The sequence below is a fragment of the Bombina bombina genome, chromosome 4 (genome assembly GCF_027579735.1).
Source record: "Bombina bombina isolate aBomBom1 chromosome 4, aBomBom1.pri, whole genome shotgun sequence".
Classification (NCBI taxonomy): Eukaryota; Metazoa; Chordata; class Amphibia; order Anura; family Bombinatoridae; genus Bombina; species Bombina bombina.
Window position 1 is genome coordinate 802,546,475 of NC_069502.1, and position 280,000 is coordinate 802,826,474.

General features: G+C 40.3%; 2 protein-coding genes across 2 annotated transcripts; one reads left to right on the plus strand and one right to left on the minus strand.

Moving 5' to 3' along the window:
- The first annotated feature begins 42,752 nt into the window (after positions 1-42,752).
- LOC128657877 (gastrula zinc finger protein XlCGF26.1) lies at positions 42,753-181,532 on the plus strand. The gene is made up of 8 exons (XM_053712306.1): positions 42,753-42,874; positions 44,193-44,298; positions 48,768-48,872; positions 54,933-55,080; positions 55,314-55,394; positions 72,224-72,447; positions 73,297-73,465; positions 180,367-181,532. The coding sequence occupies exons 2-8, from the start codon at positions 44,230-44,232 to the stop codon at positions 181,530-181,532; spliced, it is 1,962 nt and encodes a 653-aa protein (XP_053568281.1). The 5' UTR covers positions 42,753-42,874; positions 44,193-44,229.
- Positions 181,533-256,677: 75,145 nt separating this feature from the next.
- LOC128657878 (gastrula zinc finger protein XlCGF57.1-like) lies at positions 256,678-257,985 on the minus strand. Its single transcript, XM_053712307.1, has one exon. It carries the CDS (start codon positions 257,983-257,985, stop codon positions 256,678-256,680), a length of 1,308 nt encoding a protein of 435 aa, XP_053568282.1.
- Between the last annotated feature and the right edge of the window lie 22,015 nt (positions 257,986-280,000).

Sequence of the window (280,000 nt, forward strand, 5' to 3'; positions counted from 1 at the left end):
GCAGGCCCTTGTGAATGCCCCTGTCTTGGCTGCCCCAGTCCCTAACAAACGTTTTCTCATTCATACAGATGCTTCCATGTATGGACTGGGGGCTGTACTGAGTCAAGTTGGGGAGGATGGAGGAGAGCACCCTGTCGCATACCTAAGCAGAAAGTTGTTACCTCGGGAAGTGAGTTATGCGGCAATAGAGAAGGAATGTTTAGCCCTGGTCTGGGCACTGAAGAAGTTGAACGGACAGGAATTTTCCCTCATAACGGACCACAATCCCTTAGTCTGGCTTAACCGGGTCTCAGGAGACAATGGTAGATTGCTAAGGTGGAGTTTAGCCCTCCAGTCCTATAACTTCACCATCGGCTACCGGCCCGGTAAGCTAAACGGGAATGCAGATGGATTGTCCCGGCAAACTGACATGCCTACCACCTCCTAGTCCGGTCAACCCCAGGTTGACCCGCCAAAGGGTCAAGCCGGGTCTGCCGGAGTGTTCCACAAGGGGGGAGCTATGTGACAGACCCTTCTGTCAGGACTGAAGGAGTTAACTGTGTTTAGCTTTAAGAAGCTAATTTCTAAAGACAGGTTTGCTGGCCTCAGCTATTGTGTGCTATAATTACGTTTAAGTAATAAACATTCCATTGTTTAATCGCATCTAGAGAGCAGACGCCTCAGTGATAAGAGAAGCCAAGTGTGTGTCTTGTGTTCAAGTTGTTATCAGCTTGAGCAAGGTATTCTATTGTATAATGTCAAAGGGCGTGTTCCCTCCATCTAATGTACAACAGTCTTTCAACCCCCCCATCTGGGGTCAAACCTGTATAAATACTAGGCATCTAGCCTTTAATAAATGTCATTCTGTTTTAAACCTGATGTGAAGCCTGGTCTCATGTTTGAGGGGAAAAACTGGCTGGGTTGTGAGTTGCTGATTCCCTATGCAGGACATTGTTCATCTGGTGTTAACCCTTGGTATCCTGTTGGTACCGTAACATGTGTGTATGTACCATTTACATAAATCAGAGGGTGAGAGTGAAGAGACTAGAGGGTGTGTGTGTGTGTACCATTTACATAAATCAGAGGATGAGAGTGAAGCGACTAGAGGGTGTGTGTGTACCATTTATATAAATCAGAGAGTGAGAGTGGAGAGACTAAAGAGTGTGTGTACCATTTATAAAAATCAGAGGGTGAGAGTGAAGAGACTAGAGGGTGTGTGTGTATCATTTACATAAATCAGAGGGTGAGAGTGAAGAGACTAGAGGGTGTGTGTACCATTTACATAAATCAGAGGGTGAAAGTGGAGAGACTAGAGTGTGTGTGTGTACCATTAATATAAATCAGAGGGTGAGAGTGAAGAGACTAGAGGGTGTGTGTGTATCATTTACATAAATCAGAGGATGAGAGTGGAGAGACTAGAGTGTGTGTGTGTGTACCATTAATATAAATCAGAGGGTGAGAGTGAAGAGACTAGACGGTATTTGTATGTACCATTTACATAAATCGGAGGGTGAGAGTGAAGAGACTAGAGGGTGTGTGTACCATTTACATAAATCAGAGGGTGAGAAAGACGAGACTAGAGGGTGTGTGTGTGTAGCATTTACATAAATCAGAGGGTGAGAGTGAAGAGACTAGAGGGTGTGTGTGTACCATTTACATAAATCAGAGGGTGAGAGTGAAGAGACTAGAGGGTGTGTGTATCATTTACATAAATCAGAGGGTGAGAGTGAAGAGACTAGAGGGTGTGTGTACCATTTACATAAATCAGAGGGTGAGAGTGGAAAGACTAGAGGGTGTATGTGTGTACCATTTACATAAATCAGAGGGTGAGAGTGGAGAGACTAGAGTGTGTGTGTGTGTACCATTAATATAAATCAGAGGGTGAGAGTGAAGAGACTAGATGGTATTTGTATGTACCATTTACATAAATCAGAGGGTGAGAGTGAAGAGACTAGAGGGTGTGTGTGTGTACCATTTATATAAATCAGAGGGTGAGAGTGAAGAGACTAGAGGGTGTGTGTGTGTACCATTTATATAAATCAGAGGGTGACAAAGACGAGACTAGAGGGTGTGTGTGTGTGTACCATTTACATAAATCAGAGGGTGAGAGTGAAGAGACTAGATGGTGTGTGTGTACCATTTATATAAATCAGAGAGTGAGAGTGAAGAGACTAGAGGGTGTGTGTATGTACCATTTACATAAATCAGAGGGTGAGAGTGAAGAGACTAGAGGGTGTGTGTGTGTGTGTGTGTACCATTTATAAAAATCAGAGGGTGAGAGTGAAGAGACTAGAGGGTGTGTGTATGTACCATTTACATAAATCAGAGGGTGAGAGTGAAGAGACTAGAGGGTGTGTGTGTGTGTGTATGTGTATGAACCATTTACATAAATCAGAGGGTGAGAGTGAAGAGACTAGAGGGTGTGTGTGTACCATTTATATAAATCAGAGGGTGAGAGTGAAGAGACTAGAGGGTGTGTGTGTATCATTTACATAAATCAGAGGGTGAGAGTGAAGAGACTAGAGGGTGTGTGTACCATTTACATAAATCAGAGGGTGAAAGTGGAGAGACTAGAGTGTGTGTGTGTACCATTAATATAAATCAGAGGGTGAGAGTGAAGAGACTAGAGGGTGTGTGTGTATCATTTACATAAATCAGAGGATGAGAGTGGAGAGACTAGAGGGTGTGTGTATGCACCATTTACATAAATCAGAGGGTGAGAGTGGAGAGACTAGAGGGTGTATGTGTGTACCATTTACATAAATCAGAGGGTGAGAGTGGAGAGACTAGAGTGTGTGTGTGTGTACCATTAATATAAATCAGAGGGTGAGAGTGAAGAGACTAGACAGTATTTGTATGTACCATTTACATAAATCGGAGGGTGAGAGTGAAGAGACTAGAGGGTGTGTGTGTGTACCATTTACATAAATCAGAGGGTGAGAGTGAAGAGACTAGAGGGTGTGTGTGTGTGTACCATTTACATAAATCAGAGGGTGAGAGTGAAGAGACTAGAGGGTGTTGTGTGTGTGTGTGTGTGTGTACCATTTACATAAATCAGAGGGTGAGAGTGGAGAGACGAGAGGGTGTGTGTGTACCATTTACATAAATCAGAGGGTGAGAGTGAAGAGACTAGAGGGTGTGTGTGTGCACCATTTATATAAATCAAGGGGTGAGACTGAAGAGACTAGAGGGTGTGTGTATGTACCATTTATATAAATCAGAGGGTGAGAGTGGTGTGTGTGTACCATTTATAAAAATCAGAGGGTGAGAGTGAAGAGACTAGAGGGTGTGTGTGTATCATTTACATAAATCAGAGGGTGAGAGTGAAGAGACTAGAGGGTGTGTGTACCATTTACATAAATCAGAGGGTGAAAGTGGAGAGACTAGAGTGTGTGTGTGTACCATTAATATAAATCAGAGGGTGAGAGTGAAGAGACTAGAGGGTGTGTGTGTATCATTTACATAAATCAGAGGGTGAGAGTGGAGAGACTAGAGGGTGAGTGCGTACCATTTATATAAATCAGAGGGTGAGAGTGAAGAGACTAGAGGGTGTGTGTGTACCATTTACATAAATCAGAGGGTGAGAGTGGAGAGACTAGAGGGTGTATGTGTGTACCATTTACATAAATCAGAGGGTGAGAGTGGAGGGACTAGAGTGTGTGTGTGTGTGTGTGTGTGTGTACCATTAATATAAATCAGAGGGTGAGAGTGAAGAGACTAGAGGGTGTGTATGTACCATTTACATAAATCGGAGGGTGAGAGTGAAGAGACTAGAGGGTGTGTGTGTGTACCATTTACATAAATCAGAGGGTGAGAAAGACGAGACTAGAGGGTGTGTGTGTACCATTTATATAAATCAGAGGATGAGAGTGGAGACCAGAGTGTGTGTGTGTGTGTGTATGTGTATGTACCATTTACATAAATCAGAGGGTGAGAGTGAAGAGACTAGAGGGGGTGTGTGTGTGTACCATTTACATAAATCAGAGGGTGAGAGTGAAGAGACTAGAGGGTGTTGTGTGTGTGTACCATTTACATAAATCAGAGGGTGAGAGTGGAGAGACGAGAGGGTGTGTGTGTACCATTAATATAAATCAGAGGGTGAGAGTGGAGAGACTAGAGGGTGTGTGTGTACCATTTACATAAATCAGAGAGTGAGAGTGAAGAGACTAGAGGGTGTGTGTGTACCATTTATATAAATCAGAGGGTGAGAGTGGAGAGACTAGAGGGTGTGTGTGTGTGTGTGTGTGTACCATTTACATAAATCAGAGGGTGAGAGTGAAGAGACTAGAGGGTGTGTGTATGTACCATTTATATAAATCAGGGGGTGAGACTGAAGAGACTAGAGGGTGTGTGTATGTACCATTTATATAAATCAGAGGGTGAGAGTGGTGTGTGTGTACCATTTATATAAATCAGAGGGTGAGAGTGAAGAGACTAGAGGGTGTGTGTGTGTACCATTTATATAAATCAGAGGGTGAGAGTGAAGAGACTAGAGGGTGTGTGTGTATCATTTACATAAATCAGAGGGTGAGAGTAGAGAGACTAGAGGGTGTGTGTGTGTGTACCATTTACATAAATCAGAGGGTGAGAGTGAAGAGACTAGAGGGTGTGTGTGTGTGTACCATTTACATAAATCAGAGGGTGAGAGTGAAGAGACTAGAGGGTGTGTGTGTGTGTACCATTTATATAAATCAGGGGGGGAGACTGAAGAGACTAGAGGGTGTGTGTATGTACCATTTATATAAATCAGAGGGTGAGAGTGAAGAGACTAGAGGGTGTGTGTATGTACCATTTATATAAATCAGAGGGTGAGAGTGAAGAGACTAGAGGGTGTGTGTGTACCATTTATATAAATCAGAGGGTGAGAGTGAAGAGACTAGAGGGTGTGTGTGTACCATTTACATAAATCAGAGGGTGAGAGTGAAGAGACTAGAGGGTGTTGTGTGTGTGTGTGTGTGTACCATTTACATAAATCAGAGGGTGAGAGTGAAGAGACTAGAGGGTGTTGTGTGTGTGTGTACCATTTACATAAATCAGAGGGTGAGAGTGAAGAGACTAGAGGGTGTGTGTGTTTGTGTACCATTTATATAAATCAGAGGGTGAGAGTGGAGAGACTAGAGGGTGTGTGTATGATGTACCATTTACATAAATCAGAGGGTGAGAGTGAAGAGACTAGAGGGTGTGTGTGTGTACCATTTACATAAATCAGAGGGTGAGAGTGAAGAAACTAGAGGGTGTGTGTGTGTACCATTTACATAAATCAGAGGGTGAGAGTGAAGAGACTAGAGGGTGTGTGTGTGTGTACCATTTACATAAATCAGAGGGTGAGAGTGAAGAGACTAGAGGGTGTGTGTGTGTGTACCATTTACATAAATCAGAGGGTGAGAGTGAAGAGACTAGAGGGTGTGTGTGTGTGTACCATTTACATAAATCAGAGGGTGAGAGTGAAGAGACTAGAGGGTGTGTGTGTACCATTTATATAAATCAGAAGGTGAGAGTGGAGAGACTAGAGGGGGTGTGTGTACCATTTACATAAATCAGAGGGTGAGAGTGAAGAGACTAGAGGGTGTTGTGTGTGTGTGTGTGTGTACCATTTACATAAATCAGAGGGTGAGAGTGAAGAGACTAGAGGGTGTTGTGTGTGTGTGTACCATTTACATAAATCAGAGGGTGAGAGTGAAGAGACTAGAGGGTGTGTGTGTGTGTGTACCATTTACATAAATCAGAGGGTGAGAGTGAAGAGACTAGAGGGTGTGTGTGTGTGTACCATTTACATAAATCAGAGGGTGAGAGTGAAGAGACTAGAGGGTGTGTGTGTGTGTACCATTTACATAAATCAGAGGGTGAGAGTGAAGAGACTAGAGGGTGTGTGTGTACCATTTATATAAATCAGAAGGTGAGAGTGGAGAGACTAGAGGGTGTGTGTGTGTGTGTACCATTTACATAAATCAGAGGGTGAGAGTGAAGAGACTAGAGGGTGTGTGTGTGTGTACCATTTACATAAATCAGAGGGTGAGAGTGAAGAGACTAGAGGGTGTGTGTGTGTGTACCATTTACATAAATCAGAGGGTGAGAGTGAAGAGACTAGAGGGTGTGTGTGTACCATTTACATAAATCAGAGGGTGAGAGTGGAGAGACGAGAGGGTGTGTGTGTACCATTAATATAAATCAGAGGGTGAGAGTGGAGAGACTAGAGGGTGTGTGTGTACCATTTACATAAATCAGAGAGTGAGAGTGAAGAGACTAGAGGGTGTGTGTGTACCATTTATATAAATCAGAGGGTGAGAGTGGAGAGACTAGAGGGTGTGTGTGTGTGTGTGTGTGTACCATTTACATAAATCAGAGGGTGAGAGTGAAGAGACTAGAGGGTGTGTGTATGTACCATTTATATAAATCAGGGGGTGAGACTGAAGAGACTAGAGGGTGTGTGTATGTACCATTTATATAAATCAGAGGGTGAGAGTGGTGTGTGTGTACCATTTATATAAATCAGAGGGTGAGAGTGAAGAGACTAGAGGGTGTGTGTGTGTACCATTTATATAAATCAGAGGGTGAGAGTGAAGAGACTAGAGGGTGTGTGTGTATCATTTACATAAATCAGAGGGTGAGAGTAGAGAGACTAGAGGGTGTGTGTGTGTGTACCATTTACATAAATCAGAGGGTGAGAGTGAAGAGACTAGAGGGTGTGTGTGTGTGTACCATTTACATAAATCAGAGGGTGAGAGTGAAGAGACTAGAGGGTGTGTGTGTGTGTACCATTTATATAAATCAGGGGGGGAGACTGAAGAGACTAGAGGGTGTGTGTATGTACCATTTATATAAATCAGAGGGTGAGAGTGAAGAGACTAGAGGGTGTGTGTATGCACCATTTATATAAATCAGAGGGTGAGAGTGAAGAGACTAGAGGGTGTGTGTGTACCATTTATATAAATCAGAGGGTGAGAGTGAAGAGACTAGAGGGTGTGTGTGTACCATTTACATAAATCAGAGGGTGAGAGTGAAGAGACTAGAGGGTGTTGTGTGTGTGTGTGTGTGTACCATTTACATAAATCAGAGGGTGAGAGTGAAGAGACTAGAGGGTGTTGTGTGTGTGTGTACCATTTACATAAATCAGAGGGTGAGAGTGAAGAGACTAGAGGGTGTGTGTGTTTGTGTACCATTTATATAAATCAGAGGGTGAGAGTGGAGAGACTAGAGGGTGTGTGTATGATGTACCATTTACATAAATCAGAGGGTGAGAGTGAAGAGACTAGAGGGTGTGTGTGTGTACCATTTACATAAATCAGAGGGTGAGAGTGAAGAAACTAGAGGGTGTGTGTGTGTACCATTTACATAAATCAGAGGGTGAGAGTGAAGAGACTAGAGGGTGTGTGTGTGTGTACCATTTACATAAATCAGAGGGTGAGAGTGAAGAGACTAGAGGGTGTGTGTGTGTGTACCATTTACATAAATCAGAGGGTGAGAGTGAAGAGACTAGAGGGTGTGTGTGTGTGTACCATTTACATAAATCAGAGGGTGAGAGTGAAGAGACTAGAGGGTGTGTGTGTACCATTTATATAAATCAGAAGGTGAGAGTGGAGAGACTAGAGGGGGTGTGTGTACCATTTACATAAATCAGAGGGTGAGAGTGAAGAGACTAGAGGGTGTTGTGTGTGTGTGTGTGTGTACCATTTACATAAATCAGAGGGTGAGAGTGAAGAGACTAGAGGGTGTTGTGTGTGTGTGTACCATTTACATAAATCAGAGGGTGAGAGTGAAGAGACTAGAGGGTGTGTGTGTGTGTACCATTTACATAAATCAGAGGGTGAGAGTGAAGAGACTAGAGGGTGTGTGTGTGTGTACCATTTACATAAATCAGAGGGTGAGAGTGAAGAGACTAGAGGGTGTGTGTGTGTGTACCATTTACATAAATCAGAGGGTGAGAGTGAAGAGACTAGAGGGTGTGTGTGTACCATTTATATAAATCAGAAGGTGAGAGTGGAGAGACTAGAGGGTGTGTGTGTGTGTGTACCATTTACATAAATCAGAGGGTGAGAGTGAAGAGACTAGAGGGTGTGTGTGTACCATTTACATAAATCAGAGGGTGAGAGTGAAGAAACTAGAGGGTGTGTGTGTGTACCATTTACATAAATCAGAGGGTGAGAGTGAAGAGACTAGAGGGTGTGTGTGTGTGTACCATTTACATAAATCAGAGGGTGAGAGTGAAGAGACTAGAGGGTGTGTGGGTACCATTTACATAAATCAGAGGGTGAGAGTGAAGAGACTAGAGGGTGTGTGTGTGTGTACCATTTACATAAATCAGAGGGTGAGAGTGAAGAGACTAGAGGGTGTGTGTGTACCATTTATATAAATCAGAAGGTGAGAGTGGAGAGTGTAATGTCCTTACATAGCAAACATTAACTCTTTATATGAATGATGCACTTGCAACTTCTAAATGTAAACTGGCACTTTATTTACTGCATGACATAACAAGGTGCTCCTGTAGATTTGCACACAGTAATATGGATAGATACACATATATAGTCCTTTATAATGAATGGCTGCTGCACTCCTTATATTAGCAGTCCTGTACACTGTATGCAGCACTATAGTAATCTAGGGAAACTTATAAATGTATAACTGTTAACTGTATAACTGCAATATAACTTATAATGTGTAACTGACAGTTCTTACTCTTCCTGACTGGCTGATGCTGTATCCTCTGCAGTGATCTGTAGCTGACATTACATTTATTAGTATCAGCAATTGTCAGAGCTCAAGTTCAATCCTTGTACTTTTATAACTGCATCACAAACTGTCACAAGATGGCTTCTCTGAACTGTTCTGATTCTAAGCACAGCCCACTTGATGACATCATCTTTGTATGGAAGCCTCAATGGCCCTTTGACCAAACCAGGAAGTAAGCACAACACTACATCTCCTTTCCTACTTATTTTTTTTTTTTAAACTTAACTGCACAACAACAACCGTAAGATAAATCAGTCTTCTCCAGCATCCTCTTGTATTGTGGACGTGAAAGCTGCTTCTTGTTTCTTACGTTGACGAAAGTTTCTCTGATATGTTGCATGTTGTCTCCGGCGAGTGTCTCTGAGATTAACTTCAGGAGACCAACGAACAACAGGTGTTCGTTGCCTGGGAGTACGAGCATGACTATTGTGGTCCTGGATAGAATTTCCTGACTCATCATTACAAGGTTCTTCTACTGAGGCTGGTATTTCTGAGTCAGAGCCTGTGTTTGGATCATGCCAAACACCACACCAGATATCAAAGTCATTGTCTGATTGCATTTTTATGTGATGGTCCTCACCAGCCTGTTCTCTCCTCTCTAGCCGTGGTCGTAGTTGGTTCACATGGCGGCGACACACACCTGATGGAGTGGTTATAACATACATCTTTGGGCCCTCAACCTGGGCAACAACACCTGGTGCCCATTTTTCCTCTGTATGGTACACCCTATACCAAACCAAGTCTCCTTCTGTATAGGTCTGTGAAGGTTTTCCCACTCTCATTTTATCTTGCATGATGCGGACTGTTTCTGCTACATCTGGTGTGATTAAATCCAGCTTTGTACGGATCTTCCTGCCAAACAATAGTTGAGCTGGGGCAACTCCCGTGGTGGGGTGTTGAGTAACCCTATATTGTTGCAAAAATTGTAAAATGTTTTTAGTATTAACCTGCTTCTCTGCTTTTAGCGCTTTCAGTGCCCTTTTAAAGGTTTGGACAAATCTCTCTGCTTGCCCGTTGGTGGCTGGGTGATATGGTGCCATCCGATGATGGTGAATTCCATTCGTATGTAAAAAATTCTGGAAGTCTTGTGACACAAACTGGGGACCATTGTCTGTGACCAGTTTTCTTGGCAACCCAAATACTGAAAACAGTCTTTCTAATGCTGATATGACTTCAGTAGTTGTAGTCCTTGTCATTGGAATTACTTCTGGCCACTTAGAGTGTGCATCAATTATGATTAAGTATGAGATTCCATCAATAGGACCGGCAAAGTCCAAATGTAGTCTCTCCCAAGGAGTAGTAGGCCAGTCCCATGGTTGTACAGCTCCTCGTGGAAGCTGTCCTTGAGCTTGAACACACCCTTTGCATGCCATAACATAGTTCTCAATGTCCTTATCAATGGCCGGCCACCAAACATGACCCCTAGCCTTCTGTTTCATTCTGACAATGCCTGGATGTCCTTCATGAAGGAGTTTTAACGTAGCTTGCCGTAGCCCATTAGGAACCAGAACTCTCTCACCCCATAAAATACATCCATTTCTGAGTGTGAGTTCTTTCGCTCGTAGTATGTATGCTCGCTGCACATCACAGCCAGTTCTTGGCCAGCCATCTCTCAAATACTTTGCCAGAAGTTGTAATTCAGTATCACAAGCTGTCTCCTTTGCAATTTGTTTGGCATGTACTATACCCGTAAAACACACACTTGGAAGGCTTTCTTGAACAACTGGTAAGGAATTCATTAGTGGAAGCCTGGACATGGCATCAGCATTGCCATGGGAATCATGGGCCCGGTATTTGATGCAGTAATGATATGCTCCCAAAGTTAGAGCATACCTTTGCAATCTAGCCGCTGTAGTGGTTGAAATTCCTTTCCTTGGATTAAAGATGGTCAGTAGTGGCTTATGGTCAGTTAAAAGAGTAAATTGTCTACCATAAATATAGTTATGGAACTTCTTAACAGCCCATACAATGGCCAATGCTTCCTTGTCTAATTGGGAATAGTTCTTCTCTGCCGTCGTTAGAGAACGGGAAGCAAAGGCTACCGGTCGGTCTGTCCCATCTGGCATTGTGTGTGACAATACAGCCCCTAAACCATAAGGCGAAGCATCACATGCTATCATGAGTGGTTTCTGAAGATCATAGTGCATTAACATGCGGGAACACAGGAGTAGGTTCTTGGATTCCTGGAAGGCTTTATTGCATTCACTGCTCCACAACCAGGATCGATTTGTCTCAAGAAGCTGATGTAGTGGGTGTAACGTATGGGCTAGCTGGGGAAGAAAACGGTGGTAATAGTTAAGGAGACCAAGGTATGATCGTAGTTGTGATGCATTCTGTGGTATAGGATCTTCTTGCAAGGCCTTGACTTTGTCATCAGCAGTGTGTAGACCATGACAATCTATAACATGGCCACAAAATTCTAATTTGTCACGCATGAAAGCACACTTCTCCAAGTTGACCTTCAACCCGTAGGTCATTAGCCGCTGCAGTACCCTCTCTACATTGTGTCGATGTTCTTCCTCCGTCCTGCCCGTGATTAACATGTCATCTAAAAGGCATTGGACATAGGGTAGTCCATTTAACAGTTCTTCCATGGTGCGTTGCCAGATGGCTGGTGCAGGAGCAATGCCAAAGACCATACGATTATATTGAAATAAACCACGGTGAGTATTGATGGTGAGTAACCTGCGGGAATCTGGATGTACTTCAAGTTGAAGGTAAGCATTTTTTAAATCAATCTTTGTGAAATGTTGTCCCCCAGCTAAGTTAGCAAAAATCTCTTCTGTTCTGGGTAATGGATACTTATCCACTGCTAACTGTTCATTCAACACCATCCTAAAGTCTCCACATATTCGGATCTGTCCATCTTTCTTTCTTACCGGTACAATAGGAGAAGCCCACTCACTACGATGCACTGGGGTTATAATCTTTAACTCTTCTAACCTCCTCAGTTCAGCATCAACTCCTGCCCTTAAAGCGAATGGCACAGTTCGTGCTTTGAAAAACTTTGGCCTTGCTCCAGGTTTTAACTGTAACCGTACCCTTTTGTTCTTAACTTTTCCCAGAACACTTTCAAACACCGGGGCATATTTGGTCTTAATGTTCTGAATCCACTGGGCACGATCAACTCCAATATGATGAACTTCACTGTTTTTGAGGCTCTCAGGCATGCCAAGGGCCCGTATCCAGTCCCTTCCATAAAGAGGTGGGCCACCTGATTTTAGTATATATAGTGTAAGATTGGCAGTTTTACTGTTTGTACACACAGATACAGATGCACACCCCAGTGGCGTCAAGACTTCTCTGGAGTATGTCTGTAGCTTCAAGGTAGTGGGCTGCAGCAATACTGGAATTTTCAGCTGTTTCCAATCTTTAATTGTCATAACTGAAACTGCAGCCCCAGTATCTAAGTCCATGGTCAAATATTTTCCTTCAATATTAACATGAACGGTCAAAGGCTCAGACCCTGCTGTCATGGTGTATACAGTCAAACTCTGAACAGTCATTTCCTCTTCTGAATCTGATGTGGCTCCCTTATAAGCCATGTGGTAATTTCCCTTCTTATGAGTTTTGCTTGAGACACTCTGCTGAGATCCTCTACAAGCCTTCTTTAAGTGTCCTATTTTACCACAGCCATGACAACGAGCATTTTTAAATTTGCATTCAGAAGCTACATGATTCTGTGCTCCACATCTGTAACAGTTAATAGGCGATGCTGCTTTTGCTGAATATTTACTGGCTGGTTTAGTCTGTTGCTTCACATTAGAGAAAAATACCTGTTCTTCCTTAGTGTGAGAATGCGTCTGCAGTAAACTAGTGTCTCGTGTGGCCTGTTCCAAAACAGAAGCAATCTCTAGTGCTTTATGGAAGGTCAGGCTCTCCTCTGTCAAAAGTCGCCTTTGAATAGATTCTGTACTGATACCCATAACAAACTGATCTCTAAGGGCAATATTCAGATACTCCCCAAAAGCACAGGTGCTGGCCAATTTCTTTAAACTGATTGCAAATGTAGATACAGTCTCTTGTACCCCTTGGCGCCTGCTATAAAACTTGAACCGCTCAGCAATCTCTAATGGCCGTGGTTGGAAATGTTGTGTTAAGATCTGTATTATTTCAGACAAAGACTTGGTGGCTGGCTTTTCTGGGTGTAGCAGATCTTTTAGAATCTCATATGTTTTAGCACCAATAGTTGTCAGACAGACAGCAACAGACTTAGTATCTCCAATGTCATTGGCAAGTAAATACTGCTGTAGCCTTTCAGTCCAGGAAACCCAGTTATCTGTTTCAGGGTCAAATTCTTTCAATGCTCCAAATACAGCCATTATAGCGTGAGTTTGTGGTAGTATACTCGTCGCCAGATGTAATGGTCCTTACATAGCAAACATTAACTCTTTATATGAATGATGCACTTGCAACTTCTAAATGTAAACTGGCACTTTATTTACTGCATGACATAACAAGGTGCTCCTGTAGATTTGCACACAGTAATATGGATAGATACACATATATAGTCCTTTATAATGAATGGCTGCTGCACTCCTTATATTAGCAGTCCTGTACACTGTATGCAGCACTATAGTAATCTAGGGAAACTTATAAATGTATAACTGTTAACTGTATAACTGCAATATAACTTATAATGTGTAACTGACAGTTCTTACTCTTCCTGACTGGCTGATGCTGTATCCTCTGCAGTGATCTGTAGCTGACATTACATTTATTAGTATCAGCAATTGTCAGAGCTCAAGTTCAATCCTTGTACTTTTATAACTGCATCACAAACTGTCACAAGATGGCTTCTCTGAACTGTTCTGATTCTAAGCAAAGCCCACTTGATGACATCATCTTTGTATGGAAGCCTCAATGGCCCTTTGACCAAACCAGGAAGTAAGAACAACACTACAGAGAGACTAGAGGGTGTGTGTGTGTGTACCATTTATATAAATCAGAGGGTGAGAGTGAAGAGACTAGAGGGTGTGTGTGTGTACCATTTATATAAATCAGAGGGTGAGAGTGAAGAGACTAGAGGGTGTGTGTGTGCATGTACAATTTACATAAATCAGAGGGTGAGAGTGAAGAGACTAGAGGGTGTGTGTATGTACCATTTATATAAATCAGAGGGTGAGAGTGAAGAGACTAGAGGGTGTGTATGTACCATTTACATAAATCAGAGGGTGAGAGTGAAGAGACTAGAGAGTGTGTGTGTGTGTACCATTTACATAAATCAGAGGGTGAGAGTGAAGAGACTAGAGGGTGTGTGTGTGTATGTACCATTTACATAAATCAGAGGGTGAGAGTGACGAGACTAGAGGGTGTGCGTGTACCATCTACATAAATCAGAGGGTGAGAGTGAAGAGACTAGAGGGTGTGTGTATGTATCATTTACATAAATCAGAGGGTGAGAGTGAAGAGACTAGAGGGTGTGTGTATGTACCATTTACATAAATCAGAGGGTGAGAGTGAAGAGACTAGAGGGTGTGTGTGTGTGTACCATTTACATAAATCAGAGGGTGAGAGTGAAGAGACTAGAGGGTGTGTGTGGGTACCATTTACATAAATCAGAGGGTGAGAGTGGAGAGACTAGAGTGTGTGTGTGTGTGTGTGTACCATTTACATAAATCAGAGGGTGAGAGTGGAGAGACTAGAGGGTGTGTGTGTGTGTGTACCATTTACATAAATCAGAGGGTGAGAGTGGAGAGACTAGAGGGTGTGTGTGTGTACCATTTACATAAATCAGAGAGTGAGAGTGGAGAGACTAGAGGGTGTGTGTGTACCATTTACATAAATCAGAGGGTGAGAGTGGAGAGACTAGATGGTGTGTGTGTGTACCATTTACATAAATCAGAGGGTGAGAGTGAAGAGACTAGAGGGTGTGTGTGTGTACCATTTATATAAATCAGAGGGTGAGAGTGGTGTGTGTGTACCATTTATATAAATCAGAGGGTGACAGTGAAGAGACTAGAGGGTGTGTGTGTGTACCATTTATATAAATCAAAGGGTGAGAGTGAAGAGACTAGAGGGTGTGTGTGTGTGTACCATTTATATAAATCAGAGGGTGAGAGTGAAGATACTAGAGGGTGTGTGTATGTAACATTTACATAAATCAGAGGGTGAGAGTGGAGAGACTAGAGGGTGTGTGTATGTAACATTTACATAAATCAGAGGGTGAGAGTGGAGAGACTAGAGGGTGTGTGTGTGTACCCTTTACATAAATCAGAGGGTGAGAGTGGAGAGACTAGAGGGTGTGTGTGTGTACCATTTACATAAATCAGAGGGTGAGAGTGAAGAGACTAGAGGGTGTGTGTGTGTACCATTTATATAAATCAGAGGGTGAGAGTGGTGTGTGTGTACCATTTATATAAATCAGAGGGTGACAGTGAAGAGACTAGAGGGTGTGTGTGTGTACCATTTATATAAATCAAAGGGTGAGAGTGAAGAGACTAGAGGGTGTGTGTGTGTGTACCATTTATATAAATCAGAGGGTGAGAGTGAAGATACTAGAGGGTGTGTGTATGTAACATTTACATAAATCAGAGGGTGAGAGTGGAGAGACTAGAGGGTGTGTGTATGTAACATTTACATAAATCAGAGGGTGAGAGTGGAGAGACTAGAGGGTGTGTGTGTGTACCCTTTACATAAATCAGAGGGTGAGAGTGGAGAGACTAGAGGGTGTGTGTGTGTACCATTTACATAAATCAGAGGGTGAGAGTGAAGAGACTAGAGGGTGTGTGTGTGTACCATTTATATAAATCAGAGGGTGAGAGTGGAGAGACTAGAGGGTGTGTGTTTACCATTTACATAAATCAGAGGGTGAGAGTGGAGAGTGGAGAGACTAGAGGGTGTGTGTGTGTACCCTTTACATAAATCAGAGGGTGAGAGTGGAGAGACTAGAGGTTGTGTGTGTGTACCATTTATATAAATCAGAGGGTGAGAGTGAAGAGACTAGAGGGTGTGTGTATGTACCATTTATATAAATCAGAGGGTGAGAGTGAAGAGACTAGAGGGTGTGCATGTACTATTTACATAAATCAGGGGGTGGGAGTGAAGAGACTAGAGGGTGTGTGTTTGTACCATTTACATAAATCAGAGGGTGAGAGTGAAGCGACTAGAGGGTGTGTGTGTACCATTTATATAAATCAGAGGGTGAGAGTAAAGAGACTAGAGGGTGTGTGTGTACCATTTATATAAATCAGAGGGTGAGAGTAAAGAGACTAGAGGGTGTGTGTGTACCATTTATATAAATCAGAGGGTGAGAGTAAAGAGACTAGAGGGTGTGTGTGTACCATTTATATAAATCAGAGGGTGAGAGTAAAGAGACTAGAGGGTGTGTGTGTGCCATTTATATAAATCAGAGGGTGAGAGTGAAGAGACAAGAGGGTGTGTGTGTATCATTTACATAAATCAGAGGGTGAGAGTGGAGAGACTAGAGGGTACCATTTACATAAATCAGAGGGTGAGAGTGGAGAGACTAGAGGGTGTGTGTATGTACCAATTACATAAATCAGAGGGTGAGAGTGAAGAGACTAGAGGGTGTGTGTGTATCATTTACATAAATCAGAGGGTGAGAGTGGAGAGACTAGAGGGTGTGTGTGTGTGTGTGTATCATTTACATAAATCAGAGGGTGAGAGTAGAGAGACTAGAGGGCGTGTGTGTATCATTTATATAAATCAGAGGGTGAGAGTGAAGAGACTAGAGGGTGTGTGTGTATCATTTACATAAATCAGAGGGTGAGAGTGGAGAGACTAGAGGGTACCATTTACATAAATCAGAGGGTGAGAGTGGAGAGACTAGAGGGTACCATTTACATAAATCAGAGGGTGAGAGTGAAGAGACTAGAGGGTGTGTGTATGTACCATTTACATAAATAAGAGGGTGAGAGTGAAGAGACTAGAGGGTGTGTGTGTACCATTTACATAAATCAGAGGGTGAGAGTGGAGAGACTAGAGGGTGTGTGTGTACCATTTACATAAATCAGAGGGTGAAAGTGAAGAGAATAGAGGGTTTGTGTATGTACCATTTATATAAATCAGAGGGTGAGAGTGGAGAGACTAGAGGGTGTGTGTGTGTATGTACCATTTATATAAATCAGAGGGTGAGAGTGGAGAGACTAGAGGGTGTGTATGTACCATTTACATAAATCAGAGGGTGAGAGTGAAGAGACTAGAGGGTGTGTATGCACCATTTACATAAATCAGAGGGTGAGAGTGAAGAGACTAGAGGGTGTGTGTGTACCATTTACATAAATCAGATTGCTATTGGTTATCATGATTAGACCGTGCCTTTGAATGGACCAATCATTCAATTCGTTTTCCAAGCGTCACTAGTTGTTAGGTTTGAATTGAAGGATTTTATGATTGATCAGATTTGCCAAATACAGAATATTTGCAAGAGGAGTTACTCGATACATTTATGTTGTTGGAATTACATGCTGTTAGCCTGTGAATATTATTACATTGCATCGATAGATTAAGATCTATAACTATCAAGTGTTGGATTCAAAATAATGTACATCAACTACATCTGTGTGATATAACGTCAGGGAGCATATTTCATGTACCAATATGAATAAACAACTTATATATTAATAAACTCAGTGATAATATAAGTGCAGAGTTATTGAAGGTGAAATGTGGTTTTTAAAATTATAAACAAAAGAGAAATAAAAAAGATTAGTGTCGTTTGTTGAAAGACAGATTCAAAAAAGGTGTTCTATAATAAACTAAATGAGTATCAACAACAAAGAGAATATTGGTGAAAAATGAATCCAAATATTTCTTGAACTGAAATAATTACACACCGCTATTGCAGAAGCCTAATGCTATCTGTATAATAGTTTACAAAGAAAAAGTATTTCCATAATAAAAGGTGGGTAATACTTTCTGTCTTTTATACTGACTCTTATATATAATGGTGTATGAGTTACATAACTCATATTGAGAATATATACAGGTTGAAGTGACTGAATGGTGAAACAAGTGATACTAAAAAGATACTGATTCGGTAATAACCGAAAGAGAGGTAAAATATTGTATACCGACTTATATGTGCCGTGCTTATTTAAATATGTAGGTAAAGAATGAGAAGGGTGATAATAAGTGTGGATGTGTTGTTGGGGCAAATAAAAATTACAAATATGATAAAGTGTAGATAGGAATGGTGCTGAGGGAAACACATCTGATGTAAAACTAACGGCTAGATTTAGAGTTCTGCGGCCAAAGGGGTGCGTTAGCTACGCGTGCTTTTTTCCCCCCGCACCTTTTAAATACCGCTGGTATTTAGAGTTCACAGAATGGCTGCGTTAGGCTCCAAAAAAGGAGCGTAGAGCATATTTACCGCCACTGCAACTCTAAATACCAGCGTTGCTTACGGACGCGGCCAGCTTCAAAAACGTGCTCGTGCACGATTCCCCCATAGAAAACAATGGGGCAGTTTGAGCTGAAAAAAAACCTAACACCTGCAAAAAAGCAGCGTTCAGCTCCTAACGCAGCCCCATTGTTTCCTACGGGGAAACACTTCCTAAGTCTGCACCTAACACCGTAACATGTACCCCGAGTCTAAACACCCCTAACCTTACACTTATTAACCCCTAATCTGCCGCCCCCACTATCGCTGACACCTGCATATTTTTTTTAACCCCTAATCTGCCGCTCCGTATACCGCCGCAACCTACATTATACCTATGTACCCCTAATCTGCTGCCCCTAACACCGCCGACCCCTATATTATATTTATTAACCCCTAATCTGCCCCCCACAACGTCGCCGCCAGCTACCTACAATAATTAACCCCTAATCTGCCAATCGGATCTCGCCGCTAGTCTAATAAATGGATTAACCCCTAAAGCTGATCGGAACAGTAAATAGAATGCAAGCTCAATCTGATTGGCTGATTGGATCAGCCAATCGGATTGAACTTGAATCTGATTGGCTGATTCCATCAGCCAATCAGAATTTTCCTACCTTAATTCCGATTGGCTGATGGAATCCTATCAGCCAATCGGAATTCGAGGGACGCCATCTTGGATGACGTCATTTAAAGGAACCGTCATTCGGCGAGTAGGCGTCGCTTGAAGAGGTTGGATCCGCGTCGGCTGGGAAGAAGATGGCTCCGCTCCGGAAGAAAGAAGATTGAAGATGCGGCTTGATAGAAGACTTCATCCCGATGATGGACTTCCGACTTCAGCCCTATGATGGAGTTCTTCAGCCGCCGCTTGGATCAAGACTTCGGACCCTCTTCTGGACCGATCGCTGAACCCGGTGAGGTGAAGACAAGGTAGGGAGATCTTCAGGGGATTAGTGTTAGGTTTATTTAAGGGGGGTTTGGGTTAGATTAGGGGTATGTGGGTGGAGGGTTGTAATGTTGGGGGGGGTATTGTATGTTTTTTTTTACAGGCAAAAGAGCTGAATTCTTTGGGGCATGCCACGCAAATGGCCCTTTTAAGGGCTGGTAAGGTAAAAGAGCTTTGAACTTTTTAAATTTAGAATAGGGTAGGGCATTTTTTTATTTTGGGGGTCTTTGTTATTTTATTAGGGGGCTTAGAGTAGGTGTAATTAGTTTAAAATTGTTGTAATATTTTTCTAATGTTTGTAAATATTTTTTTATTTTTTGTAACTTAGTTCTTTTTTATTTTTTGTACTTTAGTTAGTTTATTTAATTGTATTTATTTGTAGGTATTTTATTTAATTTATTTATTGATAGTGTAGTGTTAGGTTTAATTGTAGGTAATTGTAGGTATTGTATTTAATTAATTTATTGATAGTGTACTGTTAGGTTTAATTGTAACTTAGGTTAGGATTTATTTTACAGGTAATTTTGTAATTATTTTAACTAGGTAACTATTAAATAGTTATTAACTATTTAATAGCTATTGTACCTGGTTAAAATAATTACAAAGTTGCCTGTAAAATAAATATTAATCCTAAAATAGCTACAATATAATTATAATTTATATTGTAGCTATATTAGGGTTTATTTTACAGGTAAGTATTTAGCTTTAAATAGGAATAATTTATTTAATAAGAAATAAATTATTTCGTTAGATTTAAATTATATTTAAGTTAGGGGGGTGTTAGGGTTAGAATTAGCTTTAGGGGTTAAAAAATTTATTAGAATAGCGGTGAGCTCCGGTCGGCAGATTAGGGGTTAATGCTTGAAGTTAGGTGTCGGCGATGTTAGGGAGGGCAGATTAGGGGTTAATACTATTTATTATAGGGTTATTGAGGCGGGAGTGAGGAGGATTAGGGGTTAATACATTTATTATAGTAGCGGTGCGGTCCGCTCGGCAGATTAGGGGTTAATAAGTGTAGGTAGGTGGCGGAGACGTTGGGGGGGCATATTAGGGGTTAATAAATATTATGTAGGTGTCGGCGGTATTAGGGGCAGCAGATTGGGGGTACATAGGGATAACTTAGCTGGCGGCGGTGTACGGAGCGGCAGATTAGGGGTTAAAAAAATGTAATAGAGTGGCGGCGATGTGGGGGGACCTCGGTTTAGGGGTACATAGGTAGTTTATGGGTGTTAGTGTACTTTAGAGCACAGTAGTTAAGAGCTTTATAAACCGGCGTTAGCCCAGAAAGCTCTTAACTACTGACTTTTTTCTGCGGCTGGAGTTTTGTCGTTAGATTTCTAACGCTCACTTCAGCCACGACTCTAAATACCGGCGTTAGAAAGATCCCATTGAAAAGATAGGATACGCAAATGGCATAGGGGGATCTGCGGTATGGAAAAGTCGCGGCTGCAAAGTGAGCGTTAGACCCTTTCCTGACTGACTCCAAATACCAGAGGGCGGTAAAAACCAGCGTTAGGAGCCTCTAACTCTGGTTTTCACGGCTACCGCCCAACTCTAAATCTAGCCGATAGTGTGTGTACCTATGTTTGTGACGTGAAGTTACAATAAAGTAAAGTACACTGAAAATCATTTAGAATGTATAATTAAATAAGAATATTCTTATTGGTGTATGTTTTGTTGGAATCGACATTGTTTGATGCTAGTTAATTTTTACTACAAATATACATTGTAGTTATTATATTCATTTAATCCAAAGGGATGTACAGTATTTAACAAATGTATCCATCTGCATTCTGCCTTTAACAGTGCATTCTCTAGGCTACCTCCTCTTATACCTAATGATATTTTCTGAAGTACTCAGAATTTTAATTGATTGTATTGGCTTTTATGTTTCAATAAGAAGTGTTTAGCAACACTTGTGATCTTTTTTCCATTCTGAAGATCATTTTCTGTATTTTTTATGTTGTTTTTATGTTCCAGTATTCTTACACGTGCCTCTCTGGTTGTCATGCCTACATAGGCTTTCTCACATTCCCAGAAAATGACATAAATTACTCCTGTGGATCTGCATGTAAAGTGTTGTTGTAATTTATGGACCGTGCCATATTTGTCGCTGATGTCTTTTATCTTTTTGACAAAAGGACAAGCTGTGCAGGTACAGCAGGGGTACATTCCTGGGTCAGTGTCGCTTCTTCTTGGAATATGTACATGACTTTTGACCAGTTAAGGTTTCTGGGTCTCTTATATCCAATTTTTATTCTGTCTCCAATGATATCTTTGAGGTCAGAGTCATTCTCAAGAATGAAAAAGTTTTCATTTAATATTATAATCACATGATGCATTTGAGGGTTAAAAGTTGTTATTAACCTTGGAGTGATATTGGAGCTGTCTTTCTTTTTAGGGTGAACAAGTGTTTCTCTTTCAGTTTTTAAGGCTTTGAATTTTGCCTTTTTAACAGACCTTTTACTATAACCCCTTTGAAGTAGTCTTGCCATTAATTGTTTACTCTCATTTTCAAAGATTGAAGTATCTGAACAATTACACTTGAGTCGCAGAAACTCACCATAAGGTATTGCCTTCAGTGTACTGCTTGGGTGTGCACTTGTCTCATGTAGTAATGTATTAGTTGACGTTTCTTTTCTGAACATTTTAGTTTGAATAGTTCCATCTGGATTTTTGGTTATTGTAAGGTCCAGGAAGTTAATTTCTTGTAGTTCTGCTTGGTATGTTAATTTAATGTTTAGGTTATTTGTATTGAGTTCTGATAAGAACTCATCTAACATTTTGCGTGTGCCTTCCCATATGAAGCGCACATCATCAATGTACCTTAGCCAGAGTACTACATGATTTGTAAATTGTTCCATGTTGTCTGTGAAAACATTTTTTGTTCCCAAAAACCCAAGAATAAATTGGCATACGTCGGGGCACACGAGGTGCCCATTGCCGTTCCTTGTGTCTGCAGAAAGAAACAGTCTTTGAATGTGAATATATTGTGAGTTAGTACAAATTTCAGGAGTGAAATGACAAATTCATTATGTTCCTTGTTATCAGATGCATTTGTGGATAAAAAATACTTGATTGCTTGTATACCGTCTTCATGTCTAATACTGGTATACAAGAATTCCACGTCTGCAGTGATAAGCCATGTATCATGTTTGAGATGTAAACTTTGTAAGATTTGTAATACTTCCATTGTATCACAGACATAAGATGGTAAGGTGGTCAGATATTCTCTTAATCTCTGATCTACATATTTACTTGCAGCCTCCGTTAGATTGTTATTACCGGATACTATTGGTCATCCGGGAGGTTTGATTAAGTTTTGATGTACTTTTGGCAAGAAATATATAGTTGCAAGAGTGGGATTTTTCTGTATTAGAAAATACTTTTCAGTTTTAGAGATAACCCCATCTTTCCATGTTCTTACAATGAATTTGTTATATTGATCCATAAATTCTGTTTGAGGATTAGAGAACAACTTTTTATAGCAATCTTGATTTGTTAATCGTCTCATTGCTTCTTCTACATAATCTTTTTTGGACCACAGGACAATATTTCCGCCCTTGTCAGAGGGCTTTATGATCACATATGTCCATGTTTTTATATCCTTCAGAGCGTTTATTTCAGAATGAGTAAGGTTGTTGTTCACATTATAAATAGGTAGTTGTTCAATTTTATTGCATACAATCTGTGAGAATACATTGACTTGTGGTGGTGATAACGCTGTGGGGGGCATAAAGGTGGATTTAGGTTTCAAATCCTTTTTCCAAGAGAATACTTGAGTATCAATATCTGATTCACTTAAAATATCTTCCAAATCTCTTAGTGAATCCAGCTCATCGTTAGATAAAGAGGGATCAGTTTTGTGAGAGTACATCTTTTTAAGTAAGAGTTTACGTGTAAATAGATGTATGTCTTTGATTATTTCAAACTTGTTGAGTTTATTAGTGGGACAGAAAGTCAGGCCTTTAGACAAAACTTTTTCATGGTTAGTACTCAGGACATGATCACTCAGATTGATAATTCTCATGAGTCCTGATTTTCGTAAACGGACTCATCTCTCTCTTTCTCTCTGATTGTCTCTGAGGCCCTGTGTTTTTCCTTTTGTTGCCCCTTGTTTTGTTCATTTGTGTCGAGTTTTGCGCCTGTTGTTGCCTGTTTCTTAATGCTAAAAAAAGACACCTGATTTAGAGTTTGTGGTGTTATCAATGAGGAGCTGGATTGAGCTTCAGGTGTTAATAAGTCTCTTGTCGTTGGCTCAATATCATCTCTATTGCTTTCATTGTCTGAAATGTCAGTCTCTGTGTCTGTTCCACTATCATTCTCTCTAAAACCATTTCTATTAGACCTAGATCTATTAAAGGTATGGTTTCTCCATCTATAAACTCTCTGATGTTGAAAATCATCTATATCTCTCTGTAATTTTTGTTTCTTAATCTGGATTAATTCACTTTCTAATTTATCAAGTTCTTTTTGATACGTTTGGAAAGTTTCCACAAAGTTGAATTTCTCCTCAAATTTTTTTAAAATTTCATTTTGTTTTTTTATTTCTGCATCCAGATTATTTAACTCCAAGGTGTCATGTTTTTTTAGAATTTGAATAAGTTTGAGTGAGCATTCCGTTACGGTGCCCACCCATTCTTTAACTAATTCTTCATTGTGTAAAGTGAAAGCTGGAAACATTTTTATTCTGAGACCTCTAGGTATTATACCACGTTCTGCATACTTATCAAAAAAATGCCAGTTCCACCATATTTTTGTATGTTTATATAAGGTTTGGTGTAATTGGCATAGTGTGTTATTGAGTTCATCTTTTGTTATTTGAATATCTTTAATATTTGGTTTATCAAATAATTGGTTTAATTCCTTTAGTCTCTTTTCTTGTCTTAAAATTAAATCTTGTTGAAGATTCATATTGGTTAGACTTTTGTACCCTCAAAAAGAAATACTAGGATATACCTAGCAATGGTAAGTATTCGGTAAGGAAAAAATGAGGGAGGATGGGATTGAACAAATAAGAATTATAGGGCTAAATAATTGTTGCACCAATGCGCTGGCCCTTTAATTCTAGAGTTAAGCTAGAAATATACACATGCATGTACCATTAATGCAAAAAAGAGATTTGCAAAAAAAAAGGAAAGGCTGCTTATCTCTAAGTGAATATATCAACAAAATCCCATAAGTATAAGGAATCAATTTATTTTTGTAATAAAATTTGTCTCAAAAAACAAACTCATACTAGGCAAAACTTTATTTGAGACAAAGGGTTAAGTCCAGCAGGACTCATACAAACACTCACACACACACTGGTTAAAATTAGCTCAAGCTCACAGACAGGATAATTATTTATCTGATATGCAATCGAAAAAATATAATGAGTTGACTGCAATCTGTAGACGTGGCTGCAGTAGTGAGTCAATTACGTTGCATATGCAAATGACACTCCAATCATTGTTTGCATTACTATTCGACACTAGCATAACCTGTCAGTTATAACATAACCCAGCACTGTGACTCAATACATAAATCCCCCAATTGCCAAATAAGTATAGTTAGAAAGTTGCAAGCAATAAGTTATTTCAAGCACAATAATGAAAGCGACCAGGTGGATACAAAGTATTATCTTGCTACAAAAAGCCTCTTCTATAGCGGAGGCTATAATTAACGTTATGCTATTGTGAGCGCTCACAATAATGTCTAATATTTCTTAATATATGCTCAATCGAATTTAACGCAGTATAATATTAACATAGTCTCCGATATAGTAGAGACTTTTCTTGTTTAGTCCGGTGTTCATTTTTTCAATCAGCCAGCATAACGTTAATTATAGCCTCCGCTATAGAAGAGGCTTTTTGTAGCAAGATAATACTTTGTATCCACCTGGTCGCTTTCATTATTGTGCTTGAAATAACTTATTGCTTGCAACTTTCTAACAATACTTATTTGGCAATTGGGGGATTTATGTATTGAGTCACAGTGCTGGGTTATGTTATAACTGACAGGTTATGCTAGTGTCGAATAGTAATGCAAACAATGATTGGAGTGTCATTTGCATATGCAACGTAATTGACTCACTACTACAGCCACGTCTACTCTAAGACACATTGTGCCATAATTAGATTCTTAAACCTCCTTGCCACAATAATATATACTACATGCTTGCATAAGTTACTAAGCAATCGATCGGTCAAGTGTATATTTACTATTGGTACAAATCTTAAAACTCTGGCCATTAAAACTTGATACACCACCTAAACGATTATATTCATTGTGTTAACTCTCCTGCACTATAGCTAAAATAATGCAATCTTAATACAATTATATATGAGGGATATACTTAAAATTACTAGGCAGATTGCAGTCAACTCATATTTTTTCGCATATCAGATAAATAATTATCCTCTCTGTGAGCTTGAGCTAATTTTAACCAGTGTGTGTGAGAGTGTTTGTATGAGTCCTGCTGGACTTAACCCTTTGTCTCAAATAAAGTTTTGCCTAGTATGAGTGTTGTTTTTTGAGACAAATTTTATTACAAAAAAAAATTGATTCCTTACACTTATGGGATTTTGTTGATATATTCACTTAGAGATAAGCAGCCTTTCCTTTTTTTTGCAAATCTCTTTTTTGCATAAGTGAGAGTGAAGAGACTAGAGGGTGTGTGTGTACCATTTATATAAATCAGAGGGTGAGAGTGAAGAGACTAGAGGGTGTGTGTACCATTTACATAAATCAGAGGGTGAGAGTGAAGAGACTAGAGGGTGTGTGTGTATCATTTACATAAATCAGAGGGTGAGAGTGAAGAGACTAGAGGGTGTGAGTGTGTGTGTACCATTTACATAAATCAGAGGGTGAGAGTGAAGAGACTAGAGGGTGTGTGTGTGTACCATTTACATAAATCAGAGGGTGAGAGTGAAGAGACTAGAGGGTGTGTGTGTACCATTTAAATAAATCAGAGGGTGAGAGTGAAGAGACTAGAGGGTGTGTGTGTACCATTTACATAAATCAGAGAGTGAGAGTGAAGAGACTAGAGGGTGTGTGTGTGTACCATTTACATAAATCAGAGGGTGAGAGTGAAGAGACTAGAGGGTGTGTGTGTGTACCATTTATATAAATCAGAGGGTGAGAGTGAAGAGACTAGAGGGTGTGTGCGTACCATTTACATAAATCAGAGGGTGAGAGTGAAGAGACTAGAGGGTGTGTGTGTGTACCATTTATATAAATCACAGGGTGAGAGTGAAGAGACTAGAGGGTGTGTGTGTGTGTACCATTTATATAAATCAGAGGGGGAGAGTGAAGAGACTAGGGGGTGTGTGTGTGTACCATTTATATAAATCAGAGGGTGAGAGTGAAGAGACTAGAGGGTGTGTGTGTGTACCATTTACATAAATCAGAGGGTGAGAGTGAAGAGACTAGAGGGTGTGTGTGTGTGTGTGTGTACCATTTATATAAATCAGAGGGTGAGAGTGAAGAGACTAGAGGGTGTGTGCGTACCATTTACATAAATCAGAGGGTGAGAGTGAAGAGACTAGAGGGTGTGTGTGTGTACCATTTATATAAATCACAGGGTGAGAGTGAAGAGACTAGAGGGTGTGTGTGTGTGTACCATTTATATAAATCAGAGGGGGAGAGTGAAGAGACTAGGGGGTGTGTGTGTGTACCATTTATATAAATCAGAGGGTGAGAGTGAAGAGACTAGAGGGTGTGTGTGTGTACCATTTACATAAATCAGAGGGTGAGAGTGAAGAGACTAGAGGGTGTGTGTGTACCATTTATATAAATCAGAGGGTGAGAGTGAAGAGACTAGAGGGTGTGTGTGTATGTACCATTTATATAAATCAGAGAGCGAGAAAGAAGAGACTAGAGTGTGTGTGTGTGTACCATTTACATAAATCAGAGGGTGAGAGTGGAGAGACTAGAGGGTGTGTGTGTTTACCATTTACATAAATCAGAGGGTGAGAGTGGAGAGACTAGAGGGTGTGTGTGTGTGTTTACCATTTACATAAATCAGAGGGTGAGAGTGGAGAGACTAGAAGGTGGGTGTGTGTGTGTGTGTGTACCATTTACATAAATCATAGGGTGAGAGTGAAGAGACTAGAGGGTGTGTGTGTATGTACCATTTATATAAATCAGAGGGTGAGAGTGAAGAGACTAGAGGGTGTGTGTGTGTGTACCATTTATATAAATCAGAGGGTGAGAGTGAAGAGACTAGAGGGTGTGTGTGTGTACCATTTACATAAATCAGAGGGTGAGAGTGGAGAGACTAGAGGGTGTGTGTGTACAATTTACATAAATCGGAGGGTGAGAGTGAAGAGACTAGAGGGTGTGTGTGTGTACCATTTACATAAATCAGAGGGTGAGAGTGGGTGTGTGTATATAACATTTACATAAATCAGAGGGTGAGAGTGGAGAGACTAGAGGGTGTGTGTGTACAATTTACATAAATCAGAGGGTGAGAGTGAAGAGACTAGAGGGTGTGTGTGTGTGTGTACCATTTATATAAATCAGAGGATGAGAGTGGAGAGACTAGAGGGTGTGTATGTACCATTTATATAAATCAGAGGGTGAGAGTGGAGAGACTAGAGGGTGTGTGTGTACCATTTATATAAATCAGGGGGTGAGACTGAAGAGTCTAGAGGGTGTGTGTATGTACCATTTATATAAATCAGAGGGTGAGAGTGAAGAGACTAGAGGGTGTGTGTGTATGTACCATTTACATAAATCAGAGGGTGAGAGTGGAGAGACTAGAAGGTGGGTGTGTGTGTGTATGTACCATTTACATAAATCAGAGGGTGAGAGTGGAGGGACTAGAGGGTGTGTGTATGTACCATTTATATAAATCAGAGGGTGAGAGTGAAGAGACTAGAGGGTGTGTGTGTATGTACCATTTATATAAATCAGAGGGTGAGAGTGAAGAGACTAGAGGGTGTGTGTGTGTGTACCATTTATATAAATCAGAGGGTGAGAGTAGAGAGACTAGAGGGTGTGTGTGTGTACCATTTATATAAATCAGAGGGTGAGAGTGAAGAGACTAGAGGGTGTGTGTGTGTGTACCATTTATATAAATCAGAGGGTGAGAGTGAAGAGACTAGAGGGTGTGTGTGTGTGTACCATTTACATAAATCAGAGGGTGAGAGTGAAGAGACTAGAGGGTGTGTGTATATACCATTTATATAAATCAGAGAGTGAGAGTGAAGAGACTAGAGGGTGTGTGTGTGTGTACCATTTATATAAATCAGAGGGTGAGAGTGGAGACTAGAGGGTGTGTGTGTGTACCAATTACATAAATCAGAGGGTGAGAGTGAAGAGACTAGAGGGTGTGTGTGTGTGTACCAATTACATAAATCAGAGGGTGAGAGTGAAGAGACTAGAGGGTGTGTGTGTGTGTACCATTTATATAAATCAGAGGGTGAGAGTGAAGAGACTAGAGGGTGTGTGTGTATGTACCATTTATATAAATCAGAGGGTGAGAGTGAAGAGACTAGAGGGTGTGTGTGTGTGTACCATTTATATAAATCAGAGGGTGAGAGTGAAGAGACTAGAGGGTGTGTGTGTGTGTACCAATTACATAAATCAGAGGGTGAGAGTGAAGAGACTAGAGGGTGTGTGTGTGTGTACCATTTATATAAATCAGAGGGTGAGAGTGAAGAGACTAGAGGGTGTGTGTGTGTGTACCATTTATATAAATCAGAGGGTGAGAGTGAAGAGACTAGAGGGTGTGTGTGTATGTACCATTTATATAAATCAGAGGGTGAGAGTGAAGAGACTAGAGGGTGTGTGTGTGTACCATTTATATAAATCAGAGGGTGAGAGTGAAGAGACTAGAGGGTGTGTGTACCATTTATATAAATCAGAGGGTGAGAGTGAAGAGACTAGAGGGTGTGTATGTGTGTACCATTTACATAAATCAGAGGGTGAGAGTGAAGAGACTAGAGGGTGTGTGTGTACCATTTATATAAATCAGAGGGTGAGAGTGGAGAGACTAGAGGGTGTGTGTATACCATTTATATAAATCAGAGGGTGAGAGTGAAGAGACTAGAGGGTGTGTGTGTGTGTACCATTTATATAAATCAGAGGGTGAGAGTGGAGACTAGAGGGTGTGTGTGTGTACCAATTACATAAATCAGAGGGTGAGAGTGAAGAGACTAGAGGGTGTGTGTGTGTGTACCAATTACATAAATCAGAGGGTGAGAGTGAAGAGACTAGAGGGTGTGTGTGTGTGTACCATTTATATAAATCAGAGGGTGAGAGTGAAGAGACTAGAGGGTGTGTGTGTATGTACCATTTATATAAATCAGAGGGTGAGAGTGAAGAGACTAGAGGGTGTGTGTGTGTGTACCATTTATATAAATCAGAGGGTGAGAGTGAAGAGACTAGAGGGTGTGTGTGTGTGTACCAATTACATAAATCAGAGGGTGAGAGTGAAGAGACTAGAGGGTGTGTGTGTGTGTACCATTTATATAAATCAGAGGGTGAGAGTGAAGAGACTAGAGGGTGTGTGTGTGTGTACCATTTATATAAATCAGAGGGTGAGAGTGAAGAGACTAGAGGGTGTGTGTGTATGTACCATTTATATAAATCAGAGGGTGAGAGTGAAGAGACTAGAGGGTGTGTGTGTGTACCATTTATATAAATCAGAGGGTGAGAGTGAAGAGACTAGAGGGTGTGTGTACCATTTATATAAATCAGAGGGTGAGAGTGAAGAGACTAGAGGGTGTGTATGTGTGTACCATTTACATAAATCAGAGGGTGAGAGTGAAGAGACTAGAGGGTGTGTGTGTACCATTTATATAAATCAGAGGGTGAGAGTGGAGAGACTAGAGGGTGTGTGTATACCATTTATATAAATCAGAGGGTGAGAGTGAAGAGACTAGAGGGTGTTGTGTGTGTGTGTGTGTGTACCATTTACATAAATCAGAGGGTGAGAGTGAAGAGACTAGAGGGTGTGTGTGTACCATTTATATAAATCAGAGGGTGAGAGTAAAGAGACTAGAGGGTGTGTGTGTGTACCATTTATATAAATCAGAGGGTGAGAGTGAAGAGACTAGAGGGTGTGTGTGTACCATTTATATAAATCAGAGGGTGAGAGTAAAGAGACTAGAGGGTGTGTGTGTGTACCATTTACATAAATCAGAGGGTGAGAGTGAAGAGACTAGAGGGTGTGTGTGTATACCATTTACATAAATCAGAGGGTGAGAGTGAAGAGACTAGAGGGTGTGTGTGTACCATTTATATAAATCAGAGGGTGAGAGTAAAGAGACTAGAGGGTGTGTGTGTGTACCATTTATATAAATCAGAGGGTGAGAGTGAAGAGACTAGAGGGTGTGTGTATGTACCATTTACATAAATCAGAGGGTGAGAGTGGAGAGACTAGAGGGTGTGTGTGTACCATTTACATAAATCAGAGGGTGAGAGTGAAGAGACTAGAGGGTGTATGTGTATGTACCATTTACATAAATCAGAGGGTGAGAGTGAAGAGACTATAGGGTGTGTGTGTATGTACCATTTACATAAATCATAGGGTGAGAGTGAAGAGACTAGAGGGTGTGTGTGTATGTACCATTTACATAAATCAGAGGGTGAGAGTGGAGAGACTAGAGGGTGTGTGTGTGTACCATTTATATAAATCCGAGGGTGAGAGTGAAGAGACTAGAGGGTGTGTGTGTACCATTTATATAAATCAGAGGGTGAGAGTGAAGAGACTAGAGGGTGTGTGTGTGTGTGTACCATTTATATAAATCAGAGGGTGAGAGTGAAGAGACTAGATGGTGTGTGTGTACCATTTATATAAATCAGAGGGTGAGAGTGAAGAAACTAGAGGGTGTGTGTGTGTGTACCATTTATATAAATCAGAGGGTGAGAGTGAAGAGACTAGAGGGTGTGTGTACCATTTATATAAATCAGAGGGTGAGAGTGAAGAGACTAGAGGGTGTGTGTGTACCATTTATATAAATCATAGGGTGAGAGTGAAGAGACTAGAGGGTGTGTGTATGTACCATTTACATAAATCAGAGGGTGAGAGTGAAGAGACTAGAGGGTGTGTGTGTGTACCATTTACATAAATCAGAGGGTGAGAGTGAAGAGACTAGAGGGTGTGTGTATGTACCATTAATATAAATCAGAGGGTGAGAGTGGAGAAACTAGAGGGTGTGTGTGTACCATTTATATAAATCAGAGGGTGAGAGTGGAGAGACTAGAGGGTGTGTGTGTGTGTACCATTTATATAAATCAGAGGGTGAGAGTGAAGAGACTAGAGGGTGTGTGTGTGTGTACCATTTATATAAATCAGATGGTGAGAGTGAAGAGAATAGAGGGTGTGTGTACCATTTATATAAATCAGAGGGTGAGAGTGAAGAGACTAGAGGGTGTGTGTGTACCATTTACATAAATCCGAGGGTGAGAGTGAAGAGACTAGAGGGTGTGTGTGTGTGTACCATTTATATAAATCAGAGGGTGAGAGTGAAGAGACTAGAGGGTGTGTGTGCGTAGCATTTACATAAATCAGAGGGTGAGAGTGAAGAGACTATAGGGCGTGTGTGTACCATTTACATAAATCAGAGGGTGAGAGTGAAGAGACTAGAGGGTGTGTGTACCATTTACATAAATCAGAGGGTGAGAGAGAAGGGAAGGTAGGTTTATGTACCAAATAGATTTTAGCATTGCAATCTGTCTGTACTGAGGTTCATTATTTTTATAGGGTGAAATGATATCAGAATCAGGTGGGTTTTTTTTTAAAGTGTGAAGCTTATACCATAGATCACTCACTTGCAGAGACATCTGATGGCTTAATATCCTGTACAAGTTCTCCTTGTGCTCCTGTGTCTAGATTTTCATCTCTGTGACCTGTTAGTTCTAATAGAGAATAAAATGAGTTTATTTTGCTAATTAAACAATGTACAATGTACTCTATTAGAATTGTTTAAAGCTGATCTGATGCTGGATAAAGCTACATTTCTCTATCAGCCAATGCGCATTACAACCTAAGAATGTGACGTGCATTTCCTGCTAGTCTGTTGCTTAAAGTGATGGTTAAGTCTCCCCTTTATAAAATCAGATGCGGAATGTTAGTGATATTTTAAATGGAGTTTAATTCATCGGTTGTAATGAAGATGCGCTATAAAACTTACTTTTTATTATAGATATGAAGTTCAGATAGCTCGCGCCCGCCGTTCAAAATTACATTTTTCTGTGCGCTAACGGTTTCAATTGTTCTCCAATCAGCGCTCTAGCTACAACAAAAGTTACATATGGGGAGAGCGCTGATTGTACAACAATTCAAACCGTTAACTCACAGAAAATTTGACTTTTGAAGTTGGAAGCGGAGCATTTGAATTTCATATCTATATTAAAAAGTTATTGCGCATCTTCATTACCACTGATGACTTAAACTCCATCCAAAATATCACTAACGTTACAGATCTGTTTTTATAAAGGGAGAGTTTATCATCACCTTAAATAAATTTGTGCATATAAAAATATTCATATACAATTGCATTACTATCCCTGACAAACGTTTTGCCTCTCACACCCTTGTAAAAAATGTTTTGATATTTATTGGGTATAAAACTTGTTTATAATCAGACAGCTCATTAGATTAACACACATGACGGATTGTAGATTTACACTCTGTCAGTTACTTCTGTAGTGTTTGTGCATTTCCTGAGTGAGATATTTATTACTACACAGCGTTACCTGAGCTCTCATTTCCTGGGATCTCCATAGTCCTTACTGCTTGGTGAGTCTCCATCATGACGTCCTTGTAAAGCTCCTTGTGTCCCTCTATATACTCCCACTCCTCCATAGAGAAATAAACAGCAACATCCTCACACTTTATAGGCACCTGAAACACACACAACTCATTCAGCGCTGACACAGGGACTGGTTCTGTCACACACTTTTACTGACAGAGCCAGGATAATGTTATTGAGAACATCCAGAGACACAGACATAAGTTAGGAAAATATTCAAAGGGACAGATAGGTAAGTAAAGAGTTACTGAGTCCTGGCACTAGTATAATGCCCCATTCCCCAGCAGTGTGCACCTCTATAATCAGTCGGTGAATGCTGCTGAAAAGGGGGGGGGGGATGGATTTTTCCTGTAATGGTGAAATTCTATAGAGAACATTTTCCAACCAAAGACCAAGGGTTCGAATGTGACCTTTAGAGACAAATATATGCCACCACTAACCAGAACAAACTATTAGAATCTAGATTACAAGTCAAGAGAGACTTTGGTCCGTGTTATAGTATTTCTCAATTTGGTATTAGAATTCACTGGTTAAAATATTTCTGAAAAACTTATTTGTTGAGGGCAACTTAGTTAGTCCATCATATGCTTATGAGATGCGCTAAATAACGTGCTGGCCAAACTTAGGATAATATTACCAGCTGAATATCACGTGCACAATGCATAGAATGATAAACTTTTAATATCGCTTTTTAAAAGCTGTAAACTGTTACAGTGAACTGGCATTATAAGCTCCATAACCCCTCGGCAATAAACACATAAAATGACACACCCTTATAACATTTAACCTCTTAATTGACAGGACCCACTACAATAATTCCCCACAACCACTATACCCCCTAACAGCCATTTTTTAGGTGCTTGTAACTTTTCTTTGCATAAACAAATTTCTTTGAAATGTGCCAGCAGCTTTGTGGGCATCCTCAGTGATAAGAAATGCTAAAAACTTTACATAAATATTTGAATATTTTTGGTCTAATATAATAATATATTTTGGATGTTTTGTTTTTCAGATTACCCTTGCTTTTTAAAGTATATACACAAAGATACATATGTTTGGTCCTTAGTATGAAAAGGTTATGTACCCCATGTATAGAATGAGCGAGGGCATGTTAGGCTGCAATCAGCATATTCTAATCATTACAAACCATGTAAATATGTGTAAATAAACAAATACAGCCAGTGACAGGGACATGCAGCTGTTATTATGACATATTCCATCACCTCCCCTGTCAGCAGGTACATGATCTGCAGGGTGTGGGTCAGTATCCTCTCTGTTGTCATCTTGTCCCCGGTCATGTGACTCGCTGTCAGTGAGTTAGTCACACGCTGCAAGAATGAAACATAAAAATATCACTGACCCCTCTCACATCACTTGTGTGTATCCCGTTATCACATTCCCCATCTCATCATGGTCACATGGAAAACCATTGCAAAATATCTGCACCTACAGTAAATATTGTATATATTCACAGTATATATCAGGAATTAATTGTTGCATTGCAAAATATCTGCACCTACAGTAAATATTGTATATATGCACAGTATATATCAGGAATTAATTGTTGCATTGCAAAATATCTGCACCTACAGTAAATATTGTATATATGCACAGTATATATCAGGAATTAAGTGTTGCATTGCAAAATATCTGCACACACAAATATTGTATATATGCACACAGTATATATCAGGAATTAAAGGGATATTAAACAGTATGAAACTGTAATATAAGATGTTTAATTATATGTAGCTAAAAAAGACTTTCCAATATACTTTTATTATTTATTTTGTTCCCTTTTCCTGTAATTTAACAAAGACATTTTTTGATTTCTAAATTCCACTGAGTTTCTATAAAGTATGGGAGCTGCCATGTTTGAGCTTAAAGGGACATAAACTCAATTTTTTTCTTTCATGATTCAGATAGAGCATACAATTCTAGCCAAATTTCCAATTTACTTCTGTTACCACATTTTCTTTGTTTTCTTGTTATCCTTTGTTGAAAAGCTGGGATGTAAGCTCATGAGTGTGCACGTGTCCACAACACTATATGGCAGCAGTTTTGCAACAATGTTATACATTAGCAGGAGCACTAGATGACATCACTATTTCCTGTCATGTAGTGCTTCAGGCATGTGCACGCTACCTACCTAGGTATCCCTTCAACAAAGAATAACATGAGAACAAAACAAATTTGATTATAGAAGTAAATTGGAAACTTTTTAAAAATTGTATTATTTATCTAAATAATGAAAGAAAACTTTTGGGTTTACTGTCCCTTTAAGTTGCCCCTTCTCTGTTTTCCTGCTGAAGAGAATTAGAGACAGATATAAAACAGGTAATAAAAGAAGTAATTTCACACAACTTTCAGAGTTTGTCACAGAAAATTTTGCCAGCCGGGTTGCATTATGAAATAGCCGGGTGGCATTATGAAGTGGTGTGTGAGCAGTGTAATATTTTCTATTATTATATAATTTTCTGCATAATTTAGCATAAATGTTTTTAATAATTTGTGATTTTTTTTTTATTTTTATTTTTTTTAATATTAGCTCATTTTAACTTAATATTGGCTAAAATTTTAGCAGGTGGTCAGTAAAACCACCCGTATAGTGCACCTGCTAAAAGGTTGCTAGCTTTATTAACACAAACAGAGATAAATAGAAAAATAGTTTAAACATGGCGGCGTCCATTACTTTATAGAAACTAAAGTCATTTATAGAAATTAAACCTTTAGACATGTATTTTCAATATTTACACTGATATAATTGTAAAGATAAATCTACATAGTATTCTAAGACTAATCTTTGCATTGAAAACATCATAATGTCTAGTATTTATTTACTGTTTAATATTCGTAACACAGTGTAGGAAGGGCGCTACAAAGCAGAGTAAAATGTGTCAAAATGATAATAATAATGTGCTCACGGTACATAAATAATTAATAAAAAATATTATTTTAATTTGGGGTTCAATGTTGATATAAAATTCACTATTAAAACAAAACTCTGAGCAAAAAATAATAAAAGTCTGTATATGATCAGGAGCTGCGGAACAAGGTTTGCGTTAAAAGGTCAAGTCAACCAGTACCTTCATATATTGGTTGATTAAGTACAAGTGGTTATTGGGAGACGTCCCAGGACTTTTGAACCGTAATCCACATTTAAGCTTATGGACTGTCATTTTTGAGGACTTTTAATGTTATAAACTGTGACTCATTTTATGAATAGTGATGTTTTATTATTTTTTGCTCAGAGTTTTGTATTAATAGTGAATTTTATATCAACATTGAACCCCAAATTAAAATATTTGTATTAATTATTTATGTACCGTGCGCACATTATTATTATTATCATTTTGGGGGCGGAGCAAGCTCTGCAACTGAGTGGTCGCTTTTCATCATAGCTCCGGACTTGTCCGGATAATTTATACACTTATGACCGCTCAGTGCAGCGAAAATTTATTCTAAAGTGGCAGTATGTTTTAGGGAGACAACACAAGTGCCCTGCAACCTGATTGTGGAAGGCTCCGGTGGGTCTCAACCCCAACAGCAATAGCAGCGTCTATCAAGGATCAGCCATCTTGCAACCCGCGTGGCACTCCAGCTATACTTGGCAGCGCAATATGGAGGAACTCAGTGTGACTGTGTTAGCTCATCTGGAGGCTTTTGGAGACTTGATAAGCTGCAGATTTGCTGATCTAACTGAAGTGCTTAGGGACTGCACTACATTGCCAACAGCGTTATTGGAAACAAAGACAGACCTGAAGCCTCCAGTGACTACGCAGTGTATCGAGCCAGAAGTCACAAAGAGCTTATATGAACAGGATGATCCTCTTAATATAATGGAGATAGCATTGACGAAGAGGACCTATCCAGACCTACCGGATACACCTAGAGTGAATTTACCCCTGACTGCTCTGGTGGGGACTGTTACTGGCCCTTCTGGTGAAGCCGGGAGCTATAATTTTCTACACGCTGACGTAGATACTTCCCTGCAGGCTTACAAGAGTGACAGCCATACCAAAATCACATCTACAATACCCCATAGCACGGAGGAGCTATGGCGCAGGCGGAGTCTCCTATATCTCTCGGGGGTGAACGGAACGACAAGCCGCGGTGCGGTCAATGAGAGAGCCCTTTCTGTACACAGCATCAAGGTTTGCATAGCAAAGGGTTTATTCCGGTCATTTTACCCTGCATACAGTCCTGATACAGGCACATTAGTTCCCCCCACTGGACTAGACTTGTTTCAGGTGTTCTGGTACCGCCTTGGGGTAGGTTGAACGAGGGATGGTATTTATGGCAGTTAGTGGAGTCTCTCACATGTAAAGGACCGTTCCAAGCTTCAGTACACCATAAGGCTGATAGTACTATATCCCTCTCTTTGCAACTGAGAACTCCATGAGGGTCTTCATATAGACACCTGGTTATACTGCTACTTCTCCCACCCGGGACAAACTCACTTTGTAGACTGTGACAGTGTCTACTATTTATTTCTCTAAACCATTACTAACAGAGACTTACAAATTTCCCTGGTCAAGGTCTCTTCTTTTGTCCTCTTTGTATTTAATAACTTGTATTGCTCTACCCTGGTATATGTTTATACTTTTTTATGTAAGTTGCTCCTAGAATATAGGGTATATACCACCTGTACTCATTCACTTGTAATAGGGTCTTGGATTTCAGCAGTAGACACCCCCAAAGCTCACCCAGCTAACACAGCTGATAATATTATTATTTACATGCATGCACTCTTGTAATCCTTGTCATTGTCGTATGTTAATGGGTAGTAACCTTAATTTATGCATATCTCTCTTAGATTATAAGGCACATGTCATATGTATTCATTTCTTTACACCAGGGGACAGGAATGTAGAGCCAGTTGCCTTCAAGTTGACATGGAATCTGAAAGCATTACTGCAGTGGACCGTGACCTACATTTAGAATAGATAGTTTACTTTTACAGCACAAAAGTGGGTTATATTAATTCATTTAAGACAGATAGACCCAAGTCAATGCATTCAACTGCACCTTTCTAGTGTATTCCAAATAGTTTCTAAGTTACAGGCAAATATTAGGTCTGAACTAACAAAGAGGGCCCCTATTATTGGTTCCTGAGCTTGTAATGTGGAGCTGCTGATCCTCTAAACTTAACTTTGGCGTCTACCTAATCTCTACTTACCTCCATTGGGAGTAATGTTACCCTACTAAAAAGCTATTTTATATAACTACGGGTCTACACATGTGTTAGTCATCACTGACACCCACTAACGCCTTGAAATCTTGTTCCCCTATGATCCATAAAGCACCTAAGAATTTTATTCCCAGAGAGTAGGCCTTTTCTCTTGCTATTAAGCTACATCCCAAGTAGACGTTTACTTTCTGCTTCCTACGTACATGAGTTAGCCTCCTGTGTAGCATATACTCCTATAAGATTTCTCAGCATTCAGGGAATAGGCTAAAGCTAAGCGATAATAAAATTAACTGGGGCTTTATCTAGGTTAAAAAGTTGACTGTACGTTTATTGCACATTGCCCATATTTTGGTTTTACAGTTATATACATATCTGAATATATCCTGCTCTTATATATTTTGTCTCGACTCATATAAGTGCATACTCTAGTTTGATGCTCTTTTTGCATACTGTTTTATCTGTTGAAGATTGGTTTCTTCTGCCCTATCTGACATATTAGAAGATTTACCTGAGGTCATACCCACTGTTTGCAGCCTAATGTTAAGCTAATGACTGAGTGTCAGCTTATGTTGTGCAAACTTTAGGGTTCAAGGTTGCATGTGTAGCCACTACATACCATATCTCAGTAATATAACTCCCTTAACTACACAATTTTACATGTTTGCTGTGTTATGAGGCACCGTTTTCTACTCCCCTGATGAGCTCACTCTTATTGTTTTTTTTTGTTTTTTTTAAATTTACCTAAATAATGTCTATGGTTAATAGCTGCTCTATTCAGAAATATTTAGTCTTGAATTCCTATATCTATTTTTGCTACTTTCATCTATGTTTTATTTGGCTGGTGATATAACGTAATGATATGATGTGGGATAAGTGTTACATGTTGGTCACTGTGACTATTCCTTATTATGCTTGCTCCTCCCATGCTTTACGCTGTTTCTCTTTAAAGCCTTAGCTTAAGTTATAACGTGTAACACTACATGTAGACATCTACCTTGCAATAGATATATAGATCTGGTTTTGATACAGAACCTCACCTCCTTCCCAACATATGAGAATTATAACTTCCAATACCAAATGTTATGGGCCCTGGTGTATATATGTAATTCAAGAGGTCTGACATCTTGTTAACTAAGATATCATGGTTTGTAAGATATATCCCATTTATTTGTACTGTGGATCTTTCACAGATACCAAGTCACCAATAGCCACAAAGCTTATAGCCCATATTTATCTCCCATATGAGAGTCTTGCAACATACTTGATCCCTAGAACCCCTCACTCCTCACAAGCAGTGGGTGTATGTATCCTAACCACTTTGAATAGCTCACAGTACCTTATGTTGCAGCTCTTCTATCTCTTTAAGCCAAATAGTTATCCCCATGTACTCCCCCAGTAGCCACCTAAACAGCACGTTACTCCTTATAGAGCCCATACCTGTAACTATACAATGTACCCTTTAATGGCCCTATCCACACTATCAATTTGGCAAACTAGATAGCTCCGCCCCTCTTCTTCCCCCTCCTTATTTCAATAAGAGCGGCTCTGGCCCGCTGCACTCCCTTTCCCCCTTTTTCTTTTTGACTAACTTGGTCCAAGAGCGACCAAACAACTACTACCCCACACTTGCCACAATTCGACTAAAATAATTAATTATATAAATTCTCTATACGGTAAGGCGTGGGCCACATTTCTTATATATAAAATATAAAACTGAGGTTCCATTATTTTATGTACAAACATTTTTTGTCCTTTACTGATATCCCTGTTTTGCATAGTTAACTATAGCAATCACATATGCCTCCTATCCGTTGCAAAAATCTTTCTTTCCATAAGGGAGAGACGATTACGGGACATAGATGAATTTTCCATGATTATTGTATTTGTCTACCTCTAAAGACGCATAGAATTTACTCTAGGAGCTGTTACATCTTTGTTTCATGGCTATGTTTATGTATTAAGAATGTACCTTTCAGAATTATGTTATCATTGTTAACGGATAAATATGTTATGTAACTTTTCTTACAACCTCAATAAAAAATTAAAGTTTAATTATTATTATCATTTTGACATATTTGACTCTGCTTTGTAGCGCCCTTCCTACACTGTTACGATTGTTATATTTCATATCTTTAGAAAGGAGATATTTTGGGAGAGGCAGTAAGTCAGGAGTATTGCGCAACACTTATATTTTTACTTTTTACAGTTTAACATCCCTTGCAAAATATCTGTGAACACAATAACGTTTTTACATATGCACAGTATTTCTTAGCAATTAAGAGCCGCATTGGAAAAGATCAGCATGCAAAATACATTTTATAAGCATTTAAATGGTCATTTTGTTTTTAACATTCACACTGATTTGCAGTCCAGGGGAAAAACCCTTAATAAGCTTTTTAAATATATCCTTTGCTGTTGAGAATTAAGGAAAAATATAACTAAGCTCCTGCACTGATCAATCAATTACTGTCTAATATGTTGAAAGGTCAGTTTCTGGATTCTGCAAGATTTAGGCTCCAGTATCTTTACGTGCAGTTGAAAAAAAAAAAAACCCCACATACATTATATAGAGATAAATTACAGGATATCCAGGTAACATGCACAATGAAATTACCAGGATGTGAGTAGACTAACCAGCTAGCGGGTGTACGTGCAGGTATTATGTATATATGGAATATGTACACTTGCTTATGGCCATTCTATACAATAGCGCTTCCTCTTCTGCACAAATTACTACTTGTTTATACCATATAAATACCAGTTTATTCTTTATTAGCCTAAGCCTGACATCACTTCATAAGCAACCTAAGCTGCCCCATGGTCTGTGTATGGGAATGATGGAACAAACTACAACAGGCTGTTTGAATTTCTACAAGAGAATATTCACAGAAACATTCTACTTTTTTATATTTGCACAAACACCTTAAAGGGACATTCCGGTCAAAATTGAAATGCACATAGATGAATTACATCTCTGAATAGAAATATACATGTATTGGCAAAAATGCTTCTAGTAAAGTTATCACTGTTTTAGTGTTAACATTTTTATTTGCACATGCATGTAAAGCACAGCTAGATATTCTCAGTGCACCAGCACTAAATACTGCAGCTGCTCAGATAATCAGTGGGGCTTGTATCATGCCAGCAATTAACTATTTGAGTCATTACCAGATGGTATAAGCTCCTTAGGCTCTCTGAGCAAGTGTTGTGTTCAAAATGCTGGTGCATACTTAAATACACTTTTAAAACAGCTATAACTTTTACTAGAAGCATTTTTGCTAATGCATATATATTACAAAACTGCTTCTATTCAAAGCTGAAATGTATCCATGTAAATTCCAATTTTGGCTGGAATGTCCCTTTAAACACTGGCTTCTTCTTTTCCTCTGAGCATCTGTCACTTCTTGTTGCTAAGCAACTAATACACATATTCCCTGCAAGAGGTTACTGTGGTGTCGTTATGTTTTCTCACCTCTCCCGTTAGCAGGTAGAGAATCTCCAGGATGTGATTCAGGATCTGCTCAGGCAGCTTCTTCTTCATCTTGTTCATGGTCAGTAATATTCTGTAACACTAAGACCTGCAGCAGTAGCACATACATGACAGAAATTACACATATAAGAATAATAGCCATACATACACTTATACACACACTGACCTATGCATACATGTGTAGCCCACATATATCTATACAAACTCACATATACACTTCACATACATGTATGCATTCATATACACACACACACCTTATAAAAAAGACAGTTCCATCTGCCACACACACAGCGCCCTCCCCAATACATTATATACAGATATATAGTAAAGAGAGGCTCACTCTGCATATCTCTCTCACACACCCCTTCCAGTACCTTATATACAGATATACACACAGCTGTGTGCTCAGTAATGTATATACAGATATATATTATAAAAAAGTTTATCTCTGCCTTACACACACAGCCCCCTACCCAGCACCTTATATACAGACATATTATAGAGATGATCCTCTATCGCTCACATGCCAACCCCATTCCCAGTACCTTATATACAGGTATATAATATTATAGAGACGCTTCCTCTGCCTCTCACATACAAACCCCATCACCAGTACCTTATATACAGATATATACGATTATGGATTAATCTGCCTCAAACACACACAATCCTCTGCAGTAGCTTATATAGAGGCATTTACTATTTAAGAGATGTTCGTTCTGTGATGCACACATTTCCCCAGTGCTTTATACACAGACACATCACCAGTTAGAAAGTTACTCAGATTTAACCCAAATATCATACTATAAAGAGATCCCCTCTGTCTCACATACAACTCCATCCCCAGTATCTTATATAGTGAAATATAATACTATAGATAGGTTCCTCTGCTTCTCTCACTTTTTCATCCCCAGTACATTATATATTAAAGAGAGGTTCCCTCTTCCTTTCTCACACACACAGCCCCGTCCCCAATACCTTACATATAGATTTATAATATTGTATACACAGGTTCCCTATGCCTCCGTTACACATAATATTGTCGAGAGGTTCCCAATCCCATCTTGTATAGAGATTCCCTCTGCCTCTCACATACGCAATCATGCTGAATCAGCTCCCTGCCAAAGCCTGCTGCCTAATAAACACACACATACCGTCTTAAGTACAGTATATAGAAGTATATACCAATATACAATTATGTATTTGCTCATATTTGCCTTTGTGAAACCGCCATATTGATACTTTTCATTATAGCAACTCGGTCCCTTCGAGCTAAAGGACCTGTGACGTCACAAGACTGCTGCTGTGACCACACAGGAAAGAGGACTGCAGGAAGTTTAAATGCAGCTTCCGGTAGCTCTTAGTGCATTTCAGATCGCTGCACACATCACATGTAGTTATTGTTGTATGTAAAAAGCTTTTTCCGTCTCAGCACTCAGTACAGTGGTTTCATGTAGGTAACTGTGTATGTCAGATTGAAGACCTTTTTAATAATAACTATTTAAAACGTACTGCAGGCGATTTTGTATGTGAAGCAGAGATAACTTCCATATACAATTATATATCTGTATTTAAGGTACTGCCTGTGTGTGTGGAAGAGGGAACATGTGTATAATATTGTATAACTGTATATAAGGTACTGGGGAGGGGACTGTGTGTGTGTGAAACAGAAATAACCTCCATAGTCCATACACAATTGTATATCTGTATATAATGTACAGAGGAGGGGGCTGTGTGTGTGTGGGGGAACCTCTCTATAATATTTTGTAACTGTATATAAGTTGCTGGGGATGGGGCTGTGTGTGTGAGGAAAAGAGAACATCTATAATATTGTAAAACAGTATACAAGGTACTGGGGAGGTGGCTTGTGAGAGAGAGAGGAAACTTATGTAATATTATATGTTTGTATATAATGTACTGGGGAGGGGGTCTGTGTGGGACAGAGGGAATCTCTTTATAATATTAGTTATGTGTTTATAAGATACTGTGGATGGGGGGCTTTGTGTATGTGAGGCAGAGGGAACCTCTCTATAACATTATACAACTTTATGGGGGCTCTGTGTGTGAGGTAGATGGAACCTTTCAATAATATTATATATTTTTATATGACATACTGGGGGGCTGTGTGTGAGACAGAGTGAACCTTTCTAGAAATATTTTATATCTGCATATAAGATACTGATGAGGTGGCTTTGTTTAAAGCAGAGAAAACCTTTATATAAAAATTTGTATCTGTATATAAGGTACTATCGAGGTGTATGTGTGTGAAAGAGAATCAGGGAGCCTCACTATAGTATTATAGCTTTGTAAAAAGGTATAGTGGTGGGATATGTTTGTGTGTGTGAGTCAGAGGGATCCTCTCAATAATATTATATATCTGTATATAAAATACTGGGGAGGGGATTAAGTGTGTGTGGGAAATACAGAGGTAGACTCTTTATAATATGAACTAGCTCTGTATAAGGCACTTGTGGTTTACTATTACTTATGTATTGTATAGTACACCCTCTAAGCTCCCTTCTCTTTTATTCAAAAACAAAACAACCTTTATCATCAGTTATGAGTGTGTGTGGAATATGTGTGTATATGCATGTATACATTAATGTGATGCATATATATAGGTATAAGTAACCTGGGTATTTGTGAGTTGGTGTACATATGTTTGGGATATACATGTAAACAGATATATTTCAGCTGTGTGTCTATAGTATGTGTGTATGGCCAGTAATCCCTTATCTGTAATTTCTGTCATGTACGTGCCACTGTTGCAGGTCTTAGTGTTACAGAATATCACTGACCACGAACAAGATGAAGAAGAAGCTGCCTGAGCGGATCCTGAATCACATCCTGGAGATTCTCTACCTGCTGACGGGAGAGGTGAGAAAATATAACAACACCACAGTAACCTCCTGCAGTGAATATGTGTATTGGTTGCTTAGCAACAAGAGGTGACAGATGCTCAGAGATAAAGAAAGAGCCAGTGTTTTAAGGTGTTTATGCAAATACAAAAGTGTAAATTCACCTGAGGAGACAGTTACTACCCAGCAGCCTTTTGTTATTTGTTCTATCATACCCATACACAGGTCAGCAATAGGCAGCTTATGAAGCAATGACAGGTTTAGGTTAAAAATAATAAACTGGTCTTTATATAGTATAGACCATTGTTTCTCAAACACAGTCCTCAAGTACAGGCAAGGTTTTCATTATAGCTGAACCAGTGCACAGGTGAAATAATCAGCTGATTGGTAAGAGAAGGTTAGTAACAATAGTGTTACTGATCAGGGGATTACTTCACCTGTGCACTGCTTCAGCTAATAAAAACCTGGCCTGTTGAGGGTACTTGAGTACTGCCGTTGAGAAACACGGGTATAGACAAGTAGTAATTTGTGCAGAAGAGGGAGTGCTATTGTATAGAGTGGGCATACGCATGCGTACATTTGCCATATATAGATAATAAGACAAAAAAGGCAACACACATGGTATCCAAATAAAAAAAACTGAACTTTATTACGGCATTGCAAAAAATACAAACGCGTAAGGACACGTCCCCCTTTTCCTTTTGTTTGTGTGTTTGTATTTTTTGCAATGCCGGAATAAAGTTCTGTTTTTTATTTGGATACCGTGTGTGCTGCCTTTCTCGTCTTGTTGCATATATTCGGGACACGCTCAGTCCTCCATTTGGCCTGCACCTCGAGTCTTCAATTATGAACATTACGGAACTGCTGTTCTATGCCGTCTGTGACCAGAGGCTGTTGCTGATCTACAGAGGTATTCCTGGAGCCACACTACCCCCCCTTCCCATATATAAATAATACCTGCACGTACACCCGCTAGCTGGTTAGTCTGCTCACATCCTGGTAATTTCATTGTGCATGTTACCTGGATTTCCTGTAATTTATCTATATATGTTTTTTTTGTTTTTTAAACTGCATGCAAAGATACTGGAATGTATCTTACAGGAGCCAGAAATTGACCTTGCAATATATTACACAGTGATTGCTTGATTAGTGAATGAGCTTAGTTATATTTTTCCTTAATTGCCCATTCCAAAGGGGATATTCAAAAAGATTCTTAAGGCTTTTGCCCCTGGACTGCAAATAAATGTGAATGTTGCAAACAAAATGACCATTTAAATGCTTATAAAATGTATTTTGCATGCAGACCTTTTTCCAATGCAGCTCTTAATTGCTGAGACATACTGTGCATATGTAAAACCTTTATTGTGTAGACAGATATTTTGCAAGGAATGTTAACTCCTTAAGGAACAAACAGTAAATACTTGCTAGACATCATGATGTATTTAAAGCAAAGATTGGTCTTGTAAATAATATGTAGATTGTATTTTTACAATTATATTATTTGTTTAAATATTGAAAATATGTCTAAAGTTTTCATTTCTATAAATTACTTTAGTTTCTATAAAGTGATGTTGAACTAGTTTTCTATTTATCTCTGTTTATGTAATTAAAGTCAGTGTTCTCCCCAGGACCCCAGTGGGTGCACAACCCGGCTGAGTTTACTGACCACCCTGCTAAAATGTTAGCCAATATTACTTTAAATTATTGCACAAATTATCATGAAATACATTTATGTTAAATTATGCAGAAAATTATATAATATTAGAAAATATTACACTGCCCCCACACTGCTTCATAATAACACCCGGCTGTGAAATTCCTTCTTTTATAACCTGTTTTATATCTGTATCTAATTGTCTTCAGAAGGGGAAACAGATAAGGGGCAACTTAAGCCCAAACATGGCAGCACCCATACGTTATAGAAACTTAGTGGGATTTAAAAAAACAAAAAATGTCAGCGTTAAATTACAGGAAAAGGAAACAAAATAAATAATGAAATTATACTGTAGTCTTTTTATCTACATATATTTAAACATCTTATATTATAATTTCACACTGTTTAATATCCTTTTAATTCCTGATATATACTATATGTATGTGTGTGTATATGTATATATGTATGTATGTATATATCTATATATCCAAGTTATAACACAAGCACTTACTGGACTTGATACAGGTGAAATAAAAAGTGATTTATTCCATATAAACAAGTGACGTTTTGGGGTGTTCACCCCTCATCAGACCAACAATTGTACAGAGTGAATCAAACATTTTTATACCTTAAACTCCACCCACTGTGCAAAAAACAACCATAGAAAAACCAAATACATTGTGAATGGTCATAGTTACTAATCCTGTGTTAATATTATACAGTGCAATAATAAACATATAGTGGGACCATTTGCAGAACATCACTGAGTATAGTCAATCCTTGTTAGTTATAAAAATACATTCTCTATTTAATATAATCACAAACCTCAGTTGTTATTCCTTCACTGAGAAAATGACATCATAAGCCCCGCCCTCAAACTTTGTGTTACAACAACACGGGGATGTATCAATGTGTATGATAAATGTATCAAAAACTATTTGACATAACGGTATCCGAATCAGTGTATGAATGTGTATAAAGATACAAATGCCTAGTGTAATCACTTTCAATTCCTATAGGCGTGTCTATAGTTCTATATTGGACCTAGCAATAGAGATAACAAATCTATATACCAGCTATTGTCTAAGATATCGCTCCAAATGTATCCTCAGAATTACCTACATGTAGACAAACTGATCAAAATATTTTCAAAAAATAAAACATATCCTTATATAACTGCTTAGTTTATTTTCCCCATGATGTAACTGAAATGAGACTGACATTTAAAGATATATATATATATATATATATATATATATATATATATGGCTGTACCATATACATAGTGAAAATTTACATATGCTCCCTGATGCTAACTTTATCTATGTGTTTAATTATATATGTTTAACTTGACTTTTGGATTGCATTTTTATGTTTTTATTTTTTTAAATACTTCGATCAGTTTGTCTACATGTAGGTAATTCTGAGGATACATTTGGTGTGATATCTTAGACAATAGCTGGTGTATAGATTTGTTATCTCTATTGCTAGGTCCAATATAGGACTATAGATACATAAATAAAAAGAGAGAAGCGGTCAAACTGGGAACGAACAAAAGCATAATAGCTTGTTCTATGGCTAGTTACCACTCAAGAAGCAGCCTCTTTTTGCTCAACATGTGCCTTTCACAGAGAAGAACTTTCCTGAAGCATATCAGTCTGATCCTGACTTAACAGTACAGTCCAGCCCCGAAATACCAGGCAATCCCTCTCTGAACAAGAGAAACCGCAAAACCCCAGACGTACGTTTCGGCCTATTGTGGGCCTTGTCATTGAGGTGCAACCATATCCCTGTAGGCACACTGAGCAACGGGTCCACGTCTGGATTCCCGCATCACACTTAGGGAGACTTCCCTAAGTGTCATAATTTGCATAAATAAAAAGAGAGAAGCACTCAACCTGGGAACGAACAAAAGCATAAAAGTTTGTTCTATGGCTAGTTACCACCCAAGAAGCAGCCTCTTTTTGCTCAACATGTGCCTTTCACAGAAAAGAACTTTCCTGAAGCATATCAGTCTGATCCTGACTTAACAGTACAGTCATGAAATACCAGGCAATCCCTTTCTAAATGAGAGAAACCGTAAAACCTCAGACGTACGTTTTGGCCTATTGTGGGCCTCGTCAGTGAGGTGCAGCCATATCGCTCTACGTACGTCTGGAGTTTTGCTGTTTCTCTCGTTCAGAGAGGGATTGCCTGGTATTTCGGGGCTGGACTGTACCGATAAAGCAGGCAACACAGTGTCAAATGCAAATAGAAGCCTTTATTCCACAATAAGGAAAAAACATAACTTATCGGTTCTAGCCAGAACCTTTGTCAAATGGAGGCTGTGACAGACCTGGGTTATGGACGTTATGGGGTTAGGCCCTACCTGTTTTTTCCTTATTGAGGATTAAAGGCTTCTATTTGCATTTGACACTGTTGCCTGCTTTATCGGTATTTCCATTTATTCTTGGCCAGGTTTGGGGTACTAGGACTTTGTGTATTTTCAACAGCAGCAGTGAACCAGGCAGTCGTTTGCATGGTGAGTGCCACTTCCTCTGTGCAGTGTGTGTGTGTGTATATATATATATATATATATATATATATATATATATATATATATATATATATATATATATATATATATATATATATATATATATATATATATATATTTTACTGTGTGTGCAGATATTTTGCAATGCAACACTTAATTCCTGATATTTACTGTGCATATATGCAATATTTATTGTGTGTGCAGATATTTTGCAATGCCTTGACTTGTGACTGTGATGAGATGGGGAATATGATAACAGGATAAATACATGTGATGTTTTTATGTTTTACTCTTGCAGCGTGTGACTAACTCACTGACAGCGAGTCACATGACTGGGGACAAGACGACAACAGAGAGGATACTGACTCACACCCTGCAGATCATGTGCCTGCTGACAGGGGAGGTGATGGAATATGTCATAATAACAGCTGCATGTCCCTGTCACTGGCTGTATTTGTTTATTTACACATATTAACATGGTTTGTAATGATTACGATATGCTGATTGCAGCCTGACATGCCCTCGCTTATTCTGTACTTGGGGTATATAACCTTTTCACACTAAGGGCCAAATATATGTATTTTTTTTTGTATATACTTTAAAAAGCAGGTTTAACCTGAAAAACAAAACATCTAAAAATATATTATTATATTATAATAGACCACAAATATTCAAACATTTACAGAACATGTTTAGCATTTCTTATTACTGAGGATGGCCACAAAGCTGCCACATTTCAAAGAAATTTGTTTATGCAAAGAAAAGTTACCAGAACCTGTAAAACAGAGTTAAATGGTTTAGGGGTTAATGCCTGTTAGGGGTTTAGTGATTTTGGGGAACTATTATAGTGGGGCCTGTCAATTTATAGGTTAAATGCTTTGAGGGCAGTTTATGTGTTTATTGCGGAGCGATCAAGGAGCCTATAATGCCTGTGGGTACTGCCCACTGTAACAGTTTACAGCTTTTAAAAAGTGGTATTAAACGTTTATATTTGTATGCATTGTGCACGTGATAATCATCTGGTAATATCATGATAACTTTGGCTAGCACGCTAATTAGCTCATCTCATTATAAGCATGTGATTTACTAATTACATTTTGTTAAATATTTTAACTGGTGACTTCAAATACCAACAATTATGGGAAGTCTGGTAACCACCTAGTAATTTTATGTTAACTAGTATGCAAAGCTCACAGGTAGAAGACACAAAGCCATACATATTAATATCCACCAGGATCGTCCTGTCTGTTATGCCCCACAACAGAGTTTGTCAGTTCTAGTAAACTAATATGTCACATCTATTTACTCACCCTTGTGTGGCTTCTAGTATCAATGTAGACAAACAATCCCAATGCATGCAGGCACGCTATTAACCCCTTAATGACCACAGCACTTTTCCATTTTCTGTCCGTTTGGGACCAAGGCTATTTTTACATTTCTGTGGTGTTTGTGTTTAGCTGTAATTTTCCCCTTACTCATTTACTGTACCCACACATATTATATACCGTTTTTCTCGCCATTAAATGGACTTTCAAAATATACCATTATTTTCATCATATCTTATAATTTACTATAAAAAAAATTATAAAATATGAGGAAAAAATGGAAAAAAACACACTTTTTCTAACTTTGACCCCCAAAATCTGTTACACATCTACAACCACCCAAAAAAACATATGCTAAATAGTTTCTAAATTTTGTCATGAGTTTAGAAATACCCAATGTTTACATGTTCTTTGCTTTTTTTGCAAGTTATAGGGCCATAAATACAAGTAGCACTTTGCTATTTCCAAACCACTTTTTTTCAAAATTAGCGATAGTTACATTGGGACACTAATATCTTTCAGGAATCCCTGAATATCTATTGACATGTATATATTTTTTTTTAGAAGACATCCCAAAGTATTGATCTAGGCCCATTTTGGTATATTTCATGCCACCATTTCACCGCCAAATGCGATCAAATAAAAAAAATTGTTCCCTTTTTCACAATTTTTTTCACAAACTTTAGGTTTCTCACTGAAATTATTTACAAACAACTTATGCAATTATAGCATAAATGGTTGTAAATGCTTCTCTGGGATCCCCTTTGTTCATAAATAGCAGACATATATGGCTTTGGTTTTGCTTTTTACTAATTAGAAGGCTGCTAAATGCGACTGCGCACCACACGTGTATTATGCCCAGCAGTGAAGGGGTTAATAAGGGAGCATGTAGGGAGCTTCTAGGGTTAATTTTAGCTTCAGTGTAGTGTAGTAGACAACCCCAAGTATTGATCTAGGCCCATTTTGGTATATTTCATGCCACCATTTCACCGCCAAATGCAATCAAATAAAAAAAAAACGCTAAATTTTTCACAATTTTAGGTTTCTCACTGAAATTATTTACAAACAGCTTGTGCAATTATGGCACAAATGGTTGTAAATGCTTCTCTGGGATCCCCTTTGTTCAGAAATAGCAGACATATATGACTTTGGCGTTGTTTTTTGGTAATTAGAAGGCCGCTAAGTGCTGCTGCGCATCACACGTGTATTATGGCTAGCAGTGAAGGGGTTAATTAGGTAGTTTGTAGGGAGCTTGCAGGGTTAATTTTAGCTTTAGTGTAGAGATCAGCCTCCCACCTGACACATCAGACCCCCTGATCCCTCCCAAACAGCTCCCTTCACTCCCCCACACCACAATTGTCCCCGCCATCTTAAGTACTGGCAGAAAGTCTGCCAGTACTAAAATAAAAGTTTTTTTTTAAAAAAATAATAATAAATTTTTAGCATATTTACATATGCTACTTTGTAGGATCCCCCCTTAGCCCCCAACCTCCCTGATCCCCCCCAAAACAGCTCTCTAGCCCCCCCTCTGACTTATTGGGGGCCATCTTGGGTACTGGCAGCTGTCTGCCAGTACCCAGTTTGCAAGATAAATAGTTTATTTTTTATTTTTATGTTGTTTTTCTGTAGTGTAGCTTCCCCCCCCCCCACAGACCAATCCCCCACCCCCTAACTAATGAATTTTAATTTCAATAGTTAGTACTTTTAAAACTTTTGAGTACATAATTTTTCTGTAGTGTAGCGGCTCCCACCCGCTCCCTCCCCGTGCACGCGCCCGCCCCCGCCCTCCCGTGCACGCGCGCGCGTCCGTGCGCGCCCCCGATCACCCCCGCCCCCGATCCCGCCCCCCTCCACCTCATCAGGGCCATTGATGGCCGCCACCCGCCTCCCGAACCGGCTCCCACCCACCAACGGATCTTGCCGGTGATGTCCGGTGCAGAGAGGGCCACAGAGTGGCTCTCTCTGCACCGGATTGCTAAAAAATGTTATTGCAGGATGCCTCGATATCGAGGCATCACTGCAATAACCGGAAAGCAACTGGAAGCGAGCAGGATCGCTTCCAGCTGCTTTCCAGACCAAGGACGTACGCCACACGTCCTCGGTCATTAACTGTATTTTTTTTGAGGACGTGTGGCGTACGTCCTTGGTCCTTAAGGGGTTAATCTAACAGCGCATGGAGCTTTCCTCTTCTAACTCCAACTAGTCAGCGGGTAAATCACATGACTGTTTAATCCAATGCCGCTCAACATGGACAACGTAGCTGCAGAATGAAGATCAAACCAGAAAATTTGTACACAAAACAATGAATAGAACTTGTGCTATATAATGAAAACTCTAAACTTTATTTAGTGAACTTATCCATCTTAAAAATGAACATTAAATCATTAAAGACATCATGCAAATCCAAGACTGGCATTTTTTTGCTACCATGCCGTATTTATAGCCCTAAAACACACTAATAAAATTACTCTGATATACGACTATCGTGTGTCTCATTGATGAAAAGATTTCATGATGTCACTACTTAATTTAAAGGGATATCCTAATACATAAATACGTAATATCCAAATATTTAATCCGCAAAGTGGAGTACCAAATTCGATGGACCATCCCATATCAAAATCAGATCATCAATAAATCATTTACTTTGGACAAATTAACTCCTTTAGGTAATTCATTTTTATAAACAATTTATTGATCATCTGATTTTGATATGGGATGGTACATGACTTTGTGGATTAATTAAACACTAATGTAGTGGGATTCACACTTTACCTATCAGTATCAGAAACATCAAATTGAATATTTAGATATTACTTTGAAAGTTACAAAAAAACAGCCTTATTCAAACTGTATAGAAAACCCATATCGGGCAACTCCTTAGTACATGGTAAGAGTTGCCATCCCAAACAAGTTCTTTATGGGGTTTCAAAAGGCCAATTTATTAGATTGAAATGGATTTGCATTAATCAAGACGATTTTGAACGACAAGCAGAAGCTCTTTCTGAACGATTGCTAGAGAGAGGATGCATGTGATTAATAAGTCCTACAATGAGGTAGCTAATATGGATAGACAATCTTTATTGGGTGGTAAATAAAATATCTGTATGATACATTAAGTGGCATTCATTAAATATTATTTAGAACAATATTATAAAGTGTGTAATATCATCCACAGACATTGTAAATTGTTGGCAGCAGATAAGAAGTTGGAAAATGAGGTACAAAAAGATTGCAGGTTTGCTACAGATGAAATCATACACTTGCCAAAATAATAGTCCCTTTCTGTCTCCGAATAATTCCTGGTTAAGATTTAACGGTGTGTACAGATGTGGGAATACAGATTGTAAAGCCTGTGAACTTGTAGCCATAGGTACACATTTTTGTTCCATGGTGATAAATGAACAAATTGAGGAAAGCTTTAACTGCACTACCACAGTTGTAGTTTATTTACTGGCACAAAATGTAAGTTGCAATATACAGGGTTAGCCACCAGGGATGTTCGTTGGAGAATTTGTGAACAAGTTAGAAGTCCAAAAAGAGGTGGTGATAAATTGAAATTGTTGGAGTAGCAAGAAATGTATTGGATTTTAAAACTTAGAACTAGAATACCAGAAGGGCTCAACTCAGAATATGACCTTTTTGGCAATGAGTCTGAGTCGTCAGTAGTTTGAATTGATATGGAGTAACAACTTTACTCTGACTTTTTGTATCAGATAGTTGCTATATCTGTTGTATATTATCCATTAATTCGTATACAGAATATGATTACATTTTAAATAATATTTTGTATTGATGGTTCATATGTAAATGTGCTTTTTAGTAATAATGATATATTTATGTATTTGGATATCTGTTTAAATTAAGTAAATGATAAAGCATGAATAAGGGGCTGTGACCCCGAAATGTTGTTTTTCTATGTGAATAAACTGTCTATATTGAAATATTGAGTGCTAAGGACCATCTTTATCATTGACTATTCGTTTAGGGACCTGACAGTGTCCTGAGGTCTTTCGTGCACTCCTCCATAATTGTGCTGTTCTCATTTTTTCTCTGTTTAAATTAATTAGTGACATCATGAAATCTTATTACCAATGAGACACAAGGTAGGATTACATCAGAGTGATTTTATCAGTGTGTTTTTAGGGCTATGATTATGGCATTGAAGCTGAAACGTGTCAGCCTTGGATTTGTGTACAGATATTTTGCAATCCAACACTTAATTTCATATTTACAGTATACTGTGCATACTGTGACAGAAAGTCTGGTTTGGTGATAGAGGGAGTATATATTAGACCAAGTTTAATACATTTCACTTTACCATTTTGCTAAGAAACCCCAGGGAAGTGATTAGTGTTTTTTAGTTGTGAATACCTTACAGCTGTTAAAGACTATTAAACTCAGGTGTGGCTCATGATTACTGCTCCTATGGTTTAAAAGGGAAGCATTTCTCTAGCTAAGTAGATTACAGCCAGACAGGAGGCCTGATATGATGTGTTGTGAAAAATATTATGTACTAAACATCTTGCTGGATTTCTGTTTGCTGTTTCATTCTGTAAAGGACATTTGTGTTGCTGCAGACAGAGATTTGCTGTTTTAGAAGCTTTTGCAGAGAAGCTTGTCCTTTTGCCTTACCTGTGAACAAACTGTATGCTGCTGATGCAATTGATGCAGCTGCAATCATGGAGTTTTTATTATATAGCAAAAGTTCTGTTTGTTTTTTCTTTTTTCTACTTTTAATACCCAATCAAGAAATACTGATTACATGAAGCACAGACTAAGGTATCTCTTGACTAATCTAGTGCGTAATATTTAGTTTGGGTAAGTGGTGGCATATATATGACTTTAAAGTTCACATTCCAGCCCTTAGTCTTATGGTTAGAAAATTTGAATTGCTGGAGAATGTGCAATTCTGGAGAATGGTGTGAGCGCTGCTAGGGAATGTGACATTATACCAGTGTCAGGGCTCAGTAATTCTTCTTATTATTTTCCCATCTGGCCCTGGGTGTATTTCCTACCTGCTGCCTGTGTCTCTGTATGTTCTCAGTAACATTATTCTGGCTTTGTCAATAAAAGTGTGTGACAGAATCTGTGCTGCGCCTTTAAAATCAGCGCTAAATGAGTTGTGTGTGTTTCAGGTGCCTATAAAGTGTGATGATGTTGCTGTGTATTTCTCTATGGAGGAGTGGGAGTATATAGAGGGACACAAGGAGCTTTACAACGACGTCATGCTAGAGACTCACCAAGCACTAAGGACTATGGAGATCCCAGGAAACAAGAGCTCAGGTAACGCTGTGTAGTAATAAATATCTCACTCAGGAAATGCACATACACTACAGAAGTAACTGAAAGAGTGTAAATCTACAGTGAATCCGTTATGTGTGATCTTATGAGCTGTCTGATTATAAACAAGTTTTATACCCAACATAAATATTAACACTTTTTTGTACAGGGAAAATTAGAATACATTGTACATTGTGGCATGATTAGCAAAGGAAACTAATGTTATTCTCTTTTAGAACTAACAGGTCACAGTGATAAACATCTAGACACAGGAACATATGCAGTACAGAATATTCAGTCATCAGATATCTCTGCAGGTGAGTGATCTATGGTATAAGCTTCACAGTTAGAAAACTCAGATTCTGAAATGAGCCTCAATACAGACAGATGGCAATAATACAATCGGTTTGGTTCATAAACATACCTTGTCTTCCTTTCTGTCTCATCTTCTGCTTCATGCAAATACCATGCACACACTTGCCCTCTCTTCTCTCTCACCCTCTGTTTCATGTGAATAGTACACACACATGCCCTCTCTTCTCTCTCACCCTCTGCTTTATGTGAATAGTACACACACACGCCCTCTCTTCTCTCTCACCCTCTGCTTTATGTGATTAGTACACACACACACGCCCTCTCTTCTCTCTCACCCTCTGTTTTATGTGATTAGTACACACACACGCCCTCTCTTCTCTCTCACCCTCTACTTTATGTGAATAGTACACACACTTGCCCTCTCTTCTCTCTCACCCTCTGTTTCATGTGAATAGTACACACACATGCCCTCTCTTCTCTCTCACCCTCTGCTTCATGTGAATAGTACACACACATGCCCTCTATTCACTCTCACCCTCTGCTTCATGTGAATAGTAAACACACTTGCCCTCTCTTCTCTCTCACCCTCTGTTTCATGTGAACAGTACACACACACATGCCCTCTCTTCTCTTCACTCTAACCCTCTGATTTACGTAAATAGAACACACATGCCATCTCTTTCTTTCTCTCTCACCATATGCTTCATATAAATGGCACAAACTCACCCTCTGTCGCCTTCTCTCTCACCCTCTGCTTTTAGTGAAATAACACATGCGCATGCCCTCTCTTCCCTTTTTTTCTCACTTTCAGCTTAATCTAAAGGACACACACATGCCTTCCCTTCTCTCTCACCCTCTGCTTAATGTAAATGGTACACACACTTGTGCCCTCCCTATTCCTTCTGCTTATCCTCTAGTTCATCAAATTGTATTCTGAAAACTCTGATTTGTTGTGAATTAATTAATTTTTGCCTTTAATAAATATATGACTTAATATAGGAATAAAATGGCAACTGGTACTTTGCAATATAATTATTATTTTGAATCCATTACTGTAGTGGAACATTATCTAATCTACAGATTATTATATGTACGTTGAAGCTCTGAAATTAACTGAATGTAGCTCGCCCTCGCTACCAGACCAGAGCGGTAGTGAGCTACATTCAGTTTAATGGCGCGATTGGGAGTGCTGTGATTAGACAGCGCGCCTGCGAAGTGCTTTTGAAAACCAAGACCTGATCAGAAGAGCCTGGAGAGAAGACAAGGTAAGTGCAACTTTGAAAGCTAAAATATCTCAAAGCTTCTGATTTTGAAAGCTGCCATTAAGATAATGTTATATAATTCTGCACTATGTGCAGAATTATATCACATTATTTTTTAAGTTTACTGTCCCTTTTTTTTTTTTTTTTTTTTTTTTTAATTGAGGACAAAGAGTATACATCATACAAAAGAAAAGATAAGCAAATCATAAAATATTCACATCATACTTGATCAAAAGTGTTTACAATTGGTTATAGTCCTCATTTTCTTTTCCCTTTTCAACAAATTTATAGGTCACTCTTGGACCGAGTAATATATTCTTATCAATGAGTTGTCAAACATCTTAATACAAGGTTTAAGGCTTAAATACAGCATTGTAAATGCAAATATTAAACTAACAATTGTATAAGAGGAAACAAATTGGATAATACTATTCAAAACTAACAATCTGCATTATGTGTTAATGAAATATCTATACTATATCTTTCTAGATTACAGGTTATATTGTCGTCATTTTGGGATCAGTCCTTTATCCCCAGGACTTTGGTTGAAGAAATGAACAGACTTCTATTTTAACTTAAGACTCTCGAGGCAAATATGCTCCATTGCATATTGGATGCAAAGGGGATTGTATATTATTTACCTCTAGAGTTTCTCTGAAGATGGCCTCATTTCGTATTTTACCATACAGGTTATGGGTATGTTCCGCAGATTGGATAGCCTGTCTTGCCTCTGTCAAAGTTGCTGATGCAGTTGAAGGGTCTCTGTCTTGCAAAAACTGTCTTCTGGGGGTCCACCACCAACCCCTTTAAAGATTCGGTATGTGGCAAAGATCCTCTTCTTTAAAGGACCGTTCTGTGTTGCAGGAAGGTCGTGTATTGATGTCTTTGGTGTTGGAGAATCTGTGTCTGCTATGGCCTCTCTTGGTGGGTTGTTTGACTCAAGCAATTTTGAACTGCATAGCTGTCTGTGCTCCATAGGTAAAGTGATCTCGGTGTGTCTAGGCCCCTTTTGCCGATTTATCTGGAACAGGAGAAACTCTCTCTGGTGTTTCATGCGGTGTTCTTTTGTTTGCAGTCTCAATTGTGCAGCGGGTCATTAAATAATCTATCGGAGCACGATCCATTAGATGCTGTAATAATGCTTCTAGCTTTAGCCAATGCATACTGGCGACGCCAAATGGTCCTGCTGCTATTATTATGTCTATTGTGTTTTGCTGAAAAAGTGTTCTTTGTCCTCTTTCTTTAATCAGCCCTCTTCGTGTATTGTCCAAGTTGTTGTTGTTATTGCTCACGGTGGTAGATCAGTGTGCTCAGTTGAGGCAAAATACCTCAGCCTGCTGAGGGGGGTATAGTTGCCTGCTGTGTCCTGCCAGGCCCTTAACGCCTGATGCCAAGCTCCAGATTCACTAATACAGCCCATTGCAAGATATGTTTGGCACGGCTATATGCTATGATATTGCAGTGGATATATTCAACTATTCTGCTGTAATTGAACTCCTTTAACTGACGGATTAGTGGAGATTCGCCTGGAGTCTATGAATATGTGACCGTTTCAGGTCACAGTTCAGACACGCCCCCCCTAGTTTACTGTCCCTTTAATACTGGCATAGTTGTGAAAACAGAAGATCTGAGTGTAACTTGTCAGCTGGAATCTCCAATGCAGGAAACGTGTTACAGCGGCAGTGCAGATAGGTGCAAGTGTGTGACATGTCTTCTGTTTGAGGTGTTGCCTGGGTTTTGTAGTGTGAAAGTACTGTACATTATATCACTGGTCAGGGTGTCACCTCAATCAGACACTGAGTGTCACAGTGCAATATAGCCTGATACTCACCGACTGTTGTTACATTTCTAGTGTTCAGTTATATCAGCCCATATCAAATAATAATACCAAGCAGGAAGGCCCTATACAGCTGCTAACATTTATAGGGGAGCACACGGAGGAGCAGGCACTACTCGTTAGAGAAAAAGTTTTTTTTTTTAAATTCTGTTTATTGAATCAAATATAAAATGGAGTGTCCTCAGAAAGAGTACAAACACACAGGGCAAGTCTTATGTGTTTCGCGCAACCTAGTGGCGCTTAATCATAGACTAGTTAGGTATAGCAGAGGAAGCCCATTTATACTCAAGGTACAAATTGATTAACCCCTGACAACCCTTAATTTGGGAAGCAGGTTGTATTTTTCAGAATTAAGTTGCACTGACCAGTAGTTTGACAGTGTTCCGTATACCCCTCTTGCCTGCCTGCTGACATTTATATCTACCAGAGTATAATCATTACTTTTGTCATATGATCAGCTGTGAATACACTTTGTAGGAGCATAAAATAAATCCCACAGCGCTATGTTATTTTAAATTTGCCCATCTTTATGTCCTGTCTGTATATTGTGAGTTAACGTAAAGTTACCACAGCATTAAATACAGCATCAACCAAGCAGATGCAGAGAGCAAAATATACATGTGCAAAAAAGGCAATCACCGAGATTACGAGTTTTGCGTTAACAGGGGTGCGTTGCCAACGAGCATTTTTTTTTTAACGCTACCTTAAGACAATGCTGGTATTACAGGTTTTTTTAAACCTGGCGTTAGCCGCAAAAAGGTGAGCGTAGAGCAAAATTTAGCTTCACATCTCACCTTAATACCAGCGTTGCTTACGGTAGCGGTAAGCTGGCAAAACGTGCTCGTGCACGATTTCCCCATAGGAAACAATGGGGCTGAGCCGGCTGAAAAAAAACCTAAAGCCTGCAAAATTTCAGCGTTCAGCTCCTAACGCATCCCCATTGATTCATATGGGGAAAGGAATTTTATGTCTACACCTAACACCCTAACATGAACCCCTAGTCTAAACACCCCTAATCTTATACTTATTAACCCCTTATCTGACGCCCCTGACATCGCCGCCACCTACATTATACTGATTAACCCCTAATCTGCCGCTCCGGACACCGCCGCTACCTACATTATCCCTATGAGCCCCTAATCTGCTGCCCCCAACATCGCCGAACCCTACATTATATTTATTAACCCCTAATCTGCCCCCCTCCAACGGCTCCGCAACCTACCTACACTTATTAACCCCTAATCTGCCGCCGCCAACGTCACCGCCACTATAATAAAGTTATTAACCCCTAAGCCTTAGTCTAACCCTAACACCCCCTAATTTAAATATAATTTAAATAAATCTAAATAAAATAACTACAATTAAATAAATTATTCCTATTTAAAACTAAATACCTATAAAATAAACCCTAAGATAGCTACAATATAACTAATAGTTACATTGTAGCTATTTTAGGATTTATATTTATTTTACAGGCAACTTTGTATTTATTTTAACTAGGTAGAATAGTTATTAAATAGTTATTAACTATTTAATAGCTACCTAGTTAAAATAAGTACAAATTTACTTGTAAAATAAATCCTAACTTAAATTACAATTACACCTAACACTACACTATCATTAAATTAATTACATATACTAACTACAATTAACTACAATTAAATTAAATAAACTAAAGTACGAAAAACAACAAACACTAAATTACAGAAAATAAAAAAATACTAAATTACAAATAGCCCTTAAAAGGGCTTTTTGCGGGGCATTGCCCCAAAGTAATCAGCTCTTTTACCTGTAAAAAAAAAAATACAATACCCCCCCCCCAAAATTAAAACCCACCACCCACACACCCAACCCTACTCTAGAATCCACCCAATCCCCCCTTAATAAAACCTAACACTACCCCCTTGAAGATCACCCTACCTTGAGACGTCTTCACCCAGCCGGGCACAAGTGGTCCTCCAGACGGGCAGAAGGCTTTATCCAGGCGGCATCTTCTATCTTCATCCATCCGGAGCGGGTCCATCTTCAATCCAGCCGACGCGGAGCATCCTCTTAAACGAAGTCCAAGCGAAGAATGAAGGTTCCTTTAAATGACGTCATCCAAGATGGCGTCCCTTGAATTCCGATTGGCTGATAGGATTAAGGTAGGAAAAATCCTATTGGCTATTCCAATCAGCCAATAGGATTGAGCTCACATTCTATTGGCTGTTCCAATCAGCCAATAGAATGCGACCTCAATCCTATTGGCTGATTGGATCAGCCAACAGGATTTTTCCTACCTTAATTCCGATTGGCTGATAGAATCCTATCAGCCAATTGGAATTCAAGGGACGCCATCTTGGATGACGTCATTTAAAGGAACCTTCATTCTTCGCTTGGACTTCGTTTGAAGAGGATGCTCTGCGTCGGCTGGATTGAAGATGGACCCGCTCCGCTCCGGATGGATGAAGATAGAAGATGCCATCTGGATGAAGACTTCTGCCGCTTGGAGGACCTCTTCTGCCCGTATCGGATGAAGACTTCTGCCCCTCTGGAGGTCCACTTGTGCCCGGCTGAGTGAAGACGTCTCAAGGTAGGCTGATCTTCAAGGGGGTAGTGTTAGGTTTTTTTAAGGGGGGATTGGGTGGGTTTTAGATTAGGGTTGGGTGTGTGGGTGGTGGGTTTTAATATTGGGGGGTGTATTGTATTTTTTTTTTTTTTACAGGTAAAAGAGCTGATTACTTTGGGGCAATGCCCCGCAAAAGGCCCTTTTAAGGGCTATTTGTAATTTAGTATAGGGTAGGGAATTTTATTATTTTGGCGGGCTTTTTTATTTTATTAGGGGGATTAGATTATGTGTAATTAGTTTAAAAAAAATGTAATTATTTTTTTTATTTTCTGTAATTTAGTGTTTTTTTTTGTACTTTAGTTTATTTAATTTAATTGTATTTAATTGTAGGTTATTTAGTAAATTAATTTAATGATAGTGTAGTGTTAGGTGTAATTGTAACTTAGGTTAGGATTCATTTTACAGGTAAATGTGTACTTATTTTAACTAGGTAGTTATTAAATAGTTAATAACTATTTAATAACTATTCTACCTAGTTAAAATAAATACAAAGTTGCCTGTAAAATAAATATAAACCCTAAGATAGATACAATGTAACTATTAGTTATATTGTAGCTATCTTAAGGTTTATTTTACAGGTAAGTATTTAGTTTTAAATAGGAATAATTTATTTAATTGTAGTAATTTTATTTTGTTTTATTTACATTATATTTAAGTTAGGGGGGTTAGACTTAGGGTTAGACTTAGGTTTAGGGGCTAATAAATTTAATATAGTAGCGGCGACGTTGGGGGCTGCAGATTAGGGGTTAATAAATGTAGATAGGTGTCGGCGATGTTAGGAACGGAAGATTAGAGGTTAATAAAATTTAACTAGTGTTTGCGAGGCGGGAGTGCGGCGGTTTAGGGGTTAATGTATTTATTACAGTGGCGGCGATGTCCGGTCGGCAGATTAGGGGTTAAAAACTTTATTTAAGTGTTTGCGATGTGGGGGGGGGGCTCGGATTAGGGGTTAATAGGTAGTTTATGGGTGTTAGTGTACTTTGTAGCACTTTAGTTAAGAGTTTTATGTTACGGCGTTAGCCTATAAAACTCTTAACTACTGACTTTTAAATGCGGTAGGAGTCTTGACAGGAGAGGGTCTACCGCTTACTTCTTCCAAGACTCGTAATACCGGCGTTAGGAAAATCCCATTAAAAAGATAGGATACGCAATTTACGGTAAGCTTGAGTCGCGGAAGAAAAGTGACTGGTACACCTGTACCTGCCAGACTCGTAATACCAGCGGGCGTTAAAAAGCAGCGTTGCTCTCAACGCTGCTTTTTAAGGCTAACGCAAGACTCGTATTCTAGCCGATAATTAGTGATAATCACCCAGATGAGACGTGGCAGCAATGATTACCATAGAAATTGAATAAAGTGTGCAATAGTGTACCCAGTGGAATTGCATATTCTAATCAGCTGTTCACATTTAGTAAGAAAGACAATGGACCTCTCTGTAATATTGTATCTGTTTGTATAAAGTAATCAGGATTTGACTATGGGTGTGTGTGTGTAGAAGCTTATGTAGTGTGTCTGTGCATGTTTACAGGGGTTGTTGGAATACTGGTGCTGTATTGTTCCTATTTCTGGTATAGGTGCGGTTGAAATACTAGTGCTGTATTGTTCCCATGTCCGGTATAAGGCCTGTTGGAAAACTAGTGCTCTATTGTCCCTATGTCAGGTGTAGGGACTGTTGGAATACTAGTGCTGTATTGTCCCAATGTCAGGTAAAGGGGTTGTTGGAATGTTTGTCCTGTATTGTCCCCATATCAAGTATAGTGGCTGTTGGAATACTATTGCTGTATTATCCTCACGTCAGGTATAGGGACTCTTGGAATACTGCTGTATTGTCATGTCAGGTATAGAAGCTGTTGCAATACTAGTGCTGTACTGTCCTCATGTCAGGTATAGGGGCTGATAGAATACTTGTGCTGTATTATCCCCATGTCAGGTAATGGTGCTCCGTTTTCTCCACACAAAAAAATTGCCAGCAGGTGGCTTTATGAAGTAGCCAGGTGGGGGTAGTGTAATATTTTCTAATATTATATAATTTTCTGGTATTCAAAATACAAATTAATTCCATAATTTAACATACATGTATTTAATTTGTTTTAGGGTCTCAGGTATTGGAGAGGACCTTGACGTGGTACCTGAGCTTGTCCCATTTGGCCAGATGCGGTGACTAACCTTTCCAGTTTTGCTTTTAAATCTTAGCTGAGAGCTTGTAAGTGAGTGCTGGGTTTTCTCTGTGTGTTGTATTAATTTGTTTTGTAATTTTCCCTATGGTTCTTGCACCCAGACCTGTCTGGGGTTAACTGCTTGTGGCTCTGGGGACAGCACAGCTTCCTGTGAGTGCCAGTGGCACCCAGGGCTGAGCATGTTGCAGGGTCATAGGATGTGTACCCGGTCCGGTATGAGAGTGCAGTTCCCTTCCGTGTTTTGTATATGTCTAGGGTGATTACATATTCCTGTGCACCCTTTTTTTGTTTTCAGTTTGTTTGGATTTGAAAGCTTGCATTGTGTGGCTGTTTTAGGGTCTCAGGTATTGGAGAGGACCTTGACGTGGTACCTGAGCTTGTCCCATTTGGCCAGATGCGGTGACTAACCTTTCCAGTTTTGCTTTTAAATCTTAGCTGAGAGCTTGTAAGTGAGTGCTGGGTTTTCTCTGTGTGTTGTATTAATTTGTTTTGTAATTTTCCCTATGGTTCTTGTACCCAGACCTGTCTGGGGTTAACTGCTTGTGGCTCTGGGGACAGCACAGCTTCCTGTGAGTGCCAGTGGCACCCAGGGCTGAGCATGTTGCAGGGTCATAGGATGTGTACCCGGTCCGGTATGAGAGTGCAGTTCCCTTCCGTGTTTTGTATATGTCTAGGGTGATTACATATTCCTGTGCACCCTTTTTTTGTTTTCAGTTTGTTTGGATTTGAAAGCTTGCATTGTGTGGCTGTTTTAGGGTCTCAGGTATTGGAGAGGACCTTGACGTGGTACCTGAGCTTGTCCCATTTGGCCAGATGCGGTGACTAACCTTTCCAGTTTTGCTTTTAAATCTTAGCTGAGAGCTTGTAAGTGAGTGCTGGGTTTTCTCTGTGTGTTGTATTAATTTTGTTTTGTAATTTTCCCTATGGTTCTTGCACCCAGACCTGTCTGGGGTTAACTGCTTGTGGCTCTGGGGACAGCACAGCTTCCTGTGAGTGCCAGTGGCACCCAGGGCTGAGCATGTTGCAGGGTCATAGGATGTGTACCCGGTCCGGTATGAGAGTGCAGTTCCCTTCCGTGTTTTGTATATGTCTAGGGTGATTACATATTCCTGTGCACCCTTTTTTTGTTTTCAGTTTGTTTGGATTTGAAAGCTTGCATTGTGTGGCTGTTTTAGGGTCTCAGGTATTGGAGAGGACCTTGACGTGGTACCTGAGCTTGTCCCATTTGGCCAGATGCGGTGACTAACCTTTCCAGTTTTGCTTTTAAATCTTAGCTGAGAGCTTGTAAGTGAGTGCTGGGTTTTCTCTGTGTGTTGTATTAATTTTGTTTTGTAATTTTCCCTATGGTTCTTGCACCCAGACCTGTCTGGGGTTAACTGCTTGTGGCTCTGGGGACAGCACAGCTTCCTGTGAGTGCCAGTGGCACCCAGGGCTGAGCATGTTGCAGGGTCATAGGATGTGTACCCGGTCCGGTATGAGAGTGCAGTTCCCTTCCGTGTTTTGTATATGTCTAGGGTGATTACATATTCCTGTGCACCCTTTTTTTGTTTTCAGTTTGTTTGGATTTGAAAGCTTGCATTGTGTGGCTGTTTTAGGGTCTCAGGTATTGGAGAGGACCTTGACGTGGTACCTGAGCTTGTCCCATTTGGCCAGATGCGGTGACTAACCTTTCCAGTTTTGCTTTTAAATCTTAGCTGAGAGCTTGTAAGTGAGTGCTGGGTTTTCTCTGTGTGTTGTATTAATTTGTTTTGTAATTTTCCCTATGGTTCTTGCACCCAGACCTGTCTGGGGTTAACTGCTTGTGGCTCTGGGGACAGCACAGCTTCCTGTGAGTGCCAGTGGCACCCAGGGCTGAGCATGTTGCAGGGTCATAGGATGTGTACCCGGTCCGGTATGAGAGTGCAGTTCCCTTCCGTGTTTTGTATATGTCTAGGGTGATTACATATTCCTGTGCACCCTTTTTTTGTTTTCAGTTTGTTTGGATTTGAAAGCTTGCATTGTGTGGCTGTTTTAGGGTCTCAGGTATTGGAGAGGACCTTGACGTGGTACCTGAGCTTGTCCCATTTGGCCAGATGCGGTGACTAACCTTTCCAGTTTTGCTTTTAAATCTTAGCTGAGAGCTTGTAATTGAGTGCTGGGTTTTCTCTGTGTGTTGTATTAATTTGTTTTGTAATTTTCCCTATGGTTCTTGCACCCAGACCTGTCTGGGGTTAACTGCTTGTGGCTCTGGGGACAGCACAGCTTCCTGTGAGTGCCAGTGGCACCCAGGGCTGAGCATGTTGCAGGGTCATAGGATGTGTACCCGGTCCGGTATGAGAGTGCAGTTCCCTTCCGTGTTTTGTATATGTCTAGGGTGATTACATATTCCTGTGCACCCTTTTTTTGTTTTCAGTTTGTTTGGATTTGAAAGCTTGCATTGTGTGGCTGTTTTAGGGTCTCAGGTATTGGAGAGGACCTTGACGTGGTACCTGAGCTTGTCCCATTTGGCCAGATGCGGTGACTAACCTTTCCAGTTTTGCTTTTAAATCTTAGCTGAGAGCTTGTAAGTGAGTGCTGGGTTTTCTCTGTGTGTTGTATTAATTTGTTTTGTAATTTTCCCTATGGTTCTTGCACCCAGACCTGTCTGGGGTTAACTGCTTGTGGCTCTGGGGACAGCACAGCTTCCTGTGAGTGCCAGTGGCACCCAGGGCTGAGCATGTTGCAGGGTCATAGGATGTGTACCCGGTCCGGTATGAGAGTGCAGTTCCCTTCCGTGTTTTGTATTTAATTTGAAATAGTTTTTATTAAGTTTTATAATAGTAACAATAACATACTCAAGCATGTACAATCAACATATCAGTGCAATCAATAAATTTCCATATTAATCTGTTCTTTATAGACCTTAACATTTCTTCAGTAAAACGATAAGTATGTGGTAGGTAATAAGTGATAGAACATACATGTATTTAAATGGACAGTTTACGCAAAAAAAATCTCCCCTTTAATTTGTTCCCAATGATCAACTTTACCTGCTAGAGTGTATAAAATTGTTTACAAGTATTTCCATTACCCTTATATTGGCATTTGAAATAGTTGATTTAGACTTTGGTATTCCCACCCATCCTGAAAGTTTTTGGCCTCAAGGCCAAGCTGTGTAAACACGGCCAGTAGAAGAAATTAAACTCCCAGTGGGTTATAGAAGATATAAGGTAATAAAATGTTAATTTTCTATTGTTTTTTCCAAGTATCAGTGATTGGTTTATGGACAGATATAAGATAAAGAATCAGGTATATGAACACAATGTGATAAAGTAATGAGATCTGATTATACCTTCAAGCTCAACCCATTGTATTAGGTTGTGGCTTCAAAACACAAAATCAGCTAATTCATATACACAAATAAACCTTAAAAAAGCAAATCTCATAAATTTTATACTCTGCAGCTGGTAAAAAAAGTAATTGGATACACATCAAGGGAAAAACAATTTTACAGTATACTGTCCCTTTAATGATAATTTGTGCAATAAAAATTTAACATGTTTAATATTAGCTAATTTTAGCTTAAATGGATACTAAACCCAAATGCTTTCTTTCATGATTCAGATATAGTATGTACTTTTTGCAACTTTCTAATTTGCTCCTATTATCAATTGTTCTTCATTCTCTTGCTATCTTTAGTTGAAAAAGCAGGAATGTAAGCTTTAGAGCCGGCCCATTTTTGGTTCAGCACCTAAGTAGTGGTAGCTGATTGGTGGGTAAATGTAGCCACCAATCAGCAAGTGCTACCCAGGTGCTTAACCAAAAATGGGCCTGCTCCTAGCCTTACATTTCTGCTTTTTCAAATAAAGATAGCAAGGGAACAAAGAAAATTTGATAATAGGAGAAAATTAGAAAGTTGATTAAAATTGCATGCTCTAACTGAATGATTAAAGAAAATGTGGGTTTAGTATCCCTTTTAAAGTACCAATAAATACAGTAGGATTAAATAATTAACAAGTGCATTAACCAGTAGATTTTTTTTTTTATGATAAATGTATTTTTTCCCTATTTGCCTGCCCCCTGTATTATGTGACAGCAATCAGCCAATCACAGACTAAAAATACATATACCCTATGAACTTGTGTGCATGCTCAGTAGGAGTAGGAAAGTGTGTATATGAAAAGATTGTGCAAAATTTGTTAAAAGAAGTAAATTGGAAAATCTCTTAAAATTGCATACTCTATCTGAATCATGAAATTTTAGCCTTGTGGTCAGTAAAATCATCCGGGGGGTGCACCCGCTTAAAAGGTCTGGGGAGAATATTGGGTGATGTTGGAATACTACTACTGTATTGTCCCCATGTCAGTCAAGGGGCTGGTTGGAATATTAGTGCTGGATTGTCCCCATGTCAGGTATAGTGGCTGTTGAAATACTAGTGCAGTATTGTCCTCATGTCCGGTATAGGGGTTGTTAGAATACTAATGCTGTATTGGCCCCATGTCAGGTATAGGGGTTGTTGGAATACTAGTGCAGTATTGTCTTCATGTCAGGTATAGGGGTTGTTGGAATACTAGTGCAATATTCTTCTTATATCAGGTATTAGGGCTGTTTGGAATACTAGTGCTGGATTGTCCCCATGTCAGGTATAGGGGCTGTTAAAATACTAGTGCTGGTTTGTCCCCAAGTCAGGTATAGGGGCTGTTGGAATAATAGTGCTGTATTGGACTAATGTCAAGTATTGGGGCTGTTTGAACACTAGTGCTATATTGCTCCCATGTCACCTATATGGTCTGTTTTAATACTAGTGATATATTGTCCCCATCAAGTATAGGGGCTGTTTAAGTACTAGTGCTGGATTCTCCATATGTCAGGTGTAGGGCTGTTGGTTTAATGGTTCTGTATTGTTCCCATGTCAGGAATAATGGCTGTTTTAATACAAGTGCTTTATTGTCTACATATCAGGCATAGGGACTGTTGGAATACAAGTGCTGTATTGTCTCCATATCGGGTATAGGGGCTGTTGGAATGCAAGTGTTATATTGTCCCCATGTTAGGTATAGGGACTTTTGGAATACAAGCGCTGTATTGTCTCCATGTCATGTATTGGGCCTGTTGGAAAACTAGTGCTTTATTGTCTCCATGTCAGGTAAAGGGTTGTTGGAAAACTACTGCTGTGTTGTCCCCATGTCAGATATTGGGGTTTTTGGAATACTAATACTGTATTGTCCTAATGTCAGGTATAAGGGATGTTACTGTGATGTGAGTATATGCAAGGTTTTAATGAAAACAATTAGAATGGATTCTATTTTAAAAACGCATAAAAAAACCTGTGTAGCAAAATTAGAGAAATATGGATTTTTAAAAAGGCAATTTGAACATAGATTACAGTATTAAGTTTTATTGGGAATCTAGTATACAAATCAGAGCCCAACTTTATTAGGAGGTTCTCTACAAAACTAGAACTGCCACATTTGATTGCAAATAGAGACTCACCTAGACTAGACATTCTCTATAACTTACACGGGGTCCCCCACACCATCTCCCCTCCTCCCATTTCTTCACACCTTCTCACCACTACTAATAATTTCCAGAGTCTCTCTCGCCCTATCACCCCCTTATTTTTTAGATCCAGAAAAGTGTTTAGGTATCCTATAGAAAAGGCACTTCCCTCATATCTTACTCTCTTTATGAAATATGCTTTTCTTGACCAGTTAAGTAGTTATATTTTGGTTATAATTATTATAGTTTAAACGTAACTTCCATGTACAGGTGAAACTCGAAAAATTAGAATATTGTGCAAAAGTAAATTTATTTCACTAATGCAACTTAAAATGTGAAACTAATATATGATGTCACGGATATCAGACGGCTAAGGCTACCCCCCACCCCCTTACAACCTCACCCCTGTTGTTTCTCAGTGGTTTTGGGCTCCTCAGAGCAACCACCATCTCTGGAAGCTGTTTGTTTGCTTTGTGTTGGCTTGTTTTTGTGTTCAGAGAAAAGTTGGTGTGTGACCAGGAAAATCCTCCTAGGCTGGCCGGGCTCCTGGAACTCCCGGTCAGCCGCCTTACAACGGACACCCGCCTAACCCCTCTCAGGCTGGCCAGGCTCCTGGAACTCCCGGTCGGCCACAGGACAGCAGAACACCCGCAAACTTTAACCCAGGTCGCTCCAGCAACCATGTGCCCCAGAGCTCCGCTCTTTTGGGGATTAGTAGCCCCTGGGGAGTACAAGGGGTGGGGGAATTGCCGGAGGGGAGCTCCTTTGGGAACCGGACTGTAACTCCGGTCCCCAGTAACGAATCATGCTGATTTTTGGACTGTGAAATCTGGGGACCGAGAGCTTTAAAATGACACACTGGAACTGCCGCCGCTCCACCGGGATCACCCCGAAACCGCCACCCATATGTTTTGGGATTATGTGGGACTGTGGCTCCTATGGAGGTGCCGGGCTGTCTGGAGGGGCGGGAATGGCGGGAAAATAGTGGGATTGTCCAGGGTCTTATCAAAATGAGCTGACTGTATAAAAGGAGTGTGTGTTTTCAATAAAATCAGTTCCTGTTAAACCTGAATGCTAGGCTGTCTAGTTATTTGGGTTTGCTCCAGCTAAAATCACTTTTCCTGGGCTACATAGCAGCCTGTTCCAGGCAGAGGAAGGACACTCTGACAGAGCTACCTAGTCTGGTAGCTGCAGTCTGCTACAGGGTGGGACCCTGAGTACTGGTGCTGTCAGGCATCAGGGGTGGCTACAGGTTGTGGTCACTTGCCAGCTACATAGTTGCAATTGGCAGGGAGGAAGCAGGACCCGTTTGGCGGAGCTACCCAGTCGGGGTAGCCGGGGGTATCCGTCACATATGAGATAGACTTATTACATGCAAAGCAAGATAGTTCAAGCCGTGATTTGTCATAATTGTTATGATTATGGCTTACAGCTCAAGAAAACCCCAAATCCACATTCTCAGAAAATTAGAATATTGTGAAAAGGTGCAATATTCTAGGCTCAAAGTGTCCCACTCTAATCAGCTAATTAAGCCATAACACCTGCAAAGGGTTGCTGAGCCTTTAAGTGGTCTCAGTCTGGTTCAGTAGGAATCACAATCATGGGAAAGACTGCTGACCTGACAGTTGTGCAGAAAACCATCATTGACACCCTCTATAAGGAGGGAAAGCCTCAAAAGGATGTTCCCAAAGTGCTGTATCAAAGCACATTAATAGAAAGTTATGTGGTAGGGAAAAGTGTGGAAGAAAAAGGTGCACAAGCAGCAGGGATGACCACAGCCTGGAGAGGATTGTCGGGAAAAGGCCATTCAAAAGTGTTGGGGACTTTCACAAGGAGTGGACTGAGGCTGGAGTCAGTGCATCAAGAGCCACCACACACAGACGGATCCTGGACATGGGCTTCAAATATCGTATTCCTCTTGTCAAGCCACTCCTGAACAACAAACAATGTCAGAAGCATCTTACTTGAGCTAAAGAAAAACAGACCTGGTCTGTTGCTCAGTGGTCCAAAATTCTCTTTTCTGATGAGAGCAAATTTTGCATCTCATTTGGAAACCAAGGACCCAGAGTATGGAGGAAGAATTGAGAGGCACACACTGCAAGATGCTTGAAGTCCAGTGGGAAGTTTCCACAGTCTTTGTTGATATGGGGAGCCATGTTATCTGCTGGTGTTGGTCCACTGTGCTACATTAAGTCCAGGGTCAACGCAGCTGTCTACCTGGAGATTTTGGAGCACTTCATGCTTCCTTCTGCAGACGAGCTCTATGGGGATGCAAACTCGCCTGACCTGAACCCCATAGAGAATCTATGGGGCATTGCAGAGAAAGATGAGACATGAGACCGAACAATGCAGAAGAGCTGAAGGCCGCTATTGAAGCATCCTGGTCTTCCATAACCTCAGCAGTGCCACAGGCCAATAGCTTCCATGCCATGCCGCATTGAGGCAGTAATTGCTGCAAAAGGGACCCAAACCAAGTACTGAGTACATACAGTATGCATGCTTATACTTTTCAGAGGTCCGATATTGTTCTATGTACAATCCTTGTTTTATTGATTGCATGTAATATTCTAATTTTCTGAGATTGTGGATTTGGGGTTTTCATGAGCTGTAAGCCATAATCATCACAATTATGACAAATCACAGCTTGAACTATCTTGCTTTGCATGTAATGAGTCTATCTCATATATTAGTTTCACCTTTTAAGTTGCATTAGTGAAATAAATGAATGTTTGCACAATATTCAAATTTTTCGAGTTTTACCTGTACTTAACGATGACCGTGTCAAACGTGATAAGACATATTGTGCACTTATAGCTATGTTTTGTACAACTTTACTTTTTCAATATAGCTGATTACAAAAAAACTAAACAAAAAAAACTGTAATACACAAAACATGGGAATTCTGGTTGGCTACAGTGGGAGTATTTGCAAAAGTCACGCTAACTTGTTTTACTATATGGCACATGCTGTGCTTACTGATATGTTGTTACTACATGGAATTTCTTCCAGATGTGACTGCTAGTGATCTAGACTCAGGTTTAATTCAATTAAATTACACAATTCTTGTTTACATTTTATTTTCATCTTAAGTTTTTAAAAGATACCATTGCCCCTGTAAATAGTGATTCTTTAGATTGTGTTTTTTTTATTATTAATTCAATTGAAAATGATACTAAGATTTAATTGAACATGGAACAAACAGAAGATAAGTGGCTAATAAATATACCAGAAGCTGCAGAGCAGGACATATGCGACAATATAGGTATAGCTGATTGTATGTGTGTGACATGTCTGAGGGATACAGGGCACAGGTGAGTGTATGTGTGTGATGTGTCTGAGAGATACAGGGCACAGGTGATTGTATGTGTGTGATATGTCTGAGGGATACAGGGCACAGGTGAGTGTATGTGTGTGACATGGCTGTGGGAAACAGGGCAACAGGCTGCACACAGATATTGTTCAGAAAATAATTTTGTCCTTTTTTGCTTATAGGTCTTTCAGCTGAACCACTGGACACTTACTTCAGGATGGCTACTAGAAGCAGAAGAATGCCTAAGAAGTATCTGGACGGCGAGAATTTGTGGACGGGCAGCGCAGTGCGAGAGGAGAAGAAGGCCAAGAAGAGAAAAAGGAACACTGTAGGAGTTAGAGGCATGGAGTCACAGGGAGCTGTCTTTCCTGAAAGGCTAGGGAGTGCTGTGCAGGCTGTCACAGAGGTAAGTGTTGGGCCCTTTCACCCCCTTTCTGCCCCCCCCCCCTTTATCTTCCTTTAGTCCGCATTCTTATGCTGGGCCTTCCGGATCTAACTCTGTCCAATCCCTAGCTCCCCCTCCTATACACTGGGTTGTTTCTGAGCAGGACTTGTCTTCACCGGATAGTCCTCCAGGTCAGGGCGGCCCTGTGTCATCGGCTTATAATTTTGCAGAGCAGGTTTTTTCTGTAGGGCCAGAGCTTGTAAGTGTTTTTTCTTTGGCCGATCCTGGAACAGCCCCAGCCCCCTTGTAGGGAGGCGTGGTCAGCTTCACATAGACCAGCGTTGGGTCCGCATGTGATCAAGGAGGGCATCCATTCCTCCGGGGGTATGCTTAGGCTGGGATGAAGGGAGTTCCTATAAAGAGTATCAAATCCGTACCTATGTGGTAGACGGGGGTTTGTCAGATGAGCGGTCGAGCTAGGATAGGGACAGGGGAACCAGAAGGGGCCCTCAGATTGTAGGTCCCTATACGATAGTTGATCACGATGCCCCGCCCTATAATGATAAAAATCTATGTTGTGGGCGAGGTGATGTCATATCGTTATGCCTCAGATAGGAGTTTCGGCTATCCCAAATAGTTTTTCAGGGCATCAATATAGGCATTGCCACAGAGAGTGCGGGTAGGGGATATGTTCATGGGGCCAATAATATACACCAGCAGTCCTTTGTCCAAATAACAAACACTCAAAGGAATGCTAAATTTTTAAAGGTCAGCGACGGGCACTTATATATGAGAGTTAATGATTCATCTAATAATGTGCCGTTAAATGCTGGTAACGGTATGAGTATGAGTAGCATATATTATCCACAGGCTGGAAAGGAGGTTTCATTTGGAATCACGGCTGGGGAAGGGCGGAGGGAGCAGCCAACTAAGGAGCAACGAGATCAAGGAACAGAGAGCCAGCAGGAGCAACCTGGTCCGAGCAAAGTGAGGCCTAGGGAGGAACTTTCAATTCGTGGAGCGGGGGTACATAAGAAAGGTAAGAAATGTAGTATCGTTATCTCATCCGATAGTTCTAGTTGCAGGTTTGACTCTGATGTTGTTATAGGCAATAATATTAAAAAAAAGTAGGGGCACGGTGGGGGTCAGAAGGCCTCTAATTCAGAGAAAAGTGAGGGGGATAATGTTATGGATAACGAAACAAATGGTGTTAAATCAGTTCCACTCTCTTCACATTTAAAAGGAAAAATAGTGCAGAAAGCTCGGAAAGGAAAGTTCCTTGACTTTTTTAGTATTACTAGGGAAGCTGTTGCCAGTCAAGAGCAAAGAATGCAGCAGCACCACCAATTCTTCTTAAAGGTTTATTGGACCAAAGACATATTTCTTTGTTTTAATAAACCTTTAACAAGAATTGGTGGTGCTGCTGCATTGTTTGCTCATGGATATTTGTTTGGGGAATTTGGTGTTATACCCTGACAGCTTGCACACCTTATATACCTGCTTGAGTGCTGAACAGAGTTTGAATTGCCACTAAGTCAACAGGAGAAGGCGCTAAGGCTAGGAAAAAGATTTAATTTGTGGACTGGGTTAAAGGGTTTGCAGTATACTCTGAATGTTTTCTGGATGTTTTTTGGATGCTCATCTAGAGCAAATAAAAGGTATGATGCAGTATTTGCATTTAATTGCGGATTGTTTCACAAGCTATGGGGGAATTCAAGAGAGGTAGCGTGGCCACGGGTGTAAAGGGCAGAAAGGATTTTTGGGTAAAAATCATTGACATATGGTCATGCTTAGTTCAATTAGCAGAAGAGCAGGAATCCGTTTATTGTTAAGAGAAATAAATATGAGGTGAAGGAATGTTGGGCGTTTAACGACAAGCGCTGTGACAGGGGATTATCTTGTAAGTACAAACATATTAGTAAACACTGCACAGGTAATCACCCCAGTTTGGATTGTAGAAGAAAAGAAGGGGGTAAGAATAATTCCTTTCAGGGCTCAGGCAGATTTCAAGGGGTTGGGGCTGGGGTCGGCCAGAATCCCATTGAAAGTAACTAAGATTTTCAAGGTATTGGAAGGATATCATAATGTCGAGGACAGGGGGATGATAAAGGAAGGTTTTGAATTTGGTTTAAAGGTGCCTATTCAGGGAGAGGTATATGGGGCAAAAAAGGCAAATAATTTAAAATCTGCATACGAATTACCAGAGGTATTGAGGGAGAAATTAAAAAAGTTAGTTGATTTAGGGAGGATAGGAGGCTTTTTTTTTTTTTTAGTTTTGAAAAAGCTTTATTGAAATAACTTCAAACATTTACAAGCAGAGAATAAAACACTCACAGCATAAGTCTGTTGGCAATCATCGAAATCCCTGTGTTTCAGTTCTTACATTTGTTGTGGGTTAAACAAAATAATACAATAAGAAATGGACTAGAAAGGCCATCAAACAACAATTATCAATATTGGTTACATAGAGAATTGTCAATATGAATTTTGCAAGTGTTTAGCAGGACATAAAGAAAAAGAAGCATAGACAAACGAAGGAAAGGAAGAGGAAAGAAAAAGAAGAGAAGAGGTCAAATACACGTGTTCCTGAGTGAAGTGAAATAAAGTTTGCTGAGGGATATTAAAATTACAGTATGGGCTTACCCCTATCAAGGGTGTTAGGTTATCTTGCGTCCTCCTGGTAATTAGCTGCGGGGTCTGGATTCCCATAGGAAGAGAATCTCGCAATAGAAATCCAATTGGTTAATGGAGAAGTAATGAAACCTCTCTAGTCGTATATTTAGCGAAACCTGAGCAAGCCACTCGTCAGTCGTAGGAGTAATCTCCTGTTTCCATCTCCGAGGAATGAGTTGCTTAGCACTATTCAATGCAATGTGTAGAAGCCTAGTGTGGGCCTTAGATTGCATTTTGGGAATATCATGGAAGAGTAAAACTACTGGATCTAGAGTAATGTCGCGTCCTAGGAGTTTGCTCATTTCCTTAGTTATGGAGCACCAAAACTGCTGAATACTAGGACATGACCACCAAATATGGTACATGGAACCCTCTTGGTTGCACTTCCTCCAGCATCTGTTAGATGTCAGGGGAAAGATGTATTGTAGGCGTTGCGGGGTCAAATACCATCTCATTAAGAGTTTATAATTGACTTCCAGCAGGGAGGCGGAGTGAGAAGATTTGGCTATGTTGTGGAAAATTTTATTCCATTCCTCTACTGATACTTGCCCGCAAGGTCTTTTTGCCATTTTTGTGTGTAAGAAGGAAGGTGGTCTGTTGGAGGTGAGTTCAGAATAGCATACAAAAGCGATATAGTATGGGCTGGTTGGTGAGGTGCACTACAGAGTTGTTCAAATCTAGTGCGAGTACGCACCTGATCCTGTTTGTTGTTATGAGTGTTGATAAAATGTGTCAGCTGATTATATCTTAGCCAGGTAGCGAAGAAGTCGTTCTCCAAGTTTTGCATTTGTGTCATTGGGATTATTTTTGTTGCCTCCGTCAACAGATAGACCGGGAGAAGTCCATGGATGTCTAGTTTTAAATTTTTTGGAGGAGAATTCCCCACCAAGAAGTCAGGATTGGAGAGTGATGGTGTGAGAGGGGATGGGATACTAGAGAACGAGGTGTTTTTCTGTATCTGTCTAGACCATACCTGAAAAGTTTCTTTTATAATGGGATAGTTTTGGATTGTAGAAGGTCGGTGTTCAAGGGAAGCCAACAATAGCTCCCTAGCTGGGGTTTCCCCATTAAGTTGTGTTCCAGGGAGACCCAGGCTTTAGATGAAGTTGTCGACTGGTAACACCAATCAGCAGTCCTCTGAAGGATAGTGGCATCTTTGTAATTCTGGAGATTTGGTACACCTAGCCCTCCCCTAGTTGGATGCAGATATAGTGTTGTTTTAGATATCCTTGGTGGTCTTTTACGCCATATGTAAGAGTTAGTGATGGACTGTAGTGTAGGAAGTGATTAGGAAGTGGGATAGGGACTGTTTGGAAGATATATAAAAGTTTAGGTAACAAATTCATTTTTACCACATTAATCCTTCCTATCCAAGTAATTGATTTAGGGAGCCAAGATGCAATAAATGAGTTGAATTTGTGTATAAATCTTTCATAGTTATATTTGAACAGGTCATGTAGGTTAGGTGATAAATGTACGCCTAAGTACTTTAACGTTTTGGTTTGAATCTGATATGGATAATCAACTTCCAATCGTTTACATTCTGCCGGAGACATTTCCATTGGAAGTAATTCCGACTTGGAAGAGTTTATTGCGTAGTTTGAGGCTCTCCCGTATTGGGACAAAATTAGGCGAGCTGCAGGGAGGGATTTAGTCGGGTTGGTAAGGGAAAGCAGTAAGTCGTCCGCAAACAATGTAGCTTTGTATTGTGTCTGGTTAATCTGCAGACCACTCCCCTCCGAGCTGCCCCTAAGCTTGATTGCCAAAATTTCCATAGAGAGTACAAATAATAAGGGGGAAAGAGGGCACCCCTGTCTCGTCCCATTCTTAATATGAAATGAGCCGGACAGGATACCATTCACTTTAACTTTGGCTGTTGGGCCCACATAAAGTGCAAAGATTTTGGAGATAAATTCCTCTGGGATACCGAATTTCTAGAGGGTGAGTTTTAAAAAGGTCCAATCCAACCTGTCAAAGGCCTTTTCAGCATCTGTTGACAGGAGGATTGAAGGGGTTTTATGTAAAGAAACAAATTGCATAAGTTGCAGCACACGCGTGGTGTTGTCCCTGGCCTCTCGACCAGGTACAAAGCCTGCCTGATCCACATGAATCAGCAAAGGGAGGACTGCATTGAGTCTATTTGCCAAAACTTTGTTTAAATCAACATTCAGGAGGGAGATAGGTCGGAAGTGAGCTAGCTCGTCTGGGGATTTGCCTGGTTTGGGCAGTACTGTTACTGTGATAGGAGGCCTTTTTTAAGGAGAAACCATTGGAAAGATTGTAAGTTCCCACAGGAATAGGGCCCTCAATCCCTCCTGTATGTGTTTTGTGAATTACAAGTCTTGTACTGTTTTATTTATATGAATCCATGGACAGCGCTGCGGAATATGTTGGCGCTTCATAAATAACGTATAATAATAATAATAGTGTCACCGTTGGGGGTGGTTCCGAAAAAAGAGGTTGGTAAATTTAGAATGATTCAACATTTGTTTTATCCTAGAGGTCAATAAATGTCTGCCCATGGGATGCGCAATTACGTGCACATATTTTGAGATGTTCAGTACCTTTTTGCATTGGTTGGTACAGAGAAGGACAGGTAGCAGATCAATAATCCATTACTTAGATGACTTTATGGTTGTCGGTGAGCGTGATACAGGCGAATGTGATAGGATTCTAGGGAAGCTGTTAAAAATTGTCATAGAGTTCTGGGTTCCTGTAGCACAGGAGAAATCAGAGGGACCTTGTACTAGTTTGTCATTTTTAGGCATAGAAAATGATTCAGTGAATAAACAATGTAGATTGCAAAGGATAGGGTAGCTAAGATGATAAGCTATAAAACAAGTGATAGGTATGAAAAAAGTAACACTTAGGATTAGGGCTGCTAAATTTTGCATGCAGAGTAATACCCTTAGGAAGAATTTTTAAAAGAAGACTGGAAATCGGTACAGGGGGCGCGGTGTTGTCCAGCCATAGAATTAGATTGAACAAACAGTTAAAGGGGAAGTTGCAAATTTGGGACAGTTTTTTTACAAAACTTTAAAGGGATAAGGATTTGGGAGGAACAGGTATTGGCAAATGAGATACATTTATACACAGGTGCTGCGGGCGGAGTAAGTTTTGAAGCATTTTTTAATGGCAAATGGTGTGTAGGAAAATGGCCTCAGGTATGGGAGGATAAAGGTTAGACAAAGAACCTAGTGTTGTTGGAATTATTCCTAATTGTTATTGCAGTAGAACAATGGGTAAGGAATTGGCTAATAATCCTCTCCCCAGGTCATTGCATACGTGCAGCATTTCATTCTAAAGGCTTCATATAAGTTTTAGGGCTAAGAACATTCCGGGCGTTAAAATTTTTATTTCTGATTCCTTGTCAAGATTTAAATGGGATATGTTCAGAAAATTGGCACCTAATGCAGAGCAGAAAGATGAGGACTGCCCCATTTATCTTTGGCGGTAATGGGGGGAGGTATGTAGGGTACAGGGACATTGATTGGTGGTTTGTCGGTCAAACTCATATGCCCTCCTAGTCTGCAGACCTTTCAGCCTGTTATCTGCCAAGTTACACCTCTGAGTTGCATGTGGTTACGTGGGGCCGCCCATTTTCTTTACAATCTCCAATAGGGCTAATATCCAGCACAAATGTCCCAAGGTGTGTGCACACGCTGTGTGGGGTTAACTGCCAACCCCCAGAGATAATGCCAAATATCAAGAACACAGCAGCACCACTTGTAATTTCCAAACCTTCTTTTATTCCATATCACATGGGCAGCAAAAAGAAGCTAAAACAGAACAATATTTTAGGTCAAGCACCCTTATTTATGTTCATACAGTGTATGTACCCATTAACCAACTTAAATACCTGTAGGCAGGTAAGACCACACCTTTTTATTTAACACTTTACATATACCTTTATGGTTTTCATTGGTCTACACCTATATATACTATTTTTCAATAAAAAAAATATTTTTTAGTTTAAAACACATCTAAACAGACATGGAAAGCAGCAGATCTACCATACAGATTTGTGTATGAAAATAAACTTTTCCTACTATGTGGCGCCACCTGGTGGCGCTACATAGATGATATCTTTGGCATTTGGTGGGGCGACATTGGTACCCTCCAGTGTTTTTGTGCTGGAATTGAATTCTGCAACAAGGAGCATGAAATTCACATTATCCTGGAGTGAGGAGTCTATAAACATTTTGGACACTAAGGTATATAAGGATGGGGTGTGCTAAAAAACTGATTTGTATAGAAAGGATACAGATAAGAATAGTCTTCTTCACTATACTAGTGCACATGCCCCAGCTCTAATTAAGTCACTTCCTTTTAGCCAAATGTTAAGGGTGAGAAGAATTGTGAGAAATGATGGCTTAGCCCTGGTTGGACTAAAGGAGACGGGAGATAGATTATTATTTTTTTGGAGGGAGGTTATACACATAACATGATAGAGGATGTCATCAAAATGGTACTGGAATTACTGAAAGGAAGGGTCAATAAGGAGAATAGCCTAAATAAGAAAGACCATGACAAGTTGGTATTTATTTCAGAATATAATGCCTATGCCTATAGCCCAAGAATATTACGAAAACATTGGCACATTTTAAGTGAGTGTAACCCTAAAGTGAAAGCCTTTAAACAGCCACCTATGCCAGCATACACTAGACTCCCCAGCCTAAGAGATAAGGTAATCTGGGCTAATGTGGGGAGCAAAAAGAAGAGTAGACAGGGCTTTATAACCGCAAAGAATAATGGCCGTTTCCCTTGCCTTAATTGTTCAAATTGTAACAATATGAATAAAGGAGATAGTTTCACTCATCCCTTAACGGGTCAGAATTTTAGGATTAAAGGGTACTATAATTGTAATAAACAGCAAATTGAACCCAGCACAACAATCCAATTGGTAAGTCTTAATCATATAATCATATAAACCACATAACTGGTTGCAGCAATTGCAATTCAATAATTAAAGGGTCTTATTTTTTACATCCACACACAGGTCATAAATTTCATTACAAAGAACAGTATACTTGTAATACCAGTTATGTGGTTTATATGATTAAGTGCCCATGTGGGCGGGCCTATGTTGGCGAGTCCTCTAGAAGGGTCCGTGATCGGATCACGGAACATAAAAGTAACATCAAATGCCCGTGGCACATCCTTTTTTAGCAGCAGGACATCATATTAGCCAGCTTCGGTTCCAGGTTATTGAGCAGATTAAGTTACCTAGAAGAGGAGGCAATAGAGATTTATTGCTTAAACAAAGAGAGACTTTTTGGATATTTCATCTCGGTACCCTGGAACCGAAGGGGTTAAATAGAGAGATAGATTGGTCAGTTTTCTATTAGTCAGGTTTTGGGATGTTTGATTGCTACATTTATTTTTCTAGGCCAATAAGTAGATTTAGAGTAGGTATTTAGTGTTGTTAGAGTTGTGATGAATATACATCCTTTTTTTTTATAAATTATAGTTAGGTACTGGAGGTTTCATAGCTGTTGGTACTTTGTATTTTATACAGATTCAGCCTATGATGTAACAATAGGTGGCGCTGTTTGCTACAAGTTGAGCAGATGAATAAGATTGTAAGGGTTAAAACCCCAGGAGGCTATTTAAACAGGTGATTCTGTATGAAGTGGATTTTTTACTCTGTGATGTTCTGATACATTACATTAATTTACATTTTGGCATATTTGGATATCCTCTGTTCTCTTTGTTTGTCTATACTATAATTGTAATGCCAACTTTGTAATATATCTAATTAAGTGTCCGTGTGACATAATTTATATTGGCAAGACGACCCAACGGGTCAGGGATAGAATCCTACAACATAAATCAAATATTAGGACCAATGACCTTAATGCTCCTGTAGCATACCATTTTTTGAAAAAAGACCATACTATCTCACAATTAAGATTTCAAATGATTGATTATGTACCCATTCCTAGAAGAGGAGGCAATAGGGAATTACTCCTTCAGAGGCGTGAAGCCTTTTGTATAAATAAATTAGAGTCATTAATCCCCAAAGGTATGAATAGGGAACTTGATTTGAGTGTATTTATATAAAGACTGATTTCATGGTTTATTTATACAAGTTATGTGATATATTTTGCATTGTTTATGACTTAATCTGTATGGTAGAACTGCTGCTTTCCATGTCTGTTTAGATGTGTTTTAAATTATAAAAATATTTTTTTATTGAAAAATAGTATATATAGGTGTAGACCACTAGGGGTCAGTGTATACAAATGAAAACCATAAAGGTATATTTAAAGTGTTAATTAAAAAGGTGTGGTCTAACCTGCCTACAGGTACTTAAGTTGGTTAATGGGTACATACACTGTATGAACATGAATAAGGGTGCTTGACCCAAAACGTTGTTCTGTTTTAACTACTTTTTGCTGCCCATGTGATATGGAATAAAAGAAGGTTTGGAAATTACAAGTGGTGCTGCTATGTTCTTGATATTTGGCATTTTCTTTACAATGCCGGTGCATTGAATTGTGTTACAATTTCTTTCATGTAAGTGGCAAGAGTCCATGAGCTAGTGACTTATGGGATATACATTCCTACCAGGAGGGGGCAAAGTTTCCCAAACCTCAAAATGCCTATAAATACACCTCCCACCACACACATACTTCAGTTTTAAAACTTTGCCTCCCTGTGGAGGTGGTGAAGCAAGATGTACTTGATTTTCTTCTGTGAAAGGCGCTTCTAAGCATTTTAAAGCCCAATTCATCTGAGAACAGTGTTTGTCAGAGGGATGTGAAGGAAGTATTGCCTGTTGAGTAAGTGGTTTCACCCATGGGAAATCCTTTCAAAGGCTCTCTGTAATCGGTGGTAGGGATTCATTCCTTGCATCCCTTTTTAGATCGACATTATACTTCTATACCATTACCTCTGCAGATATTTTTCGGGACTGGTTTGGGTGTCTGCTATATGTGAATGGGTGTCTTCCGGTAAGTATGTATTTTAAGACACTCTTAGCTATGTTTGGCGCTTTGTTATAAAGTTTTAAATATATGAATTTGCTTATATTTGCCAAGAGTCAGGTCTATGTATATTTCCCTTTTCTGCAGACTATCAGTTACAGTATGGAGTTTTTATTTGGGAAGATTATTTTTTATTTCTATCTCTTACCTGGGGTTTCAGACGTCTTCAATCTGACTTTGTTTCCAAATTTTCACGGGCAAACTAGGCTCGTCGAGACTTAAAATGCAGTTTTTTATGGCGTCATTTCTGGCGTGGAATTTTTTTGGGCGCGAAAGTGCATCTAAGGTGACTTAAAGGGCCACTGTAAGTAAATATTTTCTATGCCTGTTACTAACTAACTACCCCAAATATGCTTTTTATCAATAGCATTTCATTAACATATCTCTACCGTATATCAGAAATCTTATCTGCAAATTTAATTGTTTTCCAAACCCACTCCGTGGGTATCCTTTGCTCTGTACCAATCCGTTTACAATACCTAGGTTTCAAAATGGCGCTTTAAACACAAAGTTAATGGTTTAAGTATTTTGAACACGCAGTGCTGAAAATAGTGGGCAGGATAACGTGACATCATCGGCGAATAAAAGATATAACTTTTAGAACGTTATGAAACTTAGTTTTGGAGAAAATATAGGTCAGTAGGTTTTAATTAATGTTTATTAACTTTAATATGTTAGTTGTTTAGCTTAAAAATTATAACAGAAAGTAATCCTTTAAGTGTTGTCATTTCCTGCGTCTTTGTTGGCACGCGTTGTTTAGGTGAGGAAGTCGCACTTGTTATGACACAAGTTGTGTCATTTTCTGATGTTAACTTTGGTGCCAAAATATTTTTTTCCTTTTTGTGTCTTGCTTCCTACTTGGCGCCAGAAATCTTTTTTGTATATAACCCCTCTTCCTTTTTGCTTCTGGTTCTCTCCATGTTAAGAACTATGATACTATTTTTTTTGCATTCTACTTTTGCATAAGTATTATTTCTCAATCCTGAAACTGCTATATGAGGAAATTGGATATTTTGTTTAAATGTTATTTTTTTATTTTTACATTTTGCAAGATGTCTGAATCTGATCCTGCCTCTGATGTTGCTGTAGAAACCATGCTGCCTGAACACAGTGCTACCAAAGCTAAGTGTGTCTGTTGTAAATGAAATTATGTTAACCGATGTTCTTCAGCCCAATTATGTGGCATTTGTCATGATAAGCTTTTGCATGCCGATAATGTTTCTATTAGTACTAATACACCGACTCTTGTTCCTTCAACGTCTAAAGTACCTGATATTCCTGCAGATGTTATGAATTATATTGCTGCAGCTATAGATAAAGCTATGTCTGCTATTCTGCCTTCAAATAAACTTAAAAGTTCTTTTAAAACTTCTCATAAATCTGATTAAATTTGTATTGACCGACAGTATACTGAAATATCCTCCGCTGATGAGGATTCTTATGGTTCAGAAGATCCTGATTCAGATTCTGAATTTGATAAATCTTCCTATCTGTCTTGATAATAAAGCCAGTAAACCTTTGAATACTGTTTTTAAACCTCCTAAGGTTGCTCCTGAGGTTTTTCCTGTTCCAGATGCTGTTTTTGATATGTTTACTAAGGAATGGTGTAAGCCTGGTTCTTCTTTCAATCCTTCTTCTAGGTTTAAGAAGTGGTATCCTTTACCTGTGGCTAATTTAGAGCTTTGGGAAAAAGTTCCTATGGTTGATGGGGCTATTTCCACTCTTGCCAAAGGTACTACTATTCCTATGGAAGATAGTACTTCTTTTAAGGATCCTTTGCATAGGAAGATTGGATCTTATCTTAGAAGAGCATATTTACATTCTGGCTATATTCTTAGACCCGCTATTTCAATGGCGTATGTGGCTGCTGCTTCAACTTTTTGGTTGGATAGTGTAGCACAGCAGGTAGAAGATCATGATTTGTCCAGCATTATTCTTTTGCTTCAACATGCTAATCATTTCATTTGTGATGCTATATTTGACATTATTAAGATTGATGTTAAATCTATGTCTTTAGCTATTTTAGCCAGTAGAACTTTATGTCTTAAAACTTGGAATGCTGACATGGTGTCTAAATCTAGATTACTATCTCTATCTTTCCAAGGTAAGAATGTTTTTTGGGTCTCAATTAGATTCTATTATTTCCACTGTTACTGGTGGGAAGGAAGTTTTCTTACCTCAAGATAAAAAAAATATAAGGGTAAATTTAAGGCTCCTAATCGTTTTCGTTCCTTTCGTAAGAATAAGGAACAAAAGTCTACTCCTTCCCCTAAGGCCTCCGGTTCCAATTGGAAACCATCCTTAAATTGGAATAAAAGGGTATCGAATAGGATTCAGAATAAGGCCACCTGTGAGAAGATTCTTTCTTTCTCATATTCCGACAAATCCTGTGAAAGCTCAGGCTTTTCTGAAATGTGGTTCAGATCTAGAGCTTTCAGGGGTGATTGTTCTGGTTCCTCTACAGGAACAGGGTTTGGGGTTTTATTCAAATCAATTCATTGTCCCAAAGAAAGAGAATTCTTTCAGACCAGTTTTGGATCTGAAACTTTTAAATCGTTTTGTAAGAGTCCCAACTTTCAAGATGGTGACTATAAGGACTACTCTGCCTTTTGTTCAGCAAGGGCATTTTATGTCCACAATAGACTTACAGGATGCTTATCTTCATTTTCCAATTCATCCAGACCATTATCGGTTTCTGAGATTCTCTTTTCTAGACAAGCATTACCAGTTTGTTGCTCTTCCATTTGGCCTAGCAACAGCTCCAAGAATCTTTTCGAAGGTTCTCGGTGCTCTTCTATCTGTAATTAGAGAGCAGGGTATTGCAGTGTTTCCTTATTTGGATGATATCTTGGTACTAGCTCAGTCTTTTCATTTAGCAGAATCTCACACAAATCAACTAGTGTCGTTTCTTGAAAGGCATGGTTGGAGGATCAATTTACAAAAGAGTTTCTTGATTCCTCAAACAAAGGTCACCTTTTTAGGTTTCCAGATAGATTCAGTGTCCATGACTCTGTCTTTAACAGACAAGAGGCGAATGAAATTGGTTTTAGCTTGTCTAAACCTTCAATCTCGATCATTCCCTTCAGGGGCTATGTGCATGGAAGTTTTAGGTCTTATAACTGCAACATCGAACGCGATCCCCTTTGCTCATTTTTAATATGAGACCTCTGCAGCTTTGCATGCTGAATCAGTGGTGCAGGGATTATTCTCGGATATCACAGTTGATATACTTAAATCCCAGCATTCAACTCTCCCTGTCTTGGTGTTTAGACCATCATCGGATTATTTAAGGGGCCTCTTTATTTCACCCTTCCTGGACTGTGATCTCAACAGATGCAAGTCTCTCTCAGGTTGGGGAGCTGTCTGGGGTTCTCTGACAGCACAAGGGGTTTGGAAACCTCAAAAAGGCGAGGTTACCAATCAACATTTAACTCTGTGCTATCTTCAGTGCTCTTCAGGCTTGGCCTCTATTGAAGAGATAACTTTTCATTCTTTTTCAGACAGACAATGTCAAAACAGTGGCATATGTCAATCATCAGGGAGGGACTCGCAGTTCTTTAGCAATGAAGGAAGTATCTTGAATACTTTCTTGGGCAGAGTCCAACTCTTGTCTAATTTCTGCAATTCATATTCCATGTGTAGACAATTGGAAAGCGGTTTTTCTAAGTCGTCAGACTTTGTATCCAGGGGAGTAATCTCTCCATCCGGATGTGTTTCATCAGATTGTTCAGATGTGGGGTCTTCCAGAAATAGATCTGATGGCCTCTCGTTTGAACAAGAAACTTCCCAGATATCTTTCCAGGTCCAAGGATCCTCAGGTAGAGATGGTGGATGCTTTGGCAGTTCCTTGGTTTTACCAACCTGCTTACATTTTTCCACCTCTAGTTCTTCTCCCAAGGTCGAGCTCCAAGATCATATTGGAACAATCTCATGTGTTTCTGATAGCACCTGCATGGCCTCACAGGTTTTGGTATGCAGATCTTGTCCGGATGTCCAGTTGCCAGCCTTGGCTGCTTCCTTTAAGTCCAGATCTTCTCTCTCAAGGGCCGTTTTTCCATCAGGATCTCAAATCTCTAAATTTTGAAGGTATGGAATTTGAAAACCTAGTTCTTAGTCATAGAGGTTTTTCTGACCCAGTAATTAACAGTGTTACAGGCTTGTAAGTCTGTTTAGAAGAATATTTATTATCAGGTTTGGAAAACCTATCTTTCATGGTGCTCCTCTCGTGATTTGTCTTGGCATTCTTTTAGAATTCCTCGGATTTTACAGTTTCTTCAGCATGGTTTGTATAAGGGTTTGTCTGCGAATACTTTGAAGGGACAAATCTCTGCACTTTCTGTCTTATTTCATAGAAAGATCGCTAAGCTTCCTGATTTTCACTGTTTTGTTCAGGCTTTGGTTCGTATCAAACCTGTTATTAAGTCTATTTCTCCTCCTTGGAGTCTTAATTTGGTTTTAATGCTTTTCTAGGCTCCTCCTTTTGAGCCTATGCATTCTTTGGATATTAAACTACTTTCTTGGAAAGTGTTTTTTTTTTTTGGCTATTTTTTCTGCTAGAAGAGTTTCTGAGTTGTCGACTCTCTTGTGAGTCTCCTTATCTGATATTTCATCAAGATAAAGCGGTTTTACGGACTTCGTTTAATTTTTTTGCCTAAAGTTGTGAACTCTAACAACATTAGTAGGGAAATTGTTGTTCCTTCTTTGTGTCCTAATCCTAAGAATTCTCTTTAGAGATCTGTTCATTCTTTGGATGTGGTAAGAGCTTTAAAATACTATGTTTAAGATACTAAGGATTTCAGAAAGACTTCTAGTCTATTTGTTATTTTCTCTGGTTCCAGGAAAGGTCAGAAAGCCTCTGCCATTTCGTTGGCATCTTGGTTGAAACTTTTGATTCACAAGGCTTATTTGGAGGCGGGGCTGTCTCCGCAGCAGAGAATTACAGCTCATTTTACTAGATCAGTTGCCACTTCTTGGCCTTTTAAGAATGGAGCTTCAATTGACCAGATTTGCAAAGCAACAACTTGGTCTTCTTTGCATATATTATTTACTAAATTTTACCATTTTGATGTATTTGCTTCTTCAGAAGCAGTCTCAGTTTGATTCCCTTTGCCTATGTTTTTTGAAATTTAAGAAAACTTATTTATTATTTGGATTTAATTTTTTCAGCGTAAGTAGCAGTTGTCATTTTATCCCTCCCTCTCTAGTGATTTCCACATCTTCGGTATTGTATCCCATACGTCACTAGATCATGGACTCTTGCCACTTACATGAAAGAAAACATAATTTATGTAAGAGCTTACCTGATAAATTCATTTCTTTCATAGTGGCAAGAGTCTATGAGACCCACCCTATTTTTTGGTGGTTATGATTTTTTGTATAAAAGCACATTATTTTTTTCCAGTTTCTCTTTTTTGTATGCTTTTTACACCTCACTACTTGACTATACGTTAAAACTGAAGTATGTGTGTGGTGGGATGTGTATTTATAGGCATTTTGAGGTTTGGGAAACTTTGCCCCCTCCTGGTAGGAATGTATATCCCATACGTCAATAGCTCATGGACTCTTGCCACTATGAAAGAAATGAATTTATCAGGTAAGTTCTTACATAAATTATGTTTTTTATTTTGATTATGTTTTATGAGTTGACAGTTTCTGAGGATCGCTAAAAAATTCCGCCATAAAGACAAAATGATAGTATTAAATTAATAAATATGTGACCTTTTCCAACGCCAAAAATCTGTCTGTCATTATTATTATTACATAGGGGTAAAGTGAAATAAAGGATATCTGTGGGAAAGTGTTTATTGGGTATTACTGTGTAGAGAAGTTAAAGTTTAAATTCCTTAAAACACATAGATGAAAACTCACCTGTTATTTGTGGTGATTGTGATATATGTGGGGATGAACGCAAAAATGAACCCAAAAAAACTGAAAACCTCTGCAGCACAAGGGTATGAAATGGCTCAGCAGTTAAAAGGTTAAACTTGCTAGCTTTCATTGGGCAATATTACAAGTTGAGCGCTAAACTGGGTGCGTAAATTAACGCACTTTCCTTAGCGCTGCCATTACAAATGACTGAAAAACCTCCTTGTGCTGTGCGTTATGGTGCGATAGCCAAGGCCTGTGTTTACATGCTCGTGCACACTTTCCCCCATAGACATCAATGGGGAGAAAGTGTTTGATTGTGATCGCGGAATGTACATCGCTGTAACGCAACCCCATTGATGTCTATGGGGAAAGTAAAGTTACATTAAAATCTAACACTCTAACATAAACCCCTATTCTAAATACCCCTAATCCGCTGCCCCAACATCACTGACACTATTTAAAGTTATTAACCCCTAAACCACTGTCCCCCCAACATCGCCCGCAGACAATAAATAAACCTTGTAAACCCTAAACAGATGGCCCCCCACATCACCAACACTAAATAAATTTATTAACGCCTAAACCGCTGGCCCCCCACATCGCTACTACTATAATAAATCTATTAACTCCTAAACATTCGCCCCTCCACATCGCTACTACTATAATAAAACTATTAATCCCTAAACCTAACTATTCTCTATACTTTAAATTAAATTTACAATATAACTATCTTAAAATAAATAAAAATTTACCTGTGAAATAAAAAAAAAACTAAGATTAAACTATACATTTCCTTCTTAATATAAGGAGAGTCCACGGCATCATTCCTTACTGTTGGGGAAATACTGAACCTGACCACCAGGAAGAGGCAAAGACACCCCAGCCAAAGGCTTAAATACCTCTCCCACTTCCCCCATCCCCCAGTCATTCTTTACCTTTTGTCACAGGAGGATGGCAGAGAAGTGTCAGAAGGTGCGGAGTAGTTCTTTGGGAAGGGTATCTGCCCTTCGATATGGAACTGGAGTTTTAAGTAGATGGTAAGATCATTTCAATTTTTTACATATGATGAAAACGCTAGAAGACAGGGTCACAGCGTGGCTCCTTTTATCTTAATAGAATCATGGGTTAATATCTCCTGAGGGGGATTATTGAACAGTGGGGATTAATCAAATGTGATGCTTTGATTTTTTGCTGCTTTATGTGTGAGATTTATTGGGCTCATAGACTGTTTGTTATATGGCTGGAACGCACAGGTTTTTGACTACAGCTTGTAGCTTGGCGCGTTTTTTCTCATAGCAGAGGCGGACCTGCGCACCATGTGACCCGGGAGTGGTCTTGCTTTCATTTCCTCTTTCCTGACCGAGCTGGCTGTTGGAGAAGACGCCTTTTCTCTGTTATATCTGGGTCTAGGAGGTGGTGAGTGCCCCAGCCATTGGGCGTATGAAGGTGCTGTTTTTTGAGAAATAAAAAAAGATTTTTTTTTATTGTCTGTGTCCTACTGTCTTTAGCTTAAGCTATGGATGATTCTGAGATACTAGAGGGTACTCCCTCTATTCCAAATAGTAATACCTGTTTATATTGTGAGGAGGCCTTGGAATGCTCGCCCTCTCAACTATGTTCCACATGCCTTGTAAACGTTATTAGGTCTAAAAAGGTTAACCCCTTTAGTACCACTGAGCCGTCCACCTCTCAGGACTTGCCGTCCCATGTGGTGCATATCCATTAGTCATCTCCTGCTACACATGCAGCTTCCCGTAGCACGCCTAATCCTCCATCTGGAGGGAGCCTTTTACCATCAGATTTTACCGCGCAGTTAAAAACCGTGGTGTCTGAGGCCCTCAGTGCTTTACCTTGCCCCGCTAAACGCAAGCGAAAGGTTAAACATAGCTCTCCTGCCAGGGTTATCATGTGATTTATTGGAATTATCTGTTCTGACTCAGTTATCCGAGGATGGGGTCACATTCTGAGGCTTCAGAGGGAGAACTTTCTGGGTCAGAGTCTGCTGCCTCTAAGCCTCCTGCTGCGGAGTTACCAGATTTTAGATTTAAGATTGAACACTTACGTTTTCTTCTAGAGGTCCTGTCTACATTAGCGGTTCCAGAGGCCAAGCTACCTGATGAAACTTTGATTCCTAAATTAGATAGTGTACGAGGACAGGGTAGTACTGTTAACTTTTCATGTACCTGTAAAGATGGTGAGCATTATTAACAACGAATGGAACAGAATTGGATCTTCCTTTTCCCCTTCCTTTAAGAAATTATTCCCAGTCCCGGACTCTCAATTGGAATTGTGTGGTTCCGCCCCTAAGATGGATGGCGCTATCTTCACGCTTGCAAAACGTACTACTAACCCACTTAAGAGCCGATTGATAAGTAGATGGAAACTTTTCTAAGAAAAATTTTCCAACATACGGAATACTTGTTTCAACCGGCAGCGGCTTTGATTGAGGTGGAGGGTCCTCTCGACGTTATCCAGGAAAGGATTGAGAATTGCTAATTCTTTTATCTGTGATGCAAACATGCAGATTATTCGCCTAATTGCTAAGGTGTCTGGTTTTTCAGTTCAGACCTATCAGGCGCTCTGGCTGAAGTCCTGGTCTGCGGACATGACTTCTAAGTCTAGACTTCTCTCCCTCCCTTTTAAGGGAATGATTTTATTTGGTCCAGGCCTGGACTCCATTATCTCCACTGTTACAGGTGGCAAGGGTGCCTTCCTACCGCAGGATAAAAAGAACAAGTCTAAGGGACAGAGTTCTTATTTTGTTCCTTTCATTCGGATAAATCCCAATGACAAAAGCCCTCCGCTAAGACCAAGCAAACCAAGAGTACTTGAAAGCCGGCTCAGTTCTGGAATAAATCCAAGCAGTGCAAGAAGCCCGCTGAGACTAAATCGTCATGGTGCTGGATCGTGTGGGGGGCAGACTGTCACGCTTTTCAGACGCTTGGTTCAGGGACGTGCAGGATCCATGCGTCCTGGAGGTCATTGCTCAGGTATAGATGATAGGTTTCAAGTCTCATCCACCCAAGAGCAGATTTCTCCTCTCAAACCTGTCTTCTAGACAAGAACAGAGGGAAGCCTTTCTGGGGTCATTGTCCTGTTACCTATCGCAGAAAGAGGTTTGGGATACTATTCAAACCTTTTTGTGGTCACAAAGAAGGAGGGAACTTTTCACCCAATCCTGGACCTAAAGTGCTTAAAGGGATACTGAACCCAAATTTTTTCTTTCGTGATTCAGATAGCGCATGCAATTTTAAGCAACTTTCTAATTTTCTCCTATTAGCAAATGTTCTTCATTCTCTTGGTATCTTTATTTGAAAAGCAAGAATGTAAGTTTAAATACCGGCCCATTTTGGTGAACCACCTGAGTTGTTCTTGCTGATTGGTGGATACATTCATCCACCAATAAATAACTGCTGTCCAAGGTTCTGGACTTTCTTTTTCAAATAAAGATAGCAAGAGAACAAAGAAAAATTGATATTAGGAGTAAATTAGAAAGTTGCTTAAAATTGCATGCTCTGAGAATAGATTGGAGGCTGCTAGTGGGTTCCGGTGGAGGTGGAGCAAAGCTTGTGCTGCTGAGCTCTCCAGTCCCATAGCTGCTGGCGGTGGGTTTTCGCCCCTCCCCAACCCCTGGGGTTGCTACCTGGACAGTTCGTGAACATTATCTCTGGGACCCAAACAGTGGAACTCCAACCCACTGTGCTGACGAACAAGGTCAGCTGAAAAGTACCTATACTCCGGCTAGCTACTACTGCTGTTTGCTTTACTATCACGGAGAGCTTGCACCTTCTAACCATCACCCCTCTCCTGTGGAGGCTGCATGAGAGGAGGTAAGAACACTGTAAATTTTGCCTGAAATTACCCTTCTCTCCCTTATACCCTAACGAGGCAATTCATATCTCTTTGCTGGAGATCCCTTTACCCCCCCCACTGCCGCCACGTCTGCTTGCTGATGATAACCTAAAGAATCAGAAGAGAGCTACCGGCGACTTTGTCTCACCTGAGATCCACTGCGTCCTTCAATATTTGCCCTGCCTCCTCTCCCACCGGTGCTGCGTGAGAGGAGGTGCCGGGTCTGGCAGAGGACTATGCGCAGGGTCACATTCTGCCTTACGAGGCTCTTGGCGTTACCCCCTCTCCCTCCTCTCCCACCGGTGCTGCGAGAGAGGAGGTGAGGGGAATAGAGGCTGAATATGACGCCGCTGAACACAAGAGTGTGCGGCAGGAGACTCCTCTGCTTCTTTGTCAGGACCGGCTTGTGATTCCGCTGGAATTCCCCATCAAGCGTTCACCTACAGCAGACAGGCGGTAGAAGAGGAGGAGGTGAGTTCCCTGAACTTTGCTCTATCCAAAGGTAGAGGCTTCCTTTGTTGTAATTGCCCGGGGTACATAGAAGGGGAACAGCAACAGAAGTAAAGTTATTTCCTGGGACAAAGAGGCAAAGAAAAGGGAGAAAGAAGGAAAGAAAGCTCAAGAAAAGAGAGTGGAAAGGAAAAAAAAGATAGAGAACACATGGAGCTAAGGGAAAAGAAGGTAAAGAAAAAGATACATAGAGGAAACAAGAGAGAAACACTGTGTATTATTTATGTAACCATCAAGGAATTGGCTGATACATTGTTAAGTGCCTGATGATCTTGTCTGTATAAAGAGCCATAACTTTGTACCCCTGAACTGACAGACCGCACAGACAAACCCTTGATAGCTGCTTAGAGAATCTTGCTACTCACTGGGACTAAACTGAGCTCTGTAACCCAGGTTACCTTGAGACAAAGAAGAGTTTTTTGACTTAATAGTCTTATTCAATTCTCCAGCCTGTAATGTGAAATAATTCTTTTTTTCCCTCATGTAATATTGCTTTATAGGGTGGAAAGTGTTGTTTTCTTGTTGTTTCTGTTTCTACTCTGTTATTGTGCAATTATTATAAGGCTTTAGGAGAGGGGGCAACCTCTTCGGTTGCATAGAGGCAGAGAAGAGTTATTTTTCCCGGCCTGGTTTAACAGTCTAAAACTCCTCTAAATGAGAAGAAAAGAGAGGAGGGGGAAGGAAGGAAAAAGGAAGAAAGGGGTAAAATAAAAAAATAAAAAATGTAATTTTAATAGTCTTCAGCTATTAAGGCAAATTATCAAAAAGTGTTTAATAGATAACTATCTACCCCTATCATTCTTATAACTAAACAAGATCTATAAAGGACCTAAGTTTAATGGTCTAGTGGTTTTCTTACTAGGGAATCCTATCCTTTTTTTTTCTCCTTAAATCTTGATTCTTGTATGAACAGTGGCAGATGCCCCACAGACCTAATGGCCTATTGCATAATTGCTCTACCTTAAAAACCCTGTTCCTTAATCAGCTACTTTTTCCCATTGATAGTGAATGGGGAAAACTGAGATCTAAAGTATCGATTTTTTTGTAACTATATTCTTTAAAATGATTAGAATACAATCGCCTAGATTTAGAGTTCTGCGTTAGCCGTCAAAACCAGCGTTAAGGGGTCCTAACGCTGGTTTTGGCCGCCCGCTGGTATTTAGAGTCAGTCAGGAAAGGGTCTAACGCTCACTTTCCAGCCGCGACTTTTCCATACCACAGATCCCCTTACGCCAATTGCGTATCCTATCTTTTCAATGGGATCTTTCTAACGCTGGTATTTAGAGTCTTGGCTGAAGTGAGCGTTAGAACTCTAATGACAAAACTCCAGCCGCAGAAAAAAGTCAGGAGTTAAGAGCTTTATGGGCTAACGCCGATTTATAAAGCTCTTAACTACTGTGCTCTAAAGTACACTAACACCCATAAACTACCTATGTACACCTTAACCGAGGTCCCCCCACATCGCCGCCACTCTAATTAAATTTTTTAACCCCTAATCTGCCGACCACACACCGCCGCAACCTACATTATCCCTATGTACCCCTAATCTGCTGCCCCTAACATCGCCGACACCTACATAATATTTATTAACCCCTAATCTGCCCCCCCCAACGTCGCCGCTACCTAACTACACTTATTAACCCCTAATCTGCCGACCGGACCTCGCCGCTACTCTAATAAATGTATTAACCCCTAAAGCTAAGTCTAACCCTAACCCTAACACCCCCCTAAATTAAATATAATTTAAATCTAATGAAATAAAATAAATCTTATTAAAAAAATTTATCCTATTTAAAGCTAAATACTTACCTGTAAAATAAACCCTAATATAGCTACAATATAATGAATAATTATATTGCAGCTATTTTAGGATTTATATTTATTTTACTTTGTATTTATTTTAACTAGGTAGAATAGTTATTAAATAGTTATTTACTATTTAATAGCTACCTAGTTAAAATAATTACAAAATTACCTGTAAAATAAATCCTAACTTAAGTTACAATTAAACCTAACACTACACTATCAATAAATTAATTAACTAAACTATCTACAATTATCTACAATTAAATCAACTAAACTAAATTACAAAAAAACAAACACTAAATTACAAAAAATAAAAAAAGATAAACTAATTACACCTACTCTAAGCCCCCTAAAAAAATAACAAAGCCCCCCAAAATAAAAAAATGCCCTACCCTATTCTAAAATAAAGTTAACAGCTCTTTTACCTTACCAGCCCTTAAAAGGGCCTTTTGCGGGGCATGCCCCAAAGTAAACCGCTCTTTTGCATTTAAAAAAAACATACAATACCCCCCCCAACATTACAACCCACCACCCACATACCCCTAATCTAACCCAAACTCCCCTTAAAAAAACTAACACTAAGCCTCTGAAGATCTCCCTACCTTATCTTCACCATGCCGGGTATCACCGATCCGTCCAGAAGAGGGTCCGAAGTCTTCATCCTATCCGGCAAGAAGAGGTCCAGAAGAGGGTCCGAAGTCTTCATCCTATCCGGCAAGAAGAGGACATCCGGACCGGTAGACATGTTCATCCAGGCGGCATCTTCTATCTTCATCCATCCGGCGCGGAGCGGGACCATCTTGAAGCAGCCGACGCGGATCCATCCTCTTCTTCCGGCGACTCCCGACGAATGAAGGTTCCTTTAAGTAACGTCATCCAAGATGGCGTCCCTCGAATTCCGATTGGCTAATAGGATTCTATCAGCCAATCGGAATGAAGGTAGGAAAAATCTTATTGGCTGATTGAATCAGCCAATCAGATTCAAGTTCAATCCGATTGGCTAATCCAATCAGCCAATCAGATTGAGCTCACATTCTATTGGCTGATCGGAACAGCCAATAGAATGCAAGATCAATCTGATTGGCTGATTCAATCAGCCAATCAGATTTTTCTACCTTAATTCCGATTGGCTGATAGAATCCTATCAGCCAATCGGAATTCGACGGACGCCATCTTGGATGACGTCATTTAAAGGAACCTCATTCGTCGGGAAGTCGTCGTGCCGGATGGATGTTCTGCGTCAGAGGAGCGAAGAAAGAAGATTGAAGATGCCGCTTGGAAGAAAACTTCGCCCCGATGGAGGACCTCTTCTCTGCCGCTTGATTGAAGACATCGCCGGATGGAAGACTTCTTCTTTGCCGCTTGATTGAAGACATCGCCCGGATCGGATGAAGAGTTCTGCCCGGCTGGGTGAATACAAGGTAGGGAGATCTTCAGGGGGGTAGTGTTAGGTTTATTTAAGGGGGGTTTGGGTTAGAGTAGGGGTATGTGGGTTGTAATGTTGGGGGGTGGTATTGTGGTTTTTTTTACAGGCAAAAGAGCTGATTTCTTTGGGGCATGCCCCGCAAAAGGCCCTTTTAAGGGCTGGTAAGGTAATAGAGCTGTTAACTTTTGTATTTTAGAATAGGGTAGGGACATGTTTTTTATTTTGGGGGGCTTTATTATTTTATTAGGGGGCTTAGAATAGGTGTAATTAGCTTAAAAATCTTGTAATCTTTTTTTATTTTTTGTAATTTAGTTTAGTTTATTTAATTGTATTTTAGTTTAGATATTTGTAGTTTATTTAATTTATTGATAGTGTAGGTGTATTTGTAACTTAGGTTAGGATTTATTTTACAGGTAAATTGGTAATTATTTTAACTAGGTAGCTATTAAATAGTTATTAACTATTTAATAGCTATTGTACCTAGTTAAAATAAATACCAAGTTACCTGTAAAGTAAATATAAACCCTAAAATAGCTACAATGTAATTATTAATTACATTGTAGCTATCTTAGGGTTTATTTTATAGGTAAGTATTTAGATTTAAATAGGAATATTTTAATTAATAATATTAATTATATTTATTTTAATAAGAATTTAGTTAGGGATGTTAGAGTTAGATAGGGTTATTATACTTATTATATATATATATATATATATATATATATATATATATATATATATATATATATATATATATATATATATATATATATAATAATAACGATATTAACTATATTAACCCTAATATAATTAGGGTTAATATATATAATATAATAACTATATTAACTATATTAACCCTAATATAATTAGGGTTAATATAGCTGGCGGCGGTATAGGGGGATTAGATTAGGGGTTAATCTATTTAATATAGCTGGCGGCGGTGTAGGGGGATTAGATTAGGGGTTAATTAATTTAATATAGCTGGCGGCCGTATAGGGGGATTAAATTAGGGGTTAATGTAATTAATATAGCTGGCGGCGGTGTAGGGGGATTAAATTAGGGGTTAATAATTTTAATATAGCTGGCGGCGGGGTAGGAGCTCACATTAGGGGGTAGGTAATATAGCTGGCGGCGGGGTAGGAGCTCACATTAGGGGGTAGTTAATGTAGGTGGCGGCGGTGTAGGGGGCTCACATTAAGGGGTAGGTAATGTAGGTGGCGGCGGTGTAAGGGGCTCACATTAGGGGGTAGGTAATGTAGCTGGCAACGGTGTAGGGGGATCACATTAGGGGGTTATACTTTTAACCCCTTAACGACCAAGGACGTACGCCATACGTCCTCAAAAAAAATACACTTAACGCCTGAGGACGTATAGCGTACGTCCTCGGTCTGGAATGCAGCTGGAAGCGATCCTGCTCGCTTCCAGCTGCTTTCCGGTTATTGCAGTGATGCCTCAACATCGAGGCATCCTGCAATAACCCCCCTTGGCCATCCGATGCAGAGAGAGCCACTCTGTGGCCCTCTCTGCACCGGACATCGATGGCCGGTTTCGTTGGTGGGTGGGAGCCAGTCTGGGAGGCGGGTGGGCGGCCATCGATGGGCCGTATGATGTGGAGGGGGCGGGATCGTGGGCGGGAACGCCGGGGGCGCGCGCAGGTGTGCGCGCGGGTAGGGTGCGGGTGGGAACCGCTACACTACAGAAAAATGATGTGAAAAAAGTGGCAGTGAGGGCCAAAGAGATCTAAAGTATTTTCGATCTAAGAGATCTGGGAGGGGGTGGAGGGTTGGTCTTTTGGGGGGGCAAGCTACACTACAGAAAAATATTTAAAACAAATAAAAAAAAACAAATGTTTTACTATAAACTTGGTACTGGCAGACAGCTGCCAGTACCAAAGATGGCTACTAATAAGTTAGAGGGGGATGGTTAAAGAGCTGTCTGGGGGGTATCAGGGAGGTTGGGGGCTAAGGGGGGATCCTCCAGAGCAGCATATGTAAATATGCCTTTTTTAAAAAAAAAAATATTTTTTTATCAAGGATAGCTTTTTTTTTTAGTACTGGCAGACTTTCTGCCAGTACTTAACATGGCAGGGACAATTGTGGGGTGGGGGAGGGAAGAGAGCTGTTTGGGAGGGATCAGGGGGTGTAATGTGTCAGGTGGGAGGCTGATCTCTACACTAAAGCTAAAATTAACCCTGCAAGCTCCCTACATGCTACCTAATTAACCCCTTCACTGCTAGCCATAATACATGTGTGATGCGCAGCGGCATTTAGCGGCCTTCTAATTACCAAAAAGCAACGCCAAAGCCATATAAGTCTGCTATTTCTGAAGAAAGGGGATCCCAGAGAAGCATTTACAACCATTTGTGCCATAATTGCACAAGCTGTTTGTAAATGATTTCAGTGAGAAACCTAAAATTGTGAAAAATGTAACTTTTTTTTTATTTATTTAATCGCATTTGGCTGTGAAATGGTGGCATGAAATATACCAAAATGGGCCTAGATCAATACTTAGGGTTGTCTACTACACTACAATACAGCTAAAATTAACCCTACAAGCGCCCTACATGCTCCCTAATTAACCCCTTCATTGCTGGGCATAATACACGTGTGGTGCGCAGTGGTATTTAGCGGCCTTCTAATTACCAAAAAGCAACACCAAATCCATATATGTCTGCTATTTATGAAAAAAGGGGATCCCAGAGAAGCATTTACAACCATTTGTGCCATAATTGCACAAGCTGTTTGTAAATAAATTCAGTGAGAAACCTAAAGTTTGTAACAAAATGTGTGAAAAAGTGAACAATTTTTTTTATTTTATCGCATTTGGTGGTGAAATGGTGGCATGAAATATACCAAAATGGGCCTAGATCAATACTTTGGGATGTCTTCTAAAAAAAAATATATACATGTCAAGGGATATTCAGGGATTCCTGGAAGATATCAGTGTTCCAATGTAACTAGCGCTAAGTTTGAAAAAAAGTGGTTTGGAAATAGCAAAGTGCTACTTATATTTATTGCCCTATAACTTGCAAAAAAAGCAAAGAACATGTAAACATTGGGTATTTCTAAACTCAGGACAAAATTTGGAAACTATTTAGCATGGGTGTTTTTTGGTGGTTGTAGATGTGTAACAGATTTTGGGGGTCAAAGTTAGAAAAAGTGTGTTTTTTTCCATTTTTTCCTCATATTTTTTTTTTTTTTTTTTTAGTAAATTATAAGATATGATGAAAATAATGTTATCTTTAGAAAGTCCATTTAATGGCGAGAAAAATGGTATATAATATGTGTGGGTACAGTAAATGAGTAAGAGTAAAATTACAGCTAAACACAAACACTGCAGAAATGTAAAAATAGCCTTGGTCCCAAACGGTCAGAAAATGGAAAAGTGCTGTGGTCATTAAGGGGTTAATGTAGGTGGCGGCGGGGTCCGGGAGCGGCGGTTTAGGGGTTAAATACTTTATTAGGGATTGCGGCGGGGGATCGCGGTTGACAGGTAGATAGACATTGCGCATGCGTTAGGTATTAGGTTTTATTTAGCAGGTAGTTAGGGAGTTATGGGGCTCCAATAGACAGCGTAAGGCTTTCTACGGCTGCATTTTGTGGCGAGGTGAAAATGGAGTAAGATTTCTCCATTTTCGCCACGTAAGTCCTTACGCTGTATATTGGATACCAAACTGCGCGGGTTTGGTATACTTGCCTATGGTCCAAAAAACTACGGGCGAAGGCAGAAATATATGAGCGTAACTTCTAGGTTATGCCGTATATAGGATACCAAACCCGCGCAAAATTCGGCGTCACCGGCTTTTGCGGGCGACGCTGCATATCGGATCGGGCCCTTGATTATTTCTTTTACAAGATCTGACGAGTCCACGGATTTCATCCTTACTTGTGGGATATCGCCTCCTGGTCAGCAGGAGGAGGCAAAGAGCTCCACAGCAGAGCTGCATAAATAGCTCCTCCCTTCCCTCCCACTCCAGTCATTCTCTTTACCTGTGTTAGTGATAGGAGAGAGGTAAAGAGAGGTGTTTAGTTTAGATTGTTCAATCAAGAGTTTTTTGTTTTTAAATGGTGCCAAAGTGTACTATTTTATTACAGAGCAGCTTCTAGTAGTCTTTTTAGACTGTGGGAACTGGTGGATTTTTGTCTCCACTGTGCCTCCCAGGATTGAACTGCGTTTTTCTGTACTAAGTCTTGGAGATGTATAACTAAGACTTCTCTGTTCACAGGACCTCAGGAGGAAAAGTGGACCTCTTGACACTGTGAAGTTGTCATGCTGTTCCTCAGCCTGAAGGTAAGTGCAGTTTTATATTCTGTGACACAGCAAGCAGATCTCAGGTGGACTGCATTTTCACTATACTATGGGTAAAAATTTTCCCTTTAATCAGATAGTGACAGACCCAGACACTCTAGCAGTCTACTACCTAGAAGCGCTGGGATATGAGTACAAAAATGACATAGTGTACCAGACTCTCTAAGAATGTTTTAATAGTTGGACGCTGGGGGATACTGTGTATGTGCTTAACCAGACACTCGGGCATTTTGTGTGTGCCTTGAAGCGCTGGGACATATGTGTGGGGTTGCTCATTAGGGGCTGGCTGACACTGGGTATTTTTTTCGGAGTCTATATATTATTTAGTCTCCGGTAAATGGCGGCTTCGTTTTCCTGGTGTATTGCGTATGGAAATTACTCCCACGAAGGGCGGGGCTTAGGACTTTGCGCGCTTTCATAGAGCAGTCACTTTTGTGTTTAACAGTTTTTTTACTCTCGGCATCTAAGGCTGTTTATTCTTGCGCAGGGCTGGTGGTAATCAGCGAAGCTGCTGCGAGGTGACAAAGTATTATTTCTCAAGTAAAAATATTCAGATTGTGTAAGCTATTATTCGTGGGTGTTATTTTCCAAAAGCCAGGGTACTGGGTATGAGCTGCTTGTCCGGTGCCTAAGATGGCTTTCTCCCTTAAAGAGATAGTACTCGCATATTTATTTTTCTCCAACATAGGTGTGTCCGGTCCACGGCGTCATCCTTACTTGTGGGATATTCTCTTCCCCAACAGGAAATGGCAAAGAGCCCAGCAAAGCTGGTCACATGATCCCTCCTAGGCTCCGCCTACCCCAGTCATTCTCTTTGCCGTTGTACAGGCAACATCTCCACGGAGATGGCTTAGAGTTTTTTAGTGTTTAACTGTAGTTTTTCATTATTCAATCAAGAGTTTGTTATTTTCAAATAGTGCTGGTACGTACTATTTACTCAGAAACAGAAAAGAGATGAAGAATTCTGTTTGTATGAGGAAAATGATTTTAGCAACCGTAACTAAAATCCATGGCTGTTCCACACAGGACTGTTGAGAGCAATTAACTTCAGTTGGGGGAACAGTTTGCAGTCCCTTGCTGCTTGAGGTATGACACATTCTAACAAGACGATGTAATGCTGGAAGCTGTCATTTTCCCTATGGGATCCGGTAAGCCATGTTTATTACGATTGTAAATAAGGGCTTCACAAGGGCTTATTTAGACTGTAGACTTTTTTTGGGCTAAATCGATTGATATTAACACTTATTTAGCCTTGAGGAATCATTTATTCTGGGTATTTTGATATAATAATATCGGCAGGCACTGTTTTAGACACCTTATTCTTTAGGGGCTTTCCCAAAGCATAGGCAGAGTCTCATTTTCGCGCCGGTGTTGCGCACTTGTTTTTGAGAGGCATGGCATGCAGTCGCATGTGAGAGGAGCTCTGATACTTATAAAAGACTTCTGAAGGCGTCATTTGGTATCGTATTCCCCTTTGGGTTTGGTTGGGTCTCAGCAAAGCAGATACCAGGGACTGTAAAGGGGTTAAAGCTTTAAACGGCTCCGGTTCCGTTATTTTAAGGGTTAAAGCTTCCAAAATTGGTGTGCAATATTTTCAAGGCTTTAAGACACTGTGGTGAAAATTTGGTGAATTTTGAACAATTCCTTCATGTTTTTTCGCAATTGCAGTAATAAGTGTGTTCAGTTTAAAATTTAAAGCGACAGTAACGGTTTTATTTTAAAACGTTTTTTGTACTTTCTTATCAAGTTTATGCCTGTTTAACATGTCTGAACTACCAGATAGACTGTGTTCTGAATGTGGGGAAGCCAGAATTCCTATTCATTTAAATAAATGTGATTTATGTGATAATGACAATGATGCCCAAGATGATTCCTCAAGTGAGGGGAGTAAGCATGGTACTGCATCATTCCCTCCTTCGTCTACACGAGTCTTGCCCACTCAGGAGGCCCCTAGTACATCTAGCGCGCCAATACTCCTTACTATGCAACAATTAACGGCTGTAATGGATAATTCTGTCAAAAACATTTTAGCCAAAATGAACCCTTGTCAGCGTAAGCGTGGATGCTCTGTTTTAGTTACTGAAGAGCATGACGACGCTGATATTAATATCTCTGAAGGGCCCCTAACCCAATCTGAGGGGGCCAGGGAGGTTTTGTCTGAGGGAGAAATTACTGATTTAGGGAACATTTCTCAGCAGGCTGAATCTGATGTGATTACATTTAAATTTAAATTGGAACATCTCCGCATTTTGCTTAAGGAGGTATTATCCACTCTGGATGATTGTGAAAATTTGGTCATCCCAGAGAAACTATGTAAAATGGACAAGTTCCTAGAGGTGCCGGGGCTCCCAGAAGCTTTTCCTATACCCAAGCGGGTGGCGGACATTGTTAATAAAGAATGGGAAAGGCCCGGTATTCCTTTCGTCCCTCCCCCCATATTTAAAAAATTGTTTCCTATGGTCGACCCCAGAAAGGACTTATGGCAGTCAGTCCCCAAGGTCGAGGGAGCGGTTTCTACTTTAAACAAACGCACCACTATTCCCATAGAGGATAGTTGTGCTTTCAAAGATCCTATGGATAAAAAATTAGAAGGTTTGCTTAAAAAGATGTTTGTTCAGCAGGGTTACCTTCTACAACCCATTTCATGCATTGTCCCTGTCACTACAGCCGCATATTTCTGGTTTGATGAACTGATTAAGGTGCTCGATAGTGACTCTCCTCCTTATGAGGAGATTATGGACAGAGTCAATGCTCTCAAATTGGCTAATTCTTTCACTCTAGACGCCTCTTTGCAATTGGCTAAGTTAGCGGCTAAGAATTCTGGGTTTGCTATTGTGGCGCGCAGAGCGCTTTGGTTGAAATCTTGGTCGGCTGATGCGTCTTCCAAGAACAAGCTACTAAACATTCCTTTCAAGGGGAAAACGCTGTTTGGTCCTGACTTGAAAGAGATTATCTCTGATATCACTGGGGGTAAGGGCCACGCCCTTCCTCAGGATCGGCCTTTCAAGGCTAAAAATAGACCTAATTTTCGTCCCTTTCGTAAAAACGGACCAGCCCATGGTGCTACGTCCTCTAAGCAAGAGGGTAATACTTCTCAGGCCAAGCCAGCTTGGAGACCAATGCAAGGCTGGAACAAGGGAAAGCAGGCCAAGAAACCTGCCACTGCTACCAAGACAGCATGAAATATTGGCCCCCGATCCGGGACCGGATCTGGTGGGGGGCAGACTCTCTCTCTTCGCTCAGGCTTGGGCAAGAGATGTTCTGGATCCTTGGGCGCTAGAAATAGTCTCCCAGGGTTATCTTCTGGAATTCAAGGGACTTCCCCCAAGGGGGAGGTTCCACAGGTCTCAGTTGTCTTCAGACCACATAAAAAGACAGGCGTTCTTACATTGTGTAGAAGACCTGTTAAAAATGGGAGTGATTCATCCTGTTCCATTAAGAGAACAAGGGATGGGGTTCTACTCCAATCTGTTCATAGTTCCCAAAAAAGAGGGAACGTTCAGACCAATCCTAGATCTCAAGATCTTAAACAAATTTCTCAAGGTCCCATCGTTCAAGATGGAAACCATTCGAACTATCCTTCCTTCCATCCAGGAAGGTCAATTCATGTCCACGGTGGATTTAAAGGATGCGTATCTACATATTCCTATCCACAAGGAACATCATCGGTTCCTAAGGTTTGCATTCCTGGACAAACATTACCAGTTCGTGGCGCTTCCCTTCGGATTAGCCACTGCTCCAAGGATTTTCACAAAGGTACTAGGGTCCCTTCTAGCGGTGCTAAGACCAAGGGGCATTGCAGTAGTACCCTACCTGGACGACATTCTGATTCAAGCGTCGTCCCTCCCTCGAGCAAAGGCTCACACGGACATCGTCCTGGCCTTTCTCAGATCTCACGGCTGGAAAGTGAACGTGGAAAAGAGTTCTCTATCCCCGTCAACAAGGGTTCCCTTCTTGGGAACAATTATAGACTCCTCAGAAATGAGGATTTTTCTAACAGAGGCCAGAATAACAAAGCTTCTGGACTCTTGTCGGATACTCCATTCCGTTCCTCTTCCTTCCGTAGCTCAGTGCATGGAAGTGATCGGGTTGATGGTAGCGGCAATGGACATAGTTCCTTTTGCGCGCATTCATCTAAGACCATTACAACTGTGCATGCTCAGTCAGTGGAATGGGGACTATACAGACTTGTCTCCAAAGGTACAAGTAAATCAGAGGACCAGAGACTCACTCCGTTGGTGGCTGTCCCTGGACAACCTGTCACAAGGGATGACGTTCCGCAGACCAGAGTGGGTCATTGTCACGACCGACGCCAGTCTGACAGGCTGGGGCGCGGTCTGGGGATCCCTGAAAGCTCAGGGTCTTTGGTCTCGGGAAGAATCTCTTCTACCGATAAATATTCTGGAACTAAGAGCGATATTCAATGCTCTCAAGGCTTGGCCTCAGCTAGCGAGGACCAAGTTCATACGGTTTCAATCAGACAACATGACGACTGTTGCGTACATCAACCATCAGGGGGGAACAAGGAGTTCCCTAGCGATGGAGGAAGTGACCAAGATTATTCTATGGGCGGAGTCTCACTCCTGCCACCTGTCTGCTATCCACATCCCGGGAGTGGAAAATTGGGAAGCGGATTTTCTGAGTCGTCAGACATTGCATCCGGGGGAGTGGGAACTCCATCCGGAAATCTTTGCCCTAGTCACTCAGCTGTGGGGCATTCCAGACATGGATCTAATGGCCTCTCGTCAGAACTTCAAAGTTCCCTGTTACGGGTCCAGATCCAGGGATCCCAAGGCGGCTCTAGTGGATGCACTAGTAGCACCTTGGACCTTCAAACTAGCTTATGTGTTTCCGCCGTTTCCTCTCATTCCCAGGCTGGTAGCCAGGATCAATCAGGAGAGGGCGTCGGTGATCTTGATAGCTCCTGCGTGGCCACGCAGGACTTGGTATGCAGATCTGGTGAATATGTCATCGGCTCCACCTTGGAAGCTACCTTTGAGACGAGACCTTCTTGTTCAGGGTCCGTTCGAACATCCGAATCTGGTTTCACTCCAGCTGACTGCCTGGAGATTGAACGCTTGATTTTATCGAAGCGAGGTTTCTCAGATTCTGTTATCGATACTCTTGTTCAGGCCAGAAAGCCTGTAACTAGAAAGATTTACCACAAAATTTGGAAAAAATATATCTGTTGGTGTGAATCTAAAGGATTCCCTTGGGACAAGGTTAAGATTCCTAGGATTCTATCCTTCCTTCAAGAAGGATTGGAAAAGGGTTTATCGGCAAGTTCCCTGAAGGGACAGATTTCTGCCTTGTCGGTGTTACTTCACAAAAAGCTGGCAGCTGTGCCAGATGTTCAGGCCTTTGTTCAGGCTCTGGTTAGAATCAAGCCTGTTTACAAACCTTTGACTCCTCCTTGGAGTCTCAATTTAGTTCTTTCAGTTCTTCAGGGGGTTCCGTTTGAACCCTTACATTCCGTTGATATTAAGTTATTATCTTGGAAAGTTTTGTTTTTAGTTGCAATTTCTTCTGCTAGAAGAGTTTCAGAATTATCTGCTCTGCAGTGCTCTCCTCCTTATCTGGTGTTCCATGCAGATAAGGTGGTTTTACGTACTAAACCTGGTTTTCTTCCAAAAGTTGTTTCTAACAAAAACATTAACCAGGAGATTATCGTACCTTCTCTGTGCCCGAAACCAGTTTCAAAGAAGGAACGTTTGTTGCACAATTTGGATGTTGTTCGCGCTCTAAAATTCTATTTAGATGCTACAAAGGATTTTAGACAAACATCTTCCTTGTTTGTTGTTTATTCAGGTAAAAGGAGAGGTCAAAAAGCAACTTCTACCTCTCTCTCGTTTTGGATCAAAAGCATCATCAGATTGGCTTACGAGACTGCCGGACGGCAGCCTCCCGAAAGAATCACAGCTCATTCCACTAGGGCTGTGGCTTCCACATGGGCCTTCAAGAACGAGGCTTCTGTTGATCAGATATGTAGGGCAGCGACTTGGTCTTCACTGCACACTTTTACCAAATTTTACAAGTTTGATACTTTTGCTTCTTCTGAGGCTATTTTTGGGAGAAAGGTTTTGCAAGCCGTGGTGCCTTCCATTTAGGTGACCTGATTTGCTCCCTCCCTTCATCCGTGTCCTAAAGCTTTGGTATTGGTTCCCACAAGTAAGGATGACGCCTGTGGACCGGACACACCTATGTTGGAGAAAACAGAATTTATGTTTACCTGATAAATTTCTTTCTCCAACGGTGTGTCCGGTCCACGGCCCGCCCTGGTTTTTTTAATCAGGTCTGATAATTTATTTTCTTTAACTACAGTCACCACGGTACCATATGGTTTCTCCTATGCTAATATTCCTCCTTAACGTCGGTCGAATGACTGGGGTAGGCGGAGCCTAGGAGGGATCATGTGACCAGCTTTGCTGGGCTCTTTGCCATTTCCTGTTGGGGAAGAGAATATCCCACAAGTAAGGATGACGCCGTGGACCGGACACACCGTTGGAGAAAGAAATTTATCAGGTAAACATAAATTCTGTTTTTTCTAGTAAAATATAAACGGATTGTGTAAGATGTGTAATTTGAGTCCTTAAAGATACAGTACTCAGCATATTTTATTTTACAATCGTATTTGTTCTGTGTGTGAATCATCTTGCTTGTTGTTCAATTTATCAAGATGGATGACCTTGAGCAAAGTACATGCCTTATGTGTTTAAATGCCATTGTGGAACCCCCTGTTACAATTTGTCCTTACTAAAGCATTACAGTGTAAGGAACACATTTTCTCTAATAATAATGATGATGATGATTGTCCTCAGTCTGAGGAAGTTCAGTGTAAGCCGCATGCTTCTTCCCAAGCGTCTCAGCCCATAACGCCCACGCAGGTGACGCCATGTTCATCAACGGCGTCTACATCATTTACTCTGCAGGATATGGCTGCAGTTATGTTGTCCACTCTTACAGAAGTCTTGTCTAAATTGCCAGTATTACAGGGCAAACATAGCAGAAATGAGACCCAGGTGGCCCTCGCAACTTCTGATTCTTTGATAGCAATCTCCGATATACCCTCCCAGAGCTCTGAAGGGGGGGGGGGGGGTAGGGAGATTCTGTCTGAGGGGGAATTATCTGACTCAGGTAGTGCACTACCCCAGACAGATTCGGAGGTGATGTCCTTCAGATTTAACCTTGAACACCTTCGCCTGTTATTACCGGAGGTTTTAATCACTCTGGATGACTGTGACTCTATTGTGGTCCCTCCAGTAAAATTGTGTAAGATGGACAGATACTTAGAGGTCCCTTCTTACTCTGACGTTTTTCCGGTTCCTAAGAGAATCTCGGAAATTATTACTAAGGAGTGGGAAAGACCGGGTATCCCGTTCTCACCTTCCCCTATTTTTAAGAAAATGTACCCTATACCTGACACTGTTCGGGATACTTGGCAGACAGTCCCTAAAGTGGAGGGGGCTATTTCTACCTTGGCTAAGCATACGACTATCCCTATTGAGGACAGTTGTGCTTTCAAAGACCCTATGGATAAAAAGTTGGAGGGTCTTCTAAAAAAGTTGTTTGTTCATCAAGGGTTTTTGTTACAACCGACGGCCTGCATTGTACCAGTCACAACTGCGGCTGCCTTTTGCTTGGACAGAATCAAAGCTTAAACTGGCCAATTCTTTTGTTACGGATGCCACCTTTCAGATCGTCAAATTGGCGGCTAAGAATGCAGGATTTTCCATTTTAGCGCGCAGAGCCTTATGGTTAAAATCTTGGTCTGCGGACGTGTCCTCTAAATCCAAGCTCTTGGCTATTCCTTTCAAGGGAAAGACTCTGTTTGGGCCTGACTTGAAATAAATCATTTCTGATATTACGGGAGGTAAGGGTCATCTGTTCCCGCAAGACAAAACATCTAAACAAAAACGGCAGAGTAATTTTCGTTCCTTTCGTAATTTCAAAGGAGTGCAGGAAGGGAATTATTCACAGGCTAAGGCCACCTGGAGACCCAATCAGGCTTGGAACAAGGGTAAACAACCCAAGAAGTCCGCTGCTGCTCCCAAGACAGCATGAAGGGGCAGCCCCCGATCCTGGACCGGTTCTAGTAGGGGGCAGACTTTCTCTCTTTGTCCAGGCTTGGATAAGAGACGTTCAGGATCCCTGGACACTGGACATTGTGCCTCAAGGGTATCAGTTGGAGTTCAAAAATTCCTTCCCAAAGGGAAGGTTCCTTCTTTCACGATTGTCTGTAAACCAGATAAAGAGAGAGGCGTTCTTACGTTGTGTAAAAGACCTCTCCACTATGGGAGTAATTTGTCCCCTCCCAATAGAGGAACAGGGGCAGGGGTTTTACTCAAATCTTTTTGTGGTTCCCAAAAAAGAGGGAACGTTCAGACCCATTTTAGATCCTATGAGTCTAAACAAGTTTCTCAGAGTTCCCTCCTTCAAAATGGAGACTATTCGGACAATTCTTCCATTGATACAGGAGGGTCAATATATGACTACCGTGGACTTAAAGGATGCATATCTTCATATTCCTATCCACAGAGATCATCACCAGTTTCTGAGGTTTGCCTTTCTGGACAAACATTTTCAGTTCAAGGCCCTTCCTTTCGGGTTGGCCACGGCACCCAGGATCTTCACGAAGGTTCTAGGGTCTCTACTGGTGGTTCTCAGGCCGCGGGGCATTGCAGTGGCGCCCTATCTGGATGATATTCTGATCCAGGTGTCTTATCAGTTGACAAGTCTCACACCGATATGGTTCTATCCTTTCTAAGGACTCACGGGTGGAAGGTGAATCTAGAAAAGAGTTCACAAATTCCACAGACATGGATTCCTTTCCTAGGAACTCTCATAGACTCGATTTCCATGAAAATCTTCTTGACGGAAGTCAGAAAGTTAAAGATTTTGAATACTTGCCGATCCCTTCAGTCCAATCCTCGGCCATCAGTGGCTCAGTTCATGGAGGTAATTGGATTGATGGTGGCGGCGATGGACATCATTCCGTTTGCTCGTTTTCATCTCAGGTCTCTACAACTGAGCATGCTCAGACAATGGAATGGAGATTATGCAAATCTGTCTCCTCAGATAGATCTAGATCAGGAGACAAGAGACTCACTTCTTTGGTGGTTGTCGCAGGATCATCTGTCCCAAGGGTTGTGCTTCCGCAGACCCTCATGGGTGATAGTGACAACAGACACCAGTCTACTAGGATGGGGTGCAGTCTGGAATTCCCTGAAGGCTCAGGGTGCGTGGACTCGATCGGAGTCTCTACTTCCAATCAATATTCTGGAATTGAGAGCAATATTCAATGCTCTTCAGGCTTGGCCTCAGTTGGCTTCGGCCAAATTCATCTGGTTTCAGTCGGACAACATCACGACTGTTGCTTACATCAATCATCAGGGAGGAACAAGAAGTTCCTTAGCGATGGCAGAAGTAGCCAAGATAATTCGATGGGCGGAGGCTCACTCTTGTTATCTGTCAGCAATCCACATTCCAGGAGTAGACAACTGGGAAGCGGATTTCTTGAGCAGACAGACGTTTCATCCGGGGGAATGGGAACTCCATCCGGTAGTCTTTGCCACCCTGATTCTCAGATGGGGCAGGCCGGAGCTGGATCTCATGGTGTCTCATCAGAATGCCAAGCTCCCGAGATACGGATCCAGGTCCAGGGATCCTCAGGCCGAACTGATAGATGCCTTGGCAGTGCCTTGGTCATTCAACCTAGCTTATGTGTTTCCGCCGTTTGCTCTCCTTCCCCGGGTGATTGCTCGGATCAAACAGTATAGGGCTTCAGTGATTCTCATCGCTCCTGCGTGGCCTCGCAGGATTTGGTATGCAGATCTGGTGGAATGTGTTTCCACAGGCCAGAGTGGCTCATAGTTACGACAGATGCCAGCCTGTTAGGCTGGGGTGCAGTCTGGAACTCCTTGAAAGCTCAGGGTTTATGGTCTCGGGAGGAATCGATTCTTCCGATAAACTTTCTGGAACTGAGAGCGATTTTCAATACGCTTCAGGCGTGGCCTCAGCTTGCTGCGGCCAAATTCATCAGGTTTCAGTCGGACAACATCACGACTGTAGCTTATATCAATCATCAGGGAGGAACAAGGAGTTCTCTAGCGATGATGAAAGTTACCAAAATAATTTGATAGGGCAGAAGATCACTCTTGCCATCTATCAGCGATCCACATACCAGGAGTAGAGAACTGGGAGGCAGATTTCCTGAGTCGTCAGACTTTTCATTCGGGGGAGTGGGAACTTCATCCGGAGGTGTTTGCCCAGCTAATTCAGCTATGGGGCACGCCAGATTTGGATCTGATGGCGTCCCATCAGAATGCCAAACTTCCTCGTTACGGGTCCAGGTCTCGGGATCCCAAGGCGGTGCTGATAGATGTTCTAGCAGTGCCTTGGTTTTTCAATCTGGCTTATGTATTCCCACCGTTTTCTCTCCTCCCACGTCTGGTTGCCAGAATCAAGCAGGAGAGAGCTTCAGTGATCCTGATAGCTCCTGCGTGGCCACGCAGGACTTGGTATGCAGACCTAGTGGACATGTCCTCGGTTCCACCGTGGACTCTGCTAATGAGGCGGGACCTTCTTATCCAGGGTCCGTTCTCGCATCCAAATCTAATTTTTCTGCGTCTGACTGCTTGGAATTTGAAAGCTTGATTTTAGCAAAGCGTGGTTTATCTGAGTCAGTCATTGATACCCTGATTCAGTCTAGAAAGCCTGTCTCCAGGAAGATCTATCATAAGATTTGGAGCAAATATCTTTATTGGTGTGAATCCAAAGGTTACTCTTGGAGTAAGGTTAGGATTCCTAGAGTTTTGTCTTTTCTCCAAGAGGGTTTGGAGAAGGGATTATCAGCTAGTTCTCTAAAGGGACAAATCTCTGCTTTGTCTATTTTACAACACAAACGTCTGGCAGATGTCCCAGACGTTCGAGCATTTAGTCAGGCTTTGGTCAGAATTAAGCCTGTATTTAAATCGGTTGCTCCGCCTTGAAGCTTAAATTTAGTTCTTAAGGTTTTTCAAGGGGTTCCTTTTGAATCCATGCATTCCATAGATATTAAGCTTTTATCTTGGAAAGTTTTGTTTCTAATAAGAATATCAATCAAGAGATTGTTGTTCCTTCTTTGTGTCCTAATCCTTCATCAAAAAAGGAACGTTTATTGCACAATCTTGATGTGGTTCGTGCTTTAAAATTCTACTTACAAGCAACTAAAGATTTCCGTCAGACATCTTCATTGTTTGTTGTTTATTCTGGTAAACGGAAAGGTCAAAGGGCTACGGCTACCTCTCTTTCTTTTTGGCTGAGAAGCATCATCCGTTTGGCTTATGAGACTGCTGGACAGCAGCCTCCTGAAAGAATTACTGCTCATTCTACTAGAGCTGTGGCTTCCACATGGGCTTTTAAAAATGATGCATTAAGGCGACTTGGTCTTCGCGGCGAATTGGTCTTCGCTTAATACTTTTTCCAAATTTTCCAAATTTGATACTTTTGCTTCTTCGGAGGCTATTTTTGGGAGAAAGGTTCTTCAAGCAGTGGTGCCTTCTGTTTAAAGGTCCCTGTCTTGTCTCTCCCTTCATCCGTGTCCTAAAGCTTTGGTATTGGTATCCCACAAGTAATGGATGAATCCGTGGACTCGATACATATTACAAGAGAAAACATAATTTATGCTTACCTGATAAATTCATTTCTCTTGTGATGTATCGAGTCCACGGCCCGCCCTGTTTTTTCTAAGACAGGCATTTGTATTTTTATTTTTGAAACTTTCAGTCACCACTGCACCCTATGGTTTCTCCTTTTTCTTCCTAGCCTTCGGTCGAATGACTGGGGGGTGGAGTTAAGGGGGGAGCTATATAGGCAGCTCTGCTGTGGGTGCTCTCTTTGCCACTTCCTGTTGGGAAGGAGAATATCCCACAAGTAATGGATGAATCCGTGGACTCGATACATCACAAGAGAAATGAATTTATCAGGTAAGCATAAATTATGTTTTGCAAGGCTGCAACTTGGTCGTCTCTTCAAACCTTTTCCAAATTTTACAAATTTGATACTTTTGCCTCGTCTGAGACTGTTTTTGGGAGAAAGATTTTTCAAGCAGTGGTGCCTTCCGTTTAGGTTCCTGTCTTGTCCCTCCCTTTCATCCGTGTCCTATTGCTTTGATATTGTATCCCACAAGTAAGGATGAAATCCGTGGACTTGTCATATCTTGTAAAAGAAAAGGAAATTTATGCTTACCTGATAAATTTATTTATTTTACGATATGACAATTCCAAGGCCCACCCGGTCTTTTTAAAGACAGGTCTTTATTTTTACTAACCTTCAGCCACCTCTGCTCCTTGGCTTTTCCTTTCTCTTCCTAACTTCGTTCGAATGACTGGAGTTGGAGGGAAGGGAGGAGCTATTTATGCAGCTCTGCTGTGTAGCTCTTTGCCTCCTCCTGCTGACCAGGAGGCGATATCCCACAAGTAAGGATGAAATCCGTGAACTCGTCATATCGTAAAAGAAATAAATTTATCAGGTAAGCATAAATTTACTTTTTCAAGGGGGATGATTCTTTTCAATACCAACTGTACATGTGTGACATTTGTCTGGAAAGGAGGGGATAGGTGAGTGTGCATGTGTGACATATCTGAAGAAAGCAGGGCACGTGTGAGTGTATGTGCGTGACATGTCTGAGGAAAGCAGGGAACATGTGAGTGTACTTGTGTGACACTTGAGAGGGATATAGGGCACATGCGAGTGGTTTTTGTGGGACATGTCTGTGGGAAATAGGGCACAGATGACTTTCTTTCATGTAATTGGCAAGAGTCCATGAGCTAGTGACATATGGGATATACAATCCTACCAGGAGGGGCAAAGTTTCCCAAACCTCAAAATGCCTATAAATACACCCCTCACCACACCCACAATTCAGTTTTACAAACTTTGCCTCCTATGGAGGTGGTGAAGTAAGTTTGTGCTAAGATTTCTACGTTGATATGCGCTTCTCAGCATTGTTGAAGCCCGATTCCTCTCAGAGTACAGTGAATGTCAGAGGGACGTGAAGGGAGTATCACTTATTTGAATACGATGATTTCTCTAACGGGGGTCTATTTCATAGGTTCTCTGTTATCGGTCGTAGAGATTCATCTCCTACCTCCATTTTCAGATCGACGATATACTCTCAATTTACCATTACCTCTACTAATAACTGTTTTAGTACTGGTTTGGCTATCTGCTATATGTGGATGGGTGTCTTTTGGTAAGAATGTTTTTTATTACTTAAGACACCTCAGCTATGGTTTGGCACTTTATGCATTTATATAAAGTTCTAAATATATGTATTGTACTTATATTTGCCATGAGTCAGGTTCATGTATTTCCTTCAGCAGACTGTCAGTTTCATATTTGGAAAATTTAAACATTTTAAGAAATGTATTTCTTACCTGGGGTTTAGTCTTTTTTTCAATTGACTACTTCTTGCTATTGCGTGTATTAGGCCCGCGGGTGCGTCAAATGCTAAACTTTATTGCGTCATTCTTGGCGCAAAATTTTTTTTGCCACGAAAAAAGACGTTTATGACGCAACTTCGTCATTTCCGGCGTCATATGTGACGCCGAGACCTTTCACACGGCGGCGTCATTAGTGACGCGAGTGTGTCATTTCCGGTTATTTTTGGCGCCAAAAAAGTTTACGTTACATTGTGCGTCATACTTGGCGCCAAATTTTTTCCATTATTTCAATACCCCTTGTATGTTTGCCTCTTGCTTTTTGCTATCAGAGGCCTATGCTTGCATTTTTTCCCATTCCTGAAACTGTCATATAAGGAAATAGATAATTTTGCTTTATATGTTGTTTTTTCTCTTACATTGTGCAAGATGTCCCAATCTGATCCTGCCTCAGAAGTTTCTGCTGGAACATTGCTGCCTGACATCGGTTCTACCAAAGCTAAGTGCATTTGTTGTAAAATTGTAGAAATTATTCCACCGAATGTCATTTGTAATAGTTGTCATGATAAACTTTTACATGGAGATAGTGTTTCCATCAGTAATAGTACACTGCCAGTTGCAGTTCCTTCAACTTCTAAGGTGCATGATATACCTGTAAATTTTAAAGAATTTGTTTCTGATTCTATTATGAAGGCTTTGTCTGCATTTCCACCAATGTAAAAGGTCTTTTAAAACTTCTCATTTAGCTGATGAAATTTCAAATGACCAACAACATAATAATTTATGCTCTTCTGAGGAGGATCTATCTGATTCAGAAGATCCTTCCTCAGACATTGACACTGACAATTCTACTTATTTATTTAAAATAGAGTACATGCGTTCTTTATTAAAAGAAGTGTTAATTACTTTGGATATTGAGGTAACCAGTCCTATTGACGTTCAGTCTAATAAACGTTTAAATGCTGTTGTTAAACCTCCTGTGGTATCTCCAGGGGTTTTTCCCATTCCTGAGACTATTTCTGATATGATTTCTAGGGAATGGAATAAGCCAGGTACTTCTTTTATTCCTTCTTCAAGGTTTAAAAATTGTATCCTTTACCAGCAAAATCTATAGAGTTTTGGGAAAAAATCCCCAAAGTTGATGGGGCTATTTCTACTCTTGCTAAACGTACCACTATTCCTATGGAAGATAGTACTTCCTTTAAGGATCCTTTAGATAGGAAGCTTGAATCTTATCTAAGGAAGGCCTATTTATGTTCAGGTCATCTTCTCTGACCTGCTATTTCTTTGGCTGATGTTGCGGCTGCATCAGATTTCTAGTTGGAGAATTTAGCGCAACATGAATTGGATTCTGACATATCTAGCGTTATTCGCTTACTGCAACATGCTAATCATTTTATTTGTGATGCCATTTTTGATATTATCAAAATTGATGTTAGATCCATGTCTTTAGCTGTATTAGCTAGAAGAGCTTTGTGGCTTAAAGGGCCACTGTAAGTAAATATTTTCTATGCCTGTTACTAACTAACTACCCTAAATACGCTTTTTATCAATAGCATTTCTTTAACATATCTCTACCGTTTATCAGAAATCTTGTCTGCAAATTTAATTGTTTTCAAAACCCACTCCGTGGGTATCCTTTGCTCTGTACCAATCCGTTTACAATACCTAGGTTTCAAAATGGCGCTTTAAACACAAAGTTATTGGTTTAAGTATTTTGAACATGCAGTGCTGAAAATAGGGGGCAGGATAACGTGACATCATCGGCGAATAAAAGATATACCTTTTAGAACGTTATGAAACTTCGTTTTGGAGAAAATATAGGTCAGTAGGTTTTAATTAATGTTTATTAACTTTAATATGTTAGTTGTTTAGCTTAAAAATTATAACAGAAAGTAATTCTTTAAGTCTTGGAATGCTGATATGACATCTAAATCTAGATTACTATCTCTTTCTTTCCAAGATAATAATTTATTTGTTTCTCAGTTGGATTCTATTATTTCAACTATCACTGGGGGAAAAGGAGTTTTCTCTTGTAAGGTGTATCCAGTCCACGGATTCATCCATTACTTGTGGGATATTCTCCTTCCCAACAGGAAGCTGCAAGAGGATCACCCACAGCAGAGCTGTCTATATAGCTCCTCCCCTAACTGCCACCTCCCAGTCATTCTTTTGCAGCTCTCGACAAGGGAAGCAGCTAGAGACATGTGGTGCATTAATGTAGTTTATCTTCAATCAAAAGTTTGTTATTTTCAAATGGTACCGGAGTGGTACTAATTTAGCCTCAGGCAGAAAGTTGAAGAAGAGTCTGCCTGTGGTCTTTGATTATCTTAGCAGGTTGTAACTAAGATCCATTGCTGTTCTCACACATAACTGAAGAGATGGGTAACTTCAGCTGGGGGAATAGCGTGCAGGATCTCCTGCTCTGAGGTATGTGCAGTTTTAAAATTTTCTAGAGAAATGATAAGCTAGAAAATGCTGACAATACCGGATTTATTTAAGGTAAGCCTGATTACAGTAATTTAATAATGACTGGTATCATGCTTGCTATAAAGGGTAATATTTTTATTATTTACTCACATTACTGAATAGATATAACGTTTGCTTGAGGTGTATAAACGTTTATTTCATATTGGTGATAAAACTTTATTCTGGGGCCCAGTTTTTCCACATGGCTAACTAGATTTTGCCTAGGGATAGTTTTTTAAGGTTGGAGGGGCCTATTTTCCATTAGTTTTTGCAGCTTGAGACATCCAGCTTCCCTGAAGGAGTCCCCTGAACATATAGGACCTCTCTAAGGGGTTTTTATGCCTTCCAAAGTCGTCGTATGGGCAGGTAGGGCCACAGTAGAGCTGTGGCAGTTTGTTGTGACTATTTAAAAACGTTTATATAGTTTTTTTGATCCGGTTTTGAAACTAAGGGGTTAATCATCCATTTGCAAGTGGGTGCAATGCTCTTTCTCCCTATTATACACACTGTAAAAATTTCGTAAGATTTACTGCTTTTTTCACTGTTTTAGCAGTTTCTGTGATTGTTTTTCTTTCATGTAATTAGCAAGAGTCCATGAGCTAGTGACGTATGGGATATACATTCCTACCAGGAGGGGCAAAGTTTCCCAAACCTTAAAATGCCTATAAATACACCCCTCACCACACCCACAATTCAGTTTTACAAACTTTGCCTCCGATGGAGGTGGTGAAGTAAGTTTGTGCTAGATTCTACGTTGATATGCGCTCCGCAGCAAGTTGGAGCCCGGTTTTCCTCTCAGCGTGCAGTGAATGTCAGAGGGATGTGAGGAGAGTATTGCCTATTTGAATGCAGTGATCTCCTTCTACGGGGTCTATTTCATAGGTTCTCTGTTATCGGTCGTAGAGATTCATCTCTTACCTCCCTTTTCAGATCGACGATATACTCTTATATATACCATTACCTCTGCTGATTCTCGTTTCAGTACTGGTTTGGCTTTCTACAAACATGTAGATGAGTGTCCTGGGGTAAGTAAATCTTATTTTCTGTGACACTCTAAGCTATGGTTGGGCACTTTATTTATAAAGTTCTAAATATATGTATTCAAACATTTATTTGCCTTGACTCAGAATGTTCAACATTCCTTATTTTTCAGACAGTCAGTTTCATATTTGGGATAAATGCATTTGTTTCAATCATTTTTTCTTACCTTAAAAAATTTGACTTTTTCCCTGTGGGCTGTTAGGCTCGCAGGGGCAGAAAATGCTTCATTTTATTGCGTCATTCTTGGCGCAGACTTTTTTGGCGCAAAAATTTTTTTTCTGTTTCCGGCGTCATACGTGTCGCCGGAAGTTGCGTCATTTTTTGACGTTTTTTTGCGTCAAAAATGTCGGCGTTCCGGATGTGGCGTCATTTTTGGCGCCAAAAGCATTTAGGCGCCAAATAATGTGGGCGTCTTTTTTGACGCTAAAAAATATGGGCGTCATTTTTTGTCTCCACATTATTTAAGTCTCATTATTTATTGCTTCTGGTTGCTAGAAGCTTGTTCACTGGCATTTTTTTCCCATTCCTGAAACTGTCATTTAAGGAATTTGATCATTTTTGCTTTATATGTTGTTTTTTTCTTTTACATATTGCAAGAGTCAGAAGATACTTCAGGAAAATCACTGCAATCACTGCAGGAAAATCACTGCACAGTGCTGGAGCTACCAAGCTAAGTGTATCTACTATAAACTTTTGGTATCTGTTTCTCCAGCTGTTATTTGTATTGCATGTCATGTCAAACTTATTAATGCAGATAAAATTTCCTTTAGTACTGTTACATTACCTGTTGCTGTTCCGTCAACATCTAATTTTCAGAGTGTTCCTGATAACATAAGAGATTTTATTTTTTAAATCCATTAAGAAGGCTATGTCTGTTATTTCTCCTTCTAGTATACATAAAAGTCTTTTAAAACTTCTCTTTTTTCAGATGAATTTTTAAATGAACATCATCATTCTGATACTGATAATGGTTCTTCTGGTTCAGAGGTTTCTGTCTCAGAGGTTGATGCTGATAAATCTTTGTATTTGTTCAAGATGGAATTTATTCGTTCTTTACTTAAAGAAGTGTTATTTGCATTAGAAATAGAGGATTCTGGTCCTCTTGATACTAAATGTAAACGTTTAAATAAGGTTTTTAAATCTCCTGTAGTTATTCCAGAAGTGTTTTATCTCCCTGATGCTATTTCTGAAGTAATTTCCAGGGAATGGAATAATTTGGGTAATTTATTTACTCCTTCTAGACGTTTAAGCAAATTATATCCTGTGCCATCTGACAGATTAGAGTTTTTTGGGACAAAAATCCCTAAGGTTATGGGGCTGTCTCTACTCCTGCTAATGTACTACTATTCCTACGGCAGATAGTACTTCATTTAAGGATCCTTTAGATAGGAAAATTGAATCCTTTCTAAGAAAAGCTTACTTATGTTCAGGTAATCTTCTTAGACCTGCTATATTTTTAGCGGATGTTGCTGCAGCTTCAACTTTTTGGTTAGAAGCTTTAGCGCAACAAGTAACAGATCATAATTTTATAGCATTATTATTATTCTATAACATGCTAATAATTTTATTGGGGATACCATCTTTTGATATCATTAGAGTTGATGTCAGGTATATGTCTCTAGCTATTTTAGCTAGAAAAGCTTTATGGATTAAACTTGGAATGCTGACATGTCTTCTAAGTCAACTTTGCTTTACCTTTCTTTCCAGGGTAAATAATAATTTTCGTTCCTTTCCTCACAACAAGGAACAAAAGCCTGATCCTTCATCCTCAGGAGCGGTATCAGTTTAGAAACTATTTCCAGTTTGGAATATATCCAAGCCTTATAGAAACCTATAGCCAGCTCCTAAATACCTATGAAGGTGCGGCCCTTATTCCAGCTCAGCTGGTATGGGGCAGATTACGTTTTCTTCAAAGAAATTTGGATCAATTCCGTTCTTAATCTCTGGTTTCAGAAACATTGTTTCAGAAAGGTACAGAATTGGCTTCAAGTTAAGGCCTCCTGCTAAGAGATTCTTTTCTTTCCCGTGTCCCAGTTAACACAGCAAAGGCTCAGCATTTCTGAAATGTGTTTCAGATCTAGAGTTGGCTGGAGTATTTATGCCAGTTCCAGTTCTGGAACAGGGGCTGGGGTTTTATTTTATCTCTTCATTGTACCAAAGAAGGTCAATTCCTTCAGACCAGTTCCGGATCTATCATTATTGAATCGTTATGTTAGGATACCAACATTCAAGATGGTTACTGTAGGACTATCCTGCCTTTTGTTTAGCAAGGGCATTATATGTCTACAATAGATTTACAGGATGTGTATCTGCATATTCCGATTCATCCAGATCACTTTTAGTGTCTGAGATTCTCTTTTTAGACAAGCATTACCAGTTTTGTGGCTCTACCGTTTGGCCTAGCCTCAGTTCCAAGAATTTTTTTCAAAGGTTCTCGGTGCCCTTCTTTCTGTAATCAGAGAATAGGGTTTTGGTATTTCCTTATTTGGACGATATCTTGGTACTTGCTCAGTCTTCTCATTTTCGAAGAATCTCATACAAATCGACTTGTGTTGTTTCTTCAAGTTCATGGTTGGAGGATCAATTTACCAATCAGTTCATTGATTCCTCAGACAAGGGTAACCTTTTTAGGTTTCTAGATAAATTCAGTGTCTATGACTCTGTCCTTGTCAGACAAGAGAAGTTTAACATTGATATCAGCTTGTCAAAACCTTCAGTCACAATCATTCCCTTTGGTAGCCTTATGCATGGAAATGTTGGGTCTTAGGACTGCCGCATCAGATGCGATCTCCTTTGCTCGTTTTCACATGCGACCTCTTCAGCTCTGTATGCTGAACCAATGGTGCAGGGATTACTCAAAGATATCTCAATTAATATCTTTAAACCGATTTTACGACACTCTCTGACATGGTGGACAGATCACCATCGTTTAGTTCAGGGGGCTTCTTTGTTCTTCCGACCTGGACTATAATCTCAACAGATGCAAGTCTTACAGGTTGGGGAGCTGTGTGGGGGTATCTGACGGCACAAGGGGTTTGGGAATCTCAGGAGGTGAGATTTCCGATCAATATTTTGGAACTCCGTGCAATTTTCAGAGCTCTTCAGTCTTGGCCTCTTCTGAAGAGAGAGTTGTTCATTTGTTTTCAGATAGACAATGTCACAACTGTGGCATACATCAATCATCAAGGAGGGACTCACAGTCCTCTGGCTATGAAAGAAGTATCTCGAATTTTGGTTTGGGCGGAATCCAGCTCCTGTCTAATCTCTGCGGTTCATATCCCAGGTATGGACAATTGGAAAGCGGATTATCTCAGTCGCCAAACGTTGCATCCGGGCGAATGGTCTCTTCACCCAGAGGTATTTCTTCTGATTGTTCAAATGTGGGAACTTCCAGAAATAGATCTGATGGCTTCTCATCTAAACAAGAAACTTCCCAGGTATCTGTCCAGATCCCGGGATCCTCAGGCGGAGGCAGTGGATGCATTATCACTTCCTTGGAAGTATCATCCTGCCTATATCTTTCCGCCTCTAGTTCTTCTTCCAAGAGTAATCTCCAAGATTCTGAAGGAATGCTCGTTTGTTCTGCTGGTAGCTCCGGCATGGCCTCACAGGTTTTGGTATGCGGATCTTGTCCGGATGGCCTCTTGCCAACCGTGGACTCTTCCGTTAAGACCAGACCTTTTGTCTCAAGGTCCTTTTTTCCATCAGGATCTGAAATCCTTAAATTTAAAGGTATGGAGATTGAACGCTTGATTCTTGGTCAAAGAGGTTTCTCTGACTCTGTGATTAATACTATGTTACAGGCTCGTAAATCTGTATCCAGAGAGATATATTATAGAGTCTGGAAGACTTATATTTCTTGGTGTCTTTCTCATCATTTTTCTTGGCATTCTTTTAGAATACCGAGAATATTACAGTTTCTTCAGGATGGTTTAGATAAGGGTTTGTCCGCAAGTTCCTTGAAAGGTCAAATCTCTGCTCTTTCTGTTCTTTTTCACAGAAAGATTGCTATTCTTCCTGATATTCATTGTTTTGTACAAGCTTTGGTTCGTATAAAGCCTGTCATTAAGTCAATTTCTCCTCCTTGGAGTTTGAATTTGGTTCTGGGGGCTCTTCAAGCTCCTCCATTTGAACCTATGCATTCATTGGATATTAAATTACTTTCTTGGAAAGTTTTGTTCCTTTTGGCCATCTCTTCTGCCAGAAGAGTTTCTGAATTATCTGCTCTTTCTTGTGAGTCTCCTTTTCTGATTTTTCATCAGGATAAGGCGGTGTTGCGAACTTCTTTTGAATTTTTACCTAAGTTGTGAATTCCAACAACATTAGTAGAGACATTGTGGTTCCTTCATTATGTCCTAATCCTAAGAATTCTAAGGAGAAATCGTTGCATTCTTTGGATGTTATTAGAGCTTTGAAATATTATGTTGAAGCTACTAAGTCTTTCCGAAAGACTTCTAGTATATTTGTTATCTTTTCCGGTTTTAGAAAGGCCAGAAAACTTCTGCCATTTCTTTGGCATCTTGGTTGAAATCTTTAATTCATCTTGCCTATGTTGAGTCGGGTAAGACTCCGCCTCATAGGATTACAGCTCATTCTACTAGGTCAGTTTCTACTTCCTGGGCGTTTAGGAATGAAGCTTCGGTTGATCAGATTTGCAAAGCGGCAACTTGGTCCTCTTTGCATACTTTTACCAAATTCTACCATTTTTTTGTATTTTCTTCTTCTGAAGCAGTTTTTGGTAGAAAAGTACTTCAGGCAGCGGTTTCAGTTTGAATCTTCTGCTTATGTTTTTCATTAAACTTTATTTTGGGTGTGGATTATTTTCAGCAGGAATTGGCTGTCTTTATTTTATCCCTCCCTCTCTAGTGACTCTTGTGTGGAAAGATCCACATCTTGGGTAGTCATTATCCCATACGTCACTAGCTCATGGACTCTTGCTAATTACATGAAAGAAAACATAATTTATGTAAGAACTTACCTGATAAATTCATTTCTTTCATATTAGCAAGAGTCCATGAGGCCCGCCCTTTTTTGTGGTGGTTATGATTTTTTTGTATAAAGCACAATTATTCCAATTCCTTATTTTATATGCTTTCGCACTTTTTTCTTATCACCCCACGTCTTGGCTATTCGTTAAACTGAATTGTGGGTGTGGTGAGGGGTGTATTTATAGGCATTTTAAGGTTTGGGAAACTTTGCCCCTCCTGGTAGGAATGTATATCCCATACGTCACTAGCTCATGGACTCTTGCTAATATGAAAGAAATGAATTTATCAGGTAAGTTCTTACATAAATTATGTTTTTTCTCTTAAAGGCACAGTACCGTTTTTATTTTTTGCTTGTTCACAGTTATTAAAGTGTTTTCCAAGCTTGCTGGTCTCATTACTAGTCTGTTTAAACATGTCTGACATAGAGGAAACTCATTGTTCATTATGTTTAGAAGCCATTGTGGAACCCCCTCTTAGAATGTGTACCAAATGCACTGACTTTACTATAGATTACAAAGACCATATTCTGGCTTTAAAAAATGTATCACCAGAAGAAATTGACAAGGAGGAAGTTATGCCGTCTAACTCTCCCCACGTGTCAGATCCTATAAATCCCGCTCAGGGGACGCCAAGTACATCTAGCGCGCCCATTGCGTATACCTTGCAAGACATGGCGGCAGTTATGAATCATACCCTTACAGATGTATTATCTAAACTGCCAGGATTGCAAGAAAAAACAGAGACAGCTCTGGGACTAGAATAAATACAGAGCTCTCTGACTCTTTAGTAGCTATCTCTGATACACCCTCACAATATAATGAAGCTGAAGCAGGGGAGCTTCAATCTGTGGGTGATTTTTCTGATTCAGGGAAGATACTTCAATCTGATTCTGATATGTCTACATTTAAATTTAAGCTTGAACACCTCCGCGTATTGCTCAGGGAGGTTTTAGCAACTCTGGACGACTGTGACACTATTGTAGTCCCAGAGAAATTATGTAGATTGGATGAATACTATGCAGTACCTACTTACACTGATGTTTTTCCAATCCCTAAAAGGTTTTCTGAAATTATTACTAAGGAATGGGATAGACCAGGTGTACCATTCTCTCCCCCTCCTGTTTTTAAAAAGATGTTTCCTATAGACGCTGCTACACTGGACTTATGGCAAGACGGTCCCTAAGGTGGAAGGAGCAGTTTCTACTCTAGCTAAGTGTACCACTATCCCTGTCGAGGACAGTTGTGCTTTCTAGATCCAATGGATAAAAAATTAGAGGGTTACCTTAAGAAAATTTTTTATTCAACAAGGTTTTATTCTCCAGCCTCTTGCATGCATTGCCCCAGTCACTGCTGCCGCGGCTTTCTGGTTTGAGTCCCTAGAGGAGGCTCTACAGGTTGAAACCCCGTTGGAAGATATTATTGACAAGCTTAGGGCCCTTAAGCTAGCCAATTCATTTGTTTCTGATGCCGTTGTTCATTTAACCAAGCTAACGGCTAAAAATTCAGGTTTTGCTATTCAGGCGTGTAGGGCGCTATGGCTTAAATCCTGGTCAGCTGACGTGACTTCAAAATCTAAACTTCTCAACATTCCCTTCAAAGGACAGATCCTATTCGGGCCTGGACTGAAGGAGATCATTTCTGACATCACTGGAGGAAAAGATCACGCCCTTCCTCAAGACAGGTCCAACAAATTAAGGACCAAACAGTCTAGTTTTCGGCCCTTTCGAAACTTCAAGAGTGGCGCAGCTTCAACTTCCTCTAACACAAAACAAGAGGGAACTTTTGCCCAGTCTAAGCCGGTTTGGAGACCTAACCAGGCTTGGAACAAGGGGAAACAGGCCAAGAAGCCTGCTGCTGCCTCTAAGACAGCATGAAGGAGCAGCCCCCGATCCGGAAACGGATCTAGTAGGGGGCAGACTCTCTCTCTTCGCCCAGGCTTGGGCAAGAGATGTCCAGGATCCCTGGGATTTGGAAATTGTGTCCAAGGGTTATCTTCTGGAATTCAAAACCTCTCCCCCAAAAGGGAGATTTCATCTCTCACGTTTATCTGCAAACCAGATAAAGAGAGAAGCATTCTTACATTGTGTTCAAGACCTCCTAGTTATGGGAGTGATCCACCCAGTTCCGCAGGAGGTACAGGGACAGGGCTTTTATTCAAATCTGTTTGTTGTTCCCAAGAAAGAGGGAACATTCAGACCAATCTTAGATCTCAAGATCTTAAACAAATTTCTCAGAGTCCCATCCTTCAAGATGGAGACTATTCGAACCATCCTTCCTATGATCCAGGAGGGTCAATACAGGCACTACCAGTTTGTGGCTCTTCCCTTCGGGTTGGCCACGGCACCAAGAATCTTTACGAAGGTTCTAGGGTCCCTTCTAGCGGTCCTAAGGCCGCGGGCTATAGCAGTAGCCCCTTACTCAGACGACATTCTGATACAGGCGTCGACTTTTCAAGTTGCCAGGTCTCACACGGACATTGTTCTGGCATTTCTGAGGTCGCATGGGTGGAAAGTGAACGAAGAAAAAAGTTCTCTATCCCCTCTCACAAGAGTTTCCTTCCTAGGAACTCTGATAGATTCTGTAGAAATGAAGATTTACCTGACAGAGGCCAGGTTGTCAAAACTTCTAAATTCCTGCCGCGTTCTTTATTCTACTTCTCGCCCTTCAGTGGCTCAGTGTATGGAAGTATTCGGCTTAATGGTAGCGGCAATGGACATAGTGCCGTTTGCCGGCCTACATCTCAGACCGCTGCAACTCTGCATGCTCAGTCAGTGGAATGGGGATTACACAGATTTGTCCCCTCTACTAAATCTGGATCAAGAGACCAGGGATTCACTTCTCTGGTGGTTATCTCGGGTCCATCTGTCCAAGGGTATGACCTTCCGCAGGCCAGATTGGACAATAGTAACTACAGATGCCAGCCTTCTGGGCTGGGGTGCAGTCTGGAACTCCCTGAAGGCTCAGGGCTTGTGGACTCAGGAGGAGACACTCCTTCCGATAAACATTCTGGAACTAAGAGCGATATTCAATGCTCTTCAGGCTTGGCCTCAGCTAGCTGCGGTCAGGTTCATCAGATTTCAGTCGGACAACATCAAGACTGTAGCTTACATCAACCATCAAGGGGGAACAAGGAGTTCCCTAGCAATGTTGGAGGTTTCAAAAATAATTCTATGGGCAGAGGTTCACTCTTGCCATCTATCAGCTATCCATATCCCAGGAGTAGAGAACTGGGAGGCGGATTTTCTAAGTCGACAGACTTTTCATCTGGGGGAGTGGGAACTGGATCTCATGGCGTCTCGTCAGAACGCCAAGCTTCCTTGTTACGGGTTCAGGTCCAGGGATCCCAAGGCAGCGCTGATAGATGCTCTAGCAGCGCCTTGGTCTTTCAACCTGGCTTATGTGTTTCCACCTTTTCCTCTGCTCCCTCGTCTGATTGCCAAGATCAAGCAGGAGAGAGCTTTGGTGATTTTGATAGCTCCTGCGTGGCCACGCAGGACTTGGTACGCAGATCTGCTGGACATGTCATTCTTTCCACCTTAGACTCTGCCGCTGAGGCAGGACCTTCTACTTCAAGGTCCCTTCAAACATCCAAATCTAATTTCTCTGCGTCTGACTGCTTGGAGATTGAACGCTTGATTTTGTCAAAACGTGGTTTTTCCGAGTCGGTCATTGATACCTTAAAGGGACATTAAACACTAAATACATGCTAGATAGAATGATGCATTCAAAGAAAAGTTTAGTCCATGACTAACATGTAGATGTATTTTTTAAAGTTTCATTAGTCGTTTAAAAAGTGACAAAATAAGTGTAAAGTTTTAGTGTCTATAAAACACTGGGAGCTACCATGTTGTAACTTGTGTTACCTTCTCTTCTGTGGCCAATTAGGGACAGTTATACATAGGTCATTAGAGTGTGCAGCCAATGGTTGTGCTGGATTTAACAGTGTTCTGCACTTCCATTTCTAACAGGAGCTGAAAAGTTTACAATTTCAGAATGGAATTACAGGCAAAGAGGACAAAATAAATAATGAAAGTATATTGCAGAGTTCTTTTATATATACAATTTATCATTTTATATTACCATCTCAAAGTGTTTAATGCCCCTTTAATTCAGGCTCGAAAGCCTGTCACCAGGAAAATCTATCATAAGATATGGTGTAAATATCTTCATTGGTGTGAATCCAAGGGTTACTCATGGAGTAAAGTCAGGATTCCCAGGATATTATCTTTTCTCCAAGAAGGATTGGAGAAGGGATTGTCAGCTAGTTCCTTAAAGGGACAGATTTCGGCTCTGTCTATTCTTTTGCACAAGCTTCTGGCGGATGTTCCAGACGTTCAGGCGTTTTGCCAGGCTTTAGTTAGAATCAAGCCTGTGTTTAAACCTGTTGCTCCGCCATGGAGTTTAAATTTAGTTCTTAAAGTTCTTCAAGGGGTTCTGTTTGAACCTCTGCATTCCATAGATATCAAGCTTTTATCTTGGAAAGTTCTGTTCTTGGTAGCTATCTCTTCGGCTCGAAGTTATCTGCCTTGCAGTGTGATTCCCCTTATCTGATCTTCCATGCAGATAAGGTAGTTTTGCGTACCAAACCTGGGTTTCTTCCTAAGGTGGTATCCAATAAGAATATCAATCAAGAGATTGTTGTTCCGTCACTGTGTCCTAATCCTTCTTCAAAGAAGGAACGTCTATTACACAATCTTGATGTTGTTCGTGCTTTAAAGTTTTATTTACAAGCTACTAAAGATTTTCGTCAAACATCTGCATTGTTTGTTGTGTACTCTGGACAGAGGAAAGGCCAAAAGGCTTCAGCAACTTCTCTTTCTTTTTGGTTAAGAAGTATAATCCGCTTAGCTTATGAGACTGCTGGCTAGCAGCCTCCTGTAAGAATTACAGCTCATTCCACTAGAGCGGTGGCTTCCACATGGGCCTTTAAAAATGAGGCTTCTATTGAACAGATTTGTAAGGCGGCGACTTGGTCTTCGCTTCATACTTTTTCTAAATTCTACAAATTTGATACTTTTGCTTCTTCGGAGGCTTTTTTTTGGGAGAAAGGTCTTACCGGCAGTGGTGCCTTCCGTTTAAGCGCCTGCCTTGTCCCTCCCTTCATCCGTGTCCTATAGCTTTGGTATTGGTATCCCACAAGTAATGGATGAATCCGTGGACTGGATACACCTTACAAGAGAAAACAAAATGTATGCTTACCTGATAAATTTATTTCTCTTGTGGTGTATCCAGTCCACGGCCCGCCCTGTCATTTTAAGGCAGGTGTTTTTTTAATTTTTAAACTACAGTCACCACTGCACCCTATAGTTTCTCCTTTCTCTTGCTTGTCTTCGGTCGAATGACTGGGAGGTGGCAGTTAGGGGAGGAGCTATATAGACAGCTCTGCTGTGGGTGATCCTCTTGCAGCTTCCTGTTGGGAAGGAGAATATCTCACAAGTAATGGATTAAACTGTGGACTGGATAAACCACAAGAGAAATAAATTTATCAGGTAAGCATAAATTTAGTTTTCTTCTGTTAAGTGTGATCAGTCCACGGGTCATCATTACTTCTGGGATATTAACTGCTCCCCTACAGGAAGTGCAAGAGGATTCACCCAGCAGAGCTGCATATAGCTCCTCCCCTCTACGTCACTCCCAGTCATTCTCTTGCACCCAGCAACTAGATAGGTCGTGTGAGAGGACTATGGTGATTATACTTAGTTTTATATCTTCAATCAAAAGTTTGTTATTTTAAAATAGCACCGGAGTGTGTTATTACCTCTCTGGCAGAGTTTGAGGAAGAATCTACCAGAGTTTTGCTATGATTTTAGCCGGAGTAGTTAAGATCATATTGCTGTTCTCGGCCATCTGAGGAGTGAGGTAAACTTCAGATCAGGGGACAGCGGGCAGATGAATCTGCATAGAGGTATGTAGCAGTTTTTATTTTCTGACAATGGAATTGATGAGAAAATCCTGCCATACCGATATAATGTCATGTATGTATACTTTACACTTCAGTATTCTGGGAGAATGGTACTTCACTAGAATTACACTGTAAGAAAGACATAAAGCTGTTTAATAACTAGAGATTATGTTTAACGTTTTTGCTGGAATGTAAAATCGTTTTCACTTACTGAGGTACTGAGTGAATAAATGTTTGGGCACTATTTTTCCACTTGGCAGTTGCTTAAATCTGTTTTTTCTGTCAGTTTCTGTTCTCCCTCACTGCTGTGTGTGTGGGGGAGGGGCGCTTTTACTATGCATCAAATATTTCAGTCAGCAACTCATTGTATTCCCTGCATGATCCGGTTCATCTCTACAGAGCTCAGGGGTCTTCAAAACTTATTTTGAGGGAGGTAATTTCTCTCAGCAGAGCTGTGAGAATTATAGTTTGACTGAGATAAAAACGTTTATTCTGTAATTTGTTTCCTGTCCTATACCTAAGAGACTTACTGAAATTGTTACTAAGGAGTGGGATAGACCCGGTGTGCCGTTCTCACCCCCTCCGATATTTAGAAAAATGTTTCCAATAGACGCCACCACAAGGGACTTATGGCAAACGGTCCCTAAGGTGGAGGGAGCAGTTTCTACTTTAGCTAAGCGTACCACTATCCCGGTGGAGGATAGCTGTGCTTTTTCAGATCCAATGGATAAAAAGTTAGAGGGTTACCTTAAGAAAATGTTTGTTCAACAAGGTTTTATATTGCAACCCCTTGCATGCATTGCGCCGATCACGGCTGCAGCGGCATTCTGGATTGAGTCTCTGGAAGAGAACATTGGTTCAGCTACTCTGGACGACATTACGGACAGGCTTAGAGTCCTTAAACTAGCTAATTCATTCATTTCGGAGGCCGTAGTACATCTTACTAAACTTACGGCGAAGAATTCAGGATTCGCCATTCAGGCACGCAGGGCGCTGTGGCTAAAATCCTGGTCAGCTGATGTTACTTCTAAGTCTAAATTGCTTAATATACCTTTCAAAGGGCAGACCTTATTCGGGCCCGGGTTGAAAGAGATTATCGCTGACATTACAGGAGGTAAAGGCCATGCCCTGCCTCAGGACAAAGCCAAAGCCAAGACTAGACAGTCTAATTTTCTCCAACATAGGTGTGTCCGGTCCACGGCGTCATCCTTACTTGTGGGATATTCTCCTCCCCAACAGGAAATGGCAAAGAGCCCAGCAAAGCTGGCCATATAGTCCCTCCTAGGCTCCGCCTACCCCAGTCATTCTCTTTGCCGTTGCACAGGCAACATCTCCACGGAGATGGCTTAGAGTTTTTTGGTGTTTAAATGTAGTTTTTGTTCTTCAATCAAGAGTTTGTTATTTTAAAATAGTGCTGGTATGTACTATTTACTCTGGAACAGAAAAGAGATGAAGATTTCTGTTTGTAAGAGGAAAATGATTTTAGCAACCGTTACTAAAATCGATGGCTGTTTCCACACAGGACTGTTGAGATGAAGTAACTTCAGTTGGGGGAAACAGTGGGCAGACTTTGCTGCTTGAGGTATGACACATTTCTAACAAGACTTGGTAATGCTGGAAGCTGTCATTTTCCCTATGGGAACCGGTAAGCCATTTTCTTAGTTTAAGTAAAAGAATAAAGGGCTTCATTAGGGCTTAAAAAACTGGTAGACATTTTTCTGGGCTAAAACGATTACTTTACTAAGTATATTTGGCAGATTATTACTTTTAATAGTTGTTAAATCTTGGGGATTGTTTTAATAAAAACGGCAGGCACTGTATTGGACACCTTTTTCACTGGGGGCCTTTTCTAGTCATAGACAGAGCCTCATTTTCGCGCCTCTAATGTGCAGTTGTTTTTGGAAAGCATGGCATGCAGATGCATGTGTGAGGAGCTAAGAACCACTGAAAAAGCTTATAGAAGGCATCATTTGGTATCGTATTCCCCTCTGGGCTTGGTTGGGTCTCAGCAAAGCAGATACCTGGGACTGTATAGGGGTTAAATGTAAAAACGGCTCCGGTTCCGTTATTTTAAGGGTTAAAGCTTTCAAATTTGGTGTGCAATACTTTTAAGGCTTTAAGTTACTGTGGTGAAATTTTGGTGAATTTTGAACAATTCCTTCATACTTTTTCACATATTCAGTAATAAAGTGTGTTCAGTTTAAAATTTAAAGGGACAGTAACGGTTTTATTGTAAAACGTTTTTTGTGCTTTGTTGACAAGTTTAAGCCTGTTTAACATGTCTGAACCATCAGATAACGATGTTCTATATGTATGAAAGCCAATGTGTCTCCCCTTTTAAATATATGTGATATATTTGTGTCATAATGTCCAAACAAAGTAGGGATAATAATGCCATAGATATGATATTGCCCAAGATGATTCCTCTAATGAGGGGAGTAAGCATGGTACTGCATCATCCCCTTCTGTGTCTACACCAGTTTTGCCCACACAAGAGGCCCCTAGTACATCTAGTGCGCCAATACTTATTACCATACAACACTTAATGGCTGTAATGGATAATTCTATTGCATGCATTTTTTCCAAAATGCCTACTTATCAGAGAAAGCGTGATTGCTCTGTTTTAAACACTGAAGAGCAAGAGGACGCTGATGATATCTGTTCTGACATACCCTCACACCTATCTGAAGGGGCCAGGAGGGAGGTTTTGTCTGAGGGAGAAATTTCAGATTCAGGGAAAATTTCTCAACAAGCAGAACCTTATATTGTAACTTTTAAATTTAAATTAGAACATCTCCACGCACTACTTAAGGAGGTATTATCTACTCTGGATGATTGTGACAATTTGGTCATTCCAGAGAAATTAGGTAAGATGGACAAGTTCCTAGAGGTTCCGGTGCCCCCCGATGTTTTCTCCAACATAGGTGTGTCCGGTCCACGGCGTCATCCTTACTTGTGGGATATTCTCTTCCCCAACAGGAAATGGCAAAGAGCCCAGCAAAGCTGGTCACATGATCCCTCCTAGGCTCCGCCTACCCCAGTCATTCTCTTTGCCGTTGTACAGGCAACATCTCCACGGAGATGGCTTAGAGTTTTTTTTTATTATTCAATTAAGACCAAGGGGCATTGCTGTAGTACCTTACTTGGACGACATTCTGATTCGAGCGTCGTCCCTTCCTCAAGTAAAGGCTCACACGGACATTGTCCTGGCCTTTCTCAGATCTCACGGATGGAAAGTGAACGTGGAAAAGAGTTCTCTATCTCCGTCAACGAGGGTTCCCTTCTTGGGAACTATAATAGACTCCTTAGAAATGAGGATTTTTCTGACAGAAGCCAGTAAAACAAAACTTCTAGACTCTTGTCGGATACTTCATTCCGTTCCTCTTCCTTCCATAGCGCAGTGCATGGAAGTGATAGGTTTGATGGTAGCGGCAATGGACATAGTTCCTTTTGTGCGCATTCATCTAAGACCATTACAACTGTTCATGCTCAGTCAGTGGAATGGGGACTATTCAGACTTGTCTCCGAAGATACAAGTAAATCAGAGGACCAGAGACTCATTCCGTTGGTGGCTGTCCCTGGACAACCTGTCACAAGGGATGACCTTCCGCAGACCAGAGTGGGTCATTGTCACGACCGACGCCAGTCTGATGGGCTGGGGCGCGGTCTGGGGATCCCTGAAAGCTCAGGGTCTTTGGTCTCGGGTAGAATCTCTTCTACCGATAAATATTCTGGAACTGAGAGCGATATTCAATGCTCTCAAAGCTTGGCCTCAGCTAGCGAGGGCCAAGTTCATACATCAACCATCAGGGGGGAACAAGGAGTTCCCTAGCGATGGAAGAAGTGACCAAAATCATTCTATGGGCGGAGTCTCACTCCTGCCACCTGTCTGCTATCCACATCCCAGGAGTGGAAAATTGGGAAGCGGATTTTCTGAGTCGTCAGACATTGCATCCGGGGGAGTGGGAACTCCATCCGGAAATCTTTGCCCAAGTCACTCAACCGTGGGGCATTCCAGACATGGATCTGATGGCCTCTCGTCAGAACTTCAGAGTTCCTTACTACGGGTACAGATCCAGGGATCCCAAGGCGGCTCTAGTGGATGCACTAGTAGCACCTTGGACCTTCAAACTAGCTTATGTGTTCCCGCCGTTTCCTCTCATCCCCAGGCTGGTAGCCAGGATCAATCAGGAGAGGGCGTCGGTGATTTTGATAGCTCCTGCGTGGCCACGCAGGACTTGGTATGCAGATCTGGTGAATATGTCATCGGCTCCACCATGGAAGCTACCTTTGACAGACCTTCTTGTTCTAGGTCCGTTCGACCCACTCCAGCTGACTGCTTGGAGATTGAACGCTTGATCTTATCAAAGCGAGGGTTCTCAGATTCTGTTATTAATACTCTTGTTCAGGCCTGAAAGCCTGTAACCAGAAAAATTACCACATAATTTGGTATATCTGTTGGTGTGAATCTGCAGGATTCCCTTGGGACAAGGTTAAGATTCCTAAGAGTCTATCCTTCCTTCGAGAAGGATTGAAAAAAGGATTATCTGCAAGTTCCTTGATGGGACAGATTTCTGCCTTGTCTGTGTTACTTCACAAAAAAGCTGGCAGCTGTGCCGGATGTTCTAGCCTTTGTTCAGGCTCTGGTTAGAATCAAGCCTGTTTACAAAATTTTGACTCCTCCTGGGAGTCTCAACCTAGTTCTTTCAGTTCTTCAGGGGGTTCCGTTTGAACCCTTACATTCCGTTGATATTAAGTTATTATCTTGGAAAGTTTTGTTTTTGGTTGCAATTTCTTCTGCTAGAAGAGTTTCAGAATTATCTGCTCTGCAGTGTTCTTCTCCTTATCTGGTGTTCCATGCAGATAAGGTGGTTTTGCGTACTAAACCTGGTTTTCTTCCAAAAGTTGTTTCTAACAAAAACATTAACCAGGAGATAGTTGTGCCTTCTTTGTGTCCTAATCCAGTTTCAAAGAAGGAACGTTTGTTGCACAACTTGGATGTAGTTCGTGCTCTCAAAGTTTACTTAGCAGCTACTAAGGATTTCAGACAAACTTTGTCTTTGTTTGTTGTTTATTCTGGTAAACGGAGAGGTCAAAAAGCAACTTCTACCTCTCTCTCCTTCTGGATTAAAAGCATTATCCGATTGGCTTATGAGACTGCCGGACGGCAGCCTCCTGAAAGAATCACAGCTCACTCCACTAGGGCTGTGGCTTCCACATGGGCCTTCAAGAACGAGGCTTCTGTTGATCAGATATGTAAGGCAGCGACTTGGTCTTCACTGCACACTTTTTCTAAATTTTACAAATTTGATACTTTTGCTTCTTCTGAGGCTATTTTTGGGAGAAAGGTTTTGCAAGCCGTGGTGCCTTCCATTTAGGTGACCTGATTTGCTCCCTCCCTTCATCCGTGTCCTAAAGCTTTGGTATTGGTTCCCACAAGTAAGGATGACGCCGTGGACCGGACACACCTATGTTGGAGAAAACAGAATTTATGTTTACCTGATAAATTACTTTCTCCAACGGTGTGTCCGGTCCACGGCCCGCCCTGGTTTTTTTAATCAGGTCTGATAATTTATTTTCTTTAACTACAGTCACCACGGTAACATATGGTTTCTCCTATGCAAATATTCCTCCTTAACGTCGGTCGAATGACTGGGGTAGGCGGAGCCTAGGAGGGATCATGTGACCAGCTTTGCTGGGCTCTTTGCCATTTCCTGTTGGGGAAGAGAATATCCCACAAGTAAGGATGACGCCGTGGACCGGACACACCGTTGGAGAAAGTAATTTATCAGGTAAACATAAATTCTGTTTTTCCTATACCCAAGCGGGTGGCGGACATAGTAAATAAGGAGTGGGAAAGGCCCGGCATACCTTTTGTCCTCCCCCTATATTTAAGAAATTATTTCCTATAGTCGACCCCAGAAAGGACTTATGGCATACAGTCCCCAAGGTCGAGGGGGCGGTTTCTACTCTAAACAAACGCACTTCTATTCCTATAGAAGATAGTTGTGCTTTCAAGATCCTATGGATTTAAGGTTAGAGGGTTTGCTTAAAAAGATGTTTGTTCAGCAAGGTTACCTTCTACAACCAATTTCATGCATTGTTCCTGTCACTACAGCTGCGTGTTTCTGGTTCGAAGAACTAGAAAAGTCGCTCAATAAAGAATCTTCGTACGAGGAGGTTTTGGACAGAGTTCAAGCTTTTAAATTGGCTAACTCTTTTATTTTAGATGCCGCTTTGCAATTAGCTAGATTAGCGGCGAATAATTCAGGGTTTGCTATCGTGGCGCGCAGAGCGCTTTTGCTTAACATCCCTTTCAAGGGTAAAACACTGTTTGGCCCTGACTTGAAAGAGATTATTTCAGACATCACTGGGGGAAAGGGCCACGCCCTTCCTCTGGATAGGTCTTTTAAGGCTAAAAATAAACCAAATTTTCGTCCCTTTCGCAGAAACGGACCAGCCTCTAATTCTACACCCTCTAAGCAAGAGGGTAATACTTCTCAAACCAAGCCAGCCTGGAGGCCGATGCAAGGCTGGAACAAGGGTAAGCAGGCCAAGTCACCTGCCACTGCTACCAAAACAGCATGAAGTGTTGGCCCCCGATCTGGGACCGGATCTGGTGGAGGGCAGACTTTCTCTCTTTGCTCAGGCTTGGGCAAGAGATGTTCAGGATCCTTGGGCGCTAGAAATAGTTTCTCAAGGTTATCTCCTGGAATTCAGGGAACTACCCCCAAGGGGAAGGTTCCACAGGTCTCAATTATCTTCGAACAGGCATTCTTACACTGTGTAGAAGACCTGTTAAGCATGGGAGTGATTCATCCTGTTCCATTAGGAGAACAAGGGATGGGTTTTTACTCCAACCTGTTCATAATTCCCAAAAAAGAGGGAACATTCAGACCAATTTTAGATCTCAAGATTCTAAACAAGTTTCTAAGGGTTTCATCGTTCAAAATGGAAACCATTCGAACGATCCTTCCTACCATCCAGGAAGGTCAATTCATGACCACGGTGGACTTAAAGGATGCGTACCTACGTATTCCTATCCACAAGGAACATTTTCGGTTCCTGAGGTTCGCCTTTCTGGACAAGCATTACCAGTTTGTGGCACTTCCATTCGGATTAGCCACTGCTCCAAGGATTTTCACAAAGGTACTAGGGTCCCTTCTAGCGGTGCTAAGACCAAGGGGCATTGCAGTAGTGCCTTACTTGGACGACATCCTGATTCAAGTGTCGTCTCTGTCAAAAGCAAGGGCTCATACGGACATTGTCCTAGCTTTTCTCAGATCTCACAGGTGGAAAGTGAACATAGAAAAAAGTTCTCTGTCCCCGTCAACAAGAGTTCCCTTCTTGGGAACAATAATAGTTTCCTTAGAAATGAAGGTTTTTCTGACAGAGGCCAGAAAATCAAAACTTCTAAGCTCTTGTCAGGTACTTCATTCTGTTCTTCTTCCTTCCATAGCGCAGTGCATGGAAGTAATAGGTTTGATGGTTGCGGCAAGGGACATAGTTCCTTTTGCACGAATTCATCTAAGACCATTACACCTGTGCATGCTCAGACAGTGGAATGGGGATTATACAGACTTGTCTCCGACGATACAAGTAGATCAAATAACCAGAGATTCACTCCGTTGGTGGCTGACCCTGGACAACCTGTCACAGGGAATGAGCTTCCGCAGACCAGAGTAGGTCATTGTCACGACCGACGCCAGTCTGGTGGGCTGGGGCGCGGTCTGGGAACCCCTGAAAGCTCAGGGTCTATGGTCTCGGGAAGAATCTCTTCTCCCGATAAACATTCTGGAACTGAGAGCGATATTCAATGCTCTCAAGGCTTGGCCTTGACTAGCAAAGGCCAAATTCATAAGGTTTCAATCAGACATCATGACGACTGTTACATATATCAACCATCAGGGGGAAACAAGGAGTTCCCTGGCGATGGAGGAGCATCCGGGGGAGTGGGAACTCCATCTGGAAATCTTTGCCCAAATAACTCAATTATGGGGCATTCCAGACATGGTTCTGATGGCCTCTCGTCAGAACTTCAAGGTCCCTTGTTACGGGTCCAAATCCAGGGATCCCAAGGCGACTCTATTGGATACAATAGTAGCACCTTGGATCTTCAACCTAGCTTATGTATTCCCACCGTTTCCTCTCATTCCCAGGCTGGTAGCCAGGATCAATCTGGAGAGGGCTTAGGTGATCTTGATAGTTCCTGTGTGGCCACGCAGGACTTGGTATGCAGACCTGGTGAATGTGTCATCGGCTCCACCATGGAAGCTACCTTTGAGACAGGACCTTCTTATTCAGGGTCCATTCGAACATCCGAATCTGGTTTTCCTCCAACTGACTGCTTGGAGTTTGAACGCTTGATTTTATCAAAGCGTGGGTTTTCAGATTCTGTAATAGATACTCTTATTCAGGCTAGAAAGCCTGTAACTAGAAAAATTTACCATAATATATGGAAAAAATATATCTGTTGGTGTGAATCTAAAGGATTCCCATGGAACAAGATAAAAATTCCTAAGATTCTTTCCTTTCTACAAGAAGGTTTGGAGAAAGGATTTTCTGCAAGTACAGATCTCTGCTTTATCTGTTTTACTTCACAAAAGGCTGGCAGCTGTGCCAGACGTTTAAGCGTTTGTTCAGGCTCTGGTTAGAATCAAGCCTGTTTACAGACCTTTGACTCTTCCCTGGAGTCTTAATCTAGTTCTTTCAGTTCTTCAAGGGGTTCCGTTTGAACCCTTACATTCCGTAGATATTAAGTTATTATCTTGGAAAGTTTTGTTTTAGGTTGCAATTTCTTCCGCTAGAAGAGTTTCTGAGTTATCTGCTCTGCAGTGTTCTCCGCCCTATCTGGTCCATGCAGATAAGGTGGTTTTACGTACTGAGCCTGGTTTTCTTCCGAAGGTTGTTTCCAACAAAAATATTAACCAGGAGATAGTTGTACCTTCTTTGTGTCCGAATCCAGTTTCATAGAAGGAACGTTTGTTACACAATTTGGACGTTGTCCGTGCTCTAAAATTCTATTTAGAGGCTACTGAAGATTTTAGACAAACATCTTCTTTGTTTGTTGTTTATTCTGGTTAAAGGAGAGGTAAAAAAGCAACTTCTACCTCTCTTTCCTTTTGGTTTAAAAGCATCATCAGATTGGCTTTTGAGACTGCCGGACGGCAGCCTCCTGAAAGTATCACAGCTCACTCCACTAGGGCTGTGGCTTCCACATGGGCCTTCAAGAATGAGGTTCCTGTTGACCAAATTTTTTTAAATTATATACTTTTGCTTCTTCGGAGGCTATTTTTGGGAGAAAGGTTTTGCAAGCCGTGGTGCCTTCCGTTTGGGTGACCTGATTTGCTCCCTCCCTTCATCCGTGTCCTAAAGCTTTGGTATTGGTTCCCACAAGTAAGGATGACGCCGTGGACCGGACACACCTATGTTGGAGAAAACAGAATTTATGCTTACCTGATAAATTACTTTCTCCAACGGTGTGTCCGGTCCACGGCCCGCCCTGGTTTTTTAATCAGGTCTGATGAATTATTTTCTCTAACTACAGTCACCACGTTACCATATGGTTTCTCCTATATATATTTCCTCCTGTCCGTCGGTCGAATGACTGGGGTAGGCGGAGCCTAGGAGGGACTATATGGCCAGCTTTGCTGGGCTCTTTGCCATTTCCTGTTGGGGAGGAGAATATCCCACAAGTAAGGATGACGCCGTGGACCGGACACACCGTTGGAGAAAGTAATTTATCAGGTAAGCATAAATTCTGTTTTCATTCCTTTCGTAATTTCAAAGCAGGAGCAGCATCAACTTCCTCTGCACCAAAACAGGAAGGAGCTGTTGCTCGCTACAGACAAGGCTGGAAACCTAACCAGTCCTGGAACAAGGGCAAGCAGACTAGGAAACCTGCTGCTGCCCCCAAAACAGCATGAATTGAGGGCCCCCGATCCGGGATCGGATCTAGTGGGGGGCAGACTTTCTCTCTTCGCCCAGGCTTGGGCAAGAGATGTTCAGGATCCCTGGGCGCTAGAGATAATATCTCAGGGATACCTTCTGGACTTCAAATACTCTCCTCCAAGAGAGAGATTTCATCTGTCAAGATTGTCAACAATCCAGACAAAGAAAGAGGCTTTTCTACGCTGCGTACAAGAGCTCTTGTTAATGGGAGTAATCCATCCAGTTCCACGATCGGAACAGGGACAGGGGTTTTACTCAAATCTGTTTGTGGTTCCCAAAAAAGAGGGAACTTTCAGACCAATCCTGGACTTAAAGATCCTAAACAAATTCCTAAGAGTTCCATCGTTCAAGATGGAGACTATTCGGACAATTTTACCTATGATCCAAGAGGGTCAGTACATGACCACTGTAGATTTAAAAGATGCTTACCTGCACATACCGATTCACAAAGATCATTACCGGTACCTAAGGTTTGCCTTCCTAGACAGGCATTACCAGTTTGTGGCTCTTCCATTCGGATTGGCTACAGCGCCAAGAATCTTCACAAAGGTTCTGGGTGCTCTTCTGGCGGTACTAAGACCGCGGGGAATCTCGGTAGCTCCATACCTAGACGACATTCTGATACAAGCTTCAAGCTTTCAAACTGCCAAATCTCATACAGAGTTAGTGCTGGCATTTCTAAGGTCACATGGATGGAAGGTGAACGAAAAGAAAAGTTCACTCGTTCCACTCACAAGAGTTCCCTTCCTGGGGACTCTTATAGATTCTGTAGAAATGAAGATTTACCTGACAGAGGACAGGCTAACAAGACTTCAAAGTGCTTGCCGCACTCTTCATTCCATTCAACACCCGTCAGTGGCTCAATGCATGGAGGTAATCGGCTTAATGGTAGCGGCAATGGACATAGTACCCTTTGCACGCTTACACCTCAGACCACTGCAACTGTGCATGCTAGGTCAGTGGAATGGGGATTACTCAGACTTATCCCCTTCTCTGAATCTGGATCAAGAGACCAGAAATTCTCTTCTATGGTGGCTTTCTCGGCCACACCTGTCCAGGGGGATGCCATTCAGCAGACCAGACTGGACAATTGTAACAACAGACGCCAGCCTTCTAGGTTGGGGTGCCGTCTGGAATTCCCTGAAGGCTCAGGGACTATGGAGTCAGGAGGAGAGTCTCCTGCCAATAAACATTCTGGAATTGAGAGCAGTTCTCAATGCCCTCCTGGCTTGGCCCCAGTTGACAACTCGGGGGTTCATCAGGTTTCAGTCGGACAACATCACGACTGTAGCTTACATCAACCATCAGGGAGGGACAAGAAGCTCCCTAGCTATGATGGAAGTATCAAAGATAATTCGCTGGGCAGAGTCTCACTCTTGCCACCTGTCAGCAATCCACATCCCGGGAGTGGAGAACTGGGAGGCGGATTTCTTAAGTCGTCAGACTTTTCATCCGGGGGAGTGGGAACTTCATCCGGAGGTCTTTGCCCAAATACTTCGACGTTGGGGCAAACCAGAGATAGATCTCATGGCGTCTCGACAGAACGCCAAGCTTCCTCGTTACGGGTCCAGATCCAGGGATCCAGGAGCAGTCCTGATAGATGCTCTGACAGCACCTTGGGACTTCAGGATGGCTTACGTGTTTCCACCCTTCCCGTTGCTTCCTCGATTGATAGCCAGAATCAAACAAGAGAGAGCATCAGTGATTCTAATAGCACCTGCGTGGCCACGCAGGACTTGGTATGCAGACCTGGTGGACATGTCATCCTGTCCGCCTTGGTCTCTACCTCTGAAACAGGACCTTCTGATACAGGGTCCCTTCAAACATCAAAATCTAACTTCTCTGAAGCTGACTGCTTGGAAATTGAACGCTTGATTTTATCAAGACGTGGGTTTTCTGAGTCAGTTATTAGTACCTTAATACAGGCTAGGAAACCTGTTACCAGAAAGATTTACCATAAGATATGGCGTAAATACCTACATTGGTGTGAATCCAAAGGTTACTCTTGGAGTAAGGTTAGGATTCCTAGGATATTGTCTTTTCTACAAGAAGGTTTAGAAAAGGGTTTATCTGCTAGTTCATTAAAGGGACAGATCTCAGCTCTGTCCATTCTGTTACACAAACGTCTGTCAGAAGTTCCTGACGTCCAGGCTTTTTGTCAGGCTTTGGCCAGGATTAAGCCTGTGTTTAAAACTGTTGCTCCACCATGGAGTTTAAACCTTGTTCTTAATGTTTTACAGGGCGTTCCGTTTGAACCCCTTCATTCCATTGATATAAAGTTGTTATCTTGGAAAGTTCTATTTTTAATGGCTATTTCCTCGGCTCGAAGAGTCTCTGAATTATCAGCCTTACATTGTGATTCTCCTTATTTGATTTTTCATTCGGATAAGGTAGTCCTGCGTACTAAACCTGGGTTCTTACCTAAGGTAGTTACTAACAGGAATATCAATCAAGAGATTGTTGTTCCTTCTTTATGCCCAAATCCTTCTTCAAAGAAGGAACGTCTACTGCACAACCTGGATGTAGTCCGGGCTCTAAAATTTTACTTGCAGGCAACTAAGGAATTCCGACAAACGTCTTCTCTGTTTGTCATTTACTCTGGGCAGAGGAGAGGTCAAAAAGCTTCCGCTACCTCTCTTTCTTTTTGGCTTCGTAACATAATTCGTTTAGCTTATGAGACTGCTGGACAGCAGCCCCCTGAAAGAATTACAGCTCATTCTACTAGAGCTGTGGCTTCCACTTGGGCCTTCAAGAATGAGGCCTCTGTTGAACAGATTTGCAAGGCTGCAACTTGGTCTTCGCTTCATACTTTTTCCAAATTTTACAAATTTGACACCTTTGCTTCATCGGAGGCTATTTTTGGGAGAAAGGTTCTTCAGGCAGTGGTTCCTTCTGTATAAAGAGTCTGCCTATCCCTCCCGTCATCCGTGTACTTTTGCTTTGGTATTGGTATCCCAGAAGTAATGATGACCCGTGGACTGATCACACTTAACAGAAGAAAACATAATTTATGCTTACCTGATAAATTCCTTTCTTCTGTAGTGTGATCAGTCCACGGCCCGCCCTGTTTTTAAGGCAGGTAAATATTTTTTAATTTATACTCCAGTCACCACTTCACCCTTGGCTTTTCCTTTCTCGTTGGTCCTTGGTCGAATGACTGGGAGTGACGTAGAGGGGAGGAGCTATATGCAGCTCTGCTGGGTGAATCCTCTTGCACTTCCTGTAGGGGAGCAGTTAATATCCCAGAAGTAATGATGACCCGTGGACTGATCACACTACAGAAGAAAGGAATTTATCAGGTAAGCATAAATTATGTTTTTTTGCCTCAGGATAAAAAAACCTAAGGGTAAATCTAAGGCTTCTAACCGTTTTTGTTCCTTTCGTCAGAATAAGGAACAAAAACTCAATCCTCCATCCCAAGGAATCTGCTTCCAATTGGAAGCCTTCCTCAAATTGGAATAAATCCAAGCCATTTAGGAAACCAAAGTCAGCCCCTAAGTCCGCATGAAGGTGCGGCCCTCATTACATCTCAGCTGGTAGGGGGCAGATTAAGGTTTTTCAAGGATTTTTGGATAAAATCAGTCCAAAATCATTGGATTCAGATCATTGTCTCTCAGGGGTAGACCTCCTGTGAGAAGATTTTTTCTCTCACGCATCCCTGTAAATCCAGTAAAAGCTCAGGCTTTTCTGAAGTGTGTTTCAGACCTGGAGTCTTCAGGGGTAATCATGCCAGTTCCTCCTCAGGAACAAGGTTTGGGGTTTTATTCAAACCTATTCATTGTACCAAAGAAAGAAAATTTATTCAGACCAGTTCTGGATCTGAAAATTTTGAATTGTTATGTAAGAGTACCAACTTTCAAGATGGTGACTATAAGGACTATTCTGCCTTTTGTTCAGCAAGGACATTTTCTGTCCACAATAGATTAGCAGGATGCATACCTTCATATTCCGATTCATCCAGAACACTATCAGTTTCTGAGATTCTCTTTTCTAGACAAGCATTACCAATTTGTTGCTCTTCCATTTGGCCTGGCAACAGCTCCAAGAATCTTTTCAAAGGTTCTGGGTGCCCTACTATCTGTAATCAGAGAACAGGGTATTGCGGTGTTTCCTTATTTGGACGATATCTTGGTACTAGCTCAGTCTTTACATACTGATGAATCTCACATGAATCAACTAGTGTTGTTTCTTCGGAAACATGGTTGGAGGATCAATTTACCAAAAAGTTTCTTGATTCCTCAGACAAGGGTCACCTTTTTAGGCTTCCAGATAGATTCAGTGTCCATGACTCTGTCTCTAACAGACAAGAGACGTTTAAAATTGGTAGCAGCATGCCGGCACCTTCAGTCTCAGTCATTCCCTTCAGTGGCTATGTGCATGGAAGTTTTAGGTCTCATGACTGCAGCATCGGACACGATCCCCTTTGCTCGTTTTCACATGAGACCTCTACAGCTTTGCATGCTGAATCAGTGGTGCAGGGATTATACAAAGATATCACAATTAATATCCTTGAATCCCATTGTACGACACTCTCTGACATGGTGGATAGATCACCATCGTTTGGTTCAAGGGGGTTATTTTGTTCGGCCAACCTGGACTGATCTCAACAGATGCGAGTCTTTCAGGTTGAGGAGCTGTTTGGGGATTCTCTGACAGCACAAGGGGTTTGGAAATCTCAAGAGGCGAGATTACCAATAAATATTTTAGAACTCCGTGCAATTCTCAGGGCTCTTCAGTTTTGGCCTCTGCTAAAGAGAGAACCGTTCATTTGTTTTCAGACAGACAATATCACAACTGTGGTTTATTTCAATCATCAGGGTGGGACTCACAGTCCCCAAGCTATGAAAGAAGTATCTCGGATACTTGCTTGGGCGGAATCCAGCTCCTGTCTAATCTCTGCAGTGCATATCCCTGGTGTAGACAATTGGGAGGCGGATTATCTCAGCCGCCAGACTTTACATCCAGGGGAGTGGTCTCTCCATCCAGATGTGTTTTCTCAGATTGTTCGGATGTGGGGTCTTCCAGAGATAGATCTCATGGCCTCTCATCTAAACAAGAAACTTCCCAGATACCTGTCCAGGGATGTTCAGGCGGAAGCAGTGGATGTACTGACACTTCCTTGGTGTTATCATCCTGCTTCCATCTTCCCTCCTCTAGTTCTCCTTCCAAGAGTGATCTCCAAAATCATCATGGAACAGTCTTTTGTGTGGCTGGTGGCTCCAGCATAGCCAAACAGGTTTTGGTATGCGGATCTGGTTCGGATGTCCAGTTGCCCGCCTTGGCCACTTCCGTTACAGCCAGACCTACTATCTCAAGGTCCGTTTTTCCATCAGGATCTCAAATCATTAAATTTGAAGGTATGGAAATTGAACGCTTAGTTCTAAGTCATAGAGGTTTCTCTGACTCAGTGATTAATACTATGTTACAAGCTCGTAAATCTGTCTCTAGAAAGATTTATTATAGAGTTTGGAAGACTTACATATCATGGTGTTCTTCTCATAAATTCTCCTGGCATTCTTTTAGAATTCCTAGAATTTTATAGTTCCTTCAGGATGGTTTGGATAAGGGTTTGTCTGCAAGTTCCTTGAAAGGTCAAATCTCCGCTCTTTCTGTTTTATTTCACAGAAAGATTGCTATACTTCCTGATATTCACTGTTTTGTACAGGCTTTAGTTCGTATTAAGCCTGTCATTAAATCAATTTCTCCTCCTTGGAGTCTTAATTTGGTTCTGAAGGCTTTACAGGCTCCTCCATTTGAGCCTATGCATTTTTTGGACATTAAACTACTTTCTTGGAAAGTGTTGTTCCTTTTGGCTATCTCTTCTGCTACAAGAGTTTCTGAGCTATCTGCTCTTTCTTGTGAGTCTCCTTTTCTGATTTTTCATCAGGATAAGGCAGTTTTGCAGACTTCTTTTCAATTTTTACCTAAGGTTGTGAATTCTAACAACATTAATAGAGAAATTGTTGTCCCTTCCTTGTGTCCTAATCCTAAGAATTCTTTGGAAAGATCCTTACATTCTTTGGATGTGGTAAGAGCTTTGAAATATTATGTGGAAGCTACTAAAGATTTCAGGAAGACTTCCAGTCTATTTGTTTTATTTTCTGGTCCTAGGAAAGGTCAGAAGGCTTCTGCTATTTCCTTGGCTTCTTGGTTGAAACTTTTGATTCATCAAGCTTATTTGGAGTCGGGTCAGGCCCCGCCTCAGAGAATTACAGCTCATTCTACTAGATCAGTCTCCACTTCGTGGGCTTTTAAGAATGAAGCTTCAGTTGATCAGATTTGCAAAGCAGCGACTTTGTCCTCTTTACATACATTTACTAAATTCTACCGTTTTGATGTATTTGCTTCTTTGGAAGCAGTTTTTGGTAGGAAAGTTCTTCAGGCAGCTGTTTCAGTTTGATTCTTCTGCCTTTGTTTTAAGTTTTTTTCTTTCAAAAATGAAATAAACTTATTTTTTTGGGTTGTGGATTAATTTTTTCAGCGGAATATGGCTGTTTTTATTTTTATTCCCTCCCTCTCTAGTGACTTGAGTGGAAGACTCCACATCTTGGGTATTGATATCCCATATGTCACTAGCTCATGGACTCTTGCCAATTACATGAAAGAAAACATAATTTATGTAAGAACATACCTGATAAATTCATTTCTTTCATATTGGCAAGAGTCCATGAGGCCCACCCTTTTTATGGTGGTTATGATTTTTTGTATAAAGCACAATTATTTCCAAATTTCCTTTGTTGATGCTTTCTACTCCTTTCTTTATCACCCCACTGCTTGGCTATTCGTTAAACTGAATTGTGGGTGTGGTGAGGGGTGTATTTATAGGCATTTTGAGGTTTGGGAAACTTTGCCCCTCCTGGTAGGATTGTATATCCCATATGTCACTAGCTCATGGACTCTTGCCAATATGAAAGAAATTAATTTATCAGGTAAGTTCTTACATAAATTATGTTTTATGTGTGCGAAGTGTGAGGTTTGCAGGGTACAGGTGAGCTGTATCTGTGGGACACAGGGCATAGATGAGTGTGTGATGAGTCTGTGGAAAACAGGTTAGTGTGCATTTGTGACGTATGTTCACTAATATAGTTTTTTTACATATTTATTACTTTTTATATAAAATGATAATCTGGTCTTCATTACAAATAAAGAATACACTCACCGGCCAATTTATTAGGTACTCCTGTTCAATTGCTTGGTAACGCAAATTGCTAATCAGCCAATCACATGGCAGCAACTCAATGCATTAAGGCATCTAGACGTGGTGAGGACGACTTGCTGAAGTTTAAACCGAGCATCAGAATGGGGAAGTAAGGGGATTTAAGTGACTTTGGCACCAACAACCATGCCATGTTCAGACAGGCTGATCTGAGTATTTAAAAAACTGCTGATCTACTGGGATTTTCATGCACAACCATTTCTAGTGTTTACAGGGAATGGTCTGAAAAAGAGAAAATTTCCAGTGAGCTGCAGTTGTGTGGACGAAAATACCTTGCTGATGTTAGAGGTCAGAGGAGAATGGGCAGACTGGTTTGAGATGATAGAAAGGCAACAGTAACTCAAATAACCACTCGTTACAACCAAGGTATGCAGAATACCATCTCTGAATGCACAACACATTGTACCTTGAAGCAGATGGGCTACAGCAGCAGAAGACCACATTTGGTGCCACACCTGTCAGCTAAGAACAGGAAACTGAGGCTACAATTTGCACAGGCACACCAAACTTGGACAATAGAAGATTGGAAAAACGTTGCCTGGTCTGATGAGTCCTACCTGAGTATTGTTGCTGACCATGTCCATCCCTTTATTACTACAGTGTACCCATCTTCTGATGGCTACTTCTAGCAGGATAATGCACCATGTCACATAGGAGTAAATTAGAAAGTTATTTAAAATTGCATGCTATCATTTGCATCATGGATGTGCGGCCGACAAATCTGCAGCTATCATGTCAATATAGACCAAAATGTCTGAGGAATGTTTCCAACACCTTGTTGAATCTATGTCATGAAGAATTAAGGAAGTTCTGAAGGCAAAAGTGGGTCCAACCCGGTACTAGCAAGGTGTACCTAATAAAGTGGCCGTTGAGTGTATATATTATGGCATGAATGCAACATTCTAAAACAATAAAACGTAATGTTTTGTGCACATAAGCAATAAGCAGTCATGTTGCATATTAAAGTGCTTTTAAACATAACCCTCTTTCCAGTGAAGTAAATGCTCTTAGCCTTTTTTTAAAGGGACACTGAACCCACATTTTTTCTTTTGTGATTCAGATAGAGCATGCATTATTTTTTTTTATAATTATTCTTTATTAACCAACAAGAAGGCGATATTATACAGTAATACAGACTTGATTCATAGAAATATTAAAGAAAAAAAAAAGAAAAAGAAAACAATTATCATCATCTGAGGGTTCAAACAATTTCAACAGAAAAAAAGAAGCAGGTTATATTAAATAGCATCTAACCCACAGTTTTCCCCACAAAAAAAAAGAATATTTTTCTTTAAGTCCGCAGGAGAAAAGAAACATTATTACCTTGAATCACCTTATGTTGGGATTTTCTGTTTTTGACTAAGGGAAGAACAAAAATAGAATAACCAAAACTAAACACAAAACAAAACCGAGAAAAAGAGAGAGGAAAAAAAAGAGGGAGGAAAAAAAAAAATAAAAAAAAATAAAAGATGATAGGGGTAGAGGAATCCGCTTCTCTCCCATCTCCCTCGCCACTCCGTCTACCAGATGCCTAACAAGATCAGTTCTGAATTTTGAAAAGGGAAAATCATATATTCTCTCTCGTTTTCAGGAAGTGACTTAATGTATACTGCCCATTTATTAAAGAAATTCCTTATATCCTCTTCATTATTAATGTCTGTATCCTTTTGTTCTAATAAACATTGTTTTTTCAAACAATTCTGAATTTCCGACACACTTGGTACAGAACGCATTTTCCATTTTTTGCATATCAAATATCTAGTGGCTAAAATGGAAATGGAAACCAGTTTGTCATTAGGATGACGCTTGTTTAAGTTGTCAATGCATAATATGACCTGGAATAGGGTAAGGGTTATGGATGGAATTTTGAGTACCCTGTTCAGCCAGTATTCTAATTTACGCCAAGTATTTCTCATTTTTGGGCAGAACCAAAACATGTGTTCTATGTCAGCTGCTGGGAGAGAACATTTAGGACATTTATTAAAGCTCGAATTATGTACCCTGAGGCCCTTTTCAGGAGTGAAATATGCTCTGTGAAGCAACTTAAAATGCGCTTCCCGCCATGTAGCAGAGAGGGTTGTCTTAGTCACTTTACCTATAGAGTATTGCAAAATTTTTGGGTCAACCCTATTCTGTGCTAAAAGTGAGGTCCATGCTGAAGCAATTCTTGTCAGATTTAAATTACCCCTGCTAGCACCCAATAAATGATAGCCCACAGAAATAGACATACGATCAGCATTCATAAGTATGAGCCAGTTTTCAAGTTTACCTAACTTCCAGCCCCAGCCCTCTTCTGTAATTGTTTCAGACAGAAAATGCCTTATCTGTAAGTGAGCGAAAAAGTCTTTATTAGGTAAGCTAAATTCCCCTTTCAATACTTCAAATGTTTTAATGATTTTTCTGTCGCCGTCTATCAGCAGTGTCATTTTGTTTAGCCCATTCTTGTGCCATCTATTAAAAACCTCAGAATGTAACCCAGGTTGAAATTTTGGATTTCCTATCAGGGGACGGTAGTGCGAAACCTTGGAATTAATTGAAAGAATTTTTGCTATTTTCCACCATGCCCTGATAGGATTGTAAATTACTTTTAGTCTTTTAATTTCTGGGGGTAGCTCTTTAGGGGGGGGGTGTAAAAGTGCTAAGGGGAGGTAGGGACCACAGATGTTGGTCTCAAGATGGTTATTTAGGATATAATCTTTAGACAAAATCCAGCCAGCCGCTATTCGTGCCAAGAAACTGAGGTTATACGCTCTGATGTCTGGGAGTGCTAGGCCTCCAAACTCACGTGGAAGGGAGAGTTTATTAAGAGATATTCGTGCTCTTTTCCCCTGCCAGAGAAATTGTCTGATTAAGCCATTAATCATCCGTACATCCTTTTCAGAAAGAATTACTGGGATATTCTGAAGTATGTATATCAATTTCGGGAGGAGGATCATTTTAACTAGTGCTACTCGTCCCGAGATTGAAAGTGATAAGCTTTGCCATGTTCTAAGTTTTTCCTTAAATTGCCTAACAATTGGGGGAATATTGAGTTCATATAGATTTTTCGAGTTCGCCGGGATATTTATCCCTAGGTATTTGAATGAGTCTGTTACTCTTTTGAATGGATTTTCATCCATGAGTCACTTTTCCTACGGATCCAGAAAATTTCTGATTTGGCTGCGTTTATTTTGTATCCTGAAAAGGTGCCAAACTGATCGATTATCTGCATTAATTTTGGAATATTAATTTTAGTATTTGATAAATACAGCAAAACATCGTCTGCGTATAGACCCATTTTCATCTCATGATTTGAGATCTTTATTCCCTCCAAACTTTGTCTTATCATGATTGCCAAGGGCTCAATAGCAACATCAAACAGAAGAGGGGAGAGAGGACAACCCTGGCGCGTTCCTCTTTCCAGAGTTATTGGTAGGGACACAATTCCATTGATTATCAAGCTTGTGGCTGAGCTTTTATAAAGATTCTCTACAAAATCAAGGAATTTGCCCTTAATTCCAAACTTCAACAAAGATGTATTAAGATGTTTAAATGTAACAGAATCAAGCGCTTTTTCTGCGTCAATGGAAAGAATCGCCATGTCCGATGCCCCAGGTTCTTCCTCTCTCCCCCTCTGATCAGAGGAGTTTTTTCAAAGTATTCCAATGTGGCTAGCTAATACCTCCCTAATTTTGGCCGAGGAGTTTCGTCTGTTCAAGAAGCCAGCTTGGTCCGGATGGATTACTTTTGGTAAGATTAATTGTAATCTGGATGCTAAAATAGACGTTAGAATCTTATAGTCTGAATTAAGTAAGGCTATTGGTCTCTATGATTCTTTAAGCCTCGGGTCCTTCCCTACCTTAAGAATTAAGGTCGTGTGGGAAGAGGAAAATGAAGCAGAAACTGGTTTACCATTAATATAGAAGTCATTATATAAATTTGTTAGATACGGAGAGATTTCTGCAGATAGTATTTTATAAAATTCACTGGGTAGTCCATCCGGACCTGCTGCTTTATTGATGGGTAGTTTAGAGATTGCCTCATTTACTTCTTGTAAAGATATAGGGGAGTTGAGAGTACTAATACAATCGTCAGTTAGTGAGGGACTTACAATCTTGTTCCAAAACTCTGCAGATTTGTCCTGATCATAACTTTTACAAGAGTATATATCTTGATAATATTCCACCAATGCAGATGCGATTTTATCGGGGTTTGAGATTCGCTCATCCTTATCTAGAAGTTCTTCAATATAAGATTGTTTTTTTTTCGTTATTGACCAATCTAGACATCATCTTTCCAGATTTATTCCCAAATCTGTAAAGTTTAGCCTGAATTTTTAATTCTTTTTGCACTTGCTGGGTCAAAACAAATGTATCCCTAGCTTCTTTAGCTTGCACATACTTAGCCCAGTTTAGGGCGTTTTTGTGCACCAAAAATTTGTTGTATGAATTAGATAATGCCTTATTTATTTCTTTTTCTCTTAACTTCAGTTTCTTGGTTAGAGCTATATTATAGGCTAAGATTTCTCCTCTGAGAACCGCTTTAGCGGTCTCCCAGAGTAGTTCTGGGCGTTCAATATACTCAGAGTTAAACCGTAAAAATTCCTCAAACTTAGACCTAAGACGGGTTTTAAATTTCATATCCGTCGCTAGATAGTATGGAAAATAAAAACGCAGAGATTTGGGTCGTGGATGTTTAAGCTGGATATCCAAAGTAATGGGGGCATGATCTGATAATAATATAGGAGTGATTCTTGCTTGCACCGTTAAAGATCCTAAGCGCTCATCTATAAGAAATAGATCTATTCGTGAGAGAGTCTTGTGCGCTTTTGAAAGACAGGTGAATTCCTGAGTATCCGGGTTCTGAGTTAGCCAGATATCCCGTAATGCTAAATTTTGCTTTATTTTCTTAAACATTTTAAATTCTAGGTTATCAGTTTTATGTTTTTTCTGTTTCATAGTTTCTCGAAACCTGTCTAGCGGCACTGTGGCGCCATATTAAAATCCCCTCCGATAATTAGGTGCCCCTGACTATACAGAAGAAGTTTAGATTGTATTCTATTCCAGAATTCTGGTTCAAATGCGTTAGGGCCATAAATATTACATATCGTGTACATTTCCTGGGCGATTCTTACTTTTATGTTTAAATCTTTTTATTATAGGTATATAAAACACAGCAGATATTAACACATCAATGGAACCGCTATTTCGCAGATAGCTTAACATTCAAGGTATAATGTTTGAGACAGACATGTTATAATATATGAGGTCCTTTTAGTTTTCTTATTTGTAGGAGCTTCAACTTGCTCCATCAACAAGAACTATAATAATGTTCATTATCTTCATGTCAACTAGTCTCTGTCTGGTTAAACCCTGCCTTCTTTCAGGTTCCAAGTGGTTCCAAGATGTGATATCTCTTGAATACCGATTTTCGTAGGAGTATAACAGTAAATTATAATAAAAAAAGAAAATCTGTAACATTAACTAACTAGAGTTAACTGAAAAGAAAATCTAAGCTACACTCTTTCAAACCTCTCTAGTTTTCCTAATAACCAGTTTATGCAAAAAAGGCAACAAAAAGGAAAAAGTAAAAAGGATTACCGAGAGTCTCTCCCCCACCTCCCTCCACAGGTCAACACCTAGGTCTCCTCCTCTCTTTTCGTCTAACAAAAATATCTAAATCTTAGTGGTTGATGTCCTGTTCAATGTCCAGTAAAACCAAACCTTCTCAAATTGTGCCTGTGTATCCATCACCTGCGAGGCCGATTCGTACATTCGGTATGTTAGGGATATTCTATTGTATACTTCCTCCCAAGGAGGAGCTGAGGTTTTCCAGTATTTTGCAATACAGGTTCTAGTGACCGTGCAAATGATTCTAATAAATGTATTTATCTGCTTGTTAAACCGTGGTAGAGGCACATGTAATAAAGCCTGAACTGGGGTTAACTGAATATGAACCTCCAGGACTGAGCTAAGTAGACTAGATGTTTTAGTCCAAGTTTCTTGTATTGTCTCGCATTCCCACCACATATGACAATATGAACCTATTTCCCCGCATCCCCTATAACAAAACCGATTATGACTATATGACATGTGGGCAGTTTTAACCGGAGTCATGTACCATCTAAACATGGTCTTGATTGTGTTTTCTCTCATATCTGCACTTAATAGTCCCTTACAAGCTGAATTAAACATGTCATCCCACCATTTTTTATCTTTGTTCATATTTAAATCTCTCTCCCAATTCAGGAGCATATTAGATTTAAGTGAGTTACTGGATGCTTGGATCTCTAAGTACAATTTGGAGATGGCCCCCTTCGGTCTATGTGTGGATTTAAGCAGACTTTCTAGTGCAGTGGAAATACTAGGCTGAAGGTCTCTAATATATTCTTGGATTGCCGAATTGACTTGCAGATACTGGAACCATTGTAGTTTCACTGAATCCAATTGGGTCTGAACATGGTTGAATGTCTTAGGTTTCCTACCCTTCATCCAATCTGCAACCCTATATAGGCCTTTATTGGCCCATTTATCTAATGTATGTTTTAAATCTTTAGGAAGTAAGTATCTAATTGGGCAGACTAGTGTTTGGTTAGATGATAGGTTTTGTCTTTTGGTCAAAAAAGACCACACTTGAATAGTGTGCGTTGTGACTTGTAGGCCTGGTTTGTCTGTGAGTTCCCTCGTGATGTGTTTATTCCATAGAGTATCATCAGGATAGGCTGAGTCTCTAAGCTTGGCTTCCAGGTGAGGCCATATGACCCCTTCAAATCTTCCTCCCATTATTGTCGTCTGGGCAGCCTTGCTGCTCTATAATATTCTATTATGTTAGGGGCTCCTATTCCTCCCAACCCACGGTGTTTTGTGATAAGTGCGGTTGCTATTCGAGCTATTTTGTTCCCTCTAATGAAGGCTATTAAGTCTCTTTGTAGCTTTTTTAGATAATTTATCGGTACTTTAATAGGGAGGGTCCTAAATAAATATAGTATCCTGGGTAGAATTGACATTTTGACTGATGCCAGTCTGCCTAACCACGAAAAAGTGTGTGTCTTCCATTTGATTATGTTTCTCCCAATCTCTTTGTATGTAGGTTCATAATTATATTTATATAATTGGTTGATCTGGGGTGTTAGGTTTATTCCCAAATATTTAAGTGAGTGAGTGGCCCATCTTATTTCAAACTTAATCTCTATGTTTTTCTTGGTGTGTTGTGGAAGCCCTAAAGATAGTGCCTCACATTTATCGAGGTTAATTTTATACCCTGAAATTTGGGAGAATTGGTCCAAGAGTTTGTATAAGTTGGGTATTGATGTAAGGGGTTTAGATAGTGTTAGAAGGATATCATCCGCAAAGAGTGTCAACTTATATTCCTGATCTTTGATTTTCACACCTGTAATGTCTGTTGCTAGTCTAATTTTAGCCGCAAGAGGCTCTATGCATATTGCAAAAAGGAGAGGGGAAAGCGCGCACCCCTGTCTCGTTCCATTTAGTATGGGGAAGATCTTAGATTTATATCCTGAGACAGACACCTGGGCAGAGGGGTTCGAATAAATTGCGTCTAGGGCTTTAACAAAGGCACCCCCGAATCCCATATGGTGCAACACAGCTGACATGTATCTCCAGTCTACTCTATCGAATGCCTTCTCCGCGCGATTCTTACTTTTAGCAGAACATATCTTCCCTCCGGATCGGGCTCACAGTGAACAACCTCGAGCTGAATCTTTTTCCCAATTAGAATAGCCACTCCCCTTTTTTTACCAACACTTGGCGAATAGAACACTTCTCTGACCCACAAGGCTTTAAGTTTAGAAGATTCCTCTGAGTTAAGGTGTGTTTCCCGAATTAACCCTATATCCGTCAAATTTCCTTAATTGTGTCAAAATGGTTTTCCGTTTAATAGGGGTAGAGATCCCTCCCACATTCCATGATATTATCCTAAATGTTTCTATTTTTCTGTGTCTTTAAAACTTATCTGGCAGAGAGAAAGGGAGATAGGAAGGAGAAAAAAAAAGGAGGGGGGGGAACCCTAACAATTTCCCTGGATGCCCCATCTATCCCTAACTAGGGGATCGTCCCAACTATTGAGCCTACTCTGACTAACTAAGGGCTATTCTGTCTGATGCTGGTAAGTCTAAGGATAAAAAAAAATTCTCGGCTGCATGTGCCTCCAAAATGAAATGTACTGTGTCATTCACTGTTACTTTAAGTTTAGCTGGATAGATTATTGTCGCATTTAATCCAGAGTTTATAAATTTAGTACATATAGGTGCCAGATCCCTCCTCTTGGAGGCTGTGTCAGCTGAGAAATCCTGAAAGATAAGAATCTTATCCCCGTTAATGATAAGAGGTTGAGTTTTACGGAAATGTTGTAGAAGTAAAACTTTGTCGTGGTAATTGAGTAGTTTTGCAATGACTGGTCTAGGCCTACTGGCATTTTTATTAACTATGTGCGGTGGTCCCAGCCTATGAGCCCTTTCTACCAAAATACTGTGATATGAAGATGGAAGTTTAAGAGCTGTCTTCAGAGTGTCAGAGATGAAAAAGGCTAGATCTTCATATTGCTTCTCCTCTGGAAGGCCTATTATTCTGATGTTATTTCTCCTGCTACGATTTTCTAGGTCTTCTAACCTCGAGAGGATTTTTTGAGTACTACTGCTAAAGTTATCAAGCTTAGAGCCTTGTGACACAGTCAGATCTTCTAAATCAGACACTCTCTGCTCAACGTCCTGCATTCTAGAGGAGAATTGTCTGATTTCTTGCGATAGGGAGGAAATATCCTGTTTGATTTCCAGCCTTAGAGCATCAAATTTAGGAGAGAGGGCCTCAGAAATGCTGGCAACTAGACTTTGAATATTTAATACTTCAGGTATGGTTGTATTTGAAAAAACTGATTGAACATCAGCTACCGGATCTTGTGTGCTCTTAAGTTTTTTATCCCTTTGTCTGCCTGCCATTACTGGTGAAGATGTTTTGGCAGAGATACCAAGAAACTTATCCATATACCAATTATGATAAGGTAAATAAGTGAGGAAAGAGAGAGGGAAAAAAAAAAGAGGAGAGGAGGGGGGAGGATAGATAGCCCCAATTAATGTGCTTGTGACGTGTATGTGCTTGTACGTGCACCAGGTCTAAAGTGATAGTATTATGGTGCCCGGGTGTACTGGTTGAATTACACGAGCTAGTGAGGGATTGTGAGGTGAAGGGAGAAAAAAAAAGAAAACAAAAAAAACCACACGGTGAGGAAGAGAGAGGGAAGAAAAAGGGGAAAGGTTAGTGACCCCTAAGTGTGATTGCAACGTATGGGTGCTAGAACTGCACCAATTCTGGGTGTGATGTACTAAGTGTTGTGGTACCCTATAATACTTGAGTGAGTGAAGTGACCATTCCGAGAGAAAAAAAAAAAACGAAAAGAAAAATAGTGATGTTTTTATTATCTTTACCCTATACGCAAACAGATAAAGTTCCCAGAGTGATTTCAGTGCTCAATGTATATAGATAAGTGACTGATTTTGCCAGTAGTTCCGGAAGGGTTAAGAAGGGGTTTTATGCTTAAATCAACCCTGTAGATTAACCCCTTAAGGACCACAGCACTTTTCCATTTTCTGTCCGTTTGGGACCAAGGCTATTTTTACATTTCTGCTGTGTTTGTGTTTAGCTGTAATTTTCCTCTTACTCATTTACTGTACCCACACATATTATATACTGTTTTTCTCGCCATGAAATGGACTTTCTAAACATACCATTATTTTCATCATATCTTATAATTTACTATAAAAAAAATTATAAAATATGAGGAAAAAATGGAAAAAAACACACTTTTTCTAACTTTGACCCCCAAAATCTGTTACACATCTACAACCACCAAAAAACACCCATGCTAAATAGTTTCTAAATTTTGTCCTGAGTTTAGAAATACCCAATGTTTACATGTGCTTTGCTTTTTTTGCAAGTTATAGGGAAATAAATACAACTAGCACTTTGCTATTTCCAAACCACTTTTTTTTAAAATTAGCGCTAGTTACATTGGGACACTGATATCTTTCAGGAATCCCTGAATATCCCTCGACATGCATATATTTTTTTTTAGAAGACATCCCAAAGTATTGATCTAGGCCCATTTTTGTATATTTCATGCCACCATTTCACTACCAAATGCGATCAAATAAAAAAATGTGTTCACTTTTTCACAAATTGTTTCACAAACTTTAGGTTTCTCACTGAAATTATTTACAAACAGCTTGTGCAATTATGGCACAAATGGTTGTAAATGCTTCTCTGGGATCCCCTTTGTTCAGAAATTGCAGACATATATGGCTTTGGCATTGCTTTTTGGTAATTAGAAGGCAGCTAAATGCCGTTGCGCACCACACGTGTATAATGCCCAGCATTGAAGGGGTTAATTAGGGAGCTTGTAGGGAGCTTGCAGGGTTAATTTTAGCTTTAGTGTAGGTATCAACCTCCCACATGACACATCACACCCCCTGATCCCTCCCAAACAGCTCTCTTCCCTCCCCCACCCCACAATTGTCCCCGCCATCTTAAGTACTGGCAGTAAGTCTGCCAGTACTAAAATAAGAGTTTTTTGGGAATTAAAAAAAAAAAAAAAGATAGTTCTGCTCTCTAGGATCCCCCCTGATCCCCCCCCCCCCCAAACAGCTCTCTAACCCCCCTCTCGGCCTTATTATGCGCCATATTGGGTACTGGCAGCTGTCTGCCAGTACCCAGTTTGAAATCAAATATGTTTTTAAGAACATTTTATTATTATGTTATTTTAAAAATATTATTTTCTGTAGTGTAGCTGCCCCCCCTCAACCCCCAACCTCCCACCCTCCCAGATCCTTAACATTTGTAAAACATTTGCCCCCCCTCAACCCCCTCTCTCCCACCTTACAGTGTTTTATAGTGTAGGGTTCCCACCCGTGCGCGCGCGCACCCGCTCCCGTGCACGCGCGCGCACCCGCTCCCGTGCACGCGCGCGCACTCGATCCCACCCCCCTTCCCCACCGATGGGCGCCCACCCGCCTCCCACGATCAGCTCCCACCCACCAACGAACAGGGCCATTGATGGCCGATGCAGAGAGGGCCACAGGGTGGCTCTCTCTTCATCGGACGGCTTAAAAATGTTATAGCAGGATGCCTCAATATCGAGGCATCACTGCTATAACATGAAAGCAGTTGGAAGTGATCAGGATCGCTTCCACTGCTTTCAAAGACCAACGACGTACGGGGTACGTCCTTGGTCATTAACTGCATTTTTTTGCAGGACGTACCCCATACGTCGTTGGTCGTTAAGGGGTTAATCAATTATTCAGTTGCCAGTTTAAGTTTAAGTGGCCATAATACTTTCACTCGCTGAGCTAGAATGGTTACAGAGTTAATGAGAACTATAATCCAATAAAACTCCTCCTAAAAGCAAGGGACACAGGTTCCCTACAGTCTTATTGTAAATTTTATGGTCTCATATTCAGCACATGTAGAAAATAATACACCCTAAGATTGCAAGATGAGCTAAGAGAGGGGATTTTTATCCTAAACTAGCCATGGACTAGAACTTACAACCTTTGTGACAATTGTTAAATAACATTAGATATTAGATCATAAAAAGCTAAACCCAGACAAATATGCAAATGGTTTTAAATTCTCAGAGAAGGGAAGGAAAGACTTACTTTAAACTGTTTTAAACAAAAGAGAGAAAAGAAGAAGGAAGAGAGAAAAAGGAAAAAAGGAGAGAAAAAAAAAGAAAAAAATTGCAGAAGATATCAAGTTATATACTTCGATATAACAGAAACAGCTTTTGCCCCTTTTTTCCAAATTCCATTTATCCTTTCCAGCCCAGTCAAAATTGTCTTCCACCCCGTATCACCTCAGAATTAACTATGAGCAAATATATACCTTAAGCCTCTTAGGGGGTTAGCCCGTATTTTTTTTGTCACATACAATTCTTGCCCTTTTTGCAGGTGTGACTTCTTCAATTAATTAAAGGCCAAAAAAATTACTGCCTAAACCCCAGTTGAGTACTACCTTTTTACTTGTAAAATTGATACTGTTAATATTCTAATTCGGTCATTTATATTTGTTCTGTCTGAGATATACAGATTTCAAAGAAAGCAATCAGACCAGTTAAGAAATTACAACATTGTAGAGTAGTTCTGGGCGTTCAATATACTCAGAGTTAAACCGTAAAAATTCCTCAAACTTAGACCTAAGACGGGTTTTAAATTTCATATCCGTCGCTAGATAGTATGGAAAATAAAAACGCAGAGATTTGGGTCGTGGATGTTTAAGCTGGATATCCAAAGTAATGGGGGCATGATCTGATAATAATATAGGAGTGATTCTTGCTTGAACCGTTAAAAGATCCTAAGCGCTCATCTATAAGAAATAGATCTATTCGTGAGAGAGTCTTGTGCGCTTTTGAAAGACAGGTGAATTCCTGAGTATCCGGGTTCTGAGTTCGCCAGAATCCCGTAATGCTAAATTTTTGCTTTATTTTCTTAAACATTTTAAATTCTAGGTTATCCTTTTTATGTTTTTTCTGTTTCATAGTTTCTCGAAACCTGTCTAGCGGGCACTGTGGCGCCATATTAAAATCCCCTCCGATAATTAGCTGCCCCTGACTATACAGAAGAAGTTTAGATTGTATTCTATTCCAGAATTCTGGTTCAAATGCGTTAGGGCCATAAATATTACATATCGTGTACATTTCCTGGGCGATTCTTACTTTTATGTTTAAATCTTTTTATTATAGGTATATAAAACACAGCAGATATTAACACATCAATGGAACCGCTATTTCGCAGATAGCTTAATATTCAAGGTATAATGTTTGAGACAGACATGTTATAATATATGAGGTCAATTTAGTTTTCTTATTTGTAGGAGCTTCAACTTGCTCCATCAACAAGAACTATAATAATGTTCATTATCTTCATGTCAACTAGTCTCTAATGTCTGGTTAAACCCTGCCTTCTTTCAGGTTCCAAGTGGTTCCAAGATGTGATATCTCTTGAATACCGATTTTCGTAGGAGTATAACAGTAAATTATAATAAAAAAAGAAAATCTGTAACATTAACTAACTAGAGTTAACTGAAAAGAAAATCTAAGCTACACTCTTTCAAACCTCTCTAGTTTTCCTAATAACCAGTTTATGCAAAAAAGGCAACAAAAAGGAAAAAGGAAAAAGGATTACCGAGAGTCTCTCCCCCACCTCCCTCCACAGGTCAACACCTAGGTCTCTGCCTCTTTTTTCGTCTAACAAAAATATCTAAATCTCAGTGGTTGATGTCCTGTTCAATGTCCAGTAAAACCAAACCTTCTCAAATTGTGCCTGTGTATCCATCACCTGCGAGGCCGATTCGTACATTCGGTATGTTAGGGATATTCTATTGTATACTTCCTCCCAAGTAGGAGCTGAGGTTTTCCAGTATTTTGCAATACAGGTTCTAGTGACCGTGTAAATGATTCTAATAAATGTATTTATCTGCTTGTTAAACCGTGGTAGAGGCATATGTAATAAAGCCTGAACTGGGGTTAACTGAATATGCTCCTCCAGGACTGAGCTAAGTAGACTAGATGTTTTAGTCCAAGTTTCTTGTATTGTCTCGCATTCCCACCACATATGACAATATGAACCTATTTCCCCGCATCCCCTATAACAAAACCGATTATGACTAGATGACATGTGGGCAGTTTTAACCGGAGTCATGTACCATCTAAACATGGTCTTGATTGTGTTTTCTCTCATATCTGCACTTAATAGTCCCTTACAAGCTGAATTAAACATGTCATCCAACCATTTTTTATCTTTGTTCATATTTAAATCTCTCTCCCAATTCAGGAGCATCTTAGATTTAAGTGAGTTACTGGATGCTTGGATCTGTAAGTACAATTTGGAGATGGCCCCCTTCGGTCTATGTGTGGATTTAAGCAGACTTTCTAGTGCAGTGGAAATACTAGGCTAAAGGTCTCTAATATATTCTTGGATTGCCAAATTGACTCGCAGATACTGGAACCATTGTAGTTTCACTGAATCCAATTGGGTCTGAATATGGTTGAATGTCTTAGGTTTCCTACCCTCCATCCAATCTGCAACCCTATATAGGCCTTTATTGGCCCATTTATCTAATGTATGTTGTAAATCTTTAGGAAGTAAGTATCTAATTGGGCAGACTAGTGTTTGGTTAGATAATAGGTTTTGTCTTTTGGTCAAAAAAGACCACACTTGAATAGTGTGCGTTGTGACTTGTAGGCCTGGTTTGTCTGTGAGTTCCCTTGTGATGTGTTTATTCCATAGAGTATCATCAGGATAGGCTGAGTCTCTAAGCTTGGCTTCCAGGTGAGGCCATATGACCCCTTTAAATCTTCCTCCCATTATTGTCGTCTGGGCCAGCCTCGCTGCTCTATAATATTCTATTATGTTAGGGGCTCCTATTCCTCCCAACCCACGGTGTTTTTGATAAGTGCGGTTGCTATTCAAGCTATTTTGTTCCCTCTAATGAAGGCTATTAAGTCTCTTTGTAGCTTTTTTAGATAATTTATCGGTACTTTAATAGGGAGGGTCCTAAATAAATATAGTATCCTGGGTAGAATTGACATTTTGACTGATGCCAGTCTGCCTAACCACGAAAAAGTGTGTGTTTTCCATTTGATTATGTTTTTCCCAATCTCTTTGTATATAGGTTCATAATTATATTTATATAATTGGTTGATCTGGGGTGTTAGGTTTATTCCCAAATATTTAAGTAAGTGAGTGGCCCATCTTATTTCAAACTTAATCTCTATGTTTTTCTTGGTGTGTTGTGGAAGCCCTAAAGATAGTGCCTCACATTTATCGAGGTTAATTTTATACCCTGAAATTTGGGAGAATTGGTCCAAGAGTTTGTATAAGTTGGGTATTGATGTAAGGGGTTTAGATAGTGTTAGAAGGATATTATCCGCAAAGAGTGTCAACTTATATTCCTGATCTTTGATTTTCACACCTGTAATGTCTGTTGCTAGTCTAATTTTAGCCGCAAGAGGCTCTATGCATATTGCAAAAAGGAGAGGGGAAAGCGCGCACCCCTGTCTCGTTCCATTTAGTATGGGGAAGATCTTAGATTTATATCCTGAGACAGACACCTGGGCAGAGGGGTTCGAATAAATTGCGTCTAGGGCTTTAACAAAGCCACCCCACGAATCCCATATGGTGCAACACAGCTGACATGTATCTCCAGTCTACTCTAACGAATGCCTTCTCCGCGCGATTCTTACTTTTAGCAGAACATATCTTCCCTCCGGATCGGGCTCAGAGTGAACAACCTCAAGCTGAATCTTTTTCCCAATTAGAATAGCCACTCCCCTTTTTTTACCAACACTTGGCGAATAGAACACTTCTCTGACCCACGAAGCTTTAAGTTTAGAAGATTCCTCTGAGTTAAGGTGTGTTTCCTGAATTAACCCTATATCCGTCTGAAATTTCCTTAATTGTGTCAAAATGGTTTTCCGTTTAATAGGGGTAGAGATCCCTCCCACATTCCATGATATTATCCTAAATTTTTCTATTTTTCTGTGTCTTTAAAACTTATCTGGCAGAGAGAGAGAGAGGGAGATGGGAAGGAGAAAAAAAAGGAAGGGGAGGAACCCTAACAATTTCCCTGGATGCCCCATCTATCCCTAAGTAGGGGATTGTCCCAACTATTGAGCCTACTCTGACTAACTAAGGGCTATTCTGTCTGATGCTGGTAAGTCTAAGGATACAAAAAAAATTTTGGCTGCATGTGCCTCCAAAAAGAAATGTACTGTGTCATTCACTGTTACTTTAAGTTTAGCTGGATAGATTATTGTTGCATTTAATCCAGAGTTTATAAATTTAGTACATATAGGTGCCAGATCCCTCCTCTTGGAGGCTGTGTCAGCGGAGAAATCCTGAAAGATGAGAATCTTAGCCCCATTAATGATAAGAGGTTGAGTTTTACGGAAATGTTGTAGAAGTAAAACTTTGTCTTGGTAATTGAGTAGTTTTGCAATGACTGGTCTAGGCCTACTGGCATTTTTATTAACTATGTGCGGTGGTCCCAGCCTATGAGCCCTCTCTACCAAAATACTGTGATATGAAGATGGAAGTTTAAGAGCTGTCTTCAGAGTGTCAGAGATGAAAAAGGCTAGATCTTCATATTGCTTCTCCTCTGGAAGGCCTATTATTCTGATGTTATTTCTCCTGCTACGATTTTCTAGGTCTTCTAACCTCAAGAGGATTTTTTGAGTACTACTGCTAAAGTTATCAAGCTTAGAGCCTTGTGACACAATCAGATCTTCTAAATCAGACACTCTCTGCTCAACGTCCTGCATTCTAGAGGAGAATTGTCTGATTTCTTGCGATAGGGAGGAAATATCCTGTTTGATTTCCAGCCTTAGAGCATCAAATTTAGGAGAGAGGGCCTCAGAAATGCTGGCAACTAGACTTTGAATATTTAATACTTCAGGTATGGTTGTATTTGAAAAAACTGATTGAACATCAGCTACCGGATCTTGTCTGCTGTTAAGTTTTTTATCCCTTTGTCTGCCTGCCATTACTGGTGAAGATGTTTTGGCAGAGATACCAAGAAACTTATCCATATACCAATTATGATAAGGTAAATAAGTGAGGAAAGAGAGAGGGAAGAAAAAAAAAAGAGGAGAGGAGGAGGGAGGATAGATAGCCCCAATTAATGTGCTTGTGACGTGTATGTGCTTGTACGTGCACCAGGTCTAAAGTGATAGTATTATGGTGCCCGGGTGTACTGGTTGAATTACACGAGCTAGTGAGGGATTGTGAGGTGAAGGGAGAAAAAAAAACCAAAAAAAAAAAAAACACACAGTGAGGAAGAGAGAGGGAAGAAAAAGGGGAAAGGTTAGTGACCCCTAAGTGTGATTGCAACGTATGGGTGCTAGAACTGCACCAATTCTGGGTGTGATGTGCTAAGTGTTGTGGTGCCCTATAATACTTGAGTGAGTGAAGTGACCATTCCGAGAAAAAAAAAAGAAAAATAGTGATGTTTTTATTATCTTTACCCTATACGCAAACAGATAAAGTTCCCAGAGTGAATACAGTGCTCAATGTATATAGATAAGTGACTGATTTTGCCAGTAGTTCCGGAAGGGTTTTTATGCTTAAATCAACCCTGTAGATTAATCAATTATTCAGTTGCCAGTTTAAGTTTAAGTGGCCATAATACTTTCACTCGCTTAGCTAGAATGGTTACAGAGATAATGAGAACTATAATCCAATAAAACTCCTCCTAAAAGCAAGGGACACAGGTTCCCTACAGTCTTATTGTACATTTTATGGTCTCATATTCAGCACATGTAGAAAATAATACACCCTAAGATTGCAAGATGAGCTAAGAGAGGGGATTTTTATCCTAAACTAGCCATGGACTAGAACTTACAACCTTTGTGACAATTGTTAAATAACATTAGATATTAGATCATAAAAAGCTAAACCCAGACAAATATGCAAATGGTTTTAAATTCTCAGAGAAGGGAAGGAAAGACTTGCTTTAAACTGTTTTAAACAAAAGAGAGAAAAGAAGAAGGAAGAGAGAAAAAGGAGAGAAAAAAAAGAAAAAAATTGCAGAAGATATCAAGTTATATACTTAGATATAACAGAAACAGCTTTTGCCCCTTTTTTCCAAATTCCATTTATCCTTTCTAGCCCAGTCAAAATTGTCTTCCACCCCGTATCACCTCAGAATTAACTATGAGCAAATATATACCTTAAGCCTCTTATTTTTTTTTCTGCTATCAGGGTTAGTTATCCTTTGCTAATGGGAGCAATCCTTTGCTAAAATTGTGTTTTTTACAAAGATTTGATGCTATAACTTTTCAGTTTATTAATTTTCAACTGTCATAACTTTTTCTGTGCTTCTTATAGGCACAGTATGTTTTCATATTATAGTAAATTACTTGAAAAGTATTTCCAAGTTGCTAGTTTATTTGCTAGTGTGTTAAACATGTCTGATTCAGAGGAAGATATCTGTGCTATATGTGCTAAAGCCAAAGTGGAGCCCAATAGAAATGTATGTACTAACTGTATTGATGCTACTTTAAATAAAAGTCAATCTGTACAAATTGAACATATTTCACCAAACAACGAGGGGAGAGTTATGCCGACTAACTCGCCTCACGTGTCAGTACCTGCATCTCCCGCTCGGGAGGTGCGTGATATTGTAGCGCCGAGTACATCTGGGCGGCCATTACAAATCACATTACAGGATATGGCTACTGTTATGACTGAAGTTTTGGCTAAATTACCAGAACTAAGAGGTAAGCGTGATCACTCTGGGGTGAGAACAGAGTGCGCTGATAATATTAGGGCCATGTCAGACACTGCGTCACAATTTGCAGAACATGAGGACGGAGAGCTTCATTCTGCGGGTGACGGTTCTGATCCAAACAAACTGGATTCAGATATTTCAAATTTTAAATTTAAGCTGGAAAACCTCCGTGTATTACTAGGGGAGGTGTTAGCGGCTCTGAATGATTGTAACACAGTTGCAATACCAGAGAAAATGTGTAGGTTGGATAAATATTTTGCGGTACCGGCGAGTACTGACGTTTTTCCTATACCTAAGAGACTTACTGAAATTGTTACTAAGGAGTGGGATAGACCCGGTGTGCCGTTCTCACCCCCTCCGATATTTAGAAAGATGTTTCCAATAGACGCCACCACACGGGACTTATGGCAAACGGTCCCTAAGGTGGAGGGAGCAGTTTCTACTTTAGCTAAGCGTACCACTATCCCGGTGGAGGATAGCTGTGCCTTTTCAGATCCAATGGATAAAAAGTTAGAGGGTTACCTTAAGAAAATGTTTGTTCAACAAGGTTTTATATTGCAACCTCTTGCATGCATTGCGCCTGTCACGGCTGCAGCAGCATTTTGGTTTGAGTCTCTGGAAGAGACACTTGAATCAGCTCCATTAGATGAGATTACACACAAGCTTAAAGCCCTTAAGTTAGCTAACTCATTTATTTCAGATGCCGTAGTACATTTAACTAAACTTACGGCTAAGAATTCCGGATTCGCCATTCAGGCACGCAGAGCACTGTGGCTAAAATCCTGGTCAGCTGACGTTACTTCTAAATCTAAATTGCTTAATATACCTTTCAAAGGGCAGACCTTATTCGGGCCCGGGTTGAAAGAAATTATCGCTGACATTACAGGAGGTAAAGGCCATGCCCTGCCTCAAGACAGAGCCAAACCTAAGGCTAGACAGTCTAATTTTCGTTCCTTTCGTAATTTCAAAGCAGGAGCAGCATCAACTTCCTCTGCACCAAAACAGGAAGGAGCTGTTGCTCGCTACAGACAAGGCTGGAGACCTAACCAGTCCTGGAACAAGGGCAAGCAGGCATGAATCGAGGGCCCCGATCCGGGAACGGATCTAGTGGGGGGCAGACTTTCTCTCTTCGCCCAGGCTTGGGCAAGAGATGTCCAGGATCCCTGGGCGTTAGAGATCATATCTCAGGGATACCTTCTAGACTTCAAATTCTTTCATCTGTCAAGGTTGTCAACAAACCAAATAAAGAAAGAGGCGTTTCTACGCTGCGTACAAGATCTTTTATTAATGGGAGTGATCCATCCGGTTCCGCGGTCGGAACAAGGACAAGGGTTTTACTCAAATCTGTTTGTGGTTCCCAAAAAAGAGGGAACTTTCAGGCCAATCTTGGATTTAAAGATCCTAAACAAATTCCTAAGAGTTCCATCGTTCAAAATGGAAACTATTCGGACAATTTTACCCATGATCCAAAAGGGTCAGTACATGACCACAGTGGATTTAAAGGATGCTTACCTTCACATACCGATTCACAAAGATCATTACCGGTATCTAAGGTTTGCCTTTCTAGACAGGCATTACCAGTTTGTAGCTCTTCCATTCGGATTGGCTACGGCTCCGAGAATCTTCACAAAGGTTCTGTGTGCTCTTCTGGCGGTACTAAGACCGCGAGGAATTGCGGTAGCTCCGTACCTAGACGACATTCTGATACAAGCTTCAAGCTTTCAAACTGCCAAGTCTCATACAGAGTTAGTACTGGCATTTCTAAGGTCGCATGGATGGAAGGTGAACGAAAAGAAGAGTTCTCTCTTTCCACTCACAAGAGTTCCCTTCTTGGGGACTCTTATAGATTCTGTAGAAATGAAGATTTACCTGACAGAAGACAGGTTAACAAAGCTTCAAAATGCATGCCGTGTCCTTCATTCCATTCAACACCCGTCAGTAGCTCAATGCATGGAGGTGATCGGCTTAATGGTAGCAGCAATGGACATAGTACCCTTTGCACGTCTACATCTCAGACCGCTGCAATTGTGCATGCTAAGTCAGTGGAATGGGGATTACTCAGACTTGTCCCCTACTCTGAATCTGGATCAAGAGACCAGAAATTCTCTTCTATGGTGGCTTTCTCGGCCACATCTGTCCAGGGGGATGCCATTCAGCAGGCCGGACTGGACAATTGTAACAACAGACGCCAGCCTACTAGGTTGGGGCGCTGTCTGGAATTCTCTGAAGGCTCAGGGACAATGGAATCAGGAGGAGAGTCTCCTACCAATAAACATTCTGGAATTGAGAGCAGTTCTCAATGCCCTTCTGGCTTGGCCCCAGTTAACAACTCGGGGGTTCATCAGGTTTCAGTCGGACAACATCACGACTGTAGCTTACATCAACCATCAGGGAGGGACAAGAAGCTCCCTAGCAATGATGGAAGTATCAAAGATAATTCGCTGGGCAGAGTCTCACTCTTGCCACCTGTCAGCAATCCACATCCCGGGAGTGGAGAACTGGGAGGCGGATTTCTTAAGTCGTCAGACTTTTCATCCGGGGGAGTGGGAACTTCATCCGGAGGTCTTTGCCCAAATACTTCGACGTTGGGGCAAATCAGAGATAGATCTCATGGCGTCTCGACAGAACGCCAAGCTTCCTCGTTACGGGTCCAGATCCAGGGATCCGGAAGCGGTTCTGATAGATGCTTTGACAGCACCTTGGACCTTCGGGATGGCTTATGTGTTTCCACCCTTCCCGATGCTTCCTCGATTGATTGCCAGAATCAAACAGGAGAGAGCATCAGTGATTCTAATAACGCCTGCATGGCCACGCAGGACTTGGTATGAAGATCTAGTGGACATGTCATCCTGTCCACCTTGGTCGCTACCTCTGAAACAGGACCTTCTGATCCAGGGTCCCTTCAAACATCAAAATCTAATTTCTCTGAAGCTGACTGCTTGGAAATTGAACGCTTGATTTTATCAAAACGTGGTTTTTCTGAGTCAGTTATTGATACCTTAATACAGGCTAGGAAGCCTGTTACCAGAAAGATTTACCATAAGATATGGCGCAAATACTTATATTGGTGCGAATACAAGAGTTACTCATGGAGTAAGGTTAGGATTCCGAGGATATTGTCTTTTCTACAAGAAGGTTTAGAAAAGGGTTTATCCGCTAGTTCCTTAAAGGGACAGATTTCATCTCTGTCCATTCTTTTACACAAACGTCTGTCAGAAGTTCCGGACGTTCAAGCTTTTTGTCAGGCTTTAGCTAGGATCAAGCCTGTGTTTAAAACTGTTGCTCCACCATGGAGTTTGAACTTAGTTCTTAATGTTTTACAGGGGGTTCCGTTTGAACCCCTTCATTCCATTGATATCAAGTTGTTATCTTGGAAAGTTCTGTTTTTAATGGTGATTTCCTCGGCTCGAAGAGTCTCTGAGTTATCTGCCTTACATTGTGATTCTCCTTATCTGATTTTTCATTCAGACAAGGTAGTTCTGCGTACTAAACCTGGGTTCCTACCTAAGGTGGTCACTAACAGGAATATCAATCAAGAGATTGTGGTTACATCTTTGTGTCCTAATCCTTCTTCGAAAAAGGAACGTCTGCTACACAATCTAGATGTAGTCCGTGCCCTGAAATTTTATCTACAGGCAACTAAGGATTTTCGACAAACGTCTTCCCTGTTTGTCGTTTATTCTGGTCAGAGGAGAGGTCAAAAAGCTTTGGCTACCTCTCTCTCCTTTTGGCTTCGTAGCATAATACGGTTAGCCTATGAGACTGCTGGACAGCAGCCTCCTGAAAGAATTACAGCACATTCTACTAGAGCTGTGGCTTCCACTTGGGCCTTTAAGAATGAGGCTTCTGTTGAACAGATTTGCAAGGCTGCAACTTGGTCTTCTCTTCATACTTTTTCCAAATTTTACAAATTTGACACTTTTGCTTCTTCGGAGGCTGTTTTTGGGAGAAAGGTTCTTCAGGCAGTGGTTCCTTCCGTATAAAGAGCCTGCCTGTCCCTCCCGTCATCCGTGTACTTTAGCTTTGGTATTGGTATCCCATAAGTAATGGATGATCCGTGGACTGGATACACTTAACAAGAGAAAACATAATTTATGCTTACCTGATAAATTTATTTCTCTTGTAGTGTATCCAGTCCACGGCCCGCCCTGTCACTTTAAGGCAGGTAATTTTTCCATTAAACTACAGTCACCACTGTACCCTATGGTTTTCCTTTCTCTGCATGTTTTCGGTCGAATGACTGGTAATGGCAGTTAGGGGAGGAGCTATATGGCAGCTCTGCTGGGTGAATCCTCTTGCACTTCCTGTTGGGGAGGAGTTAATATCCCATAAGTAATGGATGATCCGTGGACTGGATACACTACAAGAGAAATAAATTTATCAGGTAAGCATAAATTATGTTTTTACTTATAAATGACCGAATTAGAATATTAACAGTATCAATTTTACATTTGTTCTGTCTGAGATATACAGATTTCAAAGAAAGCAATCAGACCAGTTAAGAAATTACAACATTGTAACTGATTTAACAGAATAGATTTCCTTGCTAGAGCAGCAGCCAAATTCAGAGTCTCTAGGGGGAGATATGGCAACCAAAAGGCCGTATATTGACTTTTTTTTCTTTCTTATCTTTTCTCCCCTTCCCCTCTATTCCAGAGCCAGTGATTTTTTTATAGTCTCTTAGACCCTGATAAGACTGTCAGTCTATTAATGATGGTGTGTATTCCCCTTCTTCTTTCCTCTTCACCTCTCTCCCATACCTTTTGAAAAAAAACCTTTAGTTGAACAGAAGATATTCGCTTTCTGTTGTATAAATGCCCCTTTCTTTCATGTAATTGGCAAGAGTCCATGAGCTAGTGACATATGGGATATACAATCCTACCAGGAGGGGCAAAGTTTCCCAAACCTCAAAATGCCTATAAATACACCCCTCACCACACCCACAATTCAGTTTTACAAACTTTGCCTCCTATGGAGGTGGTGAAGTAAGTTTGTGCTAAGATTTCTACGTTGATATGCGCTTCTCAGCATTGTTGAAGCCCGATTCCTCTCAGAGTACAGCGAATGTCAGAGGGACGTGAAGGGAGTATCACCTATTGAATACGATGATTTCTCTAACGGGGGTCTTTTTCATGGGTTCTCTGTTATCGGTCGTAGAGATTCATCTCCTACCTCCCTTTTCAGATCGACGATATACTCTCAAATTTACCATTACCTCTACTAAAGAACTGTTTTAGTACTGGTTTGGCTATCTGCTATATGTGGATGGGTGTCTTTTGGTGAGTATGTTTTCATTTACTTAAGACACTCTCAGCTATGGTTTGGCACTTTATGCAAATTATATAAAGTTCTAAATATATGTATTGTACTTATATTTGCCATGAGTCAGGTTCATGTATTTCCTTCTGCAGACTGTCAGTTTCATATTTGGGAATATAAACACTTTAAGAAAATTTTTTCTTACCTGGGGTTTAGTCTTTTTCAATTTGACTACTTTTTGCATTTGCGGGTATTAGGCCCGCGGGTGCGTCAAATGTTAGACTTTATTGCGTCATTTTTGGCGCAAACTTTTTTGGCGCGGGAAATTACGTTTTTGACGCAACTTCGTCATTTCCGGCGTCATACGTAACGTCGAGACCTTTCACACGGCGGCGTCATTAGTGACGCAAGTGTGTCATTTCCGGTTATTTTTGGCGCCAAAAAAGTTTACGTTATGTTGTGCGTCATACTTGGCGCCAATTTTTCTTCATTATTTCAATACCCCATTGTTGTTTGCCTCCTGCTTTCTTTTCTATCAAGAGGCCTATGCTTTTGCATTTTTTTCCATTCCTGAAACTGTCATTTAAGGAAATAGATAATTTTGCTTTATATGTTGTTTTTTCTCTTACATTGAGCAAGATGTCCCAATCTGATCCTGTCTCTGAAGTTTCTGCTGGAACATTTGCTGCCTGACATCGGTTCTACCAAAGCTAAGTGCATTTGTTGTAAAATTATAGAAATTATTCCACCGAATGTCATTTGTAATAGTTGTCATGATAAACTTTTACATGCAGATAGTGTTTCTATCAGTAATAGTACATTGCCAGTTGCAGTTCCTTCAACTTCTAATGTGCATGAAATACCTGTAAATTTTAAAGAATTTGTTTCTGAATCTATTATGAAGGCTTTGTCTGCATTTCCACCTTCTAATAAACGTAAAAGGTCTTTTAAAACTTCTCATTTAGCTGATGAAGTTTCAAATGACCAACAACATAATAATTCATTCTTTTCTGATGAGGATCTATCTGAAACAGAAGATCCTTCCTCAGATATTGACACTGACAAATCTACTTATTTATTTAAAATAGAGTATATGTGTTCTTTATTAAAAGAAGTGTTAATTACTTTGGATATTGAGGTAACCAGTCCTATTGACGTTCAGTCTAATAAACGTTTAAATGCTGTTTTTAAACCTCCTGTGGTTTCCCGGGTTTTTTTTTCCCATTCCTGAGGCTATTTCTGATATGATTTCTAGGGAATGGAATAAGCCAGGTACTTCCTTTATTCCTTCTTCAAGGTTTAAGAGATTGTATCCTTTACCAGCAAAATCTATAGAGTTTTGGGAAAAGATCCCCAAAGTTGATGGGGCTATTTCTACTCTTGCTAAACGTACCACTATTCCTATGGAAGATAGCACTTCCTTTAAGGATCCTTTAGATAGGAAGCTTGAATCTTATCTAAGGAAGGCCTATTTATATTCAGGTCATCTTCTCAGACCTGCTATTTCTTTGGGTGATGTTGCGGCCGCATCAACTTTCTGGTTGGAAAATTTAGCGCAACATGAATTGGATTCTGACATATCTAGCATTGTTCGCTTACTGCAACATGCTAATCATTTTATTTGTGATGCTATTTTTGATATTATCAAAATTGATGTTAGATCCATGTCTTTAGCTGTATTAGCTAGAAGAGCTTTGTGGCTTAAATCTTGGAATGCTGATATGACATCTAAATCTAGATTACTATCTCTTTCTTTCCAAGGTAATAATTTATTTGGTTCTCAGTTGGATTCTATTATTTCAACTATCACTGGAGGAAAAGGAGTTTTTTTGCCTCAGGATAAAAAACCTAAAGGTAAATCTAAGGCTTCTAACCGTTTTCGTTCCTTTCGTCAGAATAAGGAACAAAAACTCAATCCTCCTCCCAAGGAATCTGCTTCCAGTTGGAAGCCTTCCTCAAATTGGAATAAATCCAAGCCATTTAGGAAACCAAAGTCTGCCCCTAAGTCCGCATGAAGGTGCGGCCCTCATTCCAGCTCAGCTGGTAGGGGGCAGATTAAGGTTTTTCAAGGATTTTTGGATAAAATCTGTCCAAAATCATTGGATTCAGAGCATTGTCTCTCAAGGTTATCGAATAGGATTCAAAGTAAGACCTCCTGTCAGAAGATTTTTTCTCTCACACATTCCTGTAAATCCAGTAAAAGCTCAGGCTTTTCTGAAGTGTGTTTCAGACCTGGAGTCTTCAGGGGTAATCATGCCAGTTCCTCCTCAGGAACAAGGTTTGGGGTTTTATTCAAACCTATTCATTGTACCAAAGAAAGAAAATTTGTTCAGACCAGTTCTGGATCTGAAAATTTTGAATCGTTATGTAAGAGTACCAACTTTCAAGATGGTGACTATAAGGACTATTCTGCCTTTTGTTCAGCAAGGACATTATATGTCCACAATAGACTTGCAGGATGCATACCTTCATATTCCGATTAATCCAGAACACTATCAGTTTCTGAGATTCTCTTTTCTAGACAAGCATTACCAATGTGTTGCTCTTCCATTTGGCCTAGCAACAGCTCCAAAAATCTTTTCAAAGGTTCTGGGTGCCCTACTATCTGTAATCAGAGAACAGGGTATTGCGGTGTTTCCTTATTTGGACGATATCTTGGTACTAGCTCAGTCTTTACATACTGCAGAATCTCAGACGAATCAACTAGTGTTATTTCTTCGGAAACATGGTTAGAGGATCAATTTACCAAAAAGTTTCTTGATTCCTCAGACAAGGGTCACCTTTGTAGGCTTCCAGATAGATTCAGTGTCCATGACTCTGTCTCTAACAGACAAGAGACGTTTAAAATTGGTCGCAGCATGTCGGCTCCTTCAGTCTCAGTCATTCCCTTCAGTGGCTATGTGCATGGAAGTTTTAGGTCTCATGACTGCAGCATCGGACGCAATCCCCTTTGCTCGTTTTCATATGAGACCTCTACAGCTTTGTATGCTGAACCAATGGTGCAGGGATTATACAAAGATATCACAATTAATATCCTTGAATCCCAATGTACGACACTCTCTGACATGGTGGATAGATCACCATCGTTTGGTTCAAGGGGCTTCTTTTGTTCGCCCAACCTGGACTGTGATCACAACAGATGCGAGTCTTTCAGGTTGGGGAGCTGTTTGGGGGTCTCTGACAGCACAAGGGGTTTGGAAATCTCAAGAGGTGAGATTACCAATAAATATTTTAGAACTCCGTGCAATTCTCAGGGCTCTTCAGTTCTGGCCTCTACTAAAGAGAGAGCCGTTCATTTGTTTTCAGACAGACAATATCACAACTGTGGCTTATGTCAATCATCAGGGTGGGACTCACAGTCCCCAAGCTATGAAAGAAGTATCTCGGATACTTGCCTGGGCGGAATCCAGCTCCTGTCTAATCTCTGCGGTGCATATCCCAGGTGTAGACAATTGGGAGGCGGATTATCTCAGCCGCCAGACTTTACATCCAGGGGAGTGGTCTCTCCATCCAGATGTGTTTTCTCAGATTGTTCAGATGTGGGGGCTTCCAGAGATAGATCTCATGGCCTCTTATCTAAACAAGAAACTTCCCAGATACCTGTCCAGGTCCAGGGATGTTCAGGCGGAAGCAGTGGATGCGCTGACACTTCCTTGGTGTTATCAACCTGCTTGCATCTTCCCGCCTCTAGTTCTCCTTCCAAGAGTGATCTCCAAAATCATCATGGAACAGTCTTTTGTGTTGCTGGTGGCTCCAGCATGGCCACACAGGTTTTGGTATGCGGATCTGGTTCGGATGTCCAGTTGCCCGCCTTGGCCACTTCCGTTACGGCCGGACCTACTATCTCACGGTCCGTTTTTCCATCAGGATCTCAAATCATTAAATTTGAAGGTATGAAATTGAACGCTTAGTTCTAAGTCATAGAGGTTTCTCTGATTCAGTGATTAATACTATGTTACAAGCTCGTAAATCTGTCTCTAGAAAGATTTATTATAGAGTTTGGAAGACTTACATTTCATGGTGTTCTTCTCATAAATTCTGGCATTCTTTTAGAATTCCTAGAATTTTGCAGTTTCTTCAAGATGGTTTGGATAAGGGTTTGTCTACAAGTTCCTTGAAAGGACAAATCTCCGCTCTTTCTGTTTTATTTCACAGAAAAATTGCTATACTTCCTGATATACACTGTTTTGTACAGGCTTTAGTTCGTATTAAGCCTGTCATTAAGTCAATTTCTTCTCCTTGGAGTCTTAATTTGGTTCTGAGGGCTTTACAGGCTCCTCCATTTGAACCTATGCATTCTTTGGACATTAAACTACTTTCTTGGAAAGTGTTGTTCCTTTTGGCTATCTCTTCTGCTAGAAGAATTTCTGAGCTATCTGCTCTTTCTTGTGAGTCTCCTTTTCTCATTTTTCATCAGGATAAGGCAGTTTTGCGGACTTCTTTTCAATTTTTATCTAAGGTTGTGAATTCTAACAACATTAGTAGAGAAATTGTTGTCCCTTCTTTATGTCCTAAACCTAAGAATTCTTTGGAGAGATCCTTACATTCTTTGGATGTGGTAAGAGCTTTGAAATATTATGTGGAAGCTACTAAAAATTTCAGGAAGACTTCTAGTCTATTTGTTTTATTTTCTGGTCCTAGGAAAGGTCAGAAAGCTTCTGCTATTTCCTTGGCTTCTTGGTTGAAACTTTTGATTCATCAAGCTTATTTGGAGTCGGGTCAAACCCCGCCTCAGAGAATTACAGCTCATTCTACTAGATCAGTCTCTACTTCATGGGCTTTTAAGAATGAAGCTTCAGTTGATCAGATTTGCAAAGCAGCCACTTGGTCCTCTTTGCATACATTTACTAAATTCTACCATTTTGATGTATTTCTTCTTCGGAAGCAGTTTTTGGTAGAAAAGTTCTTCAGGCAGCTGTTTCAGTTTGATTCTTCTGCTTTTTGATTTAAGTTTTTTTCTTTCAAAAGTGAAAATAAACTTATTTTTGGGTTGTGGATTATTTTCTCAGCGGAATATGGCTGTTTTTGTTTTATTCCCTCCCTCTCTAGTGACTCTTGAGTGGAAGACTCCACATCTTGGGTATTGATATCCCATATGTCACTAGCTCATGGACTCTTGCCAATTACATGAAAGAAAACATAATTTATGTAAGAACTTACCTGATAAATTCATTTCTTTCATATTGGCAAGAGTCCATGAGGCCCACCCTTTTTATGGTGGTTATGATTTTTTGTATAAAGCACAATTATTTCCAAATTTCCTTTGTTGATGCTTTCTACTCCTTTCTTTATCACCCCACTGCTTGGCTATTCGTTAAACTGAATTGTGGGTGTGGTGAGGGGTGTATTTATAGGCATTTTGAGGTTTGGGAAACTGCCCCTCCTGGTAGGATTGTATATCCCATATGTCACTAGCTCATGGACTCTTGCCAATATGAAAGAAATGAATTTATCAGGTAAGTTCTTACATAAATTATGTTTTTTAGTAAACCTCCAAATTAGCCTCTATGTTACTTTTAAAACTTTAGTTTAATGGGTCCAGCGGACAAGTATGAGGTAATGTACTGTTAAAACAGTTCTCAATAACTTACCCCCTCTTGCGCTGCCTACCCGCCCGCCAGGATCCTCGCCAGGATATGGGGCCGCCTTCAGACCTTCCGATATTCAGCTCAGTTCGCAGCTCCAGCCTCAACTCCCCTCTTGCAGCAACGGTGGGAGGGGAGAGAGGAGCGCCAGCCCAGGCACCAACGGCAGCACGGAAAACAGGCTCCACAACCGGTCCTCTATCCAGAGACGGACCTAACTCCCTCCCACGCAGCACCGGTGGAAGAGGGGGCAGGGCAAACACCCGGCAACGGGAGCGGCAGACCAACAGTGGAAAGCGTCCTCGGTAGCACAGCCGGTGAGGTTAAGAGAGTACAGTGTACACTTAGTCCCTGAGGTTGGCCTGGCGGGGGGGGCAGGCTGGGGGGGGTCAACACTCGTGCAGGCAGCTAAGTTCCTCTGGGAGAGGGAGACAGAGAAAGGTGTCCTAGGGCTGGGGCATAGGTAGTGTAGCGCACCCCTTTCAGAAGCCAGGTAAAGCTGTTGATATAAACAGTAGGCTCAGTGCAATTGCCAGTGGGTTGGTGGTCCACCGGAAAAGGTTCCAGAGGCGATTTTACTGACTGCCCCATAAAGCAGCCCCAGAGTCTGGGGCAGGGCGCGGGAATAACCACCGCCAAGAATTGTAGGACTGGAGGTGTGAGCTCAGCAACACCTGTCTGACTCCACCGGAACCTCCCTAGAGCATTTAATTTCTCCAACATAGGTGTGTCCGGTCCACGGCGTCATCCTTACTTGTGGGATATTCTCTTCCCCAACAGGAAATGGCAAAGAGCCCAGCAAAGCTGGTCACATGATCCCTCCTAGGCTCCGCCTACCCCAGTCATTCTCTTTGCCGTTGTACAGGCAACATCTCCACGGAGATGGCTTAGAGTTTTTTAGTGTTTAACTGTGGTGAAAATTTTGTGATTTTTGAACAATTCCTTCATGTTTTTTCGCAATTGCAGTAACAAAGTGTGTTCAGTTTAAAATTTAAAGTGACAGTAACGGTTTTATTTTAAAACGTTTTTTGTACTTTCTTATCAAGTTTATGCCTGTTTAACATGTCTGAACTACCAGATAGACTGTGTTCTGAATGTGGGGAAGCCAGAATTCCTATTCATTTAAACATTTCTCATCAGGCTGAATCTGATGTGATTACATTTAAATTTAAGTTGGAACATCTCCGCATTTTGCTTAAGGAGGTATTATCCACTCTGGATGATTGTGAAAAGTTGGTCATTCCAGAGAAACTATGTAAAATGGACAAGTTCCTAGAGGTGCCGGGGCTCCCAGAAGCTTTTCCTATACCCAAGCGGGTGGCGGACATTGTTAATAAAGAATGGGAAAGGCCCGGTATTCCTTTCGTCCCTCCCCCCATATTTAAAAAATTGTTTCCTATGGTCGACCCCAGAAAGGACTTATGGCAGTCAGTCCCCAAGGTCGAGGGAGCGGTTTCTACTTTAAACAAACGCACCACTATACCCATAGAGGATAGTTGTGCTTTCAAAGATCCTATGGATAAAAAATTAGAAGGTTTGCTTAAAAAGATGTTTGTTCAGCAGGGTTACCTTCTACAACCCATTTCATGCATTGTCCCTGTCACTACAGCTGCATATTTCTGGTTCGATGAACTGATTAAGGTGCTCGATAGTGATTCTCCCCCTTATGAGGCGATTATGGACAGAATCAATGCTCTCAAATTGGCTAATTCTTTCACTCTAGACGCCACTTTGCAAGTGGCTAGGTTAGCGGCTAAGAATTCTGGGTTTGCTATTGTGGCGCGCAGAGCGCTTTGGTTGAAATCTTGGTCGGCTGATGCGTCTTCCAAGAACAAGTTACTAAACATTCCTTTCAAGGGGAAAACGCTGTTTGGCCCTGACTTGAAAGAGATTATCTCTGATATCACTGGGGGTAAGGGCCACGCCCTTCCTCAGGATAGGCCTTTCAAGGCAAAAAATAGACCTAATTTTCGTCCCTTTCGTAAAAACGGACCAGCCCAAAGTGCTACGTCCTCTAAGCAAGAGGGTAATACTTCTCAAGCCAAGCCAGCTTGGAGACCAATGCAAGGCTGGAACAAGGGAAAGCAGGCCAAGAAACCTGTCACTGCTACCAAGACAGCATGAAATATTGGCCCCCGATCCGGGACCGGATCTGGTGGGGGGCAGACTCTCTCTCTTCGCTCAGGCTTGGGCAAGAGATGTTCTGGATCCTTGGGCGCTAGAAATAGTCTCCCAGGGTTATCTTCTGGAATTCAAGGGACTTCCCCCAAGGGGGAGGTTCCACAGGTCTCAGTTGTCTTCAGACCACATAAAAAGACAGGCGTTCTTACATTGTGTAGAAGACCTGTTAAAAATGGGAGTGATTCATCCTGTTCCATTAAGAGAACAAGGGACGGGGTTCTACTCCAATCTGTTCATAGTTCCCAAAAAAGAGGGAACGTTCAGACCAATCTTAGATCTCAAGATCTTAAACAAATTTCTCAAGGTCCCATCTTTCAAGATGGAAACCATTCGAACTATCCTTCCTTCCATCCAGGAAGGTCAATTCATGACCACGGTGGATTTAAAGGATGCGTATCTACATATTCCTATCCACAAGGAACATCATCGGTTCCTAAGGTTTGCATTCCTGGACAAACATTACCAGTTTGTGGCGCTTCCTTTCGGATTAGCCACTGCTCCAAGGATTTTCACAAAGGTACTAGGGTCCCTTCTAGCAGTACTAAGACCAAAGGGCATTGCAGTAGTACCTTACCTGGACGACATTCTGATTCAAGCGTCGTCCCTCCCTCGAGCAAAGGCTCACACGGACATCGTCCTGGCCTTTCTCAGATCTCACGGCTGGAAAGTGAACGTGGAAAAGAGTTCTCTATCCCCGTCAACAAGGGTTCCCTTCTTGGGAACAATTATAGACTCCTCAGAAATGAGGATTTTTCTAACAGAAGCCAGAAAGTCAAAGCTTCTGGACTCTTGTCGGATACTTCATTCCGTTCCTCTTCCTTCCGTAGCTCAGTGCATGGAAGTGATCGGGTTGATGGTAGCGGCAATGGACATAGTTCCTTTTGCGCGCATTCATATAAGACCATTACAACTGTGCATGCTCAGTCAGTGGAATGGGGACTATACAGACTTGTCTCCAAAGATACAAGTAAATCAGAGGACCAGAGACTCACTCCGTTGGTGGCTGTCCCTGGACAACCTGTCACGAGGGATGACATTCCGCAGACCAGAGTGGGTCATTGTCACGACCGACGCCAGTCTGATGGGCTGGGGCGCGGTCTGGGGATCCCTGAAAGCTCAGGGTCTTTGGTCTCGGGAAGAATCTCTTCTACCGATAAATATTCTGGAACTGAGAGCGATATTCAATGCTCTCAAGGCTTGGCCTCAGCTAGCGAGGACCAAGTTCATTCGGTTTCAATCAGACAACATGACGACTGTTGCGTACATCAACCATCAGGGGGGAACAAGGAGTTCCCTAGCGATGGAAGAAGTGACCAAGATTATTCTATGGGCGGAGTCTCACTCCTGCCACCTGTCTGCTATCCACATCCCGGGAGTGGAAAATTGGGAAGCGGATTTTCTGAGTCGTCAGACATTGCATCCGGGGGAGTGGGAACTCCATCCGGAAATCTTTGCCCAAGTCACTCAACTATGGGGCATTCCAGACATGGATCTGATGGCCTCTCGTCAGAACTTCAAAGTTCCTTGCTACGGGTCCAGATCCAGGGATCCCAAGGCGGCTCTAGTGGATGCACTAGTAGCACCTTGGACCTTCAAACTAGCTTATGTGTTCCCGCCGTTTCCTCTCATCCCCAGGCTGGTAGCCAGGATCAATCAGGAGAGGGCGTCGGTGATCTTGATAGCTCCTGCGTGGCCACGCAGGACTTGGTATGCAGATCTGGTGAATATGTCATCGGCTCCACCTTGGAAGCTACCTTTGAGACGAGACCTTCTTGTTCAGGGTCCGTTCGAACATCCGAATCTGGTTTCACTCCAGCTGACTGCTTGGAGATTGAACGCTTGATTTTATCGAAGCGAGGTTTCTCAGATTCTGTTATCGATACTCTTGTTCAGGCCAGAAAGCCTGTAACTAGAAAGATTTACCACAAAATTTGGAAAAAATATATCTGTTGGTGTGAATCTAAAGGATTCCCTTGGGACAAGGTTAAGATTCCTAGGATTCTATCCTTCCTTCAAGAAGGATTGGAAAAAGGATTATCGGCAAGTTCCCTGAAGGGACAGATTTCTGCCTTGTCGGTGTTACTTCACAAAAAACTGGCAGCTGTGCCAGATGTTCAAGCCTTTGTTCAGGCTCTGGTTAGAATCAAGCCTGTTTACAAACCTTTGACTCCTCCTTGGAGTCTCAATTTAGTTCTTTCAGTTCTTCAGGGGGTTCCGTTTGAACCCTTACATTCCGTTGATATTAAGTTATTATCTTGGAAAGTTTTGTTTTTAGTTGCAATTTCTTCTGCTAGAAGAGTTTCAGAATTATCTGCTCTGCAGTGTTCTCCTCCTTATCTGGTGTTCCATGCAGATAAGGTGGTTTTACGTACTAAACCTGGTTTTCTTCCAAAAGTTGTTTCTAACAAAAACATTAACCAGGAGATTATCGTACCTTCTCTGTGTCCGAAACCAGTTTCAAAGAAGGAACGCTTGTTGCACAATTTGGATGTTGTTCGCGCTCTAAAATTCTATTTAGATGCTACAAAGGATTTTAGACAAACATCTTCCTTGTTTGTTGTTTACTCAGGTAAAAGGAGAGGTCAAAAAGCAACTTCTACCTCTCTCTCTTTTTGGATTAAAAGCATCATCAGATTGGCTTACGAGACTGCCGGACGGCAGCCTCCCGAAAGAATCACAGCTCATTCCACTAGGGCTGTGGCTTCCACATGGGCCTTCAAGAACGAGGCTTCTGTTGATCAGATATGTAGGGCAGCGACTTGGTCTTCACTGCACACTTTTACCAAATTTTACAAGTTTGATACTTTTGCTTCTTCTGAGGCTGTTTTTGGGAGAAAGGTTTTGCAAGCCGTGGTGCCTTCCATTTAGGTGACCTGATTTGCTCCCTCCCTTCATCCGTGTCCTAAAGCTTTGGTATTGGTTCCCACAAGTAAGGATGACGCCGTGGACCGGACACACCTATGTTGGAGAAAACAGAATTTATGTTTACCTGATAAATTTCTTTCTCCAACGGTGTGTCCGGTCCACGGCCCGCCCTGGTTTTTTAATCAGGTCTGATAATTTATTTTCTTTAACTACAGTCACCACGGTACCATATGGTTTCTCCTATGCTATTATTCCTCCTTAACGTCGGTCGAATGACTGGGGTAGGCGGAGCCTAGGAGGGATCATGTGACCAGCTTTGCTGGGCTCTTTGCCATTTCCTGTTGGGGAAGAGAATATCCCACAAGTAAGGATGACGCCGTGGACCGGACACACCGTTGGAGAAAGAAATTTATCAGGTAAACATAAATTCTGTTTTTATAGAGCATGCATTTTAAGCAACTTCCTAATTTACTCCTATTATCAAATTTTCTTCATTCTCTTGATATCTTTATTTATAGAGCAAGAATGTAAGTTTAGATGCCAGTCCATTTTTGGTAAACAACCTGGGTTGTTCTTGCTGATTGGTGGATAAATTCACCCACCAATAAACAAGTACTTCCCAGATTACTGAACCAAAAATTTGCTGGCTCCTTAGCTCAGATCCCTTCTTTTTTAAATAAAGATAGCAAGAGAACGAAGAAAATTTGATAATAGGAGTAAATTAGAAAGTTATTTAAAATTGCATGCTATCTGAATCACAAAATAAAAAAATTGGTTTCAGAGTCCATTTAAGTTAACTCACTAACTGTGGTGCTTTTATGTTATTTTGGAGATTTGTCACACATTGATATCTTTTTGGATTAGCTGCATTGTGGTTTTTAAGCCTTTTCATCTAAATAATCCTCCTCATATATATGGTATAACATAATTGCCTGAGTGTGCTGCTAACTATCACAGAAGGTATAGTTGACACGTGAGTGAAATTCTCTCTGTTGAAGCTTTAATAAATTGCTTTGGTATACTACACCACCTGGGGCAATTTTCTTTGTTTTTATTGTTCTGGAGTCAAGCAGTAGTTATAAAGATATGTTTGTGGGCTGAAACAATTTTAAAAGGACTAGATACGTTAGGTAGAAAAACAACATTTCAATTTAGTTTGGTCTCTAATTGTGAATTCTTAGAAATAGTCCCTAATGTCTAATAAACTGCCCTTAAGCCTTAGATAGGAAGCTGGGAAAAGATCTAGTTGTCACAGTGTATTCTACAAGGGTATGGGACTGACTAAATCAGAACAGTTTATATGTTTTCAGGATAAAATAATTATGTAAATAATATTACTCCCATCGTGTTTCTTATTGACAGATGAATTCACAAACTGCAATAATCCTCGTCATAATCAGAGTGCAGATGCTTCTTTACATCTTCAAAATCAAAGAAGCCACATGGGAAATGTATGTTCTGAATGTGGGAAATGTTTTCGTAAGAAAGCACTTCTTTCTAAACATCTAAAAATTCATACAGGAGAAAAGCCATTTTCATGTACTATATGTGGTAAATGTTTTACTCAGAAATCAAATCTTTTTCGTCATCAGAAAATTCACACAGGGGAGAAAGGATTTTCATGTTCTGACTGTGGGAAATGTTTTTCTGTGAAATTTAATCTTATTAACCATCAGAAAATTCATACAGGGGAGAAAGGATTTTCATGTTCTGACTGTGGAAAATGTTTTACCCAGAAATCAAATCTTATCACTCATCAGAAAATTCATACAGGGGAGAAAGGATTTTCATGTTCTGACTGTGGAAAATGTTTTACCCAGAAATCAAATCTTATTAACCATCAGCAAATTCATACAGGGGAGAAAGGGTTTTCATGTTTTGATTGTGGAAAATGTTTTACTCAGAAAAGAACTCTTATTAGGCATCAGAAAATTCATACAGGGGAGAAAGGATTTTCATGTTTTAAATGTAGGAAATGTTTTACTCAGAAATCAACTCTTCTTATTCATCAGAAAATTCATACAGGAGAGAAAGGGGAGAAAATATTTTCATGTTCTAAATGTGGGAAATGTTTTCTTAATAAATCACATCTTTTTAATCATCTAAAAATCCATACAGGAGAAAAGCCATTTTCCTGTCCTATATGTGGGAAATTTTTTACTCAGAAACCAAATCTTTTTCGTCATCAGGAAATTCATACAGGGGAGAAAGGATTTTCATGTTCTAAATGTGGGAAATGTTTTACTCAGAAATCAAATCTTATCACTCATCAGAAAATTCATACAGGGGAGAAAGGGTTTTCATGTTTTGACTGTGGAAAATGTTTTACTCAGAAAACAACTCTTATTAGGCATCAGAAAATTCACACAGGGGAGAAAGCATTTTCATGTTCTAAATGTGGAAAATGTTTTATCCAGAAAAACACTCTTATTAGGCATCAGAAAACTCATTTTAAAAGAAATCAGAGCTTAACATCCAAAGTACAGAGGGTTACACATAGTTGTAACCCACACAATACGAAGTGCTGATGACTGCATGTGATCCTCTGGGGTGCACAGTTTTAGAGCTGTTTTGAGGCCCCTTCTGCACCTCAAGCATTTATGAGGTGACCCCAGGTTGTATTTTTTTTAAATCAAATTTTTTTAACTCATGATTTAAATTACTAGTCAGCAAGACTGATTCAAATCATGGTTTTTATTTTTAGAATGTTTTAAGATAATTATTTTTCCAGTTATATCAGACCATTACTGATTTTGTTATATATCATTAGATATGCATAGATAGATCATTGAAGTGAATGAAATTATTTGGAGGTGAGCTATCTCCAGTTCAATTGCTTAATATTGGATGGAGAAAATGATTACAATAATAATAATAGAAATATTTTTAACAAAAAATAACATTATTTCTTTCATGTTATTGGCAAGAGTCCATGAGCTAGTGACGTATGAGATATACAATCCTACCAGGAGGGGCAAAGTTTCCCAAACCTCAAAATGCCTATAAATACACCCCTCACCACACCCACAATTCAGTTTTACAAATTTTGCCTCCTATGAAGGTGGTGAAGTAAGTTTGTGCTAAGATTTCTACGTTGATATGCGCTTCCTTTTGCAGACTATCAGTTTCATATTTGGGGAAAAAACATTATTTAGGAAAATATTTTTTCTTACATGAGGTATAGTCTTTTTTCAGTTGACTGCTTTTTCATTAAATTTCACAGGCAAAATTAGGCTCGCGAGGGCACAAAATGCCAAAGTTTATTGCGTCATTCTTGGTGCGAGAATTTTTTTGGCGCAAAGGTATGTCCGATTACGCAAATTCGTAATTTCCGGTGTCTTAGTTGACGCCGAGTTCCTTGCACAAAGTTGCGTCTACTATGACGCGAGTGTGTCATTTCCGGATGTTGTTAGCACCAAAAAAATTTCAGTTTGCGTTGTGCGTCATACTTGGCACAAAATTATTTCATTTAGATTGTAAGTTCCCACGGAATAGGGCCTTCAATTCCCCCTGTTTTTATCTGTAAAATGTTGTGTCTTATCGTATTGTTTCTCCATTGAACTGTTATCCTTGTACCCATGGGCAGCGCTGCAGAATCTGTCGGCACTTTATAAATAAAGAATAATAATTATTATTATTATTATTATTTAAAACCCCATTCCTATATGCCTATTGCCTTTTTCTATGTCAGAGGGCTATGCTGTTTGCATTTTTTTCCCATTCTTGAAACTGCTATATAAGGAGATTGATAATTTTGCTTTATATGTTGTTGTTTTTCTCTTACGTTTGCAAGATGTTTCAATCTGATCCTGTCTCAAAAACCACTGTTGGAACTCTGCTGCCTGATAACAGTTTGATCAAAGCTTAGTGCATCTGTTGTAAATTTGTGGAGATTATATCTCTAGCTGTGGTATGTAATAGTTGTCATGATAAGCTTTTACATGCAGAGAATGTGTCCATCAGTAATAGTACAATGCCTGTTGTTCCTTCAACATCTAATGTACATGATATACCTGTGAATATGAAAGATTTTATTGCTGATGCGATTCAGAAGGCTTTGTCTGCCATCCCGCCTTCTAATAAATGTAAAAAGTCTTTTAAAACTTCTCATAAAGTTGATGAAATTTTAAATGACCGACAACATACTGAATTATCCTCCTCTGATAAGGATCTATCTGATTCAGAAGATCCTTCCTCAGATATTGACACTGACAAATCTACTTATTTATTTAAAATGGAGTATATTCGTTCCTTGTTAAAAGAGGTGTTGATTACATTGGATATTGAGGACACTTGTCCTCTTGATATTGAAACTAGTAAATGTTTAAATTCTGTTTATAAACCTCCTGTGGTTACTCCAGAGATTTTTCCAGTTCCTAATGCTATTTCTGATATGATTTCTATGGAATGGAATAGGCCTGGTACTTCTTTTATTCCTTCTTCAAGGTTTAAAAACGTATCCTTTGCCAGCAGTTAGATTGTAGTTTTGGGAAAAGATCCCCAAAGTTGATGGGGCTATTTCTACTCTTGCTAAACGTACAACTATTCCTATGGAAGATAGTACTTATTTTAAAGACGCTTTAGATAGGAAACTTGAATCTTATCTAAGGAATGCTTATTTATATTCTGGTGGTCTTCTCAGGCCTGCCATTGCTATAGCTGATGTTGCAGCTGCATCAACTTTTTGGTTGGAAAGTTTAGCGCAACAGGAAATGGATCCTGGTTTGTCTAGCATTGTTCGCTTGCTTTAACATACTAATCATTTTATCTGTGATGCCATTTTTGATATCTTTAAAATTGATGTTAAATCTATGTATTTAGCTATTTTAGTATCAGGTTCCTTGGAAGTTTGAATCACAACTGCAGAGTTTAATAAAATTATATATGTTTCACAACTGGAGTACAGGCTATTATATCAGCATAGACTGTATTAACTCAGAGTGATATTTATAAAGATTTGGAGGAAGTCTTTATATGGTTATATAATGTAGTTATACCATATAAGTAATGAAACTCTGTAAGAGAAAATAGTGTTAGCAATAACTTTCAACATTTGCATAGATGGTGCCCATATAGAAGAGATAACTTCAGAGATTAAACCACTGCTGCGTGAGAGACATGAGATAGACAGAGCTGCAGGTGCTGACAGGGGCGTGACCTGCTGCGAGGCACAACTCGCTGTGTATTGTTAGGCAGCGTGAAAGCGAACACAGTCCTGGAGAGATGATACAATGAGGCAGGATGTATAAGTTCTTGAATAAGGATCTGTTCAGACTGTAATGTAGCAAGTTGTTAACAATCCTTTGTGGGACCAAACTGCAGCTGGTATTTGTAATCCAGGAATTGAAATAACAAGTGTAAATGTTCTTCTACTATATAATAGATTATAGCAGACAGTGAACTGAGCTTAGATATACAATTCTCAACAACTAAGCACTTGTTTGGGGTGTGGTGATGCCTTAAGTACAGGTGAGGGAGGTGAGTTGGAGCAAAAGGTAAAAGCAGGACTGGAATCCTTACATTTAGCTAGAAGAGCTTTGTGGCTCAAATATTGGAATGCTGACATGGTATCTAAGTCTAGATTACTATCTCTTTCTAAGGTAATAAGTTATTTGGTTCTCAGTTGGATTCGATTATTTCAACTGTCATTGGGGGAAGGGAGTTTTTTTTTTTTTTGCCTCAGGATAAAAGACCTAAGGGTAAATCTAAAGCTTCTAACAGTTTTCATTCCTTTAAACAAAATAAGGAACAGAAACCTAATCCTTCCCCCAAAGAATCTGGTTCCAATTGGAAACCTTCTTCAAGTTGGAGTAAATCCAAACCATTTAAGAAACCGAAACCAGCCCCCAAGTCTGCATGAAGGTGCGGTCCTCATTCCAGCTCAGCTGATAGGGGGCAGATTAAGATTCTTCCAAAATATTTGGGCATATTCTGTCCAAAATCAATGGATTCAGAGTATTATCTCTCAAGGGTACTGAATAGGATTCAGAGTAAGACCTGTGAGAAGATTTTTTCTCTCACGCATCCCACCAAATCCAGTAAAGGCTCAGTCTTTTCTGAAGTGTGTTTCAGATCTGGAGCTTTCAGGGGTAATCATGCCAGTTCCATTTCAGGAAGAGGGTCTGGGGTTTTATTCAAATCTATTCATTGTCCCAAAGAAAGAAAATTCATTTTTGAATCATTATTTAAGAGTGCCAACTCTATAAGGACTATTCTGCCTTTTTGTTCAGCAAGGGCATTATATGTCCACAATAGACTTACAGGATGCATATCTTCATATTCCAATTCATCCAGACCACTATCAGTTTCTGAGATTCTCTTTTCTAGACAAGCATTACCAATTTGTCGCTCTTCCATTTGGCCTAGCGACAGCTCCAATAATCATTTCAAAGATTTTCGGTGCCCTACTCTCTGTAATCAGAGAATGGGGTATTGCAGTGTTTCCTTATTTGGACGATATCTTGATACTAGCTCAGTCTTTACATTCTGCAGAATCTCACACAAATCAGCTAGTGTTGTTTATTCATAGACATGGTTGGAGGATCAATTTACCAAAAAGTTCTTTGATTACTCAGACAAGGGTCACCTTTTTAGGTTTCCAGATAGATTCAGTGTCCATGACTCTGTCTCTAACAGACAAGAGACGATTAAAATTGGTTTCAGCTTGTCAGAACCTTCAGTCTCAATCATTCCCTTTAGTAGCTATGTGCATGGAAGTTGTAGGTCTCATGACTGCAGCATCGGACACAATCTCCTTTGCTGGTTTTCATATGAGACTTCTCCAGCTTTGTATGCTGAACCAATGGTGCAGGGATTATACAAAGATATCACAATTAATATCCTTAAATCCCAATGTTTGACTCTCTCTGACTTGGTGGTTAGATCACCATCATATAGTTCAAGAGGCCTCTTTTGTTTGTCCAACCTGGACTGTGATTACAACAGATGCAAGTCTTTTAGGTTGGGGAGCTGTCTGGGGATCTCTGACAGCACAAGGGTTTTTGGAAATCTCAAGAGGCAAGGTTACCAATCAATATTTTAGAACTCTGTGCTATTTTCAGGGCTCTTCAGGTTTGGCCTCTGTTGAAGAGAGAACCGTTCATTTGTTTTCAGACAGACAATATCACAACTGTGACATATGTCAATCATCAGGGTGGGACTCACAATCCCCAAGCTATGATAGAAGTATCTCGGATACTTGCTTGGGCAGAATTCGGCTCCTGTAATTTCTGTGGTTCATATCCAAGGTATAGACAATTGGGAAGAGGAATATCTCAGCCGTCAGACTTTACATCTAGGGGAGTGGTCGCTCCATCCAGATGTGTTTTCTCAGATTGTTCAGATGTGGGGTCTTCCAGAAATAGATCTGATGCCTTCCCATCTAAACAAGAAACTACCTAGGTACCTATTCAGGTCCAGGGATCCTCAGGCGGAAGCGGTGGATGCGTTAGCAGTTCCTTGGTGTTACCAACCTGCTTATATCTTCCTGCCTCTGGTTCTTCTTCCAAGAGTGATTTCCAAGATCATCATGGAACAATCGTTTGTGTTGCTGGTAGCTCCAGCATGGCCTCACAGGTTTTGGTATGCGGATCTTGTTCGGATGTCCAGTTGCCAACCTTGGCCACTTCCATTCTGTCTCAAGGCCCGTTTTTCCATCAGGATCTCAAATCATTAAATTTGAAGGTATAGAAATTGAATGCCTAGTGCTTAGTCATAGAGGTTTCTCTGACTCAGTGATTAATACTATGTTACAGGCTCGTAAATCTGTTTCTAGGTAGATTTGTTATCGAGTTTGGAAGACTTATTTTTCATGGTGTTCTTCTCATAAATTCTCCTGGTATTCTTTTAGAATTCCTAGAATTTTACAGTTTCTTCAGGATGGTTTGGATAAGGGTTTGTCTGCAAGTTCCTTGAAGGGACAAATCTCTGCTCTTTCTGTTTTATTTCACAGAAAGATTGCTAAGCTTCTTGATATTCACTGTTTTGTACAGGCTTTGGTCCATATCAAGCCTGTCATTAAATCAATATCTCTTCCTTGGAGTCTTAATTTGGTTTTGAAGGCTTTACAGCATTCTCCGTTTGAGCTTATGCATTCTTTGGACATTAAACTACTTTCTTGGAAAGTGTTGTTCCTTTTGGCCATCTCTTCTGCTAGAAGAGTTTGCGAATTATCTGCTCTTTCATGTGAATCTCCTTTTCTTATTTTCCATCAGGATAAGGCAGTTTTGCGGACTTCATTTACATTTCTACCTAAGGTTGTGAATTCTAACAACATTAATAGAGAAATTGTTGTCCCTTCTTTGTGTCCTAATCCTAAGAATTCTTTGGAGAGATCCTTACATTCTTTGGATGTGGTAAGAGCTTTGAAATATTATGTTGAAGATACTAAAGAGTTCAGGAAGACCTCTAGTCTATTTGTTATCTTTTCTGGTTCTAGGAAAGGTCAGAAGGCTTCTGCCATTTCCTTGGCATCTTGTTTAAAGCTTTTGATTCATCAGACTTATTTGGAGTCGGGTCAGGCCCCCCCTCAGAGAATTACAGCTCATTCTACTAGATCATTCATTCTCTTGTAAGATGTATCGAGTCCACAGATTCATCCTTTACTTGTGGGATATTCTCCTTCCCAACAGGAAGTGGCAAAGAGAGCACACAGCAGAGCTGTCCATATAGCTCCCCCTCTAGCTCCACCCCCCAGTCATTCTCTTTGCCGGCTCTAAGCAATTGGAAGAGTAAAGTGAATGTGGCGTTAGAATTGTAGTTTTTATTTTCTACAAGCAAGAGTTTGTTATTTTAAATGGTACCGGTGTGTACTATTTACTCTCTAGCAGAAAGGAGGTGAAGATTTCTGCAGGGAGGAAGATGATTTTAGCATGTTGTAACTAAAATTCACTGCTGTTCCCACACAGGACTGAGGAGTACAAGAGAACTTCAGTTGGGGGGAACGGTTTGCAGGTTAGGCTGCAATAAGGTATGTTCAGTCATTTATTTCTAGACAAGACTGTGATAATGCTAGAAAAGACTGTTAATATCCCCATGAGGGAAGGGTAAGCTTTATTCAGAGACTAAGTATGGAATTTCAAGCTTACATATCAGGGCTAGTTTATGCTGCTTGACACTACTCAGGGCAAACGGTTTTTATTGAAAATATTGTTTTTTGAGACACTTTGAAGGTTCCTTTGAGTTTCTTTCAGGGGTTGTTATCCACATGGCTATTACTAAAACACTTGGGAGTGTTTCTTTAGGCCTCACAAGTACCGGAGTGAGGTGGGAGGGGCCTAATTTTGCGCCTCAGATGCGCAGTTATATTGACTAGAAACTAAGGCTGTTTTCACATGGAGGGTCCTGCTGCAGTTTGAGGGCCTATAAGAAGCTTTTTCCCCACAAATTTGGTTCCTAAGGGAAGGTAGGGCCACAGCAGAGCTGTGGCAAGGTGCTGAAGTTTTTTTAACCGTTTTTTTGGCTACTGTCGATCCGGTTTGGGCATTAAGGGGTTAATTGTTTTTATTGCTAGTGGTGCAATCTTACTAATGCTTTAGGTACATACTGTAAAAATTTCGAAAAGTTTGCTGCATTTTTTCACTGTTTTGCAAAATTGTGTGCCTTTTTTATCTCTTAAAGGCACAGTAACGTTTTTTTCAAAGTGTGTTTTTACTTGATTAAAGTGATTTCCAAGCCTGTTTGTACTACTACTAGTCTGTTAAACATGTCTGACACCAAGGAAAATCCTTGTTCAATGTGTTTAGAAGCCATGGTGGAACCCCCTCTCAGAATGTGTCCCACTTGTACTGATATGTCTATACACTTTAAAGAACATATTGTTGCACTTAAAAATTTGGCCCAAGATGATTCTCAGACAGAAGGTAACGAGGTTAGCCCGTCAACCTCTCCCCAAGTGTCACAACCAGTTACGCCCGCTCAAGCGACGCCTAGCACCTCTAGTGCGTCTAATTCTTTTACCTTGCAAGACTTGGCGGCAGTTATGAATAATACCCTATCAGTGTTCTTATCTAAACTGCCCGTGTTACCTGCAAAGCGTGATAGCTCTGTTTTAAGAACAGATATTGAGCATTCTGACGCTTTAGTAGCCGTATCCGATATACCCTCACAACACTCTGAAGTGGGGGCGAGGGATGTGCTGTCTGAGGGAGAAATTTCCGATTCAGGAAAGGTTTCTCCTCAGACAGATTCAGATACGTTGGCCTTTAAATTTAAACTAGAACACCTCCGCGTACTGCTCAGGGAAGTATTAGTTACTCTTGATGACTGCAACCCTATGGTGGTTCCAGAGAAATTTTTTAAAATGGACAAGTACCTAGAAGTTCCTGTTTACACTGATGTGTTCCCGGTCCCTAAGAGGATTGTGGATATCGTTACTAGGGAGTGGGATAGACTAGGTATTCCCTTCGTTCCCCCTCCTGTTTTTAAGAAAATGTTCCCCATATCTAACCCCATGCGGGACTCGTGGCAGACGGTCCCTAAGGTGGAGGGGGCTGTTTCTTCACTTGCTAAACGCACAACCATACCAATTGAAGACAGTTGTGCTTTTAAAGACCCTATGGATAAAAAATTAGAGGATTTACTTAAGAAAATTTTTGTTCAACAAGGTTTTCTTCTCCAACCTATTGCGTGCATTGTTCCTGTAACTACTGCAGCTGCTTTCTTGTTCGAGGCGCTGGAATATGCGCTCCAGACGGAGACCTCATATGAGGACATTATGGACAGAAGCTGGCTAATTCTTTTATCACAGATGCCGCTTTCCAACTAGCTAAGTTAGCGGCAAAGAATTCAGGTTTCGCCATTTTAGCGTGCAGGGCGCTATGGCTAAAGTCCTGGTCGGCCGATGTGTCGTCAAAATCCAAACTCTTGAACATCCCTTTCAAAGGAAAAACCCTCTTCGGGCCTGAATTGAAAGAGATTATTTCAGAAATCACTGGGGGGGGGAAGGCCATGCTCTCCCTCAGGACAAGTCCTTTAAGATAAAGAACAAACAAAATAATTTTCGTTCCTTTCGGAATTTCAGGAGCGGTCTCGCTTCATCCTCCCCTGCTACAAAGCAAGAGGGTAACACTTCGCAACCCAGATCAGCCTGGAAACCTTACCAGGGCTGGAACAAGGGTAAACAGGCCAAGAAGCCTGCAGCTGCCTCCAAGACAGCATGATGGGGTAGCCCCAGATCCGGGACCGGATCTAGTAGGGGGCAGACTCTCTCTTCGCTCAGGCCTGGGCAAGAGACGTACACGATCCCTGGGCCTTAGAGATTGTATCCCAGGGATATCTTCTAGAATTCAAGGACTCCCCTCCAAGGAGAAGGTTCCACATTTCTCGTCTGTCTACACACATGACAAAGAAAGAGGCATTCTTACGCTGTGTAGAAGACCTACATACAATGGGAGTGATCCGCCCAGTTCCAATTGCGGAACAAGGGCTGGGTTTTTACTCAAACCTGTTTGTGGTTCCCAAGAAAGAAGGAACTTTCAGACCAATCCTGGATCTCAAAATTCTAAACAAATTCCTCAGAGTCCCATCATTCAAGATGGAGACCATTCGGACAATCTTACCAATGATCCAGGAGGGTCAATATATGACTACCGTGGATCTAAAGGATGCGTATCTGCACATTCCTACCCACAAAGATCATCACCAGTTTCTCAGGTTCGCCTTTCTGGACAAGCATTATCAGTTTGTGGCTCTTCCTTTCGGGTTGGCCACTGCTCCCAGAATTTTCACAAAGGTGCTAGGGTCCCTCCTGGCGGTTCTAAGACCGCGGGGCATAGCAGTGGCGCCTTATCTAGACGACATCTTAATTCAGGCGTCGACTTTCCAAAGAGCCAAGTCTCACACGGAAATTGTATTGGCCTTTCTGAGGTCTCACGGGTGGAAGGTGAACATCAAAAGAGTTCTCTCTCCCCCCTCACAAGAGTTTCCTTCCTAGGAACCCTAATAGACTCGATGGAAATGAAAATATTTCTGATGGAGGTCAGAAAGTTAAAACTCTTAACTACTTGCCGAGCTCTTCATTCCATTCCACGGCCATCTGTAGCTCAGTGCACGGAGACAATCGGACTAATGGTAGCGGCAATGGACATAGTCCCTTTTGCACGGATGTACCTCAGACCACTGCAACTATGCATGCTCAAACAGTGGAATGGGGATTATGCAGATTTGTCTCCTCAAATACAGTTGGGCCAGGGGACCAGAGATTCTCTTCTCTGGTGGTTTTCTCAGGATCACCTGTCTCAGGGAATGTGTTTCCGCAGACCAGAGTGGATCATCGTAACGACCGACGCCAGTCTGTTGGGCTGGGGTGCAGTCTGGGACTCCCTGAAAGCTCAGGGCTTATGGTCTCGGGAAGATAAACATTCTGGAACTGAGGGTGATATTCAACTCGCTTCAGGCATGGCCTCAGCTAGCTGCGGCCAAATTCATCAGATTTCAGTCGGACAACATCACGACGGTAGCTTACGTCAATCATCAAGGAGGAACAAGGAGTTCCCTAGCAATGATGGAAGTAACCAAAATAATCAGGTGGGCGGAGGATCACTCTTGCCATCTCTCAGCAATTCACATCCCAGGAGTAGACAACTGGGAGGCGGATTTTCTAAGTCGTCAGACTTTTCACCCGGGGGAGTGGGAACTCCACCCGGAGGTATTTGCCCAGCTGACTCAGCTATGGGGCACTCCAGAATTGGATCTGATGGCGTCCCGTCAGAACACCAAGCTTCCTCTTTACGGGTCCAGATCCCGGGATCCCCAGGCGGTGCTGATAGATGCTCTAGCAGCGCCTTGGTCCTTCAATCTGGCCTATGTTTTTCCACCGTTTCCTCTCCTCCCTCGTCTGGTTGCCAGAATCAAGCAGGAGAGGGCTTCGGTGATTCTAATAGCGCCTCCGTGGCCACGCAGGACCTGGTATGCAGACCTGGTGGACATGTCATCTGTTTCACCATGGACACTACCAATGAGACAGGACCTTCTAATACAAGGTCCTTTCAAACATCCAAATCTAATTTCTCTACGTCTGACTGCTTGGAGATTGAACGCCTAATTCTATCTAAGCGTGGTTTCTCTGAGTCGGTTATTGATACCCTGATTCAGGCTAGAAAGCCTGTCACCAGGAAAATCTACCATAAGATTTGGCGAAAATATCTTTTTTGGTGCGAATCCAAGGGTTACTCATGGAGTAAGATTAGGATTCCCAGGATATTGTCCTTTCTCCAAGAAGGATTGGAGAAAGGATTATCAGCTAGTTCCTTAAAAGGACAGATATCTGCTTTGTCTATTCTTTTACACAAACGTCTGGCAGAGGTACCAGACGTTCAAGTGTTTAGTCAAGCTTTAGTTAGAATCAAGCCTGTTTATAGACCTGTGGCTCCGCCATGGAGTCTGAATGTAGTTCTTTCAGTTCTGCAAGGGGTTCCGTTTAAACCTTTACATTCCATAGATATTAAACTTTTATCTTGGAAAGTTTTGTTTTTGGTAGCTATCTCTTCTGCTCGAAGAGTTTCAGAGTTATCTGCTTTACAGTGTGATTCACCTTACCTGGTTTTCCATGCAGATAAGGTAGTTTTGCGTACCAAACCCGGTTTTCTTCCTAAGGTTGTGTCTAATAAGAATATAAATCAGGAAATTGTTGTTCCTTCTCTGTGTCCTAATCCTTCTTTGAAGAAGGAACGTCTGTTACACAATCTTGATGTGGTTCGTGCTTTAAAGTTCTATTTACAAGCAACCAAGGATTTCAGACAAACAACTTCATTGTTTGTTATCTATTCTGGTAAGAGGAGAGGTCAGAAGGCGACTGCTACCTCTCTTTCCTTTTGGCTGAAAAGCATCATCCGTTTGGCCTATGAGACTGCTGGCCAGCAGCCTCCTGAAACAATTACTGATCATTCTACCAGAGCAGTGGCTTCCACATGTGCTTTTAAAAATGAGGCTTCTGTTGAACAGATTTGCAAGGCAGCGACTTGGTCTTCGCTGCATACTTTTTCCAAATTTTCCAAATTTGATACTTTTGCTTCTTCGGAGGCTATTTTTCGGAGAAAGGTTTTACAAGCAGTGGTGCCTTCCGTTTAAGGTACCTGTCTTGTTCCCTCCCTTCATCCGTGTCCTAAAGCTTTGGTATTGGTATCCCACAAGTAAAGGATGAATCCGTGGACTCGATACATCTTACAAGAGAAAACAGAATTTATGCTTACCTGATAAATTACTTTCTCTTGTGATGTATCGAGTCCACGGCCCGCCCTGGCTATTAAGTCAGGTAGTTTTTTTTATTAAACTACAGTCACCACTGCACCCTATGGTTTCTCCTTTTTCTTCCTAACCTTCTGTCGAATGACTGGGGGGTGGAGCTAGAGGGGGAGCTATATGGACAGCTCTGCTGTGTGCTCTCTTTGCCACTTCCTGTTGGGAAGGAGAATATCCCACAAGTAAAGGATGAATCCGTGGACTCGATACATCACAAGAGAAAGTAATTTATCAGGTAAGCATAAATTCTGTTTTTAAGAATGAAGCTTCAGTTGATCAGATTTGCAAAGCAGCAACTTGGTCTTCGTTGCATACATTTACTAAATTCTAGCGTTTTGATGTATTTGCTTCCTTGGAAGCAGTTTTTTGGTAGAAACGTTTTTCAGGCAGCTGTTTTAGTTTGATTCCTCTGCTTATGTTTTATTTTTTCTTTTCATTATGAGAAAAAAAATTATATTTTGGGTTGTGTATTCATTTTTTTCAGTGGAAAATGGCTGTTATTATTTTATGCCTCCCTCTCTAGTGACTCTCCTGTGGAGTTCCACATCTTGAGTATTACTATCCCATACGTCACTAGCTCATGGACTCTTGCCAATATGAAAGAAATTAATTTATCAGGTAAGTTCTCACACTTTGGTCCTTGTGCAGATCTATTCCACTCCAAACAATATTCTATTCATTGAGTGTTTTGAAACTTAGTATGGGTTGATTCTGTGAACATAGATTTGTAGGGGAGCAATGTTAATAAAGTAAAGTCAAAATTAAACTTTCAAGACTTAGAATGAACATTCGATTTTCCATTTGACATCACTTATCTAATTTGCTTTGTTCTCTTGGTATCCATTGTTGAAAAGCCTTTATAAGTAGGCTCACTAAGATGCAATGCACTACTGTGAACTAGCTGCTTGTCACTGTCTCACCCAGATAGGCCCCAGTAGAGCATTGCTCTCCTTCAACAAAGGATTCCAAGAGAATGAAGCAAATATGATAATATAAGTCAATCTAAAAATGTTATGTTCTATCTCAAACCCAAAAGTTATCTTTCATGATTATGTCCCTTTTAAAGTGTATTTATCAACTCTGTATGATAATTTTATAAAATTTTGCTGTGAAGAAGGGCATGTTATTTCTGCAGACACAAATTCACAGTTTTGAGAACTACAAAACCAATAATAAGTGATAATATCTTCAAGATTGAAAAATTGTCCAAAATAATCTGACAGAAACCTCTGTGAATGGTTTCATAGAATTAATTACGAAAAAAAATGCAGCCATGAATATACAGCATGTTGCTATCTAATTAAAAAAAAATCGATATTTCAGGATGAATAAACTTTGGATTATAATGTATCTTAAATAGCAACTATCTTTAGATTGATGTTTCCTCAAAATGCATTTTATTATTTTTTAAAAATCCTATTTAAATTAAAAAAACAACTGATTTAAATTTTAAAAAATATGTTTTGTATCCACCTTCTATGATCCAGTGTATTTGCCATCCCCGGGGGAGGGGGGGATCCAGGGTCCCTATATAGGTTTAAATAGCCAAGTGATCACCTGGAGCCCCTATGTTATTTTGTAATTTCTGCTTATTTAAGAAATGTTACCTAATACAACTATAGATCCACAACAGTTTTTACTATAGATTTGAGGAAAAAAATCTCTGTATTGTTTACAAATTTGTTTATTTAAATTGTAATAAAATGAAATCCATCAGAGATAGCAGGAACATTAGGAGTGACCAAATAAACAGTTTGGTTCATTCTGATTAAAAAAAAAAAAAAGAATGCTCTGGTGAGCTCTGCAACACAAAAAGGCATGGATGTCCACAACAGTGGTGGATGATCGTAGGATCCTTTCCATGTTAAAGAAAAAGCCCTTCATATAATCTGTAAAACACAGTGGAGACCGTGTGATTGCATGGGCATGCATGGCTTCAGTGGCACTGGGTCACTGGTGTTTATTGATGATGTGACAGAAGCAGCCGACAATATATAGTGACAGAAGCAGCAGACAATATATAGGGATATATTGTCTGCTTAAATTCAGCGAAGTTGATAGGACAGGATTTCACTTCACTTTGCCCCAAAGCATACTGCGAAAGCAACCCAGGAGTTTTTTAAGGCAAAGAAGTGGAATATTCTGCAATGGCCGAGTCAATCACCTGATCTCAACCTGATCGAGCTTGAATTTCACTTGCTGAAGATAAAACTTAAGGTAGAAAAACCTACGAACAAACAACAACTGAAGAACGCTGCAGTAAAGGCCTGGCAAAGCATCACAAAGGAGAAAACCCAACGTTTGGTGATGTCCATGCGTTCCAGACTTAAAGTAGTCATTTCCTGCAAAGGATTCTCGACAAAGTGTTAATTTGTCCAATTACATTTGAGCCCCTGAAATAAGGGGACTGTGTATGAAAATGGTTGCAATTCCTAAATGTTTCATATATTTTTCTTCAACCCCTTGAATTAAAGATAAGTCTGCACTTCAATTGCATCATGGTTGTTTCATTTCAAATTCATTGTGTTGGCGTACAGTCAGAATTATGACAGCTGGGTCAGTTTCCAATTATTTATGGACCTAACTGTATATATACATGATTATACATAGATGTGTGTGTGTATATATATATATATATATATATATATATATATATATATATATATATATATAAAAAATATGGAAATAATTATTTAAAAATACTTAAAACATATTCTGCTATGGGAAATATTTAAAGTAAATTCACAGTATAAGACTTTATTAAAAATGAATATTGAATAAATATTGTTCTTCATGTTTTCATCTACTTAATTGCAAAGGGCTCTAATGCACTTATGTGTATATATGTACAGTATACATATGTATGTATTTATGTGTATATATGTCTGTAAATACATATATACACATATAAATACATATTTATATACCGTATTGTGCCGCATATAGGCCGCAACCTTAAAACTTGGTGCCATTTTGAAGAAATTTAATTTTTAAAGAAAACACACAAAATGTTCAAGCAATGAGTCCCAATGCAGGGTGTCAGCTACCAGGGGATACTTTTACACTTCCCCAAGAGTATAGAAAAAAAAACAAAGGAAAGATGCACTCCTCAGAAATTTAAAATGTGAAAAAACCTTTATTCAACCATTAAAACTGTAATGGCTGAATAAAGGCTTTTTTCACATTTGAAATTACCAGTACTAAGGAGTACAGCATCTTTCCTTTTTTTATTTTAACATATTAAAGCTGCAATTTGGTATGTACTGGTACATTATTAGCAGGTTTCGCAGGTATGATGTGATGGGGAAACAAAGCACTTTCTTACCTGACAATATCAGTAGCAAAACTGACTCACATGAACTATTGCAAGACGTTACAGAACTATCCAATCCGGTGGACTACAATCCCCATGTCAGCCGTATTTAGTCAGTTCAGGATTTAACCCAACTGCTAGCGTGGATATTAAAACACACGCTAGCACACTGAGAAATATCCAGGACGTGACCCACTCAGGAAACAAAATAAGCAGGGTATCAGAACTTCCCAAAAGAATAGTAATTCAAAATATCTTCTTGAGGATAGAATTGATTTACAGGAGATAGCGTTCCTTTCTCAGGAAAATAGAAAAAAACAAAGCTTATGTCCCTTTAAGCAGGTTGATAGTGGATAAATGAATATGTTTCTTTCTTGCAGGTTTGCAACAAACTAAGAATGTCCCTTTAAGCAGGTTGTTAGCAAACAAATAATAATGTCCTTTTAGCAGAATTAAAGCAAACAAAAATAAAGTCCCTTTAAGCAGGTGTCCGCAAACAAATGTTAATGTCCTTTTAAGCAGGATTGTCAGCAAAGAAATGATAATGTCCTTATTAGCAGGATTAAAGCAAACAAAGATAAAGTCCCTTTAAGCAGGTGTCCGCAAACAAATGATAATGTCCTTTTAAGCAAGATTGTAAGCAAACAAATGATAATGTCCTTTTAAGCAAGATTGTAAGCAAACAAATGATAATGTCCTTTTAAGCAGGATTGAAGCAAACAAAGATAATGTCTCTTTAAGCAGGTGTCCGCAAACAAATGTTAATGTCCTTTAAAGCAGGATTGTCAGCAAACAAATGATAATGTCCTTATTAGCAGGATTAAAGCAAACAAAGATAATGTCCCTTTAAGCAGGTGTCCACAAACAAATGATAATGTCCTTTAGGCAGGTTAGCAGGCAAACAAGATTTGGAAGCCAGAGGCATTGGCAAAACAATGTCAAGAAGGATAGGGTCAGATTTCACAAGATTGTACTCACTTAGACAGGGACCGGCAGAAGAGAACAAACGGGCACCGAGTAAATCTCCCGCCGAGATTTAAAGGCAGAGAGAGGCCGCCACGTCATAGGGGTTGTCAGAGAATGTGTCACGTTGCCTAGCAATGTGACGTAGAAACCCAGAAGAGATCCGGGAGCCGCGGCGACACGGCGATGAACGGCGAATTCATGACATCACCCCCCCTCAAGGACCCCTCCGGGGGACAGGACCAGGCCTAGTAGGGTGAAACTTGTGAAAGGCCTTAATTAAGGCAGGGGCACGCACCTGCCGGGCAGGTTCCCAGGATCGTTCTGTAACAGGATAACCTTTCCAATGAATGAGATAATACAGTTTCTTACCACGAAGTTTGGAATCCAGGATGTGACTGACCTCAAATTCAGGTTGGCCATGAATCAAAAGAGGTGGGGGTTTGAGCAGAGGTTTAGAATACCTATTAGATAATACAGGTTTCAAAAGAGATACGTGGAATACCGGATGGGCTTTGAGGGTCTTGGGCAGAGCAATTCGGTAAGCAGTAGGACATACTTGACCCAGTATTCGGAAAGGACCCACATATCGTGGTCCCAATTTGGTGGAAGGCTGCTTGAGGCGAAGATGACGTGAAGAAATCCAAACCTTATCGCCAGGCCGATATTTGGGAGCCCTCCGTCGCCGAAGATCAGAATAGAACTTATAACATTCAGAAGCCTTGGAAAGAAGAAGGCGTATCTTCTTCCAATGACGAGTTAACCTCCTGGCGGATAGATCAGAAGCAGGATTTTCAGTGGAAGAGGTGTGTAGAGGAAACGTTCTGGGTTGAAATCCATAGGCTGCATGAAAAGGAGAGGTCTGAAGAGAGGAGTTGTAACGTGTGTTATGAGCCAATTCTGCTAGTGGAAGGTAACCAGTCCAATTAGAATGATGATGATCCACATAATGCCTCAAATAAGTTTCAAGGCACTGGTTAACCCTTTCGGTTTGGCCATTAGACTCCAGATGATGTGAAGTAGACAAAGAGAGAGTTGTTCCAAAGTGTTTACAGAGTGATCTCCAAAACCGAGAAACAAATTGTACTCCTCTATCCGAAACAATGTTCAGAGGGAAGCCATGTAATCTCACAATGTGTAAGAGAAAAAGTTCGGAAAGTCTTTTGGCAGATGGTAAACCAGGTAAAGGAATGAAGTGAGCTGTCTTAGTGAACCTGTCAACAACCACCCAGATAGTGTTGTTTCCAGCTGAAAGAGGAAGATCGGTAATAAAATCCATGGATAAATGGGTCCAAGGCTGATGAGGAATGGGTAACGGTTGAAGCAAACCGGAGGGAAGTTGACGAGTCTTATTGCTGGCACACTGTGTACATACTGAGACATAATCTGTAACATCTTGAGACAGAGTAGGCCACCAGACATGTTGCTTGAGCCTTCGAGCGGTGTTACTGATGCCAGGATGTCCAGAGAGAGGACTGTCGTGAGCCCAATATAGAATCTTGGAACGAAGACGTTTAGGAACAAAGAGTAGGCCATCAGGAGGTTTGCAAGACAAAGGAAGATCCTTTTGAGCAGATTGTAAGTCATGTAACCACGAGGTTGATAACTGGGCTAAGACTTTATGAGGTTGAAGTATGGTACCAGATTCAGGAGTTGAAGTATCTTGAAATTGTCTGGAAAGGGCGTCAGCCTTGATGTTCTTAGAACCGGGAATATAAGACAGATTGTAATGAAAACGTGAGAAGAACAAAGACCAACGTGCTTGTCTGGAGTTCAGTCGTTTGGCCGTTTGAAGATAGAGAAGGTTTTTATGATCTGTGAGTATAGTAAACGGCAAAGAAGTGCCTTCCAACCAATGCCTCCATTCATCCAGTGCCATTTTAATAGCAAGTAACTCCTTATTACCTACATCATAATTTAATTCAGAAGGAGAAAATTTCTTGGAGAAGAATCCCACAGGGTGGATCTTTCCTGTGTCAGGTATACGTTGGGAAAGAACAGCCCCAGCAGCAACTGAAGAAGCATCCACTTCAAGAATAAATTGAAAATCCGGATTTGGGTGACGCAGGATAGGTGCAGTAGAGAAAGCTTTTTTGAGAGAATCAAAAGCTTCAACAGCTTCAGGAGGCCAATCTTTACAGTTTTGTCCTTTCCTGGTGAGAGACGAAAGAGGTGACGTTATAGTAGCAAAACCTTTGATGAATTTCCTGTAATAACTGGCAAATCCCAGGAAACGTTGCAGAGCTTTAAGAGAATCAGGTTTAGGCCACTCCAAAATGGCAGAGAGTTTAGTTGGATCCATTTCAAATCCTGATTCAGAGATTACATATACCAAAAAGGGAATGGACCTTTGATGAAAGGAACATTTCTCCAGTTTAGCAAATAGATGGTTATCTCTTAAACGTTGAAGTACTTTCCTGACGTGATGTATATGATCTTGGTAGTTTTGAGAAAAAATTAATATATCGTCAAGGTAAATGATAACAAAAATATTCAAGAAATCCCGAAAAATCTCATTCACGAAGTGTTGAAAAACAGCAGGGGCATTACACAGCCCAAACGGCATGACAAGATACTCATAATGCCCAAATCGAGTGTTAAAGGCTGTCTTCCACTCATCACCCTTGCGCATACGGATAAGGTTGTATGCTCCACGGAGATCGAGCTTGGTAAAAATGGTGGAACCTTGAAGATATGTGAATAATTCAGGTATTAGGGGTAAAGGATAACTGTTCTTGATGGTAATTTGATTTAACCCTCTGTAATCGATACAAGGTCGCAGTCCGCCATCCTTTCCCACAAAGAAGAACTCAGCCCCTACAGGAGAAGAGGAGGGTCGAATGAATCCTCTGGCCAAATTATCTTTGATATATTCTTCCAAGGCTACATTTTCAGGCCTAGAAAGTGGGTAAGTTTTGCCTCGAGGATAAGGAGCTCCAGGAAGAAGATCAATAGGGCAATCAAATGAACGATGAGGAGGAAGACGTTCTGCTTCTTTTTTAGAAAAGACATCGACAAAATCTTGATACTGCGTAGGTAGAGGACCAGAAGTGTCGGTAGTAAGGGCAATAGTGAGTGGTATTTTAGTAAGTGGTTGAAGACAGTTAGTATGGCAAGATAATCCCCAGGAGGTGAGTTCACCATGGGTCCAAGAAAAGGTAGGATTATGTAACTGAAGCCAAGGAAGACCCAGGATTATGGGAAATTGAGGAGTAGTAATCACATCAAAACATATCCTCTCACAATGAAGTACTCCGACAGAAAAAAGTATGGGTATAGTAGTAAACTGGATGAGTCCGGAACCCAAAGGATCTCCACTAACAGTAGAGACGGAAACTGAAAACTTCTTTCTTAGTAAGGGAATAGTGTGAGTAGACACAAAAGTGGAGTCAATGAACACTCCTCCAGCACCAGAATCAATAAGAACTTGGGTATGAATCTTGTTATCACCCAATTGAAGGGTTACAGGAACAAAGAGTTTATTATAGAGGGAATGAACTTGTTTTTGGCTTAACTTAGTTCCCTGGACAGAAGTTAAGCCCTGGCTTTTACTGGCCTGGTAGGACAATCCCTTAATAAATGCCCTTTAAGGCCACAGTATAGACACAGGCCAAGAGAACGTCTTCTCAAACGCTCAGTTTCGGTTAATTTTATAGTTCCTACTTCCATAGGTTCAGCTTGATCAGGAGAAGGAGAGGCAGTCGTTACCGGGTTAGAAAAACGAGGAGCCAGACGAAAAGGAGTTCGAGTTGAGGATCTCTGATTTCTTTCTCTTTCTTGTTGGCGTTCACGATATCTAGAATCAAGACTGATGCAAAGATTTATTAAGGCTTCTAGGGAGTCTGGAAGTTCCCGATACACCAATTCATCTTTGAGACGTTCTGAAAGTCCTTTGCGAAAAGCTGCTCTAAGAGCTCCCTGATTCCAATTAGTTTCAGATGCAAGAGTGCGGAACTCAATGGCATATTGAGACACTGATTGACCACCCTGACGTAGGTCTAATAGAGAAGCTTCAGCAGCGGAAGTCCTTCCAGGTTTGTCAAACACGTTAGAAAAAACAGAAAGAAAAGCATCCACATCCTGAAGTATAAGATCATCTTTTTCTAACAGAGGTGATACCCAGGCCAAAGCCCTTCCTTTCATTAAGGAAATAAGGAATGTAATCCGAGATGAGGGAGTAGCAAAAAGAGTAGGACTGTTACGAAAGTGAAGTCGACATTGATTCAAAAAACCCCTACAATCTTCAGGATTCCCATCATATTTATCTGGAAGAGGAATCCTAGGACTCAAATGTCCTTGTGATTGGTTGTTGGGAATAGGAGGAGATGCCTCAATGTTAGGATTGGGAGGGATAGGAGCAACCAAGCTCTGTAATAATGTAGTGATTTGATCCAGCTTAGTATCCAAGGATTGCAAGTGGGTAGCATGAGATCCCAGTAACTGTCCCTGGTGAGTCACGGCCATGGATAATTCAGTGGGGTCCATTTATGGCCCGTTTGTAATGTCAGCCGTATTTAGTCAGTTCAGGATTTAACCCAACTGCTAGCGTGGATATTAAAACACACGCTAGCACACTGAGAAATATCCAGGACGTGACCCACTCAGGAAACAAAATAAGCAGGGTATCAGAACTTCCCAAAAGAATAGTAATTCAAAATATCTTCTTGAGGATAGAATTGATTTACAGGAGATAGCGTTCCTTTCTCAGGAAAATAGAAAAAAACAAAGCTTATGTCCCTTTAAGCAGGTTGATAGTGGATAAATGAATATGTTTCTTTCTTGCAGGTTTGCAACAAACTAAGAATGTCCCTTTAAGCAGGTTGTTAGCAAACAAATAATAATGTCCTTTTAGCAGAATTAAAGCAAACAAAAATAAAGTCCCTTTAAGCAGGTGTCCGCAAACAAATGTTAATGTCCTTTTAAGCAGGATTGTCAGCAAAGAAATGATAATGTCCTTATTAGCAGGATTAAAGCAAACAAAGATAAAGTCCCTTTAAGCAGGTGTCCGCAAACAAATGATAATGTCCTTTTAAGCAAGATTGTAAGCAAACAAATAATAATGTCCTTTTAAGCAAGATTGTAAGCAAACAAATGATAATGTCCTTTTAAGCAGGATTGAAGCAAACAAAGATAATGTCTCTTTAAGCAGGTGTCCGCAAACAAATGTTAATGTCCTTTAAAGCAGGATTGTCAGCAAACAAATGATAATGTCCTTATTAGCAGGATTAAAGCAAACAAAGATAATGTCCCTTTAAGCAGGTGTCCACAAACAAATGATAATGTCCTTTAGGCAGGTTAGCAGGCAAACAAGATTTGGAAGCCAGAGGCATTGGCAAAACAATGTCAAGAAGGATAGGGTCAGATTTCACAAGATTGTACTCACTTAGACAGGGACCGGCAGAAGAGAACAAACGGGCACCGAGTAAATCTCCCGCCGAGATTTAAAGGCAGAGAGAGGCCGCCACGTCATAGGGGTTGTCAGAGAATGCGTCACGTTGCCTAGCAACGTGACGTAGAAACCCAGAAGAGATCCGGGAGCCGCGGCGACACAGCGTTGAACGGCGAATTCATGACACCCCATAAGGCCACAGGGTGCACCGGAAGTTCGGCTGTACAAGCCCGTTCTCCGAATTACACTGTGCTCAGCACAGTATTACCGCATCTTCACACACCTTTACAGCGGTGGCTCCTGCATATGAGCATTCTGCTCATCATTCAAACCAATCAACTATTGCAAAATGTTGCAAAACTACCCAACTCCGGCGAACTACAATCCCCATAAGGCCACTGGGTGCACCGGAAGTTCGGCTGTACTGCGCAAGTGCAATTTTGCTGATAAGCACTCGACTATAGGCCGCGCCCTGCATATAGACCGCACTGCACATTTAAAGCTACAAATCAAGGGAAAAAAGTGCGGCCTATATGCGGAACAATACGGTATACAGTAGGGCAAAAAAGTATTTAGTCAGCCACCAATTGTGCAAGTTCTCCCACTTAAGAAGATGAGAGAGGCCTGTAATTTTCATCATAGGTATACCTCAACTATGAGAGACAAAATGTGGATACAAATCCAGACAATCACATTGTCTGATTTGGAAAGAAGTTATTTGCAAATTATGGTGGAAAATAAGTATTTGGTCAATATCAAAAGTTCATCTCAATACTTTGTTATATAGCCTTTGTTGGCAATGACAGAGGTCAAACGTTTTCTGTAAGTCTTCAAAAGGTTGTCACACACTGTTGCTGGTATGTTGGCCCATTCCTGCATGCAGATCTCCTCTAGAGCAGTGATGTTTTGGGGCTGTCGCTGGGCAACACAGACTTTCATCTTCCTCCAAAGGTTTTCTATGGGGTTGAGATCTGGAGACTGGCTAGGCCACTCCAGGACCTTGAAATGCTTCTTACAAAGCCACTCCTTCGTTGCCCGGCCGGTGTGTTTGGGATCATTGTCATGCTGAAAGACCCAGCCATGTTTCATCTTCAATGTCCTTGCTGATGGAAGGAGGTTTGTACTCAAAATCTTACGATACATGGCCCCATTCATTCTTTCATGTACACGGATCAGTCATCCTGTTCCCTTTGCAGAGAAACAGCCCCAAAGCATGATGTTGCCACCCCCATGCTTCACAGTAGGTATGGTGTTCTTTGGTTGCAACTCGGCATTCTCTCTCCTCCAAACACGACGAGTTGTGTTTCTACCAAGCAGTTCTACTTTGGTTTCATCTGACCATATGACATTCTCCCAATCCGCTTCTGGATCATCCAAATTCTCTCTAGCGTACTTCAGACGGGCCTGGACATGTACTGGCTTAAGCAGGGGGACACGTCTGGCACTGCGGGATCTGAGTCTGTGGCGGCGTAGTGTGTTACTTATGGTAGCCTTTGTTATGTTGGTCCCAGCTTTCTGCAGGTCATTCACTAGGTCCCCCGTGTGGTACTGGGATGTTTGCTCACCGTTCTTGTGATCATTTTGACCCCACGGGGTGAGATCTTGCGTGGAGCCCCAGATCGAGGGAGATTATCAGTGGTCTTGTATGTCTTCCATTTTCTAATTATTGCTCCCACAGTTAATTTCTTAACACCAAGCTGCTTGCCTATTGCAGATTCAGTCTTCCCAGCCTTGTGCAGGTCTACAATTTTGTTTCTGGTGTCCTTCGACAGCTCTTTAGTCTTTACCATAGTGGAGTTTGGAGTGTGACTGTTTGAGGTTGTGGACAGGTGTCTTTTATACTGATAACAAGTTCAAACAGGTGCCATTAATACAGGTAATGAGTGGAGGACAGAGGAGCCTCTTAAAGAAGAAGATACATGTCTGTGAGAGCCAGAAAACTTATTTTCCACCATAATATGCAAATAAATTATTTTTAAATCAGACAATGTAATTGGCTGGATTTGTTTCCACATTTTGTCTCTCATAGTTGAGGTATACCTATGATGAAAATGACAGGCCTCTCTCATCTTCTTAAGTGGGAGAACTTGCACAATTGGTGGATGACTAAATACTTTTTTGCCCCACTATATATATATATATATATATATACATACACACTGTGTATGTATATATATATATATATATATATATATATATATATACACACACACACACACACACACATATACATCTTTAGATATTTATGTATGTATGTCTACGTAAAAGCCCTTTGCCTGGTGTTATTATGAGTGTAACTGTACTTTGTAATGTATTTTTGATGTGTTTTGTGAACTTTTTAATTTTGCAAAACCGTTAACCACAGCACTGAGATTGTGGTAATAATTCTAGTGTAAATTGTAATTGCGCTCATTCGATTTGCTCAACTTGTAATATGTTCTCAATTTAACCTGCACTCAAATGATCCTGAAAACACGTGCAAAACTGACCTAGTTACATCTATTTCTGCCTCATTCACAGGATTTGAAGAATAAACCATTTACATACAACAACTACAGATGTATTTTGTAATAATAAAGTAACATATCTGTTTGGAGAATAAGAGTTTTTGTGTAAGACATAACAAACAACTAACAAAGAGGTAAATAACAAAGTCGACTGCAGTGTAGGAGATTGGTCACACTTGCACTAGTGTAGATAACACTGACAATAAACCATGGTGTGGGGGGTAAGTTTTTAAAGCTGAGTCTTTTAGTGGTTCAGGTATCATAAGATCCATTGTGGTGAGTGGCTGATTAAGAGTCTCTTAATTGGTAGCAAACCAGGTGACTAGATATATCACATCCCTTTCAGATTGGCACAGACAGTGATATAACAGGTCTTTACATATTATTAATGCAATTCATAATAGGTTAACAAATAAATGTCTGGTACATGAGTCTGTCAGACAAACAGAACATTGTATAAAGAGTGAGAGGACTGTAGGGAAGTGATAGCGGAATGTGTAATGTACAATGCAGTGGGAGGAGATACACAGCTAGATTACGAGTTTCTCCAACATAGGTGTGTCCGGTCCACGGCGTCATCCTTACTTGTGGGATATTCTCTTCCCCAACAGGAAATGGCAAAGAGCCCAGCAAAGCTGGTCACATGATCCCTCCTAGGCTCCGCCTTCCCCAGTCATTCTCTTTGCCGTTGCACAGGCAACATCTCCACGGAGATGGCTAAGAGTTTTTTGGTGTTTAAATGTAGTTTTTATTCTTCAATCAAGAGTTTGTTATTTTAAAATAGTGCTGGTATGTACTATTTACTCTGAAACAGAAAGGAGATGAAGATTTCTGTTTGTAAGAGGAAAATGATTTTAGCAACCGTTACTAAAATCGATGGCTGTTTCCACACAGGACTGTTGAGATGAATTAACTTCAGTTGGGGGAAACAGTGAGCAGACTTTTGCTGCTTGAGGTATGACACATTTCTAACAAGACTTGGTAATGCTGGAAGCTGTCATTTTCCCTATGGGATCCGGTAAGCCATTTTCTTAATTTTTAATATAAGAATAAAGGGCTTCACAAGGGCTTTAAAGACTGGTAGACATTTTTCTGGGCTAAAACGATTACTTTATAAGCATATTTAATGGTTTATAACTTTGGAGAGTTATTTTAATCTTGGGAATTCTGTTAAAAAAAACGGCAGGCACTGTATTGGACACCTTTTTCACTGGGGACCTTTTCTAGTCATAGGCAGAGCCTCATTTTCGCGCCACTAATGCGCAGTTGTTTTTGAGAAGCAAGGCATGCAGATGCATGTGTGAGGAGCTCAGATCCACTGAAAAAGCTTATTGAAGGCGTCATTTGGTATCGTATTCCCCTCTGGGCTTGGTTGGGTCTCAGCAAAGCAGATACCAGGGACTGTATAGGGGTTAAATGTAAAAACGGCTCCGGTTCCGTTATTTTAAGAGTTAAAGCTTTCAAATTTGGTGTGCAATACTTTTAAGGCTTTAAGACACTGTGGTGAAATTTTGGTGAATTTTGAACAATTCCTTCATACTTTTTCGCATATTCAGTAATAAAGTGTGTTCAGTTTAAAATTTAAAGAGACAGTAACGGTTTTATTTTAAAACGTTTTTTGTGCTTTGTTATCAAGTTTATGCCTATTAACATGTCTGAACTAGCAGATAGACGATGTTCTGTATGTTCGGAAGCCAAGGTTCCTCTCCATTTAAATATATGTGATGAATGTGACAAACAAAGTAGGGACAATGATGCCACTGATAATAATGTTGCCCAAACTGATTCCTTAAGTGAGGGGAGTAAGCATGGTACTGCATCATCTCCTTCCATGTCTACACCAGTCTTGCCCACTCAGGAGGTCCCTAGTGCATCTAGTGCGCCAATCCTCCTTACTATGCAACAATTAACGGCTGTAATGGATAATTCTATTAAAAACATTTTAGCCAAAATGCCCACTTATCAGCGAAAGCGTGACTGCTCTGTTTTAGATACTGAAGAGCATGAGGACGCTGATGATAATGGTTCTGACATGCACTTACACCAGTCTGAAGGGGCCAGGGAGGTTTTGTCTGAGGGAGAAATTTCAGATTCAGGAAAAATTTCTCAACAAGCTGAACCTGACGTTATTACATTCAAATTTAAATTGGAACATCTCCGCGCTCTGCTTAAGGAGGTGTTATCTACTCTGGATGATTGTGACAATTTGGTCATTCCAGAGAAATTATGTAAGATGGACAAGTTCCTAGAGGTCCCGGTGCCCCCCGAAGCTTTTCCTATACCCAAGCGGGTGGCGGACATTGTAAATAAAGAATGGGAAAGGCCCGGCATACCTTTTGTCCCTCCCCCTATATTTAAAAAATTATTTCCTATGGTCGACCCCAGGAAGGACTTATGGCAGACAGTCCCCAAGGTCGAGGGGGCGGTTTCTACTCTAAACAAACGCACCACTATCCCTATAGAAGATAGTTGTGCTTTCAAAGATCCTATGGATAAAAAATTAGAGGGTTTGCTTAAAAAGATGTTTGTTCAGCAAGGTTACCTTCTACAACCAATTTCATGCATTGTTCCTGTCACTACAGCAGCGTGTTTCTGGTTCGAAGAACTAGAAAAGTCGCTCAATAAAGCATCTTCTTATGAGGAGGTTATGGACAGAGTTCAAGCACTTAAATTGGCTAACTCTTTTACCTTAGACGCCACTTTGCAATTAGCTAGATTAGCGGCGAAAAATTCAGGTTTTGCTATTGTGGCGCGCAGAGCGCTTTGGCTAAAGTCTTGGTCAGCGGATGTGTCCTCCAAGAACAAATTGCTTAACATCCCTTTCAAGGGGAAAACGCTGTTTGGCCCTGACTTGAAAGAGATTATTTCAGACATCACTGGGGGAAAGGGCCACGCCCTTCCTCAGGATAGGTCTTTTAAGGCTAAAAATAAAACAAATTTTCGTCCCTTTCGCAGAAACGGACCAGCCTCAAACTCTACATCCTCTAAGCAAGAGGGTAATTCTTCTCAAACCAAGCCAGCCTGGAGACCGATGCAAGGCTGGAACAAAGGTAAGCAGGCCAAGAAGCCTGCTACCGCTACCAAGACAGCATGAGATGCTGGCCCCCGATCCGGGACCGGATCTGGTGGGGGGCAGACTCTCTCTCTTCGCTCAGGCTTGGGCAAGAGATGTTCAGGATCCTTGGGCACTAGAAATAGTTTCTCAAGGTTATCTCCTGGAATTCAAGGAACTACCCCCAAGGGGGAGGTTCCACAGGTCTCAATTGTCTTCAGACCAAATAAAAAGACAGGCATTCTTACATTGTGTAGAAGACCTGTTAAAAATGGGAGTGATTCATCCTGTTCCATTAGGAGAACAAGGGATGGGGTTTTACTCCAATCTGTTCATAGTTCCCAAAAAAGAGGGAACATTCAGGCCAATTTTGGATCTCAAGATCCTAAACAAATTTCTCAGGGTTCCATCGTTCAAAATGGAAACCATTCGGACAATTCTTCCTACCATCCAGGAAGGTCAATTCATGACCACGGTGGATTTAAAGGATGCGTATCTACATATTCCTATCCACAAGGAACATCATCGGTTCCTAAGATTCGCCTTTCTGGACAGGCATTACCAGTTTGTGGCACTTCCATTCGGATTAGCCACTGCTCCAAGAATTTTCACAAAGGTACTAGGGTCCCTTCTAGCGGTGCTAAGGCCAAGGGGCATTGCAGTAGTACCTTACTTGGACGACATTCTAATTCAAGCGTCGTCTCTGCCACAAGCAAAGGCTCATACGGACATTGTCCTAGCCTTTCTCAGATCTCACGGGTGGAAAGTGAACGTAGAAAAAAGTTTTCTATTCCCGTCAACAAGAGTTCCCTTCTTGGGAACAATAATAGACTCCTTAGAAATGAAGATTTTTCTGACAGAGGCCAGAAAATCAAAACTTCTAAGCTCTTGTCAAGTACTTCATTCTGTTCTTCTTCCTTCCATAGCACAGTGCATGGAAGTAATAGGTTTGATGGTTGCGGCAATGGACATAGTTCCTTTTGCGCGGATTCATCTAAGACCATTACAACTGTGCATGCTCAGACAGTGGAATGGGGATTATACAGACTTGTCCCCGACGATCCAAGTAGATCAGAGGACCAGAGATTCACTCCGTTGGTGGCTGACCCTGGACAACCTGTCTCAAGGGATGAGCTTCCGCAGACCAGAGTGGGTCATTGTCACGACCGACGCCAGTCTGGTGGGCTGGGGCGCGGTCTGGAACTCCCTGAAAGCTCAGGGTCTATGGTCTCGGGAAGAATCTCTTCTCCCGATAAACATTCTGGAACTGAGAGCGATATTCAATGCTCTCAAGGCTTGGCCTCAACTAGCAAAGGCCAAATTCATAAGGTTTCAATCAGACAACATGACGACTGTTGCATATATCAACCATCAGGGGGGAACAAGGAGTTCCCTGGCGATGGAAGAAGTGACCAAAGTAATTCAATGGGCGGAGATTCACTCCTGCCACTTGTCTGCAATCCACATCCCAGGAGTGGAAAATTGGGAAGCGGATTTTCTGAGTCGTCAGACATTTCATCCGGGGGAGTGGGAACTCCATCCGGAAATCTTTGCCCACATAACTCAATTATGGGGCATTCCAGACATGGATCTGATGGCGTCTCGTCAGAACTTCAAGGTTCCTTGCTACGGGTCCAGATCCAGGGATCCCAAGGCGACTCTAGTAGATGCACTAGTAGCACCTTGGACCTTCAACCTAGCCTATGTATTCCCACCGTTTCCTCTCATTCCCAGGCTGGTAGCCAGGATCAATCAGGAGAGGGCTTCGGTGATCTTGATAGCTCCTGCGTGGCCACGCAGAACTTGGTATGCAGACCTGGTGAATATGTCATCGGCTCCACCATGGAAGCTACCTTTGAGACGGGACCTTCTTGTTCAAGGTCCGTTCGAACATCCGAATCTGGCCTCACTCCAACTGACTGCTTGGAGATTGAACGCTTGATTTTATCAAAGCGTGGGTTCTCAGATTCTGTCATTGATACTCTTATTCAGGCTAGAAAGCCTGTAACTAGAAAAATTTACCATAAAGTATGGAAGAAATATATCTGTTGGTGCGAATCGAAAGGATTCCCATGGAACAGGGTAAAAATTCCTAAAATTCTATCCTTTCTACAAGAGGGTTTGGAGAAAGGATTATCTGCAAGTTCTTTGAAGGGACAGATTTCTGCTTTATCTGTTTTACTTCACAAAAAGCTGGCGGCTGTGCCAGATGTTCAAGCTTTTGTTCAGGCTCTGGTTAGAATCAAGCCTGTTTACAAACCTTTGACTCCTCCTTGGAGTCTCAATTTAGTTCTTTCAGTTCTTCAAGGGGTTCCGTTTGAACCCTTACATTCCGTAGATATTAAGTTATTATCTTGGAAAGTTTTGTTTTTGGTTGCAATTTCTTCTGCTAGAAGAGTTTCAGAGTTATCTGCTCTGCAGTGTTCTCCTCCTTATCTGGTGTTCCATGCAGATAAGGTGGTTTTGCGTACTAAACCTGGTTTTCTTCCGAAAGTTGTTTCTAACAAAAATATTAACCAGGAGATAGTTGTGCCTTCTTTGTGTCCGAATCCAGTTTCAAAGAAGGAACGTTTGTTGCACAATTTGGATGTAGTTCGTGCTCTAAAATTCTATTTAGAGGCTACAAAGGATTTCAGACAAACATCTTCCTTGTTTGTTGTTTATTCTGGTAAAAGGAGAGGTCAAAAAGCAACTTCTACCTCTCTCTCTTTTTGGCTTAAAAGCATCATCCGATTGGCTTATGAGACTGCCGGACGGCAGCCTCCTGAAAGAATCACAGCTCACTCCACTAGGGCTGTGGCTTCCACATGGGCCTTCAAGAACGAGGCTTCTGTTGATCAGATATGTAAGGCAGCGACTTGGTCTTCACTGCACACTTTTACAAAATTTTACAAATTTGATACTTTTGCTTCTTCTGAGGCTATTTTTGGGAGAAAGGTTTTGCAAGCCGTGGTGCCTTCCATCTAGGTGACCTGATTTGCTCCCTCCCATCATCCGTGTCCTAAAGCTTTGGTATTGGTTCCCACAAGTAAGGATGACGCCGTGGACCGGACACACCTATGTTGGAGAAAACAGAATTTATGCTTACCTGATAAATTACTTTCTCCAACGGTGTGTCCGGTCCACGGCCCGCCCTGGTTTTTTAATCAGGTCTGATGAATTATTTTCTCTAACTACAGTCACCACGGTATCATATGATTTCTCCTATGCATATTCCTCCTTTACGTCGGTCGAATGACTGGGGAAGGCGGAGCCTAGGAGGGATCATGTGACCAGCTTTGCTGGGCTCTTTGCCATTTCCTGTTGGGGAAGAGAATATCCCACAAGTAAGGATGACGCCGTGGACCGGACACACCGTTGGAGAAAGTAATTTATCAGGTAAGCATAAATTCTGTTTTTGCGGTATGAGTAAAAAAGCAGCGTTAAGGCTCATAACGCTTTTTTTTCACTACCGCTGGTATTACGGGTCTTGCAGGTTTAGGGGCACCACACACTTTTTTTGCCGTACCGCAAATTAACTTACGCAACTTGCGTAAAATCTTTTTTCAATGGGACTTCCATAGCGCCGGTATTACAAGCTTTTTCTGGGAGGCCAAAAAGTGAGCAGTACAGCCTATCCCGCAATATAAAGTCAGTAGTTATAAGTTTTACACTACAAAGCTGTAGCATAAAACTCATAACTAAAGTGTTAAAAAGTATACTAACACCCATAAACTACCTATTAACCCAGAGGCCCTCCCGCTTCGCAAACACTAAAAGAAAATTATTAACCCCATAATCTGCCAATCTGGACATTGCCGCCACTATAATAAACATATTAACCCCTAAACCGCCGCACTCCCGCCTCGCAAACACTAGTTAAATATTATTAACCCTTAATCTGCCACCCCTAACATCGCCGCCACCTACCATCATTTTTAACCCCTAATCTGCCGCCCCCAACGTCGCCGCCACTATACTAAATTTATTAGCCCCTAAACCTAAGTCTAACGCTAACACCCCCTAACTTAAATATAATTAAAATAAATCTAAATAAAAATTGCTATCATTACCTAAATAATTCCTATTTAAAACTAAACACTTACCTATAAATTAAACCCTAAGCTAGCTACAATATAACTAATAGTTACATTGTAGCTAGCTTAGGGTTTATTTTTATTTTACAGGCAAGTTTGTATTTATTTTAACTAGGTAAAATAGTTATTAAATAGTTATTAACTATTTACTAACTACTTAGCTAAAATATATACAAATTTACCTGTAAAATAAAACCTAACCTAAATTACAAAAAAAACCACACTAAATTACACAAAATAAAAAAAGAAATCAGATATGTAAACTAATTACACCTAATCTAATAGCCCTATCAAAATAAAAAAGCCCCCCAAAATAAAACAAAACCTAGCCTACAATAAACTACCAACAGCCCTTAAAAGGGCGTTTTGCGGGGCATTGCCCCAAAGAAATCAGCTCTTTTACCTCTAAAAAAAATACAAACACCCCCCCAACAGTAAAACCCACCACCCACACAACCAACCCCCCAAATACAATCCTAACTAAAAAAACCTAAGCTCCCCATTGCCCTGAAAAGGGCATTTGGATGGGCATTGCCCTTAAAACAGCATTTAGCTATTTTTCTATTGCCCAAGCCCTAAACTAAAACCAAAACCCACCCAATAAACCCTTAAAAAACCTAACATTAACTCCCGAAGCCGGGAGAAGTCCTTAGCAAAGCAGCAAGAAGTTTTCATCCAAGCCGGCAGAAGTTGTCCTCCAGACGGGCAGACGTCTTCATCCAGACGGCATCTTCTATCTTCATCAATCCGGTGCGGAGCAGGTCCATCTTCAAGACATCCGGCGCCGAGCATCCTCTTCAAACGAAGTCTTCTTCCCGAATGAATGTTCCTTTAAGTGACGTCATCCAAGATGGCGTCCCTTGAATTCTGATTGGCTGATAGAATTCTATCGGCCAATCGGAATTAAAGGTAAAAAAATCCTATTGGCTGATGCAATCAGCCAATAGGATTGAGCTTCAATCCTATTGGCTGATCCAATCAGCCAACAGGATTGAGCTTGCATTCTATTGTGCTGTTCCAATCAGCCAATAGAATGCGAACTCAATTGCATCAGCGAGCTGATTGCATCAGCCAATAGGATTTTTTCACCTTTATTTTCAATTAGAATTCTATCAGCCAATCGGAATTCAAGGGACGCCATATTGGATGACGTCACTTAAACGAACATTCATTCGGGAAGAAGACTTTGAAGAGGATTCTCCATGCCGGATGTCTTGAAGATGGACCCGCTCCACGCCGGATGGATGAAGATAGAAGATGCCGTCTGGATGAAGACTTCTGCCCGTCTGGAGGACCACTTCTGGTGGCTTGGATGAAGACTTCTCCCGGCTTCGTTGAGGACTTCTTGCCGCTTCGCTGAGGACTTATCTCGGCTTCATTGAGGATGGATGTCCGGTCTTCAAAACTGTAAGTGGATCTTCGGGGGTTAGTGTTAGTTTTTTTTAAGGGTTTATTGTGTGGGTTTTAGTTTTAGATTAGGGGTTGGGCAATAGAAAAAGAGCTAAATGCCCTTTTAAGGGCAATGCCCATCCAAATGCCCTTTTCAGGGCACTAGGGAGCTTAGTTTTTTTAGTTAGGATTTAATTTGGGGGGTTGGTTGTGTGGGTGGTGGGTTTTACTGTTGGGGGGTGTTTGTATTTTTTTACAGGTAAAAGAGCTGATTTCTTTGGGACAATGCCCAGCAAAAGCCCCTTTTAAGGGCTATTGGTGGTTTATTGTAGGCTAGGGTTTTTTTCTATTTGGGGGGGGGGGCTTTTTTATTTTGATAGGGCTATTAGATTAGGTGTAATTAGTTTAAATATCTGATAATTTCTTTTTTTATTTTGTGTAATTTAGTGTTTTTTTGTAATTTAGGTAATTGTATTTAATTTTGGTAATTTATTTAATTGTAGTGTAAGGTTAGGTGTTAGTGTAACTCAGGTTAGGTTTTATTTTACAGGTAAATTTGTATTTATTTTAGCTAGATAGTTAGTAAATAGTTAATAACTTTTTAGTAACTATTCTACCTTGTTAAAATAAATACAAACTTGCCTGTAAAATAAAAATAAACCCTAAGATAGATACAATGTAACTATTAGTTATATTGTAGCTAGCTTAGGGTTTATTTTACAGGTAAGTATTTAGTTTTAAATAGGAATTATTTAGGTAATGATAGTAATATTTATTTAGATTTATTTTAATTATATTTAAATTAGGGGGTGTTAGCGTTAGGGTTAGACTTAGGTTTAGGGGTTAATAAATTTAGTATAGTGGCGGCGACGTTTGGGGCGCCAGATTAGGGGTTAATAAATGTAGGTAGGTGGCGGCAGATTATGGGTTAATAATATTTTACTAGTGTTTGCGAGGCGTGAGTGCGGCGGTTTAGGGGTTAATAAGTATAATGTAGGTGTCGGCGATGTCGTGGGCGGCAGATTAGGGGTTAATAAGTGTAAGATTAGGGGTGTTTAGACTCAGGGTTCATGTTAGGGTGTTAGGTGTCAACATAAATTTTTTTTCCCCATAGGAATCAATGGGGCTACTTTATGGAGCTTTACGCTGCTTTTTTGCAGGTGTTAGGCTTTTTTTCCAGCCGGCTCTCCCCATTGTTGTGTATGGGGAAATCGCACAGCTTTCAGCAGCGCTGGTATTGGAGTGCGATATGGAGCTCAATTTTGCTCTACGCTCACTTCTTGCCTGTTAATGCCGGGTTTATAAAAACCTGTAATACCAGCGCTGTAGGAAAGTGAGCGGTGACAATTACGTGCAAGTTAGCACTGCACCCCTCATAACGCAAAACTCGTAATCTAGCCGATAGTGAGGTAGAGCAGAGCAGGAGAGAAAATGTGAGGTTGGAGGTACTTAATGTTCAGCCCTCACATTAAGATTCCTGCTAACAACCCGTAGGTCATAAAGGTTGAGGGAGGATTGGAGGCTGGGGGGTCTTCGAAGGTCTATGTTTCAATTAATATTTCTCTAAGAAAAATATTTATTCTGTCTGCACAAGACAAGAGTGTGGGTATCTGAGTGGATTTTCAGTCTCTGGCTATTACCGTACCTTTCAATACCAGGGTGGATTTGACTTAAATCAAACGGATTCTAATCATTATATAAATCACAATTTAAATCACTTATCAGTAAGATTCTGTTTAAGTCATGTTTTTTTACATAAATGTTACATTTTTAGAACAATAACCTTTCACATGATTTCCTTCTTAATAAGCTGCATTCCTTACTTGTGGTAAATACTGAACCTGGCCACCAGGAGGAGGCAAAGACACCCCAGCCAAAGGCTTAAATACCTCCCCCACTTCCTCATAACCCCAGTCATTCTTTGCCTTTTTTCACAGGAGGTTGGCAGAGAAGTGTGAGAAGATTTTGGAGTAGTCTCTTATGGAGGGTAGTACTCTTCGAGATGGGACTGGAGTTTTAAGTAGTTCTGTCAGCCTCTCAGTAAGAGCATGGATAAATGTTAGAGTCCAGGGATTGAGGGAGAGTCTTTCTGCGAAACCATCCCGACTCGTATTAACAGCTCCATAAGCAATCAGTGTAGATGAGTTTCGCTGCCTGCTTTCTTCACTCAAGTTCATGTCTTGAATGAAGAAAGCACTGTCTGTCAAACTTGAAGGACCGTGTTACTGTTCCATGGCATAGGTTCTGGTTAGATCGTTTAATTTTTTATACATGTATGATAGGGCTGGGCGATATTGGGGAAAAAAAACCTGCGATTGCGATTTAAACTTTAATAAAAGTTTAATAAAATTTTTCATTAAAAAGTTTAACACTTGATAATCTTAATGTACATGTTTGCCAGTGTACGAAACACTCTTGGAGCATAAAAATATAAACCACAAAATTGTTAAAATAAAATTAGCTGCCTGTGCTGTGGTTACATAGTAGCAACTAGCCAATTCTTAGGTCTTCTGACACACCATTGTCATGTTTTCTTGGGCAGTCATTATAACTGTGGTATGATTAACATATGAAGCAGTGTATGCATGGAGAAACCTGAAAAGTGCTGAATTTACAGCAGTATGATTTGTGTACAAGACAGTATACATTAAAGGTAGTACAATGCACAGCTAAATGAATACATATATATTACATAGTCCTAGCAAATGCAGCAGAGTAACTGTCCACACTGTCCAGGAAAACATGAGGGATGTGGCACTGACAAGGTCAATCCTGACATCCTGCACTGCCCAGTGCCTGTCATATTACATACAGTCACACAGTGTAATGTCCCTTTAAGTAATGTTCCTTTTAGTAAACTCCGCCTATTTACCCTTTATAGCCTCATTTCCTTTTTGGTTCTTTGCTTGATTATTTTGTTTAAGCAGAGTATCTGGATTGTACCCTGCCTAGTGTCTCATATTCAAGTCAAATTTAACCCTCTAATAACTTGTACTTTTGTATTGGAGTTATTGGAACTCTTTTTGCTGAATTTACTAGTATTCACCTGAGCTCAACTTATTTTCTTATTTTTTTCACCTTTTATTGACTGCATCTTGATAATTAGCTGTGCTTCTCCTGTGTCTCTCTGCTGCAGTCTCTGTTCCATGCTGCTGTAATCATTGCAGCCTCAGTTACCTGGCTTGCTGGATCTACTTGCAGCACGTATCACTCTGCCTGCTTTCTTCCATTACCAGTCACTACATGCTGTGTAAAACTATCACAGCTCATCTGAAGTTTGCTTTCCTTCTGCCAGAACCTACCTGCTCTACTTACCGGAGTCTAGCTACATCATCTCAGGGGAAGCAAGTATTCATCATCCAAATACCACCGGATAAGCAAGTATACTAACTGTGCTAATTACTTGTATATAGACTTGCCTTTAACAGCTGCAACTTACTAATCCATGCTTGCTTGTTACTTACTTTGGATCACTGCTCTCATTGGAATTGCAACCTTTAGTGTTCCTCATTTACTAAGTTCTTATTTTGTTTGCTAATATATATATATATATATATATATATATATATATATATATATATATATGTATACAGATTATATATATATATATATATATATATTTATAATCTTTACCTGGGTTATTTCCATTGCACTAAATTGCTGTATTTCTTATTACCAAGTGTTAAGTCTTTATATACATCCTAGGCTATCAACTTCATACCACCCTCAAATAAACGGTCTTACTGAAAGAGTGAACGGCATTCTGGAACAATATCTCAGATGTTATGTATCACATCTTAAGGATGATTGGTTTGAACATCTGCCAATGGCCGAGTACTCATACAACAACTCAGTTTCCAGTTCCACTAAAATGACACCATTTTATGCTACATATGGTTATCACCCACAGTCTATCCGAATTACAAAACATGTTTCTGACTCCCCATCAGCCTCTTCTTATCTCAAGAACCTACAGGATAGTTTACTTCTCCTAAAACAACATCTGCAAAAAGCCAAGGCAGATCAACAATATTATGATTCCAGACATAGACCTAGTCCTGATTATAAGTTAGGGGACCTTGTATGGCTATCTACAAAGCACTTCAAACTCGCCATACCGACAAAGAAATTAGGAAGTCAGTTCATCGGACCCTTTCCAGTAAAATGTATCCTCAATCCTTCAACCCTTGTCTTAGACCTACCACAGTCATATGGCATACATCCCTCTTTCCATGTTTCTCTCCTGAAGCCTTACAGAAGTACCTCTGAATTTAACCGTCAGAAGTCACCACCTCCTCTTGTTGAATTCGAAGATCATGAGGAATATGAGGTTGACTGTATACTTGACTCCCGAATATTTCGTAGGAAATTGGGAATATCTTATACGTTGGAAGGGTTATGGGCAGGAGGAAGATTCCTGGGTACCGCACTCTCATATCCATGCTCCATTGCGGATAACTGCTTTTCATAAACGTTATCCGCTTAAACCTTCTTCTGCATCCTCGGAGCTGATGCCTTGAACAGGGGGATCTGTAATGTCCCTTTAAGTAATGTTCCTTTTAGTAAACTCCGCCTATTTACCCTTTATAGCCTCATTTCCTTTTTGGTTATTTGCTTGATTATTTTGTTTAAGCAGAGTATCTGAATTGTACCCTGCCTAGTGTCTCATATTCAAGTCAAATTTAACCCTCTTTAACTTGTACTTTTGTATTGGAGTTATTGGAACTCTTTTTGCTGAATTTACTAGTATTCACCTGAGCTCAACTTATTTTCTTATTTTTTCACCTTTGATTGACTGCATCCTGATAATTAGCTGTGCTGCTCCTGTGTCTCTCTGCTGCAGTCTCTGTTCCATGCTGCTGTAATCATTGCAGCCTCAGTTACCTGGCTTGCCGGATCTACTTGAAGCACGTATCACTCTGCCTGCTTTCTTCCATTACCAGTCACTACATGTTGTGTAAAACTATCACAGCTCATCTGAAGTTTGCTTTCCTTCTGCCAGAACCTACCTGCTCTACTTACCGGAGTCTAGCTACATCATCTCAGGGGAAGCAAGTATTCATCATCCAAATACCACCGGATAAGCAAGTATACTAACTGTGCTAATTACTTGTATATAGACTTGCCTTTAACAGCTGCAACTTACTAATCCATGCTTGCTTGTTACTTACTTTGGATCACTGCTCTCATTGGAATTGCAACCTTTAGTGTTCCTCATTTTTCTAAGTTCTTATTTTGTTTGCTAATATATATATATATATATATATATATATATATATATATACAGATTATATATATATTTATACTCTTTACCTGGGTTATTTCCATTGCACTAAATTGCTGTATTTCTTATTACCAAGTGTTAAGTCTCATATCATTTGGTGTTTGAATGCTACAGCTACACAACAAACTATTTATAAAATAGACCTATGTTAAACATTAGTCATTACATAATAATCAAGCCTAAATATACCAGTAACAATGGATCCCCAGGCTGTACAAACAGAGATTGATACATTAAACCACAAAGTGGATTATCTTGCCAGAGCTCTTACTGATCTCCAGACTAAAAACACTGCATTAAAAAATGTAGTTAAGGATTTAACTGCATCAAAACACACAGAATCACCTGAACCACAGATTAACCCTCCTGCCTTGTTCTCAGGGAAATGGTGTGACTTTAGAGATTTCAAGAATGCATGTTTATTGCTATACACAATGAAGCCTAAAACTTATTGTTCAGATATAATAAAGGTATGCACTACAATTTCCTATCTCACAGGAGAACCAAGATCATGGGCAAATCGTTTTTTTGAATCAAACAATCCTATTTTAGACTCATTAGACCAATTCTTTGCTGCCATGGGTGCTCTTTATGAAGAAAGCAATACCCAGATACAGGCAGAGACTAATTTAAGAGCGCTTAGACAGGGTAAGCGCCCAGTGGAAGATTTCATAGCAGACTTCCAAATGTGGGCTACAGACTCATTATGGAACGATATTGCACTAAAAAATCAATTTAGATTAGGTTTAAATGAAACCTTAAAGGATGAGTTATCCAGATTAGATATACCAGATACATTACATGGTTTAATTAAATTAGCAACAACTCTTGACCGCAGACTCAGAGAAAGACGATTAGAAAGATTCTCATCTGAGACACCAAACAAGAAATTGTCAGTACCACTAGTAGAAAAATTAAACTTTCCACATACTCCTATGGAAATTGGTGTAATGAAAGGTCCGCTGACTACTGAAGAAAAGACTAGACGACGCCTGTCCAACCTTTGTCTATATTGTGCAAGTAAAGAGCATACAGTAGCCACCTGCCCCATACTACACCGACAAAAGTAGGGTAAACTGACAAACTTATATTCCACTACTACACAGATAAGACAGAAATCTTTAACACTTTCTCTCTCATTACAGTGGGACCATCTACAAGTTAAGACTGACGCTATTCTAGACTCTGGGACATATGACTGCTTTATAGATGCTTCATTTGTTGTAAATAATAAAATACTGTGTGTTACAAAGCAAAATCCAGTTTTTATAAGAGTTATTGATGGATCATTAATACATAATTGCCCAATAACACAACATACTGTTCCTTTAATGATAACCACATCACATGGGCATACTGAATATCTTAGCTTTGATGTAATTCCATCCACTCTCCACACAGTTATATTAGGTTACACATGGCTAAGTAAACATAACCCAAGTGGGACCATCTACAAGTTAAGACTGACGCTATTCTAGACTCTGGGACATATGACTGCTTTATAGATGCTTCATTTGTTGTAAATAATAAAATACTGTGTGTTACAAAGCAAAATCCAGTTTTTATAAGAGTTATTGATGGATCATTAATACATAATTGCCCAATAACACAACATACTGTTCCTTTAATGATAACCACATCACATGGGCATACTGAATATCTTAGCTTTGATGTAATTCCATCCACTCTCCACACAGTTATATTAGGTTACACATGGCTAAGTAAACATAACCCAAGTATAGATTGGGTTACTCCCACTGTTAAGTTTGAGTCAGATTATTGCACCACTACTTGTTTCCCACATCAGATATTAGGTACTATAAACTCAGAGATCCCAAATCACTACCAATATCTACTTGAGGTATTCGATATAAAGGAAGCTGAGGTACTCCCACCTCATAGGGCATTCGACTGTCCCATAGATTTGGTACCAGGAGCCAAGGTCCCTTATGGGAAGATTTATCCCCTCTCACAGAAAGAGTTACAGTACTTAAGAGAGTATTTGGATGATAATATTAGAAAAGGCTTTATAGTTCCATCCATATCCCCAGCAGCTGCTGGTTTATTTTTTGTAACTAACAAAGATTCCTCGTTAAGACCCATCATAGATTACAGAGCACTCAATGCTGTTACAGTAAAGAATCGTTATCCCCTACCACTCATCCCTGAACTCCTTGAACCCCTTAACAGAGCTACTATCTTTACTAAACTTGATTTGAAAGGCGCTTACAATTTAATAAGAATCAAGAACGGGGATGAGTGGAAAACAGCGTTCAGAACTAGATAGGGCCTTTTTGAATATAGGGTGATGCCGTTTGGGCTCTGTAATGCCCCTGCCACCTTTCAACACTTTGTTAATGGGATATTTAAGGACTTAACTGATGTATGTGTCATAATTTATCTTGATGACATTTTAATTTATTCAAAAGACCCACAAGAACATATAAAGCATGTAAGATGGGTTTTGACACGGTTACGTGACCATAGACTTTTCGCAAAAGCCGAAAAATGTCAGTTTCATGTTAAAAAAATAAAGTTTTTGGGTTATGTAGTTACTCCTGATAAGGTACAAATGGACCCTGATAAACTATCAGCTATTCAAAATTGGCCAAGACCCACTAGCTTAAGATCTTTGCAACGTTTTTTAGGTTTTGCCAATTTTTACTGCAAATTTATACAAAATTTTTCTATTAAAGTTAAACCTCTTACAAATTTGACAAAAAAGGATGTGAAGTTTCACTGGTCCCCTGAAACAGATCAGGCTTTCAATTATGTGAAGGTCTGTTTCACCTAAGCTCCTATTTTAAGTTTACCTGATCACTCGTGTCAGTTTATAGTAGAGGTTGATGCTTCTGACTGTGGAATAGGTGCAGTACTTTCACAGAGAATTGATGAAAGACATCCGACACATCCCATTGCTTATTATTCCAGAACATTACTTCCTGCTGAGGTACATTATTCAGTTGGCGATAAAGAATTGCTAGCTATTAAATGTGCATTGGAAGTTTGGAGACACATTTTAGAGGGTACTGATAAACCATTTTTGATATACACAGACCATAAAAATCTTCAGTATTTAAAACAGAACAAAACATTGTCATCTCGCCAAGTACGTTGGTCTTTGTTTCTAGACAGATTCAATTTTCAAATTACCTATAGACCTGGTGTTCTGAATATTAAAGCTGACGCGCTCTCACGACAACACGACGACAAACAACCTAAAGACCAACTTTTACAATTGATACCCACACATAAAATAATTGGTTCTTTGAGTACTTTAGAACTGGACATCATTACAGCTTTACAGACCGACGTTATACCTAAACATAAACATTTAGTAAAAGAGCCAACTGGTCTTTATACTTTACATAAGAAACTATACATTCCACAACCACTCAGACATAGAATCCTCAACCATTATTATGATACCCCGTTATCCGGTCATCAAGGAATTCATAAAACTAAAGAACTCCTACAAAGAGATTTCTAGTGGCCCAAGATGGCTGAAACTATTCAGAATTATATCAGCACCTGTGACATCTGTGCAAGATATAAAACTGAAAAAAGGAAGCCCATCGGGTTCCTTACTCCCTTACCCATACCTGATATTCCATGGACAACTATTTCCATGGATTTCATAGTTGAGCTTCCGTTCTCACAAGGTCACAACACAATCATGGTGGTTATTGACCATTTAACTAAATTAGCTCATTTCATAGCACTGAGGTCTTTACCCACTGCCAGTGAAACTGCTGATGCTTTTATTAAACATATTGTTCGCCTCCATGGACTGCCTCATTCCATTATCACAGACCGTGGATCACAGTTCACTTCTCATTTTTGGAAGGATCTATGTAAATCCCTTCATATACATCCTAGGCTATCAACTTCATACCACCCTCAAACAAACGGTCTTACTGAAAGAGTGAACGGCATTCTGGAACAATATCTCAGATGTTATGTATCACATCTTAAGGATGATTGGTTTGAACATCTGCCAATGGCCGAGTACTCATACAACAACTCAGTTTCCAGTTCCACTAAAATGACACCATTTTATGCTACATATGGTTATCACCCACAGTCTATCTGAATTACAAAACATGTTTCTGACTCCCCATCAGCCTCTTCTTATCTCAAGAACCTACAGGATAGTTTACTTCTCCTAAAACAATATCTGCAAAAAGCCAAGGCAGATCAACAATATTATTATGATTCCAGACTTAGACCTAGTCCTGATTATAAGTTAGGGGACCTTGTATGGCTATCTACAAAGCACTTGAAACTCGCCATACCGACAAAGAAATTAGGAAGTCAGTTCATCGGACCCTTTCCAGTAAAATGTATCCTCAATCCTTCAACCCTTGTCTTAGACCTACCACAGTCATATGGCATACATCCCTCTTTCCATGTTTCTCTCCTGAAGCCTTACAGAAGTACCTCTGAATTTAACCATCAGAAGTCACCACCTCCTCCTGTTGAATTCGAAGATCATGAGGAATATGAGGTTGACTGTATACTTGACTCCCGAATATTTTGTAGGAAATTGGGAATATCTTATACGTTGGAAGGGTTATGGTCAGGAGGAAGATTCCTGGGTACCACACTCTCATATCCATGCTCCATTGCGGATAACTGCTTTTCATAAACGTTATCCGCTTAAACCTTCTTCTGCATCCTCGGAGCTGATGCCTTGAACAGGGGGATCTGTAATGTCCCTTTAAGTAATGTTCCTTTTAGTAAACTCCACCTATTTACCCTTTATAGCCTCATTTCCTTTTTGGTTATTTGCTTGATTATTTTGTTTAAGCAGAGTATCTGAATTGTACCCTGCCTAGTGTCTCATATTCAAGTCAAATTTAACCCTCTTTAACTTGTACTTTTGTATTGGAGTTATTGGAACTCTTTTTGCTGAATTTACTAGTATTCACCTGAGCTCAACTTATTTTCTTATTTTTTCACCTTTGATTGACTGCATCCTGATAATTAGCTGTGCTGCTCCTGTGTCTCTCTGCTGCAGTCTCTGTTCCATGCTGCTGTAATCATTGCAGCCTCAGTTACCTGGCTTGCCGGATCTACTTGAAGCACGTATCACTCTGCCTGCTTTCTTTACATTACCAGTCACTACATGCTGTGTAAAACTATCACAGCTCATCTGAAGTTTGCTTTCCTTCTGCCAGAACCTACCTGCTCTACTTACCGGAGTCTAGCTACATCATCTCAGGGGAAGCAAGTATTCATCATCCAAATACCACTGGATAAGCAAGTATACTAACTGTGCTAATTACTTGTATATAGACTTGCCTTTAACAGCTGCAACTTACTAATCCATGCTTGCTTGTTACTTACTTTGGATCACTGCTCTCATTGGAATTGCAACCTTTAGTGTTCCTCATTTTTCTAAGTTCTTATTTTGTTTGCTAATATATATATATATATATATATATATATATATATATATATATATATACAGATTATATATATATTTATACTCTTTACCTGGGTTATTTCCATTGCACTAAATTGCTGTATTTCTTATTACCAAGTGTTAAGTCTCATATCATTTGGTGTTTGAATGCTACAGCTACACAACAAACTATTTATAAAATAGACCTATGTTAAACATTACAGTCATTACACACAGCTATTCTGTAGAACATAACACTAGAACAGTTATAGTAATATATAGTTACAAGTGAAGTTAGTGAACTCAAGACACACCAAGCTAATTGAAAGGAAATTAGCTGGCCAGTTCTTACCACATTGTCCATATCCGTGTTTTCTAATGGACAGTCAGTCAAGCTGTGGTATGAGTAACAAATGAAGCAGTGTAGCTATGCATGGAGAAACCTGAAAACTGCTGACAAGACTTTTGTCTGACTGATTGATTTGTGTTTCTATGTCTAGTAATTTAGGTAGTCAATGCACACTGCTTCATGTGTCATTTAGCTGAGTGACTATCCAGGAAAACATGGATGTGGCACTGACAAGGTCAATCCTGACATCCTGCACTGCTTGTCATATACATCACACATCTATTCTGTAGTACATAAAGATAACACTAAGAACAGTTATAGTTAGAGTACATAATACAAGCAAGTGAACTCAAGACACACAAAGCTAATTGAAATTACTACATTGTCCATGTTTTCAATCTAGCTGTGGTATGAGTAACAAATGAAGCAGTGTAACTATGCATGGAGAATCCTGAAAACTGCTGACTTGATTTTTGTCTGACTGATTGATTGATTTGACTGATGATTTGTGTTTCTAAGTCTAGTAATTTCGGTAGTCAATGTACACTGCTTCATGTGTGTTAGTCATTTAGCTGAGTGACTATCCCATGAAAACATGAGGGATGTGGCACTGACAAGGTAAATCCTGCAACCTGTTTTTAACATCTATACATCAACTAATAGCAGCGGCACTGCAGCATAGTACAGTAAGAGTAAGAGTACATTTTTCAAATTTAAAAGAGAGTCTACAATATTCAAAACATTGGAAGTTTGAACCTGGCTGCCCAGGTTATGACATTTATGGAACAGTTTCTTCTACATTCATCTATTACTTTGCATGGGGGACTGCTGATTGCATGCATAACTTGCTGATCAGACACAATGTCCATATGACATCACCCTGGCCTTGATGCTTGAAATTTTATCCGCATTTATGTTGGTTGTCTTGAATCGTGGATCAAGGAATGATGCCATATCTAGCAGATCTTGAGTATCTTCATAAATTCTATTTAAATTTATTCTTCATATATTCAAGATTTTTGGATTTCATTGTCTCGTTAAGGACAGAATTATCTTCCTCCAGACTCAAAGCCAGTATCTTTGTGTTTAAAAGATGCAGAACTGGTTTCACATATGATAGAGTGACTTGGTTTTCTCCAGACGTAATTACAAGATGGCAGTTGGTATCTCTTGTTGAGTGTGTGTATCATTCTTTTGATGCCTTCTTTACTAACCGTGTATGCAGAAACCGCATATATAATATGCAATAGCGTTGGTTATTTCTCTATGCCTTTTAGAGGTCTTCGCATATGGTGATGTCACTGTGTTTGCAAATGCCTTTATGATTGATTGATTGTTGCTGCTCAACTTTAGCTTCACAGCTTGTTTGTGTTGTCTTTTCTCTATCAGTTTTTTTTTTTTTCCATACATAGTTCAAAGATTTCCTTATGCCGCTGTTTAAGGTGCTGGAACAGGTTTGATGTGTTACTTCGTTTTACTGTAACACTCGTTCCACAAGTCTTGCAGATTACTTGGTTCTGTTTCACATCTTTTGTGAATCCAAAATATTCCCAAACAACTGATGTTGAATTTTTCTTTGGCACCAATAATTCTTTAGCATCGGTATTGTTGGACACTGACAGCTCTTCAGAACTCATCTTGAATTTTATGTAAAGCGCACCACACAAAATACCAGCTGGCACAAAAAATGAGAATTAAAATTAAAATCCCATAGTCTACCGCGCACACTGCAAGCTGCCACTGAAAATGAGCAGAAAACAATGGGCTTGATGATGCCCAACATCAGTTGTTTGGGAATATTTTGGATTCATCTTGATTGAGAATGGACAAGAGAACACAGGTTTACACTTGAATATAAAGAAGACAACAATGTGCTTGATGAAGCGGTTGCTTTGATTGAAGAGAAAACACAACACAGGCTTGCTGCGCTTGAATATAAAGAAAACCACAATGGGCTTGATGATGCAATTACCTTGATTGAAGAGAACACACTCAGGCTTGCTGCACTTGAATATAAAGAAGAAAACAATGGGCTCGCTTGATGATGCAATCACCTTGATTAAAGACAACACACTCAGGCTTGCTGCACTTGAATATAAAGAAGAAAACAATGGGCTTGATGATGCAATCACCTTGATTGAAGAGAACACACTCCGGATTGCTGCCGTTAAATATAAATAAGACAACAATTGGCTTAATGATTATGCAGTCACCTTGATTGTGAAGAGACCACAGGCTTACACTTGAAATTAATTATTGAATATAAAGAAGACAACAATAGGCTTGCTCATCATGTTTATTTCAGACTGAGGCAACACTGGCTTTCACTGGAGGAGACTGACCTTGCAGTTGTAGAATATACTGGCTCTGGAGGACTGACCTTGCTGTTGTAGAAGACACTGGCAGAATGGCTGACCTTGCTGTTGTAGAAGACACAGGCTTGCAGAGTTGCAGTGCACTTGGAGGATGGCTTTGCTGTTGTAGAATAAGAAACAGGCTGCAGGATGTGGATTACCTTGCTGTTGTAGAAGAAGAAACAGGCTGCAGGATGTGGATTACCTTGCTGTTGTAGAAGAAGAAACCGGCTGCAGGATGTGGATGACCTTGCTGTTGTAGAAGAAGAAACAGGCTGCAGGATGTGGATGACCTTGCTGTTGTAGAAGAAGAAACAGGCTGCAGAATGTGGATGACCTTGCTGTTGTAGAAGAAACAGGCTACATTCTGGAACAACAGATGTTGTCTGACGTAAGGTGGTGGGAGGGAGGAAAAAATAGACAGACAACATAGAATAGGGGGTGTTGCATATTGGTTTCAGGAGGGGGGTGTCAGTTCAGGACTGGGCATTGGGCACACCATACCAGCTGGAAATCAGTACTTATCTGTTCAGGACGTCCAGGAGAATAGATTTCAGACCACGCAGCTATGATTCCAAAAGCTATTCTGTTTATTGCAAGTTGAAAGGCACTGTTTTATAGCCAAGAGTTACAGCATATATGTTTAACAAGTGACGTATTCATAATTACATCATTTCACATAGTATTTCTATAAGAACAAAGAAAGTCATTTAAAATATAATTGGAAGAAAATGAGTGTTAGGGAGTCATTTCTACAGAAATACCTAACTACAGATAAACAGTAACTGGGCCTCCTAGCCCAGCACAAATCACAGCCATTCTCAGGGCTATTATATCTATGCAAGTCTCCCTAACATCAGCATATTTCTTACTACATAATAAACCACTATAATAAAAGATTCATTACCCAAGATGGATGCCTAAGACAAAATGGCGACGAAGAACAAGATGGCGCTAGTCATGCTAACAATAATTCCTAACATACCACTCTTTTATTCTAACAGAATAACACAAAAATAGACAGGCGCAGGAAATTAGTAAAGCCTTTAACAACAGTATAAGCTTAATACTATGGTAACAGGACTCTATGTGAGAATAATATACAGCAAAATATTCATATGTAGTGGTATAATTTTATAGGCTAATAGGGCACAATTTGTCACTGCACATAGGTGCGGTCCCTCCAATACTCTCCGTTCACCTCCCAGCATCCCCAAACTACTGGTCTATCTGCACAAAGACCCAACTAGCCCCCCATCTACCCCCAAACAACGCTGCATCTCTTATTTCTCCACCTGCATTGCTAGCAACCCCCAATATTTCCAACAGTTCCTTTCTCCACAGTAAAGCATGGCATGGTAACGGCACAACTGTCTCTAGGTGGCCTCTGATCATTTTAAGAACAGCCTTTGTCCTCTTCACCTTCCTCAGACACTTTGCTATAATTCAGTTCTCCAACAGTTCATTTGCAGTAGGGGTGCTTATCCAGTGTTCTTCCGCAGGGAGATGCTGGAAATCTGATGGTTTGTTCATGGGGTAGACAAGGCAGCCAGTGGATCCCCATGGCAAGCAGACACTCAAGTCACAGGGAGTCTATGAAGGAAACAGAAACAGCACAAGATGAGTACACACCACAATACAATCACAATTATGTCCAAATAAAACTTATTTCATCTTTTTTTGTAAGCATCACAATTCCTTTAGCTTAACTCATCCTATGTAAACATTGTGGATATTTAATACAAACTAAATCTAAATACATTGATACTTTACAGAGAATAATTCACAGCTTCTCTATACAATTTAAATGATACTTCATGAATATTAAGCAAGTGAAAACTGCTAAACTTCATCAAGAGGCTGCATGGCTATACTAAAACTTATGCTAAGGCCTGCCCTGTAGCAAAAATGAAAAATAAAACAGTCAATAAAAACATTTTCTCTCAAATGAATATCTTTACACGGTTACTTTGAACTACTAAAAGTAAAATAACCTAGTGCTGCTTTATTCTGCACAGCTACTATCTATAATGTTTATAATTCTCCAACTATGATCTTAATAGTCAACAATCTCATCTGATATAAACATTTAATAGTTTACTAATAATTTTATGCAACCTAAATTCTCTCACACTCCTGTATGAGGAAAGAATACAATCATAACATCATTTAAAACTACAAAATCTCTTAAAGGTAAACACTTCTGTATGGTAAGATAAATCCTTTCTTTGACAAACATCTGGGATTACCAAATTCAAATTGCAAGTACCATACTAATTAATAAAAGGGAAACAAAATACACTTGCTTTCATAACATAGCTCCAATAAGAGCCATGGCGTGTAGAAAATATACTATCAATATGACTATAATTATGCTACTCCCTAAACAAATATTTCTCTGTCTAATTAATAGAAACTTCTAGCTGAGACATGTCCTCATTATGTTCCACAGGGTGGAGGTGCTAAAATATTCTGATATATTTCAGCATTTTCTTTAAATTATAAAGGTGCAAACATATTTTCTATACTCAGTGGACCATTCAATAGGTTACAATACTGCAAAGTTTAGACTTACATTTATCTAAAGGGTTACTTTGTTAAGCACATAAACTACAATGTGCACTAATACCAATAAAGCATATGACCTCTTATACCTAATATGTTCAATAAAAATAAAGCAAATACAAGAGAATACAAAACAAGCAATATAAGTAGTCGAGTTAAAACAATACTCCCCTAAATTGGTTGACCCTGTAACAGCATAACAGGTCCTCCATATCCACCGGCAAGGCACACTCCAGAGAAGGATAATCATTATGTTCTGATGACACACATCAGAGGAAACAGTCATGGATTACCCAGAGTCCAGTTCTGGGGCTGGTACCAGCATGCAAAGCAAAGAATGGATCCAAAGATAGTTCAGCAACTTTTACTGCAGTATGGTGGTTAAAACAAGCTTGACAAAAGGTCTTTTATCTTCATCTTTTCTTTCTTTAAAGGTTTACTTGCATTCCATCTTTAATCTTTTGAAGAGTGCACTTATGGAATTTTATCTGTACAGATTTTACCTAAATATGGAAAAAAACTCAAAAATAATTCCGTTAGTGTCTTTAATTTCTGGATACAGCTGCATGATCTCATCCTGCAAATACAAATATAGTGTTAAGAACCAAATAGAAAAATAAAACATTTTAGGCATCTGAAATATGAGAGCAAAACAAAACACAGAAAGACAAATTTAGGGCACAGCTGGTGGTTGTTAGGCAATAACATTGGAAGAGAAGATTCAAAACGTTTTAGGTTCACCTTCTTACCTAAAAACAATCACCCCTATCACATAAAGATACTCATCAATACTTCCCCCTTGTTTGCGTGAAACATCCCATGTGGCACGCAAACACAACATAACAAAAAACTAAAAGACAAATTATGCACTCCACTCATGCATGCAGAATACAATTCTCAAATAGCAAGCAAAATCAAATACACCTCCACATGCAATATTCCATTCATACAGCACCTTACCACACGCATTCACGAAAAATAAAAACACAACATTCTCTTAGAAAACACTTAAACCAATTGTCCATTTTACAAAACAAAACATGAACAGCCGACACAAACTTTTAACAACCAGAATTAACCTGAAATTCAACACCAATACTGCCATTCCCTGAAACGCAGCACTCGCAAAACACTACAAAATAATTAAAAACATCCCATAAGAACCATCTATACCCTGGCTCTGCAAATTCTACCATGTACAATTCTATGAGATCACACTAATAATGCAATCACCGCAGATGCTCAATAAACTCCAGTTGCATATTTACACATAAAATCCCTAACCATAAATTTACAAAAGAACACACAAACAGCTAAGTATCCAATTTTGGGAATAATTAGATAATAATGATACAGCCACTGTTCTATATAGCTCCTGCTCACATGCACCATGCAAATCCACTGTTAAAGGGACATTTTAGTATAAATTAAACTTTCATTATTCAGATAGGACTTTTAATTTTAATCAACTTTCCAATTTACTTTTATCATCAAATTTTTCTCTTGGTATTCTTAGTTTAAACTAAACATAGGTAGGCTCATATGCTAATTTCTAAGCCTCCGAGGGCTGCCTCCCATCACAGGCTTTTTTAAATCTCTTTCCAACACAGAGAGACAAAATACACGTGGGCCATATAGATAACACTGTGTTCAGGCACCGGGGGTCATCCAAGATCCAGCACAAAACAATGCTAAATTTAAGACAATAGACCATAAACAGTCACAGTCATGTGACCAGGGAGCTGGAAGAATGCCCCTAGACACAAGGCAACTACAGAGGCAAAAAGCATACCAATACAACTGTGTTGGCCATGCAACACTGGGGAATGGGTAATAAAGGGATTATCTATCTTTAAAACAATAACAATTATATGGTAGACTGTCCCTTTAAGTAAATCAGGTGTGGCACAAATAATTTGTGAAAAGCTGCTAGAATCCAGTCTATACTTTTACATGACCAAAATTTTAATAACAACACAATTATTTGATTTAACTTTGTTTATAATTTGATATTCACCATACTGCAGCTCTCTAGCCAAATGTAACAAATGTATATAACAAAAAAATAAAATAAGCTTTCTACAAAAAAATAATAATAAAATTTCCCCTTTAAATTATTCCCAATGAGCCATTGGCCTTACTTATAATAAAAATGTATACTAACATTCATTAAATAGCCTAAGCAAGCATAACCAGCATAAAAACACACTCACAGTGGGATGCAGGCTAGTTAAAGGGACATTTTACTCAAATTAAAAATTATCTTTAATTGAAACTGCTGACACAGTTACATATACTAGTGTTAGGCTTACAGTAAACCTCATTGTCTTCTCTGTAAATATTTCCTTAAAATCTCAGATTTTATATCAGTTTGCCTGTATCCCTTTAAATATTTTCACTCCTCGGTTTGTTTGTTTTTTTTGTTTTTTTCTTCGCTAGTCTCACAGATCGTAACACTAAGATTGTAGACAACTTATCAATTCAGTTTGCATTACAGAGAGAATTCAGTTACACTGCAAAATAAATATCTGCTAACTAAATGGCAGATTTAAAAAAAATACAAAGAAAGGTCCCAAAAAAATATATATTTTGCAAACTACTAATACAGTGTTATTGCTGCTCCTGAACTCCTTTCACATGAGTGAACTGGTCCTTTAAATAATAAAATGACTATTTTCTAGTGCTCTGTCTACGCACTGAGCTCTGATTTTACAGACAAACAATTAAACCCATTACAATTTACTTCATATATACACAAACTTGCAAATGCAACTTCTCCTACATTTTAAACTTTTCAGCTTGTATCACAAGCCATTGACAATACATTAATATCAAAAAACAATTTTACAGTACACTGTCCCTTTAAGGACTAACCATTTATCATGTAACAAATCCTTTAATTAGTTTCCTTGCTTCCTTGCAAAAACAATATATTTATATGCTGCATCAGGTGGACAGTTTTTTTTTTTTTATTTGCATACAACAAATATCACTTAAAACTAAAACTGCTTATTAATAACACTCATATTTAAAACATGCTTATGACTTTAAAGTTGTAACAATAAGACTTCAAAATACCTCATTACAACGTCATTTTTACAGCGATACACACAAGCTCAGATCATCTTGCATACCAGCAATTCACTCCCCCCTTTTTTCCTTTCCTCCGGAAAACAAATATTCAAAATAACATACCAAAGACACAGACACATAACATATAAAACACAATAAGATCAACTTTCCACCAAATTTACAATGTATTTGAAAAATCCCCGAAATCGTAAGGAATGGCCATCTCCCCACGATTTGAGAAATATTTCAAACAGGACAAAAAACATCCTCCGTTCCATTTTTTTATTTTTTTTATTTTGTTATTCTGTTGATCTAAGCAACTCTTTGACACATAATACTAGACACATAACATATGACACATCCAAATATACAAAATTTACTTTTCATTACTGCAAACAAAAGAAAGAAATTATACTTAACGGAGCTGCTGTAACAGTTTTTTTTTAAATTTCTCTTCACTGACTCTACACAGCTGCTCACTGACAGATTTTTTTTATGATCCCCCCCTCCCTTTCTAGAGTGGGTGCCTTTCTGCCTGAAATATTTCTGCTTTTTTTTTTTTTTTTAACAGTTTGTTAACCGTTTTGTAGACATTACAAATGCAATAACATTTTCCTCTTCTCTGTGCATTATTAACAATATTTACCCCACGTTTCTTTAACAACACAAAAAGAGCAGCAGTAATAAAATGCACAGTCACTTAATATATATTTTAAGCACAAAACAGCACAGCAATTATATAGCAATAAAAAGCAAGCAAGCAAACAATTTAGTATCCAATTTCCAGTGATAGGTAACAAAAATCTACTATAGGAATGTATAGGGACAACTTCAACACAGCAATGCCAATTTGTCCGGGGAACTTAACTTAAAAATCTTCCATCAAATTGCATGCTAACTTAACTTGCGCGCTTACCAGACAGGACTACAATACCTGTCATAAACTAGCACAGGACTACAATACCTGCCTAGAACTAGCACAGGACTATTAACCTGTCTAGAGGGATTTATCACAAGTGCCGAGACAGGACTCAAACCTTCGCACAAACCCTGCTTCTTTCTTTAATGCAGGAATCCTTTTTTTAACCCTTTATCATATATTCAAAACCAACTAAATTTAGGTTCAGATTCACAGAGGGAAAGCAGAGTAAATAAACACTGATCCACTCCCCAGTGTAAATCCCAATTCTGACACCAGAAACTGTTGCATATTGGTTTCAGGAGGGGGGTGTCAGTTCAGGACTGGGCATCAGGCACACCATACCAGCTGGAAATCAGTACAGGTGGCCCTCGTTTTACAACGGTTCAATTTACACCGTTTCAGAATAACAACCTTTTTTTCCAGTCATGTGACTGCTATTGAAAAGCATTGAGAAGCAGTGCATTTATTAAAATAGCCAGTAGGTGGAGTTGTCCGCTTGTGTTGCAGCAAAGCCAAGCAAGCTGAAATTAATCAGTTTAACCAGACCTGAGCTATCGGGCAGATTTCAAAGGAACAAGATCTTCCTGTCTATAAATCAGTCCAGATTGGAATGCATAGAAATAACTGTTTCCAGAAAAAATGCAAGTGAAGTCTGTGTTGTGTGATTATTTTATTAGGTTTATAATGCTGTTTAGCAAATGTTTTTGTTCATTTAACTTAGTTTAATTATATATTCTGTGTTGTGTGATTATTTTATTAGGTTTATAATGCTGTCTAGCATTTAAAGTCTTCATTTCAAAGCTTTAAAAATAATGTATTAGGTGTTACTTATGACAATTTTGAGAGAGGCCTGGAACCTATCTCCCTCACTTCCCATTGACTTACATTATAAACTGGGTTTCAATTTACAACGGTTTCAATTTACAACCATTCCTTCTGGAACCTAACCCCGGCGTAAACTGAGGGCTACCTGTACTTATCTGTTCAGGACGTCCAGGAGAATAGATTTCAGACCACGCAGCTATGATTCCAAAAGCTATTCTATTTATTACCAGTTGTTAGGCACTTTTATAGCCAAGAATTACAGCATATAGGTTTAACAAGTGATGTATTCATAATTACATCATTTCACATAGTATTTCTATAAGAACAAAGAAAGTAATTTAAAATATAATTGGAAGAAAAGGAGTGTTAGGGAGTCATTTCTACAGAAATACCTAACTACAGATAAACAGTAACTGGGCCTCCTAGCCCAGCACAAATCACAGCCTTTTGACATCTTGTAGAGATAACAATGCATCCAAGCACATCGTCAGGGTCATTCTCAGGGCTATTATATCTATGCAAGTCTCCCTAACATCAGCATATTTCTTACTACATAATAAACCACTATAATAAAAGATTCATTACCCAAGATGGATGCCTAAGACAAAATGGCGGCGAAGAACAAGATGGCGCTAGTCATGCTAACAATAATTCCTAACAGTACCAAACTGTTGATTTGGCCACTCCTACTGTTTCTACTATCTCTCTGATGGATTTCTTTTTTACAATTTAAATAAAGAAGGTTGTAAATAATACAGTGATATTTCTGTTCTCAACTCTATAGTCAACACTGTTGTGGATTTATAGTTGTATTAGGTAACATTTCTTAAATAAGCAGAAATTAAAAATAACATTGAGGCTCCAGGTGATCACTTGGCTAGTCAAACCTATATAGGGACCCTGGGGGGCAAATACTCTGGGTCACACAGGGCTATAATATATATATATATATATATATATATATATATAAAGAAGAAAAGACGAGCAATCCAGGACAAGTTAAAAGCAGTTCCTTTATTCAAAAAATGTTAAAAGGTTCCAGGAGGGTCCGTGATCAAATTAATGAGGCAGCACAGGCAAACTGAAGGCTGACATGTTTCGGCTATACAGCCGTAATCATAGCTAATTCAGTATACCTGTGGTGCCTATTTAAAAGCAAACCTAGAGGATAATTGGCTTACAAAAACAACCAATGCCTATGCAATCTCATAACATTAAGGATTAACCCTTCATAGTAGTTATTCCCAACATTTGGGTAACTTATTAACCTAATAGATAGATACGTTTACATGTTATTCAAAGTAACACCGTTAACATAATAGAGAAATGAAAAGAAAAGAAAGTAAGAGAAGTAAAATGAAGCTAAACATACCAGGTTTAAGGCTCATTATGTGTACATAAATCATTAAATGAATAAATAAATAAATTTCTCAAAGAAATATCCATTTGAGTCACCTATATTAAATATTTCACAAATGAGAATGATGTAATCCAAATATGTGACAATAATAATAATAGTGGAAATACTATATCGCTTGTATTTAAAACCTGAAATCCAAGATTAAAAATCTGAAAAACAGGAATATATATTTGATTTTATATTTTATTTTATATATATTTTATTATTGTCATCATATTTCGTTTAACCCTTTATTTACAAGTTAAATTAAGAACAAATTTATATTTATTCGAAAGTTCCGGGTTACAAATTCAAAACTGTCTCAGAATTGTGCACACTGTCAGCGATGGGCATCACTACATGCTAATAGTGGATGTAATTAGAGTAATGTGCCTTGTAAAAGGACACACGGTAGTTCAATAAATATTTCCAGAACACAACTTAACAGGTTTTAAAAGTTGGTTAAGCACAACTCAAAAATAAGTCTGCAGTGACATAAGATTCCAAAATCTAGAAAAATATAATTACTCACACTTAAACAGTTATTATTAGGTGATAGGATTATCACTACACATACTATCATCTTCAAAAAGAATCACTTAAAAACTTAAGTTATAAAGTATGCGTGTGCTTAATAATGTACATGTGTACATATATGAATATATACATGATTTTAGTCGCTGGGGTATTATTAATACACTAAGATATGCCTTATCATTAAAACAGGTCATTTCCCATAAAGGAGTCCAGCTAATTTAAGCCTAGGAAATCCATATAAACTATTCATCGTTGACAATGTGCCCAAAATAGACAATAATGTTAATGACAATAATAAACCAGCGATACTAAAGACCACTCGCTCATTGTACCTGGTACCCTAGTTTTTAATTAGAAAAGAGACATTTTCCGTTTCAAAATCTTTGCCTTCAGTACTTCAGCAGATTTGCATAACCAACACAGTTGTAATTATACACATTTTACCTCTGTAATTACCTTGTATCTAAGCCTCAGCAGATTGCCCCCTTATTTCATTTCTTTTGACAGACTTGCATTTTAGCCAATCAGACCTGTCTCTATGGTAAATTCACATGCATGAGCTAAATGTTATCTATATGAAACACGTGAACTAATGCCCTCTAGTGGTGAAAATGCATTTAGATTAGAGACGGCCTTCAAGGTCTAAGAAATTAGCATATGAACCTCTTAGGTTTAGCTTTCAACTAAGAATACAAAGAGAACAAAGCAAATGTGGTGATAAAAGTAAATTGGAAAGTTGTTTAAAATTACATGCCCTATTTGAATCATGAAAGTTTTTTTTGGACTTGACAGTCCCTTTAAGGACCAGGGCTATTTTTACATTTCTGCGGTGTTTAGCTGTAATTTTCATCTTACTCATATACTGTACCCACACATATTATATACTGTTTTTCTCACCATTAAATGGAATTTCTAAAGATACCATTATTTTCATCATATCTTATAATTTACTATAAAAAATTATAAAATATGATGAAAAAAAATCGAAAAAACTAAATGTATGCTTACCTGATAAATTTATTTCTCTTGTGGTGTATCTAGTCCACGGATTCATCCATTACTTGTGGGATATTCTCCTTCCCAACAGGAAGCTGCAAGAGGACACCCACAGCAAATCTGTCTATATAGCTCCTCCCCTAACTGCCACTCCCAGTCATTCGACCGAAGACAAGCAAGAGAAAGGAGAAACTATAGGGTGCAGTGGTGACTGAAGTTTAAAAATAAAAAACACCTGCCTTAAAATGACAGGGCGGGCCGTGGACTGGATACACCACAAGAGAAATAAATTTATCAGGTAAGCATAAATTTTGTTTTCTCTTGTAAGGTGTATCCAGTCCACGGATTCATCCATTACTTGTGGGATACCAATACCAAAGCTATAGGACACGGATGAAGGGAGGGACAAGGCAGGCGCTTAAACGGAAGGCACCACTGCCTGTAAGACCTTTCTCCCAAAAATAGCCTCCGAAGAAGCAAAAGTATCAAATTTGTAGAATTTAGAAAAAGTATGAAGCGAAGACCAAGTCGCCGCCTTACAAATCTGTTCAACAGAAGCCTCATTCTTAAAAGCCCATGTGGAAGCTACCGCTCTAGTGGAATGAGCTGTAATTCTTTCAGGAGGCTGCTGGCCAGCAGTCTCATAAGCTAAGCGGATTATACTTCTTAGCCAAAAAGAAAGAGAAGATGCCAAAGCCTTTTGACCTCTCCTCTGTCCAGAGTAGACCACAAACAAAGCAGATGTTTGACGAAAATCCTTCGTAGCTTGTAAATACAATTTTAAAGCACGAACCACATCAAGATTGTGTAATAGACGTTCCTTCTTTGAAGAAGGATTAGGACATAGTGAAGGAACAACAATCTCCTGATTGATATTTTTATTAGATACCACCTTAGGAAGAAAACCAGGTTTGGTACGTAACACTACCTTATCTGCATGGAAAATGAGATAAGGGGAATCACATTGTAAAGCAGATAACTCTGAAACTCTTCGAGCCGAGGAGATAGCTACTAAAAACAGAACTTTCCAAGATAAAAGTTTAATATCTATGGAATGCAAAGGTTCAAACGGAACCCCTTGCAGAACCTTAAGAACTAAATTTAAACTCCATGGAGGAGCAACAGGTTTAAACACAGGCTTGATTCTAACTAAAGCCTGACAAAATGCCTGAACATCTGGAGTATCAGCCAGACGCTTGTGCAAAAGAATAGACAGAGCAGAAATCTGTCCCTTTAAGGAACTAGCTGACAATCCCTTCTCCAATCCTTCTTGGAGAAAAGATAATATCCTAGGAATCCTGACCTTACTCCATGAGTAACCTTTGGATTCACACCAATGAAGATATCTACACCATATCTTATGATAGATTTTCCTGGTGACCGGCTTTCGAGCCTGAATTAAGGTATCAATGACCGACTCAGAGAAACCACGCTTTGATAAAATCAAGCGTTCAATCTCCAAGCAGTCAGACGCAGAGAAATTAGATTTGGATGGTTGAAAGGACCCTGAAGTAGAAGGTCCTGCCTCAGCGGCAGAGTCCATGGTGGAAGGGATGACATGTCCACCAGATCTGCATACCAAGTCCTGCGTGGCCACGCAGGTGCTATCAAAATCACAGAAGCTCTCTCCTGCTTGATCTTGGCAATCAGACGAGGGAGCAGAGGAAACGGTGGAAACACATAAGCCAGGTTGAAGGACCAAGGCGCTGCTAGAACATCTATCAGCGCTGCCTTGGGATCCCTGGACATGGATCCGTAACAAGGAAGCTTGGCGTTCTGACGAGACGCCATGAGATCCAGTTCTGGTTTGCCCCAAAGTTGAATCAACTGTGCAAATACCTCTGGATGGAGTTCCCATTCCCCCGGATGAAAAGTCTGCCGACTTAGAAAATCCGCCTCCCAGTTCTCTGCGCCTGGGATATGGATAGCTGATAGATGGCAAGAGTGAACCTCTGCCCATAGAATTATTTTTGAAACCTCCAACATTGCTAGGGAACTCCTTGTTCCCCCTTGATGGTTGATGTAGGCTACAGTCGTGATATTGTCCGACTGAAATCTGATGAACCTGACCGCAGCAAGCTGAGGCCAAGCCTGAAGAGCATTGAATATTGCTCTTAGTTCCAGAATGTTTATCGGAAGGATTGCCTCCTCCTGAGTCCATGAGCACTGAGCCTTCAGGGAGTTCCAGACTGCACCCCAGCCCAGAAGGCTGGCATCTGTCATTACTATTGTCCAATCTGTCCGGCGGAAGGTCATACCCTTGGACAGATGGACCCGAGATAGCCACCAGAGAAGAGAATCCCTGGTCTCTTGATCCAGATTTAGTAGAGGGGACAAATCTGTGTAATCCCTATTCCACTGACTGAGCATGCAAAGTTGCAGCGGTCTGAGATGTAGGTGGGCAAACGGCACTATGTCCATTGCCGCTACCATTAAGCCGATTACTTCCATACACTGAGCCACTGAAGGACGAGAAGTAGAATAAAGAACACGGCAGGAATTTAGAAGTTTTGACAACCTGGCCTCTCAGGTAAATCTTCATTTCTACAGAATCTATCAGAGTTCCTAGGAAGGAAACTCTTGTGAGAGGGGATAGAGAACTCTTTTCTTCGTTCACCTTCCACCCATGAGACCTCAGGAATGCCAGAACAATGTCCGTATGGGACCTCGCGATTTGAAAATTTGACGCCTGTATCAGAATGTCATCTAGGTAAGGGGCTACTGCTATACCCCGCGGCCTTAGGACCACTAGGAGTGACCCTAGAACCTTCGTAAAGATCCTTGGTGCCATGGCTAACCCAAAGGGAAGAGCCACAAACTGGTAATGCCTGTCTAGGAAGGCGAACCTGAGAAACCGATGATGATCTCTGTGTATCGGAATGTGAAGATAAGCATCCTTTAAGTCCACGGTAGTCATATATTGACCCTCCTGGATCGTAAGTAGGATGGAACTACAAACAGATTTGAATAGAAGCCTTGCCCTTGCTCCTCCTTTGGAACTGGGTGGATCACTCCCATAACTAGGAGGTCTTAAACACAATGTAAGAATGCCTCTCTCTTTATCTGGTTTGCAGATAATTGTGAGAGATGAAATCTCCCTTTCGGGGAAGAAGCTTTGAAATCCAGAAGATATCCCTGGGACACAATTTCCAACGCCCAGGGATCCTGGACATCTCTTGCCCAAGCCTGGGCGAAGAGAGAAAGTCTGCCCCCTACTAGATCCGTTTCCGGATCGGGGGCTGATCCTTCATGCTGTCTTAGAGGCAGCAGCAGGTTTTTTGGCCTGCTTTCCCTTGTTCCAAGCCTGGTTAGGTCTCCAGACCGGCTTGGACTGGGCAAAATTTCCCTCTTGCTTTGTATTAGAGGAAGTTGAAGCTGCGCCACTCTTGAAGTTTCGAAAGGAACGAAAATTAGTCTGTTTGGTCCTTAATTTGTTGGACCTATCCTGAGGAAGGGCGTGACCTTTTCCTCCAGTAATATCAGAAATGATCTCCTTCAGTCCAGGCCAGAATAGGGTCTGCCCCTTGAAGGGAATGTTGAGAAGCTTAGACTTTGAAGTAACGTCAGCTGACCAGGATTTAAGCCATAGCGCCCTACGCACCTTAATAGCAGAACCTGAATTTTTAGCCGTTAGCTTGGTTAAATTAACAACGGCATCAGAAACAAATGAATTGTCTAGCTTAAGAGCTTTAAGCTTGTCAAGGATATCATCCAACGGGGTTTCTACCTGTAGAGCCTCTTCTAGAGACTCAAATCAGAAGGCCGCAGCAGCAGTGACTGAGGCAATGCATGCAAGAGGCTGGAGAATAAAACCTTGTTGAATAAAAAATTTCTTAAGGTAACCCTCTAATTTTTTGTCCATTGGATCTAGAAAAGCACAACTGTCCTCGACAGGGATAGTTGTACGCTTAGCTAGGGTAGAGACTGCTCCCTCCACCTTAGGGACCGTCTGCCACAAGTCCTGTGTAGCGGCATTTATAGGAAACATCTTTTTAAAAACAGGAGGGGGAGAGAACGGTACACCTGGTCTATCCCATTCCTTAGTAATAATTTCTGAAAACCTCTTAGGGATTGGAAAAACATCAGTGTAAACAGGCACTGCATAGTATTTATCCAACTTACACAATTTCTCTGGGACTACAATGGCGTCACAGTCATCCAGAGTTGCTAAAACCTCCCTGAGCAACACGCGGAGGTGTTCAAGTTTAAATTTAAATGTAGACATATCAGAATCAGGTTGAAGTGTCTTCCCTGAATCAGAAAAATCACCCACAGATAGCTCTCCTGCTTCGGCTTCTGCACATTGTGAGGGTATATCAGACATAGCTACTAAAGCGTCAGAGAGCTCTGTATTTGTTCTAGCCCCAGAGCTGTCTCGCTTTCCTTGTAACCCTGGCAGTTTGGACAATACCTCTGTAAGGGTATGATTCATAACTGCCGCCATGTCTTGTAAGGTATACGAAATGGGCGCGCTAGATGTATTCGGCGTCCCTTGAGCGGGAGTTATAGGTTCTGACACGTGGGGAGAGTTAGTCGGCATAACTTCCACCTTGTCAATTTCCTCTGGTGATAAATCTTTTAAAGCCAGAATATGGTCTTTATAATTTATAGTAAGATCAGTGCATTTGGTACACATTCTAAGAGGGGGTTCCACAATGGCTTCTAAACATAATGAACAAGGAGTTTCCTCTATGTCAGACATGTTTAACAGACTAGTAATGAGACCAGCAAGCTTAGAAAATACTTTAATAAATGTGAAAAAGCAGAATATAAAAAAACGGTACTGTGCCTTTAAGGGAAAAAAACAATCACATAAACTGCAAAACAGTGAAAAAAAAGCAGTAAACTACGAAATTTTTACAGTGTGTATAATAGACTAAAATAGCATTGCACCCACTTGCAAATGGATGATTAACCCCTCAGGCTCAAAAACTAATCAGAAAAATGATAAAACCGTTATAAACAGTCACAAGCAAACTGCCACAGCTCTACTGTGGCTCCTACCTGCCCTTAAAACGACTTTTGTAGGAACAAAAACCCTTTACAGAGGTCCTATATGTCAGGGGACTACTTCAGGGAAGCTGGATGTCTCAGACTGCAAAAACTACTGCGCAATTAGAGCGCGAATATAGGCCCCTCCCACCATGCACTCAAAGTGAAAGGGCCATAAATAACTACTCCTAGGAGAAATCTAATCAGCCATGTGGAAAACTAGACCCCCAATAAAGATTTATCACCTTCAGTAAAAATGTTTTTTATATATCATGCAAACGTTTTACATACTAAGTAATAAGAGCAATTAACATGAATATTACCCTTTACTGCAAGCATGATCCCAGTCGTTTGTTAAATCACTGTAATCAGGCTTACCTTAAATATATCAGGCACTGTCAGCATTTTCTAGACCTTATCATCTCTCTAGAAAAAAATATACTGAACATACCTCAGAGCAGGTAATTCTGCAGGCCATTCCCCCAGCTGAAGTTTTCCCATACTCTTCAGTTATGTGTGAGAACAGCAGTGGACCTTAGTTACAAACCGCTAAGATCATCAAAAACCTCAGGCAGAACTCTTCTTCTAATTTCTGTCTGAGGCAAAAACAGTACAACGCCGGTACCGTTTAAAAATAACAAACTTTTGATTGAAGATAAACTACACTAAGTCACCACATATCTCTTGATACTTCCTTTCTTGTCAAGAGCTGCAAGAGAATGACTGGGAGTGGCAGTTAGGGGAGGAGCTATATAGACAGCTCTGCTGTGGGTGTCCTCTTGCAGCTTCCTGTTGGGAAGGAGAATATCCCACAAGTAATGGATGACTCTGTGGACTGGATACACCTTACAAGAGAAACACACTTTTTCTAACTTTGACCCCCAAAATCTGTTACGTATCTATAACCATCAAAAAACACCCATGCTAAAAAAGTTTCTAAATTTTGTCCTGAGTTTAGAAATACCCAATGTTTACATTTTCTTTGCTTTTTAAAAAGTTATAGGGCAATAAGTACAAGTAGCACTATGCTATTTCCAAACTATTGGAACACTGATATCTGTCAGGAAACCCTGAATATCCCTTGACATGTATATATTTTTTTTTTAGTAGACAACCCAAAGTATTGATCTAGGCCCATTTTGGTATATTTCATGCCACCATTTCACCGCCAAATGCGATCAAATAAAAATTTTTTTTTAAATTTTCACAGTTTTAGGTTTCTCACTGAAACTATTTACAAACAGTTAGTGCAATCATGGCACAAATAAATAAATGCTAAATGCTTCTCTGGGATCCCCTTTGTTCAGAAATAGAAGACCGCTAAATGCCACGGCGCACCACACATGTATTTTGCCCAGCAGTGAATGGGGTTAATTAGGTAACTTGTAGGGTTAGTTTTAGCTTTAGAGTAAAGATCAGCCTCCCATCTGACACATCCAACCCCCTGATCCCTCCCAAACAGCTCTCTTCCTTCTCCCACCCCACAATTATCCCCGCCATCTTAAGTACTGTCAGAAAGTCTGCCAGTACAAAAATAAAAGGCTTTTTAAATAAAAAAAATTATATATATATATATATTCTGCCTTTTAGTATCCCCCCTTAGCTCTCAACCTCCCTGATCCCCCCCAGACAGCTCTCTAACCCTCCCCCTCTACCTTATTGTCCATATAATTTGTTTTGTTTTTTTCAAATAAAATAAAAAACCTTATTTTTCTGTAATAAACACATTGTTTTTACATTCTATTTGGTGAGCACCATTATCTACTGCTTGTAATATAGCTGACTTACATCATACCTCTGAGTATTTTAGTGTTTAAACCCATCCCTTAGCCATCTGGCGCTGTACACATTACTCTTATTGTCTTTTCTGTAGTGTAGCTTCACCCCTCAATACCCTACCCCCTCCTGGATCCCTTTCCAAACAATTTCCCCCCCTCCCTCTCCCTCCTTTGGTTATATATGGATTATGTATATACTTATAGCCGTGCGCGCTCCCGCCCCTGCATGCTCACGGACACTTTCATCACAGGATCCGGAGCACGCACCCACAATGGGCCGCCCACCCGCCTCCCTGCTTTGGCTCCCACCCACCAATGATCGCATCATGGCTTGCCGATGCAGAGAGGGCCACAGAGAAATAGCGCAATCTCGCAATTTTGAGCGAGATCGCGGCAGAGAGAAGCCCAGGACTACAGCGACATACAGGGTACATCGCTGGTCCTTAAGGGCATAAAGACCAATGGCGTACAAGGTACGACAGTGGTCGTTAAGGGATTAAAAGTTTACTTCTATTGCAATTAACGCTTTAGCGGAAGCGGTAAATACCGCTCCACTTGTAATCTGGCCCCTTGTGTTTAGTGTTTGTATCTCTGGATGGTGCCCTGGTCTGTCGTGCAGCATTATCTTGTATATTGTTTGCCCTCTGGCTGCATTGTCTGTATCACAAAACTAGTTTGTCTTAAAGAATCAAAGCTGCCAGTTTACTAGATATTATATGATGCACAATTTTCCACATGGACCTGCAAGATAAAATGGATTTGTAATATTTGGCTCCTAGATCAGGTTTATGTTTGTAACCAGCAGAAAAATGCATATTCTACAAGAAATGTGATATCAGTGTTTTGTGATCAGATTTCATGAGATTCTGCTGAGGACAATTATGAACAGATAAAGTATGGTGCAAATTAAGGCTGTGTGGTGTGAAAGTAATTATATTACAGGGTTTAAAGTCTCTATATTCTACACAGACATTGTTTGCCCACTTTATTTGTCCATATTTATCCTAAGCAGATGAGATAAGAGAGACATAGGATACAACATAGCTGCTCCTATTACTTTACAGAAACTCCTGGGAATTGGAAAGCCAACAATTTTCAGAATTACATTACAGGAAAAGAAGACAAATACATAATGAGAGAATATTGCAAAGTAATTTTAATACACATAAGTAAACATTTTATATTATCTCAAAGTGTTTAGTCCACAAAAACTAAATGTCATTCTTACTACAGGGAGAGTTCACAGCTGCAATTCGTACTTGTAGGAATACTGAACCTGGCCACCAGGAGGAGGCACACACACCAGCCAAAGGCTTAAATGCCTCCCCCTCTTCCCACATCCCTCAGTCATTCTTTGCCTTTTGTCACAGGAGGTTGGCAGAGAAGTGTCAGAAGATTTCGGAGTAGTTCCTTAGGAAGGTTATCTGCCCTTCGAGATAGGACTGGAGTTTTAAGTAGTCTTGTCAGCCTCTCAGTGAGAGCATTGACAAAAGTTAGAGTCTGGAGATGCAGGGAGAGTCTTTCTCCAGACTCATATTAACAGCTCCTTAAGCAATCAGCGTTGACGAGTTTCGCTCGCCTGCTTTCTTCACTCAAGTCCATGTCAGAAGCACTGCTACAATCTGTCAAACTTGAAGGACCGTGTTACTGTTCCACGGCATAGATTCTGGTAAGATTGTTTAATTTTTTACACATATTGCAAACGCTAGAAGACAGGGTCACAGTGTGGCTCCTTTTATCTATATGGAATCAAGGGTTAATATCTCCTGAGGGGGATTATGAACAGTTGGGTTGAATCATATATGCCTTATTTGATTTTATGCTGCTTTATGTGTAAGATGTTTATGGGCTCATAGGCTGAGATGGAACATACAAGTTTCACTTTCACTTTTTTTCTGTAGTCCTCCACATATCGTACTTTAGCTATGGAGGATTCTGATCATTAGAGGGTTCTCCCTCTATTTCAAAGAGTAATGCCTGTTTATATTGTGAGGGAGACCTGGAATATCTGCCTTCTCAATTATGTTCCATATGCCTTGATAAGGGAATATATCAAATAAGGTTGACATGTTTGATACCACTGAGCTGCCCAACTCTGAGGAGTCCTCGTCCAGTGAGTTGCACACCATACATGCATCTTTTTATACACATGCAGCTTCCCATTGCACTGCTAATCCTCCATCTGGAAGGGGGCTTTTTTTTCACCAGACGTTACTGCGCAGTTTCATACAACGGTGTCTGCGGCCATTAGTGCTTTCCCTCACACTGCTAAGCACAAGCTAAAGGTTAAATCTTGCCCTCCTGCCCAGGTGGCATTATGTAATTTGTCGGATAGATCTGATCAGTTGTCCGAGGATGAGGTTCTCTCTGAAACTTCAGAGTATGAACTATCAGGGTCTTCTGCTTATAATCCTCCGCCTATGGATGATCCAATTTTTTTTTTTTATTTAGGACAGAACGTTTAAGCTTTCTACTAAAGGAGGTTTTGACTACATTAGAGGTTCCAAAGGCCGAGTTGCCAGACGAACCTCTGGGTCATAAATTTGATGGCAATCATTATTAAGGACGAGTGGGACAGGATTAGATCCCCTTCCCGTCGTCTGCCTTTTAAGGATCCTGGTTCCGGGCTCTCTATGAGGATGGGTTTTCTTTTCCCATCCCTACTTGGTTGGCGCTATTTTACGCTTGCCACATGTAATACTAGCAAATGTGAGGATAGTTCGTCGTTCATAGAGCCGCCTGATATAAGGATGGAAACTCTGTTAGAGAGGATGTTTCAACCTATGGGATATTTGCTTTTAATGGTGGTGCTTGTCGTCCCAGTTGCTGGAGCGGCTACCTTTTGGTGCGTCTCCTTCGCGAAAATGATCGAGGTGGAGTAGTCTTAGCCAAGAAAGGGTTTTCTGAGAGTGTTATTGATACTCCATTCAAGCTCGTAAGCCGGTTACTCGTCACATCTATCATAAGGTGTGGAGGACCTACTTATTCTGGTGTGAAGAGCGTGGTTTGTCCTGGCACAAAGTAAAGGTTGCCAGGATTCTTTCTTTTCTCCTGGAGAAGGGCCTCTCAGCGTGTTCCTTGAAGGGTCAGATTTCGGCACTGTCTGTTTTTACTGCACAAGAGGCTCGCTGAGCTTCCGGATGTACAGTCTTTGTTAAGGTTCTGACTAGGATCAGACCGGTGTTTAGATCTAATGCTCCTCCTTGGAGTTTAAATCTTGTTCTTTAAGTATTGCAACGGTCTCCGTTTGAGCCTATGCATGAGGTTGACATTAAGTTGTTTGTCTTGGAAGGTTCTTTTTCTACTAGCTATTGCTTCTGCATGCAGAGTCTCTAAAATTTCTGCCTTGCAATTCGACCCTTCTTATCTGGTGTTCAATGCTGATAAGGCTGTTCTACGGACTAGGTTAGGATTTCTTCCTATGGATGTATCAAATCGCAACATCAATCAAGTAATTGTGGTTCTTTTCTTATATCCTAAATCCTTCTTAATCGAAAGATCGTTTACTGCATAATCTGGATGTGGTTCATGCCTTGAAGTTCTATCTTCAGGCTATGAAGGAATTTAGACAAACTTCTTCTCTGTTTGTTATCTATTCTGGGAAGCGTAGGGGTCAGAGGGCCTCTTCGACTTCCTTATCTTTTTGGTTGAGGAGTATTATCCGCTTAGCATATGAGTCAGCGGGTCTTAAGTCTCCTCAGAGGATTACGGCTCATTCTACGAGAGCTGTGGCTCTCTCTTGGGCCATTAAAAATGAGGCCTTACATACTTTTTCCAAATTTTACAAGTTTGATGTTTTTGCTTCTGCTGAAGCAGCCTTTGGGAGAAAGGTTTTGCAGGCTGTGGTGCCCTCAGATTAGGGGCCGCCTCTATTTTTTACCCTCCCGTAAGCATTCAGTGTCCTCTGGAGCTTGGGTATAATTTCCAACAAGTAAGGAATGCAGCTTTGGACTCTCCCTGTATTAAGAAGAAAAAACATAAATCATGCTTACCAGATAATTTCCTTTCCTTTTGTACAGGGAGAGTCCACAGCTCCCACCCGTGTTCTCTGATGGGCGGCCCTAAATTTTAATTTATTCTTCTGGCACCATTTTCACCCTGATATTTCTCCTACTGTTCCTTGTTCCCTCGGCAGAATGACTGGGGGATGAGGGAAGAGGGGTAGGTATTTAAGCCTTTAGCTGAGGTGTCTTTGCCTGCTCCTGGTGGCCAGGTTCAGTATTTCCACAAATAACGAATGCAGCTGTGGACATTCCCTGTCCAGAAGGAAAGGAAATTATCTGGTAAGCATAATTTATGTTTTTATTGCTTTTTTGTTTTGTTTTAGCAGACCCAGCAGACTCAAACTATAGCATTATTTTATCTATATCATGGGTGAGAAATCTGCAACAAAAGGTGAAAAAAAATGCATATTTTATTACATTTTAAATAAACAAGGTTGTAAACAATACTTTCTTTCATGATTCCGGTAGAGAATACATTTTTAAACAACAATTTATGTCTAGTGTCTAATTTGCTTCATTCTTTAGATATACTTTGTTGAAGAAATAGCAGTGCACATGGATGAGCCAATCGCACAAGCCATTTGTGTGTACCCACCAATCAGCAGATACTGAGCCTATCTAGATATGCTTTTCGGCAAAGAGAATAAAGCAAATTAGATAATAGAAGTCAATTAGAAAGCTGTTTAAAATTGCATGCTCTTTCTAAATCATGAAAGAAATGTGGGTTTCATGTCCCTTTACCTCTATAGTCAAATCTATTGTGGGTCTTTAGTTGTATTAGGTAACATTTCTAAAATAAGCAGAAATTAAAAATAACATGAAGATTTTCTATAGAAATTAGCAATTGAACTTCAAAAGGAAAATCAGCGTTTTGTCATATTTATAACTTTGATCTGCACGTGGGGATTCAGGTGATCATTTGACTATTAAAACCTATATAGGGAACCTGGATCCCCCAGTGATGACAAACAGACTGGGTCACACAGGGTGGATACAAATCAATGATTTTAAAAATAAAATGCTTTTTGAGAAAAAAATAAAAAAATCTATCTAAACACAGTTTCTATTTGATACAATATAATCCAAAGGTTATTCATCCTGAAATATAGATTATTTTTTCATTAAATAGCAAGATGCTGTATATTCATGGCTGTGATGTTTTGTTTTGTTTTTGTTAATTAATTCCATTAATCCATTCACATGGAAATCCATTTTGGACTATTTTTCAATATTGAAGATAATATCACATATTATTGGTTTTGTAGTTCTCTAAACAATGAATTTGTGTCTGCAGAAATAACATGCCCCTTCTTCACAACAAAATGTTATAAAATGAACATACAGAGTTAATAAATAGACCTTAAAGGGACATAGTCAGGAAAGATAACTTTTGGGTTTCAGAGAGAACATACAATTTTCAGATTTACTTCATTCTCTTGGAATCCTTTGTTGAAGGAGAGCAATGCTCTACTGGGGCCTATCTGAATACAATAGGTGAGACAGTGACAAGCAGCTAGCTCACAGTAGTGCATTGCATCTGAGTGAGCCTACCTATGCAGCCTTTTCAACAGTGGATACCAAGAGAAAAAACAAATTAGAAAAGTGAAGTCAATAAGAAAATTGTTAAAAATTGCATGTTCTTTCTGAATCATGAAAGTTTAAATTTTGACTTTCCTTTAATGCCATTAATCCCCTGCAAATCTATGTACACAGAATCAACCCATACTAAGTTTCAAGAAGCTCACTGAATAGAAGATTGTTTAGAGTGGAAGAGATCTGTAAAAGGACCCAAGTGTGAGGAGGGAGGGGCAAGCATTAAAAATAAAAAATAATGTTATTGTTTTAGTTAAATAAAGCTATTTATATTGTTATTATTAATGTAATAATGTTTCTCCTTTAAAAAAATATAGAGGTGAAAAGTTGATCAAATATTAATTAAACCGGAGATAGTTCACCTCCAAATAATTTAATTCATTTCAATGATTTATCTATCTATGCATAGCTAATGATATATAACCAAATCAGTAATGGTCTAATATAACTGTAAAAAAGGAAATGTATGCTTACCTGATAAATTGATTTCTGCTACGATACAAGTCCACGGATTTCATCCTTACTTGTGGGATATTATCCTCCTGCTAACAGGAAGTGTCAAAGAGCACCACAGCAGAGCTGTATATATAGCTCCTCCCTTCCCTCCACCCCCAGTCATTCGACCGACGGTTTTAGGAAGAGAAAGGAAAATCTAAAAGGTGCAGAGGTGACTGAAGTTGTAAAAAATAAAATATAATGTGTCTTAAAATGACAAATCAATTTATCAGTTAAGCATAAATTTCCTTTTCTTCTACAAGATACGACGAGTCCACGGATTTTATCCTTACTTGTGGGATACAATACCAAAGCAACAGGACACGGATGAAAGGGAGGGACAAAACAGAGACCTAACTGGAAGGCACCACTGCTTGAAGAACTTTTCTTCCAAAAATAGCCTCAGAAGAAGCAAAAGTATCAAATTTGGAAAATTTGGAAAAAGTATGAAGAGACGCCCAAGTCGCAGCCTTACAAATCTGTTCAACAGAAGCATCGTTTTTAAAGGCCCATGTGGAAGCCACAGCCCTAGTAGAATGAGCCGTAATTCTTTCAGGAGGCTGCTGTCCAGCAGTCTCATATGCCAGGCGGATGATACTCCTCAGCCAAAAAGAAAGAGAGGTAGCCGTAGCTTTCTGACTCCTACGCTTTCCAGAATAAACAATGAATAATGAAGATGATTGACGAAAATGCTTAGTCGCCTGCAAGTAAAACTTCAAGGCACGGACCACGTCTAAGTTATGTAACAGACGCTCCTTCTTAGAAGAAGGATTAGGACACAATGAAGGAACAACAATTTCCTGATTAATATTCTTATTTGAAACAACCTTAGGAAGAAATCCAGGTTTGGTACGTAAAACCACCTTATCAGAATGAAATATAAGATAAGGCGAATCACATTGTAACGCTGAAAGCTTAGAAACTCTTCGATCAGAAGAAATAGCAACTAAAAACAGAACTTTACAAGATAACAATTTAATATCTATGGAATGCATGGGTTCAAACGGAACCCCTTGAAGAACTCCAAGAACTAAATTCAAACTCCAGGGAGGAGTAATTGGTCTAAATACAGGCTTAATTCTAGTTAGAGCCTGACAAAAAGACTGAACATCTGGCACATCTGCCAAACGTTTGTGAAGCAAAATTGACAAAGCAGAAATTTGTCCCTTTAGGGAACTTGCTGATAACCCTTTCTCCAATCCTTCTTGGAGAAAAGACAGAATCCTGGGAATCCTAACTTTACTCCATAAGTACCCCTTGGATTTACAGCAATAAAGATATTTACGCCTTATCTTATGATAGATTTTTCTAGTGACAGGCTTTCGAGCCTGTATCAAAGTATTGATGACCGAATCAGAGAATCCTCACTTAGATAAAATCAAGCGTTCAATCTCCAAGCAGTCAGCTGCAGAGAAAGTAGATTTGGATGCAGGAAAAGGACCTTGAATGAGAAGATCCTGTCTCAAAGGAAGTTTCCACGGTGGCAGAGAGGACATGTCCACTAGATCCGCATACCAAGTCCTGCGTGGCCATGCAGGCGCTATCAGGATTACTGAAGCTCTCTCCTGCTTGATCCAAGCAATCACGTGTGGAAGGAGAGGAAACGGTGGAAACACATAAGCTAGGCTGAACGACCAAGGTACTACCAAGGTATCTATCAGTTCGCCCTGAGGATCCCTCGACCTGGATCCGTAACGTGGAAGCTTGGCATTCTGAAGAGATGCCATCAGGTCTAATTCCCTTCTGCCCCATTGGCGAGTCAATGAGGCAAACACCTCCGGATGGAGTTCCCACTCCCCTGGATGGAAAGTTTGACGACTTAGAAAATCCGCTTCCCAGTTCTCTACTCCTGTAGATCGCTGATAGATAGCAAGAGTGGGCCTCCGCCCATCGGATTATCTTTGATACTTCTATCATCGCTAAGGAACTCCTTGTTCCCCCCTGATGATTGATATATGCTACAGTCGTGATATTGTCCGACTGGAATCTGATGAATTTGGCCAAAGCCAACTGAGGCCACGCCTGAAGCGCACTGAATGTTGCTCTCAGTTCCAAATTATTGATTGGAAGTAGAGACTCCACCTGAGTCCAAACACCCTGAGCCTTCAGGGAATTCCAGACTGCACCCCAGCCCAGTAGGCTGGCGTCCGTTGTCACTATCACCCACGAGGGTCTGCGGAAACAAGATCCCTGGGACAGATGATCCGGCGACAACCACCAAAGAAGAGAGTCTCTGGTCTCTTGATCCAGATTTATCTAAGGAGATAAATTTGCATAGTCCCCATTCCACTGTCTGAGCATGCACAGCTGCAGTGGTCTGAGATGAAAGCGAGCAAACGGAAATGATGTCCATTGCCGCTACCATTAATCCAATGACCTCCATACTCTGAGCCACTGATGGCCGAGGAATGGACTGAAGTGCTTGGCAAGTATTTAGAATCTTTGATTTTCTGACCTCCGTCAGAAATATTTTCATGTCTACCGAGTCTATCAGAGTTCTCAAGAAGGGAACCCTTGTCTGTGGAACTAGTGAACTCTTTTCTATGTTCACCTTCCAGCCGTGAGTTCTCAGAAAAGACAACACTGTGTCCCTGTGAGATTTTGCCAGCTGATAAGTTGACGCCTGGATTAGAATATCGTCCAGATAAGGCACCACTGCTATGTCCTGCGGTCTGAGAACCGCTTGAAGAGACCCTAGAACCTTTGTGAAGATTCTGGGTGCTGTGGCCAACCCGAAGGGAAGAGCCACGAACTGATAATGTTTGTCCAGGAAGGCAAACCTTAGGAACTGATGATGATCCTTGTGAATGGGAATATGAAGGTATGCATCCTTCAAATCCACGGTAGTCATATATTGACCTTCCTGTATCATTGGTAAGATTGTTCGTATAGTCTCCATCTTGAATGATGGAACTCTGAGAAACTTGTTTAGACACTTGAGATCTAAAATGGGTCTGAAAGTTCCCTCTTTTTTGGGAACCACGAAAAGATTTGAGTAAAACCCCTGCCCCTGTTCCAGTATTAGAACGGGACAAATTACTCCCATGGTAGAGAGGTCTTTTACACAGCGTAAGAACGCTTCTCTTTTTATCTGGTCTGCAGATAATCAAGAAAGATGAAATCTCCCTCTTGGGAGAAAATCCTTGAATTCCAGTTGATACCCATGGGTCACGATTTCCAGTGCCCAAGGGTCCTGAACGTCTCTCGCCCAAGCCTGAGCAAAGAAAGAAAGTCTGCCCCCTACTAGATCTGGTCCCGGATCGGGGGCCGCCCCTTCATGCCGTCTTTGTAGCAGCAGCAGGCTTCTTGGATTGTTTACCTTTATTCCAAGCCTGGTTGGGTCTCCAGACTGACTTGGATTGAGCAAAATTCCCTTCCTGCTTTGTGGAGGAAGAGGAAGCCGAGGGTCCTCCTTTAAAGTTTCGAAAAGAACGAAAATTATTTTGTTTACACCTTATCTTAACAGACTTATCCTGAAATAGGGCATGGCCTTTACCTCCAGTAATGTCAGAAATGATTCCATTCAGGCCCGAATAGGGTCTTACCTTTAAAAGGAATAGCTAACAGCTTAGATTTTGATGACACATCAGCAGACCAAGATTTGAGCCATGGCGCTCTACGCGCTAGAATGGCAAATCCTGAATTTTTCGCCGCTAGTTTAGCAATTTGAAAAGCGGCATCAGTAATAAAAGAATTAGCTAGCTTGAGAGCCTTAATTCTATCTAGGATGTAATCTAAAGGAGTCTCAACCTTCAGAGACTCTTCTAGAGCCTCAAACCAAAAGGCTGCTGCGGTAGTTACTGGAACAATGCAAGCCGTAGGTTGTAAAAGGAAACCCTGATGAATAAATAATTTCTTTAGAAGACCCTCTAACTTTTTATCCATAGGGTCTTTGAAAGCACAACTGTCCTCAATAGGTATAGTTGTACGCTTAGCCAGGGTAGATATAGCTCCTTCCACCTTAGGGACCGTTTGCCAAGAGTCCCGAATGGCGTCTGATTATAGGAAACATTTTCTTAAAATTAGGAGGGGGAGAGAACGGTATACCTGGTCTATCCCATTCCTTTTTAACAATTTCCAAAATTCTCTTAGGAACTGGAAAAACATCAGTGTAAGTAGGCACCTCTAGATTTTTGTCCATCTTACACAATTTCTCTGGTGGTATCACAATAGTATCATAATCATCCAGAGTCGCTAAAACCTCCCCGAAGTAACAGGCGGAGGTGTTCAAGCTTAAATTTAAAGGACATTGCGTCCGAATCTGTCTGAGATAACACATTTCCTGAATCTGAAATTTCTTCCTCAGACAGCAACTCCCTGACCCCCAACTCAGAGCACTGTGAGGGTACATCGGAAATAGCCAATAAAGCATCAGAGGATTCAGTATTCATATTAATACCTGACCTACTGCGTTTACCCTGTAACACTGGTAATTTAGATAATACCTCAGTAAGGGTAGTTGACATAACTGCAGCCATCTCCTGCAGAGTAAAGGAATTAGACACACTAGAAGTACTTGGCGTCGCTTGTGTGGGCGTTAAAGGTTGTGACACTTGGGGAGAATTGGATGGCATATCCAGGTTCTCTTCAGACTGAGAATCATCCTTAGACACACTATCTTTACTCAAAATATGCTCTTTACAATGTAAGGCCTTTTCAGTACAAGAGGTACACAATGTAAGAGGGGGTTCCACAATGGCATCTAAACACATAGAACAATGAGATTCCTCAATGTCAGACATGTTGAACAGACTAGTAAAAAAACCACCAATAGTCATTTAAACACTTTATTAAATGCTTTAAATAATCATTTGAAAACGTATACTGCGCCTTTAAAAAATAAAAAAGCGAACAATTTTTTCAAAGCTGCTTTAAACCGTTAATTTACTTCCAAAATTAACTTAATCCTAAATAAAGGTACCAAAAATTATTGCACCCCATGTAGTAAGGGGGGGATTAACTTCTAAAATGTATTTATAGTCACATTTTTATTAAAGTCAGCAAAACTACCCTCTGCACCTTGCCACAGCTCTGCTGTGGCGCCTACCTGACCCCAGGGTACTTCGAGATGACTCAATCTGGAGAGTAAAAACTCTGCTTAGGCTCCACCAGAGCTAATGCCTGCTGCTTCCCAGGCAGAATACAGAGCGCGTCTGAGCGTGCGAAAATAAGCCCCGCCCATCAGGACCGATGACCGAGTAGGCCCAAACAACCGCATGGAGGAGCGGTTACCAATACAAGCCATATGGAATCGTTTACCCCTAGTATACACTACGGTCAAAATGTATATCTAAACACCAAAACCGTAAAACATTTCTCCCAGTGTCTTTTATAATGAGCACTCAGCACTCTGTCATTATAAACTCTTTTGGCCCAAAAATGTCAACTTAATAAAATAAACTAATGCATAGGTTTCAGTAACACCCCCCTTTGATAACAGGTCTACTGCTTACCCCTTAACTAACAGGGAAATAAATGTCAGCCAGTTCTGATATACCAAGTCTACTCAGAATAAATGGCTACACATACATCAATGCTGCTTGTAGCATAAACCGGTCTCCACACTGAAGATGTCTCCTGTATTACCTTCAGATCTGTGGGAACCAACGTGGATCTTAGTTACAGCTGCTAAGATCATAAACCTCAGGGCAGAAATCTTCTTCCATATACCCCTGAGGGAAACAGTACTCACCGGTACCATTTAAAATAAAAAAACTTATTGATTGAAGAAACTAACACCTCACTTTACCTCTTCCTAGTACAAACACAGGCAAAGAGAATGACTGGGGGTGGAGGGAAGGGAGGAGCAATATATACAGCTCTGTTGTGGTGCTCTTTGCCACTTCCTGTTAGCAGGAAGTGGTGCTCTTTGCCACTTCCTGTTAGCAGGAGGATAATATCCCACAAGTAAGGATGAAATCCGTGGACTCGTCGTATCTTGTAGAAGAAACTAATCTGAAAACATACTAGTCTAAAAATTAAAACCATTATTTATTTAACTCAGTCTTACTGACTATTGATTTAAATCAAATCCACCCTAGGGTCACCTCATAAACGCTTGAGCTGCAGAACGGGCCTCAAACAGCTCAAAAACTGCACGCCCCAGGAGGTCACATGCAGTCATCATCAGCACTTGGTATTGTGTGATTGACAACTACATGCCACCCTCTGCACTTAGGAGGTTAAGCTCTGATTTCTTTTAATATGAGTTTTCTGATGCCTTAAAAGATTTGATTTCCAAGTAAAATATTTTCCACAGTCAGAACATGAAAATCCTTTCTCCCCTGTATGAATTGTCTGATGCGTAATAAGATTTGATTTCCGATTAAAACATTTCCCACATTTAGAACATGAAAATTCTTTCTCCCCTGTATGAGTTTTCTGATGCATAATAAGATTTGATTTCTTAGTAAAACATTTCCCACAGTCAGAGCATGAAAATCTTTTCCCTCCTGTATGAGTTTTCTGATGCGTAAGAAGAGTTGATTTCAGAGTAAAACATTTTCCGCAGTCAGAACATGAAAATGCTTTCTCCCCTGTATGAATTTTCTGATGCGTAGTAAGATTTGATTTCTGAGTAAAACATTTCCCACAGTTAGAGCATGAAAATCCTTTCTCCCCTGTATGAATTTTCTGATGCCTAATAAGAGTTAGTTTCAGAGTAAAACATTTCCCACAGTCTGAACATGAAAATCTTTTCTCTCCTGTATGAATTTTCTGATGCGTAATAAGATATGATTTCAGAGCAAAACATTTTCCGCAGTCAGAACATGAAAATGCTTTCTCTCCTGTATGAATTTTCTGATGCGTAATAAGATTTGATTTCTTAGTAAAACATTTCCCACAGTCAGAGCATGAAAATCTTTTCTCTCCTGTATGAGTTTTATGATGCATAAGAAGATTTGATTTCAGAGTAAAACATTTTCCGCAGTCAGAACACGAAAATCCTTTCTCTCCTGTATGAATTTTCTGATGCGTAATAAGATTTGATTTCTGAGTAAAACATTTCCCACAGTCAGAGCATGAAAATCCTTTCTCCCCTGTATGAATTTTCTGATGCCTAATAAGAGTTAGTTTCAGAGTAAAACATTTCCCACAGTCTGAACATGAAAATCTTTTCTCTCCTGTATGAATTTTCTGATGCGTAATAAGATATGATTTCAGAGCAAAACATTTTCCGCAGTCAGTACATGAAAATGGTTTCTCCCCTGTATGAATTTTTTGATGCGTAATAAGATTTGATTTCTTAGTAAAACATTTTCCACAGCCAGAACATGAAAATCCTTTTCCTCCTGTATAAATTTGTAGATGTTTAAAAAGATGTGATTTCTTAAGAAAACATTTCCCACAATCTGCACTCTGATCATAACTAGAATTATTGCAGTTTGTGAATTCACCTGTCAATAAGAAATGAGAACATATAAACTGTTCTGATTTTGTTAGTCCCCTACACTTGTAGTAGACACTGTGACAACTAGACATTTCACAGCTTTCATGCTAAGGCTTAAAGTGATGGTAAATCCTAGCATTTGTGAAACGCTAGAATTTACCATTGGAAAAAATAAAGGGGACTTTCATTCATGAAGTATAAAATACTTCATGATGAATGCTTCTTTATTTGTTCCAAGTGTTCGCCATTCTCAGCTGCTAAAGGCAGCCCACCATCAGAATGCTATGTCCCCTATTTGGCTGAGAGGTGAAGTATTTTATACTTCATGAATGAAAGTCCCCTTTATTTGTTCACAAACGCTAGGATTTATCATCACTTTAAGGACAGTTTACTGGACATTACGGACTATTTCTAAGAATTCACACTTAGTCAAGGACCGAACTAAATTAAAATGAATGATGTTTTTAAAATTAATGTTTTTCTACCTAATGTATCATGTCCTTTTAAAATTGAGTCTTTTAGTAATACAATTATTTCAGTCCATAAACTAATCTTTATAACTACTGCTCGTGTTTAAAACAAAGATGACTCTAGAACAACAAAAATAAAGAAAATAGCTCCAGGTGGTGTAGTATATCTAAGCAATATATAAAATTTTCATCTGAGAGAAGAATCTCACTCACGTGTCAACTACACCTTCTGATATAACTAGCAGCTCCCCAGCCAACTGTATTACTCAGGCAATTCTGTTATATCATATAGATGATGAGGATTATTTAGCTGAAAAGGCTTAAAGACCCCAATACAGCTAAACAAAAAGATATCAACCTGTGACAAATCTCCATGTACACTCACACCTTAGACACGTCACACACGTACACTCACCTACACCCTGCATCCCTCAGACATGTCACACACATACACTCACCTATATTGTCACATATTTCCTGCTCTGGTGGTTCTGGCATATTTCTTAGCCACTGATCTTCTGTTTGTTCTGTGTTGCGTAAATATATAAATTTCTGTTATCTCTTTTTTTTTTAAAAAATGTTTAAAACAAAATGTGAAAAATTGTGTAATATAAGTTAAATATGCCTCAGCCTTCATCACTAGCAGTCACATCAGTAAGAAACATTCCATATAATAACATTAGCACAACAGTAAATATAGGTGGCAAGCAATAAAGTGAGTTAGATAGGAATAACATAAATTATGCTTAACAGAAAATTTCCGTTCCTTCTGTACAGGGAGAGTCCACAGCTGCATTCCTTTCTCCTGAAGGCTGCTTCAACAGGAGCAAAAACACATTAAAAATTTAGGAAAAAGAATGTAAGGAGGACCAGGTAGCCGCCCTACAAATCTGATCCATAGAGGCCCCATTTTCAAAGACCCAAGAGGACGTCACTGCTCTCGTAGAATGAGCCGTAATTCTCTGAGGAGGCTTGTGTCCCGCTGTCTTATAAGCCACACATATAAGCAGCATAAATCACATAAACAAATATGATTAACATCCCACTGTTCAACAATCCCCCTCAGGAGATATTAACCCTTGATTTCATAAAGATAAAGGAGTCCCACTGTGACCCTGTCTTCTAGCGTTAACATATGTGTAAAAAAATGAAATGATCTTGCCGGAATCTATGCCGTGGAACAAAAACACGGTCCTTCAAGTGTGACAGACTGTAGCATCGCTTCTGACATGGACTTGAGTGATGAAAAGAAGGCAGTGAAACTCGTCAATACTGATTGCTTAGGAGCTGTTAATATGAGTCTGGATGGTTTCGCAGAAAGACTCTCTCTGCATCTCCAGACTCTAACTTTCATCAGTGCTCTCACTGAGAGGCTGACAAGACTACTTAAAACTCCAATCCCATATCGAAGGGTAGATACCTTCCTAAGGAATTACTCTGAAATCTTCTGACACTTCTCTGCCAGCCTCCTGTGACGAAAGCCAAATAATGACTGGCGGATGAGAGAAGTGGGGGAGGTATTTAAGCCTTTGGCTGGGGTGTCTTTGCCTCCTCCTGGTGGCCAGGTTCAGTATTTTCCACAAGTAAGGAATCCCTATATTAAGAAGGAAAAGTTACTTTATAGCTGCAAATACAGCCTCTGTAACATATCTCAGCCTAATATCACTGTCCCTTTAAGACTGCCTTCCCTGCTTCTGACAATCATGCTGGTTTGGGCAGTATTTGCATTCAGCTTGCTTGCCTGATTAATCATTCATGCACCTGATTTCCTCAGCCTCTTTTTAAGTCTTCTCAGGCCTAATGTGCTTTGCGTTAACTTTGAAGTTGTGATCCTGAACAACAGAAGTCTGTGACTGTTTCCTGCATGAATTTACCAACTTATTGAAGCTACAGCCTTTTCTATTACCTATGCCTAAAATCATCAAATCGCAAGTATCCAAATAATTCCATTTTTGTTTCCTGGACACTGCTACTTAACAAACTCTGAACTTTATTATAAATCAAGCATACTTTTGGTTATCATCACTCTCTAATTATAACAGCATCTTACTCAGAACTATTCTCTGCAACAAGTTGTCATAGCTGAAATATCCTTCTACAAATATGTTAACATATTCAGAACTCTGCATCTATGTGTTCAGTTAAAAGCTTTCATGTGATTCTCCAATATATGCACAAACAGTAATTGATGCCTTTAAACTTGCAACTTGACTATCACCTGTGTTGCTCTGTTTAATTCTGACATACAGCTCTATATAATATTATGTACTGTAAACCTGCAACAAACCTTAGTTTGTATCTAAGTGTCAATCTTTTACCAGTTTACTCTGAAGCCTGAACATTCCACATTGCTATATTTTTCTCTCATTGAATCCTGCAGCTACTCCTATTAACTAACTATAAGTCACAGTGAAGTCAGAATATATTGTATACAAATGTTGCACTCTCCATTTATTCTACAATAACTTCTAGCAACTATGAATCACAGAATATCATCTATCCACGTCCAGGATACTCTTCCCCGGGTCAGGGGTCGGTGTCTCCAAATCCCTACCACTGCCCCGAGGGTCGTGTCCTGAGCGCATGTACACTGGATCATGACAGAAAGTTAATGCCTAAAAAAGGGATCCACAGTGGTAGTGGATGCACCGACCCTGGAAGGAAAATAAGAAATTACAACCTATCTCAGACCCAAGCTGTCCCCAAAAGAAAAACGGAAGATGTTCATACTTTTAAAAATTTAAAGACACAGTACTCCCATTCTAGAGTATCCTCTACTCATGTTCGTGGTTACCATTTTGGTGAAACTGATCCTGAATCTGACTATGAAAATGAAGAAAATGTAACCATAGATTAAGCAGAAAAAATTCAGATATTTAAAAATTTAAATAGACAAAACCACTTATCTAGAATTTCATCTATTCCACATGTTCGTGAATTGCATTTTGGTGAAACTGATTCTGAATCTGACTATGAAAATGAAGAGGATGTATCCATAGATTCAGCAGAAAAATATTAGATCTTTAAAGATTTAAAGAGACAGAACCACTTTTCTAGAATTTCATCTACTCATGTCCGTGACTTCCAATTTGGTGAAACTGATTCTGAGTCTGACTATGTAAATGAAGAGGATGTATTCATAGATTCAGAAAAAAAAAATCAGACCTTTAAAGATTTAAAGAGACAGGACTACTATTCTAGAATACCATCTATTCCTCCTGTTTGTGATTCCCATCCTGGTGATACTGACTCTGAGTCTGAATATGTCAACGAGGAGGATGACTTCACAGATCTAGCTGAACTGGCCCTAGACTGGTATGAGCGCAACTTTAATTCGCCACAAACTCAGACAAAACCTCAACCTATTGGCTATAATGACATCCTTGGTAGCTATATTTACAATATAGATGATACAGACAGCTCCCATCATGAAACCTCTCATGGAAATACTGATCTTCCTACTTCTGATATTCCCATGGATTCTGTAGATTGGACAGATTCAGAGCTGGAAGAAGAGACATCTGGTTTACAGACTGCTGTTTGGAGAAATGGTCCCCCCAACTACTATGATGATGTATTACTTAAGAATTATGCATCCAGTGATGAAGAGGATTTCTGTTCTCAACCTGATATAAGGTACTCCCGGCCACAGTGGCACCACCCTAAGAAGCCTCATACTGGGAAGAAATATCAGTTATCTAAGCTCTCTAACAAAAAGAAGAAGAAAGTATTTCTGCCTACAGAAAATCATAAGCGCAAAGAGGAAACTCAGCCTGAATCTCCTGTTTCAGTTTCTGCTGTGCCAGACCCTCTCTTGCCTCATGATACTGTCAACACCAAGCTGGATGTTGTCTCTAGTCACCATCAGTCTGTTTTTAAAGCATTTAATGGTATCTCTTCTCAAACTCTACAATTACAAACACTGCTTCCAACTACTGATTCCTTACATCCCTCTCATGCTGCCTCAATGTCTGTAAATCCTGTGCTAGAAACAAAAGATAATTTTGTTCCAGATATACAATCTAACAGTTTACCAGAGATAGTCCCTGGAGAATTTAGCTCTGATATTCAAACTCAAATAAGTATGCCTGCTGAACCCCAGACAACTTCTCAGTCAGAATCTTGTGTCACAATTCCTCCGCATCTACCTGAGTGTGGCATATTTCAGTACACTTCACCTTCTCAAAATTCTTCTGTTACTGCATCTAAGAAATTGTTTCCCTTGGGAGATACTTTGCATCAACCTACATTTTCTACTACATCAGTTTCCTGTACAGGAATTCCTGATACTGAACCCTGTGAGGACAACATTGAACCTAGTTCGCAAGTGGACATTCTTGACCCTGAAACTTGTACAAAAGTTCTTCAAGAAGATTCCCCAGTGGCTATTCCTGTCTCTGTTTTCCATGATGATACTACTAAACCTGGCATCAAGGTGGACTCTCCTGTTTTTTACCCTGGTATGGGTATTCCTTTGTTTAACCCAGAAATGGGTGTAATAATACTTGATCCTGAAGATAGCCATGCCCTCTGCTCAGAAGCGAGTATGGTTCTTGGCTCTAAAGTGGGTCTTGTAAATTCTTCGTTTGTGAACCCTGAAGAAAGCCTTGCCCTCTGCTCAGAAGAGAGTATGGTTCCTGTCTCTAAAGTGGGTTCTTTTTCTATAGTTGAACCTTGCCCTGGCAAGGGCATTCCTTCACTTGATCCTATTGAGAATATTCCTGTACCTTGCCCTGATGTGGGTATTCCTGAACCTTGCCCTGGTGTGGGCATTCATATACCTGTTCCTAGTGAGGACACTCTTGATTCCGAATCCAGTATGGAGAAATTTCATATTGAATCAGAAGATGGCAAGAACTGGACAAATCTTGCACTCTACACTCCTATCTCCTACTTCGAAGAAAGCCCTGCTATTGGGTTAGAAGTGGCTATAGCTTTTTCTTTTGGAGTATATCTAATCCTCAGACAAGAAGTTAATTCTGAGGATACTCAAATCTCTGACACAAAGGTGGATAATCTGGTTATGAATCCAGAATGCTGCATCTCTATTTCTGATGTTGAGGAAAGCCTATTCATATGTCTAGGACTGGGCGCCTTTTCATTGGCTGTGTACATGGTCATCTATTATGAAGAACATCCGCCTATCAACCCTCAGGATGATTCTTTGGTAGGAAGCTCATTGTATGTTACGTTCATGCATTCTCACGATGACTACAAGAAAGATGACTTCAAGTTTTGCTCTCATCATTTCCAAGATCTTTTGATACCTGAATTCCTTTTCAAGAGATCTCCAACCCTCCTTTCTTGATTTCGGATTGGACTCACTACCTCCATACATCTACTACCGGCTCTCCAAATCATTTTTGTTCTCTCTCCATTTGGATTGCGTTGGGCGCCCGGAGGTCGCCTTTAAGGAGGGGGTTCTGTAACATATCTCAGCCTAATATCACTGTCCCTTTAAGACTGCCTTCCCTGCTTCTGACAATCATGCTGGTTTGGGCAGTATTTGCATTCAGCTTGCCTGCCTGATTAATCATTCATGCACCTGATTTCCTCAGCCTCTTTTTAAGTCTTCTCAGGCCTAATGTGCTTTGCATTAACTTTGAAGTTGTGATCCTGAACAACAGAGGTCTGTGACTGTTTCCTGCATGAATTTACCAACTTATTGAAGCTACAGCCTTTTCTATTACCTATGCCTAAAACCATCAAATCGCAAGTATCCAAATAATTCCATTTCTGTTTCCTGGACACTGCTACTTAACAAACTCTGAACTTTATTATAAATCAAGCATACTTTTGGTTATCATCACTCTCTAATTATAACAGCATCTTACTCAGAACTTTTTTAACTATTCTCTGCAACAAGTTGTCATAGCTGAAATATCCTTCTACAAATATGTTAACATATTCAGAACTCTGCATCTATGTGTTCAGTTAAAAGCTTTCATGTAATTCTCCAATATATGCACAAACAGTAATTGATGCCTTTAAACTTGCAACTTGACTATCACCTGTGTTGCTCTGTTTAATTCTGACATACAGCTCTATATAATATTATGTACTGTAAACCTGCAACAAACCTTAGTTTGCATCTAAGTGTCAATCTTTTACCAGTTTACTCTGAAGCCTGAACATTCCACATTGCTATATTTTTCTCTCATTGAATCCTGCAGCTACTCCTATTAACTAACTATAAGTCACAGTGAAGTCAGAATATATTGTATACAAATGTTGCACTCTCCATTTATTCTACAATAACTTCTAGCAACTATGAATCACAGAATATCATCTATCCACGTCCAGGATACTCTTCCCCGGGTCAGGGGTCGGTGTCTCCAAATCCCTACCACTGCCCCGAGGGTCTGTGTCCTGAGCGCATGTACACCGGATCATGACAGAAAGTTAATGCCTAAAAAACTGATCCGCAGTGGTAGTGGATGCACCGACCCTGGAAGGAAAATAAGAAATTACAACCTCAGACCCAAGCTGTCCCAAAAAGAAAAACGGAAGATGTTCATACTTTTAAAAATTTAAAGACACAGTACTCCCATTCTAGAGTATCCTCTACTCATGTTCGTGGTTACCATTTTGGTGAAACTGATCCTGAATCTGACTATGAAAATGAAGAGAATGTAACCATAGATTCAGCAGAAAAAATTCAGATATTTAAAAATTTAAAGAGACAGAACCACTTATCTAGAATTTCATCTATTCCACATGTTCGTGAATTCCATTTTGGTGAAACTGATTCGGAATCTGTCTATGAAAATGAAGAGGATGTATCCATAGATTCAGCAGAAAAATATTAGATCTTTAAAGATTTAAAGAGACAGAAGCACTTTTCTTTTTAAGTCACAGTGAAGTCAGAATATATTGTATACAAATGTTGCACTCTCCATTTATTCTACAATAACTTCTAGCAACTATGAATCATTGAATATCATCTATCCATGTCCAGGATACTCTTCCCCGGGTCAGGGGTCGGTGTCTCCAAATCCCTACCACTGCCCCGAGGGTCTGTGTCCTGAGCACACCGGATCATGACAGCCTCATTGTAACCAATCAGAATCCCTATGTGAGACTTATTACAGAGTTTTAAAAATAACATCCATTTTCCATTGCTTATTAAAACCTCACTATAGCCCATTTATTTTTTTTAACATGTATTGCCTGGGTGAGAGAATGTACCACAATAATATGATAGAAACATCAGATATATAAAAAGGGATTTAGTTCAATACAAAAGTATTTTCTACTTCAATAAAAGAGGAAACGGAATAGATATAATGGAAATTAGCAAGTTGAACCTTCTAACTGCTGAACCATTTCATACCCTTGTGCTGAAGATTAAAGTTTTTTGCATTCATTGTATTAAGAATTCAGCCCTACATAAATTATATCACAATCACCACAAATAACAGTTTTCATCTATGTGTTTTATTGAGACACATCATATACACTTACTCACAGAGACATGTCACACAGGTACACTCACCTGTGACCTGTTTCCCTCAGACACATTACACACGTACACTCACCTGTGCCCTGTGTCCCTTACATGTCACATACATACACTCACCCTTTTTCCCATAGCCATGTAACACACATACACTCACCTGTGCCTTGTTTCTCTCAGACACGTCACACACACCTGTACCTATATTGTCACATATTTCCTGTTCTGCAGCTTCTGTTATATTTCTTAGCCACTGATCTTCTGTTTGTTCAGTGTTACATGAGATCTTAGCATCATTTTCAACTAAAAATGGTCAATGGTCTCTTTTAAAAAACTTTAGATTAAAATAAAAAGTAAAAGATTGTGTAATTTAATTGAACTAAACCGGAGTCTAGATCACTAGCAGTCACAGCATATCAGTATGTACCATGTAGTAAAGCAAGTTAGCTGGGATTTAGTGACTTTACCAGCTGCAAACACACCCCGATTTTAGCTAATTAGAATTTCCATGTTTTCTGTAATACACAGGTTTTTTTTGTTTTAAAAATATAATCCATTCTAATGATTTTTCAATAAAACCTGGCATATGCTTTGCAAATGCACTCATATCACAGTAACACCCCATTATACCTAACATTGGGGCAATAAAGCACTAGTATTCCAACAGCCTCTTGATCTGACATGGAGACAATACTGTAATAGTATTCCAACAGCACCCAATGTTCTTCCCAGGACCTTTTAAGCGGGTGCACCACCCGGCTGATTTTACTAACTACACGGGTAAAACATTAGCCAATCTTACGGTAAAATTAGCTAATATTGAAAATGTTTAATTCTTATTGCACAACATATCTTTAAATGCATTCTGTTAAATTATACAATTAATTTGTGTTTTGGATAGCTGAAAATTATAAAATATTAAAAAATATCACACTGCCCCCACCGGTTACTTCATAAGGCCACCCGGCTGCAAAATTTTCAGCACCTATACCTGTCATGGGAATAATACAGTTTACTTTACGAAATTTTTACAGTAGTATTATAAAGCCTTAGTAAGTTTGCACAGCCAGACAAATAAACGATTAACCCCTTAATGTAAAAACCGGATTGACAAAACGTCAAAAACCGGTATAAAAACGTTCAGCACCTTGCCACAGCTCTGCTGTGGCGCCTACCTGCCCTTTAGGATAGATTTGTGGGGAAAAAAACTTCTTTTAGGCCCTCAAACACAGCAGGACCCTCTGGAGAAGCAGCTGGATGTCTTCTGAGTAAAAGAAACTGCGCAACTGAGGCGCGAAAATAGGCCCCTCCCACCTCACTCGATGTTAGTGGGGCCTAAAAGAAACACACCAAAGTGTTTCTAAACTAGCCATGTGGGTTAATAACCATTAAATAAGCCACAATGACCCCTTAAAGTCCCTCAAAAAACGTTAAGTTTCCAATAAAAAAACGCTTTTTCCTATAAGTGTCACCAGTAACAAATGAGCCCTTTATGCAAGCTGGGATTCCTACTAAGTGTCTGAATACAGCTTACACTGCCCTCATGGGGATATTGCCAGCCTTTTCTAGAATTATCACAGTCTGTCTAGAAAAAATTTCACTGAACATACCTCAATGCAGCTTAGCATGCAAACCGTTCCCCCAACTGAAGTTATCCTGTACTCCTCAGCCTTTGTGAGAACAGCAATGGATCTTAGTTACAAAGTGCTAAGATCATCATTTTCCTTGCAGAAATCTTCATCCCTTTTCTGCCAGAGAGTGAATAGTACACACTGGTACCATTTAAAATAACAAACTTTTGCTTGAGAAAATAAAAACTAACATTTTTGTCACCACACTCACTTTACCCTTCCTAGTACTTAGAGTAGGCAAAGAGAATGACTGGGGGTGGAGCTAAGGGAGGAGCTATATAGACAGCTCTGCTGTGGGTGCTCTCTTTGCCACTTCCTGTAAGGAAGGAGAATATCCCACAAGTATGGATGAATCCGTGGACTCGATACATCTTACAAGAGAAAAGATAGGCCGACTATAGTAAACAAATACCCGCTACTAAAAGAGTTCTTTGAGGTATGGGATAAGATAACGCATACTTCCTTCCACATTTCTACATCAACATCCCCATTAACGCCTTACAAAAATAACACGGCTTTACCGTTAAAAATAAAAAAATAAATTATATAAGGGCAGGACACCAGATAGAGAAAAACACGTTTTACCATTTATCTAATCAAAACAAACTAAAGACCTTTACATAAATCTCTACTTCCAACATCGACACATCTCTGACCTGGTTATCATATGCACAAATAAAACATTTCCTCACTTCTCATAAACACAAAGACTTACTAGTTAGATCGACAACAAATGTTGAAAATTTATGTTTGAAGAAGTCAACCCCAAGCCACTTGATCTCCATTCTATATAAGCTGCTTTTTACTCAGGAAGGAAGCAACCTCTCTAATTACACTAAAGCATGGGGGAAAGAGCTAGAAACAGAACTTACACAACAAGCATGGAATAAAATATTTATTAACACCAAAACAGCTTCTATTTCAGCACAAGTACAGGAAACAAACTACAAGTTCCTAATGAGATGGTATCTTACCCCAGCAAGGTTAAAGGTAATATACCCCACTACTATGGGTAAATGTTGGAGGGGCTGCCCCGATGCAGGAACTATACAACACATTTGGTGGGGCTGCCAAAGACTCCAGGTTTTTGGACGGACGTATGTGCAGAACTTTACAAAAGATAATATTAAGGGATCCAAAGATTCTATTATTTGCCACTCTCCCTAAGTTAAAAAGCATAGACAAACACAAGCTGATGCTCACAATGATCAGCAGTGCAAAAATTATGATCCCTAGACATTGGAAATCCTCAGCGGCCCATCTCTGAAAAATTGGATCCCACAGGTAGATCAGATTCTACAACTAGAACGATACTATTATATTAAAACCATTATGATTGTGTATAAACCTAGCGCCTGTGTGGATCCTATATGCTCCGGCTATGTTGACCTCTAGCTATCAACTGGAAATTCAAAGTATAACAAGGTATAGCCCGAGCGCCTCACCACTAGTGGGGCCTAGGATGTGTTATTTAGTCTGTGATGTAATAAAAATATATTGGGTATTTATTAGTTAAAAAGGTATAATGGTGAAAAGTACATTTGGTACACAATTAAAAACAATTTTCCACTGTTAAACTCATTGAAATAATAACAGATTAACATGGATTCATGTGCACATAAGCAATATTACACATATATCTATAATCAGTAATGAAGGTACAATTAAAAAGCTCATTTACATGAGAAATATTAATTCCATTTGATGCAGTGTTATGCCACCTTTGTGGCTAACAGAGTGTAGCACTGAGCCCCTTGCTGGGTCTCTGCAGAGATGTTAATCAAGTTTCAAAGAGTGTTTTGGTTAATTGTCTTACTGATCAAAGGTGATCAAGCAAACGCTATGTTTAGTGTTGTTTGTAATCCCAAAGTAGGTGAAACTTCCAATGTAGAAAAAATAAAATAGGTGAAACTCCCAATGTATAAAAAATAAAAAATATAAAAATAAAATAAAAATAAGTCAGTGTGTATTACTTTAAAAGTGAACTTGCAAAAAAGGACAAAAACTGCAAATTTATGCAACAATGCCAAAAAGTGCAACAATGCCAAAAATTGAATAAAAATGCAAAAATACAAGTGTGCGTGAAGAAACTAAGTGGTGATACTGGTGATTGAAAAAATAGGTCAATGAGAAAGGCCTAGTCTAGGCCGAAACGCGTTGGCATACTGGTGAGCTAGGTTTTAATTACCATTATTTGTCTATTATATACAGTGTTGCACTATTTGTTTCTTTTTTGTTTTTTTTCGTTGCTATTACTTTTGTGGATTTTATTGTGGATTTTTTGACATCAGACTCATTGATTTTGCTTATACTCACATGTTTTAGCCTCTGTCCTGACTACTCACATTTTTTATCAGCATTTTTTATCAGCGTTCTTGTGTTTTGTTTTTAAGGTATTTCACCACTTACTGACTTTTTTTTTGCTTAACCGGATCTTTTTCACATTGGATTTTTTTCTTATTTGATTTTTTTCACATTGAGTTTATATTAAATATATAAGTACACATTTTTAAAGTGGGTTGCAGTTATTTTCCATTCTTTCATGGATTTGAATTGGAGTTTGGATTATATCTTTTTTATACTTTTCTTATTTTTTACAATTAACTAAGCTTCACGGCACATCTCAGCACGTCACGTTGGAGGATACACCTACGGATTCACATGAACTTTATCAGCTAACTTTTGAACGTATTTTGGACTTTTTTATGATTTTTATATGTGCACATACCAATTATGGGATTTTAGTTTGTCCTAAGTATACTGTACCGTTATCTATCTTGAAGCTTATTATTTTCGTGTTTTACCTAACCTACACTAGGCAACCTATTTTAGGATTGTCCGATCACACTGTATACTCTAGCTCTTAGAGAATTCTTAACTACATTGTATACCTCAGCTTTTAGATAAGTTAGACATGGATCCATGCGTATAATTTGATTTTAATTGTTTATGTATACCTAATTTTAATCTTATGTAATAAATTGTGTTATTTCACTTAGCCTTTTAAGCTATATAGCGCTTACTCTCATCCTTATTAATAATTTCTGTGTGTGTATCATTCACATGAAGCAGAAGGTGAGAGAGAAGAGAGGGCATGTGTGTGTATCATTTACATGAAGCAGAGGGTGAGAGAGAAGAAATGGCATGTGTGTGTATCATTTACATGAAGCAGAGGGTGAGAGAGAAGGGAAGAGAGGGCATGTGTGTGTATCATTTACATGAAGCAGAGGGTGAGAGAGAAGGGAAGAGAGGGCGTGTGTGTCATTTACATGAAGCAGAGGGTGAGAGAGAAGGGAAGAGAGGGTGTGTGTGTGTGTGTGTGTATCATTTACATGAAGCAGAGGGTGAGAGAGAAGGGAAGAGAGGGCATGTGTGTGTATCATTTACATGAAGCAGAGGGTGAGAGAGAAGGGAAGAGAGGGCGTGTGTGTGTGTGTCATTTACATGAAGCAGAGGGTGAGAGAGAAGGGAAGAGAGGGCATGTGTGTGTACCATTTACATGAAGCAGAGGGTGAGAGAGAAGGGAAGAGGGGGCATGTGTGTGTATCATTTACATGAAGTAGAGGGTGAGAGAGAAGGAAGAGAGGGCGTGTGTGTATTATTTACATGAATCAGAGGGTGAGAGAGAAAGGAAGAGAGGGCATGTGTGTGTACCATTTACATGAAGTAGAGGGTGAGAGAGAAGGGAAGAGAGGGCATGTGTGTGTGTGTGTATCCTTTACATGAAGCAGAGGGTGAGAGAGAAGGGAAGAGAGGGCATGTGTGTGTGTCATTTACATGAATCAGAGGGTGAGAGAGAGAAGGGAAGAGAGGGCATGTGTGTGTATCATTTACATGAAGCAGAGGGTGAGAGAGAAGGGAAGAGAGGGCATGTGTGTGTACCATTTACATGAAGCAGAGGGTGAGAGAGAAGGGAAGAGAGGGCATGTGTGTGTGTGTGTCATTTACATGAAGCAGAAGGTGAGAGAGAAGGGAAGAGAGGGCATGTGTGTGTGTCATTTACATGAAGCAGAAGGTGAGAGAGAAGGGAAGAGAGGGCATGTGTGTGTATCATTTACATGAAGCAGAGGGTGAGAGAGAAGGGAAGAGAGGGCATGTGTGTGTACCATTTACATGAAGCAGAGGGTGAGAGAGAAGGGAAGAGAGGGCATGTGTGTGTGTGTGTCATTTACATGAAGCAGAAGGTGAGAGAGAAGGGAAGAGAGGGCATGTGTGTGTATCATTTACATTAAGCAGAGGGTGAGAGAGAAGGGAAGAGGGGGCATGTGTGTGTATCATTTACATGAAGTAGAGGGTGAGAGAGAAGGAAGAGAGGGCGTGTGTGTATTATTTACATGAATCAGAGGGTGAGAGAGAAAGGAAGAGAGGGCATGTGTGTGTAGTATTTGCATACAGCAGAGGGTGAGAGACAAGAGAGGGTATATGTGTGTGTGTAGTATTTGCATACAGCAGAGGGTGAGAGACAAGAGAGGGTATATGTGTGTGTAGTATTTGCATACAGCAGAGGGTGAGAGACAAGAGAGGGTATATGTGTGTGTAGTATTTGCATACAGCAGAGGGTGAGAGACAAGAGAGGGTATATGTGTGTGTAGTATTTGCATACAGCAGAGGGTGAGAGACAAGAGAGGGTATATGTGTGTGTAGTATTTGCATACAGCAGAGGGTGAGAGACAAGAGAGGGTATATGTGTGTGTAGTATTTGCATACAGCAGAGGGTGAGAGACAAGAGAGGGTATATGTGTGTGTAGTATTTGCATACAGCAGAGGGTGAGAGACAAGAGAGGGTATATGTGTGTGTAGTATTTGCATACAGCAGAGGGTGAGAGACAAGAGAGGGTATATGTGTGTGTAGTATTTGCATACAGCAGAGGGTGAGAGACAAGAGAGGGTATATGTGTGTGTAGTATTTGCATACAGCAGAGGGTGAGAGACAAGAGAGGGTATATGTGTGTGTAGTATTTGCATACAGCAGAGGGTGAGAGACAAGAGAGGGTATGTGTGTGTGTAGTATTTGCATACAGCAGAGGGTGAGAGACAAGAGAGGGTATATGTGTGTGTGTAGTATTTGCATGAAGCAGAGGGTGAGAGACAAGAGATGGTATAAGTGTGTGTAGTATTTGCATACAGCAGAGGGTGAGAGACAAGAGAGGGTATAAGTGTGTGTAGTATTTGCATACAGCAGAGGGTGAGAGACAAGAGAGGGTATATGTGTGTGTAGTATTTGCATACAGCAGAGGGTGAGAGAGAAGAGAGGGTATATGTGTGTGTAGTATTTGCATACAGCAGAGGGTGAGAGACAAGAGAGGGTATAAGTGTGTGTAGTATTTGCATACAGCAGAGGGTGAGAGAGAAGAGAGGGTATGTGTGTGTAGTATTTGCATACAGCAGAGGGTGAGAGACAAGAGAGGGTATATGTGTGTGTAGTATTTGCGTGAAGCAGAGGGTGAGAGAGAAGAGAGGGTATAAGTGTGTGTAGTATTTGCATACAGCAGAGGGTGAGAGACAAGAGAGGGTATATGTGTGTGTAGTATTTGCATACAGCAGAGGGTGAGAGACAAGAGAGGGTATAGTGTGTGTGTAGTATTTGCATACAGCAGAGGGTGAGAGAGAAGAGAGGGTATATGTGTGTGTAGTATTTGCATGAAGCAGAGGGTGAGAGACAAGAGAGGGTATATGTGTGTGTAGTATTTGCATGAAGCAGAGGGTGAGAGACAAGAGAGGGTATATGTGTGTGTAGTATTTGCATACAGCAGAGGGTGAGAGACAAGAGAGGGTATATGTGTGTGTAGTATTTGCATACAGCAGAGGGTGAGAGAGAAGAGAGGGTATAAGTGTGTGTAGTATTTGCATACAGCAGAGGGTGAGAGACAAGAGAGGGTATGTGTGTGTGTAGTATTTGCATACAGCAGAGGGTGAGAGACAAGAGAGGGTATATGTGTGTGTAGTATTTGCATACAGCAGAGGGTGAGAGACAAGAGAGGGTATGTGTGTGTGTAGTATTTGCATACAGCAGAGGGTGAGAGACAAGAGAGGGTATGTGTGTGTGTAGTATTTGCATACAGCAGAGGGTGAGAGACAAGAGAGGGTATATGTGTGTAGTATTTGCATTCAGCAGAGGGTGAGAGACAAGAGAGGGTATAAGTGTGTGTAGTATTTGCATACAGCAGAGGGTGAGAGACAAGAGAGGGTATAAGTGTGTGTAGTATTTGCATACAGCAGAGGGTGAGAGACAAGAGAGGGTATGTGTGTGTGTAGTATTTGCATACAGCAGAGGGTGAGAGACAAGAGAGGGTATATGTGTGTGTAGTATTTGCATACAGCAGAGGGTGAGAGACAAGAGAGGGTATATGTGTGTGTAGTATTTGCATACAGCAGAGGGTGAGAGACAAGAGAGGGTATATGTGTGTGTAGTATTTGCATACAGCAGAGGGTGAGAGACAAGAGAGGGTATATGTGTGTGTGTAGTATTTGCATGAAGCAGAGGGTGAGAGACAAGAGAGGGTATATGTGTGTGTAGTATTTGCATACAGCAGAGGGTGAGAGACAAGAGAGGGTATATGTGTGTGTAGTATTTGCATACAGCAGAGGGTGAGAGAGAAGAGAGGGTATGTGTGTGTGTAGTATTTGCATACAGCAGAGGGTGAGAGACAAGAGAGGGTATAAGTGTGTGTAGTATTTGCATACAGCAGAGGGTGAGAGACAAGAGAGGGTATATGTGTGTGTGTAGTATTTGCATACAGCAGAGGGAGAGAGACAAGAGAGGGTATATGTGTGTGTAGTATTTGCATACAGCAGAGGGTGAGAGACAAGAGAGGGTATATGTGTGTGTAGTATTTGCATACAGCAGAGGATGAGAGACAAGAGAGGGTTTAAGTGTGTGTAGTATTTGCATACAGCAGAGGGTGAGAGACAAGAGAGGGTATACGTGTGTGTGTAGTATTTGCATACAGCAGAGGGTGAGAGACAAGAGAGGGTATACGTGTGTGTGTAGTATTTGCATACAGCAGAGGGTGAGAGAGAAGAGAGGGTATAAGTGTGTGTGTAGTATTTGCATTCAGCAGAGGGTGAGAGACAAGAGAGGGTATAAGTGTGTGTAGTATTTGCATACAGCAGAGGGTGAGAGACAAGAGAGGGTATATGTGTGTGTAGTATTCACATGAAGCAGAGGGTGAGAGACAAGAGAGGGTATATGTGTGTAGTATTTGCATACAGCAGAGGGTGAGAGAGAAGAGAGGGTATATGTGTGTGTGTAGTATTTGCATACAGCAGAGGGTGAGAGACAAGAGAGGGTATATGTGTGTGTGTAGTATTTGCATACAGCAGAGGGTGAGAGACAAGAGAGGGTATATGTGTGTGTGTAGTATTTGCATTCAGCAGAGGGTGAGAGACAAGAGAGGGTATAAGTGTGTGTAGTATTTGCATACAGCAGAGGGTGATAGAGAAGAGAGGGTATATGTGTGTGTAGTATTTGCATTCAGCAGAGGGTGAGAGACAAGAGAGGGTATAAGTGTGTGTAGTATTTGCATACAGCAGAGGGTGAGAGACAAGAGAGGGTATATGTGTGTGTAGTATTCACATGAAGCAGAGGGTGAGAGACAAGAGAGGGTATATGTGTGTGTAGTATTTGCATACAGCAGAGGGTGAGAGAGAAGAGAGGGTATATGTGTGTGTGTAGTATTTGCATACAGCAGAGGGTGAGAGACAAGAGAGGGTATATGTGTGTGTAGTATTTGCATGAAGCAGAGGGTGAGAGACAAGAGAGGGTATATGTGTGTGTAGTATTTGCATACAGCAGAGGGTGAGAGAGAAGAGAGGGTATATGTGTGTGTGTAGTATTTGCATACAGCAGAGGGTGAGAGACAAGAGAGGGTATATGTGTGTGTAGTATTTGCATGAAGCAGAGGGTGAGAGACAAGAGAGGGTATATGTGTGTGTAGTATTTGCATACAGCAGAGGGTGAGAGAGAAGAGAGGGTATATGTGTGTGTAGTATTTGCATACAGCAGAGGGTGAGAGACAAGAGAGGGTATATGTGTGTGTAGTATTTGCATACAGCAGAGGGTGAGAGACAAGAGAGGGTATATGTGTGTGTAGTATTTGCATACAGCAGAGGGTGAGAGACAAGAGAGGGTATAAGTGTGTGTGTAGTATTTGCATACAGCAGAGGGTGAGAGAGAAGAGAGGGTATATGTGTGTGTGTAGTATTTGCATACAGCAGAGGGTGAGAGACAAGAGAGGGTATATGTGTGTGTAGTATTTGCATACAGCAGAGGGTGAGAGAGAAGAGAGGGTATATGTGTGTGTAGTATTTGCATTCAGCAGAGGGTGAGAGACAAGAGAGGGTATATGTGTGTGTAGTATTTGCATACAGCAGAGGGTGAGAGACAAGAGAGGGTATATGTGTGTGTAGTATTTGCATACAGCAGAGGGTGAGAGACAAGAGAGGGTATAAGTGTGTGTAGTATTTGCATACAGCAGAGGGTGAGAGACAAGAGAGGGTATATGTGTGTGTAGTATTTGCATACAGCAGAGGGTGAGAGACAAGAGAGGGTATATATGTGTGTAGTATTTGCATACAGCAGAGGGATGAGAGACAAGAGAGGGTATATAGTGTGTGTAGTATTTGCATACAGCAGAGGGTGAGAGACAAGAGAGGGTATATATGTGTGTAGTATTTGTATACAGCAGAGGGTGAGAGACAAGAGAGGGTATAAGTGTGTGTAGTATTTGTATACAGCAGAGGGTGAGAGAGAAGAGAGGGTATAAGTGTGTGTAGTATTTGCATACAGCAGAGGGTGAGAGACAAGAGAGGGTATATGTGTGTGTAGTATTTGCATACAGCAGAGGGTGAGAGACAAGAGAGGGTATATGTGTGTGTGTAGTATTTGCATACAGCAGAGGGTGAGAGACAAGAGAGGGTATGTGTGTGTGTAGTATTTGCATACAGCAGAGGGTGAGAGACAAGAGAGGGTATATGTGTGTGTAGTATTTGCATACAGCAGAGGGTGAGAGACAAGAGAGGGTATATGTGTGTGTAGTATTTGCATACAGCAGAGGGTGAGAGACAAGAGAGGGTATATGTGTGTGTGTAGTATTTGCATACAGCAGAGGGTGAGAGACAAGAGAGGGTATAAGTGTGTGTAGTATTTGCATACAGCAGAGGGTGAGAGACAAGAGAGGGTATAAGTGTGTGTAGTATTTGCATACAGCAGAGGGTGAGAGACAAGAGAGGGTATGTGTGTGTGTAGTATTTGCATACAGCAGAGGGTGAGAGACAAGAGAGGGTATATGTGTGTGTAGTATTTGCATACAGCAGAGGGTGAGAGACAAGAGAGGGTATGTGTGTGTGTAGTATTTGCATACAGCAGAGGGTGAGAGACAAGAGAGGGTATGTGTGTGTGTAGTATTTGCATACAGCAGAGGGTGAGAGACAAGAGAGGGTATATGTGTGTAGTATTTGCATTCAGCAGAGGGTGAGAGACAAGAGAGGGTATAAGTGTGTGTAGTATTTGCATACAGCAGAGGGTGAGAGACAAGAGAGGGTATAAGTGTGTGTAGTATTTGCATACAGCAGAGGATGAGAGACAAGAGAGGGTATGTGTGTGTGTAGTATTTGTATACAGCAGAGGGTGAGAGACAAGAGAGGGTATATGTGTGTGTAGTATTTGCATACAGCAGAGGGTGAGAGACAAGAGAGGGTATATGTGTGTGTAGTATTTGCATACAGCAGAGGGTGAGAGACAAGAGAGGGTATATGTGTGTGTAGTATTTGCATACAGCAGAGGGTGAGAGACAAGAGAGGGTATATGTGTGTGTGTAGTATTTGCATGAAGCAGAGGGTGAGAGACAAGAGAGGGTATATGTGTGTGTAGTATTTGCATACAGCAGAGGGTGAGAGACAAGAGAGGGTATATGTGTGTGTAGTATTTGCATACAGCAGAGGGTGAGAGACAAGAGAGGGTATGTGTGTGTGTAGTATTTGCATACAGCAGAGGGTGAGAGACAAGAGAGGGTATAAGTGTGTGTAGTATTTGCATACAGCAGAGGGTGAGAGACAAGAGAGGGTATATGTGTGTGTGTAGTATTTGCATACAGCAGAGGATGAGAGACAAGAGAGGGTATATGTGTGTGTAGTATTTGCATACAGCAGAGGGTGAGAGACAAGAGAGGGTATATGTGTGTGTAGTATTTGCATACAGCAGAGGATGAGAGACAAGAGAGGGTTTAAGTGTGTGTAGTATTTGCATACAGCAGAGGGTGAGAGACAAGAGAGGGTATACGTGTGTGTGTAGTATTTGCATACAGCAGAGGGTGAGAGACAAGAGAGGGTATACGTGTGTGTGTAGTATTTGCATACAGCAGAGGGTGAGAGAGAAGAGAGGGTATAAGTGTGTGTGTAGTATTTGCATTCAGCAGAGGGTGAGAGACAAGAGAGGGTATAAGTGTGTGTAGTATTTGCATACAGCAGAGGGTGAGAGAGAAGAGAGGGTATATGTGTGTGTGTAGTATTTGCATACAGCAGAGGGTGAGAGACAAGAGAGGGTATATGTGTGTGTGTAGTATTTGCATACAGCAGAGGGTGAGAGACAAGAGAGGGTATATGTGTGTGTGTAGTATTTGCATTCAGCAGAGGGTGAGAGACAAGAGAGGGTATAAGTGTGTGTAGTATTTGCATACAGCAGAGGGTGATAGAGAAGAGAGGGTATATGTGTGTGTAGTATTTGCATTCAGCAGAGGGTGAGAGACAAGAGAGGGTATAAGTGTGTGTAGTATTTGCATACAGCAGAGGGTGAGAGACAAGAGAGGGTATATGTGTGTGTAGTATTCACATGAAGCAGAGGGTGAGAGACAAGAGAGGGTATATGTGTGTAGTATTTGCATACAGCAGAGGGTGAGAGAGAAGAGAGGGTATATGTGTGTGTGTAGTATTTGCATACAGCAGAGGGTGAGAGACAAGAGAGGGTATATGTGTGTGTAGTATTTGCATGAAGCAGAGGGTGAGAGACAAGAGAGGGTATATGTGTGTGTAGTATTTGCATACAGCAGAGGGTGAGAGAGAAGAGAGAGTATATGTGTGTGTAGTATTTGCATACAGCAGAGGGTGAGAGACAAGAGAGGGTATATGTGTGTGTAGTATTCACATGAAGCAGAGGGTGAGAGACAAGAGAGGGTATATGTGTGTAGTATTTGCATACAGCAGAGGATGAGAGAGAAGAGAGGGTATAAGTGTGTGTGTAGTATTTGTATACAGCAGAGGGTGAGAGAGAAGAGATGGTATATGTGTGTGTGTATCATTTACATGAAGCAGAGGGTGAGAGACAAGAGAGGGTATATGTGTGTGTAGTATTTGCATACAGCAGAGGGTGAGAGACAAGAGAGAGTATATGTGTGTGTAGTATTTGCATTCAGCAGAGGGTGAGAGACAAGAGAGGGTATATGTGTGTGTAGTATTTGCATACAGCAGAGGGTGAGAGACAAGAGAGGATATATGTGTGTGTAGTATTTGCATACAGCAGAGGGTGAGAGACAAGAGAGGGTATAAGTGTGTGTAGTATTTGCATACAGCAGAGGGTGAGAGACAAGAGAGGGTATATGTGTGTGTAGTATTTGCATACAGCAGAGGGTGAGAGACAAGAGAGGGTATATATGTGTGTAGTATTTGCATACAGCAGAGGATGAGAGACAAGAGAGGGTATATATGTGTGTAGTATTTGCATACAGCAGAGGGTGAGAGACAAGAGAGGGTATATATGTGTGTAGTATTTGTATACAGCAGAGGGTGAGAGACAAGAGAGGGTATAAGTGTGTGTAGTATTTGTATACAGCAGAGGGTGAGAGAGAAGAGAGGGTATAAGTGTGTGTAGTATTTGCATACAGCAGAGGGTGAGAGACAAGAGAGGGTATATGTGTGTGTAGTATTTGCATACAGCAGAGGGTGAGAGACAAGAGAGGGTATATGTGTGTGTGTAGTATTTGCATACAGCAGAGGGTGAGAGAGAAGAGAGGGTATGTGTGTGTGTAGTATTTGCATACAGCAGAGGGTGAGAGACAAGAGAGGGTATATGTGTGTGTAGTATTTGCATACAGCAGAGGGTGAGAGACAAGAGAGGGTATATGTGTGTGTAGTATTTGCATACAGCAGAGGGTGAGAGACAAGAGAGGGTATATGTGTGTGTAGTATTTGCATACAGCAGAGGGTGAGAGACAAGAGAGGGTATATGTGTGTAGTATTTGCATACAGCAGAGGGTGAGAGACAAGAGAGGGTATAAGTGTGTGTAGTATTTGCATACAGCAGAGGGTGAGAGACAAGAGAGGGTATAAGTGTGTGTAGTATTTGCATACAGCAGAGGGTGAGAGACAAGAGAGGGTATAAGTGTGTGTGTAGTATTTGCATACAGCAGAGGGTGAGAGACAAGAGAGGGTATAAGTGTGTGTAGTATTTGCATGAAGCAGAGGGTGAGACAGAAAGGAAGACAGGGTATATTTGTTAACCAGAGATTTTATTATTACAATCTGTGTGTAATGAGGCTCATCATTTTTATAGGGTGGA

What these genes read in the sequence shown, in the direction of transcription:
- LOC128657877 (XM_053712306.1), top strand. Translation starts at nt 44,230, where the DNA reads ATGAAGAAGAAGCTGCCTGAGCGGATCCTGAATCACATCCTGGAGATT. An exon ending in TCTACCTGCTGACGGGAGAG is followed by an intron (nt 44,299 to 48,767) that starts GTGAGAAAATAT and finishes TTACTCTTGCAG; the next exon opens with CGTGTGACTAACTCACTGAC. An exon ending in TGTGCCTGCTGACAGGGGAG is followed by an intron (nt 48,873 to 54,932) that starts GTGATGGAATAT and finishes TGTGTGTTTCAG; the next exon opens with GTGCCTATAAAGTGTGATGA.
- LOC128657878 (XM_053712307.1), bottom strand. Translation starts at nt 257,985, where the DNA reads ATGTCTAGTTGTCACAGTGTCTACTACAAGTGTAGGGGACTAACAAAA.